The 251,787-nt window shown below is 40.2% G+C and overlaps 2 protein-coding genes and 1 long non-coding RNA gene across 12 annotated transcripts; 2 read left to right on the top strand and 1 right to left on the bottom strand.

The window, feature by feature from the left end:
- Positions 1-33,588: 33,588 nt before the first annotated feature.
- On the bottom strand, positions 33,589-36,795 carry LOC131504306 (uncharacterized). The gene is made up of 2 exons (XR_009257915.1): positions 36,646-36,795; positions 33,589-33,840 (listed from the first exon to the last, which is right to left on the bottom strand). It is a non-coding gene; the product is annotated as an uncharacterized LOC131504306 (long non-coding RNA).
- A 1,919-nt stretch (positions 36,796-38,714) lies between these two features.
- CDC14A (cell division cycle 14A) lies at positions 38,715-225,865 on the top strand. Of its 10 annotated transcripts, XR_009257914.1 has the most exons (17): positions 38,715-38,823; positions 40,766-40,856; positions 61,496-61,571; positions 74,731-74,823; positions 104,106-104,185; positions 121,636-121,702; positions 124,922-124,984; positions 140,208-140,295; positions 147,750-147,980; positions 156,784-156,922; positions 181,536-181,695; positions 198,322-198,437; positions 200,727-200,774; positions 202,905-203,027; positions 203,705-204,041; positions 218,068-218,178; positions 223,571-225,865. XR_009257914.1 is itself a non-coding variant. In XM_058716412.1 (16 exons), exons 1-16 carry the CDS (start codon positions 38,730-38,732, stop codon positions 223,598-223,600), a joined length of 1,836 nt encoding a protein of 611 aa, XP_058572395.1. In that variant the 5' UTR covers positions 38,715-38,729; the 3' UTR covers positions 223,601-225,865. The 10 variants fall into 10 exon arrangements, 8 of the variants coding, with proteins under 8 accessions (XP_058572395.1, XP_058572398.1, XP_058572397.1 ...); XR_009257913.1 differs by lacking the exon at positions 218,068-218,178 and having other exon boundaries at positions 203,705-204,222; XM_058716412.1 differs by lacking the exon at positions 218,068-218,178.
- An 18,053-nt stretch (positions 225,866-243,918) lies between these two features.
- On the top strand, positions 243,919-246,034 carry GPR88 (G protein-coupled receptor 88). The gene is made up of 2 exons (XM_058716408.1): positions 243,919-244,277; positions 244,698-246,034. The coding sequence occupies exon 2, from the start codon at positions 244,767-244,769 to the stop codon at positions 245,919-245,921; it is 1,155 nt and encodes a 384-aa protein (XP_058572391.1). The 5' UTR covers positions 243,919-244,277; positions 244,698-244,766; the 3' UTR covers positions 245,922-246,034.
- Positions 246,035-251,787: the final 5,753 nt, after the last annotated feature.

The raw sequence follows: 251,787 nt of genomic DNA, 5'->3' as shown, positions 1-251,787 counted from the left end.
AATAAATAAATAACACCAAAAACTCTTAAATAAAAGATTTTTGTGATTATCAGGAGATATATTTTCAGTAGCTTTGCCAAGGCTACTAGAAAGTTTAAATCTATTTTTTTCTTTACATACTTATTTTTGGGGAGAGAGAAAGAGAGAGAGCATGCACACGCAAATGAGGGAGGGGTAGAGAGAGGGAGACAGAGGATCCAAAGCAGGCTCTGCACTGTCACTGTAGAGCCTGATGCAGGGCTCGAACCCACAAGCTGCGAAATCACAACCTGAGCCAAAGTCTGACCCTTAATTGACTGAGCCACCCAGGTGCCCCCGTAAATCCGTTTTTGTTTTTTTTTTTTTTTACTTTGGGAGTTTATTGCTTAGTAGGAATAAAGAATTACTTCTTTGTTTTCTATTCATTCCTACCATACAGAGTTGTGTTTCAGCATCTGGACATTATTAATGTTCTATAAATATGCATATAATTATTAACATATATTTTAAGCCCCACACTTGCTTGATAGCCTTTTTTGCTATTGATTTCCAGTGAGCTCTGCCTCATCCCAGTACCATATATACATGATCTATTTTTTTAAGAAAGAGCCTCAATCTGGGGCAACTGACTGGCTCATTCAGTAGAGCATTGGGTGGTTGATCTCAGGGTCATGAGTTCAAGCCCCACGTTGAGTATATAGCTTACTTAAAAAAAAAAAAGAAAAGCATCAATCTCATTAAGAGATATATATCCATAAAATTTTACTTTTATCAAAACATGTATTTGTTATGCTCAGTTCTGTGGTCATACTAATTGTAATTAATCAAACCAGGAGAAATTTAAAGCATTTTTAAGAGTCTTGTGTTCACTGAAAGTTTTAGAACAATGCAAATTAATGTGCACATTTTTATTGCAGAAAAATAGGACAAGGTGAACTTTTTTTTCTTAAGTTTTTATTTATTTATTTTAAGAGAGAGAGTGTGCTAGCGGGGAGGGGCAGAGAGAGAGGGAGAATTCCAAGCAGGCTTCATGCTGTCAACACAGAGCCAGACGCTGGGCTGGAAGTCATGAAACTGTGAGAACAGGACCTGAGCTGAAATCAAAAGTTAGACGCTTAATTGATTGAGCTACCCACATGCCCCAGGATAAGGTGAACTTTTAAGCATAAAAATATGATAAAATTATGGAGGAAGTGGAATGTATTTCTTTTCATGGAGATAGGAGATATCAAATAGCTATGGCATTTAGACTCTAGTGGACAAGTTTGAGAGTAATGGAACAGTTTTATTTTAAAATGGCAGTATTTATTTATTTTTAAATGTTTATTTATTTTGAGAGAGAGCAAATTTGAGGAGGGGAAGGGCAGAGAGAGAGAGAGAGAGAGAGAGAATCCCAACCAGGTTCTGCTCAGTGCAAAGCCCATTTTGGGGCTCCCATCTCATGAACTGTGCAATCATGACCTGAACTGAAATCAAGAATTAGATGCTTAACTGACTGAGCCACCCAGGTGCCCCTGAAAATGTCAATATTTATAATATTAAAATGAGATTCTTTGCTGTAACTGTTGAAACTTCTGATGAAAAATTTTGATGCCCAGGTAACTGGTTAAACAGTATTTCTCTATGTATCTGCCTGGGTATTTCCAGAAGAGATTAGCATTTGAATTGGTGAACTGAGTAAAGCAGAAGGTCCTTCCCAATGTGTTGGGCCTCATCCAATCCTCTGAAGATTTTGAAGAAAAAAGGCAAAGGAAGGTTGAGTTCCCCCTCTGCCTAACTGTTGGACTGGGACATCAATCTTCTCCTGCCTTCATTGTTCCTAGTTCTTAGTTCTTACCCAGACTGGAATCTACACCATTGGCCCTTCAGCTCTTGGGCCACTGAACTATACCACTGGCTTTTCTGGGTCCCCAGTTTGCAGATGGCAGATCGTGGGACTTCTCAATATCTGTAAATCAGTCTCTCTCTCTCTCTCTGTCTCTGTCTCTCTCTCTCTCTCCTTTTTATGTGTGTGTATAAAACCTGTCTGCTTTCCATCTCTGGAGAACCCGGAATAATAGAACTGTTGTCACCAGAACCTGTGAGTTTGAAGGAGGTGTTCTCTGGGACTGGATATCAGATCTCTCAAGAAGGGGTACATTTTAGCTGGATTAGACTGCTGGGGCATTGCAGCTGGTGCTCAGACTCTTAGTTGGGAGGGATGCAGCCAGACAGGTGCACGTGGCATGGCCCTACAGGTGAGGGAGCACAATGGGGCCAATATTCCTACTGCCAAGGAGGCACAGCAGAGCAGGGGGCAGGGCCAGCTGAGAGAAGCTTGGGGCCATGGTTTGCTGCTGCTGCTGGAGCCACACTCTTGACAGGAACTGGAAGGAAGAGTCCTTTCTCTCATCCTGTCTCCAGGCTCCACCTGGGTTTCCCTTTTGCAGAACCTAACCAGAAGACAGCGGACTTGGAAGTTATAATTTACACATGAAAATGGAACTGGACAGAGTTTGGAAAGGTGTATTTGGAGCTGAGAGATAGTAAATAGCAGAATCTTTCTGGTCAGTCATTATCCATTTACATTTTCTCTCTTACAGCATTAACATCTTTTTGCTTTTGCCTAGCAAGGTACAACCATCCCTTTTACAAAGATATTTCCATCTTGGGGCGCCTGGGTGGCTCAGTCGGTTAAGCGGCCGACTTCGGCTCAGGTCATGATCTCGCGGTCCGTGAGTTCAAGCCCCACGTCGGGCTCTGTGCTGACGGCTCGAAGCCTGGAGCCTGTTTCAGATTCTGTGTCTCCCTCTCTCTGACCCTCCCCTGTTCATGCTCTATCTCTCCCTGTCTCAAAAATAAAACGTTAAAACATTTAAAAAAAAAAAAAAAGAGATTTCCATCTTTTTCCTCAAAAGAGAAGCCCAAAGTCTCAACAGTCCCATCACCATCTCTGTGTGATATTCTTTTCTTTTTTTTTTAAATTAATTAATTTTAATTTACATCCAAGTTAGTTAGCATATAGTGCAATAATGATTTCAAGAGTAGAATCCAGTGATTCATCCCCTACATATAACACCCAGTGCTCATCCCAACAAGTGCCCTTCTTAATGCCCTTTACCCATTTACCCATCCTCCTACCCAAAACTCCAGCAACCCTCAGTTTTTTTTCTCTGTATTTAAGAGTCTCTTTTGTTTTGTCCCCCTCTCTGTTTTTATATTATTTTTGTTTCCCTTCCCTTAACGTTCATCTGTTCTATATCTTTTTTTTTTAATTTTTTTTAATGTTTATTTATTTTTGAGACAGAGAGAGACAGAGCGTGAGTGGGGGAGGGGCAGAGAGAGAGAGGGAGACACAGAATCTGAAACAGGCTCCAGGCTCTGAGCTGTCAGCACAGAGCCCAACGCGGGGCTTGAACCCAAGAACCGTGAGATCATGACCTGAGCCAAAGTCAGATGCCTAACCGACTGAGCCACCCAGGTGCCCCATCATCTGTTCTATATCTTAAATTGTGATGTTATTTTCTATTACTGAATCCCATCTGAATATTCTATAACATAAAGACTAAATTATAAAGTTAATAATAGTCCTTATTCAAAATAAAGAGGGATGATGAAGGGGAGGGGAAAAGTAAGTAAATATATATTAATATATATGTAACAACCAAAGAAGAAAATTTTTGTAACTGCTACAGTCCTGTGTGTTCATTCATATCTGGTATACGCTGTATGTTCCCTTTACCCTCAGTGGGCACTGTAGCCAGTCAAGGTTCTTTTCCTGGTGGAGGTAATCCATACCCTCATTCCCAAAGGGTCTAAACCTTTGTGGTCTGTCCAATGTGTTGCTGTAGTTTTACCTTAACTTTCACTACTGGATCTGAGAGTACTCAGAGGTACCTCACAGAAGGCCTTGGGCTCCAGACATAGTGCTCTCTGTCTCAAATGTTAGAACAGCCACTCAATTTACCCTGAGTAATTGGGAGCAATTGCCCCAGCAAAAACAATGATCCTTCCTTTGTTATTTCAATAGCATGTGAAGCTCTACATGGCAAATGGAAGTCTCATCCCTGGAGCCATTGTTATGACCTCGTGGAAGCATTTCTCCTTTGGGAATTAAAACCTCTAAACCAACAACAGAATTTCAGGGATGGGAAGAAATTGTGGGAGATTGTAATTAATTGCAACAGTGGAGGAACCACTCTCCTTTCTACCCCTTGGTCCATGTATTCTGGCTATGGAAGAAAGAGTACTCTTTATTAGTCTCTGGTCCCAAGAATAGCATACATCCTATAGAATAGTGCTCTGACCTTTCACAGTGTTTGTTTCGCAACTGGAACTGCAGCTGAATCTTCAGTGGGCTGTTTTCAGCTCTGCTGCTTCTGAGGAATGTCATACCTGGCAAGACCAGCATACTCTGTGGGAATGACCTGATTGGTATATTTTTTTTAGCTGAGAAATGAGTTCCTTGATCAGAAGTAATATGTAAAATATCCCTAAGTCAACAGATAGTCACCATATTTACTGTTGCTGCATAACAGATTGCTTCAAAACCTAACAGCTTAAAACAACAAACCTTTCATAATTTTTGTTTGTCATGAATATCGCTTAGCTGGGTGGTTCTGGCTCATTATAGCGTATGAGTTGCAATCAAGCCAAGCCACTGGGTGGAGCTACAGTCATTTCAAGACTTGAATGGAGTTGAAGTATCTACTTCCAACGTCACTCATGACAAAGTATTGCTTCCTTCCAGGCAGATAAACTGAGGGCTTCAGTTCCTGGCTATGCCACATGGGCCTTCCCACAGGGCTTCTCACAACAAGGCTGCTTGTTTTCTTGGTGTGAGTAGAGAGAGAGAAAGAGCAAGTGAAAGCCCCCAAAATGGAAGCCAAAGTCTTTATAACCCAATCTTAGAAGTGGTATTCCATTATTTCTTCCATATTCTATTAGTTAGAAGCAAGCCACTAGTCCAGCTCAAGGGCATGGATAACAGGAGGTAGGGATCCTTGGAGGCCATTTTAGAGGCTGCTGACAAGAGCCATACAAGCAGAAACACAGACCATTAGGGTTTTAGAATAGGTAACTCTTGGGGTATCTGGATGGGTCAGTGGGTTAAGCATCTGACTTGATTTCGGCTTAGGTCATGATCTCACAGTTTTGTGAGTTCAAGCCCTGTTTTGGGCTCTGCACTGGCAGTGCGGAGCCTGCTTGGGATTCTCTCTCTCTTTCTGTCCCCTTGCTCATGTGCACACACATGTAAGTGCGCTCTCTCTCTCTCTCTCTCTCTCTCAATAAATCTACTTTAAAAAAAAAAAGAACAGAGTTATTTCTTTTTTCAGAAATAGCTTTTGGTTTGCTACTAGGCCCTGATAGAGTTTGAACTTCTGTTCTGGGACATCTGGAGACCATATGACCTGAGCTTCCCATGATGAACTGGATGCTTTCTGACCCACCAAGATCTAAGGTTGGCTGAAGGCACCAGCAATCCAACATCAAGTGGGGATGATATAACTGAGATTAGATGCAGAATGAGGTTAGCTCTTGAAGATAAAAGCATGTTGCATAAGAGGTGGCTCAGTCTCCTGCACACCTACTCCTGCTACATTTCTGCCTCTTTACTAACCTATGGCCTTCCTCAGTTTACTGAGGAAGAAAAAGCCAAGGCCTAGTTTACTGCACAATGTGTTGGCATCAACTTGAAGCAGCATTACAACCCCATTCAAGAGTGGTCCAGCCAGACAGTAGTGAGGGAACATCCTCCCAGTGAGCAGAACTTTGAGCAGTACACTTGGTTGTCCACTCTGTCTGAATTGAGAGATAGTCAGAAGTGTAAATAAACTGATTGACAGTTTGGCTGAAATGTTGGGGACTGAGAAAAGATTTGGCACATGGTAACGAAGAAGATGGGGGAAGAAGCATGTGATGAAACTTTCAGAATGAGCATAAAGTGTGAAAAAAAGTTGTGCCCCATGTGAAGACTAAGCAAAGGACATCCACAGGGAGGAGACTTTCAATAACCTTGTGGACAAAATGAACTGTGTGTGTATGATAGTCAGCCTTTTTCCATAGTTACCTTAGTCCTTGCTCAGCAGCCACAGTAGTAGGGATAAAGTTATGTGTGGGCCCAACAACATGGACTTCCATCAGCAAGGCTGGCCTTCCCTCACTGTTGAGCACCTAACTTGCCAACAGCAGAAACTTACAGTGAGCCCTCTATACAGAACCTTTCCCCAAGAAAGACCAGAAAACCACCTCATGGTTGATCACAATGGAGCATCAATTTATCCTCACTTGGAAATAACTTATTAAGGATATGGATTTGCCTTTCCTGACCACAGGTCTTCTGGCAATATAACTCTCCTTATACTAATGGAAGTTTGACACAGTATTGCTTCTGACCAAGAAGCTCATTTCTAAGTCATCCTTATGTTAGGAAAAGGCAGCTTTCTTTAAAGAAGGAAAGAAGGAAGGAAGAAAGAAAGGGAGGGAAGAAAAAGGAAAGGAAGAAAGGGAGAGAAAGATGAAAGAAACGAAAGAAAAAGAAAACAAAAAAAAGAAAAGGAAGAAAGGAGGGAAGAAAGGGAAAGAGAAAGAAATGGAAGGAAGGAAGGGAAGGGAAAATGCAGAAAGGTAATATTTCAAAATGTTAAAAGTCACTGTCTAATGGAAATTAGGGTGATATGTATGTATATATATATAATATATATATATATATATAATATATATATATATAATATATATATATATATAATATATATATGTATATATAGACACTGCTGGTTCTCTCTATATATATACTGCTGTTTCTTTCCATATTTTTCACTGTCTAATGGAAATTAGGGTGATATATGTATATATATATATATATATATATACACACACACTGCTGTTTCTTTCCATTTTTTTCTATATCCCAAATTACAATGTTGGGGCGCCTGGGTGGCTTGGTCGGTTGGGCATCCGACTTCGGCTCAGGTCATGATCTCACGGTCCGTGAGTTCGAGCCCCGCGTCGGGCTCTGTGCTGACAGCTCAGAGCCTGGAGCCTGCTTCCGATTCTGTGTCTCCCTCTCTCTCTGACCCTCCCCCATTCATGCTCTGTCTCTCTCTGTCTCAAAAATAAATAAACGTTAAAAAAAAAAATAAAAAAAACCCAACTGAATTGTTTAAAAAAAATTACAATGTATCTGGAATAATATATTGAAATATAAAGGCCATTGAAAGTAGTTTTTAAACTTCATTCCTGAAAGATTTCAGTTTCCTGACTGAGAAAGGATACTCTATTGGAGGCTATTCTATATTAATCATGATTTCAGTTCTATTATTTTCAAATCACTCAGGCACAGACTATTGCAGTCTTAGCCCATGATATTTCTCTATAATGCTAGTGATTCTCAAACGTCTGTGAATACAAGGATCTTCAGGGAGACATAAAATACAAACAAACTCCCTCCGCCCAGGAAATTCTGACTGGGTCATTCTGGGTGGGACCCAGGAATCTGTATACAGTTGACTCTTGAACAACTCAGGGTTGAACTGCACAGGTCTACTTAGATATTTTTCAATGTTACTTTGTTGCATGAATAGAGTATATAATACATGTAACATATAAAATACTTGTTAATTGACTTTTTCTGTTACTAGTAAAGCTTCTGGTCAACAGTAGTTAAGTTAGTAAAGTTTCTGGGAGTCAAAAATACGTGGATCTTCAACTGCATAGGAAGGTATCGGTATCCCTAACATCACCCACCCCCAGAAAAGAAAAGGCAAGACCTCCAAGCGAGTGATCCTTGTCTAGATGGTCCACATAACATGGTTTAAAGAATACTGCTTTGGATATATAGGAGGCTCCAAGGCTGAGGAAAATCTAGGAAGAATTCAAGTAAGACTGAGGGGAAATACAGGTGCAAATTGTTATTCTGTTGTCAATAGGATCAGATTCCAGAAACACAAGTAGAAAGACAACCCCAAATCCTATTTGCCTTTGGTTTGCATTGATTCAAAATGGAGCACATCACTGCACTCACATTACCAATCTAGGTATACAGAACAAGTCTCTATCTGCATGAGAAAGGCTGCGCAACAGAATGGGCGCTATCAGATTGCTCTTTCACGACCATTTCACAGCTCCCTCCCAAACCAGTGGAAACAGATAGATCTGAGTTTGAATACTAGCGTCATCATTATTAGTTGTTGGTTTAGGTGAAATGACTAAGCCCTCAGAGCCTTGGATTTTTCATGGGAAAAATATTTTTGAGCTTTTATAGAAGTGTGACTTAAATTGAAATACATAATCATTCTAGACTTCAGTTCTTTTATAGAATAAAGAGGACTAGAATCTCTGCTACTCTCTTCGGCTCTGACATCCTTTGTATATTTTACTAGAATCCTATTTCTATTATAAACTAAGGGAAAACATTCAGATGAGACTTGCAGAAAACATAAAATCACAATGTTGAGATAGAAGTCATTGAAATAATTGTTTCCTTGGCAGGAAAACTTGAAATAACCAGTGTATATTCCTCAATTGAATAATGACGGATAAGGCAATGATTATTACTTCAGGTGAAATGAGACTACATGGTGAAAATGTAGGGTTTCCCGAACTGAAGGCAATCTTTGGCCCAGCCCCCTAAATGCTGCCTTATCAGATAAATCCTGTGAATGTCCTCAGTGGACTTTCTCATGGAAAAAGAGTGTCCAGTGATGAGAAACTGGAGTTCTGTCACAGTGACCCTGAAGTTAATGGCTGCAAAGCAGGGTGTATGAAGAGTGGGTGACGCTAAATTCCTAAGGAGCCTTTGAGCTAAAATAGGGCATGGCATCTCATCTCACTCCTGATAGGTCTCAGATTTCCCTCCTGTCTCTGTCACCACCAGAGAATACAAAGGGGAAAGATTTTCCTATCAAAGGCCAGGAGCCTAGAGTCCTGCCTTTTCCCACTTTCTCATACTTTGCTGGCACTGACCTTGTCCGCTCCAGCACACACTGTTTAGGTTTATGTAGACATCTATAAATATTGCATAGTGGGGATTCTGAGGCACAAACTCTCCATAGTTGAGATTTTTTTCTCAAGTGCACTTCACATCATTCAGTGGGCTTTGTATAGTTATTGAAACTCCCAGTTATGCATACTTGTCAAACAGACTCACAGGTTTAAAGTATCAAACAGATAGTCTTCTTGGCATTCCACTTAGCCAAGTGGTCTCTATATGGACCCGACCCTTGGGCGTGTAGTTACGCTGATGGTCCTTTCCCCTCTCTGTACTATGGGACTTCCTGTTTGGTGGAGGACCTCCCCTCTCTGAGGTGGCAGATAGCATCATTGAACAGACAGTAAGTAAGGAAGCCAGGTTCAAGAAAAGGCCAAGAAGGAAGCACAACAGAAAATGGAAGGGCTACTCTCAAGTCACACAGTGGGAAAAAGTTCGTGACCGTGAGGATTCATGGAACAATTGCAATTCAAACCAGGAAAGCACGCAGGAAACTAGAAGCAGACACAGAGCACCACAGACCAGAAGACCTAGGAACAGAGCTGAAGCCTACTTCAGAAAGGAAGCACCACATAGTGTTCTCTTTTTGTTGTCTTGCTGAATTTTTGTTGTATGAGGGATCCAGTTGACATACTTTCCCAGGTAGCCTGGTCCAATGCAAAGCTGAAAAAGTTACCTTGCCTCCTCTGAAAGAACTTGATTCCATCCAGATCTATACTGTTCTAAATTCTGATACTGTGTCTGTACATTATTTGCTGCCTCCTATTTATTCAGGCAATCATATTGTCTGTGAGTAGTACCCCTTTTACCATCATGTTTTAAGCAATTATCTATTGAAAAAGAGGATTAACATGAATAATATGAATAATGAAGAATTTGAGGCTTCTGTTATAAGGCTCCATCAACGTAGACAACTGTTTTCATTGCTCACATTTGCCAAGATGGATGGTCATGAAATTGTAGCCAAAGAGGTTCTTTAATAATTACTCTAAGATTCTCAAAGACTATAAGTTCTGATTCTCTAAACTCCCTTTGATGTCATTAAGGCAGACGTAACAGCAGGAATGACAAATTTCCCACAAAAGAGAAGCAGAAGCCTTTTTAAAAATTTTTAATGTTTATTTATTTTAGAGAGAGAGAGAGAGAGAGAGCATGAGTGGGAGAGGGGCAGAGAGAGAGAGAGGGAGACACAGAATCTGAAGCAGGCCCCAGACTCTGAGCTGTCAGCACAGAGCCCAACGCAGGGCTTGAACCCACCAACCATGAGATCATGACCTGAGCTGACACAACTTACTGAGCCACCCAGGTACCCCAGAAGCCTTTTTAAATAGGGACCGCCGAAGTCTTAGAGATATGGTTTATCCATGTTTCTTTTCTTTTCTTTTCTTTTCTTTTCTTTTCTTTTCTTTTCTTTTCTCTTCTCTTCTCTTCTCTTCTCTTCTCTTCTCTTCTCTTCTCTTTTCTTTTCTTTTCTTATTTTTAATCCCCAGGTGTCTGCTGAAGCAGGGCCTGAGCCTCTAGCCCTATATAGCTAAGTGGATATTTTGACAGATTAAAGGTATCTTCTCTCCCCATCAAGCAGGACTCTAGTTCTGTGACCCTACAGAATAAGGAACTGCTTATGTTCAATAGGAAGAGGCAGGGTAAGAGAATGAGGGAACCAAGCAGGTTTAGCGGAGGGAAGTGCAGCTGAAAAACAACTCTGAGTTGTAAAGATGGAAAGAAAGCAAACAGTGAAGATGATTACGTTTTCATGAAACATTACATTTAATGAAAACAGTAAAGGTTAAAAAATACAAAATGAAGTCATCCATGGTTCAACCACCATTGGGACTTAACATTTAAAAAAAAATTTGGGGTGGGGCACCTGGGTGGCTCAGTCGGTTGAGCATCCGACTTCGGCTTAGGTCATGATCTCACAGCTTGTGAGTTCGAGCCCTGCATTGGGCTCCTTGCTGACAGTTCAGAGCCTGGAGCCTGCTTTGGATTCTGTGCCTCCCTCTCTGTCTATCCCCTGCTCACACTCTGCCTCTCTCTCAAAAATAAATATTAAAAAAAAATAATAATAATAAAATTGTTTAATTTATTTGAAAGAGAGAGCAAGCGGAGGAGGGGCAGAGAGAGAATCCTAAGCAGGCTTCACACTGCCAGCACAGAGCCCGATGCGGGGCTTGAACCCACGAACCCTGAGATCATGACCAACCTGAAATCAAGAGTGGGACACTTAACTGATTGAGCCACCCAGGTGCCCCAGGACTTACATTTTTGAATGAATATTAAAGTAGAGACAGATAAGTAAACATTTGAAAAAATAAAATTGGGATCACAGTCAATACAGGTGTGTCTAGCTTCCCCCCCCCTATTTATAAATCATGAACATTTCCTCATGTGAGTAAACATTCTTTAAAAATGTTGTATCCAGGGGCGCCTGGGTGGCGCAGTCGGTTAAGCGTCCGACTTCAGCCAGGTCACGATCTCGCGGTCTGTGAGTTCGAGCCCCGCGTCAGGCTCTGGGCTGATGGCTCGGAGCCTGGAGCCTGTTTCCGATTCTGTGTCTCCCTCTCTCTCTGCCCCCCCCCCCCCCCCCCGTTCATGCTCTGTCTCTCTCTGTCCCAAAAATAAATAAAAAACGTTGAAAAAAAAAATGTTGTATCCAAATCTGATAATCCAGAACAGAAGCAGAGTTCACCAAGCAAGACCAATGTGACATCTAGGCCACAGATGAGTCTAATTCTCTTAGGGTGAGCAGGACTAGAAAAGATACCAGAGTAAGCAGAGATGAAGGCTGTATTGTTCTTCAATGGACACGGAGTCTTCCCAGGCTCCACCCCAAGATGCTGTGAGAGACTGGAGCCACTCCTTGAAAGGAGACTTTGTGCCCTTGTCTGTGCTCTGGATTTAACTCTTCCCTGAACGAAAGTCCTAGACCTGAGACAAAGACACAGCTCTTCTGGTAAGGACAGAGAAAACAAGGAATATGATAAAAGAGGAAAAGAAAGAGGTGAAGCTGAAGGAAAAAAAGAAGTAAGGAAAGAACAAACTTAGAAGAGACAGTGAAGCCTGCCCTGTATAATTTTTGCTTAGTTTGTTTGTTGTAAGAGAACAGATGACAATGAAAACCTTGATAACAACTGGAAAACTAGGCAGTTTTGCTAGTTCTGACTTTGTTATACAGAGTCTCCCCTAGAAACTTGAGCAGTAAAAGTCATCTTCATGTAAATGGGAGGCAGCATAAGGTCATTGAGTGATAATGTCAATTAATCATTCTCATGTCTCATATCCAATGCTGCCTTCTTTCTATTAAAAAAAATTTTTTTTTAGTGTTTATTCTTAGAGAGACAGAGCATGAGGGGGGAGGGGCAGAGCGAGAGAGGGAGACACAGAATCTGAAGTAGGCTCCAGGTTCTGAACTGTCAGCACAAAGCCAATGTGGGGTTTGAACTCACCAGCCGTGAGATCATGACCTGAGCCAAAGTAAGGCACGTAACCGACTGAGCCACCCAGGCTCCCCGACAATTATTCTTGAATGGTGGGAAGTCTCAGTAGAAGATAGTGCCACCTATTATTCTGCCTTGATAAGAATATTTTGGAAAAGAGCATTTTGTGGCAAGGATCAGCACAACTTTCCCCTTTAGGTAGGAACACAAAGGAGTCAAGAAGTTTGAGGGGCGCCTGGGTGGCGCAGTCGGTTAAGCGTCCGACTTCAGCCAGGTCACGATCTCGCGGTCCGTGAGTTCGAGCCCCGCGTCAGGCTCTGGGCTGATGGCTCGGAGCCTGGAGCCTGTTTCTGATTCTGTGTCTCCCTCTCTCTGCCCCTCCCCCGTTCATGCTCTGTCTCTCTCTCTCCCAAAAAAAAATAAAAAACGTTGAGAAAAAAATTTAAAAAAAGAAGTTTGATAGATTCACCTCTAAAGAAAAGAACAGCAGGTATCTCACTGAATTCTGTCCTAACAGTAATCTGAAAGGCCGTGGGTTTGAGAACTTTCTGGATTTCTCAGTACTTGTAACACTCCTGTGTTTTGTTTTAGTTTTTCTTTTTGTTTTTTTACTTCGGCACTTTACTTTCAATTTCCCTAATATTAATAGTAAAATTCTCATAAATAGAGAGTTCTTGTGTTTTCTTTGAGGGCACCATGATAGGGGTAGGTGGAGAGACCACAGTCAACTCCGAATTTTGTGCCTGTTACAGGATCCCAAGAAATAGTATGGAGAGTGTCTGCAGACTGGGTCCAGTGAGGTTATATAAGCAGAACAAACACAAACACAGAGAAATGCTCTGGGTCCAAGGAAGAGCCAGGTGGAGCCATAGGAAGGTGCTCATGGGACTTCCCAGCAATTGGTTGTTTTCATACATCAGAACTGATACTTTCCTGAGAAAGAGTGTTTCAGTAATTTTTTGCCTTTACAACAGAGATGTTACCAACTATATTTCTAACATTCTAGCTGTTTCTATTCCTCTTTTTTATTTCACAATTCCGTGACATACTGAAGAGCTGGTGGTGGATTGTCAGGATGCTCTGTCAAAAATTAAGTAGAAAATGAGGGGCGCCTGGGTGGCTCAGTTGGTTGAGCATCTGACTTTGGCTCAGGTCATGATCTCGTGGTTTGTGAATTCGAGCCCCGCGTCAGGCTCTACGCTGACAGCACGGAACCTGGAGCCTGCCTCAAATTCTGTGTCTCCCTCTCTCTCTACCTCTCTCCTGCCCACACTCTGTCTCTCTCTCTCTCCCCAAAATAAATAAACATTAAAAAATTTAAAAAAAAACAACGAAAGAAAGTTAAGTAGAAAAGTTAAAGTAGAAATTTGCCTGGGGCGCCTGGGTGGCGCAGTCGGTTAAGCGTCCGACTTCAGCCAGGTCACGATCTCGCGGTCCGTGAGTTCGAGCCCCGCGTCGGGCTCTGGGCCGATGGCTCGGAGCCTGGAGCCTGTTTCCGATTCTGTGTCTCCCTCTCTCTGCCCCTCCCCCGTTCATGCTCTGTCTGTCTCTCTCTGTCCCAAAAATAAATAAAAAAAAAAAAAAAAAAACGTTGGAAAAAAGAAATTTGCCAAAGAATTGCTTTGCAACTCAGAAATAATAGCCCCCACCCCCACCCCCAGAGGGTCATGGAATGGGGTGAGGGGTTACCCGGAAATCACTAAGGAGTCTCCCTTAGATCGCTCCCATGGACTAGAATCATTAAGGGAAACTTCTCTTGGAATCTCGGATTTGGTGGGGAAGAGCACTCATTGTGCTGAGAGAAGAAAACGTACGACCTGGGGAAAATTTTCTTTTGAAACTGGGTTTGTGGGTTGAAGTGGACAAGCTAATGCAAATGATGAGACTGAACATTCAAGACAGAATTAACAATAGGCAAGATCAAGGTCTTACACTAGTAGAGAGAGAGGATGGAGTTAAGGACTGTAGCCTTTAAGGATTAAGGAAAGAGGAGGAATATTTCTTTTTCTCAAATGTGTGGGGATAAATAAGCAGGAGTTAGAGATACAGGGAAACACTGAGGTGACTGGATAAAAGTCACGACCTTTGGATTTTGGTGTTGAGTCTTCAGAAAGACTTTAAATGCAAATGCCACTTTGGAGGAGAGTCATATTGGCCAATTAGCTTAGATAATCACAGATCATTTTGGCATTGATCAATTTTCAGAATAATTAGCCACCACCTCAGAAAGCGTAAGAAAACAAGAGGGCTAGAGGCTGTCCCTAGACAAAATTATGAGATAGATTTCTTCCTCTTCTCACTTCCCCATTTAGTACATTTATTGTATGTTGAATTCTACTTACCCCCACTTTACTTTTTTCTTCAGAAGTGAATTTCCATGTTCTTCCCCAAGGATTTTACTTTAAGGTAAATGTCAGCCAAAATGGTAAGTTTAGCTGCAACCCTCTGTGTTTCTGAGGTTCAAACTGCCCTTAAGAACTACCTGATTGACTCTAGGAATGATGTAGATGATGGTGGGAACTCAAGATATGTTTATTCAACCGATTTCACCCAATTACTAGAGAATACACATTTTTTCAAGAAAACATAAGCATATAGAAAAATCGACCATATGTCCTTGACTGTAGAACAAATTCTTAAGTTTGCAAAGAATGAATTCCAAATATAACACATTCATGGACATCAGTGCATTTAAGTTAGAAATCAGTAACAAAGACGCCTTAAAAATCACATACATTTGGAAGTTAATCCATGGGTTAAAAAGAAATCACAGTAGCAATTAGAAAATACTGATAACCAAATAATAATAAAGATTGTAAACACTTGTAGGAGGCAGCCAGAGCACTACCTAAAAGAGACAAGGGGGGAACCTGGGTGGCTCAGTCGGTTGGGCGTCCAACTTCCGCTCAGGTCATGATCTCACGGTTTGTGAGTTCAAGCCCTGCATCGGGCTCCGTGCTGACAGCTCAGAGCCTGGAGCCTGCTTCGGATTCTGTGTCTCCCTCTCTCTCTGCCCCTTCCCCACTTGCTCTCTCTCTCTCTCTCAAAAATAAATAAACATGGGGAAAAAATTAAAAAAAAAAAAAAAGAGACAAGGAAGTGCTTGGTTACATTATCACCATAGAAATGCAAGTAAAATCAATGAGGTACCATAACACACTCACCAGAGGTTGGCAAAATTTTAAAATCTGAAGTGTTAGCAAGGGTGTGGAACAGGAAGAACTCTCACATGCTGCTGATAGAAGTGTAAATTAGTCAACTGCTTTGGAACAGAGGCTGATATTACTCAGTAAACTTGAAGATGTATGTATCCTACAACCCAGAAATTCTCTCTTAGATATATAACCAATGGACTCGTATATGTGCACGAGGGTATATGTACAAGAATGTTTATAGGATTATTATTAAAAATAGCTCAAAAAGTGCAAACAATTCAAATTCATTTATGGGGAATGCCTAAGGAAAGTGGGTACATTCATACAATGGAATATTATATAGCAGGAAAGAGAATAACCAATGAATTACTGCTACATGACGAATATCAAAACAACTCGGAGCCGAGAAGGCAAGTCATAGAGACATACATCCAGTGTAATTCCCTTTATCAACATTTCAAAATATGCAAAACTATTCTATTTTATTGGGATACAATAAATCCCAAGAAAATGGGAGATCTCAATTTTTAGAAAAGCAACTACTCTCGGGTAGAAGGAAGGAAGAACAAACAAAAATGCACACAAAATGGCTTTCCAAAGTGCTGATGATGTTCTGTGACTTAAACTGGGTGGTAGGCACATGGAACGTTATATTATTATTCTAGAAAACATATACATAAGTCATGTGGATGCCACTTTGTATATATGTTTATATTATATAATATATAATATATATATTTATACTGTATATTTTATAATATATAATATATGTTATATATAATATTAATATAACATGTTTATATTATATAATATATGTTTATATTACATATATGAATCATATATTTCACAACAAAAAACATTACTCTGGTAGCTATGGGGAAGAGATTATTTAATAGAGTCAGGGAGACAGGTAAAACTGTTGCTGCAGTAGTGATAGAATAAAAAAGGACAACAAAGTTTACATGCCTTTTCAAATAGAATTTAGGACTTTTGAATTAACTGGATGCAGAAGGTTGGAAGAAAAAAATGGACAATTATTCAATTTTTGAACTTGTGTGACTATACATTTTTATGAATTAACAGAAAGTTTCTGAAAGGCTAGCTATAAACTAGCAACAGTGTTACTTTCATTGGAGAAGTGAATAGTTCCAGGCCAGGAGGGAGGGAAACATACTTTTCACTGTCTCTCGAATTCTGAACCAAGTTTGTGTATTACTTGTTCTATAGTAGCAATATGATAATGGAAATGATTGCACCTGTGTTCTGTGATCTGAATTAGGGTAAACAGTCAATCTTTTGTATTTACCCTAGGCCAGGGTGGGCTAACCACCCTCTGAGGTCAAGGGCTGAATCTTGCTGAGGTAAATCACGGGTGCTAGGGTTGCCCCTTCAGTAAAGCTGTGGGTGGGGCAGTCACCATGGTTGACATGTTTGGTATAACATCACGAAGAAACTGGATAATACTCCCAAGGCATTCCTTGTGGCTGCAGTAGCACCATTTAAAAATTATGAGTACAGGTTGGTCCTTGACACTATCTTACCTGTCCTTTCTGTGTTTTTTCCTTTCATAATTCTTTCCTGTACATAATCCTACATACATGTTAGCTAGTCCTCAGTAAACAGCTGGCTGATGAAGGCTTGAGGTATTAACCCTCCAAGCCATTAATGCTCTAAGGGTAGCCAAAAATCCTAAACAAACAAACAAACAAACAAACATAATCTCAAAATTAAAAAAAAAAAAAAAAAAAAACCACAAATGCTATTGTGAGTTTTCTAATATTTATGTCTTTTCCATTTTACTATTTGACTAATTACCAAGGCTAATCCTGCCTCCCATTTTACAATCTCATTTACATAATATAAACATTTTGATCATTGTTTTATTTAATTTTTATTCATACCTTGCCTCATTTCACAAAATATTTGAGGTGCTTATAATATGCACATACCATAAAATGGTGAGTTTCAAATAAGAACTTAAAAATCAGGCCCAGAGAAATAAAGACCAGAGAAGAAAGTCATGTCCAGGCATAAAAGTAGAACACGAGTGAACTACTAGAATTGAGTTTCAATCCTAGATCTAGGATTCCTGGCGAGAGAAAAAAAGGGAGGCATGATAGGTTATTAGTTACCTGCTCTCCCTTCCCCCATCATCCCTCCAAAGCCCACTATTTTCTTCCCCCACTGTGCCTCCAAAGGGAAGTATGTAGCTTTTCCTAACACGTGACCAGAGAAGAAACTTCTCACTTGGGGCTATAAGCTTTTATTATTACCTCTGAGTCTGCATACCTTTGTATAATAAAGGCACAAAGATAAGAAGAAAATACATTTTAGCTGAATTAAAATTGAGCAAATGGTTAACTTGTGCATTGGGCAACGAAGGAAACAGTAGGTGTAGCTGACATAACTTGAGCGAGCATGTATTTGTTTACCAGTTTATATCTCCATAGCAAATAACTAGGGATTTAAGAATCCTCATTTGTGTGCTTCAGAAATATCATGCAATCAGCTGTTACGGATGCATCATTTTAGGGGGTTTGTGTGAAAATAGTCAAAGGGATGTTCACTTGAAAATTCTGTTTGTTGAACTTTGTGATTTTATGTTACATGTTTAAGTTATTCTCTGCGTGGCCAAACACCTTCGTTTAATAGGCCACTGGGGAAATAATCCTAGTTTCTAAGCAAGTTTCCTTCAGCGTGTTTATCATTGATCTGGATGAAGACCGAATATATTTATTGAAACACTTATAGGTTAGTTCAAACAATGGATGACACAAGCCAGGTCTCATTCCATCTTGGGCCCTTAAGTGACCGTATCACAAGTCGTCTGAAACATACTCAAATCCAGCCAAAGGCGTTTCTGCCTGTCTGTGGAATTTTTCCACCCCACTTCCTGTTCTGAGCTTCTGTTCCTTGCCGTGCTCCTCCACTGGTTCAGCCCCCTCTCATCCCAGGATTTTGCTGCAGGTCTTTTTGCTTCCTGACCTATTTGGACTCCCTTCTCCAGCTACACCCTTGGCACTGTCTCCTGCAGATGATCTGGTGTTCCGACTTTGGCTCTGGGCCCTGAGGCTCTGTGGAAAAGGTGCTCCAGCCTCCCCTACTCCTGTGAGCCTGACCCAACTTGGCCTAGCTTGCTGTGCACCCTCGTGGTATGTAAGTGTGTGTGGCATGATCAGTGTTCATCTCCTTTGTGTGTGGACTGGAGTCAAAGAATGAGGAAACCTAAAGGCCACTCAGAGTTGTTTAACAAAATGAAAAAGCTCAAAAGTGCATTCATTCATTCACCATTTGTTCATTCATTCATTTGTCTGTTGTGTGCTGGGCGCTGAGAACACAGGTAAAAATGAGAGACACTGTCTTTACAGAGTTGAATTAATGGCAAAGCAGGAAGTAATTTTAAGGCAGCTTTTTGTGTATGTGATTTATTCACTATTTAGTTACACAGTGGACATAGCTGATTCAATCGAGAGCAATTTGACAAAGATGGTGTGTCCTTAACAGCAGCTATTACTTGATCTAGCACAGTATCCTCGGACTGGGGTGATTTTGCCTCTCCCCCCTGCCCCAGAGACATTTGGCAATGTCTGGAGACACTTTTGGATGTTGCAATTAGTGTAGTGCTGTATGGTGGTTAGAAGTCAGGAGTGCTGCTAAACACCTTCCAATGTATATGGTACGGTGACCCATCACAATGAATTATCAAGTCCAAACTGTCAGCTGTACTGAGACTGAGAATCCCTGGCTAATGTAGGTGTCAATCAGCATGTTTTTGAGAGAGTAACCATTAGGAAGGGTTTGTTTAGCTTGGTATCTGTTATTATTACTAATGGCTGATGTTTATTGAGCCCTTACTGCATACTAGGCATTATGGTAAACACTTTAAGTGGATTATCTCACTTAATCATCAAAAACTCTATGAAGTGGGTATTATTATCAGTTCTATTTTACAAATGGAGAAACAGGTTTAGTGGGGTTAAGAAATTTGCCCAAGATCTCATTTATAACAAGCAGCAGAGCAGGGAGTTGAACCCATGAAGTCTGGCTCTTTACTCTTCACTACCACAAACAGCATCTCTAACTTAGAGGCCAGGCCCTCCCTTCAGCTGTTCCTTAGGTCGTTAGAAATTGCTTCAGTGACACACTGAGCTGGCTCAGCCCTCTGTGGCTTATAGGCTTCTGCTGGAAGCCAGAGAGGAAAGACAGATTGATGTGACAGTGTATAATTCAACCAATTTGGAATAGAGAATTTAACATTACCTTAAAACATCAACCTCTAGTTTATGATTAATGGTTCTCCCAAATGGGTGTGCAGCTGGCACATTAATCTGACTCAATTAAGGAGAATCAACCAAGACTGTTAGTCATATCAAATTCAGCTATGATCGTGTTGACACAGAATAAACCACAATACTATAAATAGCAGAATCGAGCTAGCAGACTCTGATGCGGTCAGCTTTCATTATCTTACACTTTGGTTTTACTTTTCATTATTTTACATGTCTGCTTTACCAAGAGCCTCTGGGCAGTTTTTGGTAAAATTTTAGGATCAGATCGTACTTTTTTTGTCAGTTGGTGTTTTCTGAAGGCGAACCAGCAGCCCACTGTCATCCTTACCTTTACTTGCATTACAGTGCCTAAATACTCCTACACGGGAAATTTGATCTAGTTCCTCAACCCTACAGTTGAACTGATAGAATGTAATCGAACACTGTGTCTGCCCATGTGATAGGGCAGAATTCTTCTGTCTTCTCACCTGAGTACAACAGGCTTGTGCCACCCAGAAGAATGAAAAGGTAACTCAGAATATGTGGGGTCCTTATAGCCCAAGCGGATATCCTTATGAAGAAGAGGAAGTATGGGCCCCACAAATTGCAGGTCAGTGTGAAGTAAGTGTGGTTTTGGCCCCAGTAAATTTCTAAAATGACTTATTTCTGAGAAATATATATGTGGGTACCTATGGATTTGGCTATTTCATTTTGAGGTTCTTTTTTATTATTATTTTTTTAATATGAAATTTATTGTCAGATTGGTTTCCATACAACACCCAGTGCTCATCCCAACAGGTGCCCTTCTCATTGAGGTTCTTGAGGTATGTGTGGGTATGGGCATCTTTAAGAAACCCTAGTCATGTTTAGAAAGAGCCGCTTCCCTAGAATTCACCCCTGGTGGCCTGACCGTGAAAACACCCTTGTTCTCAGAGCCAGTAACAACTTCTAGCGGGTTAAATGTCAAGAATGTTGACTTTTCTTTTCTTTTCTTTTCTTTTCTTTTCTTTTCTTTTCTTTTCTAATTATCGCTGTAGTATGAGCTGTTACGTAAGGAGGAGGTTGGCAGGTAAAGAGTTTTTGTGGGGAGGTGCCTTTTTTCTTGCTTGTTATCAAGAGTGGTTTATTACCTTTGTCCCGTATAATTCAATAGGTCTCATAGACGCTATTGCCTTAATCACCTTTGAATTCCTGGGGTATGGCGGCCTGGTGTTTTTTGTTTGTTTGTTTGTTTGTTTTGTTTTGTTTCTTCTTTTGTCCTTTAAAAGTTACAGAGCAGATACACAAGTTAAACTGAACAATAATGTAGTGATACTAGCTAGCAGCTACCATTTATTGACTGCAGTGAGCCAGAGCACCGTACCGGCCGCCTTACGGCCGCCTGCTCACTTCATCTGCACGACAGCTCTTTTACTTATTTATTCTCCTTCTACAGAAGAGAAAAGTGAAGTTTATATTAAGTAATACAGGTTGGATTAAGTCACATAGCTGGTTAGAAAGCAGCTAGGCTAGAATTTGAACACAGGTCGGCTGCAAGGTTCATGTGATTAACTCCTCTCCTGCCCTGAGCTCCGTTCTTAGGCTCAGCGTTTAGCTAAAGGATTGTGGAGCACAGAGACAACGCCATAAGAAGTGAAAGAGTAGAGTCAGGGCAAAGAAGCAGAACTTTCTTCCGGAAGACTAATTGGATATCAGTTTGTTCCCAATTTTTCTCAGCCAGGTTCTGCTTCTGCCTTTCACAACAGTTCTAAAAGTGGCAAATTGCTCTGGGAAAACAGATGTCATTTTCTAGGTAGATAATGCAATATTTGTGAATTTCATTTTTAAGGGCAGACACTTGAAACGTTTTCCTAGTGTTATAGATCTCAGGCTTATTTCAGATAGAATTTCCTATGCTGTCTTTTTCCCATTAAAAGGCAAATAGCTTAATGAAGACTCTTAATTAAGAGGCTTAATTACTACTAGTGAAGTAGTCATTTGATCAGAGATAATGGTGAGTTATATGTAATATGCTGAGTTATAATTTCCATGCAAAATTCTATACGTCTTTAGAAGGAGTTTCATAATCCTTAAGCTTTGTGGTTTTTACACAGACCGTAAAAGTTTAGGAGAAAATAGGAAATATAGATTCTTGAAAGTTTTCCCATACTTCTTGACTCTTACCTGCTTTTTTTTTTTTTTTAATTTTTTTTTTCAACGTTTATTTATTTTTGGGACAGAGAGAGACAGAGCATGAACGGGGGAGGGACAGAGAGAGAGGGAGACACAGAATCGCAAACAGGCTCCAGGCTCTGAGCCATCAGCCCAGAGCCTGACGCGGGGCTCGAACTCACGGACCGTGAGATCGTGACCTGGCTGAAGTTGGACGCTTAACCGACTGCGCCACCCAGGCGCCCCAACTCTTACCTGCTTTTGACTCGGCTGTTATACCTGCAAAATTTTCACCTGATTCATCTGCAAAAGGAGCTTGTAGAGTTGGTAGGTCTATAAACTGATGCTTCACTATAACGTATAATAAAAGTTCACGTTTATTGAACACTCAACTATCTGGCCCTGTGCCAAGACTAGGTACCCTCACAACCCAATATGTAGGTATTAGTGTCATCCCTGTTTTATAGATGGTAAGTAAGAGGTTTAGAGAGGTTTGGAAGCTAGCTGAGATCACACAGTTAGTGAGAGTCTAGACTCAATCATAGTCTGACTCCAAAGTCAGGATTTTCAACTTTGCCTGAATGGTATCCAGGCTTCAGATTAATGAGGGTGAAATGTATGGCAACATTTTTCTTATATTCTGTGCTAAAAATTTGCATTATTTTTTAACCCCGACACAAACTTACAGCTTTAAAAAAACACTATTAGCCTCATTTACTGTAAATGGAAGATCAAGCAATCAGGAGACTTAGGTTTGTGCTGCAACAGCCCAAATGCCTCAGCTTGGTGTTAGTAAGTCTCCATTCTTTTTCTAGTTTTATATACCTGAACTTCCTTTCACATGCCCTTTGCTCCAGCCACACTGGGTCACTCATCATACCCCAGACATGCTTCACTTTTTTATGTAACAAATTTGTCAAGGGCTTAATAGACGCAAGGCACTCATTAAATTGGAGAAAATTTAAAGAATAAACAGTCCACAATCTAGTGGGAATGGCAGTCATCCATTGAGATGCCTTTATTGCAGATTTTAGTATGATAAACATCCCCAAAGAGAGGTACAGATAAATTTCTGTAGGAACACAGGAGAGGGAATAACTAAGTCTAAGTCCTCTGCTACTTAAGTCTCAGTAGTATTTGAGCTGGTTCTTAGTCAAGAGGATTTCAGCAGGTAGAGTTGGTGGAAAGGGCATCATGGAAGGCACTGAGCTATTAAGGGCATGGCATATCCAGGGAAGAGACATCTTCATGGCATGGAAGAGGACAGGTATGAAATCTGACATGGCTGAAGACAGGCTTGCTACGTGTTGGGGTGGCCGAGGGCCTCAAGTTCCTGATAAGGAATGTGGATTTAGTTCTATAGACCTAGATACCATTAAAATCCTAAGAGCTTCCCAAAGCCCACAGATTCTCTAAGATCTGCTGCATCCACCCCCCCTACTACCCTTCTGCTCTCCTTCCCTACCCTTTTTCCCTTCATGCACTCAGCTCCATCCATCTTGATTTTCCTTGACTGCTCCCAAGGCTCACTGGTTATCATTTGGTGTTTTCTCTACCTGGAAAAATTACTCCCTAAATATTTGCATAGTGCACTACTTTTTTTTTCTTTTTTCTTTTAGGTCTTTGCTCAAATAACACTTCATCAGAGAGAGTCCTCTGACTGCTGTTGACCTTAAAAGTAAAACAGCCAGTTATTTTTTTTTTTTTAGGTTTTATTTATTTTGAGAGAGAGAGAGAGAGAGAGAAAGAGAGAGAGAGAGAGAGAGAGAATATCTCACGCAGGCTCCTCACTGGCAGCATAGAGCCTGATGTGGGGCTTGAACTCACAAACCGTGAGATCATGACCTGAGCCAAAACCAAGAGTAACATGCTCAACTGACTGAGCCACCCAGGCGCCCCCGAACAGCCAGTTATTTTACTAGCAAAATGGATTTATTTGGGGATAGCAAAGGAATTGCAATTCAGGACACGCAAGCTGTGGCCAATTATAGGCAAGTCCAGAGATCAAAGGAGAGACATTTTATAGAGAAAAGGTGAACATTGGAGGGTCACTGCTATGAATGACAGATTTTCCATTGAAGGAAAGCAAGAGTTCAGGGCAGTGACAGTTTCTCATCTCCCAAGTTGTGGCATTTTCTTATTGGCTGAGCTTGTTGCCAAGCAGGAAGAAATTCTTCCTCCTGGAGTAGTAAAGTAGACTTCTTTCTGTTGGGAATATGAGTAAATCTCTTCCCATTGGAGTCTGCAACTGACAATGAGTGGTAATGCATGAGAGTTCCCCCTTCTGGCCTCCCAACTCCATTTCAAATCAGGTTTCATTTACTCCATTTTAAACTATCCTATGTAAAAATAGCATCCCCTTGGGGTGCCTGGGTGTCTCAGTCAGTTAAGCGTCTGATTTTGTCTCAGCTCATGATCTCACAGAGCCCGATGTAGGGCTCTCTGCTGTCAGCATGGAGCCTGCTTGGAATCCTCTGTCTCCCTCTTTCTGCCTCTCTTTCTCTCTTGCTTTCAAAAATAAATAAACATTAAAAAAATAGCATCCCCATACCAGGTACCCTTGAACCCAGCTTTATTTTTTTTTATAAACCTCATCACCATCTGACATGTTATTTTTTTACTCTTCTTCTCTCCCCTTCCTGACTCCCCAACCTGAAATGTAACCTCTTTAAAGGGAGATTTTTTTTTTTTTTTGTCTGTTGTTCACTGTTCTATTTCCAGCATCAAGAACAAGGCCTGGTACAAAGAAGATGCTCAATACATATTTGTTCAATTAATGGATTAGTTAAAATATGTATTTCCAGTCTCTGGAGCCACTTAGAATGTTCTCCTTTTATGTTTTTCATCTTTTTTTATTTTTAATTTTTTAAAAAATGTTTATTCATTTTTGAGAGACAGAGAGACAGAGTGTGAGTGGGGAGGGGCAGAGAGAGGGAGACACAGAATCTGAAGCAGGCTCCAGTCTCTGAGCTGACGGCACAGAGCCCAACATGGGGCTCGAACTCACGGTCTGTGAGATCATGACCTGAGCTGAAAATGGATGCTTAACTGACTGAGCCACCCAGGCGCTCCTTCTTCTTATCTTTTCTTTCTTTTTTTTTAATGTTTGTTTATTTTTGCGACAGAGGGAGACAGAGCGCGAGTGGGGGAGGGGCAGAGAGAGAGGGAGACATAGAATCTGAAGCAGGCTCCAGGGTCTGAGCTGTCAGCACAGAGCCCCATGTGGGCTTGAACCCATGAGCCATGAGATCATGACCTAAGCCGAAGTCGGACGCTTAACCGAGCCACCCAGGCGCCCCAGCTTTTTCTTATCTTTTAAGGCCATGTGCCAGAACAACCAACACCTGGAATGCTTGTTTAAAATGCAGATTTCTAATACTTACCCTTAGATATAATTATGCCAATAATCCCAGATCACATGTTTAAAAACAGTAAGGTCTGTGTCATTTTGGACTTTTATGTAGCTAGTTACAAACAACAAAACTCAAATGGACTCAAAAGGAGAATTATTGGCTCACAAAATAAAAAAAAAAAAATCATGTGCAGCTCCTTCAATCATGGTTGATCTAGTGATGTCACCAAGTCCTATTTCTATTCCTCTCTCTGCTCTGCCTTCCATGGGCTGGCTTTATCCTTGAATTCCACTTGATGGCAAAAAAGGTGGCCACAGTTCTAGATATCAACTTTTCTCCCCACATCATTCATCATTCAGTGTTTTGGAAGTTGCTCTGGCATAGAGTTTGGGATTTATTCTCTGTCTTTGGCTCTGTTCTGTGAGAGAGAGGTCTACACAAAATGACCTTCAAAGGCCTAAGGAGCTGTAAGAAGGAAGAAAGAGTCCAACAAGTCCAGCTTGATAAGGAATTGTTCATTAAGGGGACTTGGGGACAGAAGCATGTCTTGGGTAGTTGCAAGATGAGTAGATCCCTACCACCCCACTCTGTAAGACCTGTGTTTATACCCTAGAGACTGGGTATTAAGTGCCAGGAGACCACGTGGGAGGAAATGTTTGAGAATCTTTGTCATATCTCCAGAGCAGATCAAGGACATCATGCCCCAAGGCTGTACTTAAGGGTGCATTAAATGAGAAGAAAGAGGGTTGCCTGGGGGCTCAGTCAGTTAAGCTGACAGATTTTGGCTCGGGTAATGATCTCTGGTTCATGAATTCAAGTCCGGAGTCAGGCTCTGTGCTGACAGCCCAGAGCCTGGAGCCAGCCTCGGATTCTGTGTCTCCCTTTCTGCCCTCCCCCTCTCATGCTCTCTCTCTCTCTCTCTCTCAAAAATAAATAAACATTAAAAAAATTTAAAAAGAAAAACAAGAAGAAAGAACAATTGGTGGGAGGGGGTGTGTGTGGTTGGTGCACTCAAGAAGGCTTCAGGTCACAGAATGACCATCAGGGAGATTTGTCCAAGATGGCGTTAGACTGGTTCACACAGGCCCAAACTGTGTTCCTTCTTCATCCCCACCCTAGTCACTGTGGCCACTATGGGGGACAGGATGTGCTGAATGGCTAAGCCGGCCAAAGCCCACCTCTAAGAGCTGAGGGGGAAGGCTGAGGTTAGTGCTGCCACAAGCATGTATTTGGGAGTGGTTGAGGGGTAAATGTTTCAAAGGCAAATTAGGGTGCTGTTGGAGGAAGAAAGGGAAAGGGGGGCAGCCAGCATAAGACTAGCTTCATGAAGTCTTTTCTTTCAGGTAATTGACCTTCTCTGTTCCCAAGACTGGTCCTGATAAACCACAATGCTGTGGGTTGGTTTCTTGTCTCTTTTTGGCAATATTTCCCCCCATTCTTTGCTGTATTTCAAATATTTCCAATGTTCACTACTCTCTACAAAACCCCTACATAGTCCCTCTCCTCTCTTAGGTGATCCCAACTTCTTCTTTTTTTTTTTTTTTTAATTTTTTTAAAATGTTTTTATTTATTTTTGCGACAGAGAGAGACAGAACATGAGCAGGGGAGGGCCAGAGAGAGAGGGAGACACAGAATCGGAAGCAGGCTCCAGGCTGTGAGCTGTCAGCACAGAGCCCGATGCAGGGCTCGAACCCACAGACTGAGATCATGACCTGAGCTGAAGTCGGATGCTTAACCGACGAGCCACTCAGGTGCCCCCCCAACTTCTAACTCATAGAGAAAATAGAGGCAATAGGAGGCAAGTATACCATTTCCACCCCTCACCAATCCAATTCATAACCTTATAGTTTACTGTCATTCATGCCACTTCCCCTATAATCTTAAGAGTTGGGGTTGGCACCCTGCAATCGTGGGCCTGCCATATGTTTTTGCAAATAAAATTGTCTTGGAAGACAACTATGTCCATCTGTTTATATATTGTCTATGGCTCCTTTTGCAATCCCAAGGCAGAGTTGGGTAGTTGCATCAGAGACCCTATGACCTAAAAACCCTAAACTATTTATTATCCGTCTCTAAAAAGTTTGCTGATCCCTGTGTTAGAAGGGGGGGAGTGATTCTCACACAATCAAGGTTAATCTTTCTCATTCTTAATCTTGTCCTGTTCCATTTCTTCAGATTATTTAGGCTTTCCCTCTGCCCTTGGCCTTTCCAACACTGTTGGTCTCTTTCCCTCAATCTATCAGTGTGCTCAAAGATATCAGCCTTAAAACAATAAAACAAAACAAAACAAAACAAAACATTCCCCTTGTCCTTCAACACTCTCATGTGCCTGCCTTATCTCTCATCTTCTTTCTGACTCAACCTCCTTCTCCTTTTTTTGCAAATAAGTTTATTTATTTATCTTGAGAGAGAGAGTGCAAATGGGTGAGGGGCAGAGACAGGGAGAGAGAGAATACCAAGCAGGCTTAACACTGTCAGTACAGAGCCCCATGTGGGGCTCGATCCCATGAACTGCGAGATCATGAACTGAATGGAAATAAAGAGTCAGATGTTTAACTGACTGAGCCACCCAGGCACCCCTGACCCAACCCTCTTAAAAGTGTTGCATTCATGACCAGTCTTATATGTCTCACTTTCTAGTCACTTCTCAAACCACTTCGGTCATACTTCTGTCCTCACCAGTCACTGTTAGTTAATTAAACCAATCAGTTTAATTAATTAATTACACATTTAGTGAATTAACTAAAGTATTTGTTGAGATACCACCACATGCCAGGTTCTGTACTAGGCTGACACAATGGTGTCACAATGTGATACAGATGACACAATGGTGAACGAAATTGGCAGAAATCCTGGCCATGTGGAACTTATAATTTAAAGGCAGAGACAGACATTGAACCAAATAAGTAAAGTATCCAGTATGTTAGGACATGATAAGTGCTATGAAGACAAATCAGTCAAGGAAGAGAGAAAGGTAGTGCTGGTGGAGGATGAGAGTTTCACATTTTAAAAGTTGTCATGAATGGATTCACTGAGAAAATGACATTGGAGCAAAGACCAAAGGTGATGAGAGTGAATCCCTGGCAGAGGGAACAGCAAGGGCACAAGCTCTGAAGTGGGAGGGTGTCTGGGATGTTCAGGAGACCACAAGAACCAGTGTGGCTGGAGCAAATAGGAATAAGGGGCAAAATGATGGGAGGTGGTGTTGGAGGGGCAGTGAGGGGCTGTGTCCCTTAGAGCCTTTTTCATGCCATTTTAAGTGTCTTGGCTTTTACTCTGAATGATTTGGGGCAGTATTAGAGGGTTTTGAGCCAAGAAGTGATAGGATCTGACTTAGCATTTTAAAGGGATCTCTTGGCTGCTCTGTTCAGACTAGCCATAGTGGACAAGGGCAGAATAAGGGATGCCAGTTAGCAGATTGTTACAGTTATTTTATCTAGATCTTTACAGATAAAGAGGGGAGTCCAGGATAAATCCTAAGTTTTTGGCCTGAGCCACTGAAAAATGTACAATCACCTGAGATGAGAAAGCTTGTATTTGGAGCAAGTTTTGGGGGAAAGATGAGGAGTTTGTTTGGTGGCAGACTGCTTCAGGTGCCTTTCAAACATTTAAGTGAAAATGTCTAGCGTCCAGTTGGATATACAAGTCAGGAGATCGGTGGAGAGGTCAGGGTTGGAGATAAACATGTGCAGTGCAGCATACAGATCAGAGTTAAAGCCACATGAGGAGAGGTGGCCATAGCGAGAGTGGCTGAGATAGAGAAGTGACTCTGAGCCGTGAGGTACTTCATTGTAAGAGGTTAAGAAAATGAGGAGGAATAGAGTCTAAAGAAGCAGCAGTCAATGAGGCAGAAGGGGACCCAGGAGATATGGTGTCATGGAAGCCAAGTGAGGAAAGTGATTCAAGGAGAAGGAAACAATGGGATTCAGTGTTGCTGGTAGGTTAAGGAAGATGCTGAGAATTGACTGTTGAATTTAGCATTAGGTGGGTCACTAGTGACCTCGACAAGAGTAGTTTTGGTGGCATGGTGGGTACCAAAGCCTGATTGGAGTGTGCTCAAGCAAGAATAAGAGGTGAACAATTGCAGATAGGGAAGACAGAAACATTTTGAGGGGTTTTGCCATGAAAGACAGCAGTGAAATAACTTCTAATGGACAAATCCCAAGACACATGTCACTTCTAATTTTCTTTATCTGTTATCTTTGACACTATGTACTCATACATCCCCTGACTGTGAGAGAATTAACATCCTCAGGAGGAGCCCTCAACCAGTAGTTGGTAGGAGGTGGTGGATAAATATTAGAGCTCCTTTGCTCTTTGGGTAAATTGGGAGGCAGGTGGTTTTACACCATGACCCAGTGTACCCAGGGTAATCAGCCTACAACCTACCATTGTAGGTTGTAGCTTGGCCTGAAGACATCCTCTACTGGGGCAAGGAAGGGAAGGCAACCACTCCTCATTCTCTGCACCTCCCTAGTAGATGTCTTGCACTTGAATCCTTGTTTCGGAATCTGCTTCTTGGGGAACCTAAACTAAGACACATAATCTAAAACAAATCTTCAAAGGGCCCATGTTACCCAATAAATACTGACTTTTGGCTCATAGGTCACATGTTTGCAGTTAAAAGCCCCTTCTTAAAGAGTTTTGGGCAATTATAAAATGGAAAGATTGAGAAATCTTCCTTTCCCAAATAATCCCTACAATTTTCTTTTTCTTCCTGTGTAAAAAAGAAATACGTATTTGGTCTTCTTCCCATTTCTGACACAGAGTTTCCAAAACCTTGGAATTTCCTGAACGATAAGGGCAACAGGTATATCTTTGGTTGTTCATAACAGGTCATACCTGAGTGTGTGATATGAGGTGACTTCTAGTGGGCCCCTAGATTGCTTCAGGATGGGGCTGGTTACCAGAGGAACCAACCATGAGAATAGAGGGCTGGAACTTTCAGCCACACCCCTAGACCTCAAGGGAGGGGACAGAGGCTGGAGATTGAGTTCAGTCTCTAATGGCCAGTGATTAAAGATGGGAATCAGAGAGCTTCCAAGTTGAGGTGCTATCAGAGTAACATGCCCAGAGAAGGCACAGAAGCTCTGAGCCCCTTCTCCATACTTTGCCTTATGCGTCTCTTCCATTTGGCTGTTTCTGATTTGAATTCTTGGTAATACACTGGGAATAGTAAACACAATGTTTTCCTGAGTCTTGTCAGCTATTCTAGCAAATTGCTGAACCTGAGGAGGGGGTTTGGGGAACCCCTGATTTATAGCTGGTTGATCAGTACAGGTGGTGGTCTCAAACTGGTGACTGGAGCCTGAAGCAGGGCAGTCTTGTGGAACTGAGCCCTTCATCTGTGGGGTCTGTGCCAACTCCAGGGAGATAGTGTCAAAATTGAAGTGAATGGTAGAACATGCAGCTGGTGTCTGTGGATAATCAGAGAATTGCCTTGTATGGAAAGCTCCCACATATTTGGTGTGAGAAGTGTTGTGAGTAGAAATGGTAGAGAGCTATCAAAACCTAAATTCTTTTAAAAGGGTATGTTTTCTGTATTTTAAAGGCATTGGCACACTATGAACATTGCCTGCTATGGGGATGAGAGCAAAGATCTGATTTCATGCCGGGTATATTCTTTTTTTTTTTTTTTAATTTTTTAACGTTTATTTATTTTTGAGACAGAGAGAGACAGAGCATGAATGGGGGAGGGTCAGAGAGAGGGAGACACAGAATCTGAAACAGGCTCCAGGCTCTGAGCTGTCAGCACAGAGCCCGACACGGGGCTCGAACTCACAGACCGCGAGATCATGACCTAAGCCGAAGTCGGCCGCTTAACCCACTGAGCCACCCAGGCGCCCCCGGGTATATTCATTTTGTATCTGTCGTTTCTAATCATGTGAAATCTAGGAAATTAGTAATTAGATGGTAATACTCAGTACTTTTAAGAGATTTTCCTTTTGGAACATTTTAGAAGGTTATTTAACCTAGAATCTGAAGTAGACAGATCATTTTATAGTCAAAGTAGTAATCAACATGCCATCCAAGAAGTCAAGTAATCAAATCAAAATTAATTTATTATTTCTGAAAGTTTTTTTAAAGAGTCTTTTAGAAATCAACTTCTTACAAATCCTAAATTACTTTTGTTGGTTAATTGACATATTTTAATCAAGTGTATTTCTTGTATATCCTATTTTTTTACATTCATTTAGGGTCTTTTTTACTGAAAATACAGCTTAAGAGAAATATACATTGTCTTCTCCACATTTATCTCCAGGATATGCAAATTAAATTTCAGGCACCTCAGACAACTCTTCCCTTTGTGCACTTAGTTATGTTCTGTAAAAAAAAAAAATGGGCAAGTTCTGCTTTGTCTTTTTAATAGTGAGAGGGAAAAAAAAAAGAATGGAAGATCCTATTTAGTGAGTCTGAGTCTATATTCTTGTTATGATTCTGCTTCTTTGGGGATTAATGGAGGAAGCTCCAATCTATTTACAATTAGTTTAAATACTTTGCAGTCTATTTCTGGCAATTTAAAAATCCCTGCCTGACGAGGCTTTACCTACTTAATATATTTCATTTTGGGGCCCCATTACCCTCTGGATAAAGTCCAATTTTTTTCTACCAAGATTCTTTTCCCTTTCCTCCTACTTCATTCTCTATGCCGGAGCCAGCATAGTTCTCTATGCTGGAACTACTTCAGGTCTTTGACCTAGTCTTTTCTCTATTATATCTCAGCTTATGTACATACACCTCCCTCAGTATGAGACTTTCTCCTGTGTCTTTCTCCTTCCCACCTCCCTGCTACCTTGCTGCTCTATAATCTGACTTCCTCCACCTGGCGAGCTCCTATTCAACCTTCAAGTCTAGGACTCTTGGGTTTTGTGTTTTTGTTTTTTTTAAAGTAAGTTCTATGCACAATGTGGGGCTTAAACACACGATCCTGAGATCAAGAGTTGCGTATTCCAATGACTAAGCCAGCCAGGTGCACCAAGTCTACAATTCTTTAGGGAACTCTTTCCTGGCTTCTCAGCTTGCTTGCTTACCTATATCCCTCTCTGGAATGTTGCTTCCTTAAGAAAAGAAGTGTGCTTTGTTCTTGATTTCAATCCTAGCACTTTGCACAATATCAGGCACCTGGTATGCAGTTAATATTTGCCAAATTAATGGATGCATAAATATAAAAATGTATACTTGATGTTATGAGAAATAAAACATGGTTATGAAGAGAAATATTTAACCTAAAATATGCTAATATATTTTAGGATAAGCAGAAATTATTTTTGTGTGCATGTCAGATTTCTCATATCATGATTATCCTACATTAATAAATCTCAATTATGTTTTGGATATACTCTGAAGAATGACATAGATCCTAATGCAGGAAAGCTTGGTCCATGGAAGATATAAAGTGTGTTTTTCCCCCTATGAGAATCAGGACAGGTATAGGTGTTAATAACAATAACAGCATTACTTACTATCAGGAATCTGTTCAGTAAGTGTGTGTGTGTGTATATATATATATATATATATATATATATATATATATATATAGTATTTCGTGATTGGAAAAATGGAAACCAAGGGTCTCCTGCTAGTTTATTGAAAAGATTATTTTCTCCTGGAGTTTCTGCACAGGAAACCTAGTGTTACAAAGGGGCATCAAGGGTCCCCGTGGTAACTGCAGGGAACATGTGTCCTAGGCTTCTGGAACAGAATGATTAAAAGAATGCGAGCCAGAGCAGAGGAATTTAGGAATCCACCAAGGATGCCTGAATGGGGTCATTGGCCCCCATCACACTCTAGAGATAGTACCATGGCTACAGACAGTTAGAAATGGAAGACGAAGTTAACTTGTACACTGTGGGGATGTCCTCAGTTGATAAAAAGAGCTTCTCTGTGTCTGTTTTGCTTATGTTGGTGGCTAGGAGTAAATTAAGTAAAAATACCTAGATTCAAAGAGATATAGTAGTTTGAGTCTTGTGAATATACGATTTTGGAAATAATTTTGTATTTAATATAAGCTTTAACATTAATAGCAAATATTTATACAATGGCATCACAGCATAACACTCTTATTTAATTCTACTATTATTCCTGCGAGTTACAAATTGTTTTAGTCCTTATTTAATGACAGAGGAAACAGTCTAAGATAACACAGGTGGTGATAGAGTGATGCCTGAAAGCTGGGCTTCTGATTTTAAATGCAGTATTTTTTCCATGACTCCAGGCTACAAAGAAACTGCTTTCATGTTCAAGTGATTCACGTAAGTTCATTTCCCAACATTTAAAAAAAAATTTAACGTTTATTTTATTTTGAGGGAGAGAAAGCGTCATGGGAAGGGCAGAGAGAGGGCAGAGAGAGGGAGACCCAGAATCCAAAGCAGGCTCAAGGCTCTGAGTCATCAGCACAGAGTCCGACGTGGGGCTTGAACTCATGAACTGCGACATCATAACCTGACATTTCCCAACATTTTAATAACTCACTTCTTTGTTCATTTTCCAAGTATTTGTTGAGTATATGTTTTGTAGTAGTTTCCTCATCTATAAAATGGGAATAATAATTCAGTAAAACCTTGGATTGTGAGTAACTTGTTCTGCAAGTGTTCTGAAAGACAAGCAAACATTTCTAATAAATTTTAACTTGATACACGAGTGATGTCTTACAATACGAGTAGTATGTGATGCTGAACGTCACACGATTACAACTGAGCCAATGGGTCTTGAAATTCACTTTGGTACACAAGTGCTTTGGATTGCAAACGTTACAAGCATTACAAATTTGTTTCTGGAACAAATTACGCTCGCCAACCAAAGTTTTAGTAGTACCTACCTCATAGGCAACTGATGATGTAAGAGCTGAGGTATAAATTGCTGTGCATGGTTTTCAATAAAACTTAAGCATTAACTATTTTTATTTACCTGATATAAGCATATACAGAGTGTAGTAGGGACATGTATTAAATGGACATGTAAGAGTGAACACTGAAAACTTGAGATCGAAATGTGCCACTAAGGTGATAATGATGAGGGTAGTGATAGTTGAGGCAGTAGTGATGGGGGTGAGGAGTGGCACAAGGAATATTATTTTATATATTTTTGGAGAAAAAAAGTTTACTTCTTTATTTCTTCTCCAAAAAAAAAAAAAAAGAGTAGAAATGACAAATAAATGTAGATGGATAAATTCTGTAAGTTTTAAACTGTTTTGAGTCGTCAGTCTATTTGAAAAATGTAGCAAATTGGCTAATAAACTGAGCACTGTTAAGTATACTGACCTGGCCATAGAACTTTCTTTCACCTTCTAAAACTACGTCATTCTTTCCTGGCTGCATTAGTCAAAGATAAGATGATTATTAAATTGCATTGTTGTATTTAATGTTTACTAACTTTCTCAAACTGTGTTCTGTGGAATACTGGTTATATTATTAATAAATAGTGGAAATAATAATTCAGATTTTTAAAGAAGCCACGTGACAACAATAGCAATGGCAGATAATGCAACATCTCTTATTTTTTCATTCTGAGTTTACATTATTTCAATATTTTATCTAAAAATTTGAAGAAAAGATATTATACATATACATTATTGTTGCTTGATATTTTATTATCTCAAAGGTTTAAGAACCCATGAGCTAAAAAATGTAAGATGAGCTAAGTTAGGAGAAAATTGAGAAAAGATTGTTGGTAACTGGTCTTATTTCTACCACTAATCAGCTATGTGACTTCAGAAAATTAATTACCCACCATGGACCTTAGTTGCTTCTTCTCTTTTCTTTCCTCTATTTACCACATCATTTTTAGGAGTGAAATACTTTGTAGTATCCCTGTGTGCTCATCCATCACTCTCCGCCCCCATCCCCAGGTCAGGTTTCTGCTACCTGAAGCCTTATGGAGCCTGTTTGAAAACTGGAAGTAGCTGAGCTCCCAGGTCCTTCCTGGTTTTTACCATCTTTGATTCTGGTTTGAAGTTCTTAAACAGGCATTGGTGATTAGTGCAGTGCTGGGTTAGGCCAAGATCTTAGCATCTGTAGGCAGCTATCTCATGAGTTACATTATCTACATATTTTTGGTATTCTGATTACACTGTAATAATTTATATATATAATAAAAAATTGCTTTAAAATATTTTTGGTACCAGGCAAGGAATTATCAAAATATTTAAACATTTCACATTTTAATAGTTTTTTTTTTAAGTTTATTTATTTATTTTGAGAACGAGAGAGCGTAAGTGGGGGGGAGGGACAGAGAGAAAGGGAGAGAGTCCCATGTAGGCTCCACACACTCAGTGTAGAACCCCACGAGGGGCTCCATCTCACCACTGTGAGATCATGACCTGACCTGATATCAAGAGTTGGATGCTTAACCAACTGAGCCACCCACAGGCCCCAAATTACTTTTTTTTAAATATATTTTTTTTAAGTAATCTCTACACGCAATGTGGGGCTCAAACTCACAACCCTGAGATCAAGAGTCACATGCTCTTCCGACTGAGCCAGCCAGGTGCCCCAATAATTCAACTTACTTTGAATTTCAAATTACTCAGAAGGGCAGGTTTCTACTGCTCCTTGTTTCACAACTAAACAGAAAATTAATTTTTAGAAAGAATTCAAAATATGTATTCTATGTATTTTTTACTTGCTCATATAACATCATCATGACTGAGCAAGCAACTAAAAGAGCATCTTCTAATAATATATTCTAATAAGAAGTGATACTTTGAATAGAATAAGTGAATATCACCGTTGTCAAGTCTTTGATTAGCCTAACCAACTTTTTCCTTACCCTTCTCCAACAAGAGAGAATATTTTTCCCTTTTATTGCAGCTAAATGATAAAACTTGGTTCTTTTACATTTTTCATTGCTTTTCTCTCATCTGAATCTTTTCTCAGTGCTTTTTTCCAATCTCAGAACTAGTCACACTAGGTCACCACTGGGACATTAAATTTATGAGGGGTATAGACAGATTGGAGAAGACCGTGACTAGACTTGAAGCCATGTAATTTAAGAAGAGGTTGAAAGAAAGGTTGAGGATTTTAATCCGGGTAAGACTAAGGGGAAGAAGTGGTCTGAGGGAGCTGCCTTTGCATTTTTGAAGAGGTGTCATGTTCAAGAATGACTAAGGGTGTTCAGGATGGCCTCAAGGGGCAGAATTAGAACCAGACATATTTTGGTGCCATATCGTATTTTGGAGCTGCCTCCAGCAGTGAGTTTTCTAGCTCCAGTGTGCACAAGCATAGTCTGCAGACTGTTTTTCAGGGTGTGAAAGGCAGGATTCAAGGGATGTTCAAAGAGTCACTGTTGTTGAGACATTTCTATACTTAACTGTTAAATGTCTATGTTTAACATTACCTTTCTTTTCTTCATTTAATGACATCTTAATTCTCTTAGCATTTTCTTTATATGTGAAATAACTTTCTTTATGGTTGTTTAAAATAAAAGTCATTTCCTACCACTTCTGTTAAGCTGGATGATTGGAAAGAAGTTTCTTCCATTATCTTCCTCCACAGACTGAAATCATGCCTTTATTATGAAACTACAGCCAATAGGAACACTGACCTCATGATAATTGAGAGAATAAAGTGTTTTATGATCTCATTAGAATCTTGACATGGATGTGTGCTGTGTGTGCACTAGCTTGTTTACAATTTTTCTTGTAGAATTTTCTATATCATTTAGATTGTGTAGATTTTGGTTTAGAAAAATTTGATTATACTGATAATCACTTATTTTTCTTTCATGCAACATTAAAAAATTACTTATAGAGTCTTAACTTCAAAAATTTCATTATAATATACATACTGTAAATATAAGGAAAAATAAACTTTTTCTTTTTGAGTTCTTAATTTGCAGGATTTCTTTTCATTCAGGTCATAATTCCTTTATAACTAAATTTCTTTATAACCAAAATTTCTTTATAACCAAAATTTCGAAACAAGCGAATTATATGAAAGAAATGTTTTTTGTATATTTTGTATATTTATTTTGTTCAGTTGAAGCTACTGTCTCTGAAAATACAGGTTTAGAGTTCATTTAGACTGTGAAATTAAAAGTTTATGTGTTGAATGAGAACGTGGGCTTCTTTTTCTCATGCAATTTTTCTAACACAACACTGGGATGAAAAGTTGTTAGGAAATTTGCAAGTGAATTTAGATTCTACCCAAATTTAAATCGGCGAATTTGGAAACAGATTGCCATCATTGAATTCAGACTTCTAAACAAAGGGGGTAAGTTTATTGAGACATTTATTTGCTTTGCTTTTGTATCTTTCACATATAAAACCTGTTAGAAATTTTCAGTAAAATAATTTGATTTGGCCAACATGATTGTTGACACCAAGACTGGGAGAATATCAGGCAAAATTCAAGTCATTGTATGACTGCGGACAACATGTTTGAGAGATGTCTTCTCCTTTAGAACTCCACAGCCATGACCAGTGGACTATAAAACATGGAATGCATCTCAACACTGAAGAACATTACAATTCACCTTTCAGGACTTTTACAGTTTTAAAAAACTCTTTTGAGGTATTTTTTCCTCATGTGAAGATTAGGGTACAGATGATGCTGTATAGGTATAGGGTATAGTAAGTACTGGTTAATGATTCTTCCAGCTTTAAATTTATATGGTTCTGTCCTTAAAGATTTGGATGTTAGGGGTTTTTTTTTGTTTGTTTGTTTGTTTTGTTTTGTTTTTGTTTTTTTTACTCTCTTACAAGGACGTGTTTGATTAGAATTACTGACGTGTTCTCTTTTTTCTGAATAGCTAAGAAATACACACACACACACACACACACACACATATAACTTATGAGAGCAACAACAAAAAAATCAAACCACTCAGGTTTCCAAAAGCACTTCATATTTATTTTTTGTTCCCATTTAGCTTTTTGGAGAATCGGCAAAGCTGATTAACGGTCTAAGACCAGGGAGTTGAGTTTTACTCGCTGGCCTCACTGCGCTCCTTCAAAGTCCGCCCGGCAGCTCTTCACTTGTGCGCCCCCTTTCTCCCAAAGGCGGGCGCAAATCCCTTTCAGTTTCTGAGAAACCACATAGAGCGCATGCTCTTACGATGGTGGATCTGTAGCGCCATTTTCATACCGAAGGCTTTAATTAGGCACGTCTGTAGGATACCCAGTATTAAAGTTGTTCAAACAGTGTGAGGAGCCTCACAGAAACAAGACAAGGGCTTTTTGGGACGAACCACTCCCTGCAGCACTTCAGCTAAGACGTAAAGAGATTCTTTTGTGTTAATTTCCCCCGTGGACGAGTGGCCCTCTCGTGTGTCGCTAGTTCCCTCCCCGCTCCACCCCTCTCCCGCCCCGGCTGGCTTCGCTTCCCCGCCCCCCTCCTCGACCAGAGCAAGATAAAGGTGAGGCATTTGTGATGATTTTGCGGCCACAGTGGCAGTCCAAATGAGAGGACGTGGGGGACCGGATGGGAACGTTTTCCCCTGTGAGAACAAAGCACAAGTTATTTCAAAGTCCAGTATGTGTAGAGGAAACCGGTACATGTTCTTTTGAGCTAGGAGGTAGCGCTTTTTTGATTTTATTTTTTATAAAGGTGGAGATCCATCAGGGGTGGGGGGCTAGGGTTGCTACAAAGATTTGCTATATATAGGAGGCGGAGCGCGGAGCTCTGAGGTCTTTTAAGTGTGTGTGTGCGTGTGTGTGCGCTCGCGCAAGAGTTTAAGAGAATGTGGGTGATGGGGCGCGCAAGAGAGACAGAGAAGAAAAATCTGGAGTGGGAGAAGACTTAGTGCAGAAAAGGAAGGGGGGCCGGCGCGTCCTTGCCTGGGAAGCCGCAAAAGCGCCCTTCCCTACCTACTCCCTACTCCACCGTTTCATTCATAAGTTTCTAGTCTGGAGGCCCCGCCCGGCTCCCCTGGGCCCAGGGCCCCGTTTCCTGTACAGCAATTGGTGGACGGCAACAAAGCCTTAGCAACTGGCTCCTAGTGACATGTGGGCCGCCTGGTAACTGGGGCGCGGGGCCGGCGCCGAGAAAGGAGCGGGGCTGTCCCTTTAAGGGATGGCCGCGGAGCCGTGAAAGTGGAGGGGGCCGGGGGAGGGCGGGGAGGAAGGTCTGAGGGCGGACCTAGGGGGAGGAGGAGGAGGAAGAGTTGCTGCTGAAAGGAGGTGGCGAAGGAGGAGCCGGAGCAGCTGCTGCCAGCCCGCGGGCACCGGAGTTCTGCCCGCTGCCGCACGAGTAGCCACGGGCGCGATCGGGGCAGACGTCTCCTCCTCCATGATCACTTTGGGAGCGGGGGGAAGACTTTGCCCTGCCGTGAGAGCTGGTCTGCGTTTTCCAGGCGCGGCGGCGGCGGCGGAGCAGCCGCAGCAGCCGGGTCCGAATCGGAGCGGCCACAGCCTGGGGCGTGTGCGCCCCGCGCGGAGCGGGCTCGGGTTCCCCACGGAATGTCCCCGGGGCGCCCGGCGCGCTGACCCCCCAGCCGCCTCCGCCTTCGGCGCCTGCTGCCTCGCTCCGGCGGGCGCGGTGTTCGGGACTGCAAGCTTCCCGGCTCCTGGGCAGTGGGGAAGCCCCCGGGGGCGGGTGACCTCAGCTGTCCACGACCCAGCCCTCCCCCGTGCGTATCTTGCTTAAGATGGCAGCGGAGTCAGGGGAACTAATCGGGGCTTGCGAGTTCATGAAAGGTGAGGAGCAGCCGCCCCACATCCTCCAACCCTACCTCACCCCCAACTCTTCACTTCTAGCCCTATGTCCCAACCGCCGCCTCCGGCTTCTCTTGGGGTCCCCAGTGTCCTGCAGCGGCTGCGCGCGCTCTCGTCTCCTCTCGCTACTGTCCTCTCCCAGAGGACCCCCTGCTTCCGGCTTCTCTGTCTTTCTTGCGTCCCAGGTTCCCTCTGCAGCTCCCTCGGATGGCCTCCCTGCCCAGTAGTGGGACAGCGCGGGGTTCCGCCGGACTTTTGCACGCAGGGGCTGGTGGGGATCCCGCTCTGGGTGATTTTTTTTTTTAGTCTCCTTTATCCCGCTCGGTTTTCGGGACACTCCCTCCCTGCCCACCCCCCCCCCCCCCCCCCCCCCGCTCCCGCATCACACCTCCCTGTCTCTTACTCCTTTCCTCTTCTTGAAGTCTTCGATGCTGCAGGCTCGCCTCTCTCTTCCCCTTCTGCAGTGGCTGAGGTCTGGAGATTTCTGAACCAAACTTGCATCTTCAGTTCTATGGGTACCCCAGCTTCTATCTGGGCCCGTTCGCCTGGAACAGGGGAGATATGGGAACTGCCCCAGCTGAGTCTCTCAGTCAGGTCCCCTCCTCGCCTCTCTGTTGTGCTCTTGAGTCTCTGGGTTTCTGGGAGAGATCAGGTTTCTGCAAGAATTCCACGTGTTAATAGAATCTTTAAATAATGGGTAGCAGTTATTAGTTTGATCTTTCCTGTAGTACCACCACCCCTGCCCACCGTTCAGCTTCCCTACTTCTCATATGTTTTCTCCCATCTTTTAAACTTGTCTTTCAGATCGGTTATATTTTGCTACTTTAAGGAATAGACCAAAAAGCACAGTAAATACCCACTATTTCTCCATCGATGAGGAGCTGGTCTATGAAAAGTAAGTTTCTATTTTTTTTTCCCCCCTCAACCGTGTAGCTTGTTGGCTCTTTGGTGAGGGAACAACACTATGTGCCTCTATGGCAGGTTTATTCAGTTTCCCCCAATGGTGCAAGTAACAATACCATTTTCGGGAAGACTCAGATGCCTGAGGAGAGGTGCAGAGCAAGTTAACATCATTTGAACCTGTCGACACCCCAGTCCTTTTAGACCTCTGTCTATATTAGCTCTTCCTACTGCCACCACAAACTGCAGCCCTAGATACCTAACACTCCCCAGAGTAGGACCAGGGAGACACTGTCCTTGCCAGACTCTCTAATTGGCTTGTGAATCAGCCACCCAGTATTTATGGAGCACCCACAGAGTATAGGGAAGCGTGTGTATTACAGGTGCTTCAGCTTTACAGTTCACAAGGCTTCTGTTGTCTCTCAGGATGTTTTCGTTTCTGCGGCTCATTTTTGGAAAATGGGACCTGTTTAGCTGGAGGTAGCTGTACCTAAGTCATATCCATGAGTAAGATTTTACCTGTACAAGAAATTACTGAGTTATTTTATTTGGTTGCCCCAAGCTTCAGAGTAGTACTTTCTTTGTCTTTGAGGAAGTGGTATAGGAGTGATTTACTTTGCTTCTTCTATGGGAATTAGGATTTGAGAGTGTAAAATAAGAATAGGGAACTGTTGTTTGTGAAAGACCAATAGTTTACAGGAAAAAGATATCTTAATATTTCAAGGGTAATAAAAATTTAATTGAAGAGAGATAAATCTTTGTTCAATAAAAGCAACAGATAATAAGGAATAAGAAGGCTGAATTGACTTGATTACGCTCTCATTAAAAAGAGCTGGTGTTTCAGAGTAGTCCAATATCTTCTAACTTAAACATTTAACTTTACTCTCTTGTTGTTAAACCAAACATGCAATTCAATGAACATAGTTAAATGAACCATAGTGACCCTCATAAGCTTCCTAGGACTTGTCCTGTTAAAAGGGATTTTGGCGGTTCTGCCTAATTTGTGGGTACCACCAAGGCATTTGAAGAGTGAGAGTATTCTCGACTTCGAAGAGTGTATCTTTTATTTGAGGGCAAACCATCTTTAACTGTCACTTCATCATAGGGATTCTTGAAACTGATGTCTTCAGAACATTTCTCTTAGTGGTACTGGGGGCAGGATGCTTCTTGAATGGCTGAAGTCAAAGTGGGAATGAAAGAGCCCTTTGCTGCTGCATATGAATGCTGCCGGGAGGAGGTCTAAATCCCTGGTGTCAGATTGCAGCCATGCTCCTAGACGGAACGGAGTAATGTGTGGCCTGCTCCCCCGACCCTACCCCGTGTACCTGGCTGATGTCACTGCTAGCAGTGTTTATTGAGTGTTCACTATATTGTTGGGAGTGTGCATTTTTGTTGCTTTCTTTTAGTGAGTTTCAGGTTTGGGGACCTGAATCTTGTGAGTCTGACAGTAGGGACTGTGTATGTGCCATTATGTTCCACTCTGCAGTGGCTGACGGGCCAGAGGTTGTTCGGATGTCATGGAACAAGCTTCAGTCATTGAGGTCTGAATTGCTTCTTTAGAGATTGCTAAATGGTATAGTTCTAGCAGAAAATTACACATAGCCACCGAACGCAGCACTCAGTGGTTTTTTGATTGTAGTATTGATATATGGAGAACATTTTTTTGTGCATTTTAAGGTTGGTATTTTAGGATAGGGCTACAAATCACATTCCTCTTGTATTTAAAACAATTTTTTTGATAGATGTTTATTTTGAGAGAGAGAGAGAGAGAGAGCATGAGCAGGGGAGGAGCAGAGAGAGAGGGAGACACAGAATCCAAAGCAGTCTCCAGGCCCTGAGCTGTCAGCACAGAGCCCAATGTGGGGCTCGAACTCACAAACCATGAGATTATGACCTGAGCCAAAGTCGGACGCTTAGCCGACTGAGCCACCCAGGCGTCCACACATTCCTCTTGTATTTATTCTCCTGTGTTTCCGGTGTCTTATAAAGAAAGACTTGCTGGAGAGACCATCCTAATTATGTTGTGAGTTTTGATGTCATTTGAAACTATAAAGAGGACTCCGGCCTGGGCAGAGCATATACCTCTTTCAGTTTGGACGTGCCCAGCTACTGTGCCAGTGCAGTGGCTGTGGTTCTGATTAGCCATCATTCCATCTTTTTTTGTTATCCCAACCTCTTACACATGCTAGATGCTGGAGAGGATACAGCGGCGATGGATGCACATAATACCTTCGAGGAGCTGCACGCCTGTAGGGAGGATGACAGCGGTGCAGTCAAAGGGATAGAAAGAGAACTGACTTTAGGTTGACATAGCCCCTGTACTAAGAAGAGTTCCCAGGCAGGTGAGAGCACATTTGATTGCCGTGTTTAGAAAAGGCTTCGTGGAGGAGGAGTTACAATTGGTTTGAAGAACAGACAGAGTTTTATCTGGCAGAGATGTGAGAGGAGAGATCCCAGAAGCAAGAACAGCAAGGATGAGGAGGGAGGCTCCGGAATGGATTCAGGGAATAGGAAGTCCCCCAATTAGCCTGGTGTGTATGCAGGTCCAAGGGGGGTGTGCAGTATGAAGTCAAAAGGTCAGTGGGGTGCAGATTGAATGCCAGGGTGGGGATCTGCAGTTTCCTTGTATACCATTGGACCCTTCTGTGGGTTTTGGGGCAGTCCATGGTATAACTGGATCTGGGCTAATTGCAAATGGTGGTAAACATTTATTGAGTGTTTAAATGCATGCTGGTTGCTGTTCTAGGTGCCCCACAATGCTTAATTATTAATTCATTTTATTTTCACAACAATTCTGTGAGGCTGGTACTATTATCCTTAGCGTGCAGAGATGATGAGAGTAGCATACGGAGAGGTTAGGGAACTTGCCCAAGGTCACAGAGTTAAGATACAGCAGAGCTGGAATTTGAAACTGAGCCCTCTGGTTCTGGAGTACATCTGTCTTCTCTCAAAAAGTTAGTAGGATTGGGGCTCCTGGGGGCTCAGTCGGTTAAGTGTCCGACTTTGGCTCAGGTCATGATCTCACCCTTCGTGAGTTTGAACCCTGCATCGGGCTCTGTGCTGACAACTCAGAGCCTGGAGCTTGCTTCAGATTCTGTGTCTCCCTCTCTCTCTGTCCCTCTCCTGCTCGCACTCTGTCTGTCTCTTCTCTCTCAAAAATAAATAAACATTAAAAGAATTAAAAAAAAAAAAAGTTAATAGGATAGCATCCTTAAAACGAGTTAGGGTGGAAGTAGAAGCCCACTTAGAAAAATTCTGGAATGTTCAAGGGGAAGAAATAAGTGCCTAGATGAGGATTGGTAGCAATGGTGATAGAAAGAAGGGATCTGAATCCATGTGACTGGCAGTAGATCAGGTGGGTGGGTTGAGGGGTGCTGAGGAAAAAGAGGAGGTGAAGAAGGCCTTAAGACAGCCTGGGTCCTGGTGAGCCTGCTGGGACCATTAACTGAACAAGAAGTAGGGCAGAAGAGTCGGCTTTAGTGGGGAGATCAGGCATTCCATTTTGGTCAGGTTGAATTTAAGGAATTTTTTTTTTTTAATGTTTATTTATTTTTTTATTTTTTAATTTTTAAAAAAAATTTTTTTTCAACGTTTTTTATTTATTTTTGGGACAGAGAGAGACAGAGCATGAACGGGGGAGGGGCAGAGAGAGAGGGAGACACAGAATCGGAAACAGGCTCCAGGCTCCGAGCCATCAGCCCAGAGCCTGACGCGGGGCTCGAACTCACGGACCGCGAGATCGTGACCTGGCTGAAGTCGGACGCTTAACCGACTGCGCCACCCAGGCGCCCCGGTGTTTATTTATTTTTGAGACAGAGAGAGACAGAGCATGAACGGGGGAGGGTCAGAGAGAGAGGGAGACACAGAATCGGAAGCAGGCTCCAGGCTCTGAGCTGTCAGCACAGAGCCCGACGCGGGGCTTGAACTCACAGACCGTGAGATCATGACCTGAGCCGAAGTCGGACGCTTAACCAACTGAGCAACCCAGGCGGCCAGGAATTTAAGAGATACCACATAGACTTGAAGTTCTTAAACTTGGGGATTTTTTTTCCAAAAGAGATGATAAAACTGTGAGAATGATGTGATTTTGGGGGAGAAAGAGAAGATATTAAGGTCTGTATTTCACAGGCAGGGCCAGGAAGAGGAAGCAGGGGAAGGAGGAGGAAATAAACAGAGGTGGACCAACACTGGAGAGAGAGAAGAAAGGGAGGAGGGACAGAAGCCTGGGAATCCATCTTGTCAGCTCTACTTCTTTAGGACGTGTAGAATGAGAGAGATTGCAAAGCCCCTAGAAGAATGTGTAGTAACCTCTGTTCTGTCTGTGGAGGAGGTCTTGTGGTGGGAAAAATCTTGACTATCATATCATAATGTACATGTCTCTAAGGAGAGGAGTATGTTTATATGCATTGTCACACAGGCCTTGCGCAACCTTGTAACTCTGTACTTATTTGTTGAATGTATAAATGAAATGCTGCCTTTCTGGATAAATTATCACCTTGAAAATGCAGCTATTATTTATGAATCAGTAAGTAGTCTCTTTAAACATTAGGCTGTAGGTACTCTGGACACAGCTGTGTTTTGTGCAGGTGTTTAGTTAGTTCTAAGAGGATAATAGCACTCCATGATTGAAATGGCAACCTTCTGAGAAGCTGGTGGAGAAAATTTAACAAAGTGGCCTCATGATGTGTGGCTGTTTATTAGAAATGAGGGTCTGAATTTTCTGCTTGATCTTAAAACAGAATTTATCACATTAATATAAAGGCTTGAGCAGTTTTAGTAAAATGTGGTTGATAAGAAAGCCATACATTTGTCCTTGGGTTGGGATTTCACAGATGAGAATAAAAATTAGAGTATGAACTAACACACTTGTGGCACAAAAGTAGCCCAATAAAAAGAGAGCCTTTCAAAGATTTATCTGTATTTGATTAAGGTACAAATAATACACAACTCTCCAGAAAGGCTAATTCTTTAGTTTTGGAATTGGGCCCTGTAATCCAAATAGAGGCTTACTTTTTTATAACTTGGCTCAAGTTTTTTTGGCTCAAAAGTTAGAAAAATGAAGTATGTTAATTGTTATAACCTTTGCATGCCCCTCCTGACTGTGATGATGGGTATAGGGTTGGATGTTAATGCATAGAAAGCCAGTTTGCTATGAAGGGTGGTGGAGAGGGTGTTTATTTTTAGCCTTGTCCATTTTCATCTCTTCTCTCCTTACGTTTGCAAAGGAAAGGTGTTGAGAATGCAGGAGAGAATTTTCATGGACATACTCTGGGGACTGAATATTAAGCAGTGTCTGAAGTGACTCGAAGCATTTCACCAAATGGTTTTGCATGGAAGAATGAACAGCCTCTAATGAGGACTAATTAGCTAAACTGAAGATTTAAATAATTTAAAATGTTCAGTTTTCACTTAAACTTTATTAAAACACTCTGGTATTAATGCAACCAGGAATTTTTGGATAAATCACGTATAGAAGAATGATTTCTTTGATAGTCTGTAAAATAGGTTTGAGTCAGAATGTGAACCTAGGACATCTTTGAGAGAAATACAGAAAAACTTCCCTTGCCTGGAAATATTTGTGGGACTGGAGTTTTTAGGTGAGAAGAAACCCTTTTGGTTTTCAAATTTTATTTTAAATTTAATATGTAGCAAGTAGGCTAATTTAATGGAAAAACTAATGCCATTTATGGACATGCACACGTTCACACACGTATGATCATATAGAGTCTTAGGGCCATCATTTGGTACCCCAGCTGTCATTGTAAATTGCTATGATATTGACAGAAGAGAAGATATAGTTGAATTTGGAGACATATTCCCCCATGGGAATAAAAATAAAATCATAATAACAGCTTACATTTATAGTCCTGGGCCAGCACCTAGGAGTCGGGTGCTGTTATTATCACTACTTTACAGATGAGGAAGCTGAGGCTCAGTCGGGTAAGCAGAGCCAAAGGTCACTGAGCTAGTAGTTAAGTTGCTGAGCTGGGATTCAAGCCATAGGTAGTTGGCTTTGGAGTTCATGCTGTTATGCTCCCAGCAGGTTCCCAGTTGTCTTGAGCCCGAGGCTGGTGGGGAGGGTGCAGTACCAGCTCTACACCCCTGCCCCACACACTTGGCCCTTCTGACTTGAGTGGGGAATGGCTTTGGTAAGAAAGTGCCACCGACAGTGCGTGTACCAACTTTATGTCCAGGTTATATCTGGGAATGTGTGGTGGTAATTAAAGTGTTTTTCCCACTTTGTGGGTGTAATTTTGCTTTTTCTCCTTTCGGTGGACTGCCAGAGAGAGAGAGAGAGAGAGGGAAGGAATAAATTGAGCTAATTATCATTATGTATTAATAGGATGGATGAAACAAAAGCAGTCCAGTTTTCATAAGCTTATGAAAACTTCTTTTGCAGGCTGTCCAGTGAAATGTTCTTGCTGCTTAAGTGGTGTAACTTAAGATATAAATTTGTGCATAGAATTCTCTTAAAACTCAGAAAACTTTGTAGCTTTTGAGAGACAGTGGGTTTACACTTCCTTCTCCCTTTCTCCTTTCTTATGTCCTAACCTTGCAAAAATTACCCAGTATTTTTTCAGGGCCACTTTTTTCATCCTCTGTTTTGAACACATGCCTTTTAAGTGTGTGTGTATATGTGTATTTTAACCAACAGTACTACATAGTATATGTGATGAGGAAATGCACAAATCTGTATACACTAACCAGCCAATTTTAAATTCAGTGATATACCAGAGCCAAATTTCACTTTCTAGGTATAGATTTATTTAAATACTTGCTGTTTTGGACCCATTAGGCATTCACAATGGGTAGTCTGTCTCTAATCTTCATAAGGACACATTATTTTTTAGTTCTTTCAATTTGTTTGAGATAAGCCTGACAGAAACATAAAATTTAACTACGGTGCTAAGGATTCAGTTAAAACTAACAGGGCTGGTCTTAATCAGGCTGCCTGACACATGGATCCAAATAGCCGGGCTGTAGGAGAGAGTCCAATGGGGAGCAGTTGGCCGTCCAAGTTCTGACTATGCCAAGTCACCGTGGGGCGGCTTCATTATTTTGTTTGAAGTAGATTCCTAAGACATCAGATGTTCTCAGTTGTAAGTTCATAAACACATTCCAAAGCCGAAAGCAAATGACTTTTACTAACCCAGAGCTTAATGCACCTTTGTGCTTAACAAAAGCAAAAAGAAAAAGAAAAAAGACCCTTGACACATTTTCACAGGAGGTGAAAAAAGCGGGACTTAAGACTTGGAGGTGGTTGAAAATTGCTGGAGGAGAAACATTTAGATGGGATAGATTTTGGTGCAGAGCGCTGTGCTAATGCTTCGAGGATAGACAAATACGTACAGAAGGCAGTCGGAACAAATACTGTGAAGGGCGATATATGACAAAAGCTGCAAAGGTATGTGTTAGGAATCCAAGAAACGAAGAGGTTATTACTGCCCGGGGTGATAAAGACTACACAGAGTGATATTTGAACTAGCTCTTGAAGGGTGTGTAAGAGCGAAGAGTTTATGTTATCTCTGTGAGGACAAGTACTATCTGTTTTTGCTTTCATTGTATCCCTACACCCCGCACAGTGCCTGACATGGAGGTGGTGCTCATGAAATTTTAGCTGAATGAATGAATGAATGAGTGAGTGAAAGAGGAAGGAAAAGAGAGAAAGAAGAGATTTCCAGTATTTGGAGTTGGCAATATTCCATTAGGTGACATGAAATATTTGAATGCAGAGAGGTCCCAGGTGAGGCTGGACACATATTGGGGACGGGATCTAGGTTGTGCTGTAGAATGGCAGAAAGACTGATTAGAGCTCTGCTTTAGGCTGGGAGGCGGAGGGGTGGGGTGGGGGGGTGTGTGTGGGGGGGATGGCTCTGTTTAAGCTGTGGCAGGATTGGATTAGGGCGGTAGCAATGGGAACAGAAAGGCCAGATGGAGGAAGAGGCTAGAAAGGATGGATTGAGCGTATTTGGGATTGACCACGTTGGGAGGTGGGGAGGGGGTGGTGAGGAACTGAAGGTAGGTTCAAGGTCCCTAGCTTGGGTGACTGGGAGAAAGTGGCACCTTAAAGTAGAATGTGTGTAAATCGGAAGGAAGGGTTACTTTTTTTATTGCTTGGTTTTATTTTGGGGATGGGGAAAGGAAGTAAGAAGGGGAGTTAATAATGAAAGTAAAAGAGGAGTCTTTGTCTTTTGTGATCTTTAAGGAGAAAATAGACAATGCCTGCCTGGGATATTTAGGTATTTACTTGTTTAAAAACTGAGAAGTTGGGTGGGACACTGATCTTAAGTTCCTTTCTGGCTCACTGATTTGAATTGGGATTTCTACGGGTAAATGTTGAATTTATTGTTTCTTTAAAAAAACATGCTTTAGTTTCAATTTACCTAAAAAAAACTTTGGTTTTGCTAATCATCCAAATACTTCCAGGACCACCAAAGAATCAGATGTTGAATGAGAACCATCAAAAATATCACTTTATTTATTGAAAGCGTGTACTGTTCTCAGTCTTCACAACTTGAAAACATCTTGTAAATGGTCACAATTTTTCTTTGTCATTGACAGTGAATTCCTTTATAGGAAACAGTTTGTGTGAACTATAGTTTTTGAATAAAATGTTTCACTTACTAATTTATACATTTACTATTTTGGTCTTAAAGATGTTCACATCCAATTGATGAAGTGGAGAATTTACTAGTTTGGACCTGTTCTTTTGTTATAAAATTTAATTTTCATTTGGAGAACCAGAAAAGATGGTTTATTTCACCTTTATTCTCCTTGGTGGATATACGCTAGTAAGGCATTTATCCAGTTTTTTCTGGGAATGTGGCATTCTAGTGAGGCAGCTCCTACAAAGAGTTGGGAAATCACATCTTGAAATATGAAAGCAGTTTTGTAATTTGTGGAACTTTTCTAAGATGAATCTGCATTTTCTTCTTCTTGAAGAGTTTATTGCTTTTGAGTTTCCTTTTTTTTCTGCAGTACTCAGACTGTATTATTATAAGTACATTGGTTGTACAGTTTCACCATAATTCAGGGATGGTTCTAGCCACTCCTAAGGAATCAAGGGCTCTCTGCTTATGTAGCAGATGGTGCCTGTTTGCTAAACATCTTGTGTCTTTTAGTGTTTTTAATTTATTCAGTTTTTATTGGTGACTAACTGCTATGAGTTGAGTATGTTTTAGGTGCTGCTTTTGGCATTACCGTCAATGTACCAGCCTCTAATAGCCGCCTCCTCTCTATGATCCGTCTGATGAGTCTAATATACTATGTGCATGGAAACCGGACATCACATTTTATTAGCCTTTGCTACAAAATAAGACTAACTAGACTCAGCATGAGAATGGGACTCTCTTATAAATGCAGCTAAAGGGCCTGGATTTTGTGGCAGGCTTTAGAAGAAACAACATGACTTTGTTTTTGGCTTACTTGCGATTCTCATTTTTTTTTTTAATCTTGGTTTATTTTTTTTTATTTTTTATTTTTTCAATGTTTTTTATTTATTTTTGGGACAGAGAGAGACAGAGCCTGAACGGGGGAGGGGCAGAGAGAGAGGGAGACACAGAATCGGAAACAGGCTCCAGGCTCCGAGCCATTGGCCCAGAGCCTGACGCGGGGCTCGAACTCACGGACCGCGAGATCGTGACCTGGCTGAAGTCGGACGCTTAACCGACTGCGCCACCCAGGCGCCCCAATCTTGGTTTATTTTTGAGAAAGCAAGAGAGAGAGACAGACAGAGAGACAGACAGACAGCACAAGCAGGGGAACGGCAGAGAGAGAGGGAGACACAATCTGAGGCAGGCTCCAAGCTCTGAGCTGTCAGCACAGAGCCTGACATGGGGCTTGAACTCACAAAACATGAGATCATGACCTGAGCCAAGTCAGATGCTTAACCTACTGAGCCACCCAGGCATCCCTTAACTTGTTTAATGTTTACTATTTACTTTGAGAGCAAGAGAAACAGAGCAGGAATGGGGGAGGGACAGAGAGAGAGGGAGACACAGAATCTGAAGCAGGATCCAGGTTCTGAGCTGTCAGCACAGAGCCTGACACAGGGCTTGAACCCACAAACTGTGAGATCATGACCTGGGCCAAGTCAGATGCTTAACCTACTGAGCCACCCAGGTGTCCCACTGTGATTCTCATTTTTATTCCAGTTTGAGATTTCTGAATTTGAGATTCTTGGATAACTGATGTCTTATTCTGTACAATTCTCTATCTTTTAAGAGGGTCTGGTATTAATACAGCATTTACATGAGTCCTGGTAGTTGATTATTGGTTCTTTGCAGCTGAATTAATCTGAAACATTAAAAACATTTTATTTGTTTCTAACTGTGAGATAAAAAGGTTTAAAAAGGTCTCTTCTAGGGAGCCGTGAACGGTGGGCTTGTAAAATATAAAAATATTGCCTCTCCTGTTCTGCTAAGACCCTCACTACTGTCAAACATTGTGTCTTGTTCCACAAGCCCTACAGCAGATTGCCTGCAGCTCTGGAAAACCCAGAAGTAAAGGCTTAAGATGATTTTAACATGGCAAACTCTCAGAATTGAAGGGGCTCCTAAGAAAAAAGGAATTGGGCTGATGTATAGTGGGAGTGAGTCTTTTAGATTGGGGGTTACTTCTGGAGGGGGCTGCTCTGGGAATAAGCCGGTAATAAAGATACAAGGTGAAGGGGAGACGGTAGGGCTGGGTTCCTGACCTTACCCTGCACTAGAGAGGCGGGTCATCTTGCTATTCTCTGTCCCCATTACTGCCCTTCCTTCTTAGGTCATTTTTGTCAATTTTGTCTAATTGGTCTTAGTGTGCACCCAAAGCTAGTACAATGTGATATCTGGTATCTCTCCCCACATGAACCTGGTGTACAGTTTAGAAGGGTTAAATTGTAACAGGCAGTACTTTTTGCAGATGAAGCAACCACGTCTCAATCTTTCATTCATTACTCAGCCATCTGTGTGCCAGGTGCTAGGGATATAACAACGAGCACATTTGAACGCAGCCCTGTGTTCATGGAGCTTATAGTCCAGGGTGGGGGGATGGGTAGGGAGGATATTAATCAAATATTAAGAGGTGGGCGTGGGAGAGGGATCAGGGAAGAAGCCCCTGATGAAGTGTGACTAGAGCTGAGACCTAAAAGGTAGGTAGATGTTAACTAGGTCTGGGAGGGTGATGTGGTAAAGTCTGAGGCAGGAACTAAAAGAAATAGCTTGGCTGGAGCTTACCAGTAATAAAATGAGGGAAATGAAGCCCCAAAGAGAGATAGGTAGGGGCTGCACCACCCTGGGCCTCACAGGCAAGTGTGCGAGTTTTGCTTTTAATTCCAAGAGCTTAGAGAGGTAATATGATCATCACTGGATTTTAGAGTAATTATTTTCCTTTTCGAGGCCTTATTTGCTTTATGAAATGTGAGGAAGGTTAGTCTTTTATGTACAGGACATCAGTCATCCTTCTGTTTTCTACCAAAGCCACAAGGATACTGTCCTCATAGTCCTCTTGCCTTTAATACCTGCCATTGAATAAAGGGGTTAATTTATACTGCTTGAGAATGTTTCTGTGGGAGTGAATTTTAATTTTAGCTGTGCATTCCTGAAGAAATGTATTGTTTTCATTCCTGTGAGTTTCAAAGGGGGTTTTCATTCATTGACTTGCTCCAAAGAGGGAAGTCACAGAATGACAGACTCTGATGCTGGAAGGTTCCTTGATACCATCTAGTCTGTTGTTTGGCTTTAAGGCAAAGTTGCAACACTAACCCATTTTATAGCAGCAGCAGGGTCTTGCTATTCACCCCAGGTTAAGAAGGTACAAAGTGGAGGACGCTTCCTCATACATCCGGTGTTGTGTACCTGGTCTTTCCTAAAAACCTAAACTAATGTACCAAAGAACAGGAGTCAGAGTGGATATTGGGGTTCTCTCCTTACTTTGTCATCTCAACAAATGTCAAACTTCATGCAGATCAGTAAAGGGTAATGAGATCAAGCTTCCTACTGTATGAAGCCACTTTCTGGTCTGTGGGTTTGTTCCCCAGCTGTGCAGAAAGCATAGTGAATTTCAAGGAGAAGGCTGTAAGGTTCTTCCCCTTCCTGGAGGGGATATTCTGAGGGAAATGCCTTTGTACCCAGAATCAACACCCTGAGAGGGCAGAATGTATCAAATAGGGTGACTAGCCCTTGGGAAACATGTGAACTGTTGAATGGGTTTGTCCGATATGTATAACTAGAGTCTTAGACTCTTTAGACTCTATTTTATATACATGTAAATGTATATATACACACATATATACACATAATATATATTACAATATATATTATAGTCTATAATGGCTGGAAATTGGATATATGATATGATATGATATTGGAAAGAACTTTAGAAGTCTTACTTCAGCAGCTTTATCTGATAGATGAAGATGTGGAGTCCCAGAGAGGCTAAGGCACCAGCCCAGGGGCATTGAGTGATCCGGTGGGGACTAGAACCCTTTGCTTCCCAATGTGGTCTTTAGTTTTCTGTCAGACTCTATTTGACTGAATGGGGCTGGGGAACTTCTTCCATGTGCCGACTCTCTTCCCAGGCAGACAACATCAATGTGACTGTGGTTTGTTATGCTACAAGGGCTTGAGCATAAGCCTTGAGCTTGTAAGAGCTTCGGACTATACTTTGATCTTAGATTGTTTGCTGATCAATTGAAGCCTTTTTGAAATTTGATTATTAGGGGTTTCAGCCATGTATAGGAGCTTTATCATCTGAAAGTAGGAGTGTGGATAATATTCCAGAGATAGGGAAGGTATTAGCTGATTAATGTCACCAAAAATTTATATGCACACACACACATAGAATCTCACTGTGCTTTGAAGGGTATTGCTACTTAGCATTTATCACACTGAGATAACATATTTACTTGTCTTCTCATTAGGTGGTGAGCACCTTTTGAGTAAGGAATGGCAGTCAGCAGGCTTTCAGTAAATATTTGAGTGAGTGAATGAATGAATAGACAAAAACTGTCAGCAACACTGGTAAAAAATTCATGAGTTGGTATGCCTTAAAATGACCTTATAGAATTTTTCCTCTATTTATAAAGCAGGTAAACCCCCCCCCCCTTTTTTTTGTATTGTCAGCACTCTGATTAATGTGCTAACTTATAGTGCCTTGCTCAGAGTAGGTGCTTATAAATTGTATTGAATGAATGTGTGTTGCTTGGAATATAGCTCATCTTTTTGCTGAGGAGTTGAAAATTTTTAGATGAAAGTTCTTATATGTAGAATAAGGTACAAGAGTGCTTTAAGCAATGGTTCCTCTGGGAATGGGCCCACTTAAAGTTTGTTTGAAAAACCAAACACAAAATAATGATATGTCATAAACTTCATAAATCTTGTGAGAAGAGCTAGACATTTTGGGTATAACAAAAAGGCTTCTAGGTCCAACTTGTTTTTCCCTTCAAGTCTGTAGGACCAGCACTATGGGTGTTAGGTGACCTGTGGGTACTGGGTGACCCTGTGGGTAGTGGATGACCCTGGTTACATTTGCTCTGATCCTTGGGCTCCCATTTCTTTGTCCTCTTCAGAAGGAGATGACCCTCCCCACTTGCAGGACTCCCAATTCTTTTAATTTCTTTCTTCCCCAAACAGGAAAGAGTTTGATTTTAGCTTTTTATACTTACTGAATAACAGATAGATGAAATGATTTTTACTTAATAGTTCATGAATTTCATTCTGGTTATTGACCCATAATTGGCCAACCTACAAGGGGAAATTTACGAATAGATAAGAGGGATTCATTTGATCCGTCATTCATTCATTTAGAGGGAAAGCTGAAGGTGCTCTGAAATAATAAAATAATGGATCCACGGTTTTCCTTGCCCAAATGAGCCCACATGAGACCAGATTACCCATCTCTCCCCCACCCAAGAAAAAAGAGGTGGCCATTGCTTGGCTGTGGCTCTGGAGGCCTCTTCCTGGGAATTGCCAAAATGGAGAAGACTCTATGTAGAGTCATTAATTTCAAGCTTAGGAGCCCATTCAGCCCTCAGGTTCCTTTCTTGTGTCTCTACAGGGCTCTCTGCCATTTCTCATCCCCTTTCATTGTTCCCAGGTTGATGACCTTCCATTTCTTCTCTTCTACCTTGAGCCCAACTTTTTCATTCTCTTGTCTTGGCTGCAATTTGCAAGTTGCTGAAGTACATATTTTATGCTTTTTAGCACATTTGACTTACTTCAATTGATATCAGTTGGTTTTTGTATTTTAATATTTCTCTCTAGTAATGATCTGGCCTATTAAATGTGTTTCCATTTCCTCCCACCGCTGGTAAGGAGAATTCTTATGAAGAAGCATGTTGTTGCTAGGTATTTACCCAAAAAATACAAAATACTAATTCATATGAATGCATGCACCCCAGTGTTTATAGTAGCATTAGCTACAATAGCCAGATTATGGAAACAGCACAAGTATCCACTGATAGATGAACGGCTAAAGAAGATGTGCAGTTTATATGCAATGGAATATTACTCAGCCATAAAAAAGAATGATATCTTGGGGTGCCTGAGTGTCTAAGTTGGTTAAGCGTTTGACTCTTGATTTTGGGTCAGGTCATGATCTCATGGTTTGTGAGTTTGAGCCCTGCATTGTGCTCTGCACTGACAGCGTGGAGCCTGCTTGGGATTCTGTCTCCCTCTCTCTCTTCCCGTCCTCTCCTTTTTCTCTATTTCTCTCTCAAAACAAGTAAAAATAAATTAAAAAAAAAAGAATGAGGGGCGCCTGGGTAGCTCAGTCAGTTAAGCATCTGACTTTGGCTCAGGTCATGATCTCATGTTTTGTGAGTTCAAGGCACACATTGGACTTTGTGCTGACAGTGCAGAGCCTGCTTAGGATTCTCTCTCCTTCTCACTCTCTGCCCCTTCCCCACTTATGCTCTTTCTCTCAGAGTGAATAAATAAACTTAAACAAAAATTAAAAAAAAAAAAAAGAAATCTTGCTGTTTGCAATGGCATGGGTGGAGCTAGAGAGAGTATCATGCTAAGTGAAATAAGTCAGTCAGAGAAAGACAAATACCATATGATTTCACTTATATGTGGAATTTAAGAAACAAAACAAGTGAGCAAAGGGAAAAAAAAGAGAGAGGCAAACCAATAAACAGACTCTTAACTGTAGAGAACAAACTGACGATTATCAGAGGGGAGGGCAGCAGGGGGGTGGGATGGGTGAAATAGATGATGGTTAAGGAGTGCACTTGTGATGAGCACAGGATATTGTATGAAGTGTTGAATCACCAAATTATACACCTGAAACTAATACTACACTATATCTTACCTAACTGGAATTTAAATAAAAACCTAAAGAAAGAAAAGGAGACTGTTGTTGGAAGGTGTCTTCTTTACTCATGGCATTTTATTATATCAAAAGTTGGTGATAACCCAGAGTGGTGGAACCAGCTGTGACCGTTTTTTGCCTCAATGATCTTGACACTTTCAGGATCATTTAGAAAACAGTCAGAAAACAATACAGAAACATAAAACAATATTATTATAAATGCAGTTATATTCTTAGCAATGCAGGCATTGTGAGGAGAGGATATATAAAATGGCCTTAAGATAGAGTTTGTTGGGGCGCCTGGGTGGCTCAGTTGGTTAAGCGGCCGACTTCGGCTCAGGTCACGATCTCGCGGTCCGTGAGTTCGAGCCCCGCGTCGGGCTCTGTGCTGACAGCTCAGAGCCTGGAGCCTGTTTCAGATTCTGTGTCTCCCTCTCTCTCTGACCCTCCCCCGTTCATGCTCTGTCTCTCTCTGTCTCAAAAATAAATAAACGTTAAGAAAAAAAGATAGAGTTTGTTGGCTTTGTATTTGCCTGTGGAAGTTCTGACTTTTGAAGACCTGTTCTAAATTGCTGTTGGCTGGAGACGCCTGGGTGGTTCAGTCGGTTAAGCGTCCAACTTCGGCTCAGGTCATGATCTCACTGCTCGTGAGTTCGAGTCCCGAGTCGGTCTCTGTGTTGACAGCTTGGAGCCCGGAGCCTGATTCACATTCTGTCTCTGGCCCTCTGGCCCTCCCCTGCTTGCGCTCTCTTTCTCTCTGTCTCTGAAATATAAAATAAAACATAAAATTAAAAAAAATAAATTGTTCTTGGCTATGCAAAGGTTTTGACTGAATTTCTTAGTATGACTTGTAGCTCACCCCACGTTTTGTGAAATATAAAAGCTGGCTCTTTGAGCTTCAAGATTTTGTGACGTGGGAAACTCTCTGGGTTCCGGTTGTTTTGCTTCTACCTTTAACATGGTGCTATGGCCAAGATGGAGGTATACCTTCTTCAATGTAGACATCTGATGCTCTTACAGCAACTTGTTTCTTTGAGAGATAGTAGAGGAGAGTGGGGACAGAATTCTTTTCTATTTTTCTATCCTCCCCTGTTCTAGGTTCCAAGTTGTCTTTTTGGAAATATGATTCCCTTGAACAAAAGAGGGTAGGAATTCCCAGAGCCTAATTTCACTTAGGGAAATATGTGGGTGTCTGAAGGGGAAGGGTATCAACTGTCTTCAAACACTTTATCTGTACCTCACTCGCGGTACTTGGTATTTTCTCCAGTGTTGTATAGTTATTTTTGTTCTCATTTTATCTTTTCATCTTGATCATTGTTTTCTATTGGTGCAGAACATTTGCTGCATTGATGGAAATGTATATTTTCATTTTCCAAATCAGTAGTCATTGGCTACATGTAGCTTTTGAATACTTTAAATGGGCTAATATGATGTGAGAACTGAATTTTTAATTTATTTAACTTTAATAGTTAATTAAACATTTTTAATTTGAATATAGTGGACACAAAGCTATGTTAGCTTTAGGTGTACAGCATAGTGATTCAACTTCTCTATGCATTATGCTGCACTTACCACCAATGTAGCTACCATCTGTCACCCTACGGCACTTTTACGATACCATTGACTGTATTCCCTAGGCTGTACCTTTCATCCCTGTGGCTTATTCATCCCACAACTGCAGACCTGTACCTCCCTCTCGCCTTCACCCATTTTGCCTGTTCTCATCCCTCTTCCCTCTGGCAACCAGCAGTTTGCTCTTTGTATTAACACCTCTGGTTCTGCTCTTTGTTTATTCATTTGTTTTTGTTTTTGTTTTTTTTTAGATTCCATATATGAGTGAAACCATATGGTATTTGTCTTCCTCAGTCTGACTTATTCCACTTGGCATTATATCCTCTAGGTCCATCCATGTTGTCACAAGTGGCATGATCTCATCCTTTCTTGTGGTTGTGTAATATTCCACTGTTTTGTGTGTGTGTGTGTGTGTGTGTGTGTGTATACATACACACCACATCTTCTTTATTCATTCATTTATGCATGGGCATTTGGGTTGCTTCCATATCTTAGCTATTGTAAATAATGCTGCAATAGACATAGGGTGCATAGCTTTAATTAATTTAAGTTTAAATAGCCACAGGTGGCTAATGGCTACCATGTTGGACAGTACAAATGGACTTAAGGATGTAGTGTGTCTTTGATTTACTTCTTCCTGTGTTTTTGGAGTATACTAATTTACTTATCTGATGTTTGGTGAAACTGGTATGTTTGTTAACTGTGTTGCTTCCAAAATGACATGTGGTTAAGTTGGGTGTGCAATTAGAAACTCTACAACTTTGAGTTTGAGATTGAAGTTGGCTTCTAATGGTTAGCACAAAAATGGAATTAGATGCCTTGAATTCCTTGTGCTTTCCTGAAATTTGTTCAAAGTGAATCTAAAATGCTGATAAAACCATAATTAAAAATTCTAGATTTACCTTAACATTTTGCAAGTGTCAACAGTCATGTTTGAGTAGGGGAAAAACAGATTAGTTAAGAGCGTTGCTTCCAATAACTTAAGGACAAGGAAATCTGTGTTAGAATTAGGACTACTTTAATCATGCTGGTAGGTGCTTATTTTATATTCTTTTCATTTTGATTCTTTTGAATGGATTCTGGTTCACCATCCAAGACTGGTCTGTAATTAGGTATAATAAGCACAGTTCATTTTGGATTCATGTGTATTTTGTTCATACTTACAACACAGCATCACACTGGGGACTTTAGAAATAAATATCTTTTTATTTTTTATTTTATTTTTTTTTAAGTTTATTTATTTTTGAGAGAGAGAAAGAGAGAGAGAGAAAGAGAGAGAGAGAGAGAGAGAAAGTGTGTGCACAAACTGAGGAGGGGCAGAGAAAGAGGGAGACATTAGACTCCGAAGCAGGCTCCAGGCTCTGAGCTATCAGCACAGAACCTGACGTGGGGCTTGAAATCACAAGCTATGAGATCATGACCTGAGCCGAAGTCAGATGCCTAACTGACTGAGCCACCCCGGAGCCCCAATAAATATCCTTTTGTTTCCAATCATTGCACGTTTTCCTTCTTGGCAACCCTGTGTTTTTACTCTCATGAAGCCTGTGTATAGGGACAGGAAAATTTGGTGTTACCTGGAATATAAAGTTCCAAAATATTACACACTTGCTTAATGTAGATAAAATATACAAGTTTAGTATTCTTATGTAAGGCAAGTGGCTCCTGGCAGATTTGATGCAGTGCAAAGACATATCTATGATACTGTAGTTTAGGTAGCAGAAAAAAATTCAATGACTCCCTCAAAAGAAAGGTCATTTGGGGATGGGTTTTTTTTGAGACTTGTTGATATTTAGAAAATTTATGGTCCAGGCTAAATTGAATTTGAGCATTAATGAGCAAAAATTCATAATGAGAACTCATTCATTGAAGTTTTAATGTTATGAGCAGGATATTCTTTTAAGCTTGTAAGGTATAAGATACAATCCTTGTGTGAGAGGCTTACTCTGTAGTTGGGCAGGTAGGATCTACACTTAAAGATAATTCACAGCATGCGATAGTGTCTCAGATAGTAAGTTTGAGGAACTTTGAGAGGAGGCTAGTGTTTCCTAAGGGTGACTGGAAAAGTGGGATTTGAACTGGGATTTTGAGGAAGCTAGAGAAGAACAGAAAGAGAAATAGGAGGGCACTCCAGGCAAGGAGATCAATGTGAGCAGAGGCTTGGATTAAGAATTTGCACGGAGTATTTGGGAATAAGGAATGGATGTGTTTGTTGAAATGCAGATTCCATATGGGACCCATTAGGGGATAAGGTCATCTTGGAAGCTAGGGACATGAAATGTAGGGCTTTGACTGCTGGGCTGTGGAATTATTCTGAGGGGAGTAAGGAGCCATTACACACCTTTGAATGGTGGGAAGATATGTGAGAAGTGAGATATTGTGAAGATTAATCTCTGGAGTGGAATACAGGATGATTGGGCAGGGGAGAGGGAATTTAAACAGTGAGGATGTGAAATGAAGAGCCCCTGCACTTTTGTTGCTAACATAGGACTAGAAAAGCAAGGGATGACTTAGAGGAGTAGCCTTTCTGGTAAATGAAAATGAAATTGATATTTATTTGTTGCCCTTTTGTGATTGAAAGTTTTCATGCCCAAGTAACTGGGAGAAGCAAGAAGTGTTTTTAGTCTGGTGGGCTGATTTGAAGGAAATATGGGTTGATTTTATTTATTTATTAAGAAAACATTTTTTTTCTTAAAGAAAAAATTTTTTTAATGTTTATTTAGTTTTGAGAGAGAGAGTGAGACAGAGCATGAGCAGGGGAGGGCCAGAGAGAGAGGGAGACACAGAATCAGAAGCAGGCTCCATCCAGGCTCTGAGCTGTCAGCACAGAGCCCGACATGGGGCTCAAACCACGAACCGTGAGATCATGACCTGAGCCAAAGTCAGATGCTTAACCGACTGAGCCACCCAGTCGCCCCGAGAAAACATTTTTTTTAATGTTTATTTATTTTTGAGGGAGAGAGGGCAAGTTCAGAGGAGGGGCAGAGAATGCTGAGCAGGCTCTGTGCTGATGGCAGAGAGCCCAGTGCAGGTCCTGAACTCATGAACTGTGAGATCATGACCTGAGCCAAAGTAGGATGCTTAACTGACCCACCGAGGCTCCCTTAGATGGGTTGAGTTTTAGATGTTCTAAGTTCCAGGTGACGAAAGGACCTGTAGATGTAGGTTCGGAGGTGGTTGGAGATGAAAAGACTGATCCTGGGTCTTACTTGTAGGAGCCATCGCTCTTCTGTAGGGTCATCAGTGAAATTCATGATAGTGGGTAAGAGAGATCTGCAGACCGCTGACTGTATCCTGGAGATGTCTGCAGAGAGGGAGATGGACCAGTGTGTCATATAATGTGGAATGTTCAAGGAGAAGAAAACTGCAAGAAGACCACTAGGTTTAAGATACTCGAGAACTGAGAGCAAAGTTTGAGTGGAGTAGTTAGAATTGGTGACTAAGTAGGTGATAAATCCAACTCGGAAGTGAATGCACATGTTATGTTCATCTTGCTTCTTTTGTGGCCTGCTTTTTAATCATTTTACTGAGTGTCCTGGCAGGGAGATAAAACAAGGTGGAACTCAAAAATGTCCAAATAGTTCCTTGTTAAGAGACTAGTTACAGTAATTGGGTGAAATCATTAGTTATTTGGAGTATATGAATCAGTTATATAATGACCCATATTCCTGAAGATAACTGAAATTTGCAATTTTAGTGAAAATAAAAATGAGCATTGATGTTCCTGAAAATTATTTTTCTACTAAATACTGCTTTTTTTTTTTTAAATCCCAGTTTTTATGCAGATTTTGGACCTCTGAACTTGGCAATGGTGTACAGATACTGCTGTAAGCTAAACAAGAAACTGAAAGTGAGTACTATGGTGATGTTTATATTTTGTTATTGGAAATTTTAACTTTGAAATCTGATCACTGGGATTGCCGTGCACACACCATTTAGTTAGGTAATCTTGATCTTTGGATATTTATTTGAGTAGTTTACTCTCATATAAATGAGAAGTTGAAACTGATCCACCTGATTACCCCATAAAGGACATGTTAACCTCTTCCATTTTTCAGGATGAATTGAAATGTGAGCTGACTGAAGTCATTGGAATAGCGATCTAAGAAAGAAAGCACAAATACCTTTCAGGTTGCTGTTTAATGAGTCTATCAAATTCCTCCCTAGGATGGTTTATCTGAAACCAGGTGATGAAGGCACTCATCACGGCATCGCAGTAGCTCTCAAGCTTTTCCTGTCTGATCAAGATTGAAATTTTTATGTATTTCTTGGAGGTCATCTTTGTAGAGTTAGCAGCCAAGTGGGATGGATGAGCTAGTAGTGATACAACAGGGACTTTATCTGTTGTGACAGAATTTGGATCATACATTCAGTATTCATCTGTATTTTTGATTTACATGGTTTTTTTTTTTCCTCTTAGACTCTAAAGATACATGAGGAAAAGCATTACATGTAATCCTGGTTTTGGTAAATTTATTTCATCACTTAGAGATATTATCTTTGTCTTCCAGTGTTCAAAATGAGGATCTTAAATGTAACGTTTCAGTTTGGAAGGTCAAACACTATACAGCATGCTGTTAAAGATAACTGCGAAATTATAATGCTCAGGTGGCTTATTCTTTCTGCTAGTTACAGTGTAACTGGTGTGACGATGTACAGTACTTTGTACATGTTAGCTGTTTAGTGATCTTTTGATTTGATTGATTTTTATTGAACTTAGGGATAAAGGACTGTAGTGGAGAATTTCCTGTAAAATATGTTGTATATTTATGAATTCACAGATTTTTGTTATTGATCTGAAAATGCTAAATGGTCATGGAATGAATACCAAAGAGAGATTTTTATTTTAGTCAATAATCATATAACATAAGGTCTGTTGCAATCAACTGTTTAAAGAATTAATTTGTAAAGTATTATCTGACTTGAAAAGGTGTACGTAAATTCCTTTAACTAAACTGGTCTACATTTTTCAGAAAAGAAGCTACTGCCTATAGTTTAGAAAATAAAGTGGAAACTTTTGTAATCACCAAGGAAGCAAATAATATCCTAAAAAGGATTTAATATAAAAACATAAAGTGGACTTTTAGTGGATGATTAACAAGGAAAGGATAATCCATAAATAATTGAAGGCTATTACTTCCTTTTGAGGACCTAGGAATTTTTTTTTTTTTCTTTCTTTTAAAAAATTTTTTTTTTTTCAACGTTTTTTATTTTATTTTTGGGACAGAGAGAGACAGAGCATGAACGGGGGAGGGGCAGAGAGAGAGGGAGACACAGAATCGGAAACAGGCTCCAGGCTCCGAGCCATCAGCCCAGAGCCCAATGCGGGGCTCGAACTCACAGACCGCGAGATCGTGACCTGGCTGAAGTCGGACGCTTAACCGACTGCGCCACCCAGGCGCCCCTTTTTTTTGCTTTCTTGATTAGTCCTGTTAGTATGTAGTTGGTATGAACTGGGTATTATAATTAACAATTCAGGACCTGACCATTACTTGGAAGATCGAAGAGAAAAGAATCATTATTTCAAAAATAATTTTTTTGGTCTGACTCTGTCTTCTGCTTATATCAGTTACATAAAAGTAGATGGCTTGAGTAAGGCTATTTTTCTACCATATTTTACACCAAACTGTATAGGTAAGTGTATACATGGACTTGTTTTGATTTGTTTTCATTTACAAAGCTTTCTTTCAACATTATGCAAGTTTAATAGAGTTCAGCAGTCCCTTGGTTCATTTCAGGGATCAGGTAATCTGATGGGTGCCTGGAAGGACAGTTTTTGCTTTAGTACTGCTAGTAGATAGCCTGTTACTTGCTGAAGGAATGAATTTTCAAAACCCAGATGTTGATAAGTCATGCGTTATCTCAAAGCATCCGAGTAGAATCTCTACATTGGGAGAAATGACTTGACTACCAATTTGAAGCTGCAGTTGCTTCAACCTTGTGTAATCTCAGTTTCTTTAGCTATAAGATAGGGATTATAGAGCTTTCATAGAGGGGTGGTTAGGAGTATATTGCAAAAGGCTTTGCAAATTTTAACGTCTTCTACAGAAGAAAGTTACTAATGGAACATTGATGACTTTGAATAGGAAATAACAATAACATTTCTTCAACCAAGGTTATGAACACCTTCCCAGTCTCCTGGCTGTCATTTCCATATGCAAAAGCTGTTTGATGTAATTTTAGGGATCCAAATGACAATTTAGTCTAGCCAGTTCATTTTATAGATGCAGAAAGGAAGGCCCAGGAGAAAACAGGTGACTTGTCCAAGGCTACAAGGTAAAGTGGGGGCTAGATTTCAAGGCTTGTGACTTATTCATGCTCCTCTCCACCTTCATCACTGGAGGAGCCTCTGTGGTTTATAATCTTCATGCGCTCACCCACAGCACTACCCCAGCTGACTTTGCCCTGAAAACATGTCCATAGTGGCCTTGAGGCTCCTCTGCTTCGTTTGCTCCAGTGACTGTTACTGCCACTCCAACTACGTTTCTTCCAGGAACTCAGACTCCAGGCTTTCCTGCTTTAAATGTACCCTTCTTGTTGCATACCTCCCACATTCTGTCTCTCTCACCTTCGTGTAATCTCCAGGCCCTCAGGCTCTCTATTTTCTCAGTCCGTCGGATCTCTGTTGGTGTTTCTCGTCTGCAGCCTGTGTTCATGCATTTTGGTAAGACCTTTGGGCACCTTGCTTCCATGCCTTTTGTCTTGCTTGGCCTCACAGCTCCCACCCTTGGTGTCTTTCCCAGTGGATGATTTCATGCGCTAACTTACTGATTTACTCAAGATTGCGGTACTCCTGCCACTGCTGGCTGTGCACTTTACCCTGAACCACACCAGTTGCCCCACACAATGGCTTGTGACGTCCAGTCTGACTTGAGTGTCCTTTTCCCCTGGTTTGATCACTCCTTGTTCTTTATGACCTTGTTCAGACACCGTGGCTTCTAGGAAGCATCTCCTTGTCCTTCTGAACAAGGTTGGAGGTGCCTCCCGTTTGGAGATCTTTATTATTGATGAATAATTCCCTGTGTACATTGCTCTCTTTCACTAGACTATACCCTCCTAGCAGATGGAGACATGTCATAGAATTCAGTGTCCCCAGTGTCCAGCACAGGGTCACCAGACACACAAACTTCTGTTGACCTTATCACGTTCCCCTTGACTTACAGGTGCTCTTTTATCTTTTTGTCTCTGGAGGTTTCAGAATACTCTGCCCTCACTATTTTCATCCTCACTACGCACTGGTTTCTTAATCCTTGGCTGTCTCACTTTTGCTTTCCTTACCCTGCTGAAACTGCTCTAGAGACATCTTAAAGACCAGATATGATGGTATTTACTTGGTCCTCAAACCCTACTTCTCTGAATAATTCGGCACTTTTTTTTTTTTTTTACAGTGAGAAAATTTTTTTATTTTTTAATTTTTATTTTATTTTTTATTCTTTTAATATATGAAATTTATTGTCAAATTGGTTTCCATACAACACCCAGTGCTCATCCCAGAAGATGCCCTCTTCAATACCCATCACCTACCCTCCCCTCCCTGCCACCCCCCATCAACCCTCAGTTTGTTCTCAATTTTTAAGAGTCTCTTATGCTTTGGCTCTCTCCCACTCTAACCTCTTTTTTTTTTTTTTTTTCCCCTTCCCCTCCCCCATGGGTTTCTGTTAAGTTTCTCAGGATCCACATAAGAGTGAAAACATATGGTATCTGTCTTTCTCTGTATGGCTTATTTCACTTAGCATCACACTCTCCAGTTCCATCCACGTTGCTACAAAGGGCCATATTTCATTCTTTCTCATTAATTTGGCACTATTTTAACTGATAACAGCTTCTTAGACTACTGTTCATGTGTGGTTTCCTAGCTTTTTTAGGCAACATGTTATTTTCTACTTTGACAATTTTTATTTCTTCCAAAAAAGCTTTTATGATTTTTTTCTCTTTTATTTGACACCTTATGTAGATAGGTAATATTTTGCAGTGCATTCTGTTCCAAACCTAAATTTTTAATTTTTATATTTTCAAAAGGTATTTTTTTTTCAAGTTGATGATTTGAGGCAGTGATTTATTGCTATTTTGTGTGTGTGTGTGTGTCAATATGCCCTCTATTCCCAGGGACCTTTACTATAATTATGTTGATTAGAATGGAAAATTATCCAGTAAACATTGACTTAGTTTCAAAACCAAAGGCAGAAAACACCATCACCAACAAAAAACCTATTTTTAAAAATTTTAAACTATATTTTAAAAAGTGTAAGTACTAAGAGTTATGCAGTAATAGGTTGTAGTTTGCAATTTCTGGTCAGTAGTTACTGTAATGAGGGAGATAGTCCAAAAAAAGGAAGATTTGTTGAAATGAGAACATTTGGTAAAACTGTGTAAGTTGTTTAATGTAAAATGCCATCAGTGATTGATAGATTAGACCAGAACTTGCTAATTTGGTATTTCAAGAAATCCATAAGCCCCTGAAATTATATTTAAAATTTTGTGTGTATTTATATTTTCTTCTTAGAAGATTCATAACTTTTTAACAGATTTTTTTAAATGTTTATTTTTGAGGGAGAGAGACAGCATGAATGGGGGAGGAACAGAGAGAGAGGGAGACACAGAATCCGAAGCAAGTTCTAGGCTCTGAGCTGTCAGCACAGAGCCTGACGTGGGACTGGAACCCACAAACTGTGAGATCATGACCTGAGCTGAAGTTGGATGCTTAACCGACTGAGCCACCCAGGCACCCCTTAACAGATTCTTAAAGGGATTCTTGGCACAGACAATGGTAACAACACTGGGCTAGGATATACAGGCTTCTAAAAGGGAAGAGTGTTTTAACAAAAGTTAACATAGTGATATAAAAAAAAAAAAAGTACCTTGTTTAAACTTGGTCATTTAAGAAAATCTTTCAATGACTGATACAATAATATGAAAGTTTTATAATCCTATGATTGAACTAGCTTTTCCTAAAATGGTCAATACAGTTTTAACTGATGATTTCACTTTTCCTTTGAGAAAACTAAAACCTCAGTCTGTGAAAAAACTATCTAAGAACATCACTGAAAAAAGGGGACATTTTCTAGGGCAGTGATTTTTTTTTTTTTTTTAAATACTTGCTCTTATGAATCAACAGGATAATTATACTAATCTTGAAAACTGTTTTTAAAAGCTTTAAAAGAATATTGACAGAAGTGTAGTTTTAAATGTACAAAACATCCCACATAGGCCTTTCAGGTTAAAAGGAGAAGGGGGGTGGGCCTGGTGAAATGGACAATTGTATTAAAGCACTGAGTACCTGGCAGATGGTGGGGGCTCTGGGAATGTCCTTGTTGCTGAATGAATCAGTGCAGTAATCCTATCCGGTAACCAGGCACCTGCCAGTAGTGTATCAGGTAGTTTGTACACAAGAACTCTTTTGATATAATGATCAGACCACCCTCTTATTATAACTACAAATACATGTTGAGATTTCCTCATGAGGTTATATTTTGTTTCAGGTTCATGGGCTTTGGGGGGAAGAAAAACAAATTATTCTGGAGACAGTTCACATAGTTTAAAGAGGTATCAGGCGTTCTAAAGCAATGTTAATTCACATGGGAGTAGGCATACATAGAGTTTGCAAGGTACAGAGTCCTTCCTGATTCCTTCAGAAATCCTCAGGCAAGAACTTCTTTAATGGAGAATCCCCAAATGCCTTCCACCAAATCTTTATGAACAACTTTTCTCTAACATTTTGATTTCTACTCTGATCACATGTGCAATTTCATTAATGAAACATATTGGGTTTGAAATAAAATGGACCACACAGAGACACCTTTTTCTTTTTAAAGAAACTGCTCAACCTATTTTGTTTTAGCTCTAAATGAAAACATAAACCATATTTTGTTTTGTACAGCCAAAGAAAATTTTCAAGAATATCCCTTTCCTGGGAAAGTTGGAGGTAAAACATGTAGAGGTCATGGCTGCTGACAGGAAGACCTGTTCATTTTATCGCTTTTGCAATGAGGTGACAACTGATTGCTTTGGAGACGCTGATTGCTGCAGCCATTGCTGGGCTAGCCTAGTCACCTGTAAGAGAATGATGACTTGGTCACCACGGTCCCCATGCTATAATCTACTTAATCTGAGCACCATCACTGGCAGAGCTTGCTTGTTTAGGGAAGTGCATGGGTTCTGTTTTGTTTTTTTTTTTTTTTTAATTAAAGAGCATATTGTCCAGGCCGCAGTAATGTCTTCCTGAGCTCCATCAGGCTGATTTACAGTTTAATTAAACATGGTATTCTAACCAAATGATATGAAGATTTTACTTTTAAGCATGGCAAACAACTTTACTGGAAGGCTACTTAAAAAATCTGTTGTTCTGAATGATGCATTAGCTCTTGTTTTTGTTTTTTGCGTTTTGATTTTTTTTTTTTTTTTTTTTTTTTTGGCTTTGAGCTGAATTGCACTATCTTCGACCACCTCTTGTTTTGGAACGGTTGAGTAGTTTGTGGTCCCCTGCCCTAAGCTGAACAAGTGCATGATTTGTTATGTCACTGCCATCCGAGCAGAGCCTGGGCTATTTGTGACTCGTGTAGCATGTCAACATTTTCTCTTTCTGAGTTGTTGTGACTGGTTTTTCTCCAGGAGTGAGCCCTCCAGAATGCAGGGTTTCACATAGCTTTCCTTTCTGAGATAGAAAATGGCTGCCTAGGGTCAATACCCTCATCTTAATTTGTATTGTTCTCTCATAACAGTTGTCGTACTTCAGTTTATAAGTACTGTTAAATGTTTATATGCTAGATTGCATGCTTGTCATGATTTACATAGCAGTGGTAGAAGTCTGATTCTCAGGTAAGCAGTCCAGGTCTGGAAATTTCTATAGGTTCAGTTATATTAATTGATAGATATTCAATACTGTATTCTATCTTTTATCTAGTTTTTACCTTGCTACATGAAATAATTACTTTACCTGTAATTAAGATCATTCCATTGCTCCTAGCTATGCAGTGAATGCATCCCTCCGTAGTCCTTCTCTTTTGTTTGTAATAATCCTTGGCCAGTACCTCTCCCTTGGTTAGCATCGAATATTCATTCTACTGTGAGTGCTGTGAGATTGGAGACTGAGGTTCTGCTCCCCTTGTTACCATGTCGTTCAACACTGTGTTTGGCACACATCAGCTGCTCAGTCCAAGCTGACAGAACCCACAGACTTCCTTCAGCCACAGTAACCCAGCCTGCAGCTTCAGCAAACTGGTTGCCTAGGGGGCTGCATTCAGTTCAGTCATGCTTTCTTAGGCATGCATGCTCTTTAAAAACTTTGAATTCATGGTCAACATCTGTAATTTATGAAAATTTCCACTTAATTCTGAATTTTTGGCTTCTTTTACATATTAAAGTGTGTGATAGCGGGCTCAGTTTCCTACATGAGAGTAGGAGGTTGGAGCTAAGTCTGCTTGGGATAGGGCATGCTCTTCTGGTTTAACACCTGACCCACTTCAAATTCTTGGCCCCAGAGAGCATCTGAACTTGGACCCTCTGGAAAAATGCCATTTAAGGCAGCTCAGTTACTGAATCATTAAAGGAACTTGTTCCTAAGGTGTTATCATCTGGAGTGCAAGAATTTACAAATTGTGATACAGTTTTCTGAGGTATCTGGGGCAATGTGTTTTTTATGACATGCTTTTAAAAGGCATTTAGCATGATTTGGAGTTCCTAAGAGAAGTTAAATGTCTTTTGGGGCTACTTGACCAAATGGATAGTGTTTTAGGAGCCACATAAAACATTTCCTGGGGTGACAAGTCACATTTTTATGCAATAGCATAGTGGATTTTGGAGTGCTGTCCCTGGACTGTCAACATCAACATTACTGAGGAACTTGTTAGAAATAAAATTCTTGGGCCCTGGTCAAAAACTCTAGGGTTGAGGCCCAGCAATCTGTATTTTAACAAGCTCTCTAGGTTACCCTGAGCCAGTCTGCTAACAGGATTAAATATAATAATAAAATATAATTTAGATTGATTTTTTTTATTTCTGAAAAGTTTTAGTGAGATTGATTAATTCAACCAATTCTGTTGACCTGAGAATTATTTAAATTTTGCACCATGAAACTTACTGTGACCTTATAAATTGAGATTTACCAAAACTATCAAACTCAGTGAGAAATTTCTGAATTTCTAACATCTACCATATTTGCTGAGAGAACTCAACTGTCTGTGATCTGACATAGGAGAAATATATTGGCCAAGTGTGATAAGCCAGGCCGTCTTTGGCTCCTGGCTTATGTTCTCTTGGTAAAAGAGAGACACAGAATATTCATTATACTTCGGCCTTGCCCACGATCTCTGGTTTGGGAGTCACTCTGTGTCTGGTCAAATTGGACCCTCTGGCACTGTTGCTATGCTTTAGGAAACGATGGACTGTAGCAATAAATGTTAGCTGTTATTATAGAGGGCTGGCTGTGTCCACTTAAGAAGGCTTGGAAGGATATATACTGCATATATACTGCAGTTGCTAGGTAGAAATCTGAAATAAATGTGGATAGGGGCTGCAGGTTATCATTTGTAATTGGTCATGTGCAAGAGCAGGCAACTAGGCCAGAGGTCTTAGTATTCCTTCTGTGACATCCTCGATCCTTTTGTATTTAAGGCTATATTCATTTGTTTTTCCAGTGGCTAGCATTACTTTGCTATTGTACACAGTGTTTTTGTAATCTCTGAGCTGCTCATGTAAAGCAAAAAGAATTTGTTAAGAGCAGATAGCTCACTGAAAGCCAGAGGAGATGGTCTAACTTTGCAAGGGCTCTTCTTGAAGGGCCTAGTCAGCATACCCGGCCACAGAGGAGTTGGGCCAGAGTAAGGAAGAAGCAGTTCTGGTTAGAGGCATTAAGTTCTCTTGGTATTAGGGTAGAGTATGAGAAAATACCTACTGGGCTCATTCATAAAATGGAATCCTTTTATCTGCAGACTGTCCCTTTCTTCTTCTCCATGGTAAGTTCCTCCATGAAAGATCTTAAAAATGAGCCAAAGGTTTCTCTAAAGGTACTGGAATCATCAGTGTCTCCAATGGATAGTATCATTTCTTCTGGAGTGCTTTAATATGTAGTAGGTTGTTTTTTTTTTAATTTTCTTATTTGTAAGTAAGCTCTACACTCAGCATGGGGCTTGAACCTCACAACCCTGAGATCGAGAGTAGAATGCTCTACTGACTGAGCCATCTAGGCACCCCTGTGGGTTATTTTTAAAATTTATTTTATTTTTTTAACAGAGTGACATGTTTAATATTTGAAAGTAGAAAATATTAGTTTATGTATATCAATCTAATCATACAAAGCATTAGCTAAACAATTGGCAAGATGTTTTGTTATCCCTGAAAAAAAATTTGTTTTGAGTAAACTCTATGGCTAGTGTGAGGCTTAACTTATGACCCCCAAGATCAAGAGTTGCATGCTCTACTGACTGAGCCAGCCAGGCACACCATCCTTGAAATTTTTCATTTCAGTACCAGGTTATCTGCTATGTTGAACAGCATTGCTTGTGTAAGACTGGGGCAGAGTGACCTATAAGAGGGAGGCCTGGCCATGGCAAGGCAGAAAGTTAGGAAAAGGCCAGTATGACATAAGATTTTTCTCTGTTATCATTTACTTTGAATTAGTTTTGATTCCTTGAGTGAGAACTGAGCCTCAGTGATCTGACCTGGGAGATACTGGCCAAGCTTCACTAAGCAGATCATTTCTTGATTGTAGTACTTTTGAAACTTTACTGAGAAAAATAATTGAATTCCAAAAACCTCTAAGCAAGGTAAATGCTAGGAGCTTTAAAAATTATCCTAAAAATTAGATGGAAACTATCGTTTAATTGATATAAAAAAGTTAGCTATTGTAATGTACAGCATGGTGATCATAGTTAATAATACTATATTATATATTTGAAAGTTGCTAAGAGAGCAGATCTTAAAGGTTCTTATCATAAGAAAAAAGATTTTGTAATTGTGTATGGTGATGGATGTTAAAAAATTATGTTTCCATCCTATAGGCAGCTTCTAGTAGGAGATATTTAAAAAGTTAAAATTTGTAGGTATATTTTATGAAGAATATTCTTTATCTGATGTAATTTCTGTAAGCTTGTAAAGTTTAAAAAATTCTTCTGAAGTCTGTAAAATTTTAATTTGTATTATATTTACTTTAATGCATTTTTAAGTTTATAGTGAAAAAAAAGTTTCCTTCAGAATTTCGTCCTGTAGCTTCATGGTTGCTGTTGGAGGGTTCAGGGAGGTCTCTGCATCCCAAATACTTTAGAATAAGAAAGAAAAAAAAAACAAAAACCAAACAAAAGCAAAAACTTTGAAAGCAACCAAAAAAAAACTGTTGGTGATGGAAGCACACCATTATGAGTTTGTCCCTTTTGGCAAGTGGATTTGTAAAATAAATTTAATTCCACATTATTAAATGATAGCAATTGTTTGCTGTGAAATCTAAATTCTTAGTGGAAAAAGGCATCAAAACACATAATCCAGACTTCAGGATCAGTTGTGGATATTTTTCTTCCCCACGAGTGTTTTAGGGAACCAGTAAATGTAATTAGTTAGGGGCTGGGAACGAGAAGAGCTGAGTCCCTTAGGCTCAGCCTGACTCATGTTTATGGGGGCCTGGCCTGTTTAAGGCAGTGTTTAGGTGTTTGGGATTAGACACCATAAAATATGCTTATATCTTAAGGGCTTTGACTCTCCGTTGGGTAAATCAAGCCTAACTTATTGATGGAGAACAATAGGTGGCAAAAACAAAGCAAAAGACAGACTTGCAACAAGCAAATAATAAAATAACAAAAGGAAATGTCCAGCAGACAGTTTTCTCGAATTGAGAAAGCAAGGAGACAAGTGTCAGCACCATTGATAGTGACCTTGAAGTCTTTAGATAACTTCAGTGTTTTGACTGAACTGAATTGAATAAAATGTACTTTTTAAAGTTTTATTTCATAGGGATAATTTACTAAGCCTGTCTGGAAATAAGGACCTTGGTAATGAGACCCGCTTTGAGGCAAACACTCTTCAAAGTTCAATTAAAAAAATTTTCTTAATGTTTATTTTTGAGAGAGAGAGAGAGAGAGAGAGCAAGCAGAGGAGGGGCAGAGAGAGGGAGACACGGAATCTGAAACAGGCTCCAGGTCTGAGCTGTCAGCACAGAGCCCGATGATGGGCTTGAACTCACGAACCGTGAGATCATGACCTGAGCCAAAGTTGGACGCTTAACTAACTGACTGAGCCACCCAGATGCTCCTCAAAGTTCAATTAAGAAGAGCAGTGCCATTTTCAGAACATGTGATTCTGGGTTAGGAAGGAAGTGCCTGACTTGGGGTGGTGAGGGTTTCCAGGCTCATTGCTGGGATACATATAGCTGCATTTTCTGTGGTTACATTAAAAAAGCCAGAATGTTGCAATTTCATGTAGAATGGACTTCAGAGTTTGAAGAGTTTCTTAACTTACAGAAAACAGCAGAGTGAATGAAGAAAGGTACGTAGTTGAGGTCTCTTACATTTCTAAAGGGGCTGTAAAAGTAGGTATTCTGTGGGTTGTAGTCAATGTGTAAGGTATAGAACGCTGCTTTTATAGTCAGTTTGAATTTGTAGACAAATATTAAAAGGTACCCATGTATTTGTGTTTTGAAAGCCATTTGTCAAAATACTGTGACTGTTTTGAAATATGAAGAAATTGAGCAGATTTCATTTAGTTGCGTCAGTGTTCTCATTGTTTTATGTTTGAGTTTGCTTAATACTTTGATTTCATTTTAACACATCTTTTATTTGCACACTTCTTGTCATGTTTAGCATGTATGCAACATACTAAGTTGCTTATTTTGGATTTAGCTGAATCCTTGAGCATGTAGCATATTGCATGGCATATAGCAGGTGCCTTAATAAAACTGTTTGAATCCATGAATTTAACATATGGTTATTGCATTAAGATATTTGCTGATGTGACCCTTTTGATGGCTTACCTTTTCCCACTAGCCATTTATTTTCAGATAATTAAAAAGGGATTTTTATAGAACATTCTAGAAAGAAAATATTAGTATTGATGTTCTAGTTAATATAGGCACTTGAAAATTTTAGAAGAAAATAGACTGATTGACACATTTAAAAATAAACTGTCTAATATGAAAAGTAAAGATAACTTTTCTGGAACTGGGTATGGTATGTAGAGAAAGAAAAAGGATGAACAAATACTCACCTGTAAAAAAAGAACTTACCATTTGTGGCAACATGGATGGACCTAGAGGGTGCTAAGTAAAATAAGTCAGACAGAGAAAGACAAATACCCTATGATTTCACTTATATGTGGCATCTAAAAAACAAAACAAATGAACAAATAGCAACAACAAGAAAAAAACCCAGAAACAGATTTATAAATACAGAGAATGAATTGGTATTTGCCAGAGAGGACGGGGGTGGAAGGATGGGTGAAATGAATGGAGGGGATAATGAGGTACAGACTTCCAGTTATAAAATAAGTAAGTCATGGAGATGAAAACTGCAGCAGAGGAAATTTAGTCAATACTATTGTAATAATGTGTGGTGACACATGGTGACTGGACTTATCATGGTGAACATTATGTAATCTATAGTACTGTTGAATCACCATGTTGTGCACCTGAAGCTAATATAACATCGTATCTCCACTATCCTTCAATAACAAAAATTAAAAAAGAAAAAAAGGATGACTAGACTTTGTGTATAAGATTTAGAGTAAATCTTCCAAAATGGCCCCCATTAATAAAGATGCCAATAATTTAATTATTTCTCATTGTATGTCTCCCTTCTTGGAGAGAAATGTTTGTTATATTGTCAAATCCGCATTATGACTGGGCTGCAAAAAGTCTGAGCCAGTAACCCTCATCCCTCAAATATGCTCATGGACAATTGCCATAGAAATGAAAGTTGAAAGTTGGTACATTTCACTGATTGTGACACATCTTGGAAGTTGAGATGATGTATACCTTCTGTATATTTTAACACTGTCTCTATGGTTACACTCTTTTTATTCCCTCTTTTTAGTCATACAGTTTATCAAGAAAGAAAATAGTGCACTACACCTGTTTTGATCAACGGAAAAGAGCAAATGCAGCATTTTTAATAGGTGCTTATGCTGTAAGTACTTTTTCATGATTATTTTCTATAAACAGGCCAAGGGAATGCTAACACTGTCACATAAAATCCAGGCCAGTTTTTCAGTGGAATTGGGAGATGGTGAAAATTACTAGCACCCTGGGAATTGATGTGGAATGGAAAGTGTGGACTACTATCCATGGGCTATTTAATTCTCAGATTTTATTTGTTAGTATCTAATGACAGAGTCTCAGAACCACAGTGGGGAGCTTGGGTCCCACAGTTGTATGGGTGTTTTTAAAAGAAGAATATCCAGAAAGAATATATCCAGGGAAAAGAATATATAGTGGAAGATTTTTAAAGATTGTTGAGGTGTTCCTTTTTTGCATAAGAGGAAATCCTAGATTGCATGGGGAAGGATTGTTATTATTATATTATCATTATCCATCTACTAATCTATATACATGTTTGCAGTAGGCAAACCAAATATAGGTCCTGCATATATTACACTTCCCTACTAACTAGACAAGACTTTCCCAGAAACATTTTGATTGCAAATTTTGTTCTCTGTAAGTACTAAAACGTAAATGTGAGTTCCATGTGAATGTGCTACAGCGTTTTGGTGTGAATATTTCTAGGATTTTCTATATGTACTGGGATTGGACAAAAACTTGGAAGGCAGAAGCCCACCAAGGCTAAAATTAATTTGTAACCTGTAATAACTTTTTAGGGACAAGTGTGATATCCATGTAGGAATAGGCTGGTTTAAAGGCAGGGGAGAGAGGTGTCACTTCCCATCATCCTTGGGGAGGGTTTGTGCTTCTCTGAAGCCTGAAAGCACACTGCTGTGTGACCTTTCCAGGCCCTCCTGAAGATCTTGACGGAAGGAGGCACCAGCTACTATGTATCACACTCTGCTACATTAAACCGAAAGCTCTAGGGGAAAAAGCCCAGACAGATGTGGTGTTAGAAAGACTATCAGCTGTTGCAGGGTGTAGGCTGAGAGTAGCCGCAGGCTGACAGCCTGAGTGTAGCCTGGGGCCTTGTTTCCAGGGCTGAGATGCCCAGCTCTGGCCAACTTTTCTCCCTGTGGTGTGGCCACCATGAAGCCGTGGGCCATCCCTTGTGGTACTTTTCTTTCTCACTCTGTAGGCAGCAGGGTATAATACAAAGAATCTTGACTAAGAATCAGAAAAACATTTTTTCATCCTGAAGTGGCTCTGGGATGACGGGTGAGCCACTTTATCTGTCTTTGCTTTATTTAGTTTCCTTATCTGTAAAATGATAGGGTTGGATATGATGACCTCTAAGTTTCCTTCAAATTCTGAGGATACAAAGATTATTTGTAGCACCAGCCAGGCCATTGCTTTTGTTTTAAAGGCACACATGAAAAGCTGGCTGTTGGCATGAAGGCTTAGTGAAGTGCTGGTAAGCTGAATGAAGCAAGCATGCTTATTTTTCACTTTACATTGATAATTATTACTCATTTGGGACTGATAATTGACAGTGTGTTTAGAATATGGAGAGCCTGTAATAACCTTTGGATTCAAGCCATGTAAACAAGGGTGTCTTTGGTGATGCTGTGTGAGCATGTTCTCTGCGAGCCCTTTGTCATAAGGGATCATCAGGAAGAGGTCATCTACTGCTCTCTCGTTCCTTCTCTTCCCTGCCCTCTCCTCTTCCTCTCTTCTTTCCTTCTTTTTTTTTTTTTTTTAATTTTTTTTAATGTTTGTTTATTTTTGAGACAGAGAGAGACAGAGCATGAATGGGGGAGGGTCAGAGAGAGAGGGAGACACAGAATCTGAAGCAGGCTCTAGGCTCTGAGCTGTCAGCACAGAGCCCGACGCGGGGCTCGAACTCACGGACCGTGAGATCATGACCTGAGCCAAAGTCAGATGCTTAACCGACTGAGCCACCCAGGCGCCCCTCTTCTTTCCTTTTTAATGCCCGTCTTTCCTGTTTCTGGTGTCATCTTTAATTTTATCATGGCACCTCTAGAGTTTTGAAAGGAAGTTCAGTCATAATAAATGCACTGAGCTGGGGATAAAATACATCAGATGCAGAAGTTTCCACCACTTTAATGTAACCCAATGAAGGAGAAGCAGTCTCAGCGGGATTGAAGAAGCGCTGAGGGCAGCATGAGCTTGTCTGACACACTAGTTCGAAAAGCGGTGTAAAGTAATTCTTCTTGTACTGTTCGTTTCCTCATTGATTGTCGTTTCCAATTTTGAAAACGCATTCCCCAGAAAGCTTTTTGACACAACACTTAATTAAAATGAAAACCAAGAATTGTATTCTTTCCTTAAAGAGAATTTTGTGCCTTACTTTGTATTGTGTGTATGCATTTAATTGTTGGCACAAGTCTTATAAGAAGAGAGTCTGTAATGTGCATTATACAAACATCTCAGTGAAGTTACACGTACATTAATGTTGCTGTTTGGATAAGTCATGGTCTCCTGGGGGAATCTTCCTGTTACTAAAGTCAGATATCCAACTACGTGTTTGTATCTCCATGGTATCTCACATTTATCTTGGCAAAACAGAACTTTTTATTCCTTTTCTCCATGAACCTATTTATTCCCACAGTCATTGCCTTTTTAGTAAGTGGACTGCCATCAGTGACTTGCTGAATCCAAGAATAGTACATTTTCATTCCTCCTGTTTCCTCTTCCTACATTATACTCATCAGTAAGTTTGGTCAACTCTGCCTCTAAAACATATATTGAGTCAGAATACTTCTTTCCATCTCTGTTGTTATCCTGTAGCTCCAGCCACTGTCTCTGTTTACCTGGGTGACCACCAGAGCATCATACATTGTTTCCTTTTTACACCCTTGCCTTTGTTTAATCACAGCTGCCACACAATTGTCAGAGTAATCTTTTAAAAATATAAATTAGGTCATTCATGGCTCTGTTTCAAGTCTGTCTAATGCTTGCTCACTGTTCTTGGCATTGAATTCAACCTCCTTACCAATGCCATTAAGATCCCCCTTGATCTGGCCGTGTCTACCTCTGTGTTCTCCTGGCTCAGGATGCCCCCGTCACACTGGCCTTCTAACCATGAAAACCTCAAACTTATTCCCACTTGAAGACCTTCATATTTCTGTTCTCTCTGCCTGGAGTGTTTTTATCTTAGACCTTTGCATTCCTGATTCCTTATAATAATCACTTCCTCAGAAAGACTTCCTCTCAAGTTTTACTCTGTTCTCCCCACCTCCAGTCACCCTCTAGTTCCTTGTTGTTTTATTTTCTTTATAGTGCTCTGCTATTTGAAATTATCTGATTCATTTATATATTTACTTGTTTATTATCTCTTTCCTAGACTAGAGGGTAGGGACCTTGTCTGCTCCGTTCATTGCTGTGTCTGGGAGGTGATAAAATACTTAACAAGGGGTTAGGCCCAGGGAGTCAGCAGCTGAATTGGAAGCTGGCCACAATGGAGCCTTCCTGTTATGCTGAGCCATGAGGAAGTCCAGGTGAGGGGTTGTCCCAGGGAAGAGATGAGGTGGCCAGTGCGGATGGCCATGGCATGCCGTGGGCAGCAGCTGTTTACATACTGGTATGGAACTATTTCAGTATTTGAACTCTTAGAACTGTGCCTGGCACATAGTAGGTGCTCTGTAAATATCTACTCAATGAATGAATAATGAGATGACAAAATATGAAAGAAGGAAGGAAGGTAACTTCAGAAGGAAACTGCAAATCATCAAATTGGACATAGAGGGTAAAGTGGTATCTTATTAGAATGCTGTGGTCTTGACTGAGCCAACTATGGCCTTTAAAGATGCAGATTCAAAGCAGAGATCAGAGCCCAAGGGCAGTTACCACCTGCACAAAAGTCACATCATCACCTTGCCTTTTGTTGTTGCTATTGTTGTTTTAATTTTTCTTAATGTTTATTTGAGAGAGAGAGAGAGAGACAGAGCGCCAGCGCGGGAAGGACAGAGAGAGAGAGAGAGAGAGAGAGAGAGAGAGAGAGAGAGAGACAGAATCTGAAGCAGGCTCCAGGCTCTGAGCTGTCAGCACAGAGCTGGATGTGGGGCTTGAACCCACAAACTGTGAGATCATGACCTGAGCTGAAATCAGACGCCTAACTGACTGAGCCACCCAGGCGCCTTTGTTGTTGTTTTTGATAAACTCTTTTTTCCCCAATTTTTAAAATTGTGGTAAAATACATACAATATAAAATTTACTGTTTTAGGCATTTCTTTCTTCTCAATTACTTTGTTCATTGAAGTATAATTGACATATCATTATATTATTTTCAGGTGTACAGTGTAATGATTTGATATTTGTAGATGTTGAAAAATGATCACCATGATAAGTCCAGGTAACATTCATCACCATACATAGTTTGGAAAACATTTATTTCTTGTGATGAGTCTTCATAGTGCAATGGTATTAGGTACATTTGTATTGCTCTGCGTTAGATGGTGACTTTAAGTATGTCACACAAGCTTTTGTAGTTCTACTTTCTTATCTCTAAGTAGGGGAGAGCCTTTTTACATTTTATCTCCTAGAACTGTCATGAGCATTAAGAAGGAGATAAAATATGGAACATCATGTTCAGTGGGAAATCGACAAACCCTTCTCTGTGAGTGATTCGAAAGCCAGGGTTGCTAGAATGAGGTGGCCCCTGGGGATCACAGTGACACTGGACAGATGGATGACAGGCGCCGTTTCAGGGAAGTCCCTACTCAGGAAGTGTCTCTTTATTCCTAAGCTGTGACGTTATACTTGTTGAGATGGAGGGCACAGATTTTACGAAGAGATCAACTTTGTCGGGAAGGTGTTTCCTTCCCAGGACTATACTCAATGCAGTTTTGGAGTTGGGAATTAGGATGCTTGGATCATAGTGGCATCCACAGCACTTTCATATGAGTTTAAAGAAGATGGTTCTTCTTCATTAATTAATGAAGTTAATTAGGTTCTTGCCATGTGCTTACAGACTACATCCTCGCTTGCTACTGTTTTGCTCTTGGTTCACAGAACCATGATAAAGAGGTCAAGGAGAATTTGGATGAAGCACATGATGACTAGGTGATTGGAAAAATTATATGTGTGAGAAGTTAGAATAAATGTGATGGTTTAGCTTAGAAAATGAAATTCAGAGTTAAAAAATTAAGGTTTCTTTTTTATTCCCCTAGATATGTGGAGGAGGCTTAAGCAGAGGCGGTAACCACAATGTGTTTTCCTTAACCCACGTGTTAAGTCCTCATATTGCCAAATAAGGGGTCTAATTATGGATTAACTGGGACAAGGCTGAGCCAGATGTCATGTCTGAATTAGAGATGACAAGGCTAAGGTTTGTAGACTTTGTAATCATGTCTGTGTCTGCTATTTATAATGTAGACTACACTTAACACCTTAGTAGTTCTATTCTACCTCTAAGTCTACTGCTAATTGCAAAGAAGCTGTCCTCCTCCTGGCGTTTTGGTTGAGAACAGTGACCTTAGCAGAGCCACAGGCTTGACCTTGAATGCACTTGTTAGTTTTATGTCTTGAGCAAGTTATTTAACTCTTCTAAATTCCTGGTTTTCTTTTTTTTTTTTTTTCATCTTTAAAATAGAGATAATAACACCCCACCTAACATAGTTGTGGTGAGGAGTGAAGGAGGTCACGCTGATGAAGGTGTCCCGGGGCAATGCCTGGCATTTGAAGCATTTAGGAATGGCTGGCAGCTCTAGGGAGGAAAGTTGTGCGGCCTTCCAGAAAATTTTCTGAGCTATTGTCTTACCTCCCTTGAAGAGCTGAAACCTATCCTCCTCTCCACCCCATTTTACATTTACATCCTTTCTTAGCTCAGAAACACTCAGATGGTTGTTAGTCTGTTGGTTGCTTGGGATAAATCACCGGAAGGTGTAGTAGGAGGTGTTTTTTGTTTGTTTTGTTTTGTTTTGTTTTCTAGGATGTTATTTACATTTTAAAGGAAGAAACTGTCTAAACCAAGTAAATTTTTTATTTTTGACATGTGTGTTCAGGCATTCTTTAGTTCAGTAAATATTTATTTGGCTCAGGGGAGCTTTACCCAGCACAATGGTGGGCCCTGGGGAATATAAAAAAAAAAAGAAAAATAGAAAAAAGAATGAATACCTGGCTTAAAATGGGCGACAGGGGAGTAATAAATAATTGAGAAAAGTGTGCAGTAGGTGCCAAGTTGGATAAATAAAAATCAACAAGTGTTTTCCCCACCCTTATTATACATAAGGCCTTGTTCTCAGGGTTGAGGATGCTAAGGTATTGAATAACATAGTCTGCCTTCTGGAGGGAGTGTTTAGGGACCAGAGTCAGACCTGAGGAGAGGGAGGGATCAACCCCAGGCTAAGCTGGTGAAGGACTATTGAGGGGTGTGGGGGGTAGCATGTTTTCTTGGGGGGGAGGAAGGGTGGGGAAGTGATTAAATATATTTTAAATATCTAGTTTGAAAAGGGGATAATTCAATGAATTTAATTGAAAAAAAATTTTTTTAACTTAAAAAGTGGCATAACCACATCATAGAAGAAAATTAGGAAAATTCTTCTGCACTGACATCATTCTAAACATGAATATTCACTTAAGTATAATTGCGGTGTAGTTTTGTGAACATTTTTTGCTTGTCCTACATACGTTTTGCCTTATTGCTACTTAAGATGATCAAATAATATTCCATTTGGAGGGCATACCATTATTTGTTTAACATTTTAGGTTCCTTTCAAATTTTTTATGATGTGACAAACACTTTTGACATTATAAATGTTTCTTTTTGTGGATTTTTGTCTTTAGATTGCCAGAAGTGGGATTCATAGATTTTAAATTTTTTTTTTTTTTTTTCAACGTTTTTTATTTATTTTTGGGACAGAGAGAGACAAAGCATGAACGGGGCAGGGGCAGAGAGAGAGGGAGACACAGAATCGGAAACAGGCTCCAGGCTCCGAGCCATCAGCCCAGAGCCTGACGCGGGGCTCGAACTCACGGACCGCGAGATCGTGACCTGGCTGAAGTCGGACACTTAACCGACTGCGCCACCCAGGCGCCCCAAGGGATTCATAGATTTTAAAAATGCAAGCAAGTTTTAGGTTCTTGCAGCATATTACCATATTTAAACCAGTCTGCACTAAATTTGGTATTAAGTGAAATGTCCTCTCCAATGTCCTGTACCTTTGCATACTGGGTATAAACATTAAAGATCTAGAAATTTAATTGGTGAAAATGATACCTCATTGTTTTACTAATCTTTTTTTATTATTATTAATGAGACTTATTATTCCTGTAGTTTTATTTGTAGGTTTATTAACTTTTGAATAGCTGGTGTTTTAAAATAGTTGGATGTTTCCTTACTTGGACCATTACAAGTTGAAAAGTATCAGCCTCTTCTTTCCTTTAAGAAAAGAAGTCATTTCCCTGAGTCTAATTTGTATCAATAGAGGTAGATCGCTAGAAATCACACCCATTAGTCCAAATTTCTTTACAAAATTAGGAAGTGCATATACCTTAAATTCTGTTACTTTACAGATGCTATATTAATAAGTACTTCTATTTACCTCAATACAAAGGAACTGTTGATAATGGATCTATTGATTATCCAATACCTAGTGATCTACTGAATATATACAAAATTATATTCAGAGTAGTAATACTTAAAAATGGTTTATGTGTATGTGCTTAGCCCATTGAAAAATGGAAACCAGGCCAACTAACTTTGAATTTATAAAAGTTTGGGACAAGCATGTTAAATTTCCTTTAACTCACAATTCATCTGTAAATTGCAGTTTCAGACCTACTCTAACTTGTCATCAAAAGGCTATGGTTTAAACAAACGTTATCTGAAAAGATAGGTAAAATCCTCAAAAAAAATGTTTGTTCAAAATAATAAAGGCATTTACCTTAAATATTTATTAAAACAGTGATATATCAGCTACTAGTGTTCTGTAACCTCTGTGGCTTCTCGGTAAATCTAACAGATCGCGTTTGCTTCTGCTTGTGGAAATTGTGGAGAGGAAGGGAGGCGTGGCATGGCTGGGGCAGGGCAATTTCCTGTTTTGCAGTTCCTTCCTTTTATAGCTTGATAGACAAGAATGCTTTTGTGATATTACCTGTAAAAGGGCCAGTCAGGCTTTTATCTTCGTAGGCTTATATTTTTGGTGCTTTCAAAACAGGTGAGGCTCCCTAAGATCACACAGCATTTTCAATTTTAAACTCTGAATTTGGAACTTTTGTTAGTCTTCTACATACAGATAGAGCAATATTATCTTTTATTCAACCCTCCTTGTGTGTGACATTTAGCTGTGGGCTGGGAAAATGAGCTGTTTGCTTTTCATCTGTGAAAGGTTTGTTTCTCAAGTTTAACTGAATAATTGTTTTGTATTTTTTTTCTGTTCTCTTTGTGGCATCCTGATAACAAGCTTCCTCTGTGCTGTGAATAAGCTCACAGATTTATATACACATACATATGTACACACATAACACACACATGCATGGTACTTAGTACTATATATTTAAGTACTGACACACTGTATGTTTACCATAGCTTACGAATTTTGGAATCTTAGTAGCCTCGAAAAGGCATATACTTTCTCTGTGAAAAAGCTGATGTCCATTTGTTTCATTTATATACTGAATTAATGGGATGCACTTTTTTACTGCTTGGGATTGTGTATTTACTTGTTTATTATCTCTCCCTTCAAGGGAAGGAACTGTTTGTTCCCTACAGCAACCACTGCATCTGGAACACCGTCAGAAACATCCTAAGTGCTCAGTAAATATTTGTGGTATGAATGACTGAATGTTTAATTGATAGATAAATATTAATTACATTGAGAAAAACACTGATAAGTAAAAGGTAATTTTCTACAATTCTTGAAAGATTAATATGGAGTAATTTAAAAGCTGTAGTACTTTTAACAGCAAGAATCGTAGTGTTTTGAGGCATTAATTAATTTTTTTTTAAAGTTACTGAGTAAAACAAGGTGTTTTATATAACTCTTTACAATTGTAGAACTGAAATGGGCTTTGTTAATATGTACAACCGTTTGAAATCAGTATTATGGGTGGTAGTCTTAATTTTGGCCTCAGCAGTTTTTGTTTTTCTCAATGGGGGAAAATCCTTATTTATACATTAGGTGGTTGCTAACGAATGTCAGTAATTTTTTTTAACAGCTGTCCTTGCAACTTTAGGATAATATTCACTAAGAAATAACCCAAAAGATTGGAAGAAGAATACTAGAAAAAATTTTAATCAGAGTTGAATCTTTAAAAATTTTAACTGAACGTATTTTTTGATAGAAAAAAAATTTTTTTCTTATTTTTATTTTTTTTATTTTTAACGTTTATTTATTTTTGAGATAGAGAGAGACACAGCATGAACAGGGGAGGGTCAGAGAGAGAGGGAGACACAGAATCTGAAACAGGCTCCGGGCTCTGAGCTGTCAGCACAGAGCCCGACGCGGGGCTCGAACTCACGGACGGCGAGATCATGACCTGAGCCGAAGTCGGACGCTTAACCGACTGAGCCACCCAGGCGCCCCTAGAAAAATTTTTTAAAAGAGGTACCCAAAGCCTTGAAGATAATGTCCATATTAGAGTATGACTTGAAATGTATTTGTAATGCCTGATATGACTGCAGGTGATTGGCCCATCTCGGTTAGTTTGCAATTAACATGTCCTATATATGTTTGCCTGGGCCTCACTTAGCAATTCCGTGAGTCTGAGCCATCTCTGTTCAATTTTATACAAATATCCAGACTGAACAGACTCACATTTAGATGTATCCCCAGTGAAACACTATAGGCTTCCTAATTGGTGAGACATTTACTAGAATATATACGGAGACTGGAGGTAATACTTCCAAGTTTAATGCAAAATGAGGTTATTTGGTTGCTAAACAACTACCGTGGTGATTTCCACCCTGGTAAAAATCAATATTGAATCCATTTGGTTATGTTTATTGTTTTCTCTTAGATGAAAAATAAACCAATTTTAATTTAGAAACATAGACTCACTTTTGCAGACTCCTCAAAGTACCTCCCGGAAGAAATTCACAAGGAAAAACTCTGCTCCAGTTCTGCTTTCTCATGTTTTAGTTGGAGAATCTGAGCCCAGAGAGATCTAGTACCTTGCCCAAGGAATAAATCCAGTTAGTGAGAGACTAGAACCCAAATCCCCAAGTTCCTGAGTTGGAGCTTTATCCATTCACAGCATGTAACTGAGCAGTGCTAGTCTTGGAATAGTACTGCATCTAAACCAAAATATTTTGCAGAAAATTCAAAATAGCATGTAGTGTGGAAGGGCAGAGTTTTCCAGTACAAGGCAGTGTTTCACTCAGTCATACAGTTTCCTTTCCAGGTAGCTTCTGAGCTCTAATTCTGGCTCATGGGGCTAACATCCCAAATACCTTGTGTACCAGCCAGACGCAGCGGCAGCTCTTTGCACATGCACAGCGGCAGCTCTTTGCACATGTACTTTGGCAATGTCCATGGATGTCTTAGAGTAGGTCTAAGTGTCAGGAGTGATAGGAGAACAGGAGAGCCAAGGAATGACATGAAGTAGGTTAGGCTGTATCTTAGGACAGGGTTTTCAAGCTCTTTTCACTATAAACCACAATAAGAACTGTGTTTTACATTGCAGTTTAGTACACACACTCTCACACATAGTACACACACTATTCACATGTATAACTGAAACAAAATGTCCATGAAACAGTTCTTACCTTATAATAGGCGAGGCATACTGACATTTTATATTCTGTCCTATTTTATTTAAAAAAATTTTTACCCATTCGATTGATTTTGCTACCTGCAGTTTGCAAATTACCTGCAGCTTGCAAAACAGCCATTAAAGAATCTGCTTCCTATGCTTAGATCTGAAATGTGTTTGCATGTTTTTTTCACCATCCGTTTTGGCACTGAACCCACAGGTGACTGTTTGGTCCTTCTGGGTTACCCTATGGTTAACCTGAACAGCTTAAGGAAAATGGAAAGTGTTCTCAATTCCTCAAAAGGCTCCCATGCCTAAATATCAAGATGTCCAACTGGCTTCCACATAATATTGATTCAGTTGATACTTTGTTAGGAAAAGCTGTTTGTTTCAAGACCTCAAATAATACAATCTATCTTTCCTTGTGTCACTTTGATTTGAATCACTAGTGTTTCTCTTAAACTCCTGCTCATCTCCTTCTTCCTGGTCACCAAAATGTGCCTTTATTCACTTGTGACAACCTTGAATGAGAAAGCCTGTGCTCAGGTCAGCACTGGGGGTGCTAAGGAGCCAGTGCCCAGCCTGTCTCTTTGGGTCTGTTATGTGAGTGTCTTATCCATGTAGTTTGTTTCTTTTTTTAATGTTTATTTATTTATTTTGAAAGAGAGAGAGAGAGAGAGAGAGAGAGAGAGAGAGAGAGAGAGAGAGAGAGAGAATGAATCCCAAGCAGAATCCACTCTGTCAGTGCAGGGCCCCATGTGGGGCTTGATCTCACAAACTATGAGATCATGACCTGAGCTAAAATCAAGAGTCAGATACTTAACCAACTGAGCCACCCAGGTGCTCCCATCCAGTGTAGTTTCTATATTCATGCTGATGGTATGGGATGTCCTATGCACTTCATGACACCTAATCTTAAACCTTAGGTTTATAAGAGGTTTTGAATACATAACTTTAATCTTTGTAAGTTTCATTTCACAAAATCTTTTCTGTTTGATATAGTGAGCCAAACAGTAGTCTTTTCCCCATTATGGACAAAGCCCTCTCTGTAGGTGTTTTCTGAAATTTTAAATAAAGGAGGAGCTAACTGGAGCTTCCATTCAGGTTGCTGTGTGTTGAGTTATTCCAAAGACTTTTCATGCCCAAAATGTGGTGATTATGCCTGTAAGTTAACCATGCCCTTGTCAGCTCCTAGGTTTCTGTGTTAGTGCCACCCTGCTCCTGTGTCTGAGTTCTCTTCTTTATTGCTCCTCTGCTTCACTCTTGCATCCCCTGTGCCCACTCCCTCCCACCTCCCGAGACAAATACTTTTAGGGCCCTTGAGTTTTCATTATGGAGAAAGTCAGGGATGTGGTTAGCAAATTCATGGTTAATCAGAGGGAATAGTGGGACTAGGAAAGTGTAACCTCAGCCTGAAAGAACTATTTGGAGTTGCTGCAGGACCTCAGAGAATTATTTGATAGGGGAGTAACATTCATTGTTTGTCATTTCATGTTAATGAGTAGACAGACCAGCCTTTCCACGTGAAGATATGTACTGTAGGATGAACCAGACTTTTCATTCTTTCATGAGGGTATATGTGAGTCATTTAGTGGGGCTTGCTTTGGGAAATTTCTAAGTAATAAAAGAAAACCAGAATTCCCTTCTCAAAGGAATCTCTCCTGATGTTTTCTCCATAATTTGTTTGCCCACTCCTTCCCCACCCCTTAATTGTTTATTTTGTCGTTTCTTATTACCTGACCCAGACCATGGCTTAGTTATTGCTTTTTTTTTTAACCTTGTCTTACAATTTATTATGTACAATGTAAGCTACTAGAGTAGGCTTTTTGCAATCACTTGCTTCGCCATTTCTCTCCTACCAGAGTAAACTTTTTGAGTGAAGGGATGACTCTTCCATGTGTTTGTATCCCCAGTGCCTAGCATAGGGCCTATGTGTTGTTTTAAGGAATAAAGGAATGAAGGATGTATGAGACAGCCCTGGAGGGAATTTGCATTTCCGTGGTGACTGATTTTGTGTTACTAGTGAGAAAGGATGTGGATGGACTCCACACCTGGGGTCTGTATCATACCGCTCCAACCCCCAGGTCCTGGCTTGACTTCTTCACCAGGGTCTTGGCTGCAGTGCTTTCAGTTTGAAATCAACTGCTTGTGGAAATCAGTGGGAATGGATCCACCCTGTACAAAGAATTGAGGAATATGCTGTAATTCTTCTAATAGCACTGCAGGGTATTGTCTGTCTTAGAACTGGGGACACTTTAAATCCCACTAGCTGAGGGACACCTGGGGGGCTCAGTCGGTTGAGCGTCTGACTCTTGATTTTGCGTCAGGTCATGATCCCAGGGTTGTGGGATCTTCCCCACGTCCGGCCCTGTGCTGAGCGTGGAGCCTGCTTGAGATTCTCTGTCTCTCTCCCTCTGCCCCTCACAGACCCTGCTCATGTGAGCGCTCTCTCTTTCTAAAATAAAAAATTAAAAAGAAAAGTTAATAAAAATAAATCCTGCTAGTTGAATGTGATAAGTTATTTATGTTCCCTTCAAAATGTCTGGAATTTTGAGAAAATTCCTAAAGTCTGTAAGTGAGTACTAGTTTTAGCAGCAAGCTACATCTTTTACCTGGAGCCATATTTTAAGTTTTATTCTTTTTTTGGAAACACATCTGTGAAATAATGGAAAAAGCGACAAAATGTGGTTAACGTTAAAATTTTTTTCAATGTTTTATTTATTTTTAGAGAGAGAGAGGGAGACACAGAATCTGAAGCAGGCTCCAGGCTCTGAGCTGTCAGCACAGAGCCTGATGCAGAGCTCGAACTCACAAACAGGGAGATCATGACCTGAGCTGAAGTCGGACGCTTAACTGACTGAGCCACCCAGGTGCTCCAACATTTTAAAACAGTTTCTAAAATCGGGTGCCTGGTGGCTCAGTTGGTTGAGCATCCAACTCTAGATTTTGGCTCAGGTCATGATCTTGGGGTTCGTGAATTCAAGCCCTGCAATGGGCTCTGTGCTGACAGTGTGGAGCCTGCTTAGGATTCATTCTCTTTCTTTCCCTGTCTCCCTCTCTCTCTGTCTCTGTGCCCCTCCCCTGGTCAAGTTCTTTCTTTCTCAAAATAAATAAATAAAAACTTAATAAAAAATAAACCTAAACATTTGGGGTGCCTGGATGGCTCAGTTGGTTGAGCATCCAACTTTTGATTTCAGCTCAAGTCATGATCTCAAAGTTCATGAATTTGAACCCCACATGAGGCTCTGCGCTGACAGCATGGAGCCTGCTTGAGATTCTGTCTCCTTTTCTTTCTGCCCCTCCCCCATGTGCTCTCTGTATCTTTCTCAAAATAAATAAAATAAAATAAAAATAAACTTAAAAAAAAACCTGTTTCTAAAATCATTTGTTTTTTTTGTTCCAAATCAGATGTATGAATTAAAACACAACCACAGCATGTTTTAGGATATCCTGGCATTGGGCTATGCCATTATTAGCACAGGGTTAAAAATAAAATTATATATTAAATTTTATGCATGCATATTCAGTGATGACAGTATTTTACTTCTGAATTCATGGAAGAGGAAGTCAGATTTAAATCGTTGATTAAGAGCCTTCTATTACAAGAAGAAAACTTGGGATTTACCCTGAATGTGGGCCACTGGACTTTTTCTGTAAGCTCTATTTTACTTTTTTTTCTTAAGGACCTAGATCTCAAGTTAAATGCAAAGACTATAGGGACACCTGGGTGGCTCAGTTGGTTAAGCACCCGACTTCTGCTCAGGTCATGATCTTGTGGTTCATGGGTTCAGGCCCCGCATTGGTCTCTGTGCTGACAGCTCAGAGCCTGGAGCCTGCTTTGGATTCTGTGTCTCCCTCTCTGCCTCTGCCCCTCCCCTGCTTGCGCTCTCTCTCAAAAATAAATAAACATTGAAAAAAATGAATAAATGCAAAGACTGTAGGATGAGATTCTGGCTTTTACCATATCTACTGTAGCAATTGAGAGATAATTTCTCCTCTGAAGCTGTATGTAGTACAGTGATTCTTCTGTAAGTTACAGAAACAGACGGATCTTAGAGAGAGGTCTTCTCTTTGCCCTGCTGACCCACCCCTACCCTTGGCTGCTTCTCCTCCTTATTGTGCTAGGAAGCCCAAAGAAATTAAAGAACTTGGCCCAAGCGTTACAATAGGAGAGGACAAGAACCCCTCTAGTGCTGGCATTCCACTCATTCTTCCCCTCTCCCTTAGCAGCCCCTGTAGTCCCAGTTAGCACCACTGTGTGAAATAACCAGTTACCTATTTTCCCACACTTTGCTCTCAGCTTTCATTTATGCCTGTCACTCATCCACCCCTCCTAGTTATCTTTGTGTGGCTCTCCTTCCGCATCTTTGTTTCTTCCCTGCTGCTTCCACCTCTGTCTTCTTCTTCTGTTATGGTCACTTCTCTCCTTCTGCTTGGTTTCCTTCCTTTGCTCCTCCTTCTTTCTTGATTGGCTTCTATGGAGAGTAGCAGTAATGTAATAATTTGAGTTTTTTGGTTACATGTCACAGGAACTGGCTCTGACATGCTCAAGCTCAAAACTTGGTAATGAATTTCCTGGTAGCTTAGTCGAAAGGAGGAATTAGAGGGCTCCTGGAGCCTTCATTGTTTAATAAAAACTCTTCATTTTTTAATATAGTCTTTAAAGTTTATTTATTTATTTTGAAAGAGAGAAAGAGAGCATATGCGTATAGGGGAGGGGCACAGAGAGAGTGTGGGAGAGAAAATCCCAAGTGGGCTCGGTGCTGTCAATGTGGAAATTGACTTGGGCCTTGATCTCACAAACTGTGAGATCATGACCTGAGCCGCAATCAAGAGTTGGAGGCTTAACCAACTGAGCCACCCAGGTGCCCCAGACAATTTATTCATTAAAAAAATCTGTTTTTAAAAATTTTTATATATTTTTGAGAGAGAGAGTGCGAGCAGGGGACGGGCAGAGAGGGGGGAGACAGAGGATCCAAAGTGGGCTCAGTGCTGACAGCAGCTAGCTGGATGCAGGGCTCGAACTCACAAACTGTGAGATCATGACCTGAGCCAAAGTTGGATACTTAAACAACTGAGCCACCCAGGCACCCTTGTTTTAAAAGATGTTTAAAAATTTTTTTTTAATGTTTATTTATTTTTGAGAGAGAGAGATAGAGCACAAGCAGGGGATGGGCAGAGAGAGAGGGAGACACAATCCAAAGCAGGCTCCAGGCTCTGAGCTGTCAGCACAGACCCTGACACAAGACTCGAACCCATGAACTGTGAGACCATGACCTGAGCTGAAATCAGATGCTTAACCGACTGAGCCACCCAGGCATCCCTAAAAGACTCATCTTTTAGAACTCTACTTAAAGCTCTCCATGGTACTGTTATCTCTGTGTTTCAGATTTCTCTTTTGCTACTAAGCCATAGTGGTCTGATTATTAACATATGTGCCTTCCCTATTGTCTTCATTTTTATATCCCTAAAATGTAACTCTGTCCCTACTAGTAGACACATCAATGAAGAGGTAGATTTGACACATGGGTTGTCAAGGACATTGGCAAACCTTTTGTTATGCCCTTGGAATTTCACTGAGAATGTAGGCTTCCTTATCAACTATCACTTAAAGCTAATGAAATAATATGTATTTGTAGTTCTGTGATATAATTCAGGTTTTTAGCCTTCTGACTTCTGTAGCGTTTATTACAACAGTGGTTCTCAACCATAATTTTGTTACAGAAATACCCATGGGCCAGACCTCTCATATCCGGTGAATCAGAATCTCAGGGGTGCAGAAATCAGGATGTCTATATCTTAAAACAGCTTAAAAGCTTTTCTGAGGCATATTCAAAGTGGGGGATCCCCTGGCTTAGAAGATAAGAAGTAACATGAAGGGAGGGGTGCTCCTTGATGGCTCAGTTGGCTGAACGTCTGACTCTTGATTTTGGCTCAGGTCATGATCTCACGGTTCGTGAGTTTGAGCCCTACATTGGGCTCTGTGCTGACAGTGCAAAGCCTGCTTGGGATTCTCTCTCTCTCTCCCTCTCTCTCTGCCCCGCTCCCCCTTTCTCTCTCAAAATAAATAAATAAATAAATAAACTTAAAAAAAAAAAAAGAAGTAACATACAAGAGATACTCTGAGGTTAGGAACATATTTGCCTTGTTCTTAGTGTTATACATGGTGCCTGCTACCAGTAGTTCTTTACCAAATGGAGAAATGAATCACCTGTGTGTAAAACACACTGCTCATCTCCTTTTCCTTTTTTCTCCTTCCTTTTTCTTACTATAAGTAAATCTGTACTGCAAGTCTTGCTGCTGATCAAAAGACAGGGTGAGAAATCACTGACCAGGGTGAAGGGGGCGTTGCTTTCTGGAAGTAGTGAGGTTTACCTACAGTAGTGAGCTGGAAAGGGAGGGAAATTTCCAGTAGCTGCAGGGAAGGCGTATATACTTCCTGTATGTTATATATATTGGGTATGTATACAATAGATCTGTTGGTTGGATTTAAGTTACTTTTATTTAAGTTGGAATTGCCTTCACTTGTTTTAGTTGTACTATTTGTGACATTAATAAACCTTTAGGGAACATGGTTACTTCTTTAAAAAATCTATACACATTCAAGAATGATTAATTCTATTATACTCTTGAAGGACAGTTCTGTCATGTGGCATATATTTGAATAGTTTGGGCTGTGTACAGTAAAATAACCCTGGAATCCTTTCTGCAAACACCTGACTGACTTATGGGCAAAGCTCTTGTTTTTCCTGCTTTCTCTAAGCAACAAATCTTTGTACATACTGGAAGAGAACAACCAGCCCCTTGTTTGTGTTCATTGTTGGTTTTCTATTCTTGAGTCAATGCAAAGAACAGTAGCTTACAAGTTACTATGAGATTCTAGATCTGAGATTTAGTTCACATGCTGTGTGGATTCGGTCTTAGAAGATTGGATAACATCTCACCTACAAACTTCTTCTATTTGGAAAAGGATAAGATGACTATATTTAAAAAGGCTTGTGTGTGTGTGTGTGTGTGTGTGTGTGTGTGTGTGTGTGTCCATGTCCCTCAGGTGCTTGTTCTAATTACTAACATGAATACATCTGATTGTCTGGTTTACCTCCTCCTTCCTTCTGCCTAAGCTCTGTAAATTGAAAGTTCAGAGGAAACAAGCCATACTTTGGTCATACTTCTTTCCCACCCTGTTTGCATTCCATTCCTGGCGAGTTTGGCACATCTTCCCCCCTGTGTTTGTCCAGAAAGTTTTTGATCTCTCTTGCTTACCTTTCTTCCCAATTTTTTCCCTCTGGTTACATCAAGAAAATCTCAGGTTTGCCATACCTTCCATTGCTTCAAGTTGGAATCAGTCCTAATCATAATGCCAAATATTGAGGAAAGCTATGCATTTTGAAGTGAACTTCAATATATTAAGGTACCCATCCAAACATTTGAAATAATTCAAGGTTCATTTTAAAGTCATTCTATACATGTTCATTGGTTTCCTCATGTTTTATTCACCTAGACTTTCCTCAAGTATTAGCATTGAAGGTAGATAATTTAGAAAGCAAACATGCCTCTTTAATTATTTTGTTTTAGTTTTTAGTTTTTCAAATAATGTTTTCCACCACATTTTATTTTGGCTACATGATTTTAATGATAATGTGGAATATATAATCATTTTTGGACTAGCCAAAGAGACTGACAACCAGAAGGTTTTATCTTGGGAAACTATTTCCAAAGATCTAAATATTAGCCTTTACAAATAAACGTTTAGGATATACGGTAAAACCTTGGATTGTGAGTAGCTTATTCTGTGAGTGTTCCACAAGATGAGCAAACATTTCTAATAAATTTTAACTTGATAAATGAGCGGTGTCTTGCAATTCAAGTAGTACATGATGCCGAATGTCACATGGTCACCACTGAGCCAATGGTTCTTGAGATTCACTTTGATATACAAGTGCTTTGGATTACAAGCCTGTTTCTGGAATGAATTATGCTCGCAAACGAAGGTTTTACTATATAATTCATTTGCAAGTTAAAGACTTTTTATTATTGGTTATAGGTGTTAGGCGAATTCAGTACTGATGCTTGGTCTATTGTGGATCTATCATCTGTATCTTCATCATAAATGAAGTTATGGTTCTTTGCCTTCTAAACTTGATCAGATTCAGTCCTTGGTTTAAAGAATACAGTCCTTGCACACTCCACTTTTTTTTTCTTTCTTAATTTGAAAGGTTTTATGAAATAAAATTCATACTATATACAGAGGTAAGCAGTGAAACTCAGCAAGAGGAATTTTTAACCTGCAACCATTCCATTTAAGAGTATGTATTATTCAAGTAATGTTCTGGAGTGAGTCTGTTTTTATATTTCATACAGAGACTGCCTTCTAATGATGAATGATATACAGGGTTATGTTTGCTGTGTGTGGTAACATAACAGCCTTGTACTCAGCTTGTATGAGACTGGGGAGTCAGGTTTTCTTACAACCAAATATTTTTTCCTTCTCCCCCTTAAAAGGGCCCCTTTAGGCTTCTGTGTACTGAGAACATTAGCTTAGTGTTTCCTTGGTTTGCTTTAATAAGAGACTGGGCGGGGCGCCTGGGTGGCTCAGTCGGTTAAGCGTCCGACTTCAACTCAGGTCACGATCTCGCGGTCCGTGAGTTCGAGCCCCGCGTCGGGCTCTGGGCTGATGGCTCTGAGCCTGGAGCCTGCTTCCGATTCTGTGTCTCCCTCTCTCTCTGCCCCTCCCCCGTTCATGCTCTGTCTCTGTCTCACAAATAAATAAACGTTAAAAAAAATTAAAAAAAAAATAAATAAGAGGCTGGGCTACTTCAATGAGATACAACCAGGTCAGCAATGTCTGTGTTGGAACACGAGCTCTCTTCAGGCAGGAAAAGTCTGCAGTGTTACTGAGACGCAGTTAGCGAGAGATGTGTATTTGTCCTGGCTGTAGCTGTCAGTTCTGGAAGAACGTCTTTTCAGGCTGCTGAAATTCTGGTTCCCATCAAATTAGATGGGAAGACACACATGGAGGGGGGTGCTTCGCTGGCTCATTTGGTAGAACATGTGACTCTTGGTCTCAGAGTTATGAGTTCAAGCCCCACGTTGGGTTTAGAGATTACTTCAAAATCAAATCTTAAGAAAAAAAACCATGGCTTTAAGAAAAGAAGACACATGGCTAATGTCTACAGTTTTCCTAAATTGCCCATCAAAGAGCCACTGGTTTTACTCTCATCATGCCCATGAGAGGCCGTGTTTGTGTTCTAAATGAATTCTCAAAAAATGAAGTCCACCATATATCAAATCTCAAATTCAAATTAAAATATAGAGAGATGTCACTTGAGAGTATTTCAGAGCAAACATCACCCCAGCCCAAAAGCACAGTCATTCCTATACCTTTGTTCTCATAAGGATGCCAGGTGAGTGTTAAGTAATTTAGGGCAAAAATAGGTGATGGAGATGGAGGCCTGGCATCAGGTTTTGCCTTACTTCTGTACTTAATGTTGCCGCCATATTTGTTAGGCAGATGCATTGTTTTACATTTTGCAGGCCTCATAGTCTGTGATTTATATTAGTCTCAAAACTGGAAGAACAGGAAAAACAACTTACCTTCTTTTATAATGTGTTCAAGAGAAGGTGCGTTCATTCTTGTTTTAATTAGACTATTCAGTAGAATAGATTTAAAATAGACTGAATGAAATACTGTTTTAAATATTCAGTTGGATTTCTGGTTTGTAATCAGACTTATGTATCTAATTTGTAAGTGATTGTTTAACACTGAACATTTTTATTTCCATAAACAATTAGAACAAAAGTAGGATCGGTGTACATTTGAGAAATGTTTGGCTTTTTTCTATTTATTTATTTTTTTTAAGTTTTAGAGCTGAATGTAGGTATTGTTTTCTCAGTCACTGGTTAAAATGAGAGGAAATGATTAAGAAGAGAAATGTTGCTGAGAATAGTAAAATTAAACATTTTGTTTGTGCTTGCCTATGACAATTAAGACTTAATGCTGTCTTCAGGAAAAAGCAGTTTATAAATTAAGTGCCCTGACATTTAAGAAGTCTGAGAACTGAAGGTTTGGGAGCCAAGGAGGAGACTTTAAAGTTTTATGTTTCAACTCTTTGCAGAGTTTCTCACCTCGTTGTGTGTTTTCGTAGATGTTCATTCCATGGACTTCTGTGGCTCATTCTTTGCCAGTAACTGGTAATTGCTTTCCTCTCCTAAAAAACAAACCTAGCCTGGTATTCTTATTCTTTTGTTCATGAGAAGTTCACATAAGGAAAAATGGGTATAGCATCAGCTCTCTTCTGGTTACATGTACTTTGTTGGGGAAATACGTGGGCCACCTCAAGGATCTTCTGATATTTTGACAATGGATTTGATAAAACAGGCCACAGCATTTATTTTATGGTTGTTGATACTAAGGCATCGGGAGACTCAGGAGGCCATTTGAAGAGGCAGACAACATCTGTACTTTCAAATGAGAGAGTTGAATTAAAGGGTGGTCTGTTATGGTTTTGGTATATAACAGTCATGGAGGACATTTACAACCTCATGTTCTGATATTTATACATGTAGACAGGCTTTAGGGTTCAGGTGTCAGAGATAACAGCTGTGGCTCGGGATTCATGTGGTACAGGTGGTTAAAAGGAGAAAAGAAATACCTGAGCACTTTACGTATATTATTAATTCATTTAATCTTCCCGGCAGTCAAATGAGGCTGCCAGGCAGTTACAGTTCTTGTCTCGACTCCATAAGGAAATGGAGGCACAGAGAGTTATGCAATATGGCTCATAAATGAAAGAGCCTGGATTTGAGTCCAGGCAGTTTGGCTGCGGACTTTGGGTGTTTAAGCACTATACACTGTCACCTGCTCTCTAGATAGATGATCTGTGTTCTGTGACCATGTCACACTTGTTCTCACATAAAACGCCCTCTTTCTCTCCACTATTTGTTCATGCATCCATCAAACATTTTTTGACTATGTGCTACATGCCAGGCGGTGTTGAGTCCCGCAGATAGAGAGGAGGCAAGAATCCTGCTCTCAGACTTATAATCTAGCCAGGGAGACAGACTAAAATCACCCCAGAAACATGTGAAGACCAACTTGGGTAAGAATTTGAAGGAGGAAGGAAGGAAGCTTTGAGAACATAAGGATAGGATCTGAAATCATCAGGTCACCAAAGGAGGCTGCCACACCAGAGTGACTTAGAGCTGTGGTCCCAAGGAAGGTGAAGAGGTGGCCATCTATATGCTAGTGTGGTGCAAGGAAGACTTGAGTCAAGTTTGGTCCCTTCATGGACTGTTCCCCAGCTCTCTTTAGAGCCCTTGTCAAGGGCCTTATTTAAGCCCTTCCTTAACGAGGTTGCAGACTTTCCTTGTGTCCTGGTGTGTATGTAGGTTCCTGTACAAAATCTGTAAACATTTAAGTACACACACCTGGATCTTTGGTGACTACTTGTTCTGTTCCACCTCCTGCTTCCTGCCTTGTATGAGGTGTTGAGAGTGGCAGAGTGTAGACTCCGAACAGACAGGAAGTGGGACTGTGAATGTCTGGGTCAGGAAGTATGCCTGGACCCTCCAAATGCTTTATATAAGCTAACAGAAGTCATCTGAGCTAGAGCTCTTAGTTTTAAATCTATCTCTATCTTACTTTTTCCTTTAGCACATCCTTGAAGAATTGACTACACCTAGTTTTATGCTCTTATATAACTGGGCTCAGAAGGTTAATTTCACTAGCTCCCCTGGGCATTATCACTAACGTTGTAGTGACACATTTAGAAAGTCTTATTCACTTAATTATTATTTAAGTTAAATTAACTCACTAGGGTGGATGCACTTGTAGTACCTTACAAGTTTAAAGCAGTTATCCACTGAGCATATATTTACTAGGCATCTATCTGATAGGAGGCACTGTAAGGCTTATAAAGGTATAAAAACATGTTTACTGCACTTCAGGTGCTTTATACTTCAGTATAAAGGAGAATAATTACAACAGAGCTGTCAGGAGCCCATCAGGAAGTGGTTAGGCGTGCTGTGGGGAGCCAGACTGCCTGACTCCACCACACCCTAGCTAGCTCTGTGACCTTGAGCAACTGATTCTCAGCATTTCTTGTATAAATGGAAATGGGTTAATAATGGAACCTATTTCAGGGTGGCTGTGAGGACTATGGAACCAAATTATGTAAAGTGCACGGAATAGCGCCTGACACATAGAAGGCACCTTGTAACTTTTTGTTTTTATTATTATCATCATTATCATGGTCATTTTCATTCTTATAGTTGAGTCTAAGGAGTCAGGGAAGGTGGTGGAAGTGGTATTTGAGGTAAGTCTAATGAAATAGAAGAATTCTCGTAGCCTGAGATGGTGTGGAGAGTATTCCAGAAGAAACCTCAGATGAAGGTGTCAAGTATGCTTAGGGAATGGTGAGGAGTCCAGACTAGCAGATGTGGTTCATTTAAGTAACAATGAGAAATTCACCCGGACACCTGGGTGGCTTAGTCGCTGAAGGGTCCGACTTTGGTTCAGGTCATGATCTCACGGTTTGTGGGTTTGACCCCGCATTGGGCTCTGTGCTGACAGCTCAGAGACTGGAGCCTGCTTCAGATTTTGTGTCTCCCTTTCTCTGCCCCTCCCCTGCTCATGCTCTGTCTCTCTCTGTCTCAAAAATAAATAAAACATTAAAAAAAAGAAAAAAGAAATTCACCTAGAGAGATCAGTTGGCACTTTATCTTGGTGAATGATGGGCAGTCTGGCTGGGGTTTTTGAGCATGATTGAGACTCTTAAAATCCTGTTCCAAAATTGCTGGAGTAGGCAGGAGTGGAGGCAGAGAGAAATCATGTTAGTCTTAGTGTGTGATGATAAGGGTTTGAAATAAGATGATGGCAATAGTCATGAAAGAAAGATGAAATGCAGATTCACCAGCAAAGGAATGAAGTTTAAGATTCAGGGCCTTTCACATGCTTGGGCCTCTCTCTCAAGGTCATTGAACAGACCCTACTGGTGGTTTTATAAAATTTGAAAAGATATTTGTATCTTTTTTTTTCTCTCTCCAAATGTTATGTTTCAGACCCCCAGGCTGCAGAGACTCTAGAAGAAAGAATCAGTCAGGGTATTGATTGGATGAGGGTGGACACATTGAAGGAGAGGCCAGAGTCAAAGGTGACTTTGGAGATTGAGTTTGGCTGATCAGGAAGAACTCTGGATGACAGACACAGGGGGATGATGGGAGAAGCCAGTTAAGGAGCAGTGCTTTCAAACCAAGGAGGTGCTCTACACTGATTAGCTTTACCGGGGAAAGAATTTTTTTTTTTTTTTTTGCCTCTGCCCATCCCATTCTCAATTGCTGTCTTGCAAGTGTGATGATTTTAAGTTATATGGGGCTTGGGAAAGGGGTGTGACTGTTAAGGGATTAGAACCCAAAGCATATATCATACATAGGGGACATCTTTGTAAAGCCCACATTTAGCACTCTGTATATGCTGAACCTAGTTGTCTGAAACTTTTAAAGAGAATTTCTCTTTTGGTTTAAATCTCCCATATTTGGTAAATTTTAGGGCTTCTAGACTATTTTCAAGTTGTAACATCTGTTTTCTGGAAACTTCTATTTTGAAGAAATTTAATGGACTCAGAAATTGTTGGAATGCTGATTTCACAGCTATTATGTCAATGTTCTAGTGATAGTACCTGACTGGGAAAGATTGTTCTCAGCATTTATTCTCTTTTACAAACAAGTAAAATAATAAACAGCAGGAAATCAAATGCCAAAACTAAAGAATACTCTCTCAGATGGCCAAATCAAATCCTCACGAGTATTTCCACTTTACAGACCACAAAATATAAGTGTAATTAAAAGAGGGCACAGGTTTCGTCTTTATATTAGGGTTGTGTACATGTATACATGTTGTATTTTATAGTAAGTCTTTTTGGGGGAAATAATAGCACCTCAAAACAAAGCTAGAAACATAGTAAGAACTGAAGCAAATGTGCCCAGAGAAAGACCATCAGGCAATTTGTGACTCAGGGTCTGGTTTTGCCCTTCTATAGTAAGCCATTTGTTTGAAGAATCACCTTTTAGGTATCAGAAAGATTAAATTATCTGAGTAAGGAAATATCATTGTAAATTCCAAAATGCTTCTGAAATTCATATATATTATTTTTTGACAGGCTTTAAAGATTTAATGACCATAGGATTTAGTGGAAAGAAATGATTTAGGAGTATTTGCGGGTTAATTCTAAGAGGATTTTATTTAACTTCCCAGGTTGGTTTGCTATTCTTCTATAAGATCAGTCCAAACTTGATATTTTTCAGCTTTGTTTCTCAATGTGTGGTATGCACACGATTTAAAAATGTTAAATTATGTATTTTAATATTCATTTATGTCTAGACTCTATATGGCAAATGATATTGGTTTTCAATTAATAGCAATGATGTAAAACACTTGAGAATAAATTGATTTAAAAGAGTATGTCTATTTAAAGAGAGATGGTAATACAGGGTGCTTTGTGTGGTTGCCGAAGTAGGGTAGGTTGATGCACGACTAGTTGAAGTGTGGGAAACATTGGTGTATTGGTAAACCATATAAATTACGCTATCTTGTAGTACTATAATTTTAATAATGTTGTTAAATAAAAACTCGCAGCCATTGTGTAGTTAGTTGGTTGTTTGGCTGGTATGTATGTATGTATGTATGTATGTATGTATTTAAGAATGCTGGCTCTTTAAGAATCTTTTAGTAAAGAAATTGAGAGAGTTAGGGACACCTGGGTGCCTCAAGTTGGTTAAGCCTCCGACTTTGGCTCAGGTCATGATCTCACAGTTTGTGGGTTCGAGCCCCGTGTCAGGCTCTGTGCTGACAGCTCAGAGCCTGGAGCTGCTTCGGGTTCTGTGTCTCCCTCTCTCTCTGCCCCTCCCCTACTCGTGGTCTGTCTGTCTGTCTTTCCCTCTCAAAAATAAAAGAAAACATTAAAAAAATTAAAAAAGGAAATTGAGAGAGTTATTTGGATCCTTGGTACCTAGCATCAAAGTTGATTAAGCAAAAACACAATCACTTTAATTGGTTTACTTCTAGTAGTTAGAAATAAGAAAGCATATGTCCAATGCTATTCTATTGAGAGTTTTCTAGGACTTCCTGGCAAGAGTAGTGTGCTTTGATAAAAGTAATGCATGTGCTCACTCTTCCAGGGGTCAATTAGTAATTGGTAAATGGTACACCAAACACCATGCAGAGGGCTTTTGTTAAGTTTTATCACTCAAAAGTTTGGGAAGGTCCTTTCAGTTTGGGTTTATATATGCTAATATCTAGTGAAGAGAATAGACCGCATATTATTTTTTTCCCTGGGAAGCAGAAAAGGAAAATAAAAATATTTAGAAGATGCTTTGAAATTAATTTTATTCAGAAAATATTTTTAGAAAAATTAGAATATCTGGAACCCAACTTTTGAATATTAAATATAGATTTTATTTTTAGAAAGAGTAGATATTTACTGTTTCACTGATTGAGTCATTCTACATTTGAAAAACAAATTAATCCATGTCAGTACAAAATGTAAAACACGTGGAAACTATAAATGTAAAACATGCAGTAAAGTAGAAAGTACTCTTTTCCTTTCTCGCTCCAGTCCTCTCCCAACCCTATTTCTCAGACACGACTACTATTAACAGTTTGAAGTCACCTAGTTTTAAGAAGTCAAGTGGAATGGCATTTAAGAATTTGGAAGAGTAGGAATCTTTTTTCCCAATTTGTGCTGCTGTGGCCTGTGTTTATATTTTCAAGCATATGTGGCGAATGGAAGTACTTTGGGCTTTGGAGTCAGATCTGTGTTGGAATTCTAACTCCATCACAGAACAGCAGTGCGAGTTTGGAAAGTTCCTTACCTTCCTGTGCTTCAGATTTCTCAGCAGCAAGGCTTAGTTTTAATTAAAAAAAATTTTTTTTTAACATTTATTTATTTTTGAGACAGAGAGAGACAGAGCATGAACGGGGGAGGGGCAGAGAGAGAGGGAGACACAGAATCGGAAGCAGGCTCCAGGCTCTGAGCCATCAGCCCAGAGCCTGACGCGGGGCTCGAACTCACGGACTGCGAGATCGTGACCTGAGCTGAAGTCGGACTCTCAACTGACTGAGCCACCTAGGTGCCCCTCAGCAGCAAGGCTTAGTAAATGTTCCTTTTCTTCTGAGCTTTAATCAGGCCTAGTCTGTCTCTCTTTCTCTTTTAATAGGAGACATATCTAAGAAGATCTGGCATAAGAATCCATGACATGTTTGGTTTTTTTTTTAAATAGAATTTGTTGTTTTAATGACCCTAGCCTGCATGCATTCAGTAATGCACTCATTTATTACATTTCACCTACTGTCAGGTTGTAAAAGGTCACTGAATTTACCTGCCCCTGGAATCTTCCTGGAATTTAGATGGCCTCTGCTGGGTTTCACTTTGCACTTATTAATAATTGAGCACTGGGATAAAAATAAAAACAGACTCTCATCTTACAGTGTGAGAACATGGGTCATGTGTGCTAAGTCATGCAGGTAAGATGAGTACCCTGTGGGGTATCCAGTCTAAAGAAGTATTTCATGTGGGCTGTCGCCTCTCTCCTGCAGAATGGGTGCCTCAAAATGAAAGGGAATTAATGTAATTGCTCCTGAGGAGGGAAATGTATTTTTGCTTTTCAAAGGTTGTTGTATAAGCTTTAATTATGTAATCCAAACACAGAAGCCTTTTACCGCAGCTTTCCCTTTTAGCAGCAGTAGTCAACTTTGCGATACTGCTGCATCTTCAGGCTTGAGAAATCAGTGCATTATAACCAACTCTGTTTATAGGGTATAACCTGCCCATTAGGGGACAGCAAAATCCTGTTTTAATATTGGTCTTTAAAGCTACGTTTGGTTTAAATGGATTTTTATGATTATTTGAGCTGCAACTAGAGTTCTGATTCTCCATTTGTAGAATCAGTGACTCACATCTAGATCGTTCTTTTACAGCGGTTTCATTTTCTGTGCTGTTTTTTGTTTCATGTTCAATTTGCTTTGGTGGTTTGTGCCTTATCAGACCTCCAGGTTTACTTGCCAAATGAATATGGAGCTTTCTTTTTATTTTATTTTATTTTATTTTATTTTTTTTATTTTTTATTTTTTATTTTATTTTTTTTTTTTGGAGCTTTCTTTTTAAAGCTAGAAGTATCTTTTATGTTTTTATTTTAGTTTTCTGTTTATTTTTTATTTTTTACTTAGAGAGAGTGAGAGTGGGGAAGAGGGGCAGAGGGAGAGAAAGAGAGAATCTTAAGCAGGCTCCATGCTCAGTGTGGAGTCTGATGCGGGGCTCGATCCCATGATGCTGAGATCATGATCTGAACTGAAATCAAGAGTTGGATACTCAACTGACTGAACCGTCCAGGCACCCCAGTTTCCTTTCTTTAGAGAAGACAGAATTGAGGTATTTTCTAGTCCTGAAATTATTAATAAGTAAATACACATAATATGTTGCTAATGGGGTAGCTCAAAACTCAAAGAAAATTTGCAAGTAAAGAGGAAAGTCCTACTTTTTAGGAACTGAGACTCTGCCCCTCTTGTTGAAATGTACAGGGTGTTCAAATAATGCCATTAATTCTAGGTGGAGAGGATTTTTAGGAATAAAATTTGATTCCAACTATAGAGGAAAAGCACTGATGCCCTCAGCTCCAAGTTAAAATATTACATTATACTTAAAATAAAATCAAAGTCTGCCAATGGTTTGTATTGCTCTTCACTATTTGGCCACTAGTTGCTTCTCCTTCCCATGTTCTAGCCACGCTGCTGATCCCTTGTCCAACTCACCACACTCTTTCCCTTGCAAGGATGGTGGCCCTTGTGATTCCTACTGCCTGGCAAGCCGTTCTTCCTTTCCCCTGCTCTCCCCTGGGTTTCCCCCTGCATATCTTACCCTATATGTCTCCCGGGGCACCCCTCTCAAGCAGCCCCTTTCTATTCTCTTTCCAGAACCGTGTTTATTTCCTTTTGAGCACTTAACTCAGATGGTATTTATTTTTGTTAATTATTGTCTTTGTCTCATTAGAATGTAAATTCTATTACAAGAACAGAAGTACCTGATACTGTGCCCGCCACATATCATATAGTCAATATGTTGATTAAGTTGTTTACTGGTTTTAAGAGCTCATTTTTGTTTCTTTAAGATTAGTTTATCATGCTGGACCAGAGGGATTTAAGTATCTTGGATATCAACAGTTCAGCCAGTGTGTTTTCTAATGCTCTTACCTGCATTCATTTTCACCTGCTTCGTTGTGATTTTATTTTACTGTACTTTATTTTATTGTGCTGACAGTGCACAGTCCAATAATGGAAGTAGAATTGTTCTGCTCCCCAAAGGGAAAGCACTGCCATTGTGCCTGTTCAATGCGCCTTGTAAACAGCCCTGGATGGCCTCTTTATGGATCTGCCGTCTGTCTCTAAGCTCTATCCATTCCTCAGCCAAAGGCTGCAGCTCAGCTTCAAGCTGGAAAAGAAATTTTGGCAGCTCAGTTGCTATCTTTTAAAGGTCAGCATTAATTGTCACCATGACTGACAGTTTGTCAGAGTGGAAAAGGGGAAATGAAAATTTGGTGAGTAGTTAAATTAGTTTCGTATCATTCTTTGATGGTGTTCTAAATGTTGCTATTTCTCTGTCTTAGGTAATCTACTTAAAGAAGACACCAGAAGAAGCCTACAGAGCACTGCTATCTGGCTCAAACCCCCCCTATCTTCCATTCAGGTATAACTCTTGTGAGACTTGGGCTAATGGCACTTGGCTAGGCAGCTGCCGCTGTAGAGTTGGATTACTGTTTTTTAATTGTCTTTAGACTGTGACTATGATGTTGTATGGAATAAAAGAGATGTTAGTTTTTATTTTATTTTTGTAGAGTTCCCCCCCTCCCCATCTAAGTAAGAATAAAATCGCTTTTTAAAAAATATTTTTTGGGGTTAATTTATTTTGAGAGAGAGAGAACGAGTGGGGAGGGGCAGAGAGAGAGGGAGACACAGAACTCAGCGCAGGCTCCAGGCTTTGAGCTGTCAGCACAGAGTCTGACGTGTGGCTCAAACCCATGAATATGAAATCATGACCTGATGCAAAGTTGGATGCTCAACTAATTGAGCCACCCAGGCACCCCTAGCTTTTTCTTTTTAGGAATTAATTTTCTCCTTGAACCCTTTCTATGTCTTGAGGAAGGCTGTCTCTCATTACAGCGTTGGGAAATATTTTTTTAAGTATCAGCTGAAGGTCTTTAATTTTTTTTTTAAGTTTATTATTTATTTTGGGAGAGAGAGAGAGTGAGCAGGGGAGGAGCAGAGAGAGAGAGAGAGAGAGAGAGAGGGAGAGGGAGTCACAAGTGGGTTCCACAGGATCAGTGCAGAGCCTGATGTGGGGCTTGAAGTCACAGAACTATGAGATTATGACCTGAGCTGAAACCAAGAGTCAGATGCTTAATCAGGTGAGCCAGCCAGGCGCCCCATCAGCTGATGGTCTTTTAAAAATTTCAGGTAAACTTGAGCCTGTTTAAAAAATGGAAGGGAACATACAGCCAAACTCCTACAACAGTCATTTCTGATAGAATTATGAATGATTTTAACAGTTTTACCTTTTTGCTTATTTGTATGTCCAAACCTACAAGCATATGCATTTCTTATTGTTGTCACTAATCTCATATTACCAATTACAATGAACGGAAGGAATAGCAAAGATTGAGGATGCCTCTTTGTCTGACTTCCTTACTCTCCTGTAAACTCAGAGGGCAGGTCCTGGTGCCCGACACTTAAAAGGGCTCTTAGTAAATATTTGAATGAATAAATCAATACTAAATCCCTTAAGATCCAAGGGGCTCCCACCTCTGTTTCTCAGGCCACAGGAGAGGGCCTTAATTAGGCACAGGGTGGGTGCCAAGGTGGGGAGGAGGAATGGGGGAGATATTGCCCTAATGTGCTTGATCTTCTTGATCCGCTTGACTGTCTCAGTGAAGTCAGAGGAGAGTAGTGAGAGGAAAATGTCCTCCAGCAATCTAGAGTATGAACGAATTAGCGATTGAAGGACAGATAAAAACTGACAGTTTATGTATAGGAGCTTTTTAGCATGGAGACAAAGCTTGTTTTTTGCCTTCCCCTTCTACTGGCTTCTATAATTTGAAAGCCCTTTGTAAAATAGAAAACTTTTAGAAAAAGATAATTATTTCAATCAGTTTGGGCTGGTGTAACAAAGTGCCATGGACTTGGTGGCTTATAAACAATAGAAAGGTATTTCTCAGTTCTGGAGGCGGGATCTGGGTGGTTACGTTCTGGTGAGGGCCCTCTCTGGGGATGCAGACTGCTAACTTGTATCCTCACATGGTAGAATGAGAGTGAGAACGATCTCTGGGGTGCCCTTTATGACGGCACTAATCCCCTTCATGAGGGCTTCACCCTCATGACCTAATCACCTCCCAAAAGTCCCACCTCCTAATACCATCACCTTGGGGATTAGGATTTCAACATGTGCATTTTGGGGGGACACTAACATTCAGTCCATTGTGGCAATAATAATAATATTAATCATTCTACTAAGTTTTAAACAAAGTGGTTAAGAATATATGTCTTGGAGGCAGAGACACTGGGTTTAAAGGCTCATTCTGTTTTTTACTACATGTGGTAAGTACAAGCACCTTGAGCAAGTTATTTATTCTCTCTGAGCCTCAGTTTCCTTTTCTGTAAAATGGCTTTAGGGCTGTCCTGGGGATTAAATGAAGTAATTCATTTATGATTATGCCTGGTTTTTGTTTTTCTCCTTGTTATTAGTACTGTTACTATTATTAATAAGAAATAAGGATTTTCCACAAGGATATAAATATGAATAGGAAGTATTTCTTCCTAATGATCACAGCTTCTAGTTGGGGCAGGCAGACCTCTAGGCACATAATTAACTGTCAAATAGTTAGGTTGTACAAAAATAGAAGACAAGACTAATTCTGACAGAGATATGGGAAAGGATCAGACTCATTTAAACTGAGCTTTCATTTTTTTAACGTTTATTTATTTATTTTGAGAAGGGAGAGAGAAAGAGAGCAAGCACATGGACACAAGTGATGGAGGGATAGACAGAGGGAGAGAGAAGAGAATTCCAATCAGACTCCCTGCTGTCAGCACAGAGCCCAACTTGGGGTTCGAGCACACGAACCATGAGATCATGACCTGAGCTGAAACGAAGAATCAGATGCTCAACCGACTGAGCCATCCAGGCGCCCTGCACTCTAAGTTGTATCTTTCTGATAACCCAAGACATCAAGGGTTGTGTTTACATTAAGCTGTGTTTATTTCTAACTCCAAACTCTTCATAAACCATACATTTGAAAAAGAAAATACCACAAAGTAGTATATTTATGATTTAGTAAAGTATTAATTTTTAAAATTATTATTGTTATTTACTTATTTTTTCAGGTAATCTCTATACCCAACATGGGGCTTGACCTCATGACCCAAGATCAAGAGTTGCTTGCTCTTCCAACTTAATCAGCTAGGTGTCCGCTCCCCTCCTATTTTTTTTAAATTTTAGTAAAGAATTTAGTTGAAAGAATACTATTCCAGAATAGTTTTCTGGAATTAGACTGAAGAAGCTTAATTTTTTCCTAATCAAGATAAGATGTGAGTTGATTTTAGTCTCTACCTCAGGCCAACCAAGGCTAATGTAATATTGTTAACAACCATCTTACAGTTCTGGTCAGCCATCATTGCCTTGGCCTTTATTTGTAATCTGGATTCTGTCATCCACTAGGTTTCTTACACTATTTGTTGCTAAATTATAATTTTCTCTTCATTGTCCAGATTTTTAAAAACCTTTTTTTAAAAAGTTTTTATTTATTTAAGCAATCTCTACACCCAACATAGAGCTTGAACTCATGACCCTGAGTAGCATGCTCTTAAGAGTAGCATGTTCTTCCTGCTGAACCAGCCAGGGGCCCCTAGACTTTTTTTTTTTTTTTTAAAGCAAGAGAAAATAGCAGGGGGAGAGGGAGTGAGAATCCCAAACAGGCTCCACATTCAGCATGAAGTCAGACATGGGGTTTGATCCCACAACTGTGAGATCATGACCTGAGTCGAAATCAAGAGCCTGGCGCTTAACCGGCTGAGCCACCCAGGTGCCCCACCCTAGATTTTTTTTTTTTTTTTTAATCTACTCCTGCCTTAACACTTTTATTTAAAAAACAAGAAGCCTTGAAAGAACTTCTATTTAAGTGCAATTGCTTTATTATTTAAAGTTTTTAAAAAATGAAGACCAGTTTGAAGGCTTGTCAAAGTATGGCTGGTATCTTTATGTGCCCCTCCATCAAATTCCTGTTTCCATTTGTGCTCTATACTTTTAATGTCTTTCTAATAAAGAAGTTTTAAGGCTACTGTGAACTTAAATAATGCTCTTCTTCAAGATTTATTCATTTAATAAAAATGTATCTAAGCAATCTTTTCTGTGAAGCCTTTCCTCATTTTTCTAGAGAGGCTTGGTAGGTCCTTTGCCTGTAATTCCCCATTATATTTTGCGTATTGCATTTTGTGTATTACATTTGCTACATACATAATTAAAGCAAATGTCTTGTATTTATTTGTTTGCATGGGTGACTCTTCACCAAATATGGCTGACTCTTCTCTTGAGGACTGGGATTGGGCTCTTATTTGTGTGCCAGGGAATAGATACATTAATTTATTTATGGATTTTTCTGTGCTAGTCACTGTGATAGTCTTATGGATCTTAGGAGGATAAGGACAGCAAGGTATTTGTTCTGGGGAAGTCAGTGCATAGTTTGTAAGCGTGTAGGTATGTAAGACAATTGTCGTGCTTTGTTCAATTCAGGAGATAGGTACTATGGGAATACTGAAGAAGGAGGTTTAAACCTGAAACTGGGGATTGGAGGAGATGTTAGAGGTAGGCACCACGATTGCCTTTTCATGCTAGGATGAAAACTGGAAAGTAACAATCCAGGTGTTGATTTTAGGTGCTGTGATTTCATTTGCATGGCTTAACTTGTCTTTTATAATGGTAGGTTAGGCAGGATATTATACATTATGATGTTTGCAGTACAGGCACATTACTATAACTGAAAGGACTGTCTGACTGAGGTTTTTCTTTTGGATTTATCTTAAAAAACTGTAGATTATAGATTTATATTACCTTAGGTAAACATTCTGTAAAGATGAGGGAAATAAAAATAAAAAGAGTTGGGCAACTTTACTGCCTATTCTTTTTTTTCACCCAGTTTTATTGAGATGTAATTGACATCAATGATTATCACAATAAATTTAGTTAATATCCATCATGTCAAAGAGTTACAAAAAAAAGTTTTCCCCCTTTTGAGGAGAACTTTTAGGACCTATTCTCTTAGCACCTTTCAAGTCTACCATACAGCAGTGTTAACTGTAGTCATCATGTCGTACATTACATCTTCAGTAGTTATTTTATAACTGAAAGTTTGTACCTTTGACCACCTTCACCCGAATCCCCATTTACTGCTTAGTCTTGATTACATTGATTATAGTAGACTTTAGAGATAGTTGAATTTCTGGCTGTTGTGACACTCAAGGAGTGTTTGCTGTGATGTTACTGTTTGCAAGTCAGTATTAGGATGTTCCATTTAATTGTAAAGTAAATGTGTCAAAAAATGTACTTTTGCTTGTATTAAGGATAGCCAATGTGTTTGTCAAGAGTGACGTTGGCTGAAAACTAGAGGAAGAGGGTATTTTTCACTTACTTCAGTTCTTTGAGTCCATCCATCTTTAGTGTTGGCTTGGCAGTTGGCCTTCCAGGGAACAAGGGCCTTTCAGTTCTAGGGTCAGAGTCAGCAGAGTTTGAATTGGCAAGCCTGGTGTGAATCTTCTTAGGTACTTTTCCTTTCAGCGTACTACCAGATTCATAGTCTATACTATTGACCAATTGTTCTACAAATTCATATTAATTGTGCTTGTCTAAGGTCCCATGAGACCACCAACTCTGAGTGCAGTTCTCAGATTGTTTTCTTGACAGTCAGTGGCTGTGGTTTTCAAATCTGCATTCTCTGACGTTCATAAAACAGTATTTGTGAAAACTCTAAGCCTTGCAAAACATGGAAATTGCACAACTCTTCATTTTGATCTCTTTTGTGCTTTTAAATTTGTTTTACACTTACTTCTTTGTTTATTGATCCATATGTGTCAGTTTGGTAAGTTTTTTTAGTATCGATGATGATTCATAAATCTGCTAAAGTCAAGTTTTCTATGACATATAATATTAAGTGGAGAGTGAAACAGTACAGACAATAAAGAACATCCAGAGTCCCAGTTTTGAAGACAAATACAGAAAGCATGACATGACAAACATTGACTAGGTACAGAGGTGAGGCTGAGGTAAGGGTGCTCTGCTGATACCCAATGGAATAAAGCTGGTTGAATGTTGAATGTTCTATCTCCAGCTATTAGTTTAGTTTTTCTATTTTGTTTTTGTTTTTTTTTTTGTTTTTTTTTTTGCAAGTCTCTTCCTGGATAGGCCCAGGAATGCATTTTTGTGTAGCTATTTTATTTTAGCTTGGAGAAGAGGCTAGACCTATAGGTAGTATTTCCCAAAGTTATGTTGGTTCTTATGCTTGGTTTTAAAAAGTCTGAGAGGTTTTAAAAAATACTGGTGCCTGGTTCTACTCCTGGAAATGTTGACATAATTGGTCTGGGGTATTAGGTTTGGGTATTGGGATTTTCAGAAACTTTGTACATAATTCCAGTATGCTGCCAAGTTTGAGAAACATGGCTCTATGTGATCTGCTGTGGCAAAATAAAAATAAAAATAAACAAATAAAAAGATTCAAAGGTCAAATAAGTTTAGAACTCTCCGTCTTGGAGGTTTAAAAAGCACATTCTTGGGGTGCCTAGGTGGCTCACTCAGTTGAGCGTAGGACTCTTGGTTTCTGCTCAGACCATGATCTCGAAGTTTGTGAGTTTGAGCCCCACCTTGGCCTCCATGATGATGGTGAGGAGCCTGCTTGGGATTCTCTTTTTCCCTTTCTCTCTGCCCTCCCCTGCTCATGTACTCACTCTCTCTCTCAAAATAAATAAACTTAAAATAAAAAAATGAAAAGCACATTCTCATTTTAAAGATTCTGAATGGCTCTGAGTAATAGAGAGATCTGTTTGACTTAGTTTAACGCCAGCTCTTCCAAAGTACTTCATCCTGAATCCCTTCCCACTCCCTGCAGTTTCTGTTCCTATCCGGCAGCACCAGTGTTCTGAAACATTTTAGGACACATTTCCTGATCCACACCTGTGTGGAACAAAGTGGATCTCTTGGGATTAGAATAATATGCTGTCATTTGTGGAACTGTTTTTATGTTGTTTCCTGAGAGTCTTGGAAATAGATGGCTTGTCAAATAATAGCATTTTATCTACTATGAACAGGAACATACAACTTTTCTCTTAGAGCACGTGTGAGACTAGAAAACCTTTCTTACCAGAGGACCCACAAACCTCCCAAAGGCAGTTCTTTAATGACATTTGTCATTAAAATGAATCCGTACTGTTTGTATTAAGGGAGGGGTTTGTTGTGTTTTGGGGATGACCCTTAGTGATATCCCTGTTGCTGAGCTGTGTCTTAATGTGGCTGAGTCTTAGTGGGAAATCTCTGAAGCAATGACTCTAGATCATCTGGGCATGCCAGAACTTGTAGGTCTCTGAACAAAGGCTCAAAGGGGTCAACCACTTAGAACTTGGCATTAGGCTGCCTTCTTTCTTCTAAAGCAAAGTAAACATGTGCTGGTAGATGTTAGATGTTATTATAAAATCTATCTCTTCACAGGAAACGTTGAGCCAGATATTTGTTAACTTAAATATGATATTATGATTTTTGTCAAAGTGTATTTAGCAATTAACTTTGTATTTCAAAGGGAAAGTTTTCCTTACCATGTTTTTCTCTTGAGTATCAAAAATATAGAAACAAAATTTATTTTATCCTTTTAAAGATTTTATTTTCGTTTTCAATTTTTCCTTCTGACGGCTACCTCTTTGCTTCTCAGTGGTGATCTTTGGGGTTATTTCTGCCCTCATGGATCTTTAATAAACCTTTGTTTTTAATGCTTGGTATGATGAGAAAGATCTGCATTAGTTTTGAGTACTGAGGTTGTGCCAGTTTCCTGAGTGTTGAAAATAGATAAAAGTAGATGGCTTATCCAGTACAAACTGTTGAATCCATTTTCAACAGCTAGGGCATGTTGAGTAACTTGGACTACCATGAAAAGCAGTCTCTTTATCAGATTTTTCTTGTTATAGTGGTAAATAAGCACCATTATATAGGATCTGAGAACAGAAACAACTGTCAGGGTCTTTATGACCCACTAACTACATGTAAGGAAGTGAGTTACATCTATTCTGTTTTTGAGAACATGGCAGTGCTTCAATGTGAAAATTGGTTCAGATAGATTTTTTTGTTATTCTTATTTTTATGGTCCCAGATCGGTGTTACCAAACTTTCTACTGAAGAATCAGTGATAAAGGTGGTTTAGAAAAAGATTGCAATCGGGGCACCTGGGTGGCTCAGTCAGTTAAGCGTCTGACTTCAGCCAGGTCACGATCTCGCGGTCCGTGAGTTCGAGCCCCGCGTCGGGCTCTGGGCTGATGGCTCGGAGCCTGGAGCCTGCTTCCGATTCTGTGTCTCCCTCTCTCTCTGCCCCTCCCCCGTTCATGCTCTGTCTCTCTCTGTCTCAAAAATAAATAAACGTTAAAAAAAAAAATTAAAAAAAAAAGAAAATGATTGCAATCATTTACATTAATGAACATAGTTATTTTGTTGAATGTCTTGTAGATGAAGCTCTTTTGGATACCTGGATTAAAGACAATTTACTATTATTTTTGTCTGTGAAGCAGAATTAATGTGGTTAAATGGGTGGCACTCACATGTTGATAAAAGGCCCAGAGCACAGTGCTTGATCTGTTTTTTTGGTGCCCGTTATTGTTAGTTCTAAACAGATCCTATTCTGCTGACTTTATGTAACCTTTTAAGCCATGATTTAGAAATGAATTTTTACATATCCGTTTCTTTAGATGAACAGAGAGATTACTGTATGGCCTTACATTAAATCTGAAAAGCAGGAGATTCTGTGTTCTGTGTTTGTTAGGTACTGGTTGTATTCAGCTTTTGATTTTGCTGCCCTATGAAGTCATTTGATTTTGCACTTTGAGTGGGAGATGGCTCTGTTCTCCCTACGAATTCTCATCAAATACCTTTTCATCTTGTAGCCTAGGTGATACAAGCAATCAGCTCTTTCTTTTCTCTGGAGCTAGTACATATGTGTCATGGATTTGTTCAGAGACTGGAAGTCAAGTATAGTTCGGATAATTATGTGAATATTTTGGTGCATTGTCTAGTTCCCAGGTATCCATACAATATAGTCTAGAGCTGAACTGTCCAGTATGGTAGCTAGCAGCTTTGTGTGCTTTTGAGCACTTGAAATTTGTTTAGTCCAAACTGAGACTGTAAGTTAAAGATATATATTGGATTTCGAAGATTTGGTATAAAAAATGTAAAATGTCTTCTTTATAATTATGGTGATTAAGAAAATATGTTACTAATGGATTTCACTTGTTTCTTTTTACTTTTTTAAATATAGTTTTGAACAAAGTTAACATTATAATTTTGGTTCTCTTTTGTGGACAGCATCATATTTCTGTTGGACAGCAATGACCTAGATTGAATTTTCATTATTGTACATAGTTTATGATTCAAAATTGTTTTATATAATTTTTGTTTTGTTGGGTCAGTTGTTCCCAGCCACTAGAGTTGTTCAGATATAAGATGAATGATTTCCTGGTAGTGATCATTTATTCATTCATTTGACGTCTAAAACATTAATGGACCCAACACTGTGCTAGACTCTGGGCATGCAGACATAAAGGACACATTACCGGTCCTTAAGAAGCTCATGTTCTTGGGGCGCCTGGGTAGCTCAGTCAGTTGAGCGTCCGACTTCAGCTCGGGTCATGATCTCACAGTCTGTGAGTTTGAGCCCCGTGTCGGGCTCTGTGCTGACAGCTCAGAGCCCGGGGCCTGTTTCAGATTCTGTGTCTCCCTCTCTCTCTGACCCTCCCCCGTTCATGCTCTGTCTCTCTCTGTCTCAAAAATAAATAACCGTTAAAAAAAAATTTTTTTTTTAAAAAGAAGCTCATGTTCTTGTGCAGTTGTGTAGTTGGATTTAGGTCAGTGCTTGGAAGGTGCTTAGATGAATCTTTGAGATGCTTTCCAACCCATTGCTCTGAAGATATTGGCATACCTCCTAACTATTTGTTATCCAGAGAACTCACAGAGAATCATGGAATTAAAACATACGTAGATCATAGCCATCCCCAATATTTCTTCTGTCAGCTCTTTTGTATTCTTCAGTGTAGTCTCTACATTTTATTTATTTATTTATTTATTTATTTATTTATTTATTTAATGTTTGTTTATTTTTGAGACAGAGAGAGACAGAGTGTGAATGGGGGACAGGCAGAGAGAGAGGGAGACACAGAATCCGAAACAGGCTCTAGGCACTGAGCTGTCAGCACAGAGCCCAACATGGGACTCATACCCATGAACCACCAGATCATGACCTGAGCTGAAGTCAGACGCTTCGGCAGAACCACCCAGGTGCCCCTGTAGTCTCTACATTTTAAACCCTGTGACTCTGTTCTTTATTCTTTCTTCATTTCCAACAGCTTCATTACCGGAAATGCCTTCTTATTGCTTTGTGTGAATATGTTCTTTCATCTCCCGTTTTGGCTCCTCATTATTAACATTTATAAGGTTGCTTCTTTCACAGTGATGTCTAGATTCTTAGGCTACAAGCAGTGGTATGTTGGTAAACAGGCTCTGTAAGTAAAAAGGGTTTGTTGATTTCTGTGGTGTAAATACAGCCACCAATGCTAATTTGGGTTCTGAAAATTCTTGAATATTCAGTAATCACTTTGTGGGAGCCTATGCTCTATGACAATAGTGGGATTCAGCACTTTCTCTTTTTATCTCATTGTGGATGGTGGTTCTAGTTTTCTTAAATTTAATGTTTCTTCTATTGCTTCTCTGGAAAATAAATACAAAAACATAATAAAGTTCCAGTTGCTTCATCTATTCAAATATTCAGTCATTTAGTTTCTCGTTCAACAAATATTTGTTGACTGCCAGCCACTCCCAAGGTCATAGTTAGTGGATTTTTATAATCATTTCATAATACTTTCATGGTTCATTTGGCTACTATGCTGGACGTCACACTTACAAAGAGAGTTGTTGTGATGGATGGAGTTTAGATGGTCTAGCATGAGGTTGGGTTAAATTTGTATTTGGATGTGTCTAGACAACTGTTGTCTGTAACCTTAGTCTTCCATATTGGGGAGGGATGTAGGATTTCTTCTTCAGCAGAGATGAGTGATTAGAAACCCTGGGTGTTGGGATATGAACTTCTCTCTGAATGAAGAGCAGCATGGTGTTCACCTATTTAAGGGAGTTAATGCAATGCATGGTAAAACTATCATGACAGATAAAGGTAAGAGCTGTGGTGTCCCCAGACAGCATTGGGTGTGCATACTTTTTCCCACAGTTGAAGTCTGTGGATTTCAGTGGTCCTTTGTGGGAGAGGTAACGAACAATACAGGTCCTCTTATTCAACTCAGTAAATATTTGGCTCAATAAATATGAATGAATGAGTGAATGAATGAATGAATGAATGAGTGAATGAATACATTGATAAATGAGTGAAAAAGCAAACTGGGAGTTATGTAAACAATTGGGAGCTGTAGTTGCGATAAAAACTGTGGGAGTTTAAAACTTTATATCACATTAGTGTAGTGATGTAAGTAAAAGCTCTTTATAGTCTCTCTAAAGTGTCTGGGTTAAAATAAAAGTGTGTTTAATATCACTTAACAAGCTCCTTTACTTAACTGAAATGTTTATTCGATATCTCTATTTTGTGCTAAGCAGTATGTTAGGTACTAGGGAGAGAAGGGTAAGTAAAAAATGTATAGATCCTGTCTTCTTTGAGGCTGCTACAGAGAGAGGCAGAGAATCAAATAAGCATGCCACAATATGTCAAACTATACTTGATTAAGTACAATAAAAAAAAAAAGTTGGGGACCTGCTCTAGCCAGGGTGGGGTTGAGGTTTTTCCCTGGAGACTTTGATCTTTGAGTTGGGATCTGAAGGACAGGTAAGGTAACTTAGGCAAAAGGCAGCAGGAGACATGTGACCAGCAGGAGCAAAGGTCCTGTGGTGAGATCAGAGAGCCCTCTTGGAGGACCTCAGGCAAGGTGTGATGGGCAGATTGTAGAGGAGCATAAAATGAGGAGGCCTATGCAGGCAGGGCCAGATACCACCAGGATACATTTGTTGACATTTTGAACTTTCCTGTGAGAACAGCGGAAGTCAGTGAAGGGTTATAGTCGAAGAGTGACTGGATCTGATGTGCTTTAAAACAGATATCACTCTGGTTGCTGCTAGAAGACTGATTAGCAAGGAGAGGTGGGGGGGGGGTGGAAAAGCTGTTGTGGGAGTCCACCTGAGAGGTGGCGGGGGGCGGGGTATCAGAGAGAAGTCAGTGCAGGCAGTTAAGAGGGAAAGGTAATGGGACACTGTGGTGGACAGGATAAGGGGAATGAGAGATGCAGGGGCGTCTGAGTTCTAGCGTGAGGGGTTGTGGAAGCTGCGTCTTTTACGGGATAGCGCTGGAGGACTGGATTATCGTTGTTGTTTTGGGGGGGCAGCTGCAAGAGGGTCTTCTTTCACAATGAATGTGAGATGCCTTAAGACACCCAAATGAGAAGGTCATGTATGTGGTTAAAAATATATATATATATATTTATTTATTTAGAGAGACAGAGAGAGAGAGTTAGAGCAAGTGGGGGAGGGGCAGAGAGAGGGAGGTTCCCACGAACCTTGAGATCTTGACCTGAGCTGAAATCAAGAGTCGGATGCTCAACCCACTGAGCCACCCCAGGTGCCCCTGTTTTGCAGTTTTAAGGAGTTTGTGCTAGAGACAGAAATTTGAGGGTCATTGGTAGATTGATGGCAGTTTATATGGATTAGATTGTGTAGGGCAGTTCTCAAAATGTGCTCCTTTCTACCAGCTTCATCAGTACCCTCCTGGAAACCTGTTAGAAACGCAGATTTTCAGGTTCTGCCCCCATTGGATCAGGATTTCTGGTGGGGTCCAGCATTCTGAGTTTAAGGAACCATCCAGGTGATGCTGATACATGGGAACTTGTCCTGGACTAGGGAGAGAGCATGGAGTGAGAAGAATTTGAGTCTGGGATTCAACCTTGAGAACTCTAACTTTTAAGGATTTGGAGTAGAAGGATGGCTTTGCCAGGGAGATTGGGTAGTAGCAGTGTGTGGAGATGTAGAAGAAAAATCCAGGAAGCCAGTGAAGGCAGTATTCAAAGGAGTATTATTATTGCTGACAAATTCAGTAAAATGATGCTTGGGAAATGTTCCCTGGGTTTAGAAGAAGCAGATCCAGAGAGACAGAAAGTAGATTACTGATTGCCAGCAAGTGGGGAGGGAAAGTGAGCAGTCACTGTAAATGGGCACCGAATTTCTTTTTCGGGGGCTATAGCTCTTTTGGAATTAGTGGTAATAGGAATTGTGAATATACTAAAAGAAATTACTGACTTGTACACTTTAAAAAGGATAAATTGTGAATTTTATCTCTATTAAAAACAAAGCCCCCTAGGCGTAGCAATATGAAGATAATTGGTAACTTTAGTGTGACATGTTTGTGGTGTGGACGAGGGTGGAAACAGATCAGAGGGTGTTAAGATGTGAGAGGAGGGAAAATGGAGCAGGGGGAGAAGTAATTCTTCAGAGAAGTCTTGTTTAAAATTTTTTTTTTAACGTTTTATTTTACTTTTTAAGAGACAGTGGGGGACAGAGCATGAGCAGGGGAGGGGCAGAGAGAGAGAGAGGGAGACACAGAATTGGAAGCAGGCTCCAGGCTCTGAACTGTCAGCACAGAGCCCGACATGGGGTTTGAACTCATGACTTGCGAGATCATGACCTGAGCCAATGTCGGATGCTCAACCGACTGAGCCACCCAGGCGCCCCTGAAGAAGTCTTGTTTTAAAGAGGAGTCTCAAGAGAGGGTGGTGGTTGAAGGGAGATGTCGAGTCAAGAAAGTTTGGGACAGTTTTTTTTTTTTTCTTTTAAAGATGGTAGAGACCTGAAAGTGTTTAAATTCTGTTGGGAAGGACCCAGAGGAGATACCTAGAGAGGAAAGTGATCATCAGTTGTGTTGAATAATGATACAGTTTCAGACTCAAAGGGACTTCTGTAGTTAACGGAGCCTGGTATTTTCCTAACCTCCATCTCCATTTCTTAGAAAAAAATAGGTGAAAAATAATCCTGAAGCAATCCTCCAATTCAAACTTGAACGTAGTATGGGGCAGGTATCTTGCTGCCTTCCAGGGCCAATCATTCTTAGATGCTTCTGACTGTATTGGGTGGTTGAGGGAAGGGAAGGGAAGCAGGGAAGATTGATTTGGAACATGGGAGATAATGTTTCTTTTATAGAATAAAATCTCTCAGCTTCTTAAGTGGACTTTCAGTCTTATGTCAGTCACTTCCTTCATTCTATTTCCAGAAGAACCCAGTGCTGCCAATTCCTGAGCCTTATGGGACGTTTCTAGTATTAATTAGGTGGATTCTCTGGCTTTGTCACCTTAATATTCCCTTTTCTTGGTTTTCTTTTTTTTTTTTTTTAATTTTTTTTTTTTTAACATTTATTTATTTTTGAGACAGAGAGAGACAGAGCATGAATGGGGGAGGGTCAGAGAGAGAGGGAGACACAGAATCCGAAACAGGCTCCAGGCTCTGAGGTGTCAGCACAGAGCCCGACGCGGGGCTCGAACTCACAGACCGTGAGATCATGACCTGAGCTGAAGTCGGACACTTAACCGACTGAGCCACCCAGGTGCCCCCCCTTTTCTTGGTTTTCTAATTTACTACCACTCCTCTGATTTCCAGCTTTCACAATTTTATTGCTATCTTCTGCTCTCTTATTCTCCCTGAGCTTGTTGGATTTCTTTCTTAAAAAGCCTTTCAAAATTCTCTTTTTAGTGTGGATTTGGTAGATACGTGTGTTCAGTCTGCCATCTCTACCTTCTCTTTCTCTCACTTTTTCCCCCCAGAGAACATATAACATGTTTTTGTGTCTGTTCACTTTTATAGCTGCTCTCCTTTGTCTAAGTAGGAGTCAGGTTCCACTAATAAGCCATTTCTCCTGCTCAGTGTGGAGGCAGGTTTGGGAAGCTATTTGTCCTTGTGTGGCTGTCATGAGGATTAATTCTCCTGAGGAATGGGTGTAATGTCCTTTGGTGTGTCATCTCCTCTCCCCAGTTCTGAGAATGTGACCTAATTTTATTGCATCCCTTATATTTCAAGCTGTAAATTTCTACCTGTCTTTCCATCCTGCTGTGACTGCTTTATATCCTAATTCTGTCACATGGCATGTTAACTCGTCTTCCTCTCTCAGGTCTATAGATTTGATCACCAGGTCACCAGAGCTCTCTTTTCAGTCACTGGTAAAACTTGTGGCTGTGATAGGCCAAGAGATATCATGATAGTCTCACCAAATTTTGCAGACAGTCAGAAAGACTGAGTCTGGAGCATTTCTATGACTTATCTATGTGAATTCATTTAGGTGAGTCTAGGCATGGGAAAATATACTTCAGAGAATAAGAGCACCTCCAGTTCTTAAAATTGTTTTACTATTTTAAATAAGAAAGTTTTTGTTTTTGTTTTATTTTTTTCTTTACTGAAGTAGTAATTTTTAATCTTGGGTCTGCGGAGATAGTTCAGAGAGTCACTGAGTTTGGATGACAAAAAGTGTCTTTGTTTTCACTTATCTTAATTATATTCAATTATAAATATTGGAAATAAACTATAGTAGTATTAGCAATATGAATGTCACAATAGAAATTACAGACATTTTTATATCCCATTATAATTTTTACATGCATCTTATATATTTCATATCTCTTATTATTTATGTTCATTCCTTCTTCAAAATTATAGTCATCACTAGACCTACTAGGTCTTGTTACATATTAATAAAACAGTAAATAATTAAATATGGTCTTATAAATTATTTTTTTAATATTTTGATAAATTTAATCGAATTAGTCTTCTGTTATTCATATATATTTTATTTTATTCATTTAAAAACATCATTCTGAGAAGAGGGGTTCACAAGCTTCATCAGATTTCTAAGGGGTCCATGACACATGAAAGATTCTGAAACCTTGACCCAAAGAGACAAGTGCCTGCAAAGGAGTATGTGATTCTTTATATAAACTGCTATTTTGTCTTAGATCCCAAGCTATACCTTTCTCTGGTTTAGTCCATTAAAATTTGCTTTTTAATACATGGTTTGTCTTTACATGATATTTGGAAAAGGGGCTACTTTGCTTTGCACTGACCCATGAGTTCAGATAGCATTAAAAAAATGTCTTGAAATCAGATTTACATATGTAGAATAATCCTTCCTATTAACATAGGTTAACTTTGAAGTTTCAAGAGTGTCTGGGTGGCTCAGTCGATTAAGCAGCTCAGGTCTTGATATCAGGGTCATGGGTTTAAGCCCCTTGTTAAGCGAGGCTTCAGCAAACAAAAAACTTTGAAGCTTCAGAACTTAAACATTTCTTTTAAGTTGCTTTGCTTACTTCCTATTTTTATATTAGGTTATCAGGATGTTGAAATCCAGTGACATTGAAGCTTCATTTTAATTCATGACTTAGCAGCCATAGGTTCAAGTTACATTGGATGGTTGTGATATAAAACTCAGTTTTATGTTAATTATATGTTAAAACACTTAAAGGTCCTTTTCTCCCCATGGAGCATCATCTTCTGGCACCTTCCCTACTGCTGCCCTTGAACCAACTTTGTGTGGTGCCTTCGACTTTGTCATTGGCAGGTGCCTGACAGCTCTATTCCTTCGGGTCAGCATTGGGGGCTGGGCAGGGAGACTGAGAGCCTGGAGGTCAAGTTTCTTGCCTTGGACACCTTGGAACATTGCTAGTGTTAAAGCTCCAGTGCCAGTTCTTGCTTAAGCTCACCTGAACTTGATACTTCAGTTTTATGTTGCCTAAAGCAGGTTGCTCTAAAAACTTAAATAAAGTATGAAGTACTCAATTTTCGGTGCAGTAGGTTCCCACTCCCTTTGATACAACACTTCATGGTGCATTAGAAGTTCTCCTGGATCCTGAGAGGAGATTGTTTGGAAGAATGACTGCTTTTTCCATAGTTTTTTGTTTTTTTGGGGGGGAGGGTAGGTAGGAGGGGTGTCATTTAATCCAGTAAAATAGCAGCTAGCTTCTGTTGACCTGCCTACATTGTTCTCCTTACATTTTTATGCTTGTATTTACCATATTCCTGATAGGTGGTTGTTCCTCTATGAGAATACCATTGGTGATTATAAATCTTTTACTTAATGGAACAGTTCAGGTCATTGTTAATAATACCAAGAAAAACCATAATATTTCTTAGGTGCTTCCTATGTGCCAGGCTCTTATATGAAGGACTTTCCATTTATTTTTCTTTTTTTTAAAGTTTATTTATTTATTTTGAGAGAGAGAGAACAAGCAGGGGAGGGACAGAGAGAGAGGGAGAGAGAGAATCCCAAGCAGGCTCTGTGCTGTCAGTGCAGAGCCCAGTGTGGGGCTCGACCCCACACACCATGAGGTCATGACCTGACCCGAAATCAAGACTTGACAACTTAACCAGCTGAGCCACCCAGGCGCTCCAGGACTTCCACTTATTCAATGTAATCTGACAATAATCCTGTAAATGGTAAATACCATCAGTAACATCATTTCAGAGATGGGAAACCGAGACTCACAGAAGTAAAATAAGTTGTTCAAGGTCCCAGCCAGTATGTGGCAGAGTTGGAACTTGAATGAAGGCAATCTGACTTGTGAACTCAGGCTCTTGAATTTGCTTTTCTTATTAATTATGGCTATTGGATTAAAGCAGTTTCAGAAATGCTTCAGTTAAGATGTAAGAGTAGTTAACTAGTAGTACCTGATGTGTTGCATAAATTTACCATGTTGACAGCTGTGAAGCCAAACAAGCATATCTTCAATTGTCTTTGGTATTGTCTTATTTGAATATTCTGAATGTACATTTTTAGTATTGTTTTTTTGTTTTGTTTTTGTGTGTGTGTGTGTGTGTATTTATAGGGATGCTTCCTTTGGAAATTGCACTTACAATCTCACCATCCTCGACTGTTTGCAGGGAATCAGAAAGGTAATAATAATTCTCCTTACTGTAGTTGACACAGTAGTTTCAAAATACGAGAAAGGAATAATGTCAATATTCTTGTTTTTCATTGGAGAGAAGAGAGGACAGGCAGTGAGCAGAAGGCTTTCCACTTCTTGAACAATGATTGATCTGTAAAATATAGATTGTTGGACAAATTGAAGGGGTGTCTGTGGGTAACTCTGTAACTCCTTATTGAGGTAGAAGGGATTTCCCTTTCTCATTTAAATTATTTCTTTTCCCTGGCAGATGGATCACTCCTATCTGCTGTTCTGCCTGTGACATTGCTTTGTCACTGGTTCAGCTTCCTTATCAAGCTAGAGCTTGGTGTGGGAGAGGCAGGAAGCCAACCCACACCTCTGTCAGTGTGGAGAACATTTCCATGTTGGTTTCCTACCTGGATATTATTACACCTCTGTGAAGTAGTAAGTAGGCCAGATATTATCTCATCTTTATAGACGAGGAAACAACCCCAGAGAGGTGAAGTCAGTTTCAGAGCCACAGGGAGTTCTTAGCAGGGCTAATTCTAACTCAGATTTCCCTACCATATCAAGGGTATGTTATGAATCAATGGTTTGTCAAAGCGTGGGACTTGTTAGAGATGAAATTCTCGGTCCCATCCAAGACTGATTGAACCATAAACTGTGGTAGTGGGGCCCTGCAGTCTGTTTGAACAATCCCCCTGGGTGATTTGATGCACTGTATGTATAGTTTAGAGGCATAGTTATTTAGTTATTCATATATATAATGGAGAAGTTAATCTAAAATATTTTTGAGAATTTTAAGAATGTGTTCTAGAAGCACTAATTTACTGAGAAGTCATGCACATTATAGTGTGAATTCGAATGAAGGTTCAAAGTGCATCATTCCATCTTGAACATACAGCCATGATTTATCAGTCAGGAATGTACATGTTGCAGAATCCATTGGCAAGGACTGTAAACACACTATCGGCAGTGATTCTTGTTCCAGTTTCTTTTCTCTACCATAATGTAATATAATATGATATAATATAATAATATAATTGCTACATTTTGAGTTGAGAAAATTGGTATGATAAATATCCTTGTTGTTTTATGTATGTTTTTTGACTTTGATATTTCATTTAAAAATGAATTTAAACTCTGTAAGACTTTAAAATAGTTTTCAAATATTTTTCTTTTCACTTAAAAACTGTCAAAATACTCTAGCCCACCCCACAAATAATGTCACCAACATAGACTTCTAGTAACACAAGTTAAGAACCCTAATTATAGCATTTAAAAAATATGCCTGAGGGAAAGAAAGTAATTTGTTTATTGTTATTGTTGTTATTTTTATTGTTATTATTTCGCCTATTCTGCCATCTGGTACAGGCTGTTTCTTTTATAAATTTATGAAGTTCAGAAAGAGTTCACCCTGGAATATCCCCACCTGTTATGGTAACTTGGTAACTCAATATAGAAATTTATGACATCCTTCCTGTTATAGAGGGAAGCTGTACTTTGTTCATGAAAAACATCTTCTGTAAATTTCTTGCTTCATCAAATGTTTGGGTTAATATTACCTGAATGTAGATGAGATTTTAGAAAGACCTGATTAGAGTGTTCAACATGTCTTTAAGCGACTGAGACACATTATCCCCCTGCACACTCTCTTATACAAGCCATCATGGTCTGGGCAATTTTTTTGGCAATGAGTACCATGCCCCCTAAGAGTGCAGACAGTTTACAGCTGCAGTTTTACCTTCTTAGGAAGCATATCTTTGTGATTTTGTTGTATGGGCATCATCACATGCATAGTTCATATGTGTGTGAACTATACACAGAAACATACACAAGCACACACTTTAAATGAAGAGAAAGGAAGGAAGGTTACAGCTCAGGGTTTACTCTTCTCACTGCTTTCACTGGAATCAACTGAGTTGCTTTGTTTAAAGATGAAATAATGTAAACAACTTGTTTTGCTCTTAACGGTAGGGGTCGACAAAACTGTTGTCAGACCTTATCGTGTGTAAGAATCACCTAGAAGGCATGTTAAAATACTGGTCCTACCCCTAAAGCATCACATTTAATAGTTCTGGTATGGGGTTTAGGAATTGGTATTTTAGATCTAAATTACCGTCAGTGCTTCTGCTGCAGGTGGTCCATGCTCTGCATTTTGGAAAACACTGGTCTGTAAAATATTTTCAAATACAGATGCACCACAGCTTGGCTTAACAGTTTCTCCTATTTTTTAATGACTTGAATACATAATTTTTAAAAGCGACTGTGGGTTTGTACTCTATTATAATTTGTATAGCTTCATGACATAAAAGAAGAGACTCTGTCCTCTTCAAAATATTATATCTGAGCAAGCTGGATCGTTTTGAAAAGGAGTAATGCACGTTTTCTTTGTGTTGTTAAAAATATCAGCTCTTCCTCTAAAGTGTAAGAGCAGTCTAGTACACTTGTACTCTGTCAGAAACTATTACTGTAAAACAAATTCTCTCAAAGCAGGGACAAATAAGGGCCTATTGAGTAAAAATGCCCTTTTTGCTAAGTATCTCATTAATGCTGAAAGGAAAATAAAAGCACCTACAAATTTGATTTTTCTTCTCCTATCTGAAAAGTTAATCACTGTTAGGTATTCTGTTATGGTTTGATATGAATTAATTGCATCATTCCCAAATGGGTTTTAACTATATATTTGCTAGTATGCTCCATTTTATATACATAATTAATTAATTTATTAAAAAAAATTTTTTTTTACATTTACTTATTTTTGAGAGACAGAGAGAGACAGAGCACAAGTGAGGGAGGGGCAAAGAGAGAGGCGGGACACAGAATCCGAAGCAGGCTCCGGGCTCTGAGCTGTTAGCACAGAGGCTGACTTGGGGCTCGAACTCACAAACTGTGAGATCATGACCTGAGCCGAAGTCAGACGCTTAACCGACTGAGCCACCCAGGCACCCCTATATACATAATTAATTTATTTACACACAAAACAATGTAAATTAGGACTCTAGATCTGTTTTGCAGGACATATTTTCATGTTTTTCTAAGTGTTCAGTCCCACTTGTAAGAAAGTCTCAAAGCAAAATTACTAATATTAGATGATTTCTAGATAGGTGTTATAAATGAAAGGTTTCAAGCTTTTTCCTTCAGGCTAGTGAGGGTCATTTGTGAGCAGGAATGGCTAAAAGTTATCAATTTGGTGTGGAAAAACTAATTCAAGTTCTGCTTTTAGGGATTACAACATGGATTTTTTGACTTTGAGACATTTGATGTGGATGAATATGAACATTACGAGGTTTGTACATTTTAATGTTTTGCAAGATATAATTTCATGTTAATTAAAATCCCCTGTACTCCACCACCCCCCAACACTCAAGTATTGCAAATTTAGTGACTGCTAAAATAAACGCATTCTGGCGTTTTCCATAGCTGTCAGTTTTGTCCTTTCAGCTTTGGCTATTACCTTTGAACCAGCAGTCGCCCAAATTTTAGTTTGGGAAAATGTCGTATCTATAATATTCTCATATCAAAACTCTATTAGTAATGACTTTGCACATTTAGTTTATAAGAAAAAATAATTTCAAAGTGTAGTTTGGTAGTGAAACTGAGTTACTGTTATTTTAAAAATTCAGGTTCTGTTTAAAACAAAATTGGACTTTTGCCTTGTATTGGTTTCTGCTGCATAAATTTTATTTTGAAATATGGCTAAATTTACCTAGTTCTATGGGTTGGGTGAATTTTTTTTCCTGTGGCATCACAAAGCTTTTGAATAATGTCTTGCCTGCTCAACGATGCAGAGTTTAGTCAAGGGCTGTCCCAGCTAGGCTGTGCTCTAAGATGTTGAAGGAGAGCACTTTCTGAGTAGGAGGAGGAAGAGTCTAGAAGCAGTTAGTTTCTCTGGAAGATGAGAAGCCTGTAGAATGTGAGTAGGCTCAACATTCTATGAAAGGGAGCTCTTCTGTTGGGGTCCTCCAGAGGAGTTATGAAATGTGTCCCCCTCCTTAGCAAGAGAGGGCAGCCCTCCCACTTTGGGCTGTAGTTCAGGATGTCTGTTTGGATAGCCTGCTTACATGTTAAACTTCACATATAACATATGTGAAAAGAAATTGACTGTCTTTCATTCAAACATGGTCTTCCACTTCATTCATCTGTATTAATGGCACCACCATCCTGCTTTTCACTCAGGCATAAGAACAGAAACACTTCTCTTTCCCTCCCTGATCTAACCAGTAGTTGCATTCTCATTGCTGGTGCCCTGTGGTATGTTTCATCTTTCCGGTCCTTTCTGTTCTACTTCTTTCACTCTGGCACAGGTCTCACACCCTCTGTCGTAGACTATGGTAACCACTCTAATGAGCGCTGGCCCTTCTCCTATTGGTCTTGCACCCACTTGACTGACTGATCTTAAAACAGAGCTCTTGTCTTGGCCTGTCTTGGCCCCAAACTGCACTGCCCTGCAGAATTGAGGATAGAGTCCTCTGTCCTGGCATTCTTAGCATGGATGGGCTCGAGCCCTCTTGCTCTCCTTGTCTCACTTTGCTCACCGTGTGCCCTCTGCATGCCAGCCCCACCGAGCTGCGTATTTACTGCTTCTTGAGTGTCCCTGTGCCCTGGCCGAGCTTCCTTTCTGCCAGGTGCCCATCTCCTTTAACGGTTCCCCTCCTCCATTTCATGCGTGCCAGATCTACACAGATCAGCTCTTACTCTCTTGAGTATTTTCTCTCTTCAGTTTCACATGTTACAATTTGTACTTTCCACTTTTCCTGTATCGTGGCTATTTGTGTACAAACTTTTATTTTTTCTTATTGGATTGCAAATTCTTTGGGACATGACTAAGGGGAAAAATTTATACTGAGTTCTTGGATAGAAAGTTTTTTTTTTTTTTTTTTTTTTTTTTTTTTTATTTATTTTTGGGACAGAGAGAGACAGAGCATGAACGGGGGAGGGGTAGAGAGAGAGGGAGACACAGAATCGGAAACAGGCTCCAGGCTCTGAGCCATCAGCCCAGAGCCTGACGCGGGGCTCGAACTCACGGACCGCGAGATCGTGACCTGGCTGAAGTCGGACGCTTAACCGACTGCGCCACCCAGGCGCCCCTTGGATAGAAAGTTTTAACATCATAAAGCTGCTACTTCTCCTCAAATCAATAAATAGTTCTAAATTTATTAATAAGTTTAGTGCAATTTATTAAAATCCTTAAGTATTTTTTTTTTAACCACAAAAGCATTGTTATCATGGCATTTTAGTAATGACCAAAGAATCTGCCCCTCAAACCCTGCATATACATATATTATGTCTGTATTATATGAGCAGAGCTATTTCCTATGAAGCTAACAAAGCTTAAATTTTAGAGACCCCCCCCCCCCCCCACTTGCATGGGCAACTTTTAAGGTCCTATACCTAATTTTAAGGGGTGCCTGGCTGGCTCAGTTGATAGAGCATGTGACTCTTAATCTCAGGGTCATGAGTTCAAGCCCCACATTGGTATGGAGCCTACTTAAAAAAAAGAAAGGTCCTATACCTAATTTTATATTCATAATTATATATATATATGTGTGTGTGTGTGTGTATGTGTATATATATATTTAATTTTTTTAATTTTTTTTTTTTTCGAGAGAGACAGAGCATGAGTGGGGTGGGGGGGCAGAGAGAGAGGGAGACACAAAATCCAAAGCAGCTTCCAGGCTCTGTGCTGTCAGCACAGAGCCCGATGTGGGGCTCGAACCATGGACCTTGAGATCATGACCTGAGCCAAAGTTGGATGTTTAACCGACTGAGCCACCCAGGCTCCCCCATAATTTTATATTCTTAAAGTGGACTTCCAAATTTGTTAAGTTTCATGTTCCATGTATATGAGCATGGAGAACATTCTATGGCAGAAAACAAAGCCATTTCCATTAAAAGAAGGTATTGGGGTGGGGATTCAAGAGGGAGAGGAAGGAACAAATAGCACAATAAAGAGAGAAAACTAGTTGACACTTTACTTATTCCTTCATCTTTTTTTTTTGTAAACTTTAATGTTGATGTTGAGAAGTAGTTGGAAAGCTGTTGAAAACCTGAAACAGTACAGTTTCATTCTTGCAAACCAACCAACCAACCAGCCAACCAAAAAAATCTGTTAAGAATGTGGTCATATCCTCACCTGAATAAACAACAACAATAACAACAAAACTCAGGTAATGAGAGACAGGTGGCAGTTGGTGAACATTTGACAGAAAATGTCAAATTACTTCCGTTTTTGAGAATGATATGTCCATTCTATCATTAAGCCTAGGAAAAGAAAATCACAAATAGAAGCATGATTTTCAGGGAGTGAGCATTTCATAAATGCTGCTTACTGAATAAATAAAGGAACTCTCTTTTTGACAATCTGTGGGCCTAATCCTTTCTTGTCATAATTTCTCTCACTGTTCTCCCACCTGCTTTAGTGACTCTGGACATTTGCTGAACGTGGGGGATAGCTAGATTCACATATTCCATTTGCCCCAGCAAAGTTAGTATTGCAATGAAGACATTGTGGTTTTCTTATTTATATATTTATATTTATATTTATATTTATATTTATATTTATATTTATATTTATATCCATATCCAAGGTAGTTAGCATATAGTGCAATAATGATTTCAGGAGTGGATTCCAGTGATTCATCCCCTATATTTAACACCCAGTGCTCATCCCAACAAGTGTCCTCCCTAATGCCCCTTAGCCATTTAGCCCATCCCCCTACCCACAACCCCTCCAGCAACCCTCAGTTTGTTCTCCGTATTTAAGAGTCTCTTATGTTTTGTCCCCCTCCTTGTCTTTATATTATTTTTGCTTCCCTTCCCTTATGTTAATCTGTTTTCCACATGAGTGAAATCATATATTTGTCTTTCTCTGACTGACTTATTTTGCTTAGTATAATACCCTCTAGTTCTTTCCGCTTAGTTTTGAAGGGACATTGTGGTTTTCAAAGTAAAATTTTATCATTGATGGCAAATTAGGAGAATGTAAATCTTAGATTATTGGGGGATGTCAGGATGAAGCTTTTCAAAGACACTTTAAAAAAATGTTTATTTATTTTGAGAGAGAGAGAGAGCATGAGCACAAGTCAGGGAGGGGCAGAGAGAGAGGGAGAGAGAGAATCTCAGGCAGGCTCTGTGCTGTCAGCACAGCGCCTTACATGGGGCTCAATCTCACGAACCCTGAGATCCTGACCTGAGATGAAATCAAGAGTTGGAGGCTTAACCCACTGAGCCACCCAGGTGCCCCTCAAAGGCACTACTTGACTGTACTACGTTTCATATATAAATTGGCTCAAGAAAGAGCCTAAATTAATGAGACTGCGTCTCTATGTGTGATATAAGGGGAGCTTTATGATAAGAACTCTACTTAAAAAGGTTGTTAATAGCCAAATTATGGAAAGAGCCTAAATGTCCATCAACTGATGAATGGATAAGGAAATTGTGGTTTATATACATAATGGAATACTATGTGGCAATGAGAAAGAATGAAATATGGCCTTTTGTAGCAATGTGGATGGAACTGGAGAGTGTTATGCTAAGTGAAGTAAGTCATACAGAGAAAGACAGATACCGTATGTTTTCACTCTTATGTGGATCCTGAGAAACTTAACAGAAGACCATTGGGGAGGGGAAAAAAAAGTTAGAGAGGGAGGGAGCCAAACCATAAGAGACTCTTAAAAACTGAGAACAAACTGAGGGTTGATGGGGGTGGGAAGGAGGGAGGGTGGGTGATGGGCATTGAGGAGGGCACCTGTTGGGATGTGCACTGGCTGTTGTATGGAAACCAATTTGACAATAAATTTCATATAAAAAAAATGTTGTTAATGACAAGGTCAGCAGAATATGAGAAATACTTGTTTTATAAGGTCTATAGATAAACGTTTGCTCATTCTGCAAAAGGTTATATCCATCTTTCCAGCAATTCATGGGTCTAGAGCAGTGCTGTCCAATAGAAATATAATGAAAAGTATTTGTATATATTTTAAACATTCTAGTAGCCACATTTAGAAAAAAACAATTATGAAATTAGTTTAAATATATTTTATTTAATGCAATTTACCCAAAATATCATTTCAACGTGTAATCAATATAAAAATCATTGATGATGTATTTTAACGTTTGTATTTTTGAGACTAAGCCTTCAAAACTCGGTGTGTAGTTTGCTCCATGGCATGTCTCAGTTTGGACTAGTCACATTTCAAGGGCTCAGTGTAGTGAGAAGCCATGTGTAGTGAGAAGACAGATTCTTTTTATTTATTTTTTGTTTATTTATTTTTGAGAGAGAGAGAGAAACAGAGTACAAGCAGGGGAGGGGCAGAGAGAGAGGGAGACACAGAATCCAAAGCAGGCTCCAGGCTCCAGGCTCTGAGCTGTCAGCACAGAGCCCGATGCAGGGTTCTAACCCACAAACCGTGAGATCATGACCTGAGCTGAAGTCGGACGCTTAACCGACTGAACCACTCAGGCGCCCCCGCGAGAGGGCAGATTCCACAAGGACAGGCTTGCCCATGAAAGTCGGGGTCCTTCGGAATGACGTGAAGCCTTGGATAAGCAGAACAGGTTATGTCTTCTTGCTTCAGGTAATCTAATTGTTCACCTAAGAGTTAAGGTCCTGTCATATTTAGAAGGCTTGGGGTAAGATATCTCAGGCTCTTGCTTTATTTTTATGTGACTTGCAAAATGGCCCATTAATAATTGATGACCAAAAGTATCCTCCGACATGTGGCCTCTCAGGTCTTGCCAAGCTGTTGCCTGTGCATTTTTCACATCTGCACTGATCAAACAGATGTAATTCTGGCAGCTCGGCCACCAAGGTCCCCTGAAGTAACTGTGAGAATGTGGTCCAAAAGCTTCTACTAAGAACCAGTGTCAAAACATTCATACTTTCCCAACAGATTTCTTTTCGGGTTTTCGCAGAACTAAGAAAGCAGCCACTCTTTCAAAACCTAGCCATTAATCAGGTCACTTGAAAAATGGAAATAGACCTTTTGCCCTGGCAAACAACAATGAAGATGGAAGAGCTTGAGTATTCAAATTATTCACCTAAGCAGATGTGAGGAGCTGTACCCTGGCCATACCTCTATACTGTTACTGCTCATGATGTCCTGCTTGGGAGACCTAGAAATAACAGCATCCATCCACTGAGTCTGCCTTCAGTCAACCTTTTTTTTTTTAATTTTTTTAAACGTTTATTTATTTTTGAGAGAGGGAGAGAGACAGAGCATGAGTGGGGTGGGGGCAGAGAGAGAGGGAGACATAAAATCTGAAGCAAGCTCCAGGCTCTGAGCTGTCAGCACAGAGCCCAACTCAGGGCTCGAACCCACAAACCGTGAGATCATGACCTGAGCCAAAGTCAGACACCCAACCAACTGAGCCACCCAGGTGCCCCTTCGGTCAATCTTTTTAACATTCTTTCTTGGGTAAATAAGGCCTTGCCTACACGCCACTAATCATTAATGGTGCTGCTTTTAAGCAGTTGTTATTTATCAAAGAGAATTTGAAGTTGTGTCTTTAGTTTGTGGTTTGGTTGTCTCCGAGGGGCTTTCTCCTGTTTACCAGAAGGCTTGTCCTTTTTGATGATGTGTCTATGTTGGCCACACACAGACCAACTCAGCAGCACCCTGTCCTGGGGAGACGGGAGGAGGAGAGAAGTGCAAGGAAACAAGCTTCAGTGGCAGCACGTGGATATGCCTCACCGCTGTGGCTTATGTTCATTACCCCATCCCGAATTTGGCCCACGCAATCTCGAGGAATTGCCGTAAATACCTTTTTGGGGATTAGATGGAGCTTAAAGTTTATGTAAAGCCTACTTCAAAAAACTACGAAATCACTTTGACTCCTTTCTCTGAGCTATTTTATATCTTCCACTATCTTTTTATCTCCCCCCTCCCATAAATTATTCCTTTTTTTGAGAAAAAAAAAATGCTTTCACTGAAGCAGCATTGTCAGTATGAGGATATGTCCTGGAATTATGGACTTGGCCCTTTGCTTTTCCATGCTGACAAACCTGGACCACGTTAACAGTGGTTACTTGATGGATGTGGTTAGAGCCATGCTTGGCTACTGCAGACCTGGTGACAGAAAGACTGGTTACTGCCTGTGTGGAGTCACTGCATAGGGCCTCCTTTTGTTCCTCTCCTCAAGGTACACATGGAAAATAATATTTGCTCAGCACCCTGTGGTCATAGCTCATAGCTGTTGATGACTGGCCTAGGGGACTCTGGCTGTCCCCATCTCTGCCCAGGGATCTACATTTTGTTGGAAAGCTTTGTTCTACAGAAATAACGGTGTACAGATAAACTTTTGTTATATGGGGGTCAAGAAGCTGCATTACATTCTTTGTGGCCTTCAGTTGATTACTTTTCAGTTTGTTTATTGAACACTTATTAAATACCTTCTATTTGCTCAGTATATTTGCTGGGTCCAGTTTTTTTTTTTTTTCTTTCTCAAGAGGTTACCTGTAATTTCATCTCTTCATGTATGGGGTGAGAACCTTTATTCTTACCATCTGCTATCTTAGAATCTATATATCCCTCTGCCTCGTTCTGTGAATTTATCATGTTTGACCTTCACCACAAGCCCCATTTTCTTGCTGAGCAGATCAGTTGTCTACACAGAATTTCTCATTCATTCATGACAGGCTGAATGTGGAAAATTTTGCTCCTGAGATATTCTAGTGATTTTTCTAGCAATAAGTCATTTTTATTGCTATTTTCACCTACAGGGTATTCTTTAGGTAAAAGAGCATTGCTATTCTAGAAGGTGATTTCACATTATCTTAGCCACATTACAATGTAGCCCACGTGGGAACTGTTTATAAGGAAGCATTGGTCAATTCTGCATGTCTGGGAATGGGTCTTTCCTTCCTTCCTTTTCTCTTTTCCTTCCTTCCTTCCTTCCTTCCTTCCTTCCTTCCTTCCTTCCTTCCTTCCTTCCTTCCTTCCTTCCTTCCTTCCTTCTTTCTTTCTTTCTTTCTTTCTTTCTTTCTTTCTTTCTTTCTTTCTTTCTTTCTTTCTTTTTCAATTTTATTTTAGAGAAAGAGAGAGAGAGAGCACAGCAGGGGAGAGAGGCAGAAGGAGAGAATCTTAAGCAGGCTCCATGCTGAGCATGGAGCCTGATGTGGGGCTTAATGTGGGACTCTATCCCACAACTGTAAGATCATGACCTGAGCTGAAATCAAGAGTCAGATGCTCAACTGACTGAGCCACCCAGGTGCCCCAAGGGTCTTTGTTGACTCTTGGGCCTCTTCCATCAAGTGTTCATATTACTATCAGAGTATATGTTTTAGAAATTGTGTCTATTTATATCAGTCTCTTATGTTAAGTCCTTCATGGGCTTCGCAGCTGCATGCTTTTGTGCCTTCCGGCATGCTCTTGTTCCCCCCTCCTGCCTGTGATCCCTTCTTTCCTGCCCACCATATTTATGTGCATGTGTCTAAGTTATTCTTAGCTCTGTGGGAGCTCTTCTCACACAGTGTTGCTTGATGCTCTATTTACACATCTGTGTCTTCCCTGCACTCTGGCTACTTGAGGTCAGGAACCAAGTCTTACTCATCTTTGTCTAAGTAACCAGTAGCATAGTATGCTCATAGTGGGCAGTCATTGAATGTTTGTAAAATGAAAGAATAAAGACATGACCGAATGCATACTAAAAACAGGAGTGTAGCGTATTTCAAAATATTTTATATAATTTGCTAAAAATAACTACTTTCTAATGAAAGTGACCAAGATTTATTAATTAAGAATTCATTCTGATTTTGTAGTAAACTCCAAGAGAAAAAGGTATTAACTATGGTAGACAGCATCAATAAATGATGTTTCATTCTTTCATTACCAGCCAGTCTGTGTTCTGATAGTGAGATTTTTTTTTTAACCAGTTATTTGTAACACAGGATTGCTAGGGATTATAATCTTCAAGCAGGGAGTCCATGTAACATCAGTTTAGTTTAATATATGAGCAGAGACTGTCTCCAGGTTGACTTTGTCATCCTTCATTGCTGTTAATAAGTAAATTGTCAAACTGACCAGGTGGTGTAGACTCCTGAGGATGTTTTTTGTATGTACCTTGAGAACTGGTAACATTCGTTGGGTTTTCCTTTGCTCAGTGTGTCACCTCAGGTCAACAGCAGGACTCAATGCTGTTGAACACCTAAGGTATGATGTTTCAAGACTGCTTTGGGTTAGAGTTTGTAGAGCAAACTAGAATGTAATCTCGGTGCTGCTTGCTTGGTCTGCCCTCTTGTTCATGGATTATGGAATTGGAAAAATGTGAATTTCTGCCCTTGTAATTGTGAATTCCTGCCATAGGACTGGGGTCAAGCAAGCTCCAGAGTGCAGGTATGTGAGCATGTCCTGACCACCTGGAGGAACGGTGGAGGTATGCCTCCCACAGTGATTTGACTACTCAAAGAACTATTAGAAGCATTTCCCTGGGGCTATCTTGTAGTATTGAGTATACCACTCAAAGGCTACAAGTTCAAGGAAGCAAAATTCCTTCCTGGACACTGCACCTGCAAATGTGGAGGCACCCAGTGTTTCCACATCTGTTAATCCATTACACCTATTGCTGGCTCAAAGGTCATGTTGGTTGACTCTAAAATGTTTTGAGGTCTACCTTGTCCTAAGAAATTTCCCATGGTTTTTTCCTTCCTCTTTAATTGCTGTTTGGTTTCTATCCTTTCTTTTACTTCCAAGCTTCTTAAGAGAGCAGTCTTGACTCTGTTATTATTCAGTCATTAGTTGATTATGGTCTGGTCTTTACTTTTGTGAGTCTGCCGGACCTGTCCTTGCTAATACAAAAGTTAGCAAAACCAGATGGTTGTGTTTGGTCTTCTTCCTACTTAATTTATCCTGTGGCCACTCTCTAATTCTGGATACTTGCTTTCCTTCCCTAACTTGTAAGGATCCATCTCTTGCTTTTCTCTTCCTTGAGTCTCTGGCCATCCTTCTCAGTCTCCTTTGCAAGTACTTTCTCTTCCTTTATCCACCTGAAATGCTGCTGCTCTCTAGGGTTCTGGTTTGTGGTTGAACACACTCTTCATGGGTGAGGGCACCTGTTTCCAATTTTCAACCATCGTGTATGTGCTGGTGGCCTCAAATAATCATGTCTTGAGCACTGGAGGGCACCTGCAAACTTACACTGGGTTTGTGCTCCCTGTGGCTGCATCAGTAGAGGCGTCATTGGTTTGAGCTGCTGGAGCAGTCCCCTAAGTGTTTTTTTTTTTTTTCCTAGTTTATTTATTTATTTTGAGAAAGAGGGAGAGAGTGAGCAGGGGAGGGGCAGAGAGAGGGAGAGAGAGAATCCCAAGTAGGTTCCATGCTCTCAGTGCAGAGCCTGATGCAGGGTTCGATCTCAAGAACTGTGAGATCATGATCTGAGCTGAAATCAAGAATCAGATGCTCAACCCACTGAGCCACCCAGCCCCTCCCCCAAGTGTTTTCTACCATCAGTGTCTCCCCACCCCAGCTGGAGCTAGCAGAGGTGAAACAGTCATCCACATGGGGCCCTCTTTCCCTCCACCACACTGTCTCTCAACAGCAAATCTAAATTAATAATCTAGAGTTTGATTATTTAAGATGCCAGATGGCATGCCATTTTAATTTAAACCAAATAACTCAAATATTTGCTTTGCTTTAAGCACATAAAGTACCAATCACTGCAGCATATTTGTGTTTATGTAATACAACTATACCATCAACACTATTTTATTGTTTTAGAAGTTAGGAAAATGTAAGGAAGTTGCTTTTATTAAAAAAAATTTTTTTTAACATTTATTTATTTTTGAGAGACAGAGAGAGATAGAGCATTAGCGGGGGAGGGGCAGAGAGAGAGAAGGAGATACAGAATCTGAAGCAAGCTGCAGGCTCTGAGCAAGCTGTCAGCACAGAGCCTGATGCGGGACTTGAACCCACAAACTGTGAGATCATGACCTGAGCTGAAGTCAGACGCTCAACCGAATGAGCCACCCAGGCACCCCAAGGAAGGTGCTTTTTAATGAATAAAAAGAGACTTTTTAGTTCTTTTTGATTTTTTTTTTATTTTTTTTTTTAACATTTTATTTATTTTTGAGACAGAGAGAGACAGAGCATGAACGGGGGAGGGGCAGAGAGAGAGGGAGACACAGAATCGGAAGCAGGCTCCAGGCTCTGAGCCATCAGCCCAGAGCCCGACGTGGGGCTCGAACTCACGGACCGCGAGATTGTGACCTGAGCCGAAGTCGGACGCTTAACCGACTGAGCCACCCAGGCGCCCCTCTTTTTGATTTTTCAAATAGTCTTGTGCCACTGTTAAACCTCTTACATACTTCTATTATAGCACTTTTTTTTAATGTTTATTTTTGAGAGATAGAAAGACAGAGTGAGCAGGGAAGGGGCAGAGAGAGAGAGAGGCAGAGAATCTGAAGCAGGCTCTAGGCTCTGAGCTGTTAGCACAGAGCCTGATGTGGGGCTCAAACCCACAGACATGAGATCATGACCTGAGCCAAAGTTGGACACTCAACTGACTGAGCCACCCAGGCGCCCCACGTTTCAAAGTTTAATGCAACTCTTTATTTTTTTTTAAATGGGTGTCTTAGTTTGGGCTGCTGTAACAAAAATACCATAGACTGTGTGGCTTAAACAACAAACAGTCTCACAGTTCTGGAGGCTGGAAGATCCCCGATCAAGGCACCAGCACGTTTGGTGTCTGGTGGCCTTCTTCTGTGGCCATGTTCTCCCTGGGTCCTCACATGGTACAAGGGGTAAGGGAGCTCTCTGGGGTCTTTTTTATAAGGATGCTTGTCCCATTCGTGAGGGCTCCATCCTTATGTCCTAACCGCCTCCCAAAGACCCCACCTCCACATACCATCATATTGTGGATTAGGTTTTGATGTGTGAATTTTGAGGGGACACACACATTCAGTCTGTAGCAATGGGTAAAATAGAGACTAGAGTAGCGCCCACCTCATAGGATTTCTGTAAGGACTGAATGAGCAGTGCCTAGTACAGAGTTGGTGGTAAATATGTATTTGCATCTATTATTATTACTGTTATTGATCACTCCCACTTGCTTTCAGACTCCTTAAGATGACAGAGAAGATACTTTTTATTATTTTATATGTGACACTGAGTGATAGTCGTTAATGTATAATAAAGGCTCAGCAAATGTTTTAATGAATGTTGAAATGTGCTTAAAAACAGTTTGTCCATGTTGTCTTAGGAAACCTATCTGTTGATAAAGGGGATCAATCCTGTACTTGTTAAGCTCAAGGTCTGTCTTTTCTATTTTACTGTCTATTACAGTGGTGTAAGGCCAATTGATTTTCAGCATTTGGACTGAAAAATATATTTTGTGACCAGTACAACAGAGGTATGCCTTACTGGCATGGATATATTTCTTAGATGTAAAAATTTATGTTTTCAAGTCAGTTACTTTTAATTTTTTTATTTTTTCAGTTTTAATACTGCTATTTACTTTTTTGTAAGCAACTTTGAGTTCTTTGTTTTCCAAACATACATTTATTTTTTTATTTATTTAAAGTAGGCTCCACACTGGGCAGGGCTTGTGCTCACACCCCTGAGATCAAGGCCTGAGCAGAGATCAAGGTCAGATGCTTAACCAGCTGAGCCACGCAGGAGCCCCTCAGATGATATTTTAAATGCACCAGCACAGTTAACTATTTCAAAGAAACCTGGCGAATCTTTTGTAGACTGAAGACTCCTGTAGTAAAGTGAATATTAACATTTAAATGTATCAGTTTCAGGAATTCAGTTTTTTTTTTTTTTTTTTAATTTTATTATAGTGAAGAACGTGTGGTTTTCCTAAGTAGTACTTGGTAGGCAGTAGGCTTTGGAATGTAAGCGGTAAAACCATCCTCTTGCCTCGCCCTTGCTGAGATGTTTGTTTATAAAATGTGGTAGGGTTGGAAAGTACCTTAAGTTCCTGTCTGATTTAGATTTCTTTGAAGTGTCTGTGTGTGTGTGTGTGTGTGTGTGTGTGTGTGTGTGTATTTAATTAGAAAACCAATTTGTGTCATCTTAAATATTTTATTATTGATAAATATTGACATTTGTATCATTCACTGTGATAGAAGGCACAAATATTAATTTGGGAACCTTACCAAAGTAAGCTTATGTTACATTAGTCAGTTAAAAGCTGTAACTTCCTTATTAACTTTTTTTCAGATTTGGATCTGGGACCCAAATTTCGTTTACTCCATCAGCCTTATCCAGGCTACTGAATATAGTCTAGTATTACCTAATGTTTATCTTTTTGGGTAGGCAGATTTGCAAACGTATTCTTTTGGTTTTGTGAGTGAATGTATCTTAGTGAGTCCATTGCCTTTCTCCATATGATTGATTATAAAAGGTTACTGTTTAACCAAATGGATGTCTGTAATCCAAATTAACAGACGTAACACAATATATTTATCTAGGCTTACCTAGTGGTCAAGGATACAGAAATAGTGAACACAGAAACCTGTTTTCTTTTACTGTTCATAAAGAATTGCGTTTAGCCTTTTGATGATTAGAGCAGACTTTTATTTTTGAATTTTTAAGTAATGTTTTAAGTTTATTAATTATTTAAGAGGGACATTGGAACATTAGAGACTGCTTTCTTTAAACAAGAAAAAGTTTAATTATCATAGAGCTATATATTAGATTCTTTATTCAAATTGTTATAAATAGATAGTTATACCTGAGATATAACTTGGCATGTGATAGCACTCACAGTATTCCTAAGATTTTATTTCTAGCATTATGGGGATATTATATTTATTACAGTTAGATGAACACAATTCAGACGTTTATAGTGTCATGAAAAGTTTTATTTTTGTAACTTTTGCTAACTAGAAAGAAACATCTCATTTGAAACATAGAAATTGTACAGCTAACTTTTGATTTTCATGAAAATGGGAAATGATAATGGTAGTATAAATAAAGTAGAGGTTCCAGGTTTCCTTGATAGCATTACTCCCAATTAATTTAACAAATACTTAAGAGCTCCTGTGGTAGAGTGTAGACTGTATTTGATAAATATTCTTACCATTGAGGTCTTTGCCATGTAGTGGTGGAGGAGAGAGCTTTTTTAATGGATACTCTTGGCCCAGTAAAGAGAACTGCCTTCCTTCCCAGCCTGGGGAGGTATCTGTGCAGTGCTAGAGAGCCCTGAGGGTGGAGATGGGGAGGAGAAGGTGGGCCTGGTGGGTGGATGGGTGGGGGGGGCGGTTTGCAGGTGGGCTAAAGAATGCTTATGTGGAGAAGCGACACATGTATTTTATGATGCGTTGCACAGATATGTCCTAATTCCCTGCAAAATGTTGAGTACCCTCAGCCTTGCCCCAGTGTTCCATGGGTTTAGAGGCATGTTGGGAAGGTAAGACAGTGGAGGAGATAACGGAGCAGTGGGAGGATGCTGGTCTTCAGGCCTTTTCTGAGGATCTTTTAGAGAGTGTAGACCAGAGGTTGACAACTGATGATCAAAGTCGACCCGCAGGTGTGTTTTATTTAGTTTCATAATATTTAAAAACTTAAAATAGTCAACATTACATACAGAGAGATTTCACCTGAAAATGCATTCAGAAAATCAGCCACATTCAGTTAGCCTTTCCTGCAAGGTGACTAAATTAGCCAGAGCTGAGGAGCACCTGCCTTTTTTTTTTTTTTAATTTTTTTTTAACGTTTATTTATTTTTGAGACAGAGAGAGACAGAGCATGAATGGGGGAGGGTAAGAGAGAGGGAGACACAGAATCTGAAACAGGCTCCAGGCTCTGAGCTGTCAGGCCAGAGCCCGACGTGGGGCTCGAACTCACGGACCGCGAGGTCATGACCTGAGCCGAATTCGGCTGCTTAACTGACTGAGCCACCCAGGCGCCCCGCACCTGCCTTTATTTATGTGTCTTGTCAGATCCGTGTCGCTGTTTGGGTTTGCCACTCCTGCCATAGATCTTGGCTGACTTGAGTTTGTGGTATACCTTGAGGGTTTAATGATCCTCTGTTCTCACTCTTGTCTCCTGTTTCCCAGTCTAAAAATCAGCCCTGACAACAGTAGCCACCTATAAAAACAGAAAAAAAAAAAATAAATAAATAAATAAGGAATTGTGTTCACTATGACCCTGATATTTATAATTTTTTTTCATTCTTTAAAATATGTTTACCATGTTCATAGAAAGTGCTTATATTTTCTGTCCTTTATCTTCTTGCCCTTTTATTTATTGCAGGGACAAGTAATATTTGTTTTCATCTCATGTCATTGCAGAGTAGCCAGGACACAAAATTATTTTAAGCAAAGTACCCCCACTTTAAATAAAGTTTTCCTAACTTTTCATACAGTCTACAGAAAACTTTTTCTGAAGTGTATTGAAATATGATTTTGAGAATCAGATGCATGTTTTTATTTTAAGCTATATTACTTTGTCTTCATGTACGTCCAATAGTACTAACAGAGTAAAAACCAGTTTTGTTTGTAAGGGTTTCCTAAGTTGTATAAGAATTATAAAATATTTTTCTTCTCTTTTCTCACAAAATTCTGCCAGCGAGTTGAAAATGGTGACTTCAACTGGATTGTTCCAGGAAAATTTTTAGCATTTAGTGGACCACATCCAAAAAGCAAAATTGAAAATGGTAGGTTTTTCTTTACTTTACCATTCAAACATTTATTTCAGTTCATCTTCTTTAATTTCTTCAGATAATCCTTTCTTTTGATAATATTCTCCAAAGAATATCTATTAGTCAAAAATTGAACAGTAGTAATTAGTGTCTTAAGTATTATAGTTTAGTAGGTGGTAAATAATCACTGTTTAAAAACTAGAAAATTTTTAGATTGCCATAAATAGGATGCTCACTTTGCTTGACCCAGTTATGAAAGAAGAATCTGAGAAGCAAACTGGTCAAACCAATCAGCAGATTGTTGCACTTTGTCCGTTGTTCTGAGATTTGGTGGTGGGGTGCTATGTCAAGGTATGCTCTGGGGAACATCATGTGGCACAGTAATGACGATGGTGGTGTCAACAGGTGTCATTTATTGAGTGCTTGCTGTGCACTAGTTACTAGCCAGTCACAGCATTATCTCACTTAATGCACACTCAACCCTGTATGAGGTATAGGTACATTTATCTCCATTTTGCAGAGGAGGAAACGGAGGCTTATGAGTAGGGTTTTGTCCAGAGTAATGGGGGAACTAGTACTCCATCCCAGAGCTTGGCTTCTAAATGTTGCCACTATTTATTTAGTGATCTATTTATTGTTGATCTATTTATTTTTTTTATTATTTATTACATCAAATAAATGTTGATCTATTTATTTAGTTCCATTATGATGACAAGAATACTTTTCTAGCTGACAGTCATTAAGTTACTCATTTGCAGTATAGGTATAGCCAGTGGCATACATACTCAGGACGCCAAAAAAAAAAGCAAAACAAAAAAATAAGCCTCTTGAATGACATATGATCAGTTACATGAGTTTTCCCTTTAATGTTTATTTTCTACTTAATTTCATCTGTTACCTTCCTAGAAGACAAGTATTGATAGGCACCAAAGATTTAAGGATAATTTATGGGAGGAGTACATAAAATTTAAAAATTTCACTTATGAACACAATAGCTCCTTATCTGCTCACAGCTCTGGAACATCAGTGTTTTTTTTTTTTTTTTTTTTCTTCAATATATGAAGTTTATTGTCAAATTGGTTTCCATACAACACCCAGTGCTCATCCCAAAAGGTGCCCTCCTCAATGCCCATCACCCACCCTCCCCTCCCTCCCACCCCCTATCAACCCTCAGTTTGTTCTCAGTGGAACATCAGTGTTTTGAAGGAACATAATCCAAAAACCCCTGATTGAGATTTATTCTTTCTGCATTATCATCATCATAAGTATTTTAAAAAAAATTTTTAATGTTTATTTATTTTTGAGAGAGGGAGACATAGAATTTGAACAGGCTCCAGGCTCCAAACTGTCAGCACAGAGCCCACGAGGGGCTCAAACTCACTAGCCCTGAGATCATGACCTGAGCCAAAGTTGGACACTTAGCCGACTGAGCCACTCAGGAATCCCACGTCATCCCAAGTATTAATTCTAAACTCTAGTTTCATTGTACGTTGTTATTCATGCATTTAGATTTGCTAATTTGTTTGCACTCCCACACATGTGCTCCTCAGTTCACGCCCATGACACACCTTCCAGGGAACTCTCCTTGAATCATGCTTTCCCTGTGATGGGGAAGGCGGGTCTAGAGACTTAAGCTCTCAAATAGGAGGCCTCTGTACTGAAGCCAGAATTACATCTTCTCATTCATGAATTTGCTAATGAACTTTGCTCCAGACATTGACTAACTAACCCTCTGTCATGCGGGTTGTTAGGACTAACATGTTATGTGCCCAGGGAAACTGCTTTCTGGTGGTTGGTCTTTCAAGACAGGATTGATTACACTTACCTTTGGCCTCCTGTGCAAAACAATCTGACTCAGACCCAGAACATCTTGGTAGGTGCATGGTTTCAGTAGTGGCTCTGTCAGCGGGTGTTCATTTGACAAAGTTGAAAGAGTTTTGCTATTTAAGATTCACATGTTTTGTGACATTTTCTTTTTCTTTAAAAAAATTTTTTTTAATGTTTATTTATTTTTGAGAGAGAGAGAGAGAGACAGAGTGAGAGCAGGGGAGGGGCAGAGAGAGAGGGAGACAGAATCCGAAGCAGGCTCCAGGCATTGCACTGTCAGCACAGAACCTGATGTGGGGCTGAAACTCGTGAAAGAGATCATGACCTGAGCCAAAGTCAGATGCTCAACAGACTGAGCCACCCAGGCGCCCCTTGTGACATTTTCTTAAAGAGAAGATGAGAGGTGTAATGGAAAGAATCATTTAAAAAATTTTGAGAGGTAATACATATGAAAAAATATATGAAAAAAATAAAATGCAGGTGAATTTAAAAAAAGCATAAAAATGACCTGTAATTCTACCCAAGTTTTCAAGGGTTAATAGTTGGTGGTGGGATAATAGGGGTTTTAATTTTCTTTCCATCTGCTTCTCTGTATTTGCTTGCACACACTTCCCCCTCTTCCAGTGGAATACACACACACACTTATAAAAGTAAACCTTTCTTTCTTTATAAGTATAGCATCATGATTCCTGTCTCATATCAGCTTTTTTCACTTCACATATTACAGACTTCTTTCCATGGTAGTAAATGTAGATTTTCATTATACTTTTCCATGACTGCATTGTATATTATTCAGCAATGTGCCATAATGCTGTTAATTAATTACTTTTTCAATGAAATCTACATTGTTTACAGTTTTTCTCTTTTTAAAACTGTCATGGTTGGCAAACACATTCATGCATTTTCTTTGTAGTTCTCATTTCTTCTCTAAATTCTTAAGTAGTAGAATCAGCAGATAAAAGGCTATGAATATTTTATGTAACAACTTTTTTAAATTGAATAACAGTTGACCTATAATATTGTATTAGTTTTAGGTGTGTAACATAGTGATTTGATATTTCTATACATTAGGACATGGTTACCACGTTAAGTCTGGTTACCATCTGTCATAATGCAAAGTTGTTACAATATTATTGACTATATTTCCTATGCTATTACATCCCTGTGTCTTTTTTATTTTATAAAGGGAAGACTGTACTTCCTTAATTGTCAAAAATCTTTAAAAATTCTTTTTGGTTGCATATTGTAATACTGGGAAATAATTGTAGCTACCATTTGCTTATATGCCAGGAATGGTGCTAAGCCTTTTGTGCACATATCTTCGTAATAATCAGAACCACCCTCTGGGGGAGGTGGTAGTTATTTTATGGAAGAGAAGATAGAGGCTCAGAGGAGTTACCTGACTTGCCCAGGTTTACACAGCCAGAAAGTGGCAGTGCAAATTCTATGTTCTTTTTCATCTTATTACAGAAGTACATGTTTACTATAGAAAATTTAAGCAATATAAAGGAAAGTCACTTGTAATTATATAATCTAGAAATAAGCCCTTTAAAATATTGCTCTATCTACATCTCCCCCCCCCCCCCCCGCATATATTGTACCCTCTTACATTGAGAAAAAAAGTTCTGAAAGGGCTGCTCACCTAGTATTTGTTGGTTTTTATGATGCCTAGAGCATTCTCACTTAAGGCTGTCGTTGGTAAATATTGATACTCTGCTGGACTCCCCATTTTAAGATCTGATATTCATTAGAAGCTTCATTGTAGTTTTTGTAAAAGGGCTTTAACTACTTTGTAAATGTTTTTTGAGCTTAAGAAAATAATTGTGTGATAGGATTAATAAACTTGATCCAATTACAGTGTAATCTGGGTGCTTTTTTTTTTTTTAATTGAGAAACTCTGTTTCCTGAGGAGGCTGAAAGTCATTTAGGGGTTAGTAGAGAAGGTAGATTTTAAAGAAATGAACACTCAAATAGCCATTTGTTAGGATGTAACAAAAGAAGCCCTAAAATCTTGGGATCTGGGCAGAATGCATTGTAAGGGTCTCAAGTGTGTGTTTTGTCCACAGAGAGCAAATACAATTTTTACAGTTGTCTTGGTTCACATTATTTTGATGGTGAGGGAGAGAAGGGCCCTTACCTTTGTTGTTGTTGTTGAGCTCTACCTTTTTTTGCTTAAATTTGAGATGCTGCGTGAATAATATAGTGGTAGAAATAAACGTATTTTGGATTTCCAGTTTTCCAAAAAATCCCCCAAACTCTCCGATGGCAATGTCCTTCTTATCTCTATTTAAAACAAAAAGAAAGAAAAAGAACAGAGAAAGCTTGAGAGGGAATTGCAACAATTTGAAGCCGATTCTGCCTGATCCTTTCATGACAGAAGCAGGTATGCACAGCTGGGCCATGGAGCCTGACTGCCCCTTACTGGCTGTGTGAACTTCCCAGACCCCGTCAACTTCTCCCAGCTTCAGTTTCCTTGTATACCAAATGGGGGGAGGGGGGGCGAGGGGGAATAGGATGCACAATGCAGGCATGTAGTGAAGATTAGAGATATTATATGAAGTGTCTGGCACAGCGTCAGGCACATAATAGGTGCTTATTAGATAGCAGATATTCTGATTACATTTTTCTCATTAATTAGCCTAATAAACATATTTTATCGCGTCCTACATTTGCCTGCCCATTTTGAGGTTTTTACTCTTAATAATGCCTGTGTGGACTAGTCCTTTGCTGTTCTTCAGTTTCTCAGCTTTAAATGAGGGGCTGGGAAGAGATGAATTTTAAATCTCTCTGCTCTGAAATTCAGATTTCACTCTGCTCTTGGGCTCTGCCTGTGCTTTATTGATGCCAGGGCGCCATCTAGCGGCCAAATAGAGGACGGGGCTGATGAATGCTCCGTTCTGCACGTTGCTAAAATCAGTCCCAAATGCAGTGATAATACCCACAGTTATTCAGAGGTTGTAGGATATTGTCATTGTCATTGGTTACGGCTCACTTGAAAGAGTTTGAGGGATTTTAAAGAAACATGCTCACCAGCTCTAGGAAGTGCAGCCTCTAATGTTCATGTAATATTCCTTTATTTGGAGACCTAACAGATAGAATCAGGTTGGATCTTACTTGAAATCAGCCCCAGCACAGGCCCTGGATTCTCACTGCCAGGGTTCAGATACTGCCTCTGTCTCTTACCAGCTGTGTGTGTGAGCCCGTTCACTTTTCTAGGCAGCAGTAATTGGCTAATTGCAAGGTTTAATGAGATGACCTATCTGAAGCACTTAAGTTTAGTGCCTGGCACAGAGTAAGTGCTTAGTAAATGTTAGTTATGATTATTACCATTATCATTATTATTTCTGTATCCTATCGCCATATTTGGATAACTGTCCAGTGTTTTTGTTTTTTTTTATCCAAATGGACACATAGTTTCTCTTAATAGTTGATTTAGGTATATTACCTATAATGCCATTTACTCCTGATGGAAATTAATAGGTGAAAAGAAATATTCTTCCAGTCTTGGCAGAGGAGGGGAGGGGATTGACGCTAAACCAGCCATAGCACATCAGGTAACAGGTGCCATCACGGAGGTACCAGGTATGCTAGGAACCCAGGGTCAGAAGTGCTCATCAGCCTACCACACCAAGGGAAGGCTTCCCATAGGTTTGTGAGTCCTCTTCTTCCCGTTCTTACATGGTAGGAAAGCTCTTGTTTCCTTCTACCGACCACAGTTCTTTTCTCCTTTAGGCTGTGAATCTGTTGCTGGAAAATAAGTTGAGCCTGGTAGGAAAACAGATTTGTTTTTTCCAAGTAGAAAAGCACCCGTTTTCTCTAAATGTGTGTGTGTGTAAGTTACTGCTTCTACACCGAAGATGGAAAATAAGCCCTGTATTACCTGTTTGCTCGGAAGCAGCATGGCCTGTAAACATGACGTATCTGGGCTGTGGATTAGTTCGACCTGCCTTCCAGTTCTGCCGCCATCCACTGTGTGACCTTGGCCAGGTAGACCAGTTAGGGCTTGGTTACAGGCAACAGAACCCATCTCTGGTAAATTAAACCAAAAAGGCATTGCGTGGGATTACGCTGGGGATCTCACAGCCTCCAAGGGAAGGCTGGAGAGTGAGGCCTAGAAAATGAACAGGATCCAAGGGAGATCACGTCTCAGCAGGGTCCAGGCAGGGAAATGGAAACCACACCATTTCAAACGGAGTAAGTTTCATTCAAGGGATTCGTTACAGAGAAGGCTAAACAGGAAAAGGACCACACTGAGGAAACCAGAATGTTATGGAGGAAACAGCTACTGCCTTTAAAAAGGGAGAAAGTGAGGTCACCGGCAGCCAGGGTCTTGGGAGGGCAGCCAGGCTGGTATCAGGAGCTGGGAAGAGAATGCTGCCCAGCTGGTGTTTGCATTTGGGGGCTGAGGAGCAGATACGTAGGGGCTGGGCTGCAGCCTGGTGCTGGGAGCTTTGGCCGCTCCTGTGTTCTGCTGCCGAAGCCTTGCTGGCCCCCACAGGGAAATCCCTTCTCCTTCCTCTGGCCTCCAGTCACTCTGGTTGTGCTTCATGCCTCCTGTTTTTTGAACTGACAGGAAGCTAGCTGCAAATGCCATCCGCAGACCCCGGCCCCAGCATGGGAGGGTTGGCTCGCAGCTGAGAGAATATAGGAAATGACCAGCACAGGCAGAGTCTGAGGCAACAAGAAATGTAGCCAAGGTCATAGGGCAGCCATTGCTGGTTCACTGTGCAGGCTGCTGCTGCCCATTTGTGTGGGGCTCACCACCCTGAATGAGTTCTGAGTAGATTGTCTCACCTGGTATGCTGTGAGTCCGTGAACCCTGAAGAAGTTCCAGATGCGGTAATCAGGGTGCTGAGAAATGAGTCCCCTGTTAGTAGCTGGGGCTGGGGGCAAGGGCTGCAGTGGACAAAGCCACCAGGGGTCACCTCTGTTGATTGGCCAAGTCTAGGTCTGTAGCTCCTGGGAATACTCACACGATGCTGGACCCATTCGAAACAAAAGGGGGTTTAGAGGCTCACTACCTGTACCCCCACCCTTCAAAAGAGAAAATGTCTACAAAAAATTGTTAAACTGTTTTCGTTTCTCAGTCTCTTAAATGGGATGAACTATTCTTACCATAACAGGCTGTTTTGAGAATTTAAAGAAATCATATGCGATGGTTACTTACACATGGTAGGTGCTTAATAATTATTAATCTCTTTTGTGGCATGGATTGCACTATGGATGGAAACTAATCCCCTGGCGAAAGGGGTTTAACTGTAATTGAAAAGTATTTGTCAAGTGGAAGAAACAGCACAAAGAATCTTTCCAGGCCTACTGAGCACATTCCAGGGCATCCAGAAGCTCCTTGTTTCAGTTTGGGGGACGTATGCTGCCAGGATTTGAATCCTATGGGTGGAGGTTTGACTTTTCATAAGCTATTTCCAATACTCAGGAAAGGTTTTTCCTCTCCTGTGGTGTTTTTTTTTTCTCCAGTTATTCAGACTGCTGCTGCCTTAGGAATGTGCTTCGACCTCTTGGGAAATGCACTTTCTTCCTAGGCTCTGTTGAGATTCATGAACTTTATTGTGAAGGGCTTTTGTGCTTCTGGGTGTGTAAGGTGGAACGCCTGCCTTGTGCTTACAGCTCCGTTTTCTCTTCAGGCTATCCTCTGCACGCCCCTGAAGCCTACTTTCCTTATTTCAAAAAGCATAACGTGACTGCTGTCGTGAGGCTGAACAAAAAGATTTACGAGGCAAAGCGCTTCACAGATGCCGGCTTCGAGCACTATGACCTCTTCTTCATAGACGGCAGCACGCCCAGTGACAACATCGTGCGAAGGTTCCTGAACATCTGCGAGAACACGGATGGGGCGATTGCGGTTCACTGCAAAGGTGCGTGAGGCCTTGGTGGTCACTGTGGTTCTGCAAGGGGATGAGGCAAAAACAGCAAATCGTGCGAAACAAAACCAGTTAGAGTCTTAGGAAAAAGAACACGAGTTTATTTTGTTTGAGAAAACTGGAACACAAACCCATTTTAATAATTCCTTCCTAAGGAAAGGTTTGCCTGGATGTGGATAATCGGTGGAGGCACTTTTTCTGGCCTTCCCTTACCAAGCCCTGCTCACTGACACCAGGCCCCATGAGGGAAATCACAGTAGCACGGTCTATGCACTGGCAGGAACAGCTTAGATAAGTACAGTTGTCAAGAGGCAAGAGTTGTTAGTTAGTTAGTTTGTTTATTTATTTATCTATTTATTTATTTGTTAGCTTTTTTTTCCCTTTCTTCCAGAACTGCCTCTCTCCTTTCTACCATCCTCCACCCATCTGACATTTCATGCTCCCATTTTATGACCCAGCCGTCTGGGCCCCCACTTTGCCCTCTACTTCCCCCTTCTCTAGCTAGTCTTTTGCCTAATGGACCAGAGTGTCTTCCCTGCCCATTGCTAGTGGATGGCACCATCCTGGGGTAAGCCAGCTCTTACTTGCTGCAGATGTGTTCCTGCCTCTTTGAGTGAACTGAAAGACTTGATTATATAAATGAATCTCTGCTCTCTAGGGGTGGGTACTTTGGGGCAGGAGTCCTTCAGATTATAGGAGCCCTGAGGTTTCCAGAGTCAGCAAATAAAAATACAGGATGCCCAGTTAAATTTGAATTTTTGATAAATATTGAATCCTTTTTTTTTTAGTATGTTTCAAATATGTTACAGAACATACATTCTGCATCTTATCTGGTGCCCTTGTGTTGGCTACTCAGAAAACATGAAATAACATTTTCTCTAAGCCTGGTTGTTAGACTCTGAGGAGGATCAATTTCCATTTTATTTATTTATTAACAATTTTTTTAATGTTTATTTTTGAGAGAGAGAGAGAGAGAGAGAGAGAGAGAGAGAGAGAGAGATGGTGAGTAGGGGAGGGGCAGAGAGAGACAGACACAGAATCCCAAGCAGGCTCTAAGCTCTGAGCTGTCAGCACAGAGCCTGACGTGGGACTTGAACCCACAAACTGTGAAATCATGACCTGAGCCCAAGTCAGACGCTTAACCGACTGAGCAACCCAGGTGCCCCTCAAATTCCATTTAAATTTTCCAGCATGGTGTGAGGTGTTTTACTGGGGTCTTTGATTTGAGCGACCGGAGACCTCTCTGGCCACCCTGGGATGGAGTCTAGTTCCTTACATGCAGCATTTCCTAGTGCCACTGGGTGGCGCTGCTGTCACGATTTTAAGTCTGATAACTGGTTTCTGTGGAGTTTTATGCTAATTGTCTAGTAGGTGTTGGGGATTGATTGTACTGTTCTTTTCAAGTACCTAGTGCTGCTCTAACTGACTTATTCAGACAAGCATGGCTCCGGTGCTGACAGAAATTGAAATACCATTTTGTAGGCCTTTGTTTCTATGTTTAAGATTCGAGTAGGTGGAGGTACTTGCCTGACATGTGAGCGGCGACGGGGAGCTGCGTTTCGCCGGGGACCCAGAGAGATGAAGATGAGCTGCACGTGGTCCCGGTTTGCATGAGGGTTCCCTGTGTCAGGCTTCATCCACGTCAACAGAGCCTCCACCCAGCCTCTAGCCGTTTCTTAGGATGGGGGGCCCTGACCGGCAGGACGTCCTGTCTCTCGGATGGTGTGGGGGGCTCCATTAGGAGGGTGTCACGTTGGCTCCCTGCAGACTGCTTTCAGTTGTGATCAGGTCGCAGTGGTGGAGAGCTGGTTTGCCCTGGGTGTGGGCCGTGGGCCCTCCAACTTTGCCTTTCCAGCTCATGTTGGTAAAGATCTCCCAGGCACAAGAAGAAGCCTGAGTTTCTTGCATTTCAAGTATCAGTGGAACTCCAGAGCTGGTGGGCTTACAGCAGCTACCAACATTTAGGAGATACTCCTATGCCCTTTTTTAAAGTGTATTTTTGTGTCATAAAAATCAGTATTTTTCCTCAGATTAATTTGGCCTTATTTCCTAGTCAGTTAATTTTATGATTACCAACTCATAGAGCTGATCTGTGTGTCATGCTTAGATTGACAAATTCATGGGAGAAGAAATGCAAAGCTGTCATTAAAACTCAGTATCTTTTTTTTAATTGAAGTATAGTTGCTTCATTAAAACTCAGTATCTTTTTTTTTTAAAGTATAGTTGCTTCATTAAAACTCAGTATCTTTTTTTTTTAATTGAAGTATAGTTGCTTCATTAAAACTCAGTATCTTTTTTTTAATTGAAGTATAGTTGATTCACAGTGTTACATTAGTTTCAGGTGTATAGCCTAGTGATTGGATGAGTCTAAATGCTGTGCTCACCACAAGTGTAGCCACCATCTGTCACCACACAGCACTGTTATGATACCATTGACTGTATTCCCTATGCTGTCCTTTCATCCCTGTGACTTAATTCATTCCTTAACTAGAGGCCTGTGTCTCCCACTCCCCTTCACCCATTTTGGCTGTCCCTTACCTCCATCCACACTGGCAACTACCAGTTTGTTCTCTGTATTTATGGTTCTATTTCTACTTTTGTTGTTTGTTTTTGTTTTCTAGATTCCACATCTAAGTGAAATTGTATGTTGTCTTTCTGTCTGACTTATTTCACTTAGCATAATACCCTCTAGGTCCCTCCATATTGTTGCAAATGGCAAAAAAGCTCATTCTTTTTTTATGGCTGAGTAATATTTCAGTGTGTGTGAGAGTGTGTATGTGTGGGTGTGTGTGTGCACGCGTGCATGTGTGTGTGTATCAATCACATCTTGTTTATCCATTCACCTATCAATGGACACTTACGTTGCTTCCATATCTTGGCTATTGCAAATAATGCTGCAATAAATAGGGGTGCGTATATCTTTTTGAATTATGTTTTCATTTTTTTGGGTATCAGCATCTCTCTTGATAGCATTTGTCACCTAACTGAAATTATAAAAATGAAACTTCTTGTGTTCAGCATTCTTATTACAGATATTGTCTGTATTATATCCTAGATGTGTGAATGTTAACATTAAAAAAAATACAGTATGTCTGTGTACTTTATACTGGAGAGGTTTTTATACTTTTATTTAAAATCAGAACTGTTAGCATCGAGCTGAGTTCTTGTATGGGAAGGTCACATTTACATGTGGTGACATCTTTTGGATAATGTTATTTCATTGGCTTCCACTTGTACACACATGTAGGATTCTTTTATAAAGATTACACCTTCAGTTTAATTACAGCTGTATTGCTTTTAATAGCATACTTATCTACTATAGGCCTGTTAATTATTTTGACATCTGCCCTAATTAAGTCAGTTTAATTTTCTGGGAATTGAAGCAGCACTGAGCATTTTAATTGAAGTACAAGGAAGAGGGAGAGAGGATCTTATCCTATGTCACATGAACTTTCATAGCTGCTGGAGAGAGAATGAATATGTCCTGCCTCAACATAAAGTGCTGTATATAGAATCAAACTAGAAATTAATTTGCTGGGAATGTGTGAAATCTTAACGATGATTGAGTATCTATAGTTTACCTTCTGGTTGTTAAAAGGGATGACTATGAATTTCTGAAAATTTCTAGCACAAACAATAATTTAAAAAATGGGAACACTATGATGTTCTGATATGTGATTGTTGATATTCTATAGGATTTCAGAAAGTGCCTGCCACTGTAAGGGAATCAGCATTTAACTGGGTATAAATAGAATACTTTTCAACGTCTTGTCTTGCTGTGTCAGGGAGCCCTTTAATTATGAATGCTCTAAGAAATTTGTTAAAGTTTTTATAGAAACTTAGTGAAATGTTCCTATTCTGTTGAATTGTGGTAAGAGCTCCTAACTATTGAGTGCTAAGTACATTCTTTTTATAGACCTAAATTATAGACTCTTTTTAAAACAGGGAAGCAACTTTAGTTTCAGAGAAATTTGAAAATTTTCTGCATCACCTTTTTTGGTTGTGAGTGTGTGTGACTAGGAGCCTGACTGAGAGAATGAGACCCTTGCACGGGAGGGGAGCGGTCAGAGGTAGCATTGCCTCCGGAAAGGCCACCTCCTCTCCAGATGGACACCGGCATCAGTGACTCCAAGGAGGGGCTCTGGAAGGTCATTGCGCCCTGGGTCCTATGCAGCTTCCTACCGAGCTTCCCGCCAAGGTTCCTATGCCAGGCCGCTGCACTGTGTTTCCCCACGATCACCTATAGTCTCATTGGATGTCGAGAGTTAACAACTCTGCAGAGGCAGCGAGTATCTGCTCTGGACAGAAACAGAAAGGCGAATTATTCTTAACGCCAACATTAAAGGGAGAGCCCCACTGAGACCATAATTAAACTTTGCTCTTTTCTAAAGCATATTGACGTTTGGTCTGGGGCAAAAGGTACTTCAGATGAAAACAGGCTACACACACACACACAGACACACACACCCTTCATCTAACAGAACAGTGTAAATATAATATTTAAAAAGGAAGGCTTGAAGGGAAGGGAATGTCAAGCATCTATAATCATGAGCTTGATTATAATTTCATTTGCATTTTTAAGTAATCTCTACCCCCAAGGTGGGGCTCAAACTCACAACCGTGAGTTCAAGTGTTGCATGCTCCATCGACTGAGCCAGCCAGGCAACCCTTATTTGCAGTTTTGCTGTGTATTTTCAACCTGGCATTATTGCCCCCAAGGGGGAGAATTGTTTTGTGGGGGGGGGACATTCTTTTTCTGCAGTCAATGCTCTACCACTGAGCTATACCCCTATCATTCTTTTTCTGTATGAAGCACAGATGTACACACAATACATAAAGAGATACGCAGTATACTGTGGCAGTAAAATTTCATCATGGGGGACAATCAGGAAAAAATGTCTTAAAGAGGCTCCTGGAGGAGACACTAATGAAAGAAACACTGATTTAAGACAGCTTTTTCGCACTTTCACATTTATGGAACTAGGATGGATCTGAACACTGGTAGCATGTTATAGTAATTGTTTCTTACTTAGTTGAACTTAAATAAGGGTGCATATTACACCCTTAGACGACTTGATGGTGTCTTAGATCTGCTGAGACATAGCGTATTTCGAAGTACTGGAGAGATTAGAGAAAATATTCTCTACTTTTTGACTAGGGAAACCTGACAAAAGGACCCTTCCTTCTGGGGAAAAGATTCTTAAACATTTAAAAAAAAAAAGCCGTCTGGAGTGCCTGGGTGGCTCAGTTGGTTAAGCCCTACTTCGGCTCCGGTCATGATCTTGCATTCATGAATTTGAGCCCCCATCGGGCTCTGTGCTGACAGCTCAGAGCCTGGAGCCTGCTTCGGATTCTGTGTCTCCCTCTCTCTCTGATCCTCCCCCTGCTCACTTCTCTGCTTTCCAAAAATAAATAAATGTAAAAAAAAAAATAGAAACAAAGCCTTCAACTTTCCCATTTCCTTTTCTTTTTTTAACATTTATTTTGGGGAGAGTGCAAGTGGGAGAGGGGAAGGAAGGGGAGGGGGACAGAGGATCCAAAGCAGGCTCTGTGCTGACAGACTTTTCATGGATGAAATTGACCTTGTACCAGTTTTCCAGGCCAGAAATATCAGTCATCTTTGACTTTCCCTGTGACCTAGTCCAAATGTCTTTCTCATTCAGTTCTTCCTTTTTCCACCACCTTCCATCCACGTCCACGCTGCCCTATCTGTGCCCCCATCAACTCCCCTCAGTCTCCTGCCCCATCCCCCCAGCTGCTCTCTGGCCCTTCCAGCATGGCCCGTGTGCTGCCACCAGATCCATCTGCTTTTATCATGTCACTTTCTTGCCCCCCCAAATACATGGCAGCTTTATTTTGCCCTTTCCATTAGTTAAAGGAAAAAATACAGATTTTTGCATGATAGCAGTTGATGTTGATTAGCTGTTGATATCACGAATTCTGTAATTCTTTTTAAACAAGTTGAATTTCATTCATCAAAGCATCATCTCCACATATCTGAGGAGTAATAACGCATATATGCAGGTGCTGTGACTTAATCAGTGCCCAGAGCACCATGGACCTGGCTTTGGGGTCTCCTAACAGTAGCTCGGCAGTCCTTCATGTCTTTGGAACCTTCTCACCTAAGCCTGGAACCCTCCTCTTGACTCAGGGATGCTCTTTATTCTGGCCTTTCTCATCCATCCAACCTCATTCTGCACTCGACACACGCTTACAATTCTCCAGACCAGCCAGGCTTTCGTACACCGCACCCTTTGCTGAAAATATTCTGTGACCTTCCTATTCTTTAGTGTCTGCTAAAGTCCTTGTTGGCAATGACACATTCTTTGAAGACGCCAGTGGCTCACGCGGTCCCTTCTCCTTTCCTCTGAGAGTCCAGTTCCAGGTCAAACTTCATTTCTTTGGTATTGTTTCTCGCTTACTATTCTATGGCCACTCTGATACTCACCGTGGTAAAAAATTATATCCTATACTTGCTTATACCTGTATCTTGTGAGCCGAAAACCCTGTCCGGGGCATCTTGAATAAACACTTGACTGGCTGAATTTAATGTTTAAAAACAAAGACAGAGCCACTTTATTTTTCTATAGGAAAAAATGCATATGATACAGATTTTAAGTTGTGGAAAAATAACTGCATACTGCCTTGCTCATGGGTGATACTTAAATAAAAATTTACAGTACTGAATCTAACTCTGAGAAACCAGATGTAGAAAGATTTAGAAAATGCTTGTAAGTAAGCATTATTTGTTCAGCCCTATATAGTTTGTGAGGGGCAAGCATTCTACTTGTCTTCGTATTTCTGTTTCCAGATCTTTCACGGTGCCTCACACACATTTGGTCTCAGTCAGTACCTGTAAAACGAGTGACAGAATGTGAGCTGAGTGGAAAGAATTCTGGGATGAGAATCAGGGCCATGGTGGGGGTGTGTGTGGATTTTAGTCCTAAATTCCATACTCATTTGTTATACTAATATGAGTGAATTGGTTGATATCTTTGGGCCACATTTGTTCTGGTATATGAATAACCACTACTGTTTTTGAGAACCTGTCTCTAGCTTGATAAAGTTTTTGAATATTTTTGCAAAAGGAGGGAGTCAATGTGTATTTTTTTAAAAAGATTGGCTAAAATGTAAATAAAGTCCTATCACCTTTATTTCTTTGGAGAGAGGAAAAAATACAGCAATGGTTAGAAACACTCTGAAGAAATCAGAGTTCACGATAATAACCAGTATTTCATGGAAATTCATTTCTACCTGTGTTACTTAATCTTATGTAACAGAGATTGGATTCAACATAAAGAAAATAAGCCAACACAAAAGTTGTTAGAAAATGCAGGAGCCTGGGGAAATGAAATTCGAGCACTTCTTTTTGCTTCTTTGTTCTTTCTCAGTGGACTGTGTGCTCTCCCAAGGGCAGGGTCCGTGTCTCTTTTATTTGTCACTGTGTCCCTAGCTCCTACCTGGAAATAGTAGATGCTCCATCAATACCTACTGGCTGAGGAAATCATGAAATCCTGGTCTCTGATGGAGTGAAATGGAGGTTAGGATGATCATCTGATAGAGGTAGTGTTGACCTAACCATTTGTGGGTTAGGTAGTTGATGGGGCTTGATGACATCTATGGTGTCTTCCAACTTGTTTCTATGATTCCTTATTCTAAATTAAGTTATAAAAAAAACCTGGGTGCCTGGGTGGCTCAGTAGGTTAAGTGTCTGACTTCGGCTCACGTCATGATCTCACAGTTAGTGAGTTTGAGCCCCACGTCGGTCTTTGTGCTGGCAGCGTGGAGCCCACTTCAGATACTCAGTCTTCCACTCTCTGCTTCTCCACCGCTTGCTCTCTCTCTCTCTCTCAAAAATTAAAAAAATAAATTTAAAAACCAACTTAACCATTTAAATAGGTTAAGAAATTGGGTGTGATAATATAATCAGTTACACTGGTAACTCAGGGGGTCACACAAACTGTTAACTGTAGATTCACCTCAGCCTGGGTTGGGGCCAAGGATGGGGAGGGTGGAGACACCTGACAGATGATATTTTGCAAGTGCTTATCATCGAACCAAGCATTGGCCTAACAATATTCACAATGACAGTCATTCCCAAAGGCCCTCGGGGGTTGAACTTGATAGTTTTTCAAGACCCCTGCTCTGATTTTTCTATTTTCTTATATATGCTTCCTTTAATTATATGATCTATTTTTAGAAGACTTCTTGAGTTAGAATCATCTTTTTAAAAATTTATTTATATTTTTATTTTTTTAATTTTATTTTTTACTTTTTTAAATTTACATCCAAATTAGTTAGCATATAGTGCAACAATGATTTCAGGAGTAGATTCCTTAGCGCCCCTTACCCATTTAGCCCATCCCCCCCTCCCACATCCCCTCCATAACCCTCTGTTTGTTCTCCATATTTATGAGTCTCTTCTGTTTTGTCCCCCTCCCTGTTTTTATATTATTTTTGTTTCCCTTCCCTTATGTTCATCTGTTTTGTCTCTTAAAGTCCTCATATGAGTGAAGTCATATGATTTTTGTCTTTCTCTGACTAATTTCACTTAGCATAATACCCTCCAGTTCCATCCATGTAGTTGCAAATGGCAAGATTTCATTCTTTTTGATTGCCGGAGTTAGAATCATCTTTTAATCCCACATCACATACAAAGCATTACATTATCGTCTGGCTTTAAAACACTAGTATACTGGAAACCATTGCAGTTTTGGGCACGGTTTGATTTCAGTGTTTTTGTGGGTTCATATGCTATACTATTTTGTATTTCTTGGTCTGTTTCCTTTTCTTGCAGCTGGTCTTGGGAGAACAGGGACGTTGATAGCCTGTTATGTCATGAAACACTACAGGTTTACACACGCGGAAATAATTGCTTGGATCAGAATATGTCGGCCAGGCTCTATTATAGGACCGCAGCAGCACTTCCTGGAAGAGTAAGTATATGGTCCTCCTTCCTGTATCCCATCCTTTTTCTGATCATTTCTACCTCTTGTTCTCCTGGTTGTGGACTATGTCAAGTCCATGGTTATAAAATGGCTGTGTTGTGAGAGAAGTCTGTGCCTCTAATGGAATATTGTTGGTTTGACAGCTAATGCATTCTAACTTTGTACCTTTTTTATCTCTTAGATCAGGTGAGAGAGGAAAATCACAGAGCCATCTCTGCCTACCTTTTTTCTGTCATTTTTTATGTGTGATCTGGCTACAGTGCAATTTTCTTATGTCATCCCACTTGACACTTTTCATTCTTTTCTTTTGTTTGCATGTCTAAAAGCAGAATGAAAAAAAAACACAACTAAGGTCAGTCAGTGATTTCGGTGACATTGCTGCTTTCCTGACAACTAACTAAATGAATAAAGTAGCTGCAACTGAGAAGTTACCAAGGAAGAAAAAATAGAACTGGTTGTTAGTCCTGGCCATGCTGCTAAATAGCTTTACTACTGTTATTTGCAAGAATGCTTATAAAGTCATTCATTCATTCATTCATTCATTCAATCACATACTCATTAACTATTTGTCAAACCCTAGCCTATAAGGTGGAGAGATTGAACTCATAAGAAAACAACCCTTTCTGGTTTCCCCTTAAAATTTTTGGAATTATCACAGATTTATCTTAATAAAATGAGGAGATGAAATTAACACTAGCTGATTTAGGTCCAGCTCTAAAATGTTATCAGTTATATCTCATACAGAAATTTTATTTTTTTTTCTTTTTATGCTGCGATGGCTGTGCTTTGAATAACATTCTTTTCTATATAATTAAAATTTTTTTCCATTTAAATTGTTTTAAGTTGGTGAGAAATGAATGGTCATGGATTTCCCAGAAAGATGCTCTAAGTAAGCCATAAGCATCTGAAATGGTTAAAAGGATTTGAGGAATCCTACTGAGGAGTTACTTTAGTTGCCAGTCCCACAGGGAATAAGAAAATAGTGTTGGAATTGTGAATTTCTACCTTTGCTTCAAAGGATGATACAGAAGTAGAAAGAAATCACAAGAAAAAAAAAGATAGCCAAGAATAGGATGTTTAAGAAGACAGAGGTTCCCTAGGGTTGGCCTATGAGATACAACTAAAGTAATTCTGTTATTTTAGAAGTGTATTCTTTACCAGATTCTCAGTAGTCTCCTCTGTTTTGCATTATGTGTGTCTGTAGCATAGAGTTTGGTGCTGTGTATCTACCAGATGCTTGTTGTAATAATTGCTTGCTGAAGTTAAATATGTACATGGCCTTAGCATTAGGAGACAGAAACCAAGACACCCATAAGCCTGGTTCTTTAAAGACATTCAATCAATCTTTTAAAATCCTTGTTTGGAAGAATGTTCATTTACTGGGTACCTACCAAATGGTCACCTTGCTGCCGGGTGCAGCTCACAAGGTGAAGAGATGTAGCTGAGAACTGCACCTAATTTTCCTGAGATGTCAGATACCACAATCCTCCCACCGCATGCCTGCACACTCCTCCCTCCTACCTCCCTGCTATGCCTCCTCTCTGTGCCACATCTCAAAATAATAACAGAAGAAATGAGGTTATGAGGCACAGACACTCTAGATCAAAGAAAAGTATTTTTTTTTTTCACTTACAGATACTTAAGCTAGAAAACTCAGGATAATTCCTTAGGTGTGAGTCCGTATTATAGTTTTCTAAGTATTTTTTCTGTAAGAATCGAGGTGCAGGAATGATTTCCTTGTATAACTGAAGCACTAAAATCAGTCATTAATTAAAGTCATTCAGTTAAAATCAGTCTTTTTAAAAAAAATTTTTTTTTGTTTATTTATTTTTGAGGCAGAGAGAGACAGAGCATGAACGGGGGAGGGGCAGAGAGAGAGGGAGACACAGAACCGGAAGCAGGCTCCAGGCTCTGACCTGTCAGCCCAGAGCCCGACGCGGGGCTCGAACTCACAGTCCGTGAGATCATGACCTGAGCTGAAGTCGGACGCTCAACCGACTGAGCCACCCAGGCGCCCCAAAATCAGTCTTAAAATAAGTCATTAAAGCTTAGGCCAGAACCTTCCTGAAGGCAGATTCTTTCTTTAAAGCACTAGACCTTCCATATTTTGCAATATTTCTGATAGTGCTAGCTTGGGAAAATGCCCACATCACTCCCGGGCTTTCCCAGGCTTTACTAGATCACCTCCATCAAGGTAGGCGTCCGATCTTCTTTATAGTTCTGAGTGGCCCCGGACGTAGCATTGTGCTTTACTTGACTGTGTACACTTCTTTTGTTCTCTTCTTCTCCTCTCATGTTTTTCCTTTCCAAGCCTGGGTCTTGATGTACCGCAGAGTGGAAGACATTGCTTAGTACATTTGTGACACTCATCCAACAGATATTTGTTAGGTGTGAGCTCTCTGTCGGGCAGTGCTCTTGGGCCTGGGGTTGCAGCATTGAACATGACAGACAGGAGTACTCCCTGGGTGTAATATCTCTAGGGGAAGGAGAGGACAATAAACAAATGTGTAAGTGCATATAGGAGATGGTTTCTTTCTTTCTTTTCTTTTTTTTTTTTTTTAAGTTTATTTATTTTGAGAAAGCAAGCAGGGGAGAGGCAGAGAGAGGGAGACAGAATCCCAGGCAGGCTCTGTCCTGTCAGCACAGAGACCCAGTGTGTGGCTTGAACTCACAAACCATGAGGTCATGACCTGAGCCAGAATCAAGATTTGGGTGCTTAACTGACTGAGCCACCCAGGTGCCCCTATATGAGATGATTTCTGACGGTGATGTGACAGTGGAGATGAGTGGTAGGGGAGGGGGTGATTGCAGGGGGCGGGAAAGCCCTTTGGATTGGTGGTCAAGGAAGGCTTCTTGAAGGAGAGCCAGAACCCTGAGGGTGAGAAGGAGCCGGTGCTGTCAGCCTGATGTGTGTCCTTGGCAGTGGGCACGCGAAGGTCCTAGTATGGCAACAAGCACACCGTTTCTGAAGCCCAGAAAGAAGGCTAGTGTGGGTAGAATATAATGAGTTGGGAGTGGGTGGTTTGAGAGGTTGGCTCAGTAAATTTTCACAAAGTGGGCATACCCATGAAACCACTTTCCAGATTGGGCTATAGAACATTTACCAGCACCCAAAAGCCTCCCTTGTGCCCCTTCCATTCACCACCCAGTTCTGCCTGTGTGACCATTACCCTTACTTCTAACATCATAGATGAGTTTTGCCTGATTTTAACCTTATACAAATGGAATCAGATAGTATGTGTGTCTGGCTTCTTTCAATCAGCATTATTTTATTGTTATGTTTAATAAGAGTGTATTCATTTTCATTGCCGGATAAAATTTCATTGCTTGAATGTGTAACATATTAGCTCTTCTTTTGATGGATATTTAAGTTGTGTCCAATTTGGGGCTATTACAGAGAAAGACAGATACCATATGTTTTCACTCATATATGGATCCTGAGAAACTTAACAGAAAACCACGGGGGAGGGGAAGGGGGAAAAAAAGGTTACAGAGAGAGAGGGAGGCAAACCATAAGGGAATCTTAAATACTGAGAACAAACTGAGGGTTGATGGAGGTTGGGGGAGAGGGGAAGGTGGGTGATGGGCATTGAGGAGGGCACCTGTTGAGATGAGCATTAGGTGTTGTATGGAAACCAATTTGACAAAAAATTGTGTTTAATATAAAAAAAAAGTTAAAACATCCAAATAAATAAATAAATAAATAAATAAATAAATAAAATCAACAACAGAAAAAAAATTGGGGCTATTACATATCTTTGGATGTATACCTATGAGTGGAACATTCAGTTATATAGCAGGTATCTCTAAAGACTTTTCTAGAGTAAATATGCCAGGTTATATTCCCATCAACAGTGAGTGGGATTCCACTTTCTTCACATACGTACTTGATATTGTCAGTTTGTTTTGTAAATTTTTTTAAAGTTTATTTATTTTTGAGAGAGACAGAGACAGCACGAGTGGGGGAGGGGCAGAGAGAGGGAGAGAGAGAATCCCTAGCAGGCTCCGTACCACCAGCACAGAGCCCAGTGCGGTGCTAGAACCCACAAAACTATGAGATCACGACCTGACCTGAAACCAAGAGTTGGACACTTAACTGACTGAGCCACCCAGGAGCCCTGATATTGTCAGTCTTTTAACTGAAGTCATTATATTCTGCTTGCAGTGACAGTTTGCTTTGTAGTTTTAATTTGCTGTTCTCTGATAACTAATGTGGTTGAACTTTTCATGTATTTATTGGCCATTAGTGTATTCTCTTTTATGAAATATATTTTCTTATCTCTTACCTATCTTTCTATCAGACTGTCTTTTTCTTGTTGATTTGCAGGAGTCTCAGTATTCTGGTTACATGCACACTGTTCATTCTGTGGAATGCAGATATATTCTTCTACTTTTGAGGTTGCTTTTTCATTGTTCCCATATTGTCTTTTGAATAAATTTCTTAATTTTGAAGCAGTCCAGTTTCATTAATCTTTTCCTTTGTAGGTAATGCTTTTTATATTCTACTGAAGACATTTTTGTCAACCCAAAACATACCATATTCTTTTATGTTTTATTCCACAAGATCTACTAATTTCCCCCACCATACTTAGATTGATAATTGAGCAAGAATTACTTTAAAAAACATGTATATATTATGAGGGGCGCATGGGTGGCTCAGTCAGTTAAGCATCAGACTTCAGCTCAGGTCATGATCACGGTTCATGGGTTCGAGCCCTGCGTTAGGCTCTGTGCTGACAGCTCAGAGCCTGGAGTGTGCTTCAGATTGTGTCTCCCTCTCTCTCTGCCCCTCCTCTGCTTGTGCTCTCCCTCTATCAAAAATAAAATAGACATTAAAAAATTTTTTTAAGAATATATTGTGAGATAGGAACCCAGGGCCTTTTTTTCTTCCTGAATGGATACCTAGTTGACCCAGGAGAATTTATCAAAAAGACTACCCTTGTCACATTTCTAAAGTGTCACCTTTATTATAAACCAAGTGTGTGTACACATGTGAGTTTGTTTCTGGACTCTGTACTCCAGTCTGTGTTAATTTGTCTGTCTTGACACGAGTACCTCCATGTTATAATTGCTGCAGTTTTATTTATTTTATTTTATTATTTTATTTTATTTTATTATTTTATTTTTAATTCTTTTAATGTTTATTTGTTTTTGAGAAAGAGAGAGAGAGAATATGAGTGGGTGAGGGGCAGAGAGAGAGGGGAGACACAGAATCTGAAGCAGGCTCCAGGCTCTGAGTTGACAGCACAGAGCCCAATGCAGGGCTCAAACCCATGAACCATGAGATCATGACCTGAGCCAAAACCAAGAGTCAGATGCTTAACCGACTGAGCCACCCAGGTGCCCCTATTTGCTGCAGTTTTAAAATTAATCTTGGTACCTGGGAGTGTAAACCCTCCATCTTTGATCGTATTTGAGATTGCTTTTACCTTCTGTTATCTAGGTCTTCTTTAACTTCTCTCAATTTTAAAAATATTGCTAGTTTTCTGTGAAGAGGTATTGTGTGTCTTTTGTGCATTTATTCCTACATATTTGAAGTTATTGAATGCATTAGAAAAGGTATTATTTTTTAGGTTTTATTTTCTGATTGTTTAAAGCTGGTACTTAGAAATACAATTGATTTTTTATTTTAGAGTATATATTCACTTATTTATTTATTTATTTATTTATTTATTTTTAAGTTTTTTTTAAAAAAATTTAAATTCAAGTTAGTTAACATACAGTGTAGTCTTGGCTTCAGGAGTGGAACTCAGTGATTCATCTCTTACATATGACACCCAGGGCTCATCCTGAAAAGTGCCCTCTTTAGTACCCATCACACATTTAACTCATCCCTCCACCCACCTCCCCTACAGCAACCTTCAATTTGTTCTCTGTATTTAAGAGTCTCTTATGGTTTGACTCTCTCTTTGTTTTTATCTTATTTTTCTTTCCTTTCCCCTATGCTTATCTGCTGTGTTTCTCAAATTCCACATGAGTGAAATCATATGATATCTGTGTTCTTCTGACTTATTTTACATAGCATATTCCATCCACGTTGTTGCAAATAGAAAGATTTCAGTCTTTTTGATTGCCAAGTAGTATTCCATTGTGTGTATATATATATCTATATATATACTACATCTTCACATAGGTTTTTAAATCGAGGTATAATACACATACAATAAAGTGTAAAGATCTTAGTTCTGTGAGTTTTAATTATGTATACTTGTGTAACCACAACACAAGACAAGATACAGAACATTTTCAACACCCTAGGAAGTTCTCTTATGTTCCTGTTCAGTTTGTTTCCCCCGTCACACTCCAAAAGCAATCTCTTTCTTTCTTTTTTAAAAATTGAGGTATAACTGACATTTAACATACTAGTTTCAGAGAGTACAACATGATGATTTGGGATTTCTACACATTGCAAAATGATCACCACATTTTAAATCTAGTTTTAAACTGTCATTATACATAGTTGCAGAATTTTTTTCTTGTGGTGAGAATTTTTAAGATCTGTTCTCTAAGAACTTTCAAATATACAAATACAGTATTATTAAATAGTCATCATGCTGCATATTACATCCTCTGGACTTACTTATCTTGTAACTGGAAGTTTGTTCCTTTTGACCCCCTTCTAGCAACCACCCCCCACTTCTGGGAACCACCATCTGTTCTCTGTATCTATGAGCTTAGTTTCATTTTGTTTTTGTTTTTGTTTTGTGGATTCCACATATAAGTAAGATCATATGGGATTTGTTTTCTCTGTCTGACTTATTTCACTTAGCATAATGCCCTCAAGGTCCATCCATATTGTCGCAAATAGCAAGATTTCCTTTATTTTTATGGCTGAATGATATCTCATTTTACATATATATATATATATATATACACACACACACACATATATGTGTGTATACATACACGTGTGTGTATATATATATATATATATACATGTGTATATACATATATATATGTAAAATGAAATATATATATATATATGTATATATATATATATATATGACACATTTCCTTTATCTGTTCATCTACCACAAATGCTTAGGTTGTTTCTATGTTTGGCTATTGTAAGTAATGCTATAATGAAGTGCAGATAATTTTTTGAGTTAGTGTTTTTATTCTCTACATATGAATGCACAGACGTGCAAATGCTGGATTGTGTGGTAGTTCTATTTTAATTTTTTGAGGAACCTCCATACTGTTTTCCACAGTAAGTGCACCAATTTATATTCCCACTCATTGCACACAGGGGTTCCCTTTTAATCACTTTCTAACTTCTAGCACCATAGCTTTGTTTTGCTTGTTCTTGGGTTTTTTTTCTTTGCAGAATATTGTTTTTGAGATACATTCATGTTAAGTATATCAGTAGTTTGTTTCTTTTTATTACTTAGTATTCCATTACGTAAATGTATCATGACATATTGACCCATACAACTGTTGATGGATATTTGGGTGATGTTTAGTTTTGGGTTATTATGAATGAAACTGCTGTGAATATTCTTCTGCCAGTCTTTTTGTGGATATATGTCTAAATTTCCTTTATTTAAATACCTAGGAGGGGGATCTGGGTGGGTTAGTAGGTTGAGCATCCAACTTCAGCTTGGGTCATGCTCTCGTGGTCTGTGGGTTTGAGCCCCGTGTTGGGCTCTGTGCTGACAGCTCGGAGCCTGGAGCCTGCTTCGGATTCTGTGTCTCCCTCTCTCTTTGCACCTCCCCCAGTCGCACTTTGTCTCTCTCTCTCTCAGAAATGAATAAACATTAAAAAAAAATTTAATACCTAGGAATGAAGTTCTGGATCATAGGGTTAGATATAGTTTAACTTTATAAAGAACAATTTTCCAAGGTGGTTAAATCATTTTATATACTACTTGAATGAGTAGGAGTTCTAATTGTTCCACATCTTTGCCAACATTTTGTTTTGTAAACTTGTTTTTGGGTCAAGAGTGGAGCCATTCTGGTTGGTGTGAAATAGTCTATGAATCTGTATTTTCCTGATGACTTAAATGATGTTGAACATCTTTCCATATACATACGTATCTTTTGTGAGATGTTTGGCCAAGTCTTTGCCTATTAAATTTTTTGTCTTTTTGTTGATTGTAGTAGTTTTTAAAATATATTTTATGTTATTTTATTTTTTTAACATGAAATATATTTCATTTTTCCCACCATCCCCCCTTTTCTTGCAGAATTTCCAAGGTATTATTTTATTTTAAAAACATTTTCTGAACTTACTACAAAACCATTATTTTTCACAGTGCTATATACAGAGTTGATGGAAAATATGTTGTTTTTCTACAAATTATTTAATATTAGGAACAGCAGTTAAAAGTTGTATGTTGCATCTTTACACAAGGCACTGCTTTTCAGTGAGATTTTTTTTTAAAGTTGAGGTGTAACTGACATACAACATTACATTAGTTTCAGGTGTATAACAATGATTTGATATATGTATGTACATTTTAGATATAAGTCTTTTGTCAAATATATGTGCTGTGTGTCTTTTAATGAACAGAACTTAAAATTTTGCTGTAATTGGTTTTTGAAAATCAGGCATATATCTTGTTACCTTACTAATTTCACTTGCTAGTTCTGGTAGTTTTCCTTATTGCTAAGATTTCCAGTACAGTGTTAGAGGTGGTGAAGATGAACATTCTTGTCTTGCTCTTAATATTAGAGGGAAAGCATTCAGTCTTTCGCCATTACATATGGTGGTAGCTGTGGGGCTTTCACAGAGGACTTTTATCTGAATGAGGAAATTTCCTTCCATTTCCTTCCAGTTTATTGAGAGTCTCTATTAATAATGGGTATTGAATTTTCTCAGTTTTTTCCTACACCTATCGAGATAATCATATAATTTTTTCTCCTTTATTCTGCTAATGTGAATCACATTGATTTTCAAATGTGAAGCTATGATGGTCATGATGTGCTTTTATGTTTTCATATGGCTGGATTTGATATGCTAATGTTTTCTTAAGGATTTTTGTGCCTGTATTTACGAAAGGTAATGATGGGTGATTTTCTTTTCTTGTAATACTTTTAAGTTTTGGTATCAAGGTTATGCTGACTTCATAAGATGAATTGTGAGGCATTTCCATCTCTATTTTCTAAAAAGAATATTATAAGATGGTATTAATTGGATTTGAGGGGTAGGATAGGGAATTAGGAGATGAGTCGTTTGGAGATGAGGGTCTAGTTGATGTTGGATGACCTGGAAGGGTTAGTCTTGTTGTGTGATGGGTTAAGCCAGGGTGTGTGCCATGATGGGTTTGGTTCTGAAAGTCTTTTAGAGCCAGGTGGTGGGTCATCAGTAGAAGCCCTGAGGTAAGGGCCATCAGGTGACTTTCTATTAAGCAATTCCTGGGGGTATGGTGGTCAAGGGGATGAGCAAGGCTCCCCAGTGGGACCACTTGCTTAGGTGTCTGGAAGAGGAGTGTGAGGTACCCAGGTACTCTCCATTGCACTGCAGGGTGGTGCTGTGGCCCACTGGTGGGCAGGTGCCGGGTCACAGGAAGCCTGAGGTTCTGTAGTGACTATATACCTATGTTCATTTCCTCCCCTGTTTTTAACAATACTTTCTGGAAAGTAGATTTCACATTTTACATGCCTTTCTCTAACCATTCTGAACATAACCTCAACCCTTCTCCTAAGCTCCGTTATATATGTGTGTGTGTGTGTGTGTGTGTTGTGTATACACACACTGTTAATTAGAATTTTTATTCTGAGATTAACATGCAGTTGTAAGAAATAATAGGGCTCCTATGTATTTACCCAATTTCCCTGCATGCTAATATCTTGCAAAATTACAGTATAATACTGCGATCAGGATTTAACATTTATGCAATTAAGAGACAGACCTATCGCTACGTTCCTCACATTGCCTTTTTATAGCCACACTCATTTTTTTCCTGCCCTTATCCTCTTGAACTTCTGACAGCTGCTGATGTGTTCTCCATGTATATGTTATATCATTTTGAGAATATTATGTATATGGAATCATAGAGTATGCAGCCTTTTAGGCTGGGCCTTTTCCATTCAGTGTAATTCTCCAGAGGTTCATCCAGGCTGCTGCACATATCAGTAACGTGTTCCTTCTTACGGCTCAGTAGTATTCCAGGGTTTGAATGTACTGCTGTTTGTTAACCATGAAGAATGGCTGTGTTGTTTACAGTTTTTGGCTATTATGAATAAAGATGGTATAAATGTTTGTATCTAGATTGTCATGTGAGCATAAGTTTTCATTTCTCTGGGATAAGTGCCCAAGACTACAGTTGCTGAGTTGTGTGGTACATGTTTAGTTTTATAAGAAACTGTCAAACTGTTTTCTAGAGTGGCTGTTTAATTTTACATTCTCACCAACAATGCATGAATGATTGAGTTTTTCTTTATATTTTCCAGCATTTGGTAATGTTGCTGTTTTTTATTTTAGTCGTTCAGATAGGTGTATAATGATATATCATTATGGTTAATCTGCATTTCCCTAGTAAGTAACAATGAGCAACTTCTCATGTACTTATTTGCCATCCATGTATCTTTTTGGCGAAGTGTCTATTCAAATCTTTTGTCCATTCTTTGTTGAATTGTTTGTTTTCTCATTATTGAGTTTTTAGAGTTCTTTTTACATTCTCGCTCCTAGTTTTTTATCTGATAGATATTTTGAAAATATGTTCTCTCAGTCTATAGCTTGTCTTTCATTCTCTAAATAGGATCTTTCACAGAGGAAAAATTTTAAATTTTGATAAAGTCCCATTTATCATTTTTTTTCATTTTTTTAGATGAGGCTTTTAGTATCAAACCTAAGATCTCTCTGCTTAGCTCTGGATCCCCATGATTTTTCAGATTTTTTTAAAAGGTTTGTAGTAATGTGTTTTCATTTAAGTTGGTGATTCATTTTGAGTTAATTTTTGTGGGACGTGTGAGACTTAGGTCAAGGTTCATTTTTTTTGTTTTTTTTTTTTTTTTGCCTGTGGATGTCCAGTTGCTCCAGGACTGTTTGTTGAAAAGGTTATCCTTTCTCCCTTGAATTGCTTTGACGTCTTTGTTATGAAGGGCATAGGTATAGATCTACTTCTTTGTTCTTTATTCTGTGTGTTCCATGGGTGTATATATCTGTCCTTCTAATACCACACTCTTTTGATACTGTACCTATATCGTAAGCCTTAACATTAGAAGAGTGGTTCCTCTTACTTTCTACTTCTTTAACAAAATGTCTTCAGAAGGCCAGATCCTCTTCTTTTTTGTGTAAATTTTAGGATAATGTCATCCATATCTACAGAAAAGTCATGCTGCGATTGGGATAGGCATGGATTAAATCTCTATCTTGATTTGGGGAGGATTGACCTCTTTAGTACTATAGAGTTTTCCAGTCCATAAACACAATATGTCTCTTCATTTATTTAGATCTCTTTTGATTTCTTTCATTAGCATTGTGTAGCTTTCTACATAATGTCCTATTTTGTTAGATTTACATACAATGTCAACTTGTATGTAGATTTACATACAATGTCTACATACAAGTCCTATTTTGTTAGATTTATACCTAAGTATTTCACTTTCTTTTGAGTGATTATAAATAGTATTATATTTTAAATTTGGGTGTTCATTGCTAGTATGTAGAAATACAGTTGATTTTCTATCTATGTTTATTTTGTATCCTGAAATTTAGGGGTGTGTGTGTGTGTGTGTGTGTGTGTGTGTGTGTGTATGCACACATGTGAGTTCCTGGGCACTTCTGCAAAGACAATCATGTTGTCTGCAGATAGGGACAGTTTTATTTCCTTTCCAATCTGCATGTCTTTTATTTTCTTCTCTTCCCTTGGTATAGTTTGAACTTCTAGCACTATGATGAATAAGAGTGGTTAGAGCAGACATTCTTTACTTGTTCCCAATCTTGGGGTTAGGGGGAAGCATCTAGGCATTCATCATTATATGTAATGTTAATTAGAGGGTTGCTATAGATGTACTTTATCAAGTGGAGGAGATTCCCCTCCATTTTCCCAAAAGTTTTTATCATGAATAGGTATTGAATTTTGTCAAATCCTTTTTCTGCATTGATTGGTACGATCATGCCATTTTCTTCATTAGCCTGTTAATGTGGTGGATTGCATTGATTTTTAAAAATAAAGTTTATTTATTTATTTTGAGAGACAGAGGGGTGGGGGAGAGAAGGAGAGAGGTATAGAGAAAAACAAAGAAAGCTCAAACTGAGTACTTACAACATCCACCCTCCTGACTGGGGAAGCCCCCTGGGCTCTGGTGAAGAGCTGGCTGGAGTCCTGTTTGAGGGTCCTGGGCAGAGTGTCCTCCCCTCAGGTGAGACTTCCAGCTAGCTATTCCCACCAGGGCAATACATATACTACCTGAGTGTGATCTATGGTCAGTCATTAAGTTTGCTTATGTGCAGTCCTGAGTGAGCTGTCTTAACTGTGACACACATCCGTATGGCCAACAGGCACATGAAAAGATGCTCAATGTCGCTCCTCATCAGGGAAATACAAATCAAAACCACACTCAGATACCACCTCACGCCAGTCAGAGTGGCCAAAATGAACAAATCTGCAGTCAGAGTGGCCAAAATGAACAAATCAGGAGACTATAGATGCTGGAGAGGATGTGGAGAAACAGGAACCCTCTTGTACTGTTGGTGGGAATGCAAACTGGTGCAGCCACTCTGGAAAACAGTGTGGAGGTTCCTCAAAAAATTAAAAATAGGCCTACCCTATGACCCAGCAGTAGCACTGCTAGGAATTTACCCATGGGATACAGGAGTACTGATGCATAGGGGCACTTGTACCCCAATGTTTATAGCAGCACTCTCAACAATAGCCAAATTATGGAAAGAGCCTAAATGTCCATCAACTGATGAATGGATAAAGAAATTGTGGTTTATATACACAATGGAGTACTACGTGGCAATGAGAAAGAATGAAATATAGCCCTTTGTAGCAATGTGGATAGAACTGGAGAGTGTTATGCTAAGTGAAATAAGTCATATAGAGAAAGACAGCTACCATATGTTTTCACTCTTATGTGGATCCTGAGAAACTTAACAGAAACCCATGGGGGAGGGGAAGGAAAAAAAAAGAGGTTAGAGTGGGAGAGAGCCAAAGCATAAGAGACTCCTAAAAACTGAGAACAAATGAGGGTTGATGGGGGGTGGGAGGGAAGGGAGGATGGGTGATGGGTATTGAAGAGGGCATCTTTTGGGATGAGCACTGGGTGTTGTATGGAAACCGATTTGACAATACATTTCAAAAAAAAAAATTAACTGTGTCTCACAATCTTAGGAGCCTGGGCATCTGCACATTCCTCTTCCCACCCTGATCCATTCCAAGGGGCCAGCCTGGTCTGGCTCAAGGAAGAGGCTGAGGCACGTTAATTCCTCTTGGAGTCAGGAACAGAAGGGCCAGTTCTGATCCTGAGTCCAGATATGGAGTACAAGCCAAGTACGCCTCCATGACTGCATTCGTGCAGCTCTGGGCAGAAATGCATGACAAATCACACCAACAGCTTCTATTGAATTGATTGAATATGATTGAATCAATCAAAGGTTGAATTGAATTCAATCAATGATTGAACTGATGTACTTTGAAGCTGGAGGAAGGGGCCATAAGCCAAGGAATATGGGCAGCCACTAGCTGCTGAAAAAAACAAGGAAAACAGATTCTCCCTTTAGAGCCTCCAGAAAGAATCAAGCCTGCCAATACCTTGACTTTAGCTCAGTGAAACCGATGTTGGCCTTCTGACTTCCAGAAGTGTTTGAAAGTAAATAAGTATTCTTCTGAACCACTAGGTGTTTGTCAATGTGTTAGAGCAGCTTTGTATAGATAGGAAGCTCATGGATGTGTGTAGATAGTGTATACTGGTGTAGATAGTCAGTAACTATGTACAGTAGGATACACAGATCCTCTGTGAACATGGGCATTCTGAACTTCTCTCATTCATCACAGTGCTACTTTGGGCTATTTAAAGTAGGAGAGTCCTGAGATCCACATGTTATTTAAAGAACACTGGGATGCAGCCATGTGTAAGATGAATAGGGTGGAGGGAGATTGAAAAAGGACTATTGCCATCTAAAGGGGATGGGTCTTGGGGCACCTGGGTGGCTCAGCTGGTTAAGCGCCTGACTTCCGCTCAGGTCATGATCTCATGGTTCATGAGTTGGAGCCCCACATTGGGCTCTGTGCTGAAAGCCCAGAGCCTGGATCCTGCTTCGTATTCTGTGACTCCCTCTCTCTCTGCCCACCACCCACCACCACCCCCCCCCCCGCCCACCTCTAGCTCATGCTCTGTCTCTGTATTTCTCAAAAATAAATAAAAAACACATTAAAAAATTAAAAAAAGTAAGAGGAATGGGTCTTGTTGAAGGGGCTAGAAGTTAGAGTGAGGGGTTAGAGATGGATGGGTACCAGGGACGTTTCAAGGAAGTCAGTCTCAGGCTTTGAAGCCTGACTAATGATGAGAGATGAAGAGAGTGACACCAACGATGACGCAAAAACATGAATAAGTCACACATTCATTAAGAAAAAAGTAAGAGGATTAAAAAGTTTTCTGACAGGTTTTCATCTGTCAAAAATGACTGTACAAGTTAGAGGGGTTATACTCTTTTAGAAGTGAAAGTGCCACTCAGTGCCTTTTAGGTAAGATAAATTCTAAATCTGTGACTTTAGGGAAGCACACCCTGCTAGTCCTCAAAGACCAAAATATGGCCAGGTGTTTGATTTCTGCATCTTGAAGAAAACTTCCTCTATCTCCCCAGCAGTAAAAGGGATGTTTATTAGCATCCTCGTGAGTTGATGAACTTCCGTATTGACAGATCAAGACCTCTTCCTCGTTATGGTCTGAAATCTTATAGTTCAGTTTTTTCTTAGGATATAAATAAAATCGTTTGCAAAACAACGATCAAATGTTTTTTTCTTCTACTCGAAACTGTTGTTCTTAAGCTGAAAATTCCACTGTGAACCCCAAATCTGTGTTCTACCAACCATCCTCAAAGTTTTTAAAACGATGCACAAACACGTCTCTTTTATTATTGAACCAAGTCTAAACTCATCCTTCACAGGGACAGCCTGTGGAAATCCAGAGGTGGGATCAGGCTGCTTTTATGATTTGTGTGATTCTATGTATGGAATGCTCAGTTTGTGGCACTGTGCTGATCTCTGGATCATGATCCATTAAAACTTTCATTCATTAGAAAGGAAGCCTTCAGGGGCTGGTATTGGGTTTCCACAGGGGCTTTAGCCTAGGAAGATTCTTTTCTATGGGCCTGATATAATAATGTTGTTTTTTACTTATGCATTTATTTTTAATTTAAAAATTTTTATTGAGATGTAATTGACATAACATTATATTCGTTTCAGGTGTACAACATAATATTTGATATTTGTATATATTGTGGAATAATCACCACAATAAATCTAGAACGTCCATCACCACAACTAGTTACAAATTTCTTTTTCTTGTGATGAGAGCTTTCAAGATTCATTCTCTTAACAACCTTCAGTTATACAGTATGGTGTTATTTAACTATAGTCATGATGCTGCACGTTACATCCCCAGAACTCATTTATTTTATAATTGGAAGTTTGTGCCTCTCAACCCCCTTCACCCATTTCACCTCTGTCCCCCATTCTGGCAACCACCATCTATTCTCTGTATCTATGAATTCTTTCCTTTTTTTCCTTTAGATTTCACATGTAAGTGAGGTCACACAGTGTTTGTCTTTATTTTCTGACTTCACTTAGCACAATACCCTCAAGTTTCATTCATGTTGCAAATGGCAAGATTTCCTTTTTACGGCTAATATTGTGATATTTATCAGAATGTGTGTGTGTGTATTCACATTTTCTTTATTCATTCATTCATTCATTCATTCATTTATTCATTAATGGACACTTTGGTTTCTAAAATGACTTTGCTATTATAGATGATGTTGCAATGAACATGAGAGAATATATATCTTTTCAAAATAGTGTTTTCATTCCATGGAGACATGGAATTGTTGGATCATTTGTAATCCTATTTAAAATTCTTTGAGGAGGGGTGCCTGGGTGGCTCAGTCAGTTAAGCATCTGACTTTGGCTCAGGTCATGATCTCATAGTTTGTGAGTTCAGGCCCCGCATCGGGCTCTGTGCTGACAGGTCAGAGCCTGGTGCCTGCCTCAGATTCTGTGTCTCCCTCTCTCTCTTTGCCCCTCCCACCTCACACTCTGTCTTTCTCTCTCTCTCAAAAATAAAGATTAAAAAAAAATTTTTTTTTATTCTTTGAGGATCTTCGATACTGTTTTCTGTAATAGCTGCACCAATTTACATTCCCACCAACAGTGCACAAGAGTTTTCTTTTCTCCACAGTCTTTCCAACGCTTGTTATTTCTTGTTTTTTTTTAAAGTTTAGTTATTTATTTGGAGAGAGAGAAAGAGAGTGTGAGTGGGGGTAGGGGCAGAGAAGGAGAGAGAGAGAGAGAGAGAGAATATCCCAAGCAGGCTCCATGCTGTCAGCACAGAGTCTGATGTGGGGCTTGATCTCACAAACTGTGAGATCATGACCTGAGCCAAAATCAAGAGTCAGACACTTAACTGACTGAGCCACCCAGGTGCCCCCTTGTTTTTTGTTTTTTGTTTTTGTTTTTTTGATAATAATCATTCTGACAGGTCTGACAGGTGTGAAGTGATATCTCATTGTGGTTTTGATTTGCATTTCCATGATGATTAGTAATGTTGAGCACCTTTTCCTACACCTGTTGGCTGTCTGTATGTCTTTGGGAAAATGTCTATTCACATCCTCTGCCCATTTTTAAATCTGATTTTTTTTGCTATTGGGTTGTATGAGTTCTTCATATATTATGATAGTAACCCCTTTTCAGACATACATTTGCAAATATTTCCTCCCTTTTGGTAGGTTGCCTTTTCTCATTTTGTTGAGGGTTTCCTTTGGTATGCAGAAGCTTTTTAGTTTGATGTAGTCCTACTTGTTTATTTTTGTTTTTGTTGCCTTTGCTTTTGATTTCAGAGGCAAAAATTCATTGCCAAGGCTGATGTCAAGGAGCTTATTGCCTATGATTTTTTCTATGAGTTTTATGGTTTCAGGTCTTATGTACAATTCTTTAATTCATTTTGAGTTGACCTTTATGTATGGTGTAATATAGTGGCCTGGTTTCATTCTTTTGCATATGGCTCCCCAGGGTTCCCAATACCCATTTATTGAAGAAACTGTCCTTTCCCCATTGTGTATCTTTGACTCCTTTGTCATAAATTAATTTACCATACATGTGTGGGTTTGTTTCTGGGCTTACTATTTTGTTTCACCAATCTATGTCTGCATTAATGTCCTTACCATACTGTTTTGATTATTTTAGTTTTGTAATATAGTTTGAAATTAGGAAGTGTGATGCTTCCAGATTTGTTCTTCTTTCTCAAGATTGATTTGGCTGTTTGGGGTCTTGTGTGGGTTCTATACAAATTTTAGGATTGTTTTTTTATTTCTGTGAAAGGTGGCATTGGGATCTTGATGGGGATTGCATTGACTCTGTAGATCACTTTGGACAGTATCAACATTTTAACAGTATTAATTCTCCCAAACCATGAACATGGAAGTTCTTTTAATTTTAAATTTCCTCCTGACACAGAGAGAACTCACATAAAGCCTAAATCTGGACCCTGCAGATTGTTTTGTCTTTGTGAAGTAGAGCTACTGTTTTGAATAAAGTTATCTTAAGGGAGCAACAATTTTGTGGTTGGACTCTCTTTTATTCCTAAATCCATAAATCAAGAACTCCTCCTTTTTGCTTTATTATCATAGATATTGTCATCAACTTCCATTCAGTTGGATATTTGTCAACATTCTAATTTAGTTGTAAGCCTTCAGTTGTCTGTCATACTTCTTAAATAATAATTCGCAAAAGAATCATTTGGGGATCTTATTAAATGCAGTTTCTGGTTCACTAGGTCAGTGTGCGACCTGAGATTCTGCATTTCTAACCAGCTCCCAGGTGATGTGTGATGTTGCTGGTCCCCAACCACATTGTATAACAAGGGTCCATGGGTCATTCTTACCCTGTAAATATCAACTTGCCACATTCAATTGGGTGCTTGTAGCATTTGGTAAGTTTCATAGTTGGGATGAGCAACATCAGAAATTAGCAGTTAAACCATTGCCTTTTCTTTTCGGAAATTACCAAAAACAAGATGAAGAAAACTTGTTCAAGAAAATGGAAAAATTCTTGAGAGATCTAACAGTAATGCCTGGAGTTTTTAATTATAATTGATTCCTCCTGTTTCTTTTTTGTAATTTTTTTTTAGATACATGAAATAGTTCAGGAAATATATATTAAGTTTTTTAATAATGTATTTTAAAGATTTAAGAATTTATCTTTCTAAAATACAGAAATTAAAACCTAGACTACTGTAAACTGGAATTTAAAATAGCCAGAGACAATGTCATGGTTTATTTATAAGAATAACAAGCACATTGCATAGGTTCGAGTTTGCACTATTTGACAATCACGTTTTTGCAGCAACACCCATTTCTAAACTTCTGAACTGCTCTTCAGTATTTACTATTGCACCATCTTATTCCTTGGTTGACTACCAATTGTATTGAATCTATTAGCTAAGCAAAGATGAAATCCTAATGTGGGTTCCAGTATCGAGGATAAGGTATATGTAAGAATTGTGGACAATGATGACATCAGAAATGTACCTTGAAATACTCTTGTCAATTACTAAAGCCAGGAGATTGAATGCTTTTTGTTTTATTTCTTGTGTGAAAAGGGTTAGAGGTGGATAAAGAATGTACTGTAAGCGATAATGCATCCAGTTTAGTTGTAAAGTTTGTATTTTGTCGTGATACCATTGAACCAGCTTCCGACTGTGGGGGTCTATGCCTAAATAGAATTAGCTTTGGGAATTCTCTAATTTTTTCTCTTCCAGTTACATGTCCTTGTGGGATTCAGAATCAAGAGCTTTCCCATCTACCCTCAAATTCTCTTTCTTAACATCTTCCCAGTAAGTCTTCCCTATGTACCAAACTATGAGGTGAACTTGAACACCTGTCTCCTTTCCACCTCCTGAATCGTGGGTACTGCTTTCTGGTCTGTCTGCCTTTGATGTCAAGTTAGACCATTTCATCAGTCCAGTTCTTTAAACAGGGAACTACCTCTGTTTCCGTAATAGCCCTGGGGCAGTGGAGTACAGGAGGCATGCAGGGCAGACTGGTGCTCCAGTCACAGCTAGAGCAGGCCTAAGTCAGACTAGAAAATGGGCTGGGTTTCTTTAAAGAGTGGCCAAATTTGGTGGCCTTGGATGGACACTGAGGTTAGGGTACTGGACAGATATGTGTCCAGGATGGAAGAAGTGATGAAGACAGAGTCAAGATGGTGGAGAGATAGGCTTCATTTGGACTCAAGGGTGTGAGGGAGAAGAGGTCAGTTACAAACAGAAACACCCGTAATGATACAACTACCTTGCCTTTCTTTTGAGGAGTTTTAAAAGCAGATAAAAAAAATTATTTTTTATTTGAGGGACTGTGCACATGCATGAGCGAGGGAGAGGGGTAGAGGGAGGGAGAGAGAGTGGGAGAGGGAGAGAGAGAGAGAGAGAGAGAGAGAGAAAATCCTAAGCAGACTCCATGCTCAGTATGGAGCCCAATGTGGGTCTCGGTCCCATGACCCTAGAATCATGACCTGAGCCGAGATCAAGAGTCGGACACCCAACCGTCTGAACCACCCAGATGCCCCTAAAAGCAGATATTTAAGAAGACTTGTGAAGGCCATGACTTCGCTTGTAATGAAGCCTGGTTAATTATTTCTTATGTCCCAGGCCTAACTGACCCAGGGCCATGACTTGGCCAAAAACACTTGACCCGCAACACTGGCTACCTCTCTCAAAAGGCTCTGTTTAAGTCAAGACAGATCTCTTCCTGTTATTTCAAAGCACATGTTCTTTTGGCAGAGGCTCGTGCTGTCTTAGAAAATCCACTACGTTAGATTTGCTTTGAGCCGGTGTGTTAGCTTCATAGGATGTGATTTTTAAATGCTACCTAAAAATACACGTTGTACGTCTTCTGTTTGAGATGAGGCTTTTAAGGAGTAATAGACACCACAATAAAAGCCAGCGTGGTTTCTATTGTCAATAAGAGAGGAATTTGCATGGCGTGCTGCTTTTTCATAAGGAGCACTTGCGTAGAGCATCTCTTAGCAACACACAAATCAGCTTTGACACCTGATTCATCTTTAATATTCAGGTTCACATCAAGTCTTCCCAGTGATGGGACAGATTGAGTCTTTTAAACCAAGCAAGTGAAAGGTGTCACTTTGTGATTTTTCCATCTTTAGGTTGGCAGCAGCCTCAGAGTTTTCCTTTGGTAACATTTTGGAACTGGAATTTTTTTCAGTGTGGCCTCTTCGGTCCTCCAACTCCTCGGTTTCCATTTCCACTTCATGTTTTTCATCCCCAAAGACTTTGTAATGTTGGGATAAACTTTGAGATCAAATCTAAACTCCTGGGGCACCTGGGTGGCTCAGTCAAGTTAAGCGACCAATTCTTGATTTTGGCTCAGGTCATGATCTCATGGTTGTAGATCAAGCCCTGTGTTGGGCTCCACACTGATTGTGTGGCCTACTTGGTACTTTCCCTCCCTCTCTCTTTGTCCCTCCCCTGCTCATGCTCTCTTTCTCTCTCTCTTTCTCTGAAAATAAATAAGTCTTAAAACATAAAAAAATCTAAATTCCTCAGAGTGGCGTTCAGGGCCCGTCACAAACTGCTTGCTGCTTACTTCTGTCATATCCTCTGCTTCAGCCAAATCAAACAGCCCAGTTATCCAAACATGCTGGGTTCTTTGATATCACTATTTCTTCAAGCCCCTGTTGTGTTTCTTTGCTCTGGGAAAACTCTTTACTGGCTAAGTTCTGCTAATCTTTCTAGATACTTCTGAATTCTCAGGGATCTTCTTCCTGATTCTTTCAGATTGAGTTAAGGGCATGTCTTGGTCATAGAGCTTTAAAATTGGATTTCAGTTGTTTGCTTTTCTTGTACTTAACTGGGAACTTTTGAGGGACAGGAATTCTGTGTTTAACCTGTATATCTCTCTCCTTTCTGGATGTTTCATTTATCTGAATTTTTCTCTGTCTGTGGCAAAGCTGAATCTTCTCTCCCTGTGAAATAGTAGTTCTTTAATACTGAGCGTTTTGGCCAGAGGCTCAAGGTACTCATTTATGAATTTAACAGTTACTTTTTTGAATTGTTCATACCGTGTCAAGGACTATGCTGTTTATTACTATTGGAAGGATATGAGAGTCAACCATCAGATAAAGAGTTATACTAGATGTAGCATTAAGTGGAAAAAATCTGGAGGAATAAAAAATTAAAGCAAGGATTTCTGAAAATGCAAGGTAGCATGGAGGCTATACCATGGTTTTATGAAGGTTATCACAAAGGAAGCAAAACTTAAAAGTATTTTTTGAATATGTATTTTGGCAGTTGGTATAGAAACATTGAATGTAACTCAGTGATTATGGTAACCTCATCAATTTATATATCTTTTTTAAAAAGTTTATTTATTTTGAGAGAGAGAGGGAAAGAGAGGAAGAGAAAGAATCCCAGGCAGTCTCCACACTCAGCACAGAGCCCGATGTGGGGGTCCATCTCATGAACTGTGAGATCATGACCTGAGTCAGAATCAAGAGTTGGGACGCTCAACTGACTGAGCCACCCAGGTGCCCCTAAGTTTATATATCTTAAGCTCAGAAAATCTGCCGTAATAGAAGGCAGATACTGCCACACTCCCTAGGAACTGGTGTGTGTAGACTTCTGGAGTTTTTATTTTATTCATATATTTAAACCTTCACCTCGTTTTTGTTTTAAAATTTAATTTGTTTAAAAACATGCTGGAGATTTCTTAAGATAATTTAATGAATTCCAATTTTAGAACAATGTTAGAAATGCTAAGTTAGTCTTATATATGGACAACATATTTTATATGTAGAGCCTCTATACTGTCTCAGAAATAGGATCTAAAGGTGTTCCTTTTTCCTTTTGCTTTATTTGGAAAAGAGCAAAAATTAAAAGAAAAAAAAACACTTCTTATTTGAAAGTGGGGTAGGATATTATATGTAAAAAAAAGCCTCACAGCCATCCAGTCTTATCCTATGCTGTTAACGTTTGGGCGCTTACTAAATTGACTTCTTTCTAAAGTTATTTATAAATACTGTTGTTAAAACAATCTAGTGATGTGCTGTCTGCTATCTTTTATGTTAACAACTTTAAAGGTTCCTTTCTGTACTAACTCTAGCTTTGGTCTGCTTTGATCTGTTTATTTATCACTTAATGTTTTATTTTCAAAAGCATCTGAGGCACATTGTTTTAAAAAAGTCAAACAGTGGGTTCCTGGGTGGCTCAGTCATTTAAGCTCCTAACTTCAGCTCAGGTCATGATCCCATGGCTGGTGAGTTTGAGCCCCGCATCAGGCTCTCAACTGTCAGTGCAGTGCCCGCTTCAGATCCTCTGTCTCCCTCTCTCTCTGCCCCTCTCCCACCCTCATAAATGAATAAACATTAAAAAAAAAAAAAAGTCAAACAGTATAGACATGCAATAAAAAGTGAAAGTTTCCTTTCATTCTTGGGAGTAACCAGTCAGTGTTTTCCTATATATTCTTCCAGATAACTGAAGTTTGGGTTAAATTATAACTTTTTTTTAATACAAAAAAAATGGGATCACACTTTCCACACTCTGTCACTTATATTTTCATTTACTAATGCTTTATTTCATAGCTGCTCTTCTCTATCACCACATGTAGGTCCATCCCAGGATTTCTACTGGCTGTATAATATTTCACGGAATGGATTTACTATGATTTAATAAGCCAGTTGTCCATTAGGTATCTCCAGTTTTCTTTTTTATTACAAATAATGCTGCAGTAATCATTTTCTCATCTTGTATACAGGCATGTATCTCTATAGGGTGATACTTGGACGTGTATATGCTTGGTTGGAGGTATTGCACATGTAAAATTTTGCTGCAATTTAAAAGTTTATATTTTATTCAAGACTTAAACAGTATTTAACCATAAGCAAAAGTTCTGATTTGAAAGTCAACTCTTTTAAAAAGGAAAGGTGGATTCCTTTCTTGAGGGCACAATGAGATTACGTAATTCAAGGAGGACTTTTTGTCATTGTTTTTCTTCTCATGTTTTAACCTGAATTTTATGTGGAATCTTTGAGAGAAAGTACTCCTTAGCCTTCTGTTGCCTCAAAAAATAAATCTCTGTTCTTATTGGTAGCATCTCCTTGATAATGCTGTTATTTCACTGGATGTTAATACTCATTATGATGAACCATAATTTTAGCTTAATTCTATTCTGTACAATATGACATAGAATAGAATGGGGTAGCATCCGATGGGGTAACTTATCTTGAAAGAAATGCATGAAGTTGACTCTAATAATAAAATTTAAAACCGAGAGTATCCTTTTATATACATATTTGAAGTCCTTTTCTTGTAATCTTAAAAGTAGTTATAATTGTGCCTTATTGAATAAAAGAAAACTTACAGATGAAGCATATTTTCTTTTTCTTTTTTTCTTCATGTTTATTTATTTTTGAGAAAGCGAGAGCATATTTTGAGAAAGCGAGAGCATCTCTCTGGAGAGGCCAGAGAGATGGAGAATCCCAAGCTGGCTCCGTGCTGACAGTGTCAGGGTCCCTCCCGACATGGGGCCTGAACCCTTCAACTGCAGGATCGTGACTTGAGCCGAAACCAATAATTGGATGCTTAACTGACTGAGCCACTCAGGCGCCCCCACATTTTCTTTTTCTTAAAGGATAAGCTAATTGAGGCTACATACCTTACTTTTATGTGGGACGAGTAGGTTTCTGAAGTTTTTTCTGAAGTTCTTCCAGGGCCTTTCATGGAGCCACACACAATTAGGTATTTAGTACTCTTTTAGGCAATATCCCTGTTTAACTCAAGTTTCTTCACATACACCTTTGAGTCCACTTCACTCCAGCTGTTTTTATAGACATATCAAATTGCTATTTGAGAAATACCTTACAGATATTAGATTCATATTTAAAAAAATTTTTTATGTTTATTCATTTTTGAAAGACAGAGAGAGACAGAGCACAAGCAGGGGTGGGGCGGAGAGAGAGGGGGACACAGAATCTGAAATAGGCTTCAGGCTCTGAGCTTTCAGCACAGAGCCCGATGTGGGGCTCGAACTCAAAAACCACGAGATCATGACCTGAACCGAAGTCGGATGCTCAACTGACTCAGCCACCCAGGCGACCCTAGATTCATATTTAAAAGGCAAATGGGCTTATAGTCTTTACTGCTGTGAAATGTATTATAAACATCTGAGAACCTTAATAGTCAACTCATATATGGTTATATTATAGACATATATTGGAAGATAGGTATTTGTGTTTCATATAGAACGTTATTATTTATTCTGACTTTCAGAAAATGACTGTTTAAAAAAATTCTAAAATTTCATAATCTTTCTAGTCTGCCTTGTAAAGGCATATCTGCTAATCTTTTTATTTAGAAGATATACTTTCAAGGAGATGATAGTAATGTATTTTACAGATTATTTTGTTTTCTCTCTTTTTTACAGAAAACAAGCATCGTTATGGGTCCAAGGAGACATTTTCCGATCCAAAATGAAAAATAGACCATCCAATGAAGGGAGTATTAACAAAATTCTTTCTAGCTTGGATGATATGTCTATTGGTGGAAACTTATCTAAAACACAAAACGTGGAAAGATTTGGAGAGGTAAGTTTTCCTCTGGAAGATTTTCATGTCTCCTTAAGACTAATGTTCTGCATTTCTTTGTTTCCTAGCTGAACACATATAACATAGGAATGTCTCCTTTCTGAGATGCTGAGAGTGCCAATATTTTTAGGTGTAGTTATCCACTGATAAAACAAGAATCAGAGCAAAGAAAGCAGTTATCCTTAAAAGTAAAAAAGCTGTAACTTACGGAACACAATTGTAAAGGAGGGTACTCTAGGGGCGCCTGGGTGGCGCAGTCGGTTAAGCGTCCGACTTCAGCCAGGTCACGATCTCGCGGTCCGTGAGTTCGAGCCCCGCGTCAGGCTCTGGGCCGATGGCTCGGAGCCTGGAGCCTGTTTCCGATTCTGTGTCTCCCTCTCTCTCTGCCCCTCCCCCGTTCATGCTCTGTCTCTCTCTGTCCCAAAAATAAATAAAAAAATGTTGAAAAAAAAAAAAAAAAAATAAAGGAGGGTACTCTGGTTTGGAGAGTATTTACAAAAAGGAAATAGAAAAACAAAGTTTCTATTTGAAGATGGAAATGGATATAAAGAGGAAAAAATTAATGTGACAATTGAAAAAATAATATATACCACAAGTGGTTTTGTGAAAGGCTCAAATGCATGTTGGTTTCTAAAGTCCAGAGTTGAAAACATAATTAGGGGCAATTTTTTTTTTAATGGAGGCTCTATAATATAAGCAAACCACTTTAAACTGGTAATATCCATGGTCTCATTTAATCTTTGTAACTAACTGGTGAATTAGGCAGTATGATCTCCATTAAAAAGGGGGTTTTAAAATTTATTTGAGAGGGAGAGATAGAGAAAGAGAGAGAGAGGAGAGACAGTGGGGTGAGGGGCAGAGGGAAAGAGAGAGAGAATCCCAAGCAGACTCCATGTGGAGCCGGATGTGGGGCTCAATCCCACGATCCTGGGATCCTGACCTGAGCTGAAATCGAGTTGGACACTTAACTGACTGAGCCACCCAAGCACCCCTCTATTTTATAGTAAGGAAATTGAATGTCACCGAAGTTCTAACCTCTGTGATTCCATTCCACATCTATCTGATTCTGAATCTGTTTTTTCTGTTACACCCTGCTACCTAAAAATGGAAGTGACTTAGAACAGGTAGGATCATGGGCATTCTTGGAGCTAGAAGCAACCTTGAAATCATTTGTTCCACTTCCCCTCTGGTGCGGATCAGAAACCAGGGCCCCACCAACTCTGTTCCTTGCTGAAGGTCACAGCATTAATTAATAGTAGGACTACCTTGAGACTAGGAGTCTACCTCCTGGTTTAGCTTTTTCTACCACAATATGCCTGAGGTAAGCTAAGCGCTTGGTTTGTATTCATATTTTTATGTCCCTAAAGGAACAAAAAAAGCCGTTAAAAATATTTAAGCCACAAGTGTGGATTTACATTCTATTTGGACGTTTGACCTGGACAAGGGCCTTGAACAAAAGTCTGGTTCCGGCTTGGCCCTCAGGGAACCCCAAATGGAAGGAACACATCATAACTCTCTTAGGTCAACAAGTGGCATGCCAAACAGGTTTCTTTCACCAAGAAAGATAACCGGAGTGCTTATGCTAGGGAGAGTGGGCTTTCTTCAAGGACACAGGATGGGGACTGCCAGAAGAACCAATTTTTCAGCCCCATGGTCTCTACTCCAGGACAGCCACTGATGAAGCGGCCAAGTTTACTGGTGTGAGTCATCTGTCCTGACAAAATGTAAATCTCAGCCAAGGTCATGTTGATGTTCACAGCCTTTGTTAACTTTTTCTTGTCTCTTTGTAGTAGTCTGGCCTATTCAAAGCAAACAAAAAGGATCTGAACTGACATTTTAATGTGATAATATAGCTAAGCAAGAATACTTTTCTTGCTCTGGTCAGCATTTCCTTCTTAGGGTTTGTTCAAGTAAACAGGGCTTTGAGTTATGACCTCTGAAAAGAGGCACATACAATTTATCCATCTATCTGAGAAACATATTTATCTTATGGGAATATGATGTTTCCTATGTCATAATCTGTATTAAACTAACATCTGGTAGTTAGAACATTTTGTTCTCATACTTTTTTAGATCTCTTTTAGTCGAATTTAAGAATAATTAACATTTATTTCTCACTAGAAGATGAAAAATGAAATATGATTGAAATTTAAAATGTCAATTTTATTTATTTATTTATTTATTTATTTAAATAGAATTTATTGTCAAATTGGCTAACATACAGTGTGTAAAGTGTGCTCTTGGTTTTTGGGGTAGATTCCCATGTTTCATCGCTTACATATAACATCCAGTGCTCATCCCAACAAGTGCCCTCCTCAGTGCCCAGCACCCATTTTCCCCTCTCCCCCACCCTCCCATCCACCCTCAGTTTGTTCTCTGTGTTTATTATAGTCTCTTATGGTTTTCCTCCCTCTCGTTTGAAATTATTTTTCCCCTTCCCTTCCCCTGTAGTCTTCTGTTAAGTTTCTCAAGATCCACATATGAGTGAAAACATATGATGTCTGCCCTTCTCTGACTTACTAAAATAAGTCAATTTTAAATATGAGCATGTATTCAGGTATTGGGCAGTTTCTCTTCCTCTTCCTTATTCCCGGAACCCCCAATTTATTACTTTAACTCTAGCCATTCAGAAGTGTTATTATTTTTGAAATTAGAGTGCAGAAATGAAAGAATTCAGAAATACCACTGAATGGTGGTACACTTAAGATCTCAGACAGTGACATATATGACACTGCATGAGCATGGGTGAGGGAGGGGCAGAACAGAATCCGAAGCAGTTTCCAGGCTCTGAGCTGCCAGCACAGAGCCTGACGCAGGGCTTGAACCATGGACCTCGAGATCATGACCTGAGCCCAAGTCCGATGCTTAACCAGCTGAGCCACCCAGGTGCCCTGTGGGGCTGTTATTTAAACAGAAGTGCTCTGGCCTCAGAGTCTGTACTCAGCCACGCACTGTGAGGCCTTTCTCTGTATCATGCTGCCTCCCCATGACGTCCTACATGTGGCTTTAGTATATTGCATCAGTAATTTTTTTAAAATAAAAAAATTTTATTTAGTTTATTTTTTGAGAGAGAGACAGAGCAAGTGAGCAGGAGAGGGACAGAGAGAATCCTAAGAAGGCTCTGAGCTGTCAGCACAGAGCCTGACATGGGACTTGAACTCATGAACCATGAGGTCCTGACCTGAGCTGAAGTCCAGAGTCAGGCACTTAACCAACTGAGCCACCAGGCACCCATACATCAGTAACTTTGAACATAACCTTAGCCAGCCTGTCCTAATACATTTCTCCTGGAACTGTGATTGTTGTTAACTTTTCCTACTCCAGGGTGATAATCCAGTATTAGCACACTAAACAGATGCTCTTGACTTCGAGATATTAATTAGGTATAAGTGCTGCTAATGTTCAGACAAGTTCACATAAATTGACAATCAGGTAAATAAGAATGTAGTGTTTTATTTAATTAATTAATTTTTAAAGATTTGATTTTTAAGCAATCTCTACACCCAAGTGTGGGGCTGGAACCCACAACCTGAAATCAAGAGTTGAACACTCCACCAACTGAGCCATCCAGGTACCCTGAGAATGTAGTGTTTTAATGACATGAAGATACTGTAATTTATAAAGTCCTTTGCTCTTTTACATCAAATCCTCATGTTCAGGGTGCATCTTAGAAAAAAATCCATGAAGTCAAAAATTAAATCTCTAAGGCCCTACTTTCAAGCACTGTTCTGTCCACTCTGATTTTTAATGTTTATTTATTTTAGAGAGAGAGAGGGCACACACAAGCAGGGAAGGGCAGAGAGTTGGGGGAACAGGATCTGAAGCAGGTTCTGTGCTGACAGCAGAGAGCCCGATGTGGGGTTCAAACTCACAAATTGTGAGATGGATGTGAGCTGAAGTCATTTGCTTTTTTTTTTTTAATAGTTTTTAAATGTTTATTTTTGAGAGAGAGAGGCAGAGTGTGAGTGGGGGAGGGGCAGAATGAGAGGGAGACCCAGGATCCCAAGCAGGCTCCAGGCTCTTAGCTGTCATCACAGAGGCCCACACGGCGCTCGAACTCACAAATCACAAGATCATGACCTGAGCCGAAGTCAACACTTAACCGACTGAGCCACCCAGGTGCACTGTTCTTTCCACTCTTAGGACCACTAAGGCATTCTGGTTCCAATCTGAATGCCACTGGGATCCAGCAGAGGCTATTGGACAAGACAGTGCCAGTACACAGAGCCACGGTTTGGGGAGACTGCTCTGGCTGTGGAGTGGAAGGGGTGCTGGAGTTGGTGTGTGGCCGGGCATGAGAGGCTCAGTCCCGGGTGGTAAAGGTCTCAACCAGTGACAGCAAGGAAGGAGAGAAGACAGATTTGGGGGCTCTGATAAATCCAAACTTTCTATTTATCAGAAGCAACTTAATTTGACGATGGCATCTTTGTCTTTCTCTAGCTTTTACATCTCACAGGTTCAACATCTGAGAGCTGAAAGAATTTTGTAGATGACCCAGCCACCTTTCCTAGCCAAATCACTTAAACCTGCTAAAAATCCATTATCATCTTTCTCTTTCAGTCCTTTCACCTCTATTTTTACTCATTTATATTTCAAACTCTCCCTTTATATCATTTTTTTATATTCTTCTGTCTTTTTTTCCCTAGTGTGCTATATTTTATCTAATAGATTTTTTTTCTTTTAATGGCACACACCGGTGGCTTACTCTGTCACCATTTTATTAATGCGTTGGTCAGTAATTACTTTATCCAATGGAAATCTATGAACACATTTTATTTTGATTCTCATCTCGTGTGTATATAGAGAACAACTGATGAAATAAAATAAGTCTTTGTACTTTGCACTATTATTTGCTGTTTTGCTAGACCATCCTCTGTAAATAAGTACATCTTTTAAAATGGTCTTTCTTTAGGGTATCGTAGTTGGCTCTCACTTTCCTGCCTTTATGTAGAGCAAGCTGGTATCCAAAAGAAAGAGCTGGTGTTCAGACCTACCAGAGGGCAAAGGGTAGTTTGACCAAATACCACTCTCCATGACGAGCAAAGATATGAGGGTCTTCCCTGGATGAGGCTCCCTTCCTTTGGTCACCAGCAACCACGTGACTTTGTTTCTTTTTAGCAAATTCTAGGGAATCTAAGCAGCTCAGGCCAGAGAGGGTCTGCACTGGAACTCTGTGGGGAGAGGGGCTCGTGCCTAAGAACACAAGGGAGGCCTGGGGTAGGTTCCCTGCATTCATCAGTTGTGACTGTTGTTAGCTATTATAAGGAATGAATTTGGTAGAAAGAATGAGACCTACCAGCGCCCGTTGAGGAGAGTCTTCGAACTTCCCCAGGTCCACAATTCTTGGAACTGATTCATGCCTCACGAGAGAGGAACTGTGTTTTCTAATATAGTTTCCCCTCACAGGTGTTTGTGTTCTAGGTGCCCTGATAAATACAGAGCTTAGTTGTATTCATGTCTGTGTGTTATATTCAGGATTCCGGAAGGCCAGAATCCTCTTTCTTACAGCTTTTTCTGGTTTCTTAATTCCATAATTTAAATGTAGTTTGAATAACATTGTTTTAATGTTTTGTTGAGAGTTTGAAGGCTGTTAATCTCTTATTGAGGGTTTTATGGCTTATATGTTCTATACCTTTGAGCTGAAGCTTCATACAATAGCCACAGAAATAAAATAAAGGGTGATGCATTGAGACAAAAAATATGTGATTTGTGTTTCAGCAGATTTATTCAGACCTGTATTGCATGTTTGGATCTTTCTCCTCTCTCTCCCCAGGTCCTGGGGAGATCTCCCTCTCCTCTCCCCAGTTCCTGACTTAAGAGTTTTCTCATACCCTGGGGCTCCTGGGCAGATCAGTGAGTTAAACATCCGACTTTGGCTCAGGTCATGATCTTGCGTTTTGTGAGTTCGCACCCTGTGTGGGGCTGTGTGCTGACAGCTCAGAGTCTGGAGCCTGCTTCAGATTCTGTGTCTCCCTCTCTTTGCCTCTCCCCTGCTTACGCTCTGTCTCTCTCTCAGAAATAAATAAACATTAAGAAAACGAGTTTTCTCATACCCTAAAATCCAGTCTGTCACCTCTCACCAGACCACTGCATGAGCCACTTAACTGGGTCCCCCTCCTCCCTGTCCCATGTCTTCACCTTACCGAGTTCATTCTTCTCGTAGTAATCAACTAGGAGGAAATGTTTGCAACATATTCAAATTAGGCTTATTTTTTAAATATAAAGAGCTCTTAAAAATCAATGTGAAAATACCATATACACAAATAAAACAAAATGGGAATCGTCATGGCTGGTAAGCATAAATAATATTCTGCTTCCCTAGAAAATGAAAGAAATACAAATTTAAATGACGAGATGCTATGTATGCCTCTCAAGTTGAGTGAGATTAAAGAATATATGCAGTATTAGCAAGGATTTCAGAAATAAGAAGACCTTAAAGATTGCCAGTTGGAGTTTAAAGTGGAGGGCAGTTTGATAATATGTGTCAGAAAACCTTAAAATGTCTTTAGCAATTGCACTTCTGTGAATCTATCTTAAGACAATAATAGGACAGTGTTTAAAAGCCGTATGCATAGAGGAGGATATTTGTTGGAGCTGTTCATAGTGACGAAAGACAGAAAAAAACCTGACTAAGGGTAAAATAAATAAAATTTGGTATATGTAGACCATGGGATTTTATGTAGCCATAAAGAATAATCATGTAGAGGTTTTTTGGTCTTTTGTTTTTTAAATGTACCCTGAAATACTTCCAACAATGTATTTTTTTAAGTGAAAAAGTAAATTACAGAGCAGCATATATGTAACTCAACCTCTTTTTGTCAGAAAGAAGTATGGTGGGGGATGGTATGAATAACACAGGGAAAAGTCTAGAAGACTATATGCCAGAGTACTAATGTGTTTTGCTTTTGATGGTAAATATGTAGGTGGTTTTAATAATTTTTCACTTTTATCTGTATTTTGTTATTACTTATGACAAACAAGTATCATAGAGTCTTTATATGTAATATTTTCTTTTTCTTGGAAAAGTATTTAGGGTATTTTAAACCCCTTAAAAGTAGGAGCTTAAGTAGAAAATATATTGAATCTGGGTAGTTAGCTGTCTGTTGCAGTTTTTTTATTGTTTTCTACATTTGAAATGTATTATAATTAAAAAATATTTCACTTTTAAGATACATAATAAAGTGGGGAGAAAACACATGTAACATAACTGTCATGCAAAATAGTGTTAATTTTTAAACTGTGTATCTTTTTAAATTAGTATTCATTTTTTCAAGTAATATGTGACTACACTTTTAGAAATATCAAAAAGTACTGAATTCTGATAAAAAAGATCAGTACCCTATCCCACCTTTCTGTACCCCTAGACCAACTCCCAAAAAGGGAAACCTCTAAGCAAATTACATCCACATTTTCACTACCATATTTCTAAACATAAATGTTTCCCTTCTAATGCTATATTAAACAATTTATTGATTTTGGACGTTTTTCAATTGCCTCCTGGTTGTGGTAGATAGGATTTAGCCCTCCCAGCCAGATGTTAACACCTGTTCCCTGTGCTTTTCCTAATATGGCTATATATCGTAACTTTTTTGTGAAACCCAATAATATGTACATTATTACCGTGTAAGGATTGTTCACTCTTGAGCTTGGTAGTCTACTCTCTTTTCTTTGTTGACCCTCTCTTTGTTTTTCGCAGAGTTAGTTATCTACTTCTTTAGTGTTTTATATTTATCTATTTATTTTTATTAAAGTATTATTGACACAGTGTTACATGAGCTCAGGTGTGAGTTAATTGCTTTTTTATTTGCATAGTTTTCTGTGTACTTGGGAAGAGATAATGCTATCCCCCCCTTCCCACTCCCGCCCTGACCCTGGCCCCCACAAATTCTGCCAAGCAGTTTAGAATTTTTTCAAAATCTTAACACAGCAAATTTTTTTTTTTGCCAAGTTCATTCTTTTCCTGAAGACACTACTCCTTTCCACCCTCGACTGGTTGTTCTCTAGCCCCACTACACTGTTTTGACCTGAGGCCTTCTTTTCACACTCTTCAGTTAGATTCCTAATTTTCCTGGATTTCCTGTTATCTTCTTTCCTTTTCCCTGATACTTTCTGTAATAATTTGCTCAGGAAGAGTGTGTGGGAGGTAAATTTTTGTATCTTTGTTCTACCTTTACATTTGACTGATAGGTTGAATTTTGGAATTTTAGGTTGAGGATCACTTTTCCTTAGAATTTTGAAGGAATTTCAAAGTTGGGAACACAAAGATTCCCCTAGTTGGAAAGACAAACAGACTTTCTTGGCTTTCCCACAACGGCACACATTAGACAGTGAATCTGACTGATGAGGGTGAAGATCCTGTCAGGTCCTTCAAGAAGTCTATCCCATGAAGGCTTATATATATTTTTTTATTACTAAAAAAATTTTTTTTAATCTTTATTTTTCAGAGAGAGAGACACACAGAGTGCATGTGGGGGAGGGGCAGAGAGAGAGGGAGACAGGATCCAAAACAGGCTCCAGGCTTTGAGCTGTCAGCACAAAGCCCAACGCAGGGCTGGAACTCACGAACCACGAGATCATGACCTGAGCAAAAGTCAGATGCTTAACCGACTGAGCCACACAGGTGCCCTGAAGGCTTATATACTTCTTGACCCCACTTCGTATTCTAGAGACTTTGGCTATGTGCTGGTCCTTCCATCAGGTACAAGTAACCGGTAACAACACCCATGTTGATTGTGTTGTGTACCATCCAGTGAGCAAGCCTAGCCTTCAGGCCTGCCTTATTTCCCTTCCTGCAGCCTTCCTTGGGTGGTAATGGATTCTTCCCCACTGGGGTTGTATGGACAGAGATGAACAATTACGGATTCTGGAGACTTTTATCTATGGGCAACTTATGACTTAAAGAGAATCCTCTGACTTTAAGGTTCCAGGATCCTGTGACTGTTGAACTATTGTTCGTTGCCAGGATGAGAAAGTGTGAATTGGCTGGCTTCACCTGTACTGCTTCTTTAAGACCCAGTTAAGGGATCACCCCCTCTAGAAAGCTTTTATCTTCATTTCTTCTTTCCCACTGGCTGTGTGCTTTGTATGTCTATTTTTCTTTTTTACACTCAGAGCTATAGTAGTAAGGTGTGGTCTTTTTACCCAGGATATGCCTACTGACCCCAGAGGTATTCATGCAACCTACCTTAGGTGACAGGGAGAAAAGAAGTATTTGGATCCCGGAATGGCTATCAGAAATAACTAGGATTTGACTGAGGGAAGTATATTTTTGTATACCCTTCATCAAATAAGAATTCTAGCTCTGAAGAGGTGGGGGGGACTTTTATGGCTGCAAGGAATCTTACCAAATTCATATGAATTATTCAGGGGAGGAAATGGGCAAAATAAAATCTCTACTGGTGCAATGTTAGTGTGCTGTGGCATATATTTTAGAAAGAACATTGTATCTTGGGTTAAGAAATCTGATTTTAAAATCATAGCTGTCATGAAGAGCTTAGGGGAGCTTGGGCAATATTCTTAACTTCTATGAGCACCTCCTTAAAAAAATTTTTTTTTAATATGAAATTTATTGTCAAATTGGTTTCCATATAACACTCAGTGCTCATCCCAACACGTGCCCTCCTCAATACCCATCACCCACCCTCCCCTCCCTCCCTCCCCCCCCCCCCCCATCAACCCTCAGTTTGTTCTCAGTTTTTAAGAGTGTCTTATGGTTTGGCTCCCTCCCTCTCTAATCTCTTTTTTTTTTTTTTTTCCTTCCCCACCCCATGGTCTTCTGGTAAGTTTCTCAGGATCCACATAAGAGTGAAAACATATGGTATCTGTCTTTCTCTGTATGGCTTATTTCACTTAGCATAACACTCTCCAGTTCTATCCACGTTGCTACAAAAGGCCATATTTCATTCTTTGTCATTGCCACGTAGTATTCCATGTGTATATAAACCACAATTTCTTTATCCATTCATCAGTTGACGGACATTAGGCTCTTTCCATAATTTGGCTATTGTTGAGAGTGCTGCTATAAACATTGGGGTACAAGTGCCCCTATGCATCAGCACTCCTGTATCCCTTGGGTAAATTCCTAGCACTGCTATTGCTGGGTCGTAGGGTAGGCCTATTTTTAATTTTTTGAGGAACCTCCACACTGTTTTCCAGAGCGGCTGCACCAGTTTGCATTCCCACCAACAGTGCAAGAGGGTTCCCGTCTCTCCACATCCTCTCCAGCATCTGTAGTCTCCTGATTTGTTCATTTTGGCCACTCTGACTGGCGTGAGGTGGTATCTGAGTGTGGTTTTGATTTGTATTTTCCTGATGAGGAGCGACGTTGAGCATCTTTTCATGTGCCTGTTGGTCATCTAGATGTCTTGTTTAGAGAAGTGTCTATTCATGTTTTCTGCCCATTTCTTCACTGGATTATTTGTTTTTCGAGTATGGAGTTTGGTGAGCTCTTTATAGATTTTGGATACTAGGCCTTTGTCTGATATGACATTTGCAAATATCTTTTCCCATTCCATTGATTGCCTTTTAGTTTTATTGTTTCCTTTGCAGTGCAGAAGCTTTTTATCTTCATGAGGTCCCAATAGTTCGTTTTTGCTTTTAATTCCCTTGCCTTTGGAGATGTGTCAAGTAAGAAATTGCTGCGGCTGAGGTCAGAGAGGTTTTTTCCTGCTTTGTCCTCTAGGGTTTTGATGGTTTCCTGTCTCACATTCAGGTCCTTTATCCATTTTGAGTTTATTTTTGTGAATGGTGGTCTAGTTTCATCCTTCTGCATATTGCTTTCCAGGTCTCCCAGCACCATTTGTTAAAGAGACTGTCTTTTTTCCACTGGATATTTTTTCCTGCTTTGTCAAAGATTAGTTGGCCATACTTATGTGGGTCCAATTCTGGAGTCTATTCTATTCCATTGGTCTATGTGTCTGTTTTTGTGTCAATGCCATGCTGTGTTGATGATTACAGTTTTGTAGTAGAGGCTAAAGTCTGGGATTGTGATGCCTCCTGCTTTGGTCTTTTTCTTCAATATTACTTTGGCTCTTTGGGGTCTTTTGTGGTTCCATACAAATTTTAGGATTGCTTATTCTAGCTTCGAGAAGAATGCTGGTGCAATTTTGATTGGGATTGCATTGAATGTGTAGATTGCTTTGGGTAGTATTGACATTTTAACAATATTTATTCTTCCAATCCATGAGCACGGAATGTTTTTCCATTTCTTTATATCTTCTTCAATTTCCTTCATAAGCTTTCTATAGTTTTCAGCATACAGATCTTTTACATCTTTGGTTAGGTTTATTCCTAGGTATTTTATGCTTCTTGGTGCAATTGTGAATGGGATCAGTTTCTTTATTTGTCTTTCTGTTGCTTCATTATTAGCATATAAGAATGCAACTGATTTCTGTACATTGATTTTGTATCCTGCGACTTTGCTCTATTCATGTATCAGTTCTAGCAGACTTTTGATGGAATCTATTGGGTTTTCCATGTATAATATCATGTCATCTGCAAAAAGTGAAAGCTTGACTTCATCTTTGCCAATTTTGATGCCTTTGATTTCCTTTTGTTGTCTGATTGCTGATACTAGAACTTCCAGCACTATGTTAAACAACAGAGGTGAGAGTGGACATCCCTGTCGTGTTCTGATCTCAGGGGGAAAGCTCTCAGTTTTTCCCCATTGAGGATGATATTAGCTGTGGGCTTTTCATAAATGGCTTTTATGATGTTTAAGTATGTTCCTTCTACCCCAAATTTCTCGAGGGTTTTTATTAAGAAGTGATGCTGAATTTTATCAGAAATTGCTTTTTCTGCATTGATTGACAGGATCATATGGTTATTATTTTTTTTTTATTATTAATGTGATGTATCACATTGGTTGATTTGCAAATGTTGAACCAGCCCTGCAGCCCAGGAATGAATCCCACTTGATCATGGTGAATAATTCTTTTTATAAGCTGTTGAATTCAATTTGCTAGTATCTTATTGAGAATGTTTGCATCCATATTCATCAAGGATATTGTAGTTCTGTATTTCTCTTTTTTTGCTGGGTCTCTATCTGGTTTAGGAATCAAAGTAATGCTGGCTACATAGAATGAGTCTAGAAGTTTTCCTTCCCTTTCTATTTTTTGGAACAGCTTGAGAAGGATAGGTATTATCTCTGCTTTAAATGTCTGGTAGAATTCCCTTGGGAAGCCATCTGGTCCTGGACTCTTATTTGTTGGGAGATTTTTGATAACTGATTCAATTTCTTCACTGGTTATGGGTCTGTTCAAGTTTTCTATTTCTTCCTGTTTGAGTTTTGGAAGCGTGTGGGTGCTTAAGAATTTGTCCATTTCTTCCGGGTTGTCCAGTTTGTTGGCATATAATTTTTCATAGTATTCCCTGATAATTGCTTGTATTTCTGAGGGATTGGTTGTAATAATTCCATTTTGATTCATGATTTTATCTAGTTGTGTCATCTCCCTTTTCTTTTTGAGAAGCCTGGCTAGAGGTTTATCAATTTTGTTTGTTTTTTCAAAAAACTAATTCTTCTCAAAAAAACCAACATTGAGAGTAGAGAAGATGGCGGGGTATGAGGACGCTGGGCTCACTGCGTCCTGCTGATCGCTTAGATTCACCCACATCTGCTTAAATAACCCAGAAAACCGCCAGAAGACTAGCAGAACAGACTCTCTGGAGCCAAGAGTAGACAAGAGGCCCACGGAGGAGGGTAGGAAGGGCAGAGAGACAGTGCGCGCTACACGGACTGGTGGGAGGGAGCTGGGGCAGTGGAGGGGCAGCCCGCCTGGCAAGGCGGAATTCCCGAGTCTGGCTTGCAAAAGTGGAGGGGCCGGACTGCGGGAGTTCTGACAGCCAGCGGGACTTAACATCTGGAATGTTAAAAGTCAACAGCTCTGCTCAGAGAGCAGGAGGGTGAGAGGACACCGGGAGGGAGAGGTGTTGAGCCCTGGAAGACAGAGCTCAGCTCGGCAGTGAACAAAGGTGCTGGCCAGCACCATCTCCCTGTCCCATCCCACAGCCGAAATCCCAAAGACAACCAGTTCCCGTCACCGAACTTGCTTGCACCGTGCAAACACCCAACGCTGTGCTTCTGTGGATCCATCCCTCTGATGGGTCTGCCTCCCTCGAGGTGCTGCAGGACCCCTCCCGCAGGGGACCACTGACAGCAAAGCTAGCTAAGCCTGCCCCTCCCACCCCTGTGCACCTTGCAGATCCACCCCGGCTAATAAGCCAGATCCCATCAGAGCAGTACCACAAGCCTGGCAGTGTGCAAGTAGCCCAGACAGGGGCCACACCACTCCACAGTGAGTCCTGCCCCTGGGAGAGGGGAATATAAGGTACATACCAGTCTGACTGTGGCCCCAGCGGTGGGAGGGGACAGACATCAGGTCTGACTGCTGCCCCGCCCACCAACACAAGTTACTCCAGACAGCACAGGGGAAGTGCCCTGCAGTTCCGTGCCACCCCAGGGAGTATCCAAAATGACGAAATGGAAGAATTCTCCTCAAAAGAAACTCCAGGAAGTAGCGACAGCTGACGAATTGATCAAAAAATGATTTAAGCAATATAACAGAACAAGAATTTAGAATAATAGTCATAAAATTAATTGCTGGGCTTGAAAAAAATATAGATGACAGCAGAGAATCTATTGCTACAACGATCAAGGGACTAAGAAATAGTGATGAGGAGCTAAAAAATGCTATAAATGAGCTGCAAAATAAAATGGAGGTGACCACAGCTCGGATTGAAGAGGCGGAGGAGAGAATAGGTGAATTAGAAGATAAAATTATGGAAAAAGAGGCAGCTGAGAAAAAGAGAGATAAAAAAATCCAGGAGTATGAGGGGAGACTTAGAGAACTAAGTGATGCAATGAAATGGAACAATATCTGTATAATAGGAATTCCAGAAGAGGAAGAGAGAGAGAAAGGGGCTGAAGGTGTATTTGAACAAATCATAGCTGAGAACTTCCCTGGATCTGGGGAAGGAAAAAGGCATTGAAATCCAAGAGGCACAGAGAACTCCTGTCAGACATAACTTGAATCAATCTTCTGCATAACATATAGTGAAACTGGCAAAATACAAGGATAAAGAGAAAATTCTGAAAGCAGCTACGGATAAATACGCTCTAACATATAAAGGGAGACTGATAAGACTAGTGCAGACCTATCTACTGAAACTTGGCAGACCAGAAAGGAATGGCAGGAAATCTTCAATGTGATGAACAGTAAAAATATGGAGCTGAGAATCCTTTATCCAGCAAGTCTGTCATTTAGAATAGAAGGAGAGATAAAGGTCTTCCCAAACAAACAAAAACTGAAGGAATTCATCACCACTAAACCAGCCCTACAAGAGATCCTAAGGGGGATTCTGTGAGTGAAATGTTGCAAGGACCACAAAGTACCAGAGACATCACTACAAGCATGAAACCTACAGACATCATAATGACTCTAAACCCATATCTTTCTATAATAACACTGAATGTAACTAGACTAAATGCTCCAACTAAAAGACATAGGGTATCAGAATGAATAAAAAAACAAGACCCATCCTTGCTGTCTACAAGAGACTCATTTTAGACCTGAGGACACCTTCAGATTGAAAGTGAGGGGATGGAGAACTATCTATCATGCTACTGGAAGTCAAAAGAAAGCTGGAGTAGCCATACTTATATCAGACAAACTAGACTATAAATTAAAGACTGTAATAAGAGATGAAGAAGGGCATTATATAATAATTACAGGGTCTATCCATCAGGAAGAGCTAACAATTATAAATGTCTATGTGCCGAATACAGGAACCCCCAAATATATAAAACAATCACAAACATAAGCAACCTTATTGATAAGAATGTGGTAATTGCAGGAGACTTTAATACTCCACTGACAACAATGGATAGATCATCTAGACACAGGATCAATAAAGAAACAAGGGCCCTGAATGAAACATTGGATCAGATGGACTTCACATATATATTTAGAACTCTGCATTCCAAAGCAACAGAATATACTTTCTTCTCGAGTGCACATGGAACCTTCTCCAAGATAGATCACATACTGGGTCACAAAACAGCCCTTCATAAGTATATAAGAATGGAGATCATACCATGCATACTTTCAGACCACAATGCTATGAAGCTTGAAATCAACCACAGGAAAAAGTCTTGGAGAACCTCCAAAAGCATGGAGGTTAAAGAACACCCTACTAAAGTATGAATGGGTCAACCACGCAATTAGAGAAGAAATTAAAAAATATATGGAAACAAATTAAAATGAAAATACAACAATCCAAATGCTTTGGGATGCAGCAAAAGGAGTCCTGAGAGGAAAATACATTGCAATCCAGGCCTATCTCAAGAAACAAGAAAAATCCCAAATACAAAATCTAACAGCACACCTAAAGGAACTAGAAGCAGAACAGCAAAGACACCCCAAACCTAGCAGAAGAAGAGAAATAATAAAGATCAGAGCAGAAATAAACAATATAGAATCTAAAAAAACTGTAGAGCCGATCAATGAAACCAAGTGTTGGTTTTTTTTAAAAAACAAACAAAATTGATAAACCTCTAGCCAGGCTTCTCAAAAAGAAAAGGGAGATGACCCAACTAGATAAAATCATGAATCAAAATGGAATTATTACAACCAATCCCTCAGAAATACAAGCAATTATCAGGGAATACTATGAAAAAAAATTTTTTTAATGTTTGTTTGTTTTTGGGAGAGAGAGCGACAGCATGAGTGGGGGAGGGGCAGAGAGAGAGACAGAAAGACAGAATCCAAAGTGGACTCCAGGCTCTGAGCTGTCAGCACAGAGCTGGTTGCAGGGCTCAAACTCATTGACCGTGAGATCATGACCTGAGCTGAAGTCGGACACTTAATTGACTGGGCCACCCATGTGCCTTGAGTACCTCCTTTTTTAAATCTTTATAGGTAATAGTGTCCTGCCCGCCTTGAGTTGTGAGAGTTAAATGTGAGCTGGTATGTGAAAAGACCTAGTGTGGAACTTACATATTTTAAACTGTAAGACTTATTTCAGCAGGAAACACACTTTCCCAATCTAGTAGGCTTTAACTCCTTCTCAAAAGGTCTTGTATGCTTTTATTAGTGTTAATTGATCTTAACAAGTTATCACATAGATATCCTAAATTGTTTTATCTTTCATTTTTGTAAGTAAATTATAGAATTTGCAGTGATGGATCCTAGTAATCTCTGGAAACCTATTTGTAATGTGTCTATTGAGCCAGTCTGTGTCTGAGCTATATTCCAAAACATGATTTTTGTGTGCATGAGATTGTCTTTGGTTGTGGTCCTTTGTAACAAGGAGCTCCTTTTAAATTCTACTGCATCCATACCTGTGCTTCTTTGATTTGGAATTTGACCGATATATTTAATTGATGAATAGTTGAACATTTGTTAGTGTATCTATATCTATATCTATATCTATATCTATATCTATATCTATATATCTATCTATCTCTTTCTATAGATAGATAATGTGAACTCACTGTGTTTTAAAGCTATTTGAGATAATCTATATTAAGATCAGCTATACGAAATATAGAGTGTATAGTCTATTAAGAAATCAATATAAAGCAAAATTATTTAGAGTAACCTTTCTATGGTACATACACTTTTTTTCCAGAATAACTTACAAGAGGATGAAGACGTGGAAATGAAAAATAGTATAACCCAGGGAGACAAACTACGTGCCTTAAAAAGTCAGAGACAGCCACGCTCCTCACCATCCTGTGCATTTAGGTAGATCAATTTTAAGCTTTTAAATTTATCTCATGCCTCCATTTGTGGATAGGATGTTTAATCTTCTCTTTTGAATATCATTATACAAGTGCCATGTTTACCTCTTGGTTTTGTTTTTGGCTTATTGCCATTTTGTGTTGTTAACTATTTTATCACTATAGGGAGAAGCTAAGTTTTAGAAGCTTACTGAAAGCAGCTCCTGCAGTTTCAGTCTCTGGAGTCCCACCTCTTTAAAAAAATTTTTTTTAAATGTTTTTTTTTTGAGGGGGGGAGAGAGACAGAGACAGAGAGCAAGCAGGGGAGGACAGAGAGAGAGGGAGACACAGTATCCGAAGCAGGCTCCAGGCTCAGAGCTGTCAGCACAGAGCCTGACTTGGGGCTTGAACCCACAAAACACGAGATGATGACCTGAGCTGATGTTGGCCGCTTACTGACTGAGCCACACAGGTGCCCCTCTGGAGTCCCACCTTAAACTGCTGTGCAGTGAGGTGTCTCTGGGACCATGCTCTAAATTCCATTTGGAATTCTACTCTCCCTCCACGAGTGGGTGTCCTATCTTGTCGTGTCCTATTCTCACAGGTGTGCTGAGGCTTTTGTTTTGAATCTAGAATGTGTAGAAAAGTACTGAATGCCAAGCTTTGGTATATCCTAACACCTTAGCTTTATGTTCTCTATTTGAGAATTGAATAAGCAATTATTACCTGTGTCTGTACAGTTAATAACCATCCTGAGCTTAAAGTCTAAAATTACTAATCAGAATCAATTGATGGAACTTGACTTGTGATCCCAACATTTGGATCCTGCTAATGGTTCAGATTACTTAAAGAAGAAAGTCTTCAGGATCAATGTAGGTGCAAAAATCTGTGAATATCGTCCAGATTCTTTACTGGGGTGACAAGTTCACAAATGATTATAATGAGAAGTGGCTACTTTTCTTTGCCTTCTAAGTGAGAGGCATGCACAACAAGAGGGGTGTTTTGCCAGTAGGATACATGTCAAACAGACTCACAGGGGATTTAATTTTCATGCGTTATTTGGGAGGATTATAACACAAGTCAGATTAGGTCTGAGCACATCATTACCTATGCTCTGAGTACTGGTGCCCTGACCTGAGAAATGAAGGTGTATATAGCTCAAGTCAAGGTAATCGTTTGCCATAGTAACATGAGAAGATGGGATAGCAAGCCTGGTCTTGGTAATAACCACCAACTACCACTAGAAAGTTGAAGAGATGTACCATTCACTGAGCAGCTACTACTGTCAGGAGCCACATTAGGTACTTAGTTTGGAGATGAGGATTAACTGAATTAACACAAAAGATATGCATCATTACCCACATTTGAGTTGGTTGCTTGAGGTTAGAGAACGTCAGCCCCTCCCGAGTGGGATGGATTTGGATTGGAGCTGATCTTCAAATCCAGTACTGTTCAGAGTGTGCTCTGCTCGCTATGAATATCACCTAAGTCAGCACAAGGTCCTTCAAGATTTCTAATCTCTTTTACTCACCATCTCCCCCCTTGAAACTCTTAAGAAATGGCTTTATATCGCTCAAAATTAATTTCAATCAGATTTATATTTGATTCTTAAGAAATCTTAAGGGGGAGAGAGGGATAAATTGGCACATAACTTGGCACATAAGTAGGCAAAAGAGTGAGAGACTCTCCACTACCCAAAATTTACAAGGCTATTCTGATATGATTTTTCTATTTTCTTTTTTAATTCTCAGAATTTTTGTTTCATTTTTTGGAATTCAGTTTTTTTCTAACAGCATCATGGTGTCATCAAAAAAATTTTTTTAAATTTTTTTTAATGTTTATTTATTTTTGAGACAGAGAGAGACAGAGCATGAACAGGGAAGGGGCAGAGAGAGAGGGAGACACAGAATCTGAAATGGGCTCCAGGCTCTGAGCTGTCAGCACAGAGCCCGACACGGGGCTCGAACTCGCGGATCATGAGATCGTGACCTGAGCCGAAGTCGGACACTTAACCGACTGAGCCACCCAGGCGCCCCAAATATTTTTTACCCTAAGTGGATGCAACACCACCTTCTGATTTAAAGCAATTTGCTGTAAATGAAAGTCAAGATGAAACAAAATGACTAAAATTGGTTTCCTGCTGGTTGTAGGATTTACTTTAAAAACGGAATGAGTACTGATATCCATTTGGGAGGTTTCTCCCTTTTGCCAATGTAATATTTGTACTGGTTTGACTCCATATGATCTGCCTTTTGGTCTTTGCTTAAACGTGCGAACCTGGCAGTGCGTGAGCATTTGTCTTTGATTTCCGTAGGTTGGATGATACGAAAGGGCACCCAAGAGCAGTGCCCCAGCCTTTCAGGTACTGTGAATGAGGTGAATTTCTAGTAGCTTGTAAATAAACACTGCCCTTTAGATACATTTCCCAACCCTTAAACTGGTGAAAACAAATCTCGCACAGCTCTTCCCTTTTAAGTTCCTTCCTTTGTGTTCCAGATTGTTACAACCCACCTTATTTTTAATGCTCACCATGAAGAGGATTTTTGTTTTCTTGAGGTGCGCACAGGGCCATGTGGCTGTCGTTGTGATGTTAACATAGTTTGTGCTTCCAGCACGTTGTGGGGTCTCTAAATTACCCTTGCTCTGCAATGTGCCTTTCAATCCAGTGATAGATTTTGCCTTTGAGTTTTTAATATTTCTGTCGGTTCTCTTTGTCCCTAGTTTTTACATGTGTTTGTTCTTCTTTATTTTCTAGTTTTATTTCCTTCCCCGCCCTCTATTTGAAGAGGAAACATTAGTGTTTTTCTCTGCAAAAATGTCCCCCAAAGCATCCCAGGGTGGTTCCTGGGTACCAGTGGTACCAGGGTGCAGTGTAGGGCTTGATGGGGGCCATAGACATGTTTGCCAAAACTGTTAATGAGATAGGGGTAAAAATCCAACTCACCCCTCACCTCTGGTTCTCATTCAGCCCTCGGTTTTAGGGCTGTTTTGTGCAGGCAGTTCTGAGAGGGATCAGACTTCTCCAGAAGCTTGAGCTGCTTCCTTGTACCACTTTCCCCATCTTTGTTTTAGAGGCAAACCATGTACTTAAGCTGTTGTTTGGGGGGAAGAGGATGAAGGCGAGAGTCTACAAGTAAATAATCTTTTCTAGAACAGATACATTAGGTCCAGGTACATTAAATGGTTTGCTCAGGATAAAACAGGTTTGGTATTAAAAACTGTGACTGGGCCCTAGTAGTCCAGGTTTGAGTCAATTTTCCTTCTCTGTCCACTCAGCAGACATTTACTGAACATCCTCTCTGAGTCTGGCACTGTACTAGCCACTGGGAATTGAAGTGGGAGACAGTCATTTGCCCCCAGTAGAGCTTATATCAAGGGGAATAGACAGATATCATACAGTGGAATATGGTATAAGGGCTATGATTTACTATGAGAATATATGATGAAACAGGATGCTTACCCTGCCTGGGAATTCAGTGAAGCCTTGCCGTATAGGGTTCCAACTGATTGGGCCTTCAAAGGGTAACCAATGGGAATGAGGCAGATGGAGGTGGAAGAGAGGAAGCAGAGGGGAGGTAAGGAGAGGAGAAGATGCTCTGGCAGGAAAAACAGCACGTGCAAGCTGGACGAAGCTGTGAATACAGTCCATTCAGGGAATTCCGAGCATTTTGTATAGCTGGAGTAGAGTTGTCTGATGAGAAAGCATGGATAGAGAGGACCTGCTTGCAAAGGCTAATGGCAGATTTTGGAGGCTTTCATAAGTAAAGCCAAGGAGCTCAGGCTTTCTGGGCACCAAGTAAAAATTAAATGGTTTAAACAGTGAGTGGCATAATTAAATATTTTAGATTCTACCTGAGGCTATTCAGAATTTGAATTTTAATGAATAAGGTTAAAAGATGTTACTAGTAGTCAAGAGTAAGGAATAGTGGTGGCCTCACCTAGGGCAGTTGGAGAGTGGAAAGAAGACAGATTTAATATATAAAGAAATAAAAAATATATACATACACAAATACACACACACACACACACACACACACACACAATCACACACACACACAATCACACACACATGTAGCCTAAGGACATGTGAGGAATGACTGCCTCCATCAAAGAAGGGAAGTGACCAAGCATGGCAAGATCAAGGTTAAGGACAGGACTTTGGATCCTAGATCTGAATACCAGCTCTGTCACTTGCTCACTGACTTTGGGTGACTTTTCCTTTTTGCCTCGGTTTCCTCACCTGCAAAGTGGGGATTGCAATCGTAGCTACCTCATAGGATTGTTGTGAATATGAGCTAATGTCTGTAAGGTTCTTAGAAGAGCTTTTGACTCGGAGCAAGTGCGCTGTCAGTGTTGACTGCCGCTGCTATCACTGTTACCATGACCTGCCACGATGCCTTTAATGTTATGAGTTTATCTTGTCTTAGTTGATTGCTGAATGTTAAGATTACACAGCTTTCAGGTGACATTTTGCCCATTTTTCTCCACAAAGATTGACTTCTTCCCCACAAGGATCTGCATCTACTTTGAAGACCTCAAAAGTGGCTCTGTCCCCCTCAGCGACGGCCAAGAGGATAAATAGAAGTTCTTTGTCCTCAGGCGCCAGTGTAAGAAGGTAATTTTTCTCTTCCTCTTCTCAGATGCTGGTGGGGGGTAAAGGAAATCTGTAGCAGACAATGAGTTTGGCTGAAGTTTGTCCGAGGAAGGGATCAGGGAGAAGGGGAGAAATCAGAGAAGGCTTTTGTTCTGTCTCCCATCCTGAGGGACAGGGTCGTGTGGAGGTAGTGCTGTATGGCATCCCTTTCTATAGTGGAGCTCCAGCTTGCCTAATGTGATCCAGAAATTGGAGTTCAGTGGAACCTACTAATGATATGTGGTATCATCATTTCTCCTTTGATGTGTATGGGCAGAACTAAAATGGGTAGGGACATTTGAATGAATCTGTGTAGGTTAAATCTTACACTTCAGTCTACCTTTTACTCTCATATAGCCCCTTTCACTTACTCCCTACCTCAGGACACATAGAGCCCCCAGATGTCTGGTCAGAGTGGTTTAGCCAGCTTCTTGGGTCGCAGTGAACTGCTTAGACAGGAAGTTAACGTGTATAACTAATGGCCATATGTTGTAATATCACCAAGACGATAAAGAAGCCATTCTGTCCCCATTTGCCTTGATCAGAGCTGTCTGCATCCCATTCCCCTCTTGTCCTGTGTATTTTAGAAACACGAACTCTGCATGAGCGTACATCGTTGTCTATGTCCTCCCCCCTCCCCACCTGTGTTTTCCATTCAGCTTTTCCATAAACTCCCGGCTAGCCAGTTCTCTAGGGAACTTGAACGCTGCAACGGAGGAGCCAGAGAACAAAAAGGCCTCCTCGTCCTCTAAGGCGGGTTTCGTAGCCAGCCCGTTCACCAACCTCTTGAATGGCAGCTCCCAGCCGTCTGCCAGAAATTACCCAGAGCTCAACAATAATCAGTACAGCAGAAGCACCAGCACCAGCGGGAGCACCGTGAGCAGCCAGCCGAGCCCCCACGGCGGCGTCAAAGCGGAGGAGCACAGCCCCGTTCTTCGGCCCGCCTACCCCGGCCTTTCTTCTTCCTCAGCGAGATTCCTGAGCCGTTCAATCCCCGTAAGTTCGCAGACACCACCTCCTGGTCCTCAGAACCCTGAACGCAACTTTTGTGCCTTGCCTCCCCAGCCGAGGCTGCCGCCAAAGAAATTTAATAGCGCCAAGGAAGCCTTCTGAGCGATGCCTTCCCTCTGTGCTGTGAACCTGTCTATGCACGTACATTCGGCTGGCTCCTCTTCAAGTAAATGCCAAGTTTCAACTAGAGTTTCTTCCTTCCTTCTTTTTCTTCCCCTCCTCCTCCTTCCCTCTTCAGAGGGAAACCGCTTTTCATTCCCTTCATCATGGACACCGTTGACTTAACGTTACTTTTCAGTTAAGTTTTTGAATCAACTCTGAATATCTGGTGCAAAGCCGGGAGCTGATTCACACGATAGATGGTATTTGCTTTGGTTGCAGTGGAATTGGGAAGCTTCGCTTTTCCACATCTTATATCAATGAATAAATTTCAGAGTATTTAAGTGTGGAAGGTGCTGAATGAACAGTAGCTTCTCAGAACTAACCATTAAGCTCTGGAATATGTCCCCTCCTTCAGGGAACTGACCCAGAATTAACAAAATGGCAAATGGGAAGGTGTTTATAAGGAGGGCCCATGAGTAGGTATCTGGGATGTAAGGAAGGGGAAGGCAGAGTATCAGGAAGATGTTTAAAATTAGCTATTAGTCTTCTAGAGACAGGATGAAAGATCATCAAACACATTTTCCCCGGGAACTCTGTATTGAGGTTACCAAGCCCCCCTTTAACCTGGAAATCCCTGTTAGGTAAAATCTGTTGGTTCACACCCTGCTATGAGTCACTTTAATCACATATTTTGATTGCCTCAAGGGGAATTCATATCTATGGGAATGTGAGTGTTGATTTGAGAGAACAAGGACAAAATAGGAAGGAGAAATCAACCTCACAGATCAAAGTGCAACTCAGAGTTCAACACGGAGTCCAGTCAGGGCACAAGCAAACTCCAGTGTCCTGGGTAGTTTGGGGCCTGGGACTCCTTCATGCCTGCTGTTCTACCAACACTTCCTCAGCCATTACCCAGGGAGTGATTTCTGAGCAGAGGGGACAAAAGGTGCTGGTAGCAGTGTGCCTTTCTTGGGAAACAGGAACCCAATGGAATAATTAATGAGACCCACTTCCCTTAGATGGTAGTTTAGGGAACCACTTTTCTTTTTTTTTCTTTTCCTTTTTTTTTTTTTAGGGAACCACTTTTCAAACATGAGGACACAGTGCACGTGTGTGTGTGTGTGTGTGTGTGTGTGTGTGTGTGTGTGTGTGTGTGGTTGGACACGTTACCACTCCTGTCTCAACCTCAGGCCTCTTTTCAAGGAGGCCTTTTTTTTTTTTTTTTCTCTTCTATGCACACACAGTCCTTTCTAGCACATATCGTTGACCCTTGAGCAACAGATTTGAACTGCATGGGTCCCCTAACACACAGATTTCTTTCACTAAATACAATGCAGTAACATATGTGTGTTTTCTCTTCCTCATGATTTTCTAAATAACATTTTCTTTTTAAAAAAAAACATTTATTTTGAGAGGAGAGAGAGAGCACACACGTGTGTGCGAGTGGGGAAGTGACAGAGAGAGAGAGAATAAATATTCCTTTTATAGGAATAAAGAGAGAGAGAGAGAGAAAATCCCAAGCACGCTCCTCACTGTCATCTCAGAGCCTGACTCAGGGCTCAAATTCATGAACCATGAGATCATGACCTGATCCAAAATCAAGAGTCAGATACTTAACCAACCGAGCCACCCAGGCGCCCCAACATTTCCTTTTCTTGAGTTTACTTTATTGTAAGAATACAGTATTAATACATATAATTTATTAATTGACTGTTGATGTTATTGCTAAGGCTTGTGGTTAACAGTTGGGTATTAGTAGTTAAGTTTTGGGGGGAATCAAAGTTCTATGCAGGTTTTGACTGTGCGGGGGCCAGCACCCCTAACCCATGCATTTTTCAAGGGTCAACTGTATAATTTTCCAGATATGATTTTATTCTCAATGTTTTTCAACATTATTTTAAATTCCTATATAGTGCCAGCCCACTCCACCACTTAATCTGAATCTGATCTCATGATATTATGGGTATAGTTGTATCAGTAAAAACTTAAATCTTAGTAACTAGGGGGTTAGATGGAAAAGGATAGGTATTTACCTTTTCATAACAAGATATGCAAGTCATGTGCTTCCCAGCAGGAATTGAGTTGTGAGTGTTTTCATATACTGATTGTGGGTCAACCTCATTGTTAGACCAGAATACAGATCTGTTCATTTTCAGAAAAAGTGGTACACATATAGATGTATAGATAATTATATAGCTATCTTGCCGATTTCATAGCTGAAGATTTAGTGTAGTCTACATTTGTAGCTGAATACCAGAAGCATTGGGAGCTTGGCAAGAATAACATTCTACTTTTTCTGGATCTCAGTTTTCCTCTTGGCTAGTTGAAGCATGGGGATAGTCTTTAGATGATTGGTGATCGCCCTTCCCTCCCATATTTATATAACTTAGCTTTTGGTTTCATTCCATATTTTGATATTTGTCTTCACCTTTCCTCCTTCTCCTCATCCCTCTCCTGGCCTGAAGAGAGTGGTTTTCTGATAATTAAATTTAAAGTAATAGTCTGTGTGGGCAGCTGCTGCCGTTCCCCTCTTCTCTCTCTTAAATTTGTCATCTCATTGTAAAGAGAAGCATTTATAAATAGAATTGCCAGCATGACAACATTTTCCTCCCTCTCACCCTCCCAGGAAGTAAGAAGTAGCAGGTCTCTTAGAGCTGACTTCCCCTCCTTTATCTTTGCCTAGAAAACCTCTGTGGGAAGGGAGGCTCCAGGTCCTACCGCTGCTGGTTTGCTGGTACAAAGTCTAAATTAAGATGGAAATTCCCATTTTATAGGAATAAAGAAAGAGGTTGTAAGTTGTTTTCCTTTATCACTCCAGTACAGCTTTTTCTAATTGTGGGTTTCTTGTCTAAATAAGATGGTTCTTCTTTCCAGCACTTCCTAAGTTGTGAGGCATATGACCCTTGAAGAACTAGGAATAAATCTCTCAACAGAAATGTTTTTAAGCCCTTGGGTAGGAAATGCAGTCTGTAAGGCAGTATCCTCCCAGCACCTTTAAGAAAGACCCAGAAACTCCTAGGGGATGAGGGTGACGGGTGTTTAGAGAGAGTCTAATATTTTAGAAGCTGCAATTAGCATCTCTTTTGAAAGCTGCAATTGCTCTCACTTTATGCAGCAGTTCAGCCCCCAGAAAAATGTAAAAATGATTTCCTTGTTCTGTCATTAAGTGCTTTAACACAGAAAACAAGAACAAATGTTAAGGAATTCTTATGGTTGTGACAGAATCCTGAAGAACAATCAGATTTTATTTTTATTTGGCCTCTTCTGTTGCTCTTGAGGTTTCTGCTGCCAGTAGAAACTTCACAAGGTTTCATTTTTTTATTAACCCACTTGTAAAAAAAATCAGTTTTCCCTCCCTGACATTCAGAGGAGTTTTCAAATGCCTAAGAAATGAGGGACGTGTGATTATGGCGTGGGTGGGGTGGAAGTATTTTATTAAATTGAAATTACTTGAGGTATCTGTCTTGAATATTTGCTCTGTTTTATTTTTAAGAGACTTGCCACTGAATTGCTTTCGTCTCCACTGTCCTTACCTGACCCCTAAAGTCTGGGTGAGGTCATGATGCTTTCCCTGTAAACTCTTCTCTCCCCTGCCTCGATCTTAATCAATACTCTTCTCACTCTGCATTTTAATCATCTGTTCACTTATCTGTATCCTCCGGTAGACTGTAAGCTCTGTGAGGGCAGGGGCGGTGCCTCTGTTTTCTGTGTCCTAGTTGTATGCTCTATGCCTGGCATATGGTAGGCCCTCATTAAGTATTTCTTGAATGGATATATGAATGGTTAGATGTTTAAATGAGTCAGTGTATTTAGAGTAACTTCCTCCAGAGGGTTTGAGAAATTAAGTATTTTGCCTTAGATTGTACCACAAATATATAGCAGAGGCGTAATTTGCACATAGGTCAGTTTGACTCCAAAAAGCATATTATTTTGATTATATCATATATATATATATATATATATATATATATATATATATATATACATGATATATATAGTGCCAGTATATATACATATATATAGTAGATGTTTAATATACAGGGATATCTAGGGGCGCCTGGGTGGCTCAGTTGGTTGAGTGTTCGACTCTTGATTTCGGCCCGGGTCACAATCTCACAATTTGTGGGTTTGAGCCCCACGTCGGGGCTCTGCGCTGACAGTGTGGAGTCTGCTTGGGAATCTCTGTCTGCCTCTCTCTCTCTCTGCCCCTCCCCACTTGCACTCTGTCTCTCTCTCTCTGTGTCAAAATAAATAAATAAAATAAAATACAGGGATATCTAAAGGATATCTCATTTTTCAGGAAGGGTCGAAGAAAGATGTGCAGAAGAGATAACATTTTAGTTGGGCTTTGGAGCATAAATAGGAAGGAGCCTCCTGGGAGTCTACTTAAGAAAATAGGAAGAAGAGAAATGGCCATTGCAAGCAATGGGAACTGTATGAACAGAAGCACAGCTTTAGTACTGTAGTTAAACTCTTAGGTTCTGAAGACAGATAGACCTAGGTTAAAGTTTGATTTCTGCCACTTCCTTGTGGTGAGTACTTTGGCAAGTTATTTAACCTCTCTGAGTCTCAGTAAAATGGGAATAATAATAATCAAGGGCAGACTAGGTTTTGTGCACCCTGAAGCTTATATGATATGGTGGGACCTATATAAGATAAAGAATACAAAATATTAATTTTTGTAAATTTTATACAACATAGGGCTGTGTACTTTGAAAGGCGTCTTTCTGACTGCGGAGCCTTGAAGCTTATGTGGTGATATGATAAGATCTTTGTAATAGGGTGGTTGTGATGACTGAGATCAATCATATGGACTAGTTTACAGAGTTGCTTATAGATGGCACTCCATAATTATTAGCTACTATTATTTTAAGAGCAGTGAGTTTTCCAGTGTCACTAAAGCCTGGGGAGGTTACTTGTAGATAAGGCTGGGACGTTAAGGGGAAGCCAAACTGGGAAGTGCACCGTGAGCTATTGGAATCTCGTAAGCAAAGTGACTTGATCAGATCTGATTTGATGAAGATAATTCTGGCAGTTGTGTGGATGGTAGCTCTTGATAGAAACCCTGAAGGGAGGGTACCTAGTTTGAGCCCTATCTGCTGTCCCCAGTCCCTACCTCAGTAGGTGTCCTTGGGTAAATGCTATCTATGCACTTTCAATAATTATTCTGTGTTTTAATACGCACAATAGTATTGATGCTATTAAATAATCATATGTGACCAACAGATCCACCATATATTTATTATTAATTTTTAAATGATGTATTTATTTTTGTAAATGGAAATTTAACTATCCAAAGAAAAATTATGGTCCTTAGTAAACATCTTTTTTGCATCAGTTGAACTGTTTGAAGAGTTATAAAACAATGTGCTTAATTATTAAAAAAGAAATATGTATATATATATAGAGAGAGACAGAGAGAGAGAGACAGAGAGAGACAGAGAGAGAGAGTGTCCGGTTGGTTACAAAAATTTTTTGTCACTCCAGTGTCACAGGTCACATTAATTATGGACCTAATGGAGTAGACTTTCAGAATAAGCTTCTATTGTATTGATCTGTAGGGTATATAAATATAAATAAGATAAGCTGCTCTATAATAAGATTCTTCTACAACTGCTTTGGGCATCATGTATTAAAACCTTTTTTATAATTTGATTATTATTACTAAGCAGTAGCTTATATTAAGCTTTGTTACTCACTCTTATCTATTGGTCTTCAGACATTTCCAGAGATATTCTCATGGTAATGTTTCAGGTTATATCAGTGATGCCATTCATTGTCTCTTGGAATTTTCCCATTTTCCTCTTCTGCTGTTTTCTCACCTTTTTTGTTGTCATTGTGTTAGCCTCATTGAGGCTGTTCCTAACTCAGTCTCTTAATTAATTCATACTTTAAGTAGGGGCACAAGCTTTTTCTGTAAAGGGCCTGTTTTGGCTTTGTGTGCCAATTCCAACTTGATGCATAAACAAATGGTATGGTTGTGATTCAGTGAAACTTTATTTACAAAAATAGGTGGTGGGCTGGATGTGGCCGCTGAGCTGTAGTTTGCCAACCACATTTTAAAGCACTCCTGGGTAAGAGATACTGATCTCATCATTTTACTCACCTGGTCAGAAGTGATCAGGATCCTCTAATGCTAGAACATTAATCCTAAATTCCTTTCCTGAGCTTTCAGGCCCTCTGTCCTCGGTTCCCTTTATTGTATGTTTGTACCTCATTTCCCTTGCTTGTTCCATAATGTGGGCTCCCTTGTCCTCAAGAAAGTGAGCCCACCCAAAGTTTTCCTTTTTCACCTCTGTTCCTATCCTTGAAGCATACTTAGTACTTTATCAACATATACTGTAGGTATTACATGCCTGAGCTTCTGTATTTGTTTACGTATTATCTGTATCTGTGAGACTTGTCTTCAACTTTTAAACTTTCTTTGGGGGTCTACATACCAAGTTTCATAAAGTTCTTTTATATTTTATCGTTTCTAATATAGTACTAGACACAGAAAAGAATTAAAAATACTCCTTTAGGGGCACCTTGGTGGCTCAGTCGGTTGAGCGTCCGACTTCAGCTTAGGTCATGATCTCACAGCTCATGGGTTTGAGCCCTATGTTAGGCTCTGGGCTGACAGCTCAAAGCCTAGAGCCTGCTTCAGATTCTGTGTCTCCCTCTCTCTCTGCTCCTCCCTGGCTTGCACTCTCTGTTTTTCTCTTTCAAAAATAAATAAACACTAAAAAAATACTCCTTTAGTTTACAGTTGGAAGGAAAATTGAAATGATGAAATATTGTGTGCATACCTACTGTTTTACGGTAGCATTCTCCTTATGCTAAGTTCCCTGTGTGACGGGGCACAGCCATGTTTAGACTTAGCTGGTTAGCCTGCTCTTGGTTATGAAGACTTTGTGGATGAATTCTCCACCTCAAACTTATTTATTTTTTTGGTAATCATATGGCAACTTTATTTTTGTCTCCAATATTATTTTTGTCCCTTTACATTTATTTGTTGGCTGTAGTTCTTTTTTAATTGAAGTACTGTTGACACACAGCATTACCTTAGCTTCAGGTATACAGCACAGTGATTCAGCCTCTCTATACATCATGCTGTGTTCAACACCATTGTAGTTACCGTCTATCACCATACAAGGCTATTAAAATAGCCTTGAGTATATTCCCTATGTGGTACTTTTCATCCTCGTGACTTACTCTTTCTATAACTGGAAGCCTGCATCTCCCAGTCCCCTTCACCCATTTTGCCCGCCCCTCACCTCCATCCACTCTGGCAACCAACGGTTTGTTCTCAGTATTCTCAATCTCAAATTTGACCAGTGTCAGAACAACCTTGGTAGCCAACAAATAGGTTAAGTTCTTCTGTGTTCTGGCATTAGTCAGAATATGTTTTATGTTTTATTTATTTATTGAAGGAATTACTGATTCTTAAAGTGGGGCTTAGAATAAGATAAAAATATTAGATCCAGCTTGGTAAAATACCCAGTTTGGTGAAAATCTGAGTGATTGGCGTTTGCATTAAAGCCTGCTTAATTTTACTTTGGAGTAATGTTTGTGTGACATTGATGAACTGCTTATTGACTGTTTAAACATCCATTCCCAATAAAATGTTCCTACTTTTCCAGTGGGAGGTTAACAGCTTTTCTTGATTTAAATTTGATGTCTTTTCCTTCTGCCTGTTCTGTGTTTCAAAAACTATCATCCTGTCCTGATTTTAAGTATAATATTGAATCACAAAGATTAATTAAAGATTAAATATTATATTGTTTTTATTTGTTTTAGGTTTACTTATTTATTTTGAGAGAGAGAGGAGAGTGTGTATGTGTGTGTGAGAGAGAGTGGGGGAGGGACAGAGAGAGAGAGGGAGAGAGAGAATCCCAAGCTGACTCTGCGCTGTCAGTACAGAGCCCAGTGCAGGGCTTGATGTCATGAACTGTGAGATCATGACCTGAGCTGAGATCAAGAGTTCGATGCTTAACCGACTGAGCCACCAGGTGCACCAAAGATTAAATATTATATTTGATACTAAGGATTAGTACTAGCTTTCTAACCTTGTGTGTTTAAATTGTTATGGTTTTCCCCTCTCTTCTCTTTGTTGTGGCATACCTTAGATTTGATGGAATTTCAGCATTACCTTAAATTTTTCAGCTAAGGGATGTTAATATCAAGAACATGAGCTCACTCCTTTTTTTTTGTAATTTTTAAAATGTTTTATTATTTTTGAGAGAGAGACAGAGTGTGAGTGGGGGAGGGGCAGAGAGAGGGAGACACAGAATTGGAAGCAGGCTCTAGGCTCTGAGCTGTCAGCACAGAGCCCAAGGCGGGGCTCCAACCCATGAACTGCAAGAACATAACCTGAGCTGAAGTTGGCTGCTTAACTGACTGAGCCACTCAGGTGCCCCAAGAATGTGAGCTCAATCTTTGAACCACATCTTTGGCATTTACTCAGCATTGGTATTCTTTTTTGTTTCCTTTCTAAGTGGACTTGGGAATGTTACTTGCCAAAGCATCAAGTTGTTTTGAGATTAGCATGGTTCAGATGATGCCTTTAAATTTGTGTATCAGCTGTTAGGTACACATAGTGTTTGCAGATAGAGCTAAGGGTCAGTTCAGCTTCCCATGTTAAATAGTGGTTTACATTAATTTCCTGTACAAAGTCTGTCAGCTTTGTTTGACTCTCCATTTGAAAGGACTCTTTCAGGTATAGAACCTGCTTTAATCTCAAGTACGTCGGAGTTTTAATTGGCTTGGTTGTTCAACTTAATCTGACACTTTCTGTTTTACCAATACCAAATACTTAATACCAAATACTGCTAAGTCAGTAGAAAAGAGTCTTTTTCTGATCTTGCTTTACTTACTTATTTAGCCAGGAGCAAACGAGAGTGCTTTTTATATATGTGTAAAGACTTGCCCAATTAAAAAAATTATCTAATATTTATATGAGTGTCTACCATGAGTGCAGTCTTGTTTTAGTCCAGGACGGTAAGACAAAGATGGATAAGCCATTTTCTTCCACTAGACCGAAAGCTCCATGGAGGCATCTTCTGGCTTACTTGATCATCTGCTGTCATTTTTCTGGTCCCTTCACTCTGTCTTTGCACTGCTGCCAGAATCTGCTTTAAATACTAGTTTCCTAATGTCATCCTTTGCTTAAAAAGCTTCTATAGTTGAAGGACAAAACCAATTATTGTAAGTTTTTTCTCTTTTTCGTTGAAGTTTCACCATAACATACCTAGATATGGACTCCGTATAGTTTATCTTTGGGCCTTAATGTATACTTTCAGTCTCAGGGCTGACGACTTTTTCAATGATGAAAAATTCTCAGCCACTATCTTTTTGGATTTTATCTGCCTTTCCCCTACTTCTCCTTTTATTTTTTGTTATTTATTTTTTTAATTTTGTAATGTTTATTTATTTTTGAGAGAGACAGACAGACTGTGAGTGGAGCAGGGGCAGAGAGAGAGGGAGACCCAGAATCCCAAGCAGCCTCCAGGCTCTGAGCTGTTAGCACAGACTGACACAGGGCTCGAACCCACGACTGCAATATCATGATCTGAACCGAAGTTGGGCGCTCAACCGACTGAGCCACCCAGGCATGCCCTCCCTGCCCCCCTCCACTTCTCCTTTTGTAATACCCCGTAGACTTATGTTGGAGCCCTTCAATCTGTCCTCAGTATTTCTTTCCTTCTGTTTTATATTTTTAAATTCCTGTTACTCTGGCTGTGTTCTAACTGAATTCCTCCTGCTATTTTCCAATCCACTAATTCTCTTTTATTTATTTATTTTTTAATTTTTAAAAAATGTTTATTTATTTTTGAGAGAGAGAGAGAGACAGAGCACGAGTAGGGGAGGGGCAGAGAGAGAGAGGGAGCACAGAATCCGAAGCAGGCTCCAGGCTCTGAGCTGTCAGCACAGAGCCTGACGCGGGGCTCAAACTCACTAACTGAGAGATCACGACCTGAGCCAAAGTTGGACGCTTAACTGGCTGAGCCATCCACGCACTCCCCACTAATTCTCTTTTAACTGTGTCCATTCTGGAATGTGTCCCCAACCTATTGACCTTTTGATTTCAATGGCTGTGTCTTTTACTGCCAACATTTATCATTCATTCTTTATGACAGCCATCTGTTTTTATGTGGACCCGCCTATTTTTGTTTCATAATTTCTTGTTCTTTTTATGGGTATTCTTCATTTTTTCACCTTGAGGATCTCAGATGACAGGTTGTTTTGAGATGGCTTTGTTGTTTGCATTTCAGCCTGTGAGAATTCATCTCCTGGTTGAAAACTTTGTTAGTTCTCTTGGTGTTCATATTTCTTGTGTTTTATTTTTATTTATTTCTGATGTTTATTTATTTATTTTGAGAGTGGGGGAGGGGCGCAGAGAGAGAGAGAGAGAGAGAGAGAGAGAGAGGGACATCGAGAGAATCCCAAGCAGGCTCTGTGTTGTCAGCACAGAGCCCAACGTGAGGCTCGAACCCACGAACCGTGAGATCATGACCTGAGCTGAAATCGAGTTGGATGCTCAACTGACTGAGACACCCAGGTGCCCCTCCTCATGTGTTTCAATATTTTCACTTGTAGGTTCACACTGGATGGGAGTTTTTTGTTTCTCCCCACTTCTCTCTGTTTTTTTTTCCCTCCTCATCCACTGGTTTTCTTCTTGGTTCCACTTGAACCGCGCCCCCCCCCCTCCCCGCCCCCATCCCCGGTTCTCCAGTCTAGAAACAGACTTTCATGACCCAGGCTCTATTCCCTTGGTGAGCTCAGCAGGCTGGCTTCTCAGGCAAGGATGCAGCTCTGCATAAACCCCGGCCCCAGGGCAGTGGTTGTGGTCCCTCTCAAGTCCTTCTCACAGGTGGGGTAATCCCAGCCTCAGTTTTAGGCCAGGGGCATTTGGCCTCAAGAACATTTGGCCGTCACTGCTGACTTCCATCTCTGTAGCCAGTGGCCTACTACTGTGACTTGGTTTGTTTGTGGGCTTAAAGAAGTTGATCATATTTTTGCGTCCTGCTGTGCCTTTTCTCCCACACGTTTTATCCTCATGTGGCTGTGTGAGGGTGAGAGAGCTCCCCAGGCCCCATAGGAATGCGAATCCCATCCATGGAGTTCCCACTCTTTTGTCCTGATTGCCTCCCAAAGGCCCCCTCCTCATACCATCACACTGACGGTTAGGATTTCAGCACATAAATTTGGTGGGTGGGGAGCACAAACATTGCAAGCAGTAAACCCATTGCAAGCAGTAAGACCATTGCGAGCAGTAAACTAAAGGAGAAAATGTTAAAGTCTATTTGAAAGTGAGCAAAATAAGGCTGACCTATTCCAACCTAATTCCCCTTATTCACCCCATAAGTGCAAATTGCTTTCTTTCTGGTAACTCTCAAATCTTTACAGTTAAGATGTATTAGACACTGTATTTGTAATTTCTTTTTTGAAAACCACACCTGATGGTGTGCTGCTGTTTTTGTCTTCCTCACTGCCATTCACTCATCTTTATTCCTTGAGGACTTAGGCTTTACTCTAGCCACTGGGCTACTGCCAATGTTCTCGACAACAATAACATTTTTCTAATCATTATCATTGCCATCATTAGTAACTTATTGAGTACCTCCAATGTGCTGGCCATTGTAGTAGGTGCTTCATATATACATTAGCTTATTTATTTAGTCCACAGTTTACAGACGAGGAAGTCAAGATTCAGAGAGGCAGTGACTACTGTATTTTAAACTTTCTGAACTCCGGTGATCTTTATTTTTATTCACTTCGAAATCCATTTCTTTGGCCTTTTTATTGCTTAAAGCATTTCTTCTGATATCCTGAATCCTGTAAGTCTCCTCTCAGAAATTTACCCCACCTACTAACCCTTCCCCAAGACTTCTCTGTGGTCCCTGCCTGTTTCCCCACCTTCTGTGGCCCACATGGTCATTTCTGCTTCCTCTTTCCAATGTTCTCTGTTGTACTTGGATCTTTTTTCCATAGCCACTTAATCACTAGCCTCCAAAATAAGATCAAGTCCACTTTTTTTGTATTTGTTTCTAGTCTCTCTCTTCTAAGCACTATTGGAGAAAATCCCATTATGTTGCCACCAATTAACTCAATTTTAAATGAATTTCTAATTTACCTGGCCCTTGGGTGCTCATAAGTAGTTTAGTTATCCCATTTTGGCTCCCTTGCTATTCCCCACACTGGCTGTTCCAAAACTTCTTAGCATCCTTTGTCAACACAGCTGCCCCAGCCTCCAGGGCTGGTTGACTTTGCCTTGAGTCTCACTGAGAACATAGAATCATCAGGAGTGATTTCCCCTAACTGTCCTCTTCTCTGCCTCAAAGTGTCCCTTCATCTGACATGTCCTTCTTTTTCCTTTCCTTTTAGGTTAAAAGAATCTTTACTATTTTCTACCATTTTCCAATGGTAACTCTGCCCCCCTGTACTGTTGTTTCCACACTGTTCTAGGGAGTCACTCATCCATGGCCTTCCTCTCTTATGTCTTTAGTCCCTACTCCACTCCATTTGCCTGTCTCCTCACCTGCAAACAGGTACATCCGGGTTGGTCAGAGTGATCTTGCCAATTGCTTCCCTGGGTCCTGTAACCTCTCACAGTGTCTCTTTTATGGCCAACCTTGGGACCAGAGAAGCCCCATTCTGGTGAGAGCCTCTCCCACAGGCTGCCCCTGACTTCTTTCAGGCCAGATCAATGATCTCTTCCTTCTTAGTTTTTCTGTAGCATTTGACAATATCAGCTTCCTTTTTTGCTTGTTCTTTTTGTCTCCTTTGAGTTTAGAATGCTATTTTCCTATTTCTCATCCTCCCTCCCCCTAAAATTATTACCTGTCTATCTTCCTCTGCCAACCCTTTCATGATTTTTCCCAAGGCTCTGACCTTGGCCCACTTCTCTCTCTGGGTGATTGTCTCCTGGGCAATTTCTAACTTCCTATGGGTATTACCTGCTTCTTCAATTGCCTGTTCCTCCTTTTGTTTCCTGGCTTAGTAGTTGTCATCCACACTAGAAATTTGGAATCCTCTTTGACACTACGGCCGCCTTTCCTTCTGCACATCCAGTCACTCAGTACTATCAGCTGTCCCTAGGAGCTGTCTGTGTTTTGTTCTTCCGTTCTCAACAGCGTTGCCCTGATTAAGGTTTTGTGGACTATTGGAATAGCCCTTTAAATTTTCTTCCTGCCTTAAGTCTCTCCCGCCTTTAATCTTTTCTCTATACTGTGGCCAGTGTTAGATTTCTAAGACCATTCCTGTGTTCCCAATTGTTCATTGTCTCTACTTTGCCTGTGGGGTCCACAGATCTGTGGAGGTCAGATCCCTTGGCTTGGCATTGGGGCCCTTCCCTGGCAGCCCTTGTGCCCCCCCATCCTATCTCTCCAGCAGCTCCCCACGGCATACCCACCAGCACTCTGCAATAGGGCCACATCCTTGCACCCACACCCTAACACATGTGGTTCACTCTGCTTTTCCTTGTCTCTGCTTGGTTTTATAATTCCTGGCCTGTCTCCATAGTTATCTCTTTGATGAAATATTTGTGACCCATCTTTCTTGACTCTCGTGGGACTTTATTCACACCCGCCCCGCCCCCCACCTTCGAGTTGCTTTTATATTCTAGACAGCTGTATGTGATTCTCTCTCCCCTCTACTAGCTTTTAAGCTTCTTGGAGGCATCTTTGTTTTCTCAGGTGCCAAAGTACAGTGAGTACCTAATAAATATTTATTGAATTAAAAATTGGATAATATATCTAGGTCCACGAATGTGAAGCAAAGAGCTAAGGTGCTTAGCAGCCCATTATCACCGTCAGCACATGAAGCACTAACAAAAAGGAAAACAGATTTTCAGCTTTTGCTTTAATATACAATCATCTGAGAGTTTCTTTTCTTTCTCTCTCTCTCTTTTTTTTTTTCTTTTTTTTAGAAATGTGACTTTACTAAAATAAGAGAAAATACATTTTAACCGAGCTTGCATCAATATAATTTTGGCGTTCAGATGAACTGGAAACGTTCACGGAATGGTTGGCTGAGTCAAGTAAGGTGTCAACAACCATCTGTCATCTAACAAATGAGCTTTTTGTGATTGTTGAAAAGCACAATTAAGTTCACTCAGAAAAAAAAAGAATCTATTAAAAGTTAGGTGGGAAGGTGAAAGAATTTTTTATATAGCATTTTAATTAAACGAAATTGGCTTGTTAAATCTTGGGGTCCCTGAAATGCTTAGAGAACGTTATAGAAAAATGTTACACCTCCTTCAAAGCAGATTTTATCAAAATCCTTAGCCAAAAAAATCTTATGCAGCTATGTTTCTCTACCAGTGTTATTGGAGAAGTATTATTATGCTAGCAAATGCCAAACATTCAGTCTTGTGAAACCGTATTTGTGGAAATGGTATCAATGAACACATTTTGCGTGTCGTTAACATACAAGCAATACAAAAACTGGAAACTATTGCAAAGCCATAAAAGACCCCAGAGTATAGAGGCAATTATAGATAAACTTATTATTAATCAATGTTTATTTTTTTTCCCCAGTTCATTAAAATTCAACACCAGAGTTTTATTTAAAATAAGATACCATATTGCCAAATGTGGTTTGTTTGTTTTTTTTTTTAATTATCTATGCCATGAAAGCAAATCACTTTTTAAGGTGCTTTTTGCTTCTGTAATTAGAACTCAAACCAACAATAACCAAGTAGACTACTTTCTCTTCCTTAAGGGACTCGGAAGATGGGAAAATACAGGAGAGAGAAAGTCAGTATGGCAAAAGCACGTGGCGATTGAGAGTCAGGATTTTGACCGAGTATGAAACTAACATTCCAGGTCCTAGGGTCTGTTGGTCTGAGTTATGTGAACAGTAAGACACTATTTCATTAATTTGCTGGCAAAGACCTTAAGTTTTCATTATTCTTTACAGTTTGCTGTTTTTGATAGTCAATGTATAGTTGTATTTAGTAACCATCTTACAGTATTTATACCTGTCATTATTAGACATTTTTCTACTGTGATTAGGTAACTGGGCTGTTTAAAAAAGAAACACCTCCAGAATAGCTAAATTTTTAAAGTCACTACCTACATCTGCCAAAACAGATTAGTAGCAAATTTCCAGAACAGAACAAATTGTCTTGATCTCCTTACCTAACACTTTGTTTTATGTCAAATCTAACTGCTTTCAGGGAACAAGACTTCTTGATGGAAGCTTATATTTTGACATAAAAATTTTGGGGGCTGCAAGTGTAAAGTAATTTTATCCTTATTTTGCAGGCTGAATATTGCTGTATTATTACTTTTATGGGATTCACACTATAAAAACACCATATATTCATGATAAACTTGATCTGGTCTTAACTCACTATAACCCCGTTGAACTTACTGGCACAGAAACTTGAATATTCTGTTTGAGAAATTAAAATCTCTTGATTATACAAATAAGTGCTACCTTGTAAAATAATATTTATACTTCAAGCACTGCTTCCTCCATAACCGTATCCATTGTCATTCCTGCATTTATTTTTTTATTTCAGATGCATTAGGTATTAATTCTTATGATAGTGATAAACATTGGCCAAGCAGAATTAAAACTTTAATCAGAATACTGAAGCATGGGTGTTTTTATAAAGGAAATTTATTTTTAGAGTATTCCTGAAAATTACTTTGGATTAGGTCCTATAAGGATTTTTCATTTTAAAATGTATATATCTCCTTTATGGCATAATAAATATTGCTTTCTTTTTTTTGTACTGTAATATTTCTTTGCTCAGGATCACACTATGCTTCAAGTTATTTTTTTTTAAGTTTATTTATTTTGAGAAAGAGTAGGGGAGGGAGAGAGAGAGGGGGAGAGAGAATCCCAAGTGGGCTCCAAGCTGAGACGTGGGGCTCCATGTCATGAACCATGAGGCTCAACCTACTGAGCCACCCAGGCACCCCTGCTTCAGGTTATTGTTTGTGTTTGGGTGATAGAGAATGTCTGACTGATTACGCAGTGATCACAGGACAAAGGCTAGAAGTATATTGAGGTGTTATACTATGGTGGCTAAGCATTTGGGCTTTGAGCCAGACTGCTTGAGTTAAAATATGAGCTCTTCCACTTCCTTGTTGTGTGACCTTGGGCAAAGTCCTTGACTGCTCTGTGCCTCAATCTCCTATCTGTAAAATGAGTTGTCTGGAGTCTTTAATGAGTTCATACATATAAAATGTTTAGAACTGTGCCTGGTATATAGGAAGTACTCAGCAAATATCTATCACAGAATAATTGACCTCTTCAGTAATATATCTAGTTTATTAAGAATTCCAGATAGTTGTACTTTATTTCCTGAATAATAAAGTCAACAGCAGTAATGATATTGGTTGTGGGATACAAAATACATTTGCATCTTTGCTATAAAAATTAGCAATGCTAATAATGGGTTATTGTGTTTTCTGGGATATTTATTAGTAACTTTAGAATACAGGTAACAGATGAGCCAGAGACCCTCAGTACAATGCCATCATGGAAGCATGTGAAATCAAAATGTTACTGTCATCCCACATAATTGCTTCCCCAGTGAAAAAGCCTAGAAATATTAGTTATGTTTTTTTTTTCAAGTGAATATGTCTTGTAGACTTTACCAGTTCTCTTTCTTCCCTAACTCCACTTCCATTAAGATTTTTGTTTTAGATTGAAAATGAAAGGAAGTTAATTTGTTACAAAATGCTGATGTCAGACTAATTTATTAAGTCTCTTTACTGATCTATTATTTCCTTTCACTTTCTTTATACCGTATAAACAAACTGTGGAAGAACTTTTGTATCTTATTTTTATCCCCCAGTGCCAAATGTATACTACTAATGTTTAATCATTATTTGTTGAATGAATTACCCAGCATGACAGAAGGTCCATTCTTCAGCCAACTCATGTCTTTATTTGTTTACAGAGGACTCAGAGCCAGTTGGGCAACATTAAGTGAGCACATGTCGGGGGAGAGGGGGCGGGATGGCAGAGGAAGCAAGAGGGATTGTGCTAAACTGTATCTGTAGGTTAGATGAAACAGCAGCCAGAGTGATGACCGCTGCTGTGTGTAAGGAAAGCTTCTGCCAGAGGTGAATATGAATATATACTTCTATGAATGATAGAAATCCCTAAAGTGATTGTAGACTATTTCTGTTTTCCAGTTCAGTGGGCATCATGATTCCATAAAATAAATAAAGATATGTACATACACATATTTACCCCCTCCATATTGATGCACATATGAAATACTTTACCCTGAAAGAAAGTTAGTTTAACAAAGGTCACTTGCCTAGTATCTGTTCATTTGCTATATCTCTGTCTATTGAGACTTGATGGAACTTTAGGGCTGCTTGCAGAAACAACTTTGTTCTAAATTTACAAACAATCTGAGGAGCTATAGAAGTACCATTAGTGGTAACATAAATAACTTTTCTAACTGGAACAAAAGCAAAATTTCAATATTACTACCAAAGCATTGGCCATTGTAAAGCAAGCAGGCTTGCAGCTGGGGAGGACCACCTGGCCCTGCTCTCTTGGCCTACTTGCCAGACTTCAAAAGAAACTGCGAAAAACAGCTGGAAAAATAATAGTCTACTTAAAATTTTTTTTAATGTTTATTTACTTTTGAGAGAGAGAGAGAGAGAGAGATAGAGTGTGAGTGAGTGGGGGAGGGGTAGAGAGAGAAGGAGACACAGAATTTGAAGCAGTCTCCAGGCTCTGAGCTGTCAGCACAGAGCCCAAAGTGGGGGCTTGAACTTACGAGCCGTGAGATCATGACCTGAGCTGACGTCAGACGCTTAACCTACTGAGCCACCCAGGTGCCCCAATAATAGTCCACTTTTAAGTTCTAATTGTTAGGATGGCAACTGAGGGTCCTACAGGTTAATTTTATGTAGGCTTCAAGACATTGGAACAGTTTTACTGGACTTTTCTCAGTCTTACCTCTTAGGCTTTCTGTGAGTTCAGGCATATTTACATTATAGTGCCCTACTTCTTGATCATGTCCCCTGTTCTGAAGCCTTGGCATAAACTGCATCCTGTAGTGAGAAAGTCAACTTGCCAGCCTTTTCCATTCTTCCTAGCAGCTCTTAACATTTAACCTCTTCCTTGAAACTTGCAGGCTTGGGAGCCTCTGCCTTCCCCAAGCCTTCCCTTCCCTTGCCTGATCCTTTCTTGTGTACAGTGTTACTTCACGCTATGCATGTTATTGAACATTGACACCTTTGTCTCTTCATGTTGTTTGTATGACAGTGTGGACTTTAGCCCTTGAGGACAGGCTGGTGACTTTTTGACTCACAGTGTTGATAGATGCTTACTGAGTAAATGGCTGTTGATAGGGTATAAAATTCACTGGAATTTTGAAGCTGAGCAAAGATAGTTTGAATCTTTTGTAGATTATTTTTGCATAATTGACATTCTTTTTACCAATACCCCTACCATCCACAAAATGGGCCAGTCTCAGAACTGATAAGACCTATTAATAGCATGCTATAGATCAACTTGAAAAATAATTATTGGAGAAGTAGAAAAGGACATTTGGTGGCAAATCAAGTAAACTTTGTTGTTCTAAGGTATTTGAAGAATTGTGCAAAAGAATATGTTCATGTGAAACTGATTTGTGTTCCTTCTTTCTAACTGCTGTTTGCTGCTCAAATATAAGTATTTGACAATTTTTTCCTCTCTATCTTTCTCTTTTCCTGGATAATGTCTATTATCAATGCATTCTGGTCCCAACCATGTTCCTTTTATATGTGATTATCTAATATGACGGGGGAAGATTTTGTGTATCTTCTTTTCTTGAAAGCTGCCCGCTATTTATCATGTTATAACTGCAAGATTCTTCTGCACAAGGGCTTTTGGGTCTTGAGCTTAGATTTCAAAAGTAGTAGTGCTTTGTGTCCCCCTCCATGGAAAGGATTTGCAAGCTATTTGTTAAGTTCAAGCATTCTTAAGGAATTCATTTAAATGACTGCTAACTCTACTGCATTAGAAGCTTTAACATTTGATATGTATTGGATTAAAGTATATATAATCTTAAAGTATATTCTGATAAACTTCAATTTACTTACAAATATCACTTAATGTTTTTGAGTAAAACTCATTATTGCACAAAAGCTTAGAAGTGAGTTTAGTGCTACCTACCAATTTGCACATAATACTTCATTTTTAACTGCTATTAATAGATCGTAGGCCTTTTAAAATACAAAGTTTTCTTGCAGTCACTCCACATAATTGCATATCTTATTCTTAGCAGGTGCTTTGTTTTTGTTTTTTTCCCCCCAGCCTTTTCTATTTTTTTCTTAGTTTATTTCACTTATCTTCTATATAATAGACCCAAACTGCCTTGTGTTGAAGGAAATAGCTGCATGATGTGTACCATGAGTCTTGTATGTGATGGGCTTTAACCTCAGTTTATGTCTCTCCCCCCTGCACAGTCCCTTCAGTCTGAATATGTTCATTACTAAGGCCTTGCCGCTCCGACGAAGGCTGTTCCACTCTTAGACACAGTGTCTTCATCTGGACGAGCAATGTAGAGAGAAAGCCACTGCTGTTCGAGGGATATTTCTGCCTTCTTACCTTAAATTAAGGAGAGCACTCACATAAGACCTTCAAGAGACTTGAAACCAGAAAACTCTGGTTAATGACTACTATAAATGCACTGAAACTATGTTTATGGAGATGTCAATGCTTTTTAAGAACGTTTTAATGTTGAATTTGGTATTTTGAAAGGTTATTTTTAATGTATTTCAGTAATACATTTGCTACTACCTTTACGTGTACAGTGTTACATTATGTATGTATTGTGAACTTTAAAAGACTATTTTGATAAATTTATAAATCTATAAAATTATGTAAAAACTAGACTCTATTTTGACTTAGATTTTCTTGTCGTTTGCTACCAAAAATTTGTATTTTGAATTTATTTAGTATGGTTTTGTCTACGATGAATAAATAATTCCTCTTTATTAAGAAAAAGTAAGGGAGAAAGTTTTTAGAAAGTGATTTTTTTATGTCCCCTATGAATAGGGCAGATCAGTTCATTCTTTTGGGAAGTCAGTCTAATGTAATGAGTTTATGCAAGTTTATCTCTGGCAAGAGGATAATCGTTTGATATGGCTTGTTCAGACCGTTTCCCTTCCCTTTTGTTTTTGTTGCTCAGCTGTTTAGTTTCACATCCTTGTGGGGCTTTAACAAAATTTAACATCCAGTTGAAGATCAGAATTCACTGAACGTTTCTCCTGAAAACACAGTTTTTCTCTATGAAATGACTCAACATTCCAAATGCTTTTATTTCTTTCTTCCTCTCCAGAGAGTTCTTAACCCAGTTAGAATATTTTGCTTTTGGTACGAGGTTGTTGTCTGTAACCACACGTGGTCTGGCACCAGTTTTAAATCAATGAAGAGAAAAAACTGAATAAGATGCTGCTGTTTCTCTGTATTAAAGGAGATATGTTTGTAACAGATTACGAACACCTAAGACACAAGCCAGCATGTCAGAAACCTAATGTGGAAATGAAGGGACCCCTGACAGGTGCTCACAGCCCTTTTATGTAAGTGTAATCTGGCATCAGGCCTCAGAAGCCCGTAGGTTTCATTTCCATGGGGTGTGGGGAGCCTTAGATTCTGATTATCTTCCATGCTGCTTAAGAATGGACTGTTCAGACAGTTAAGTGGATCCACATGAAGTGCTTTCCTCTCAACCACTGAGTTATTTATAATATATTTATTAAGGATGGGGTACCTTGAGGCTATTACACATGCTTCGGCAAAACATCTTGTTCATGTTTTACATTTTAAGAAGGCATTTGAATGAATGTTTGGCTCAGGTTCATTACTTAAGCTTCAGTAACTGCAGTACCAAATAATTGCACTAAGCTGATGAAAAAAATGAATTGTATGTTTTAGGAGTCAAAAATTAAGTGAAATTAAATTGTATACCTTTTCTAAAACTGAAAGAGTAAAATATTTTATTATGAGTTATTGTAAAAAAAAAAGAGTGGTTAGTTGTACAGGAAGATGGTAGTATTTAAAAAAAATCAGTGAAAAGTAATTCAGATGACGTTTGAAAAGTGGGGAAAAGGGAACCATATGGACAGTTGTAGTTCTGTGAACACTAATTTGTGTGCAGCTATTGAAATGATTGTAAAATTGACTACTATAAATTCTCCATAATTATGTTGTATATTAGTCCTATGTATCAACATGTGTATGTCTTAGAATTATTTGTACACATGTCCATACATAGACAAATCAAGAAGTGTATGTATATAATATAGAAAGTATATAGCAAAGTAATTCTACTCCAAAAATAAAAAAATTGTTGACATGTATTTTGTTATGAATAGTTTACCTTCCAAAAGATAATTTGTTCTATTTTAAAGTGTAGAAAAATGCACTGCTAATAAATAATAAAAGTTTTATGCAATTTATGTTTCCCCTGACTTTTATAATTTGGATTTTGAGTTATCAGTGTACTGAAGTCTCTTTATAATTTTCTATTTGATCTATTCTGGTTGGTGCCTTTCAAGTTTCTCAAGATCTCCATTCTGGATTTTCAGTTTATCTTGTATTGACTTTCCAGGTTGTGGCCATTTTTTGAAGTATATGACAGTGAGCACAAAGAAACCTTATACGTTGCCTTTCACAAAAGTCAGATAATGTCAGGCTCCTGCTGTTTTTCTCTCTATATAATTTTCCTTTCTGTTAATAAAACACTGATTGTGATCAGAGTTTTGGGTCCTGCTTGGTCATTTACGACTATTGTATGATACACTGGTGATTGGTGCCTTTTGAGTAAGAATGGCCATTTTTCTTAAGGAGAAATTATAGAAATAAATCAGATGGAAGAAACCTCACCTCTTGGAAGAGGCAGCTTGAGAGAAAGAAGCTACACTACTTATTAAAGATACTTTATGTATTAAAACTGGATCTCGTCAGGTTGTGAAATTTCTAAGATTTTGCCCTTCTCTTTTGTCTTTACATTTTTTTTTTTTCAGAACACAGGGAAAAAGGTGTGGGTGGGAAGGTAGTTTCACTTCTTGAGTTGAGAATCTGGCAATTAGAAGTTCTCACAACACTGCAGGAGACAGTTGGGGTACTGAAGTTGTCATGGGACCACATCTTAGGGAAGGAGAGTTCTTTGGAATTCATGAAGGGCAGAAAATATTTTTCTGCAGATTTAGTTCTTATGAAGAACATAGTCAAACTATTTAGTCAGTTAGTTAACCAGTTCCAACAAATTCCTGACCTAGCTGTTACTGAGTTTACATGGTTTTGTTGTCCCTAGATGATTTATAAACCTCCAAACACAGCTGGAGAGGCTACCCCATATCTATTCAGCTGGGGTGCAATGAACAGGTGGAACATGAGTTTACCAACGATAAGCCACAGAAATGTATTTTCAAAATGGTTCACACTTGTATGCTTTCCTTTGTGACATTTGTTAAACCACCAATGTGTTAAAGGTTTCCACTTAAACCAGTTGTCGGTATATAAGCTGGACAGTATTCTGTGGTGTTTCATGTTCTGGAAGAAGTCTGGGCTCTTTCCTGAAGTGACCTCGTAAGGCAGAGTTAATGGTGCTTGCAAAAACCCTGCAGTCCTCTCTATAACGCCCAGCAAGGCAAGAATTTGGTCTCAGCCTGTCTCCTTTGAAGATTAATTAGAGAATTTCCAATTACAGCAAGATATACTTTATAGCAGAAGATAAAACTTCTTTATTTACACATAGCTTTCATAGTAGTGGCATTCATGGCTTAGAAAGGAACGTAGAAAATAATTGTATGAAGTTATTTTGAGCTGGATTGAAATGTTAATATATTCCCACCCTGTTCCTTTTCTATGGATTGAATTATGATAATCATATCAAGAAGGAGAAAAATAGCTTTTCTAGAGAATTTTAAACCTTTTTGGTGAGTGCAAGTAGAAACTTACATCAAAAGACTAGTTTTTTTTAATTTTATTTTTTTAAATTTACATCCAAGTTAGTTAGCATATAGTGCAACAATGATTTCAGTAGATTCTTTAATGCTCCTTACCCATTTAGCCCATCCCCCCTCCCACACCCCCTCTAGTAACCCTCTGTTTGTTCTCCATATTTAAGAGTCTCTTCTGTTTTGTCCCTCTCCCTGTTTTTATATTATTTTTGTTTCCCTTCCTTTATGTTCATCTGTTTTGTCTCTTAAAGTCCTGAGTGAAGTCATATGATTTTTGTCTTCGAAAGACTACTTTTAATGCAAATACAGTTACTTGGAAACTGGTTTCAAATGGACAAACATAAACTAAGTGACCTTTTCACTCACCATAGCTTTCTTTAACCATACCACCCAAATAACGAAGATTCACATCACCACTGGCTATTTCTCTTTTGGTTCTAATCAAGTTGACCAAAGTGGTTCTGAGAGGTTGGACTCCTAAGTGAAAAAGGGGTCAAGGTAGAAACTGTAGAAATGATTCCAGCTGCAAATGTTTATACATTTACATGAAACTTCAGATTTGGGGGTAATGATCTGTCAGATGTATTTTGTTTACTACCATCATGGCTCTCTTCCAAAGGGATTTAAACTGGCTTCAAAGAATGGACCAGGTGTACCACAGAGGAGCAAAAAAGGGGCTTTGGACACCAAGTTTTGAGATAACGGATGCTGGAGCCGGAAGCTGAGACAAATAGTCCTCTCAGATGTCATAGGGTATTGGTCCTCTCTTCCCGGGTTAGGCAAGTTTACGCTAAATGCTCACCTTCATTCATCTCCAGGACACCTTATTGGTATTTATTTTACTCAAAAATTTAAGAATACTACAATACGTGCTTATTAACAATAAGACCAAGCTGTGTAGATCTCTAGAACTTACTTTGTACCCTTTTACTAATTTGCTAAGAGGGTAGATCTTACTGTTAAGTGGTTTTACTACAAAATTATAATAATGGCAATTATTACAAGAGGATGGGAGGAAACTTTTGAAGGTGATGGGCAAGACTGGTAGTGGTTTCTTGGATGTGTACTTACCTCCAACCCCATCAAGTTGTATACATTAAATATGCACAGCTTTTTGGATGTCAGTCATGCCTCAATAAAGTGGTTTAAAAATGTTTTTAAAGAAGAGATAATCTCCAAGTGAGATTGTCAATCTTGACATCCAGATCTCCAAAAATGATTGTCAGGGACATAAAATAGAAAGTTCAAAAGACAAATTGAAATCAGGGACCAGAATAGTATAATGATAGTCTACATAAGTATCTATCTATCATCTACCTGGTGTACATCTGGCCTTACTGAGAGCTGATAGAGATGAAGCTGTGACGTATAACATATGCCTTTTTTGCACTGAGAAGCAAAACCTGGAAGATATGGGGGTCCTAGAGACCTGAGATTAGAGGAGCCAATCCATTCTTGTCTTTAAAAAGAAAGTAAGACTCTGGAGGAAATGGAACTCTTTTTAAAAATCTAGGTTTCTTGCAGGCAGAGAGACTTTTAATGCCGCACTGCACATTCTGAGAGAGATGCCATACCCCACGAGGCAAGTTCCAGGCGGTTTCTCAACTCTAGAAAGATGTAATCAATTAGCTTCTCACGTAGCTTCGGTTGTAAATAACGTGGCATCCGCTGATTGTGACCAGTGGGGTTAGTTGACTAGGCCTTGGTTTTTCCTGATTTGAGGAAGTATATAATATTCACTTCTCTCCCTTGGCCATTTTTCACACCAATTTCCTTCACAAGTACAGCATCCTGTCAAGATTTTCCTGCTGCCTCAGGCCAAGTCAGTACCCTGCTTTATCACCTAGATCACATGCCTTCAATGGCCGCAGAGTAATGGCCGGGGACCACATTGAATGACTGCACTTCAGAAACCATAAAGCAGAGCAGAAACACCAGCTCAGAGTGTCTCCTGTCCCACTGGCACGGAACACCAGCCTCGGAGTTCTCCTTCTCAGACACTGCAGCAGAGGCTGAGTGAGGGGTACTGGCCCCAAGATGGCTGTCCCATTGCGACAAGAAGTGAGAGACCCTGACCCTCGACCAAGCTGATGAACTGAGACTTTACGATAGTTTGATCCATTTTAAACTTAAATCTGTTGGGAAAATTATCCTTAATTAAGGATTCCTTTTTCAATGACAGGGGGTTGGGATTGCTAATTTCTAGAGTAAACCGAAAGAGGAAAATTTCATCCATCCTGTCTGGAGGAGAGCTAAATGTCAATTACTGAGTCAGGGACTAATTAGCAGCCATTCTGGAGCTAGGAGAAGCCCTGTTTGTCGGTGTCCCCAAGATCACCCCTGGGTTCCATGATTTGTTAGAAGGATTCACATGACTCAGCATGTGGGTGCACTCACAGCTAAGATTTATTACAGTGAAAGGAAACCACAAAATCAGCGGAGGGAAGTGGTGCATGGAGTGAGGCCTGGAGGACACCAGGTGCAAAAGCTTCCAAGCATCCTCTCCCAGTGGAGTCACACACGATGTGCTTAATTCTCCAGCAACCAGTGGTGACAACACAAGTGAAGTGTTGTCTACCAGGGAAGCTCATTAGAGACTCTGCACCAAGGTTTTTATTGGGGGCTGGTCAGGTAAGCATCCTCTGATTAGTATGAGCCAAAATTCCAGACTTCCCAAAGGAAAGCAGGTGTTCTGCATAAACCTTATTGTTTGCACGCTCTGGGCACCTCGAACCACCGTGATAACAAGGGAAAGCCTGATGTCAGTGCAGGGAGCTGTTTACCAGTCAAGTTCCCAGGTGGAAGCTAGGGCCAACCTTGAAAGCAGGCCTTTCTAAGGATGTCAGTCTTAAACCTGCTATGTAAATGTAGTTTTGTACACTGTGTATCTTAGCTGACTAATTTGGTAGTAACCAAAGCCCACTTAAATGAATGTGCAGTTTTACGTTACGAAGTTGACCCACAGTCTCTGTTTCTGAAGGCTTCTTCATGAAGGGCAGGAGCCGTGATCTGTAGAGAGGAATGCTATCCTTTGGGGTCTCCAGTGCTCCAGATGGGCCAGAGTTCTCATTTCTGTGTTGTTTTTAAATGGATACATTCAGAAGTGGATTCCTTTCAGGGGAAACTGGAGTACGAAAAACTCCCTGAATCATCTTTGCTCTCAGAGATGAACTAGTCTCAAAACTTTGCTCTATTTACCTGCTACTTAGTAAGTGAAAGAAATAAAAATAGGTTATTATAGCTTTAACAATATCGCAATTTCAAAAATATTGAAGTAAAAAAGTAACTGAAAAAAATTAAAGCAAAAAAACAGTAACTGCAGTGAAAATAAAGACACCACTGAAGCTTTAATAAAAAAGATACACTTAAAATAGTAACATAGAAATGAAAATGATAAAATGTTTATATAAACTGATGAACTGCTTAAAATGAGATAAGAGGCAAATCTAAAGAATGAAACAGTGAGAGGGGTACCAGGGTGGCTCAGTCGGTTGAGTGTCTGACTCTATTTCAGCTCAGGTCATGATCTCATGGTTCATGGGATTGAGCCCCACATCGAGCTCTGTGCTGGCAGCACGGAGCCTGCTTGGGATTCTCTCTATCTCTGTCTCTCTCTCTCTGCCCTTCCCTTCTTGTGCTCTCTTTCTCTAAGTAAATAAATAACAAACTTTAAAAAGAATGAGACAGTGAGATAATAGCATTTAGGAATTGAAAAAAAATTTTTTTTAATTTTGTTTTTGAGAGAGACAGGAACAGAGCGTGAGTTGGGGAGGAGCAGAGAGAGAGGGGAACACAGAATCCAAAGCAGGCTCCAGGCTCTAAGCTGTCAGCACAGAGCCCGACGCGGGGCTTGAACTCACGAACCACAAGATCATGACCTGAGCAAAGTCAGCCACTTAACCGACTGAGCCACCCAGACACCCCAGGAATTGAAAATTTTAAAGGATGGGCTAGAATAATCTAAAACTAAGAATAAATCAAACAAGTCCTGGATTTTTAAAAATAAGAAAAAAAATAAAGAAGTTTAAAATACCTTCAACAAAGCAATAGGGCTGCTTGCACAGAGAAAGTCACGGATGCCCAAGGCTTCCCATTTAGCCTGATCCCAAGGTTGAGCTACCTTGGACAGGCTTTATATGAGTCAAAATTCCCAGGAATATTCTAAGGAAAAGACCTATGAACCAGACATTTTGTCAGTTCAAATGATCCCAATTACATCTCCAGCCTGGCATCTGCAGACCAGCAAAAGCAGTGAAGCCTTGTGGGGATATTAAGAATATAGTAAATCCATAAGTTATCTTGCTAGATAGCACTGAGAGGTTTGAGGTGGAGGAAACAGACGTGGAGAAGTGAAGTGACTTGTCCAAGTTCATCCAGCTAGCAGGTGGTCCAGCCCAGATTTAAAACACGGTGCTAATGGCAAAACCAAGCTCCCGACATTTTTGCTATGTTACCTAGAGCCAGTCTGTCAAATACGACCTGATTGCTAGGAAAGGGCACATCAAAGTAAAATAACCAGAAACCTCTCAAGCAAGATGGGTCTCAGCATGTTAAAGCTTCAGGTGGTTCACATATTGTTAGGCCCAGAAAAAGTTTGGTTAAACCGTGCTATTGCTTTGAAAATAGGCCATGTTTCGAGGCAGGGAGCCTTAGAGACATCTATGAAATAATCTCTTGCTGATTCTCAGCCAGCATGAAGAATCCAAAAAGACCAAGAATTCATACATGAGGCCTTATGTAAGAAAATGAAATTCTTAAAATTGTAAAAAAAAACTCGTTTTAATGTAGTGTTGAAAGGATTAGTTGGCCAAAGGCAGAAAGTTCAGATTTGAGGTTCCCACAGCAACCTGCCTGTGGACCTTTTTGACACGCTCTAGAAAAAGCTTCTCTTTCTGTGCTCACACAATGGGCAGCATCTAATAAATGGGTTGAGGCTGTGAAGGGATTCTTTAGATAAATTTTAACATTGTCCTAATAATAAATTCTGGGAAATTCTTTTCCGAGTTGTGTCATTCTTTTGGTTTTAATGGGCTTAAACACTATGCACCAATACACCTGACGATATTATAACTGGAATCCTATACTTAATACCATTTTATTGAAAGTATGTATTGTGGGTTTTACTCAATATGTTACTTTTATTTTAAGAAGTAATATGACTCACAAAAAAACCCCAGAAATTAATAAGAGTAAAATATTTAAATCTTTTATTCTCACAAATTGGCTAACCTGAATTTTGATAACAGATCATACGTCCAGATTTTTTTTTTTTCCAAAAGCATGTTCTATATAGGGCGCCTGGGTGGCTCAGTTGGTTAAGTGTCTAACTTTGGCTCAGGTCATGATCTCAAGGTTCGTGGGCTTGAGTCACACATTGGGCTCTGTGCTGACATCTCAGAGCCTGGAGCCTGCTTCAGATTCTACATCTCCCTCTCTCTCTGCGCCTCCCCTACTCGTGCTCTGTCTCTCTTAAAAATAAACATTAAAAAAAAAAAAAAAAAGCATGTTCTATACTTGAATAATGACTCTATCTGAATACCTGGAATGTTATGTGTTTTCTTGTTCCTCCACAAAAATGATATGCTGGACAAAAACAGACCCTGGCTCCTCTTGTGAATTACATTTTAAGGTTTCTTCTCATATATATTACTTGCCATATATTGTCAATCCTTTCAGTGGTCCACTTACTTTCCACCTTCTTCAGGATGCCTTGTCATATGTTGTGTTTGGTGAAGTGTAATTCCACCCGCCACCCCCCCCCCCCCCATCACAAAGCTGTGGCATCTTTAATGTCTGCTTTTTGTTGCTGTATCCCAGGTACCTGACTCATCATAGGTATAGATTAGACCCTTTTATTTCACTTGACTTTTACTTTTTTTCATATCTTCTCCCAGTGCTTCAGAAATAAGTGCTACATCAATTTCATTTTCTTGGGTAGACCTTGGCCATTAGATGTAGAAATCTGAGTGAAATCTGGTTTGAGACAGCTTCCTGCTAGGAGCAGACCTTTGAAGAGGCTTTATCAGAAAGGATTTGGGAACACTTAATGGGCTGCTCCCTCTGGTGTCTTTAATGGTCTAGAAAGAACTGAGACAGTGAGAAAGGAATCAAAGAAACTCACACTGACCCACAGAGATTGGAAAGTTGGCTGTGGGTTGCTATTTTATTCATTCATTCATTTGACCAAATTTATTGAGTGGTTACTGAGGAGATACAGCTGTAAAGTGAAAACTTCTGTGCTCAAGTTGGTAGTCTTTTGAGGAATACAGGCACCTAAACAATGGCCATCCATTTTGAAGACACCCTTTTCCTGGGAAATGCTGATGTTCTTGAGGAGAGTGTGGAAAAAATCTGAAGAGAAGGTGTGGTCAGAGGAGCCTTTCCAGAGGAGGACCATGTGTTGAGACGGTTTTGAAGGCAGCAGGAGATGTAGGAGTAAATATTGGTATCTATTTTTTTCTGATTTTAAAAATGTTTTTACTTTATTTTTGAGAGAGAGAGAGCGAGAGAGAGTGAGAGAGCACCAGAGTGTGAGCAGGGAAGGGGCAGAGAAAGAGAGGGAGAGACACTGAATCCAAAAACAAGCTCCAGGCTCTGAGCTGTCAGCACAGAGCCTGACACAGGGCTCGAACCCATGAACTGTAAGATCATGACCTGAGCCGAAGTCAGATGCTTAACCAACTGAGCCACCCGGTGCCCCAAGGTATTTTTTCTAATTAAGAACCTGAAGGTGTTCACCTGGTAAAGAACTAGAAGGAAGAGCCATCTCCAGACCAGTGGAGCCGTCTGGTGCTCTGGTTCCCACCAGCCCTCCACACCAGCATGGTCTGTACCTTCTAAACTTTATGATACCAAGAGGAGAAGAGATGGTTTGTAGGACAAAATGAACTACCTGCTGAATCCTTACTGCTTTTCCACAAACTGACAAAACTGACTAAGAGATGAAAATCTTTTTAACTTTATTGGAATATAACTTTCCAGGCTGTCCATTTCCTCAGCTGGCCACGTTTAAAGGATTTGTATACATAAATTGAACACTAAAACAGTTGTAACATGAGCTTCCTATGGAACTATGATTCTTAATTCTGACTGCATTAGAATCACCCGGGCAGTATTTTAAAAATAGTGGCACCAAGGCTCTACCTCAGACCAAGTGAACTAGAAGGTGGGGCATAAGCCTGAAATTGTTTTTTAAGCTCTTCCTCCCTCCCTCCCTCCCTCCCTCCCTCCCTTTCCCCTCTTCCTTCCTTCCTTCCTTCCTTCCTTCCTTCCTTCCTTCTTTCCTTCCTTCCTTCCTTCCTCCCTCCCTTCTTTCTTTCCTTCCTTCCTTCCTTCCTTCCTTCCTTCCTTCCTTCTTAAAAACTTCCCCAGCAATTCCTGGTACACACCAGAGCTAAGAAATTGGAAGAAGAAAGCCAAGTTTTCCAACCATTTAACACTGTCTTTTTAAAATAAGATTTTAATTTTTCAGGGTGGCTTTCACAATTGACATTTAGGTTGAGATATAATAAAGAGTACCCTCTTATGTATCAGTCAACAAATATCTTGCTCAAGGGAATGTGCTAGGAACTGTGGGGGAATAAAAAGAAGTGGGACAAAGATGAGAAGGCGTCATCTCCATGCCTTCATCATGCCTGCAAGGAGTTCACAATCCAGTTGGGGAAATAATATTGTGAGAGAAACCCAACTTTAGTTGAGGACACAGGGGCCTGTAGAGCCCAAGGACTGGGAAGTGGGTGGGCTTCAGGTACAGGTAGAACCAGGAGCTTGAAACCAGCAGGAATACCTTTTCTCTTTCTCTGCACGGCAGATAGCAGGGCTACTGACAACTGTCACATGCTGCAACTTAAGCCTTAGTCACCTGGAGAGACATTGGCTGACTTTAAGTTTCAAGTTCATGCCCAGGGGAAGGGATTCACATTCACCTCTAGACTTATGAACCATATTTATTAGGTTGAGGGAGTTGGGCTCACGGAAGAAAAGAGCACCTCCCTTTGAAATCAGGTAAAGGATAGTAGTTTTCTGGACAGTAGGTGTCCTAGTCCCCCCAAAAGTGTGGAATAAGGGGTTTTCTGAGCAGACAAAACAAACGTCCACGACACTTGTATAGCAAGACAAAGATGTTATAGGACAGCCCTGGAGAACAATGTTGTTCAGAAATAACGATCAAGACATGGTACAGAGTATTGCTGTACCCCACTCGAAGAAAGCTGGATCTTTGGAGCAGCCTCTTTGCAGACAGGATCTGCGTATACATTTATGTTTCCCACCAAATGTGTGGTGTGTGGGGTGGGGGGTGGTCGGACAAAATGAGGCAGTGCTTGTAAGGTGCTTAGCACAGAGAGTCACCGCCTACCCCACACCCCAACCAGAGGCAAGCATGGAGAGTTTGGTTTTATCTATGGTATTTGAAAGGCATCTAAGTGGATTATGTCTAATATGCAGTCTGAAATGTGCTGATGTCCTTAACTCTTGTTTTTTAATATTTATTTTTGAGAGAGCGAGGACGAGCTGCAGAGTGGCAGAGAGAGAGAGAGAGAGGGATACAGAGGATCCAAAGCAGGCTCTGCACTGTCAATGCAGAGCCCGATGCGGGGCTTGAACTCACTAACTGTGGGTTCATGAACTGAGCTGAAGTTGGAGGCTTAATCGACTGAGCCACCCAGGCTCCCCATGATGTCCTTAACTCTTAAATTCCATGACAGAGAGGCTTCGAACACATATTTGACAGTTGTTTTCACAGAGGCTCTGAAGGCTGTGTCCAGCATTTGGGAAATTTTTCAAGGATTATAGAATAATGAAATATGCTGAGAAAAGGGCTGCTGGAAACTGCAGTGTCCATTTGCTTCCTGAGCTGGGAGTAGGCTCCTTATTTCTGAGATGAAGAAAATAGAATATATTAGTTTTTCTAACCACCAGTGATTGTCTCAATGAGGTAGAAACAGGATAGTAGCTCCTGGTTGTCCTATTTGTTTCCTAGTCAATCTAATTTAAACTTTAAAATTACATGACCAATTTCTTAGATTTTTCTTAAGTAATTTCATTTTTTGTCTCAATTCTGCTTAACTTCAATCAAGGATGATAATTGTGGCCAGGTACCGAAGAGCGTATGATCTTTTCCCCCATCAGTGATATGTGAGAAAACACACACACACGCAAACACACACGCACGCGTGCACACACACACACACAGTGCTCTTTTAAAGTAATTTGATCTCATCACTTCAATTACCTAAAATAATTCCTAAATGCTTGAAAACATGAAACTGGATGGTCTCCATCCAGTTCCTATCTCTACCAGACAGAAATATTTTTCAAGCACATTTAAAAAAATAAACTATATTAAACCCTTACTGGAAAAAAAGCCACTTCTGGACAGAGACCAAGCCAAAGCAATTTTAGTTTAAATTGGTTTTCCTGGAAAAGCTGAAAATGTAGTTCAGAAAAGAAATGCTTTGGCAACTTTACAAATCAACACTCAAAAACTAACATGATCATTCTACATGGCCTCTGCTTCAGTGGTTCTCAAATACTAGTGTAGAAAAGAATTGCCTGGGGAGCTTGTTAAAATCAGATTCCTGGGCCCAGAGAGTAGTTCTGATCCAGACCCAGGTGATATTGGTATAGGAGATTTGAAGACCATGGTCCAATTAACTCTGAAATGACAAATTTGGAGATTTATAAATTGATAGTGCTAGAATGAAGAGTTGTGTTTGCATTTATTATGTTACCTTGTTGTGTGTTTATAAATTGTGTTAATCTCAAAGCCCACTTCAGTGGACTAGTGTCATGGGACAACCTGGTTTGAGACATAGATCCGTCACTATGTGTGTGATTTGGGGTAAGTCATTCACTGTCAATTTTCTGTAAAGTGAAGAGATTGAATGACATCAATGCTTTTTTTAATTTGAGAGAGAGAGAGAGAGAGAGAGAGAGAGAGAGAGAGAGATTGAGCAGGGGGTTGGGGAGAGGCAGAGGGAGAGAGGGAGAATCCCAAGCAGGATCCACACTGTCAGTGCAGAGCCTGATGTGGGGCTCGAACTCATGAATCATGAGATCATGACCCGAGCCAAGATCAAGAGTCAGACTCTCAACCTACTAAGCCACCCAGACATCCCAACATCAAATGATTCTTAACCCTTTAAGATTACAGACTCCTTTGAGAAGCTAAAATAATTATGTAATCTTCTCCAGAAAAATGTATAAACACACACATACATGTTTGCACACAAATTTGGGGAAGATCTCAGTTTTCTTAAAATGCTTATAGGGACTTCCTGTGGCAATGACTCAGAGCTGGAAAATCGGTTTATCTAAACCTGTGTTTCGTAAGCCAGCCGCACTCCCTCCAGATTTGTTCTTTGGGAGGGTGTGTCCCTTTACGCCCCCCACTCCTGCCCCAGGTTGGGAATCACCATCGTCATTAACATGTGCAGCACACTTACACCCTGGCTACTTGGTGAAGCTGTTTGCATAAAAATAATCATTATAAGACTCCCCCCAACCCCTTAGAGGTAGATGACATTATTTGCATTTTCCAAATGAGGAAACTGAGATCTGAAAGGTGAAATAACTTGCCAGCAATTACAAACAGGCTCTGGCTTTTACCCTGAGCTCTTCACCTCTCTGACAGGGTTTCTCAGTCTGGGCGTTGTTGACATTTTGAGTTGGATAATTCTTTACTGTGGGGTTCTGTCCTGTGCATTGTGAGATGTTGAGCAGTATCTTTAGTCTGTACCCATTAGATGGAGTAACACCCCCTGCCCCCATTTGTGACAACCAAAAATGCTTCCAGACATTACGAAGTGGCCCCCAGATGAGAACCATGCCCTGTGGTACTGGCTGATGGCACTACCCTTAGTAGGGAGCTGCTGTTGCTGAGGCAAGGTTATGTGCTCTCTCAAGTCTGACAGGGCAGAAGAAAAGTTGGGAATCATCATTACAAGGCTTCAGGTATCCCAGGTAAAGGGCTTTAGGAAGGAACAAAGCACAGGTCGTTTCCAGTCCATGATTCCATAAATTCATAATTTCTAAAAACTCTACTATTGTGGTTTCTTGTCATACTAAATGCTCACATGTGGTTGAATTACTCCTAAATTTGGCTGTCAAGCAACACAGAGCTGTCGTTCCTTTGCAAAACCTCTTCTATAGTCCAAAGAGGCTCCCATACTTCTCATTTGTGTTCTTTCTGAGGCACCAAGATCTGAGGAGATAGAGTTGGGGTTTGAAATGGGCTTTTAGACAGTCTCAGTGCTGTGCTGAGTGAGGTTGCTCTGTGGCATGGCTCACAGCACACAGGGAAGACACTAGGAAAGAGCAGTTTTTCACTGCGGCCACTCACCCTTTGGTTTTTCCAAAGAATGTGAGAGAGTTGCTAGAGTATGTTTGGTGGATTTTGAGTACTAGGAAACTAGTATCGGTATCAAAACCGAGTACTAAGAAAAGTACACACTGGACCCTGTCAGGGGTGGGTGTGTGGTTGTATGAGCGGGGATTGTTATCAACAAGAGCTCTATTTAAAAATAATTTGGTGGCATAAAGCATGAGGATATGGTTGCATGTAGCTTTTAAAGTATTTTAGAAAAATCAACAATGACAACACTTTGCTGCATGCCTCTGACGCTGGCTGTATCTCTTGAGAAGGTAATTGAGATTGAAATCTTGATCCTACATATCAAAGATTCTCAAGGGACCTATTCAGTCAACAAATGTTTGAGTATTTACAATGGGTCAGGCACTCTGACCAAAAAGGGAGCCTGGCCCTTGACCAGTTTACCATTTGGGGAGAGAATAACCAATCCCTCGGGAGCCTGGCTGTGGCAGCCTTATGGTCACGTGTTTTGGGGCACACAGGCTGGCCAAGCCGTCTTGGGAGTTAAGGAAGATTCCTTGCAGAAGGTGAAGTCCGAACTCAGACCCGCAAGATGAGTAGGATTTAGCTAGGCAAAAGTGGGGCCAGATGGCAAAGAGACAGCCACAGGAAAGGTGGGGTCAGATGGCAAAGAGACAGCCACAGGAATGGCATGCCCTGAGTAAGTGGACATGCCTGGCAGGAGCAGGAGGAGCAGCCGAGGCCCACTCAAGGAGAGCAAGTCTACAGTCTGGCTAGAGCAGGGTTGGGGGAGGGAGATGGGGTGCAGAAGTGAGGTTGGAAGAGGCCGGGCGCTTGTTCAGGGCTACTGTGAGACCTGTGCAGACCTCAGCACTTAGAGAGGCCCCATCACATGTCAATCATATCGAACATGTGACAATGTATCCCCGTCCCACCTTAAAGTAATTTACAAATAACGAGTTGATTTGCAGTTGACTGTTTAATAGCATATTAATTTCTATTACAAACTTTTCTTTTTTTATATTTCAGAGCCAGTAATTCTTTTTTTCAGATATTAAGCATTTTGAAAGGGTCTTGAAAAGTTGGTCTGCTCAAGGCACCGTGCTTAAAGGCCCCAAATGGTAACAGCCTTGTTTCAAACCTTCAGGTTTAAACCTGGGCAAACCTTGTAACTGGCTTCCCTCTACTGCCCACTGTCTGCTCTCTCCTTTCTTCTGTCCTCCTGGTGCGCTGGCAGGACGTGTGAACACTCAGCTGGAGTGGCCTCAGCTTCTCCTGCAGCAAGCAGCTGCCCTCTGACTCAAGTTTTCACTGTTTGGGCTGTATGCAGATGTGAAATTTTCAGGTCACATCCTTAAAAAGGAAGCCAGCTGCCCTTCTTTCTTCTTTTTTCATCTCTGCCAGCTGGGATGTGGATGTGGTAGTGGTGAAACAGTGCCAGCCACGTAGCCAAGGATGGCATCCTAAGGCAATGGTTCTAGAACTTTAGCAAGCATTAGAGTCCCTTGTTAAAACAGATCGCTGGGCCCCATCATTAGAAATTCTGATTCAGTGTGTCTGAGTCATTTCTAACATGTTTCCAAGAGATAGATGTTGCTTCTGGTCAGGGACCACACCTTGAATATTCCTGTCCTAAGGGATGGGGGAGAACCAAGGAGATACCAGGGTTTCTGGATTACCTTGCATAGTAGATCTGCCTTCCACCTGGACTGCCCATTCACCTTTGTGAGAGATAAATGAATTATTTGTTTTTTGAACCTCTACAGTTTTGGGTCGCCTTGTTATATCAGCTTTATGTACAGCAGCTAATCCATCTTAAGGAATCTCAACTTTACCAAGGGAGGCGGCATAGTGTGGTGGTTGAGTATGGAAGAATGGGTTTGCATACCCTTTATAGACTAAGTGCATTTTCAGGACCTGAGAATCCCCACGAACACACTTTCATGATCTGTGTGGACCTCCCTGGTCTGGCTTTGTCCTTCTGATGGCTGACTATGCCTTCCAGGTACCGTCTTAGGTCTGAGAGGATGCCAAGGGATAGCTGTATGACAAGGGTGTGGATGGGACTTGGATGGGAAAGCTGGAGTGTCCTGTATAAAACAAGTCCCTCTGGCTTGTGATGACAGAGCTGAGGGTAGGGAGAGAGGGGAGTGGACAGTGGGACAGAGGCAAGTTTGCCAAGTTGTCACATTCCACCAGCCTGGAACAATCTATGAATCTAAGAATTCTAAATTGAGCCTAGCTTTCCAGTTGTCATGCAAGTATGTTTGTCAAGTTAGAACAGAACATTTTATTTAACAGTTTGATAGCTTGATTGATGCTGTTAAAATATTTGGACATGTGGCCTGTGATCTTATATCTGGACTCCTGCCCTGTTGCAGGCAGGCCCGACATGAGGACCAAATGAAACAATAGATGAAAAGCTCTCAAAATAATGCCCAGTACATGTGGTGTGTATTCAGTAACATTAGCAATGATGATGTTTACGATTCCCCTGAGGACAACAGGGTCTTAGTGAAAGAATTTAAGCACAATAGTGACTTTTGCTCACTATTTCTTCCAACAAGTATTAAGGGTATAGTATTTATCTGGCATTGTTCTGGGGGCTTCCAATAATACTAGTAATCAGACCAAAGGTCCTATTTTCTTTTTCTTTTCTTTTTTTGAAGTTTATTTATTTATTTTGAGAGAGCGAAAGAATGTGGGAGGTGCAGAAAGAGAGGGAGAGAGACAGAATCTCAAGCAGAGTCTCAAGCAGAGCCCCAATGTGGGGCTCCAACTCGTGGACCATGAGATCATGAGCTGAGCTGAAACCAAAAGTCAGATGCTTAACTGACTGAGCCACCCAGGTGCCCCAAAGCTCGTACTTTCAAGGAATGTACATTATCATGGAGGGTGGGGAAAAATAAAAAAAAAATATTTAACACCTGTCAAATGCTGTCTTTTAGTCTTAGATCACTTTGGTCGGAGGGAGGTAAGATTGCAAGTAGACATCAGTTAGGAGCTTGTTGGGATAATTTAGAGAAGACACGATTGTTGTCTGATACCAGGTAGTGGCAGAGTGAATAGAGATCAGTGAATACATTTAGAAAACATTAGTGTGGTAGAATAATGACACTTGGTGATTGATGGGTATAGGGAGGAAGAGAAAAAAAAAAAGAAGGAATCAAAAATTACAGCTAGGATTCTGACTTAGGCATCAGGATAATGGTGATGCTAGTCACTGGGACTGGAATATAGGAGAAGGAGGGACTGGTTTGGAAAGAAGATGAGGGGATCAGCTTTGGACCCTGGGGGTTTGAGACGCCCATAGAACACACGAGTAACAATGTCCAGGAGGCAATTTTGTATACAGGAGGAACTTTAGCCAGGTGGAAACTATCTCGGGGGTGAGAGCAAAAGCATTCAGAGGAAAAGGAGGTAGAAGCAGAAACCAAGCCATTCTTCCAGGAGAGGGAGTGAGCTTGTGTAGGCAGCTTGAGAAGGAGATGAAGAGCAGGGGAAGTTTTTATTAGATGGTGGTGAAAGTGGCATTTTTGAAGCCGAGGGAAAGCAGCCAGTGGGAGTAGAGAGACTAGACATGTATCACAAGGATGGTTGATGGGGCAAGTTCCTGCTGGGTGCAGGAGGAAAGAAGTGGTCATGAAAATCACTTAATCATTTCACCACGGGAAAAAAAATGACATCATTTATATAGCCATCCATTCACTGGCTCAGTAATTATTTATTGAGTACCTTCTACATGCCAGGCACTGGTCCTGGTGCTGGGAATGAGCCAGAAAGAAACCCCTCACCCTATTTTATGTAAGTTCAGGAGCTTACAACAAAACCCAAACCAAATAAAAAGGAAAACTTGGTCGTTGCCAGGCCAAGGCTAAAGAAGGCATGGTCTTGGCAGAAAGGTGAGTGACTGCAAGGTACGAGAGCCCCTCAGCAGGGATTCTGCCCGCACAAGCAACAGCTGGGACCAGGAACCTGGAATTCAAATATCGCCTTGATGTGAGAGGAAATCTTAATCTCAACAATGAGATTAGAGGAATCTCTTTGCAGAGATTCTATAAACAATTAGAGGAATCTCTTGTGGGCTTGCTGTGCTTGATGTACTCAGACTCAATAAAGACAAATGACGGCAGGCAACGGACAATGGCTAATTCTCTTCAACATCAATAAACTTGATAGCTGAACCTTCAGTCCTCTGAAAAGCAAATCTCTGTTTCTTCTCTTTAATTCCCCAACTCAACTGATTCTGCTTGATTACTGCCTAAAAGGACTAAACCCATCAAGTCGTGTTTAGCTCTAACCCCATTAGAGTTCTTAACAGTCATTAAGTAATGCGGTTCTTTGAAAGGGCATGAGGAAGTCCAAGGAGGTACATCTTGTAGTCTTGCACTCGATTCTGAAATGTTCCCCTTGTGGGCAGCCTGGAAAGGACTTAATGCTATGTGATCCAGGACTACAGCACATGTTAGGTAGGAGGTACGCTTCCAGAACTAGGGAGGAGAAGGGTTGAATTTATGCATGCGTATTCACAGAAAGTTTGGGGGAAAAAAGGGGGGGCTTGGAAGTCACTGGGTGAAAAGTTCTTATTTGACAAGATGTAAAAATGACCCATCCCAAGGCCAGTTGTTGGATGCTCGGCTTAGAACTCTGGTGTCCTGAAACCCCACCTAGCATTGTTTTCCCTCATGCCAGGTTACCATATTCCATAGTCAGTTAAGTTTTCAAATAAATAAGTTTCCCAGTGAAAAATGATCACTGGGAGGGGGGAGGGGGAAAGACGGTTGGCTTTTATGGCAAATTTCCCATGTGGAATGGCTGAATAAGTGCTGCATCAAAGAAACTTCCAACATCTGACTGCAAATCTCCATCTAAGACCAAAAAATAAAAAGTTCTCAATAAAGGAAGAGCCATCTTTGTCATTGACATTGTGGATTATTCAGGTTTCTTTGTTTCTCCCTGACACCTACTTTTACCTTATTTCATTTTTACCCTCTAACCATTTCATTAGCCAACACAAGCCAAATTCTGGAAGGGAGTTCGGTGAGGAGAATAAAATAAAAATTATGATTTAAATTGAGACCTGGGGATTTTCTGTAGATAATTGTCCATGTTGCATCTTACCAAAGAAAAAATGAATTTCACTTAGAACATAAAGTAATTCTCTCTGAAAGTGTGGGATGGAAGAGATCAGTCCTGGGTACTAGAAATATATTTGTCCCTCAGGAAATTCTTGCCTACCGAACGCATGAGGCTAGGATGACATATATTAGGAGCGTGTTAAATTTTATTCTAACACTGATGGGAGGGAAAAAATGAAGGAAAGAAAAATGAAGCAGGGTGAAGAATAAGGTGATTGAGAGAAAAGAAAAGACAGAGAAACTTGTTAATTACAGGACTTTCTGAACAAGATTTTTTTTTTTCCCCTTTCACAAGATAGAAGCTATTGAATAATTCATGCCAAGCGTGGAAAGGCTGCCTTTTCCCTGGGTGATGTATAAGTGAGCACGAGAGAGCTTCGTGTGGGTTCACCACATCAGCCACCACTCTTGCTTCTGAGCACAGGGTGCTCTCCTCTTGAGCTCAGCTTCTGCTTTTGCAGCCAAGCATCCTTCCTTCTGCTGCCTGCCTGCCCACCCTTCTGGGCTTGCAGCCTTCTCCAGCCCTGCTGCTGCCAGCTGAGAAGCCTCCCTGCAGCTGCTGGGTTCTGCCTAGGACCATGTGTGTGGATGTTGCTCGGGAGAAGCAAGCACTTGCTCCTGGCACTGATCCCAGCTGAGTTTCTCCTGTTGATTTTGGGACCACAGATGCTGCTGCTGAGGAGGTATTTCCTGGCATCCCTGCCTCCGCTACTGCCAGCTAAGGACCAGCCCAAAAGTAAGGTATCCCCCAACCCCTCTCCCCTGGCATTTTCCCCAGCTGGGATATCTCTGCTTTGCTTTCTCTTGGAAACTAGGGGCTCCATCTGGCAATATTCCCAACTCTCTCTCTCTCTCTCTCTCTCTCTCTCTCTCTATCCCTGTGTGTGTGTGTGTGTGTGTGTGTGTGTGTGTGTGTGGTGTTTGGGGGGAGATGGGGAGACTCTTGGTATTGCTCTGTCCCAGGGCTTCCCTGGTTCCTGCTGAATGTAAAGAGGCCTTTCCCCTGGCACTGGAGACATTTCCGAGGCAGGCACCTGTCATCTGCCACCCCCGTTCTTCTCGAGCTCCTTCTCTCCCCTCCCCCAGCCCATTATTCTGCTCCAGCCTTTTGTGTCGGTGGCAGAGGGCTGAAGGGATGTCTTTGCCCTCCCTGCAGGTGGGTGTCAGGATGGGCCGCGCGGTGAGAAGCTGATGCTATCAAGCGAGGTGTGAAGAGTTGGCCAGAATGACCAACTCCTCCTCCACGTCCACCTCCTCCACCACCGGGGGATCGCTGCTGCTGCTCTGCGAGGAAGAGGAGTCGTGGGCGGGCCGGCGCATCCCCGTGTCCCTTCTGTACTCGGGCCTGGCCATCGGGGGCACGCTGGCCAACGGCATGGTCATCTATCTCGTGTCGTCCTTCCGAAAGCTGCAGACCACCAGCAACGCCTTCATTGTGAACGGCTGCGCCGCGGACCTCAGCGTCTGCGCCCTCTGGATGCCGCAGGAGGCGGTGCTCGGGCTCCTGCCCACCGGCTCGGCGGAGCCCCCCGCGGACTGGGACGGCGCCGGCGGCAGCTACCGCCTGCTGCGGGGAGGGCTGCTAGGCCTCGGGCTCACCGTGTCCCTCCTGTCCCACTGCCTGGTGGCCCTGAACCGCTACCTGCTCATCACCCGGGCGCCTGCCACCTACCAAGCGCTGTACCAGCGGCGCCACACGGCGGGCATGCTGGCGCTCTCCTGGGCGCTCGCCCTGGGCCTCGTGCTGCTGCTCCCGCCCTGGGCGCCGCGGCCCGGTGCCGCGCCCCCGCGCGTCCACTACCCGGCGCTGCTGGCCGCCGCGGCGCTGCTGGCGCAGACGGCGCTGCTGCTGCACTGCTACCTGGGCATCGTGCGCCGCGTGCGCGTCAGCGTCAAGCGGGTCAGCGTCCTCAACTTCCACCTGCTGCACCAGCTGCCCGGCTGCGCCGCCGCCGCCGCCGCCTTCCCGGGCGCCCCGCACGCGCCGGGCCCGGGGGGAGCCGCGCACCCGGCGCAGGCCCAGCCCCTGCCGCCCGCGCTGCACCCGCGGCGGGCGCAGCGCCGTCTCAGCGGCCTGTCGGTGCTTCTGCTCTGCTGCGTCTTCCTGCTGGCCACGCAGCCGCTGGTGTGGGTGAGCCTGGCCAGCGGCTTCTCGCTGCCCGTGCCCTGGGGCGTGCAGGCGGCCAGCTGGCTCCTGTGCTGCGCCCTGTCCGCGCTCAACCCGCTGCTCTACACGTGGAGGAACGAGGAGTTCCGTCGCTCGGTGCGCTCCGTCCTGCCCGGCGTCGGCGACGCGGCGGCGGCCGCCGCTGCCGCCACGGCCGTGCCCGCGGTGTCCCAGGCGCAGCTGGGCACCCGCGCCGCCGGCCAGCACTGGTGACCCGGCGGGGCCCCGAGGGAAGCGGAGATGCCGAGATGCCGACGTCAGCGTGGCCTCCTGCTCTCGTCAAGTACCCTCTGCCTGAACGAAGACTCCTGCTGGCCGAGCCCGATAAATCGGTGCGAAGATTTCGCCTTCGACCCCGGTGGGATACCTGTCGAACCAAGGTCTTTCCCTAAATGGGGTCCCCGAAGTCATTTTGAACAGCTACCTGATTTTTACCCTTTGTTTCTGTGTTTTAGGGAAATCCGAAAGTCAAAACACCGGAAACTTCAAGAACTTGCACACCGACCTTTCAAAAGAGCAGGTTAATTTATTTCAGCACTGTTTTTGAAAAAGAGATTTGATAATGTATTACCGTTCCCACCTTCATCGTCTTATAATATAGATGAAGCACCTCGAGTGTGCATGAGCCAAAGGAAATAATATTGATGAAGGAAATAATATTTAAGAAGTATTTAGGAAAGTAACCTATCTTTGATGATGCTTCTGTTATAAGTTAGCCTTTGTATCAACCCGAAGAATGAGACCACAGGTATGCACACCAGTATGAGTTGCCATTAAGACCTCATGCCCTTTATTCTTAAAAGGGTTTGTTTTTATAAAGTCGCATCCTTGCCGAATGCGATAGAATCTTAGCCAGTGAGAGAAGAGAAAACAGATTTATTATTTTACACTCGTTTTTGCACTTCTAAGACTGAACATTAGCATTACCTTGCTGAAGTGAAAGTTTTCCATTGTGCTGATTGGTGGCCTGAGCCAGCAATGGAATTTTGAAAACAAATAAGGGGGTTATCTATTTTAGGTACCAGTTTCATGTTTTTAATAGCATGCACACTTGTGGCTACCTTCATTTTGTAATCAGTTTATTCGCCTTATGAGTGTGATTGCAGCTTTGAACATTCTGTACTATAATGGTTGCTAAAGAGAATAAGTCCTTCTGTTTTCTCTTTACCATTTAAAATATCTCAATGCACATGATATAATTAAACACTAATAATACCATGACTGCATAGCTGATATTAGCTGCTATTGCATGCTCCTAGATGTTAGAACTTACTGGGCATGTGGTATACTAAAGCAATACCCTCTAGACAAGGACATTTTGCTTCTTCCAGACACCAGAAGAAGTGGCCGTCAGTTATTTGAAAAGAGACACGGAGATACGCTGGCCACCCTACAGTTCTTGTCTTGACCCACTTTATGAGAAACTCCCAGCTGGGACTTTATCTTGCAAATGGAACCACAGTCAAGATGGATCAATAATAATGGTTTTGGCTCTGCAAAGCGGTCTGTGCTCTCCTAGGGTTTAGACAAGCCACACATGAGAAAGCAACACTGTTCTTTATGTAGTTCGTATATATATTACCATTGCACTCAACATTAATATTGTGTCTGTTGAAGGAGGTGTCATAAACTCAGTTATATATAGCAAACAGTTCAAATGGGAATCTGTTTTAAAATGTAGAATTTGAGGCTTGTCATTTCCGTCTTTGGTTTACTAAATTTACTTAGAGATAGTTGAAACACAACATCATGTGAAATCACTTTAGAAAATTAAAATGGGAAAAAAAGTAACTTAAGCTAATCATGTATTAGCCTTGTGACTGCTAACTACATCAAGTATGGGGCTGAACAGTCTCCATGAACTGTGCAGTTCAGAACAAAAACAGCTTGTGTTGTTGCACTCTTGAACATTATCAGGATAGTGGGAACATGCGTGTGTTTGAATAATAATGGAAGTTGCAGGAAACTTGGACATGTTTGTAGTAAAACGAAACAAATATGTTCATTACCAATAATAGATCAGCAGTCATTTTATTAATCTATCCCCTTTGTGCATGTACCATTTCTCTCTCACTACGGTTTCATCTATTCCCATTTTCCTTGATTCAAATATTTAATTAAAGTTCAGACAATGATACCTCTGAGTTTTTTCTTCTGTCTCTGGTCTTCTTGAATATCTCCTCGAGAACACCGTCACAGAGGACACTGTATTCCAAACTATCCACTGGTGATGAAAGTAACTTCTTTGTTCTGGCCTTATTTAACTTTATTTTAGTTTCTAAAATTATATCTCCTTATATAGTTAAATAGGGTCGTATGCCAGCATTAAAACAAATAGGTATGATTTCCTTTCTGTAAACATAATTGAATTGGGGAATAGGTTACAATAACAACAGAGAGCTGAAGGTTTTCCTTTTTGGGGGACAGGGCTGGGGGACACTTCCCTAAATCTCTAGCAAAGAGGTCTTCTTTTAATCAGGCCTTTATTTTTGTTTCTTAATGGGAATGCTGCAAATGATTTCTCCCACTGTTCCCCAAAGCATTTGCCACACACATAAACTTAGCCTTTCAAGTACCTGGTATCTTCCAATGTTTCTGGTTAACACTGAGAACCATCTTATGTTGGCTCAGTGCCATTTGGGAGACCTACTTTAGGTTATATTTACTGGTAATTAACTCCACAGGACTGATTCACTTTTAATTTCGAAGTAGCAATGATGTGTCTAAAAATGCCTTACTAGGGCAATCGCTGGAGTGTTGGAGTTATTGCTTTTACAAATTAAGTTAATGGAGATTGTGTTCTTATTTAAATGAAACCACATATTATCCACTCAGGAATAAAAACTAATTGCTGTTGTGGGCTGCCCTACTTTGCCTTTTCTACTTTTTTCTTTAGGTATTATGCCTGTTAAGACATATAGCACCCCCTGGTCCACCCTCCCCTTACACTTTGATGCTAAATTCTAGGATGTCATAGGTATTACTCCTAGCACTTCTTTCCTTCCCAAATGAGGTATGTTCATAGACAATAATTCTGTCTTATACAAAGGCATTCACAGGCAATTTTTGCTGTAAACACTATAGGGCTGTAGCTCTCTGAGAGAGAAAGCCCTTGGAAAGATCTTCTCACCAAGAGAATGTTGGTCCACTTCGGCCTCAGGGTTCAGTGCATCCCTCTTCTTCTGGTGACCACCATACTGGCCAACTTCACTGTGTCATGTGCAAACTTTACTCCGTTCCTCCAGGCATTCAGACAGTGCTCATCTAGCTCTTTGGCAGTCCTGGGAGATGACCTGAAAAAAGACATCAGTGGCATAAATTTAAATTCAGGAACATTGAGACAAATTGTAGATGGCACTTCCTCTCAGAAGTCTGCCCTTGATGTTCGTGGGTTGTGGGGCAAGAATGGAGATCCAGATGGGAGCTCTTGGTCTGTGGAACAAGGTGGGGCTGGGGGACTCCTTCTTTCTCCCTCTACTCTCCTCTTTAGTACTTTTAGGGACCTCACACACGGGTGAGGAGCCTCAGCCCGCAGGTCAAAGCTCTGCCCACACTCACCTCTCAAGCAACCACCTGCTCTCCTCTAGGACTTGGTGCACATACAGGCAAACAGCAAGCCCAAGAGGTGGCCTCAAGGACATTTAGGCAGGAAATTCCTGGGTTCCAGCTATCAGGGCTTGTTGAGGAGGCTCAGGCTCCAGGCAGGTAACTTTTCTTGGGACTCCTTTCCCTGTGGAAAGGAAAGTGGCCAGAGGAGGGTGGGAGCAGTTCCTTTAAAGCATGAGACCCCAGTTGGGGCCCATGTATCTTGAGTTTAAGGTGGATACTGCCTTCACGTAGGTGCTCCTCAGGTAGCGTTTCCTAGCTCCTCCCACCTGTGGGAATTCCTTAACCAGGTGCTCCCAGATACTTAATCATATCAGCCCTAATGCAATAGGTAAGAAGGCTGTTGAGGACAGAGAGGGAAGGGTGGAGATCAGACAACGATGGGTACGTGGGATGTATTGCACAGTTGCCCTGACTTGGGTGTATCTTTGAAAATTTTCATAATGAAAGTCGAAACAAGTAAAGCAAAACTCAGAAAAGAAGAAAGATGCAAAGAAGGAAGGAAGGGAATGAAAAAGCCAAGAAAGAGATGTGACTAATGTCCCTAAGGTCATGTAGCAATTAAGTGGAAAAACTTTTGTCTGGCTCGAGCGTGGGAAGTAACCACTGTACTGTAGGATAAAATCAGAAGTTTTTAGTCAGGTGTGGAACTCCCTCCATGATGTGACCTTTCCCTAATTTCCCCAATCTCTCGCTCTCTTGGACTTGCATCGTTTGCCTATATAGCCTCATTGGTCCATGTTCTAAACATGGCCCATGTTCTGTGTCTGAGCCTTGTTCATTCAAAGACCTTCCCGGAGTGTCCTTGATCTCATCACTTACCCAGACCCCATCCTTCCTTCCAGGAAGGCTCACTTAGTTTCTACCTCTCCACCAAAGGCCTCCCCACCACCCCTCCGCCCCCAGCAATAAGCTCTGCCTCCGCAGAATTCCTGCATGGCTTTGTTCTCACCACATAATCTTTTGTGTCATCTCTGTGGTAATGTGTGTGTCTTCAAAACTAGGAAAATTTTTTGCTTTATTTTTTATTCCTTCAATTGTTTTTAGAGCAAATACTGCCTCTTATCTTTTAGTAACTGGTTATGTGAAATATACTAGATGATTAACATATGTTTATAGTTAAAAGCAGTCATTTTGAAAGTAAAAAAGATCTGGTTCTTTCCCTTGCATGTATATTTTTCTCTTAATGAAATAGACCCAAGAATAAATCACATTTCTCAACTCCTGTCTTGCCAAGGAATATCTCAGAGTAGCAATATATGGGGATTATGAACCATGTGTATAAATCACAAGCTGTCAGTGCTGTCATTTGGGGGAGATTGAAATTCCTGTTATCCAAGTACTGTTCATGTTCTGAACAAATATTCAGTAATTATACATACAATTATTTTGTGGGGCCTTGCATAGAAAAGCTGTGTATTTTTGATTTCTAAAATCGTTAAACATGTCTTTTTTTAAATGTTTTTATTTATTTTTGAGAGAGGGAGAGAGAGAAAGAGAGAGAGAAAGACAGAACGTGAACAGGAGAGTGGCAGAGAGAGAGGGAGACACACATTCTGAGGAAGGCTCTAGGCTCTGAGCTGGCAGCACGCAGCTTGACGTGGGGCTTGAACTCACAAACTGCGAGATCATGACCTGAGCCGAAATCAAGGGTCGGACGCTTCAACACCTGAGGCAGCCAGGCGCCCAATCCTTAGACATTTCTTTCTTTCTTTTTTTTTAAATTTTCTTTTTTATTTTCTTAAAATTTACATCCAAATTAGGTAGCATATAGTGCAACAATGATTTCGGGAGTAGATTCCTTAGTGCTCCTTACCCATTTAGCCCATTTCCCCTCCCAGAATCCCTCCTGTAACCCTCAGGTTGTTCTCCATATTTATGAGTCTCTTCTGTTTTGTCCCCCTCCCTGTTTTTATATATTTTTGTTTCCCTTCCCTTATGTTCATTTGTTTTGTCTCTTAAAGTCCTCATATGAGTGAAGTCATAGGATTTTTGTCTTTCTCTGACTAATTTCACTTAACATAATACCCTCCAGTTCCATCCACGTAGTTGCAAATGGCAAGATTTCATTCTTTTTGATTGCTCTTCATCCATTCATCCATCGATGGACATTTGGGCTCTTTCCATACTTTGGCTATGGTTGATAGTGCTGCTATAAACATAGGGGTGCATGTGTCCGTTCGAAACAGCACACCTGTATCCCTTGGATAAATGTCTAATAGTGCAATTGCTGGGTCGTAGGGTAGTTCTATTTTTAGTTTTTTGAGGAACCTCCATACTGTTTTCCAGAGTGGCTGCACCAGCTTGCATTCCCACCAACAATGCAAAAGAGTTCCTCTTTCTCCGCATCTTCGCCAACATCTGTTGTTGCCCGAGTTGTTCATGTTACCCATTCTGGCAGGTGTGAGGTGGTATCTCATTGTGGTTTTGATTTGTATTTCCCTGATGATGAGTGATATTGAGCATTTTTTCA

This window comes from Neofelis nebulosa, chromosome 2 (genome assembly GCF_028018385.1).
Source record: "Neofelis nebulosa isolate mNeoNeb1 chromosome 2, mNeoNeb1.pri, whole genome shotgun sequence".
NCBI classification, from domain to species: domain Eukaryota; kingdom Metazoa; phylum Chordata; class Mammalia; order Carnivora; family Felidae; genus Neofelis; species Neofelis nebulosa.
The sequence above is the reverse complement of the archived record's forward strand: the minus strand, read 5'-3'. Positions and strand labels throughout refer to the sequence as shown.

What these genes read in the sequence shown, in the direction of transcription:
- CDC14A (XM_058716409.1), top strand. Translation starts at nt 38,730, where the DNA reads ATGGGAACGTTTTCCCCTGTGAGAACAAAGCACAAGTTATTTCAAAGT. An exon ending in GTTTGCAGGGAATCAGAAAG is followed by an intron (nt 121,703 to 124,921) that starts GTAATAATAATT and finishes TTCTGCTTTTAG; the next exon opens with GGATTACAACATGGATTTTT. An exon ending in ATGAATATGAACATTACGAG is followed by an intron (nt 124,985 to 140,207) that starts GTTTGTACATTT and finishes AAATTCTGCCAG; the next exon opens with CGAGTTGAAAATGGTGACTT.
- GPR88 (XM_058716408.1), top strand. Translation starts at nt 244,767, where the DNA reads ATGACCAACTCCTCCTCCACGTCCACCTCCTCCACCACCGGGGGATCG.